The following is a 267,500-nucleotide window of genomic DNA, read 5'->3' as shown; positions in this document are numbered from 1 at the left end:
GACTCCCTGCCAATCCAATCAGTCTGGTGTTTAAATTGTCCAAACTGCAGAATGTGTCTAGCATTAGGACCTGGGCCTTCTACATATAACTAATAATGAATTATGTAAACAATAAAAAAGCTTAAATAAATAATATGCAATATTACTCTAATATTAAATACACAATACTCTTTCCTGCTTAGTTATAGACTCTGACTCAGAATAGAGGATTTCATATTCTTGTGACATAATGTCTTTCCTGATGGTGTGTGGTTGTGGGGGAAGGAATCAGTCTGCTTGGCAGGTGATTCATGGCTGTGAAACAATCTCAGATTCTGGGGCCTCCTCCATGGTGGTTGTAGGAGTTGACTCTGGGACTGCAGGAAGTGACTGCAGTTCTGAACACCTTCCTTTAACAATTGATCAATACATTTTATCCAGATTATTTCAGACACAACCTCCAACATGAAGGAGACAGGTCCACTTCTGTCATTAATCTTTCTGAGTCCCCACTTTTGATTAACTCTATAGTCCCTCACCAGGACTACTTGTCCAGGAGCAAAACATCAAAACTGGGTTTCAGGAGATTCAATTGTGAGCACAAGTCAAGAACAACATGGTTAGTTAGTTGTTGATGTGTAGATGTGCTGCATTCTGATATGCAAGAAAAAAATTAGCAAACTTCTGACTCAGTTTCAGTACAGTGCAATGGGTTCTGCTAGTATTGCTTGTAATATTAGACTCTGGATACACCTTCCACCGAACTATTTGCAGCTGGGTGGTATTGAGCAGATGTAATACATCTTGTTCCATACATTTTCAGGAATGATTGAAACTATTCCACAACAAACTGTGATCCATTGTCACTGACTGATGTAACTCTTAGGCTCACCCAGCTTGGGTTCATTTAGGGGAATCGGTTTTCTGCCCTGCCATACTGGGTAATCACATTTGTGTGGATGCTGTGTAACCCCCAGTTACAAACCCACAACACCAAATATCAGACAGTACACCATATGCAATTAAATTATTGAACTTAATGAATCTTAATCTGAATATAGGATTAATAATGAAAATAAACAAAAAAAATGAAAAAGAGCCCAAATCAAGTCATAATCACTTTGGAGCTCACCCAGTAGTCATTTTTCCACTATCAATCTTCTCTGAACATCGCTGACCTACAGACTTTCAGATCCCAGTTCACTACATCTGGTGGTCTATCAGCTCTCTCCACATGCATCTTCCTTCTTCGTCTCTTCTCAATAAAAGACCATGAAAACAACATCCCTCCAGATACATAAGACAAAACAACAATCCCCAAATGGCTAACAGTCCTGTTATCTCCAGCCATGACCCAAACATTGCTGCTACAGAGAAACCATTACCTCAGCAATGAACATTACAGAGAAGCCATTACACTAAGTGTTTTAGAACACCAGTCCTTGGGAAGATGCTTCTCAGTGTTCAAGGCTGTAGTGGGGGCTATTAATAACACTTCTGGCCACTTTGGACCCTGTTAAATTTATGACTGAGTTTTTTGACGAAGTGCTGGGGACAAATTTCTTCCCAAGGCTTCTCGTGCTTTCATGTGCTCACCAAGTCGGGCCTAAACCATCCGGCGCCCTGAAGCCAGGCAAACGAGACCAAAAATGTTCCTCGTTCTCTTTCACTTCTTTCAAGATTAGCAACGCATTATCAACAGACGGAAGCAGGAACTGTATTAAATGTGGATGTAAAAATTCCGGTTAAAGTGCTTGCGTGCCTTTTAGAACACCTCCTTCCCAAGATAATCTCAAATGATCAAACTGGTTTTATTAAAAATCGCCATTCTTTTTTTAATATCTGTTGACTGGCTGATGTCGTTTATTCACCCAGTGATTCTCCGAGTCCAGAGGTTGTTATCTCCTTGGACATTTGATAGAGTGGAGTGGGTAAACTTGTTCAGTGATTTGGAGAAATTTGAATTTGGCAGAATATCAGTAGCCTGGGTTAAGCTATTATATCACTCGCCTTTAGTGCGTATACAGACGAATTACTTTCTATTTCCCATTAACACGTGGCACTCGCCAAGGCTGCCCGTTGTCCCCTCTTCTTTTTGCAATTGCAATTAAGCCTATTGCACTGAAGTCAACTACATTGTTTCAAGGTGTTAGGAGGGGGACATGGAAAACCGTGTACCCCTATATGCTGACGACTTCTTACTTTATATTAGCGACCCTGTAGGTAGCAGTCCTGCTATTGTGTCATTATTAGGTCAATTTGGAGCTTTCTCTGACTATAAATTGAATTTACAAAAAAGCAAATGTTTTCCCATTAATAACTTGGCCCTACAGATCCAACAGGTATCTTTGCCTTTTCCTTTATCTCAAGATGGTCTTGTATACCCAGGAATACACGTTACTCACTCTTTTACATCTCTGTTTGAAGCTAACTACAAGCCTCAGGTTAGCCAAATGAAGGCTAATTTTGAGAGGTGGCTCAGTTTACCCCTTACTATATCTGGGAGAATTCAATGTGAAAATGACTAACTTCCCAGATTTTAAAGAGCAAACACGAGTACATCTGCAGATGCTTGAAATTCAAACAACACACACAAAATGCTGGAGGAACACAGCAGGCCAGACAGCAGCTATAGGAAGAAGCACTGTCGACATTTCGGGATGAGTCCCTTCGTTAGGACTAACCGAAAGGAAAGATAGTAAGATTTTTGAAAGTAGTGGGGGGAGGGGGAAATGCAAAATGATAGGAGAAGACCGGAGGGGGTGGGATGAAGCTGAGAGAATGTTGGCTAATGGAATGTTGGCCTTTATTACAAAGGGAATTGAGTACAAGAGCAAGGAAATCCTCTTCCATTTGTACAGGGCCCTGGTGAGACCTCACCTGGAGTATTGTGTACAGTTTTGGTCTCCAGGGTTAAGGAAGGACATCCTGGCTGTAGAGGAAGTGCAGCGTAGATTCACAAGGTTAATTCCTGGGATGTCTGGACTGTCTTACACAGAGAGGTTAGAGAGACTGGGCTTGTACACGCTGGAATTAAGGAGATTGAGAGGGGATCTGATTGAAACATATAAGATTATTAAGGGATTGGACAAGATAGAGGCATGAAATATGTTCCAGATGCTGTGAGAGTCGAGTACCAGAGGGCATGGTTTGAGAATAATGGGTAGGTCATTTAGGACAGAGTTAAGGAAAAACGCCTTCTCCCAGAGAGTTGTGGGGGTCTGGAATGCACTGCCTCGGAAGGCAGTGGAGGCCAATTCTCTGGATGCTTTCAAGAAGGAGCTAGATAGGTATCTTATGGATAGGGGAATCAAGGGATATGGGGACAAGGCAGGAACCAGGTATTGATAGTAGATGATCAGCCATGACCTCAGAATGGTGGTGCAGGCTCGAAGGGCCGAATGGTCTACTTCTGCACCTATTGTCTATTGTCTATTGTCTAAGAACTGAAAAGGTGATTGGCGAAAGTGATACAGAGCTGGAGAAGGGAAAGGATCATGGGACGGGAGGCCTCAGGAGAAAGAAAGCGGGGGGAACACCAGGGTGAGATGGAGAACAGGCAGAGTGATGGGCAGAGAGAGAGAAAAAAACAAACAACTAAATATGTCAGGGATAGGGTAAGAAGGGGAGGAGGGGCATTAACAGAAGTTGGAGAAGTCAATGTTCATTCCATCAGGTTGGAGGCTACCCAGCCGGTATATAAGGTGTTGTTCCTCCAACCTGAGTGTGACTTCATCTTGACAGTAGAGGAGGCCATGGATAGACATATCAGAATGGGAATGGGATGTGGAATTAAAATGTGTGGCCACTGGGAGATCCTGCTTTTTCTGGCGGACCGAGCGTAGGTGTTCAGTGAAACAGTCTCCCAGTCTGTGTCGGGTCTCATCAATATATAAAAGGCCACACCGGGAGCACCGGATGCAGTATACCACAACAGCCGACTCACAGGTGAAGTGTTGCCTCACCTGGAAGGACTGTCTGGGGCCCTGAATGGTGGTGAGGGAGGAAGTGTAAGGGCAGGTGTAGCACTTGTTCCACTAAAGATTTCCCAGATTTCTTTAATTGTTCTAGTGCTTGCCAGTTTTCTTATCTAAGTTATTTTTCAAACCAGCTACAACCGCCTTTATTTGGGAAAATAAATTCCCAAGGGTTAATAAGTGCATTCTCCAAAGAGGTTGTGACGTAGATGGAACAGGCCTTCCTAGCTTTATTCATTATTACTGGGCATCGAACATTCATAAAGGTATTATTCTGGCTTCACCGGCCAGATATAAACTAGTGCCTGCTTGAGGTATGGTCTTGCCTCTCCTCGTCTCTGCCAGCTTTAGTGTATTTTTCCTTACCATTGAAATCCTCTCAATTCACATCTAACCCGGTTCTGTTCTCCACCCTCAAGATTTTTAATCAATTTCACTGCCACTATAAGTTCACATCAGCTTCAGTTTTGGGTCCCTTTCATAGAAACCATCTATTTCTCCCCTCCACAGTCGATTCAGTTTTTAGACAATGGGGTTTGAACGGTTTTAAGCGCATTAAGGATTTGTAAACTGATGTTAGTTTTGATAACCTGTGCAGTAAATATGGCCTTCCGCATTATCATTTTTTAAAATACCTGCAGATTCGCCACTTTGTCAAGGTAAAGTTTCCCTCTTTTTCTGATCTACCACCTGCTATGTTGTGGGAAAAACTCACTCTTAGCTTTAATAATAAAGGGCTGATCTCTGTACTATACTCTTGGCTGATGTCTTTGGGAGTTCATGATTTATACAAAACTAAAACTAGGTGGGAGGATGACCTTGGTATGGATCTGGCTGAGGAATATTGGGCAAAAGCATTGAATAGGGTTAATTCCTCGTCATCGTGTGCTAGACTGGGGCTCATACAATTTAAAGTTTTACAAAGAGTACATTTAAGTAAAGCCAGGCCTGCTGACTTATATGCAGGACAGATGCTGGCTGTGACAGGTGTTCCTTCTCTCCGGCTGGTTTAGTGCATGCATTCTGGTCTTGCCCTTGACTTGATGGCTATTGGGCACTGGTTTTTAAAATTATCAGTGAGGTTTTGGGAGTGACTGAGATCTTGCCCGCTTATATCTGTATTTGGTGTGGCAGCTGATGCTTTGGGTTTAAATGCAAACCAGTCGGACATCGTTGCATTTACATCGCTTTTGGCCTGTAGGAGAATCTTGCTGGTCTGGCAATCTGCCACTCCCCCATCTGCTGCTGCTGTTTGGTTAGAATTTTCTGAAATTAGGTAAGATTTAATTCACTTGGAGGGGATCTGTGAAGAAGTTCTATTCAAAATGGGGACCTTTCTTGTCAGATTTTGGGAGTCTTAAGGATTTACCTACTAATTGAGGACATTTGAATGTTCTTGGGAATTTGCCCCCCCTTTTAACACGCATATGGTTTTCCTCACAGGGTGGCTGATGAATTGTAAAATGAGTGTATTCTGGATCATCTGACGTGTTGTAGATGTGTGTGGGCCTTCGTCTTGCAGTAGTGAGGGGGTATGGCTGTGAAATGTCCGTACTTGTATTTGTGAAGTGTAGTACTGTAAATACATTAGCTGCCGTGGTATGTTCAGGGAGGGTGGATGAGGGGAGTTTTGTTTAGGGGTAAGATATAAAAGCAAAATGGAGGAAAATATAATCCATTATGTATTCTGTATTGTGTCATTCCTTCAATAAAAATATATAAGAAAACAGAAGAAGTATGAGTTGTTTCATGATAAAAAGAGAAAATGACCTCCTTTAAGTGGTATTTTACATAAGAAATTGGGGGGTGAAGCGTGGCAATGGGGAGGGACTTGGGATGGACAGGCTGAGATCACGCTGTAAAAATGGCCTGAGAAAAGATCAGTCATAATAAATGCAAACCCTTGAACAAAGAACAAAGCTGAAGGCCAGAAGTGACAAATAGGGAATGAAACACAAGATCCTGGGAGCTTGTCTAGATTACCGACCCTGTTTGATGACGGTGATCACGATAAAGACTGACCAGTAATAAGACCTGGGGATCTGAAAATTCTCTGGGGTTCTTTAACACTGTGGGAGGAAGGGTGAAACAAAGGGGAGGGGGAGGATAGTTCCCCTCTATCTAACCATCCCGTGAGATGAAACTCAAGAACAGATAAACTCAGTCCCTGAGAAAAGTCCCCCACCACAAACTGAGACAGTTACCTACCCAAATAATGCCAAGGTGGGGGAGCAACATCAGCCGGCGGTTATCCCTGTCTATGCTCCATGGACGTCACAGGAAATGATCATGATAATGTATCAGGTCCATGACAGAAAAGAGAAACAGGTGCTCTTCACACAATCTATGCAGAGCACAGTTCAGATGTATAACACTACACCCCCCGGATCGTTTCAGACGATATTATCTATGGATGAGGGATGGAAATGGAAGGCAGAACTGGGATACCAGCCTTACCAAGGACTGGGGGGGGGGGGTGTTGTTGCCAAACGGTGAGCAGCAGACCAACCAGATGATCCAGGGCTCGGAAAAAGCACTCCAGCAGCCTATTAACCCCATTAAAGTACTAGAATGTAAACCCAAAGCCGGGGAATCAGGGTCGGATTACTGGGAGCATTCTCTATCTTGCTACGAGACTTATGCAGGAGACCAGATCTTCAATAATGGGAATACTTCCCCCCAGTTTATACGCTTCTGCTCCAATGTCCCCCTTTCAAGTTAGCCACGATGATTAAAACCAACAATATGGACTGGCCAGATAATGACCGTAATCAAATGCAATGGGCCGTAGTCTGGACCCACCTGAAAGGGGGTTGCAGTTAAGCATGAATTTGTCCAACAGGGTGAGGGACACCGACGGGGTTCAGATAATGGTCAGTATTGTAACCATATGTCTGAACTGGGAAACCGGGATTGGGATCAATTCCCTGATTGGCCTTACCCCACCTATGATGATCGATATGCCCCAGGGCCCAGCCAGGTGATGTCAATAAGGGGACGACCCCAATGACCTTATCTCCCTGAGTGAAGAAATGGGCCACCCCAGGGAGTGCCCGTGACTGGGGGAGCTCAGCCTGGACTGTGTTTTAATTGTGGCCGACCAGGGCACTGAAAGGCAAGGTGCCCTTGGGGACAGTAGAGACATCCAGTTTCAAACCGGTCACTCCATTCTCCATGAACAATCCTTTTGCTAACTGTGTTATGATATGGCAACTTAAACAATTCTTAAAGCGATAAATGTGAACACAGTTCTTAAAGCGATAAATGCGAGAGTCCAATGATTTATACAGTCAATAAGGAGAGACTTTCCTGAAGTAACAAATTCCTTGACGATGTGATGTTACTGCTGATCCCAGCCGAAATGTGTCTTGCCTTAAGGATTTATGACGAAGGAAATGAAAACGGCCAAAAGGAACTGACCTCTTGATGAACAAAGCTGCGCCCAGCTCTTTCTGCTTACACAATGCAGGAGCTATCTCAGATACAGTTACCAATTCCTTGAACAAAGATTAAATAAGGTCAACCCTGTATTACCGCTCACGTCACCAACTTTACTCAATTCTTCGGGTTTTCTGTACTTCAGTAAATTCTTCACTCTCGACTGAATTGCAAAGGTAGAAACCAAAACTGACAACATTTGGCAAGACTGTTGCAATAACCTTTTAGACTTAAGGCAGAAAGTAAAATTCCAATTTAAAACAAAACTGCGTCATGAGGTGAACATGCAGCATAATGGGGTCACTGAGGAATTAAACAACGAACTGACCTGCATCACAGCAAGGCTTTCCCCTTTTATACCTGTTGAAACAGGCCATCACATGACCTCTCACTGGCAGGAAAATTACATCATGTGACCTCACAGTGGCGGGAAATTACATCACCCCACCATAACAAGACCATTACATCATGTTCACCAGATATTCAATTATATCATGGTCATGTGACAATCATAAGATACCCAAGAGGTATGTAACACCTCCCTCCAAGAAAAAAATTTTGGTCTGTCATGAGCAAAATTTTAACAATCAACAATTTACAAAAAAATACAAATGTACAAAATTTACATATACAGTATACATAGTATTATCATACAGCACCTTACAAATTACTATAGTAGGAGTGTTACAAATGGTAAAATATCACTCCATAAAAAAATTACATTGTACATTCAACATCTAGATAGACAATTTGCAATTGCATTATCTTTGCCTTTAAAATGAGTTATCAAAATACTATACTCCTGTAACATCAAACCTTTGTTGTTAAATTGGAGCTTGATTTATTTCCTTAATTATTTTCCTTAACCAAGCCCAGACCTACAACATAACTAAGGTAAGTCACAGTGGCATGATCAAATTCACTTTTAGTTAAGTTAATAGTTAAGTTAGCTTTTGAAAGTCTTTCAAATAGTTTCTCCACTGCAGTAATATGTGCCTCCCAAGTATTATTTCCTGTAACTAAATTGTCAGTATACAAACCTTTATCTTTTAACTCCTGAATCACAGAGTTAATCGTCTTCTGGAAAGTACCTGAGGCATTCTTCATCCCAAATGGAAAAACATTGTATTCATATAGCCCAGATGGGGTTACAAATGCAGAAATCTCTCTACCTCTGTCCGTTAATGGAACACACCAATACTCTTTTAACAAATCAATCTTTGTACGAAACTTTGCTTTTCCAACTTTGTGCACACAATCATCCACTCTAGAGGTTGGACACGCATCTATTTTTGTTACAGCGTTCACCTTCCTGTAGTCCGTACAAAACCGAATACTACCATTTGAGTTAGGCACCATAACACAATATGGTTTTATCATATTTATATGGCAAAGTTATGTTTGTCTTCTACAATCTGGAATCTTTATCACATAATCCACATAATTGATTTTAGACCCAATTTCATAAGGACCATGAAATCTAGCTTGTAAAGGATATGTTTACACTGGAAAAGAACCAACACCTTATCTCCAGGCTTAAATGTCCTTATTCTAGCTTCTTTATCATATCAGGTTTTCATTTTCTCCTGAGCTGAATTTAAATGAGCTACAAGCTTTATGTAATCTGTCCTTAAAGTTTAAAACATAGTCCAGCAAATTAGTGTACCACTTTATTAATCTATTGTTCTTTTAATAAGGCCAAAGGTCCTCTAACTCTATGCCCAAATACATTCAAATGGACTAAAACCTAATGATTCCTGTACCGACTCCCTTACTGCAAATAGAAGTAAGTATATGCCCTCATCCCAATCAGTTTCATTTTCCTCACAATATGTCCTAATCATAGGCTTGAGGGTAGAATGAAACCTCTCCAAGGCTGCTTGCGATTCTGGATGGTATGCAGATGAGGTAATTTGCTTAGCTCCCAGTTTATAAACTATCTGTTGAAACAATCCAGACATACAGTTACTGCATTGATCAGAATGTATTTCCTTAGGCAACCCAAAATAAGTAAAGAATTTTATAAGAGACTTTGTTACTCTTTTAGCTGTTATATTCCTAAGTGGTATTGCCTCTGGAAACCTGGACGCAGTACACATGATGGAAGTATTGATGGCCAGTTTTTGTTTTTATAATGGGCCTACAGAATCTATAATAATTTTAGAAAATGGTTCACCGAAGTTTCTGGTGACGTCATCGTCAAGAATAGCAGCTTAAGTCACTAGTTCCTCCGGAAAAACGTGTTAACCCGACAATATAATATTTTTTGAAAAATATTTGAACTGAAAAGAGGGGCAAGAATGAGGGAAAAGAATGGAAATAACAAAAGTGGCACTCCGGAGCCTGCGTCCGAGAGGAGTGCAGCCAATGGCTCTCCTACCCAACCGAGTGTTAGCGAGGCGGACGCTGAGCCTCATTCAGGTGAGGCAGTGAATATGATCGAAATCCTGAAAGAGATAAGGGAGTTCCAGAAAGAAATGGAGCAGCAGCTCCGTGATATTAAGTCAGAGCTCGCCAACATTAATCAAAAAATAGTGTGGCAGAGACTTGAATTGAGAAGGTGGAAGATCACATTCAAAACATGGAACAGGTACTGAGTAAGACAATAAAAATATTACATCACCAAGAAGGTAAATTGCTTGACCTGGAGGGAAGATTACAGCGGAAAAATATCAGAATCTACAACGTTGCCGAAGGAGCGGAGTTTGTTGGAAAGTTACTGCGGGATGCGCTGGATCTTCCTTCGGCTATGGAGCTGGAAGTCGAAAGAGCACACTGCAGATTTGTCCCCAAACCTACCCGGGATAGAAAGCCACGCTTGATAATAATTAAATTCCTTCAGTACAGCACCAAGGTGGAGATTTACAAAGGGCCTGGGGTAAGAAGAGGGTGTTTTTAGACGATAAAGTAATAAATTTCGACCAAGATTAACCCCCGTGGTTCTGCAGAAACGTAAAGAATACTCTGAAGTAAAGTGAGTATTAATGCAAAAAAAAAGATTACATTTCAAACTCCGTACCCTGCTAAACTTCGAGTGTTTTATGACAATGGGACGCAGTTATACCGGACAATGGAAGAGGCGACTACAGACATGAAGGCCAGAGGGTTGTCTGTCAGCGTGATCAAACCGAGGGAAAGTCTGACTGAGGAATTATCCTGCTCAGCTTGGGAAATAGTGTGAGAATCGAGAAGACAGGAGATGGGAGGAGGCCGAGAGAAATATATCAGGAAGAGACTGGGAGTTTCCCAAAGACAGTCCTCACCCCTTTCAGAAGAGCTATAAGGTTTGGCTAACTTTAAAAATTTTGAGAAGCTAAACAGAAGCAAAAGTAGATGATGATATACCTATCTCGAGAAATAGCTATTACAATGTGGATTTTATATTACTTAGTTGTTATTCTTTATTCACTCACTTACTCCTTTTTCCTCAACAAAATGAGAATGTGTGTGTGTGTGTGTGTGTGTGTGTGTGTGTGTGTGTGTGTGTGTGTGTGTGTGTGTGGGTTTGTGTGTATGTATGCGTATATATTCGTTCACTGACTTTTATGAATACTGCAATGGGGGCCCTCAACTCACAAGGAGGAGGGGTTATCCCCCACAGCTAGACATTTCCTCTAGCTCAACACAGGGTCATCTACTAGAGACCTCAGCCTTGGAATCACACGTTCGTTGCCATTTTTGTTATTATTTGCCTTTCTTGGTTCTTATTTGTTCAGAGAGTAGATCGATAAAGTTTTATTCTAATTTCAATGATACAGATAAATACAGATGGCTAAGGACAAGGTAAAATTCATTTCTTTTAATGTCAATGGGCTATTAAATCCAATCAAACATAAGAGATTTTATCCTAAATGAAAAAAGAACAAGCCTATGTAGTATATTTACAGGAAACTCATTTAAGTGATAATGAGCATAAAAAACTAAAGAGAATGGGCTTCACTAATCTGTTTTTCTCCTCATATAAATCAGGACATAGAGGAGTTGCTATTCTTATCTCAAGTAAGCAAAATTTTGAAAAAGTATTCGAAATAGACAATAGATGCAGGAGTAGGCCATTTGGCCCTTCGAGCCAGCACCGCCATTCACTGTGATCATGGCTGATCATCCACAATCAGTACCCCGTTCCTGCCCTCTCCCCATATCCCTTGACCCCGCTATCTATAAGAGCTCTATCTAACTCTCTCCAGAGACTTGGCCTCCACTGCCTTCTGGGTCAGAGCATTCCACATATCCACCACTCTCTGGGTGAAAAAGTTTTTCCGCATTTCTGTTGTAAATGGCCTACCCCTGATTCTTAAACTGTGGCCTCTAGTTCTGGACTCTCACATCAGCGGGAACATGCTTCCTGCCTCCAGTGTGTCCAATCCCATAATAATCTTATATGTTTCAATCAGATCCCCTCTCATCCTTCTAAATTCCAGTGTATACAAGCCCTGTCGCTCCAATCTTTCAACATATGACAGTCCCGCCATTCCGAGAATTAACTTTGTGAACCTACGCTGCACTCCCTCAATAGCAAGAATGTCCTTCCTCAAATTTGGAGACCAAAACTGCACACAATACTCCAGGTAGGGTCTCACCAGGGCCCTGTACAGCTGCAGAAGGACCTCTTTACTCCTATACTCAATTCCTCTTGTTATAAAAGCCAGCATGCCATTAGCTTTCTTCACTGCTTGCTGTAACTGCATGCTTGCTTTCATTGACTGATGTACAAGAACACCTAGATCTCGTTGTACTTCCCCTTTTCCTAACTTGACTCCATTTAGGTAGTAATCTGCCTTCCTGTTCTTGCCACCAAAGTGGATAACCTCACATTCATCCACATTAAACTGCATCTGCCATACATTTGCCCACTCACCCAACCTGTCCAAGTCACCCTGCACTCTCATAACATCCTCCTGACATTTCACACTGCCACCCAGCTTTGTGTCATCAGCAAATTTGCTAATGTACTTTTAATCCCTTCATCTAAATCATTAATGTATATTGTAAACAGCTGCGGTCCCAGCACCGAACCTTGCAGTACCCCACTGGTCACAGCCTGCCATTCCAAAAGGGGAGATAAAGAGGGCAGATATATTCTGGTAAGGGGGAATATAGACGGCAATTCAGTTACTCTATTGAATATCTATGCACCCCTGGGAAGTGATAATTGGTTTCTTTCAGAAAATTACTGATATTATGGTAACGGAAACTGAAGGTCTCCTGATATGTGGGGAGACTGAAATTTACAATTACAACCAAACTTAGACTCTTCCAATAGAATCTTCACATAAGAAAGTTAATACATTTTTTGAGGATGTTGGTTTAATTGATATATGGAGGGACCTTTTCCTGACAGAAGGGATTACACTCATTATTCTGCTCCCCATTCTGTATATATAAGAATAGACTATTTCATAACATTTGGAAAAGACAAAGACAAAATAAACACCTGTGGAATTGGGACAATAGATGTAAGTGGCCATGCACCTATATATTTATCTGTTGATTTTGACCTACAACCAAAGAGTACTATTTGGAAACTAAATTCAAGTCTACTCAATGATCCATATTTTAAGGAACAAATTAAAAAAGAAATTGGTCTCTACTTAGAATTTAATGATAATGGAGAGGTTTCTCCTCCCATTTTATGGGATACTCTGAAGGCTGTCTTAAGAGGGAAAATTATAGGGATATCTTCATATAGGAAAAAAATGAGGAATAAAACATTAGAGGAATTACAAAATAGGTGAAGGAATTAGAGAAAAACACAAATTGACTTTGGCACAAGATACATTAGGGGAAATTAAAAGAATCAGGAATGAAATTAATAGTTTGGCTATGCAAGATATCAGGAAAAACTTAATATTTCTGAAAAAGAGACATTATGAAAGTGGATTGAAATTTATGAAAATACTGGTGTGGAAACTGATAAAAAAGATAGCAGAAATTACCATTCTTAGAATTAGGGACCTAAGAACGAAAATGATAAAAAATAAGCTAATTGAAATTCAAGAAGCTTTTGAAGTGTTTTACAAAACTCTATATTCCAAAGTTCCAAGGGGAAGCAGAACCCAAATTGACACCTTCCAGAATTCTCTAGAGTTTCCCACTTTAAGTGAAGAACAAAATAGAACGATGACTGTTGACATAACTGAAGTTGAATTAAAAGCTGCAATTAGTAGGCTTAAATTAATCAAGTCACCAGGATCAGATGGGTATATGGCAGAGTGGTACAAAGAATTTAAAAGTGAGTTAATTCCTGTTTTACTCCCCACACTGAACTGGGCTCTAAAAAAGGCACAAATGCCACCCAGTTGGAAGGAAGTGATAATCTCAGCTATACCAAAAGAAGACAAGGATAAAATGGAATGTGGGTTATTTAGACCAATATCCGTTTTTAATGTAGATTATAGATTACTTACCTCCATCATGGTCAAATGATTAGAGGAGTTTCTACCCATACTGATACGTAACAATCAGACAAGTTTTATATGACAATGCCAGACACAAGACAATATACGAAGGACACTTCACATTATGGATCATATACAAAAAAATAAAATTGAAGCAATAGTGATAAGCGTGGATACTGAAAAAGCATTTGATTTGGTTAATTGGAATTTTCTTTACAGAGTTTTACATAGATTTTGTTTCCAAGACACAATTATTAAAACTATACAGACACTATATGACAATCCTACTGCTAGGATTAAAATCAATGGATATTTATCAAATAGTCTTACCCTAGAAAGGGGCACGAGACAGGGTTGTGCATGGTCACCACTACTCTTCGCGTTATATCTGGAACCATTAGCTCAATACATCAGACAAAATGAAGATATCAGGGGAATTACTATTGAAGGGACAGAGCATAAATTGGCTTGTTATGTGGATGACATTTTGATCTATCTAGGGCAACCAACATATTCTTTACCAAAATTGATGCAATCCTTTGAACAATATGGTCAATTATCAGGATACAAGATCAACATAGATAAAACCCAATTATTTTCATATAACTATAGCCCACCAAGAGAAATTGAAAATAGATATCCCTAGGCATGGCACATTGAGTCTTTCAAATATTTGGGCATCATTATGCCAAAAGATTTGGCAAAATTATCAGAATGTAATTATCAGCCTTTATATAAAAAAGTTAAGGAAGATGTGGCAAGATGGAACCTGATTCCTTTTTTCAGTCTCAATTCAAGGATTGAGTCTATTAAAATAAATATACTGCCCAAAATATTATGTGTCTTTCAGACCTACCAATAGAGATGAATCAAAATCAATTCAATAATGGAACAAGACGCTATCAAGGAATATTTGGCAGGATAAAAGGCTTAGAGTTCATCTCAAAACTTTGCAATTAGCAAAGGAAAAGGGGGGATGGGGCCTACCTTCTCTTAGAGATTATTATTTTGCAGCACAGTTGAGAGCTGTGATATGTTGGTGCAACCCATCATATGACGCTCAATGGAAAAACATTGAGGAGCGGGTACTTCCCATCCCCATACAAGCAGTTCTAGCTGATAAAAACCTGCAAAGGTACATAAATACTATTGATAACCCATGGGTGAAGTTGACTCTTAAAATATTGAAAACTACTAAAAAAAGAATATAATCTAGAGGGAAATATTGCAATTCTTTAATGGTGTGCATATGACTCAGATTTTACACCAAATAAATTGGATGCTAGATTTAAGGACTGGACAGGTAAAGGAATTACAGTTCTTTGCAACATAATGAAAGAAGGAAGACTGTTCAGTTTTGAAATGCTTAAAGAGAATACGCTTAAAAATGTAACCACGGCAAGTACATGCTTGATAGAGCTCTTTAGAAAAGCATATAATTCAGATAATGGTAGTAGAATCATTTCAAGCATGTATAAGGGGTTGTCAAATCTTAAAACACATCTGACTTCATACATTAAAACAAAATGGGAGAAGGAAGGAGGGATAATTATATCTGAGGAAGAATGGACAATAATATGGAGGTATCAATGGAAGTGTACCAGTTCACAGAAATGGAGGGAGTTTGGATGGAAAAATTTGATAAGATATTTTATTACACCCTCTCAGAAATCCCATTATGATAGTAAACTCCCTGTTTGTTGGATAAATTGTGGAAATCAAAATGCAAATCATTATCATATTTTTTGGGACTGCCCTGTTATAAAAAACTTTTGGAGGGGGATACACAATGCCCTACAAGACATCTTCAAATGTGAAATATCATTAGAGAGTAAGACCATATATTTTGGATATATACCTCAAGAATGGCTGAAAAGAAATAAAAAATTAATGAATGTTGGTGGCTGGTAAAAAGACTCTTACTAGGAAATGGTTATCACAGGAGAGCCCAACTTTAAATACATGGATGGAAATTACAATGGACATTTACAAAATGGAGAAGATAACAGTATCTGTTAATCATAAGCTGGAACAATTTGATTCATACTGGGAAAAATGGTTTAACTGCATAATGCCTCATAGGCCTGACTTAATTCTCACAAATTAATGAATCTGTTGTAAAAAAAAAATCACTCCCTGCTTGTACATAGTTCTTTCCTTTTGCTTGTTTTTCCTTTCCACTCTTTTCTATAAGTGTATACCTCAGATAAATACTTCGTGGAGATTTGTGATATATATGATTATATGATATATATGTACAATGTCTGAAATACATCTTATGGAAATGTTTGTTTGATGATGAACTTCAATAAACAAAATAAATTTCAAAACAAAAGAAAACGGTTCACCAAATGTGGAGATAAGTTGTATTGTGGACACTGGAGTGACTTGATTAGGTCTACCCACAATTTGCCAAGTATGATGCATTCTGCAAAATCTTTTCTCAAACCAGGCCAGTAAAAATGTTTAAAAACCTTGTCCGCAGTTTTCTTCATCCCTTGATGTCTACCCAAGGGTACATTATAGGCTAAAGTTAAAATCTCATTCCGATAAACTTTAGTAACTACTATCTGGTGAACAGCCTTCCATTCATCACTTGCAGGAATTGTAGGTGATCTCCACTTCCTCATCAACACTCCTTTCTCAAAATAATATCCTACTGGCACCTTATCAATTTCACTATCCTGAAGAGCTTGTTCCTTTAATTCGATAATCTCAGGGTCTCTACTCTGCTCTGCTATCATCTCCTTTCTAGACAGAGACAAATCTTCATGGTCAGACTTACTCCAAGAATCTTGTTCAAGCAATGAAGGTATGAAAGTTTCTGACACATCCTCAGAATTCGAATCCTGAGTTGAACAGTCACGGGTAACAACCTCATTCTGCGCATCACACTTTTTAGCCATAGCTTGAGTTACAACACAGGAGGAATCTGTGTTAGAATTCATTTCTGGTTCCTCTGACTTTATTGTCAAATGCACCAGGAAAAAATTGTCCATTTGCCAAGTCATTACTTAACAATAAATAAATGTTATTCATGGGTAAGCTAGATTGTAGTCCTACTTTAACCCTGACCTTAAATTTACTCTCTGCAAATGTACAGACATAAGAGAACTCCCAACACCACGTATGTAGTTTACCTCACCAGTGTCAGACTCATCATTAAACTTTAACACACTGTCTAGCATCAGTGATTGAGAAGCTCTGGTATTTCTAAGGATTTTTATTGGCACCGGAGTGGATTCCTCTTTCAAGGATACAAATCCTTCCATTATAAAATTATCATATCCTCTCTTAACTTGGTCAGACTCTAACAAAGCTTCATTTGCGTCCATCGAACCCTGTGAATTTACAGGTGTTTCAGTATGTTAGACACAAGCATCTGGGACAGCTTCCTTCTCCTTTTTCAATCAGAAACACCTATTATGTGACCAGATTTCTTACAATAATCACAAATGGAACCAAATTGTCTTTCCTTTACAGGTTTTCCTTCATCCTCACCTTTCTCACTAACTTCTGATTTAATTTCTGGTTTACCTTGACTCTCTGTGTTATTTTTCCTTTTAGAAGTTCTACCCTGAGGAAACTTATTCTTATGGATTCACATCAGATAATTTAGCAGACTTCACAATATAACATTGTCCCTCTCATTTAAGTATGTCCTTACTTCAACAGGGATGCTTCTTTTAAAGTCCTCCATTAAAATCAATTTATTATAGTCCCCATTTACATTTTTTTAGAGGAAACCCATCTCTCAAAACACACAGCTTTATCGTAGGCAAATTCCACATAAGTTTTTTCCACGGATTTCTTCAGATTTCTGAATCATTCTCTTTAAGCTTCTGGAACCAGTTCATACACTTTTAATATATGCTGCTTCACAATGTCATAATCAAGTGCTTGCTCAGCAGTTAAAGCTTTATAAACTTATTGTGCTTTCCCTTCTTTCAGCCACACTGAAATCAGAGCACTAGTTTCAAAATGTTGAAAATATTTCTCTACTTCTGCTTCACTAAATGGCGGAACCAATTTTATTTCCTGATTAATAACAAACGTTTTTCTAGAATCAGAGGACTGAAAACGGGACCTTAATTCTGCCATCACAAGTTCAAATGCTCTCTGTTTGGTTTCAGCTTCTAACTGACATAGTTCCAAGTCCGCTTTACTTTGTTCTAACTTTATTTGTTCAATTTGTAACTGCATCTCTAGAGTACTTATTGGAAACATATCTAAACTGCTTCATCATGTTATGAATGTACCACAGCTCTGAGGGGTCGAAGGGCGGGAGCAGCCCCCTCCTTCCGGAGAATCGCAAGAGCACTATTAATTGGGGTCTCGGACCCAGGCAAATGAGAGTCAATGTAATGGTTTTGGCCATTGCTCTTAGAGACACCTGTGCTGAGGGCATGACCCTGCTACGTGACAGCTACCACGGATATGGGACACCCTCGGGCAATGTGGGGGTGGGGATTGCATCACCCTACTTTGATGGACATCTACAACTCTGCAAGTCAAGATAAAAGGGGACTGCAGAAGACGGTACCCCAGCGACGCACCAGAAGGACTCGATTGCTCAACGCTCCCGTGATAGCTGGAAGCCAGTCAAAAGCCACGTGCGCTCCATAACTCCTTTGCCTGGGGAGCGGGTGGCTGATGATACCGAGAAGGACTTTGAACTAATAACAGGAAAACAACGTTCCCCTGATTCAACGGAGTTGCTTCGTCAAAGACCCAGGCAAGTTTTCCGTTTCTCCTCACTCTCTCTGAAACACGTAAAACCCAGCGATTCCCCAAAAAGACTGAAGCCTGTAGACTTCTGAGTGACTTTTATATTTCCAACGGACAATATATTATCCCCTAGACAACAGTCGAGATTATTTCTTAATGATGATTATTGGTATACCCGCGCTTTAGATTGAGTTTTGCCGATGTATATGTTCTGATTGTTTGTATTAACCTTACTTTTATGCCCCCCCCCCTTTATGAATAAAAACATTCGAAAATAGTGCCATCAGACTCCAATGGACCTCTCTATCTTTGCTGGTGAGTTATCCAGTTATGGGAAACGTAACAGCTTGGGGGCTCGTCCGGGATTTGAAACCAAATTGGGAGGCCAGTGAATCGGGCTTGTAGTCAAAAACTTGAATCTGGTTAAGCGGGTAGCCAGACGGGAAACCAGCAAAGATGGACGTGGGTGAATTTATGAAAAACCCGACTGTGAAGCGGCCACCAAATCAGACTTGTTAAATTTGGCGAAGGGGTTGAACCTCGCAGAAGTGAGGTCATCCATGAAAAACCGGGAGGTGCGAAGGGCCATAACCCAGTATTACATTGGGAAGAAGGTGTTTGAAGCTGAGGTATTGGGAGATATCCCTGAAAAGGTACCATCGAGTGGGACGGTTCAGTTAGAGGTGGAGAAATTAAGGCTGGAACATGAAATTAAGTTAAAAGAGCTAGAGGAGGCACGGGACCAAGCTGAGAGGCAAAGACAGCATGAAATTCACCTAAAGGAGCTAGAAGCAGTCGAGAAAGAGAAACGGAGGCAACATGACCGGGAAATTGAGAAGATGAGAAACGAGCGAAGAGTTCAAGGGTTAGACCAAGCGGAGTGGTTTAATGTTAGTAGGGAGTTGAGATTGGTGCCCCCGTTCGAGGAAACAGATGTCGATAGTTATTTCTTGCTTTTTGAAAAGGTGGCAGTAAATCAGAAGTGGCCAAAAGAGCAGTGGGTGGCGTTGTTACAAAGTGTGTTAAAGGGGAAGGCCCAACGAGCATATGCGGCGTTGTCCCTGGAGGAGGGACTAGCGGAGAATCATGATGAGGTAAAAAAGGTAATTCTCCGGACTTACGAATTGGTACCTGAGGCCTATAGACAAAGGTTTAGAAATTTAAGGAAAGGGTGGAATCAAACGTATACCGAGCTAGCCCATGAGAAGGGGGTGCTCTTGGACCGTTGGTGCACCGCAGAAAGGGTGGACGAGGATTATGGGCGTCTCAGGGAGTTACTTTTGATTGAGGAATTTAAAAGTTGTGTTCCGGAGGAGATCCGGATGTATTTGAACGAGAGGCCGACTAGGTCCGTCACAGAATTTGCTAGGTTTGCAGATGAATATGTCCTAACTCACAAGACAAAGTTTTCCTGGACAAAAAGTTACCTGAGAGACCGTGGGAACAGTAGGGAAAGCCCGCCGGCTAAGGTAGAAACTCAGCCGGGAGCTAGCCGGAAAAGTGAGGATACCAGGCCAGAAACCTAGAGATTTCCTGGTTTGACCTGTTTTAATTGTGGAAAGGTGGGACATATTGCATCTAAGTGCCCCGCTCCGAGGAAGGAGCCAGAAAAAAGGGAAAGCAGCTATCCCTATAGGATGTATCGCGTCGATCGGAAAATCGGCGAGAGGGCCCCCTGTAGATGGAGTACAGGAGGGGTGTGAGACTTTTAGTTCCATAGGAACCGTGTCCCTGGAGGAAGGAGGCCCACAAATTCCAGTACGGATCTGGAGAGACCGTGGAGCTGAGCTATCATTGATTAGCCGTAAAGTGCTAGAGTTCGGACCTCCGACGGGAGAGGTAGCCCTGAGAGGCATTGGAAAATGGACCGAAGTGGTACCCTTGCATAGGATCCTTCTAGATTGTGAATTGGTGTCGGGACCAGTGGAGCTGGGGGTCCTGCCGGAGTTGCCGGGGGAAGGCGTGGATGTCCTTCTGGGGAATGACCTAGCCGGAGGGAAAATGGGAGCAGCCGTGAAGCTGACAATCCAGCCTGTGAGGATTGAGGCCCCTCCCTCAGATCTGAAGATATACCCCACCTGTGCGGTCACTCGCAGCATGTCAGTCTAAATCTGGCCGGTTTTGATTTGGCCGACACGTTTTTACCGACTCTGTACCAGCAAGGGTTCAAGGAAGGTAAACCGGAGAGTAAGGAGGGGGGAGAGAGTAAACAGGGGGAGGTAGACCTGCCCTTAGCCAGACGAGAGATTGTACAGGAACAGGAAAGGGACGAGGAGCTGATAGCCTTGAGAGAGTTGGTTCTTTCGGAGACCAAGGTTGAAACCGAGCCCGAAGGTTACTACCTGAAGGAGGGTGTGTTGATGAGGAAGTGGAGGCCCCCCAAGGTGTCGGTCGAAGAGGACTGGGCGGTGGTACATCAGATAGTAGTCCCGAAAGCGTATCGGGACGAAATTCTGAACTTAGCTCATAAGGGACTGTTAGGTGGGCATCAGAGAATAACAAAGACAGTGGATCGGGTTCAAAGAGCATTCTATTGGCCAAACCTGAGAAAAGAGATTACTGAATATTGTAAAAGGTATCATACCTGCCAAATGGTGGGTAAGCTGAACCAAGTTATCCCTAAGGTACCCCTCCGACCCATCCCCGCGTGCGAGGAGCCTTTCTCCCGAATCATTGTGGATTTTGTGGGACCCCTACCTAAAACTGCGAGGGGGCGGCAGTATATCATGACCATGATGTGTGCCGCTACACGACTTCCAGAGGCTGTGCCTCTGGGTAATATTAGCACCGCTGTGGTGGTGAGGGCCCTCATCAAATTCTTTACCACAGTGGGCTGCCTAAGGAGATACAATCGGATCAGGGGAGTACCTTCACACCTAACGCATTTCGGCAGATGATGACCCAGCTAGGGGTCAAACAAATTCTAGCCTCCGCGTACCACCCGGAATCCCAAGGGACGTTGGAAAGGTTCCACGCTACACTAAAGACCATGCTTAAAACTTATTGTCAGGAGAACGTTCGAGACTGGGATGAGGCTTTACCCCTTCTGTTATTTGCCGTCAGGGATACAGTCCAGTGCTCACTGGGGTTCAGTCCGTTTGTGCTCATTTTCGGTCACAGGCCCAGGGGCCCTCTAACCCTCCTGAGAGAAAAGTGGTCTAGCCCGACCGTTCAAGTCAGTGTGATCGACTATGTTCTGAAATTCCGGGAGAGGCTGCATAAAGTACACGCCTTGGCAAAGGAAAACCTTAAAGACTCCCAGGAAAAAATGAGCCAGTGGTATAACCCAAGAGCGAGAGAACGAGAGTTTTACGTAGGCGACAAGGTTTTTGTCCTATTTCCGGTAGTTACCCATCCCCTTCAGGCGAGGTTTCAAGGACCATATACAGTGCGTAAGAAAATAGACTCGCTGAATTACGTGATTGAAACCCCCGATCGGCGAAAGCCGACCCAGTTAGTTCACGTGAACATGGTAAAAAGGTACCATGACACTACCCCTGCGGTGGTCGGTGCGGCCATTAAAACCGATGAGGTGGGGGGGATGGTCAGGAGGGACCAGGGCGGTTTGAAAAGATAGGTATAGTCCCCACCAGATTGGAGAACTCTATGGTATTGGCAAGCCTTGCGGATAAAGTTAGACACTTAAAGCCTGAACAGCAGGAGCAGGTAATACAGCTCATTAACCGGCATGCAGACTTATGCCCAGATGTTCCCCGAAGGTGTAGTGGGACGCAACATGATGTGATAGTTACCTCAACCCAGCCCATAAAACAGGCACATTATCGTATGAATTCCGAAAAGAGCCAGCTAGTAGGAAAGGAGATTGAACATATGCTAGCTGCTGGGATAATCCGCGAATCCTCTTCCGCGTGGGCTTCTCCTTGCGTGGTTGTCCCAAAACCGGACGGTACCGTAAGATTCTGTACCGATTACCGGAAGGTCAACACAGTCACCCAGACAGATGCTTACCCTATTCCCCGGGTGGATAATTGCATTGACCAAGTGGGGAAGGCGAGGTACATCTCAAAAGTTGACTTGTTAAAGGGATACTGGTACGTTCCTTTAACGGACAGGGCTCGAGAGATTTCCACCTTTGTCACCCCATCCGGGTTGTACGAGTAAAGCGTTATGCCATTTGGGATGAAAAATGCACCAGGGACATTCCAGCGGATGATAGACGCTGTGATAAAAGAGTTAACCCACACTAAGGCTTATCTTGAAGACGTGATAGTTTGGAGTGACACCTGGAGGGAGCACCTGGAGGCTGTGGAAAGTCTGTTTACCCGAATGTCGGCAGCTCACCTTACAGTAAACCTTGCCAAGAGTGAATTTGGTCATGCCACTATCACCTATTTGGGGTATGTGGTGGGAGAGGGACTGTTGGCTCCTGTGCAGGCGAAGGTACAGGCTATTTCTGAGGTTCCTGTACCCTACAATAAAAGGGCCCTGAGGAGGTTTTTGGGCATGGTGGGATACTATCGGAAATTCTGTAAAAATTTCGTGGACATTGCACTCCCCCTTACAAAACTCCTACGGAAGGAGGAAAAATTTGAGTGGGGTCCCTCTTGTCAGAATGCTTTTGTAAAGTTAAAAGCCGTATTGTGCCATCACCAGGTGTTAAAAGCACCCAATTTGTTAGCACCCTTCTCCTTGGCAACGGACGCCAGTGATGAGGCTGCAGGAGCGGTCCTCTTACAGCAAGCAGGGGATGGAGTGGAGCACCCGGTAGCATATTTCTCTCGGAAGTTCAATGTACACCAGAGGAAAGGAAAGGAAAAGGAATTGTTGGCACTTGTGTTGGCGATACAACATTTCGAAGTATACATTTGTCCCGCGCAAAAACCCCTAGTGGTCTATACCGATCACAACCCGTTGGTATTCCTGGCCAATATGGAAAATAAAAACCGGAGGTTATTGAGCTGGAGTCTGATGCTGCAGGAATTCGATATTAAGATACAGCACATTAAGGGGAGTGATAATGTGCTAGCGGATTGTTTATCTCGATGCTGAACTAAGTGTATAACTGTATGGCTCTGTAATTAAAAGAAAAAGCTTGGGTATTGTGTTAGATTAAAAATCCTGTAAGACTCTGTACAACTCGTTTTTAACCGCTGGTAAAAAACGTTTTTTTTAGAGGGGAGGTGTTATGAATGTACCACAGATCTGAGGGGCCGAAGGGGCGGGAGCAGCCCCCTCCTTCCGGAGAATCGCAAGAGCACTATTAATTGGGGTCTCGGACCCAGGCAAATGACAGACAATGTTACGGTTTTGGCCATTGCTCTTAGAGACACCTGTGCTGAGGGCATGTCCCTGCTACGTGACAGCTACCACGGATATGGGACACCCTCGGGCAATGTGGGGGTGGGGATTGCATCACCCTACTTTGATGGACATCTACAACTCTGCAAGTCAAGATAAAAGGGGACTGCAGAAGACGGTACCCCAGCGACTCAGAAGGACTCGATCGCTCAACGCTCCCGTGATAGCTGGAAGCCATTCAAAAGCCACGTGCGCTCCGTAACTCCTTTGCCTGGGGAGCGGGTGGCTGATGATATCGAGAAGGACTTCGAACTAATAACAGGGAAACAATGCTCCCCTGATTCAACGGAGTTGCTTCATCAAAGACCCAGGCAAGTTTTTCCGTTTCTCCTCACTCTCTCTGAAACACGTGAAACCCAGCGATTCCCCAAAAAGACTGAAGCCTGTAGACTTCTGAGTGACTTTTATATTTCCAACGGACAATATATTATCCCCTAGACAACAGTCGAGATTATTTCTTAATGATGATTATTGCTATACCCGCGCTTTAGATTGAGTTTTGAGGATGTATATGTTCTGATTGTTTGTATTAAGCTTACTTTTGTGCCCCCCTTTATGAATAAAACCATTCGAAAATAGTGCCATCAGACTCCAACGGACCTCTCTGCTGGTAAGATATCCATTTACGGGATATGTAACAATCAAAATCACCCAAATCTATATAGTGTCCTGTGTTTTTTCTCTGAATTACAGGCTTTGTTGCAACCTTCAAAATACCTTTAAGTTCCAACCTGCTAGCAATCTCAGATACATCACTCTTTTTTGCCTTTGCTAACCATGGATCTGGCAATGCCAGTAAGTTGTCAATATTCATTGTTGCTGAATACCACCCACAAGCCAATCAAACAAAAGAATCAGGTAATCCCTTTTTTAAAACAGACTGATAATTAACCAAGCATTGAAGCACAAAAATGGATTCAGATCCCACGAGCCCCCAGTTGTTATGATACAGCAACAATGAATATAGATTTGAGACAGGTTTTTTATAAACAAATAAAACATTTATTTAAACTCAGCTCAACAACACATGAAAAGTAAACAAATGACTAACTGAAATGGAATTTAACTGCTTTATGGCAACTTGAACAATTCTTAAACCAATAAATGCGAACACAGTTCTTAAAGCAATGAATGTGAGTCCAATGATTTATACAGTCAATAAGGAGAGACTTCCCTGAAGTAACGAATTTTGCAGCAACATGATGTTACTGCTGATCTCAGCCAAAATATGTCTTGCCGGAAGGATTTATGACAAAGGAAATGAAAATGGCCAAAAGGAACTGACCTTGTCTTGATGATTAAAGCTGCACCCAGCTCTTTCTGCTTTCACAATGCTCGGATGCAGGTTACCAATTCCTTGAACAAAGATTAAATAAAGTCAACCCTGTATTACCACTGACGACACCAACTTTACTCAATTCTTCGGGTTTTCTGTACTTCAGTAAATTCTTCACTGTCAACTGAATTGCAAAGGTAGAAACCAAAACTGACAACATTTGGCGAGACTGCTGCAATAAACTTTTAGACTTAAGGCAGAAAGTAAAATTCCACTTTAAAACAAAACTGCGTCATGAGGTGAACATGCAGCATAACAGAATCACTGAGAAATTAAACAACGAACTGACCTGCATCACAGCAAGGCTTTCCCCTTTTATACCTGTTGAAACAGGCCATCACATGACCTCTCACTGGCAGGAAAATTGCATCATGTGGCCTCACCATGGCAGGAAATTACATCACCCCACCATCACAAGACCATTACATCATGTTCACCAGATATTCAATTATATCATGGTCATGTGACAGTCACAAGATACCCATGGGGTACGTAATACCTCACTCTTGAAAATGTTGCCCGTTGTAAGTAGCGATCCGAAAGAGGAATCCAGCAAAATCCACCGTTAACTTCTCGGGGTTCGAACGAACATACCAACAGACACGGTTCCTATGGGTGGAGCTTCAGGGAAGGCTGTATATCTCCTGGTAGCTGTGGCTTCTTATATTACCCTACATCAGCCTGTAAATGTGCTCTCTTCCCACTCGGTGGTAGAGTTTTTGACCTCTGGACAGACACAGCACCTCTCTCAGGCACGACAAAATCACTATGAGACACCCTTATTGAGAAACCTGCTCCTGACATTTTGTCATGACTTCACTTTAAACTCATCCACTTTCCTAATGTCACCATCCCAGGTTACAGTCAATTCTAAACACGATTATGTACTGTGAAATCAATTCCTCACTACAGCCCACAAGGACCTCACGGACAAACCCCTACAGGACCCTGACATAACCTTGTATGTCGATGGTAGTTCTTTCAGAGGCAGAAACGGGGAATCACAGAATCAGAGAGGTTCTGGATGATTACCTTCCCATCTGATGGCATGGCCAGGCATAAACTCCTGAGAAATCATTAAGTTGTCAGCTGCCCTGGAGGAATTGGCAAATGAAACTGCTAGTACTCTGTTAGGCACCCAGACTCAGGTGGCTGAGGTGATCACGGAAATGTCAGCTGTCCGACAAACAGGCCTACAGATTTGTATGGCTTTAGATTTTATCCTAGCTGAGCAAAGGGAACCTGTGCTATTAGTGACACAGAATGCTGCACCTATATCCCTGATGAGTCTACTAACATCACATCCTGCTCTGAGCACATTGCCAAGTAGATCAACAACATTAAGAAAGTAGGGCAGGATTTACACAGGTTCACTGAGGGGTCTAAATGGTGGTCATTTGAAGGCTTGTTTGGTAACATGCGGAGCATGATATTGCATTATGGCCTAATAGTTGTCGTTATCATTGTTATAATTACTGTTGTACGCTGTTTTTACCCACTGATAATGCTGTACTTGGTTGCTTTCTCTGTAAAAATTATTGCTATGTTGATCATATAATGATCAAAAGGAGGGAATGATAAAGTATGTAAAGGGTAACACAGTCAGCTAAACATAGCAGCCTGTTTTTCTGCAAGAAACCACTGATGATCAACAGATGTGCTAATCTTGCTTTTCAATGCTGAGCAATATTTCTTTTTGCAGTTAAATAGTTTGTGCTTCAAGGTCCTTGTTTCTTTGTGCTGTCGTGGACTTGGATAAGACCAGCTCCACCTTGTTCTGTTTGGGTGTATGCAAGCAACTATATCTATTCTGTAAGAGGAACAGTTGGTGGACCGAGCAGTAACAGTCAAGATTATTCCTGTTTGTGTGACTGACCAAGGTGTCCCAGTGGCTTTGAATAAAGACTTTGTACTTACACAGTCTTTGAGTGAATTTTTCCAGATTTGATTTCCACAAACTGATAGTCAGCATGGATATGTTGGGATGAGAAATCTCTCTTGTATGAATCTATTTAAACGGGCAGTGCAAATAAAACTTAGATGTTCTCCAAATGAAAATAATCTCCCAAAACCCCGTACTTCTTGCGGACAAATGTGAATGGTTACTTTGGACTTTCTTTAATACAATGCATGAGTCCTGATATCCATAAGACAAAAGGATTATGCTCCACCATTACAGTCAGCACATCATCCAAAGACCACAGGAAAGTCCAACAGATACTCGATTACATTGCCTACAACCTCATGTCATAGGGTGTTGCATCATTGACCAACAATATGGGCAATGACTAGTTGAAATGAATGTTGCTTCAGACCTTTTCAAAAGCCTCTTAACAGCAATCAGTCCACTGTCTGTGTATTAATTTATTTAAAAACTCATGAAGTGGTTTCAGCATGCTAACTAGGTTAGAGACAAACTTAATACACTATGTTAGTGATGCTAAGGAAAATCTTGAGATATTCTATGCTGACAGTCTTCTATGATTGCCTTCAGTCTTTGTACCTTGTGAAGCCCTGTTATTAATCTCATGGCTGAAATGTTCAATCAAAATTCAGAAGAACTTATATTTGTTATTCTGAACCCTTAGTCCACTTTACTTGAGAATTTGTAGTGCAGCATTCAAGTATTGTAGGTACTAATAAATATAATTCTATAGATCTACAATGAATATAGGCAGCATGGAGTAAATGAGGTGCTCGTGGAATATAAAGAATGTAGAAAGGAAGTAGAAAAGCTAAAAGCAGATACAAGGTTGCTTTAGCAAATAAGGTGAAAATAAATCTAAAGGATTTCTACAGTTATATTAATAGCTAAAGGATAGTAAGGGATAAAATTGGTCCCTTAGAGAATCAGAGTGGACAGCTATGTGTGGAGCCAAAAGAAATGGGGGAGATTTTGTACAATTTCTTTTCTTCAGTATTCACTAAGGAGAAGGATATTGAATTGTGTAAGGTAAGGGAAACAAATAGGGAAGTTATGGAAACTATGATGATTAAAGAGGAGGAAGTACTGGCGCTTTTAAGGAATATAAAAGTGGATAAACTTCTGGATCCTGGCAGGATATTCCCTAGAACCTTGAGGGAAATTGGTGTAGAAATAGCAGGGGCTCTGACAGAAATATTTCAACTGTCATTAAAAATGGGGATTGTGCCGGAGGATTGGAGTCTTGCTCATGTTGTTCCATTGTTTAAAAAAGGTTCTAAGAGTAAACCTAGCAATTATAAGCCTGTAAGTTTGACGTCAGTGGTGGGTAAATTATTGGAAAGTATTCTTAGAGATGGTATATATAATTACCTGGATAGACAGGGTCTGATTAGGAACAGTTAGCATGGATTTGTGCGTGGAAAGTCATGTTTGTCAAATATTATTAAATGTTTTGAAGAGGTTATGAGGAAAGTTGATGAGGGTAAAGCAGTGGATGTTGTCTATATGGACTTCAGTAAGGCCTTTGACAAGGTTCCACACGGAAGGTTAGTTAGGAAAGTTCAATTGTTAGGTATTAATATGGAAGTAGTAAAATGGATTCAACAGTGGCTGGATGGGAGATGCCAGAGAGTAGTGGTGGATAACTGTTTGTCAGGTTGGAGACCGGTGACAAGTGGTGTGCCTCAGGGATCTGTACTGGGTCCGAAGTTGTTTGTCATATACATTAATGATCTGGATGATGGGGTGGTAAATTGGATTAATAAGTATTCAGATGATACTAAGGTAGGTGGCATTGTGGATAATGAAGTAGGTTTTCAAAGCTTGCAGAGAGATTTAGGCCAGTTAGAAGAGTGGGCTGAAAGATGGCAGATGGAGTTTAATGCTGATAAGTGTGAGGTGCTACATTTTGGTAGGAATAATCCAAATAGGACATACATGGTAAATGGTTGGGCATTGAAGAATGCAGAAGAACAGAGTGATCTAGGAATAATGGTGCATAGTTCCCTGAAGGTGGAATCTCATGTGGATAGGGTGGTGAAGAAAGCTTTTGGTATGCTGGCCTTTATAAATCAGAGCATTGAGTATAGTTGGGATGTAATGTTAAAATTGTACAAGGCATTGGTAAGGCCAAATTTGGAGTATTGTGTACAGTTCTGGTCACCGAATTTTAGGAAAACTGTCAGTAAAATAGAGAGAATACAGAGAAGATTTACTAGAATGTTACCTGGGTTTCAGCACCTAAGTTACAGGGAAAGATCAAACAAGTTAGGTCTTTATTCTTTGGAGTGTAGAAGGTTGAGGGGGGACTTGATAGAGGTATTTAAAATTATGAGGGGGATAGATAGAGTTGACATGGATAGGCTTTTTCCATTGAGAGTAGGGGAGATTCAAACAAGAGGACATGAGTTGAGTTGGGGGCAAAAGTTTAAGGGTAACATGAGGGGGAATTTCTTTACTCAGAGAGTGGTAGCTGGGTGGAATGATCTTCCAGTAGAAGTGGTAGAGGCAGGTTTGGTATTGTCATTTAAAGTAAAATTGGATAGGTATATGGTCAGGACAGGAATGGAGGGTTATGGGCTGAGTGCGGGTCAGTGGGACTAGGTGAGAGTGAGCGTTCAGCACAGACTAGAAGGGCTGTAATGACCTGTCTCCATGTTGTAATTATTATATGTTTATAATACTTATTATCCCCAGTAATCTGTAATTCATCATTAAGGAGTGGAGGATGTTGTTCAACCAGTAAAAAAAAACTGAATCAGTGGATACCTTGAAGCCTCTACAAAGCATTAAAGATGCAGTCAGTTTTAGGCAAGATTCATGGGAGTTGTCCATTTACTTGCTCTCACACTAGTTCTAACAATTTACTCTGGATCAAATTTTCCAATTAAGCCTTTATCTTTTGTTTGAAGGCATATGGAATGGTCTTGCCTTCAGGGATTAAAAGCGGTTCCATTTATATTGCCCAGCTTTGCATTGAATATACCTGCATATACCTGGGTGTTTCTGTAATACCTCTTGTAGACCAGTGCACTGCAAATCAAAAGGCACTTTGTCAATTGAGTTTGTGCTGCTCCAACCTTAAGCAGCCAAGAAGGCCTAGATAACTATCTTCAGCAATACATTTTGGAAGTTTCTTTCTCTGTTTGTTAATCTCCACTGTAAAGTGTACTACTCCTTTCAATGAAACATTCTCACCAGTTAAAGTTTTCAAAACCAACCTTGCTCCTTCTAAGGTAAGATTCTCAATTCTCCTAGTAAACTGTTTTACACCAGTGACACTTCAACACCTGTGTCTACACCTTCACTGTGCCCCTATCCAAATGCAGAGTCACCAATAGATGTCTTGTGCCTATTAATAGATGTCTTATCCATATTTACTTTGAAACTAATAACATTGTGGTCACTGGATGCAAAGTGTTCCCCAATACAAACTTGTGTCACCTGCCCTGTCTCTTTCCCTAACAGCAGATCCAGTATTATATGCTCTTTCATTGGGACTCCTACATACTGATTAAGGAAACTTTCCTGAACTCATTTGGCAAACTCTACCCCATGAAGTGCTTTTACAGTATGGGAGTCCCAGTCAATATGTGGAAAGTTAGAATCACCTACTATTATAACCTGATGTTTCTTTTAACCATCCATAATCTCTCTGCAATGGTCTGTAATGTAGCCCCATTAACATGGTCATAACATGCATATTTCTCAGTTCCATCCATAATGCTTCACTAGACAAGTTCTACAGCCTATCCTGACATTTTCCCTGACGAGTAACACACCCCTCTTCCTTTAATCCCTCCCACTCTGTCACATCTGAAACAATGGAACCCCTGAATATTGAGCTAGTTCTAATACTATGCACAGTTCAGGACATTAGTTGCACAATGCTCAATCTTTTGATTCCTGACTTTGCCAGTCTATCAACATCTGTCTCCACGAAGTGTTCTGGCCCTCTGGTTTCCACCTTACACAACTCTAGTTTAAAAACCTCCTCCCTGCCCCAATGTAGAACTAGCAAATCTTGCCACTATAATATTAGTCCCCTTCCAGTTCAGGTGCAAATCATCTCTTCTATACAGGTCCAACTTCCGCTTGAATAGAGCCCCATGAGCAAAAATCTGAAGTTCCCTCTTACACTAGCTTCTTAGCCATGTGTTAAACTATGTTCTTCCTGTATCTGGCCTCACTAGTATATGGTAACAATCCTGAGCTCACAGCCCTGAAGGTCCTGCTCTTTAACATAGCTCCCAACTCCCTGAACATATTACAAAAGGACTGATCCTCAGGTAAAACCCAGTCATCATGATTTTACAAACAGACAGTGCAACAGTCCTGATATCCATAAGACATAGGAACAGAATTAGGCCATTCAGCCCATTGAGTATGCTCCACCATTAGAGTCATCACATCATCCAAAGACCACAGGAAAGTCCAACAGATTCTGCATGATACCGCCTACAGCAGATTGGTACAGGATAACCTCTACTATACTGAAGAAATATGGACTGCCAGCAGACATTACAGCCACAGGCACTGGTACCTCTAAGACTTTATGGGGTCCCTAAGATACCCTTGAGGCCTATCGTAAGTGCAAAATAGATTCTCTGACTTACTACCTCACTAAGCATTTAATGACCATACTGTCTCCCTTTGTTGGGGACTGTGAGCATAATATTGTGAATTTGACCAAATTCATTAAAATGATAACCAACATCCAACTGACCCTGGAGGCAAAAATAGTTCTGACATAGTGTCCCTGTTCATGAGAGTTTCCATTAAGGACAACCTGGTCTCCTATGGTCAAGGTTTGATAAAGGTACCATTGACCTTTTTGAACACACCCTTACATCAACATACTCCTCTGTAAGGGGAGCTACTATGAATAAACCGACTGGGTGGTCATGGGATCACCACTGTCCCCAGCTATTGCTAATTCTGCATGGAGGGCTTTGACGAGAGAGCTCTGAGTTCATCAACCTTATGAAAAGGGGGGTTTCTTCTTCTTTTTCTTTGTTACTGTGTATGTAATCAAAAGCGCTTCTTTGTTTTGTTAAAAGCAGGAATGTTTCTTTGTTGCGAGAGAGTGCTGGGAGAATTGTATTCCTTTGTAAACCAAATGGGGGTTAATGTTCTTTCTTCTGAGTCTGTAAGCTTTTGTTGACGGGCTTTTGGGGAGATCGGCGCAAGGGGGTCGAGAGAGAGGACGCAATGCTGTAAGCGGGATGAGGATCGGACCCAGGGGTCCGAGGCTGGGAGGTACTCCAAGGAGGGGGGATGAAGCTAGATGTGCTTGGTTGACCACTCGGAGGGTCCTGAGCTGCGAGTCGAGGAGTTCGGAGGGGATCGAATGGTGGCCAGAAGACTTCAGAAATTGAGCTCCAACGGTTGTGCATGAAGTGGTTTGGACTTTGATAAGTTTGGCGCGTTTTCTTTATTTTTTTCTCTTCATATATACTGTATCGTTATTAATCACTTAGTTATAGTAACCTTTATAAATCGTACTCATTTAATCACATGGTGTACTGTCTGTTTTTGGGTGAGGCGGGGACATCACACAGCATCCACACCAGCTGATTACTCAGTCTGGCGGGGCCGAAGGCTGCTCCCCCTAGACGAAACGAGCTGAGTGAGCCTGAGGTGACCCAGGGGGTTACATTTATTCTAAATGCTTCTTCAGGTAGGTTGATGGCACCTTCGTCATGTGGCCCTATGGACTCCAGACACTCCAACAATTCCATGTCTATCAGAACGGTATACATCCAAACATTCAATTTATGTTGAAGATGGAGAAGAATGGTCATCTCCCATTCCTCGACATTCTAATATGATGGAAACTGGACTGTAGCAATGGACATGGCATTTATCTGAAGCCCTCCATCACATTCCCAATGCAGAACATTTTTTCTTCTCATTTGATTAAGATTTCAAAAAATATTTTAGACCCGGAGAATCCCCCTGAAGAAATAAGATGATTATGTACAACGTTCCTACAGAATGGCTTGCAAAGTAAAAGGGATGACAGAAAAACCAAGAAACCTAACAAAGAGGTGGAACACCTCACTACTGCCTGTCTTTGCCATATTTCTATGGTGTCTGCATGTATTATCAGGCTATTGAATAAATACCAGATTAATACCATTCATAAACCTGTAAGGAAGCTCAAGCATAGGTTATGTGGTTCAAAGATAACCTACAATTTAGGCTGGCTTGATTTCACAGGATTGTTTGTCAACATGCACCAGAGCATTTGCAGTGGTAGCAAATCATTGCATTTGCAAAGCCTATAGGATTGATTTTTGTTGTGTATATGCCTGGTTACACAACAATACTATTCATAAAATTGTTGGAGACAGAAGCTAAGTTTTATGGTTCTTTACTAGCAGAATCTGAACTCTGAACACACACGTATAGATTAATACTCACCTAATAGCACATGCTCAATATCCGCCTAATAGCAAATTCAACAACATGTTAATAAAACAAAATGTAGTCCATTATTATACTGTAGGCTATACAGTACACTCCTTTTTATTTTAATAGTGTATCAACTGTGTTTTTTTACTGGAGCACTATGCTAAATAAAAATGTTTACCCTTAACATACAGATGTCTACCATTTGTTTACTTAGTAACTTAATAATATCAGTTTATAATAAAGTAACAAAATAATATCAAATTATAACAAGCCTTTTTTTTACTTTTGTTCTAAGACCCATTATAGCTCAAGTTAAAAATCTGGGCGCCTCCAACTTACTAAGAGTTCTAGGCAGCAGATCACCTCCTCTGTGCAGCTGTCCTAGATACATACACATCTTTGTGCTATCACTTGTCTTCCTTACTCATATCTCATTTGTTCCAACTGAGCTAATTACACAGCAAATCATATTTTCCTTAAATTCCAAATAGACAGCCTTCCCTTTGTATCATCTTTTATCATTATATAACTTTCCATCTATTCATGCTTCATATCTTTGTGCTGGTGATAAAGCAAGAAGATGCTCAGGAGAAGACAGAAGTACTGGTCTTCTGTAATTAGAACAGGGTCATTAGGTCTCCTCCTTAGTTTCCTAGTTGTTTTTGGCTTTACCTCCATAGAATCTCCTGTGAGTTTTACTGTTAGCCTCTCATCCCGAATCATCTTTTTCTTCTCTTCTAACTCAATCTTTTTATCTTCAAGTTCCTTCACTGCTGCTTTCTTCTCTTTAATATAATTCCTTTCCACTGATTCTGTCACCAGTCATTTTGAATTCTGTCCTTGTATTGTTGATCTAGTTTCTTCATCCTTTTCTGATACTCCTGCAAGGAGCCTTCCTATAACTGCTGTCACTGTCTTTTGAGAGATGTCAATTTCTCCTGGTACATCTGCTCTTTTACTTCCAGGTAGTCTTCATCATCCTGCTCACTGGCAATATCTGTTTCCCTTGCATCCTTTGTATCTTCATCCAAGTCGCGGCCACAGATACTGCGTTCGTCCTCATTGTTGACACTGTCTAGCTCCTCCTCATTGTTGTTATAGTCGACAATGGTTGAGAGGAGAGCTGAGGACATCATCCCCGCCGAGCTGCCCTCCTTTGTTGACACATCAAGTGCCTTGCTGGTGTGCCAGTCCAACTGGATTTTCCTCAGCCAGCAATGGTGGTCCTCCATTTTTCAGTACATAGAGGTTCAGCTGCTGTGTTTTGTCTCCGTGGGTCACTGTCACTTTAATTTTACCTTTCGGATGCACTTTCTATCCTGTGTAAGTCTTTAGCAGTAGTTTAGTTCGTTTCAGAGGTATGTGAGAAAACAGTCATTTGTAATCCTGTACAGAGATCATTGTTAGAGCTGAGCCAGTGTCCAACTCCATTTTCAGTCTCACGCTGGCCAATTGTGGAATGATCCATATTACTCTTCGATCATCTGTCTCCTTCACGCTGTGAAGTTGCAGACAAGACAATTCACTGAGACCGAGTCGTTTTCATCAGAACTGCCTTCTTTCATTTTGTGTATATTGTCGTGTTTTCCTTTCTGGGGTTTCTTGTTTCTCTGTATTTTGTCCTTTTTCTGTTGTTCACTAGCTTTGCATGCTCTGCCAGTGTGGCCCTGTTTGCCACACTGCATTCCTCCATTCCTTGTCTTAAACCATGTCACATGTTCCCACAACGGTAACATTTCTTTCCTTCCTTTCTGCTCAGTGACATTTTATTCTTAGCATATTCCAGAGATTTTGGTTGTTATCTCTGAAGCACCTTGTGCGGGTGTTTCTAATGATATTGAGATGTCTGGTGTCTTTTTAATGTGAGGTCTGTTTCACACAGGAGCTTCTTCTGTGTGGTTTCACAGTGCATACCACACACTAACCTGTCTTTCAATGCGTCCAATATATCTGCTCCAAATTGACAATGTTCTGATCATTTGTGCAATTTAGCACAATATTCAGAAATGCTTTCATTTTTGCTTCAATTCCATCTGTGAAATTTAAATCTTTCAGCAATGACCAGTGGTTTGGGGTTTAAATGCTATTGGAGAGGTCTCTAGGTGGCGACTGATGGAGTGAGCTGAGTTGAAACTTGCTCCTAAACTTTTCAGTCTTTTACCACTCTTTTATTACTTACTTATACTAAAGCATATAACATTTTTATTTGCTTAAAATCTGATCCTTATTTAGAGAAAATGAGTATCGGAGGACAAAAGAAACTAGTTGAAAGCTGTGGAGAGGGTGAGCTTACCCTGGATGCAATATCAAAATTAAAAAATCAACCAAAAGAATCTGAAACTGGAAACAAAAATTTTGAAATTATTGAACGAGAAAATCGAGCAGATTTTTGAAATTGGAAGAAAAAATCGACGCCGTGTATGATTAATAATCCAATGGAAACACTTAAACGGGAGACCAAGGAGTTACAGGAATGTACCTCTGAACTTGAGGAAGCAGACAAGAAGATGGAATCCAGAGTCGAGACGCTGGAAAGGAAACTGTATTCGGCTATTCAAACATTGGAGCAACAGAAAATTAAGATGATTGATCTGGAAGGTTGAAGTCGCAGACAAAATAATAGAATAATTGGCCTGCCTGAAGATATTGTAAAACCCCACTGAATTTTTCTCTCAATTTTTAAGGAAGGTGTTTGGCTCAGAAACGTTCTCAAAGTTACCGATTATAGATTGCACGCATAGGATCCTGAGAATGAAATGGGCATCGGATTCCAAACTGAAGCATATCATTTTATGATTTCATTACGTTCATATTAAGGAACAGATAATTTGACTTGCCTGTCAGGAAAGAATTATGGTATATGGAAATCACAGATTTCGATTGGTAGAAGATTATAGTCCAAAGGTAATGCGTCAGAGACTGGCATTTAATTCAGTGATGAGTGATTTGTATCATGCTAAATTCAGACCTGAGTTATTATTTCCTGGTCGTCTCAGAATAATCTTATCTGGTGGATCCCTCAAATGGTTCACTTCAGTCGAAAAAAGCTTTTTGATGATCTAAATGCAAGTTCGATAGTTTCAATATAGTCTAACAGTTATGTGCATTAAAAATTGCCCTCGATAGAAAATGACAGTTTTCCATAGCTTAATGATAGATTTTATTTGCCTAGTGAATAAAGTCAATAGTATATTACAGTCTAATGGTTTCAATGATTAAAAACTGCCTTCGACAGTTTAAACTTAAATGGTAATTTGCTACAGTCTACAGTTTAATGGTAGATCTTACATGTTTTTTTTACTTAAGTTCTGGTAAAATGTGGTTTCTGTTTAAAATTTTAAGTATCTGCCATATTTTTAAGATAATTATTTCTCTGTCTTTGAAAATGGCTTTCTGAAATAATTTTAAAAAAGCTTAAAATGGCTGATCGTCTGTTGCACTCTTAGTTTTTATTTTGTTTAGTCTACTTGAAAGAATTCTTTCTATTTGAGACTGGTGTAAATCTAAAACATGACAGCTCTACAGATTAAACATTAACTTTGTTTATTATTATGTTTTAACATAGACAGTATAAGTCTAAAAAAATTATAAATCTGGACTTTCACCATTTGATTTTTTTTTCTCTTAGCTTTAGTAAAAGGTAACTCAGTTTTGAATTATGAGTATCTGTTACATCTTTATGAGAAAGCTGCACTTTATTGATTTTCTCCCCCTTGTGACTATTTAAAATAACTATGTTTGTTTTGAGTTCTAATGGACTGATTGTCCCTTTTTGGATTTGTGAAACATAAATACTGTTATCTCAAATGATCAAACTGGATTTATTAAAAATAATAGGTACTCACATTTTAATATTTGAAGACTGTTAAATATCATTTATTCCCCTTCAGTTAAAGAATCTGAATGTATTGTATCTCTGATGCAGAGAAAGCCTTTGATAGGGTGGAATGGCCTTATTCGTTTCAGGTTTTGAAGAGGTTTAATTTTGGTCCAGAATTTATTTCCTGGATCAAACTGATTAATCAAGCACTGGTAGCTGCGGTTATAACTAATAATCAAAAGTCTCCTTATTTTAGATTATATAGAGTTACCCGTCAGGGTTGTCCCCTCAGTCCTTTATTATTTAATTTGGTTTTAGAACCACTTGCTATTGCTCTTAGGGATTCTAATTCTGTGCAGGATATTAAGAGAGGGGATACATTACATGTTTTGTTATATGTGGATAAGTTATTAGTTTACATTTCAGATGCTAGGAAATCTATTCCCTTTATGTTATCTATGTTTACTGAATTTAGTATTTTCTCTGGATTTAAACTAAACACATAAAAGTGAATTATTTCTTATTAATAATTACTTTGATTAAAATGATCAAATGCCTTTTAACATTGCTAGTTTTTCCCCTCTAATTGAATATACAAGTGCTTTCTAAATGGTCACCTATGTTGATGTCATTAATTGGTCGAATAAATGGTATAAAAATCGTTATTTTACTGATATTTTTATATACATTTCAAGCGGTTCCATTCTTTGTTCCAAAAATGTTCTTTGATAGAATAGATTCCATGATTGTCATACATTTGGAATAATAAAAGCTCCAGAGTGAATAAATTTTTATTGCAAAAATCAAAAAAAGATGGAGGACTGGTGTTACCAAACTTTAGATTTTATTATTGGGCAATTAATATTGGTTATATTACTTATTTGATTCATGGTATAGATAACCAGGACTGCCCTTCATGGTTACATTTGGAGGTGAATTTGGTAAGAAGATTTTTTCATACCTTCTCACAATTTTTAGGGTCCAATTTGACCCTAATCCCCTTACTGCCTTGTTTGGTATTATTGCAAATGAAGATATAACTTTAAATACTCCTAACCTACAGGTTTTAGTTTTTACCTCTCTTTTAGCAAGAAGAGCAATCGTGCTTAAATGGAAGGAGTCTACCCCTCCTACACGTCTTCAACGGCTACGTGATATTATGTCGTATTTAAATTCAGAAAAGATCTGCTGCTCACTCTTTAATTCGAAACAATCTTTTTATGATATCTGGGGACCTTTCCTAAATTACTTCTCCAATTTATGAAGTTTAACAGTCCACAGACTTTTATGTATATTGTTATCTTCTCTTCTTAAGCAAATATGTTTTTTTCTAATTATCCATTGTCATCCATCAGATTTTTTCTTTGGTAGTTGGTAGGGGGTTGACTTTTTTATATAAAAAATTTATTTTATGACATATGTCCTATCTTTAAATTTTTGATTACAGAGTGGTATTCCTTAATGTGTTATGCTATAACATTTTGATTGATTTTATTACAATATATGAATGTACACAATTTAAATTGAGATGTATCTAGGTGTTGCATTCTGTAAATCTTGTTTTTTTCTAAATAAAAATATTGTAAAAAGAAAGAAAGGAGGTTTTCTTTGGCTTCTTTATTGGGAGCTCCTCTTCCTTTTTTGTTCTCCAGGACAAGTAGACAAGGTCATAGTCCTATTGTTAAATATACTTTAAAAATTTGGTTTCAGTTTCACAGATTTTTGAATTAAATAACTTTGTACACTCTAATAATATCCATTTTAACTTTTTCTTTAAACCATCAACTCTGGATAAGGATTTTTCGGCATAAACCACTTCAAAAATTATTGATAGCCATGATATATAAACAGTTGAAGAATGCACGTATGATGCCTAATGATAAGGTTAAACGTGCTTGGGAAATGGAACTTCAGGATTCACTTTGAAATGATCAATGGAGTAAAATTTATTATCTAGTTAATAATTCATCTATCTTCACCTGTCACTCCTCGATTCAATTGAAGGTAGTGCACAGGGCGCATAGGTTAAAAGATAAACTAGCGCATATTCTTTCCAATATAAACCCGACTTGTGACAGATGCAATGCTGAGGTGGCTACTCTAACTCATATGTTTTGGTCCTGTGCAAAGTTAAATAATTTTTGGAGGGATGTTTTTAGACTGTTATCAAAAGTCATAGATGTGGATTTACAACCTAATTCACTGATGGCAATCTTTAGGATTATTCCAAAAGAAGCAGTAAGTGTTCCTGCTTCCGCTCAACATGTGAGCCTTTTCAACTTTACTGGCTAGGAGAGCTATTTTGTTACACTGGAAAGATTCTAATCCACCTACTTTTTTTTTAGGCTCTCCTCCATTATGTCATGTTTAAGCCTGAAGAAAATTAGGAGTCAAATGTTTGCTATGTCTTTTAAATTTGAGCAAACCTGGTGACCATTTATTCACTATTGTCATATGATTTAATTTTTTTCTCTTTTTTATTTAGATAATTGTTTTTTCTTTTTTTGTTCCTTTTTATCCATAAAGGTTCAAAACTGACCAGAAGAATGTTTTCTTTTTTAATTTTATCCTCAAATGGACTGCCCAGTTTCTTTTCTCTTTTTGTTTTAGGTTAGTTTAGTGGATTTTTTTATAATAAAAATTTCCAGTGTTTTTTTATGATTTGCCGAGATGAGTTGTGGTTTCTTGTTTATATACAACAACTTAATATTATATGATTTTGAGAGTACATATCCCTTTTGTTGTTTGTACATTTTATACATTATGTGTTTGCTATAAATTCTCCTCTGATTTGTATCTATTTTTTGGTTTAAAAATCAATATAAAAGATTGAAAATGAAAAGATGAAACATAAATAATCTATTAACATTTTTTCCTTCCTTTCTTTGAAACTGGCTTTTCATGATTTTTAAAAAACTACCTAGTAAAATGGTGGATGCTCAAAATGCGAGTGGTATGAATCCCTTTTTTTAAATTTTGGAATTTCATCACTAGAGAGATGTTGGTAGAATTGGGGATAGTTTGCTTACTAATCTACCTTTGGTTAGTTTCAGGATTCTGTGGGGTGGGGGATAGATGTTTTACTTTCTCTTTCTGTTATTTCTGGGCTGACCTGAAACTACAAATATGTCTGACTGTCATGACTTCCAGTTCCTCTCTTGACTTGTTTTCCTTTTTTTGTGAACATGACTTCCCTACAGTAGGATTAACTCTTTATAATTTACCGATTGAAAATGGATAAGAATATTAATTTTGTTTCATAGAATATTAATGGTTTGAACCATCTGATTAAACAGAAAAAAATTAAATATTTAATAGACTGAAAGCTCAAATTATTTTTGCACAGGAGACTCATGTGAGGAAGGAAGACAATCAACATTTTTTTAGATTTTGGAGAGGCAATCAGTTTCATTCTAACTCATCCGCAAAGGTGAAAGATGTTTCTACATTTATTGACTCTTTGATTCCATTCATTCATTATGAGACATTTTCAGACCCAACTGGTAGATTTTCATTGGTCACCGGTTTACTTTGTAATCAGAAATTTGTTATGGTTAATATTTATGCTCCAAATATCAATTATCCTGAATCTTTAAAAGAAATTATTTGCATTACTCCCTAATTTAAAAGAATATAAGTTGATAATGAGACTTAAATTGTTATTTGAATCCTTTGATGGATAAGTCTTCAGTTAAACAAATCCTACCAAATAAATCTGCATTCTTTATTAATTCTTTACAGTGGACTCTGGAATATCAGGCAAAGTGGACAAGTTATTTCATACTCGGCTGGATTAAAGAAGTGAACTAATAATCAAATGTAACATGAGTGAATCTGCAGATGCTGGAATAAATAAAAATACAAAATGCTGGCAGAACTCAGCAGGCCAGACAACATCTATGGGAGGAGGTAGTGATGAAGTTTCACTCCTGATGAAGGGTTTCGGCCCGAAACACCGTCACTACCTCCTCCCATAGATGTTGTCTGGCCTGCTGAGTTCTGCCAGCATTTTGTGTTTTTAATAATCAGATGTCTATATTGGTTGATAAGATTAAAGAAATTGATAAAGAATATTCAGTTACTCCTAATTCAAAGCTTTATAACAAGAGAGTTGAACTTCAGATGCAACATAGTTTGTTCTTAACATCTCCCACTGAAAACCAGTGACTGAAAATTAAATCTCAATTTTATATATGTGGTGATAAATCAGGGAAATTACTGGCCAACCAATTGTAAACTGTTTCAGTTAAATGCCAGATTATTAAAGGTTGTAAACAGGTTGGCAATTTTACAGTTGACCATGATGAGATTAATAAATCCTTTCAAGAATTCTATACCTCTTTATATCGATCAGAATTCCCTGATGATATTACTACAATGCAGGAATTCTTAGGGAAATTGAATATCCCCAAACTATCATTTGATGAATGTTTACTATTAGATACACCAATTACGGAGGAAGAAATACAGAAAGTAATTTCTTTAATGAACTCTGGTAAAGCCCCAGGTACGGATGGATTTACAGTAGAATTTTTTAATGTTTTTCTGATTTACTCTCTCCTTGGTTAGGTAAAACTTTTAAAGATGCCTTATTGATAGGTAAACTATCCTTTTATGAAGCAACAATTTCCTTAATTCTTAAAAAAGATAAAGGCCCTACTACATGTGATTCATACAGACCATTATCTTTGTTGAACGTAGATGTTAAAATTCTCTCTAAAATAATGGCAATTAGATTGAAAAATGTGTTGCCCAAAATTGTTTCAGAAGATCAGACAGGATTTATAAAAAAATCATTACTCATACTTTAATGTTAGGAGATTATTGAATATTATATATACTTCCTCACCTACAATTCCATAATGTATTATTTCATTGGATGCTGAGAAGACATTTGACAGAATTGAATGGAAATATTTGTTTAATACATGAGAAACTTAATTTTAGTCCAAAGTTTGTATCCTGGATTAAGTTGATATATCATACTCCTTTGTAGTTACAAACAATCAAAGATCTCCCTTTTTTAGGCTTTTTCGTGGTACTAGGCAGGGCTGCCCTTTAAGTCCTTTACTATTTAAGATTGCTTTAGAACCCCTGGCAGTTGCTTTTTGAGACTCACCAAATATATCTGGCATTATGCAGGGCAATGAAACAAATAAGGTATCATTATATGCACATAACTTATTATATTTCTAATCTAGAGAAAGCCCTTCCTTCAGCAGTATCATTACTAGCTCAATTTAGTAGCTTTCCTGATTATAAATTAAATTTTGGTAAGAATGAGTTATTCCCATTAAATGTGTAAACTTTAATTTACAGAAGTTTTCCATTTAGATTGGCTACAGATGAATTTACGTATTTTGGGGTTAAGGTTACTAAGAAACATCAGGACCTAATTAAGACTTTTTTTAACCTTTAATTGATCATATTAAACAATTATTAACTAAATGGGCCCTAATGTCCTTATAATTAGTTGGCTGAATCAATGCTATTAAGATGATAGTTTTACCTAAATTTCTTTATTTCAGGTAGTACCAATTTTCGTTCCCAATTTTTTTTTGGTATTATTGATTCTAAAATTGCTTCATATATATGGCAGGGTAAAAATCCAAGGTTGAGCAAAAAATATTTACAGAAATCCAAAAAGGATGGTGGTTTGGTGATGCCATACTTTAGATTTTATTATTAGCAATTTTGAACATGCTTTTGCAAGAGGGTCTGCTTCTGCTGACAAACTAGTATTATTCAGATGGATATTTTTAAAATATTATTATTTCCCAATATGTTTTGGCAAAAACCATTTAGGATAAATTTTGCCTTTGTCCTGTGAAACAGAAGTTGAAATGTTTTATGTTGCACTTCTGTTTGTCTTGTTCTATATGATTATCAGTGTATGGACAGTATCACATATTGTAGAAGAATATAATTAAAACCTTTCTGTGTTTGTCTTTCAATATATTGCCTACTAATAAATATGTTGCCAACTAATAACAATGTAAATTTTCTGAGTAAACTGCATATTATAACAATGTTAACTAATCCATGATTAATTAAGCCAAATGTTCTACAAGCAACTTCCTCTAAAAGACAGCTGTTTCTGCAAGAGGTGCATCAGGCTGCAGCTTCTTACAGACTGAGTCAGGAAATTGGGTGATGTTGCTTTATATACTCCAGATCATTCTGATGGATAGGATGATAGCTAACTGAAAAACAGAGAGAGGATTACACCTAAGGTGCAGGACATAAATTTCAATCAGGTAACCATCAGGAGAGGAAAGATGATATTCGGTGTGCAGAGGCATACCCTTCAGTTACAAATATATTATTTTGAATATTGTGGAAAGGGAATTACCTAGAAGAGCAAAGCCATATCAGGCAGGTTTCTGACTGAGTCTGGCTCTCAGGCTCTGAAGGGAAATGGGGAGAAGGGACAAGCAATATTGATTGGTTAGGGAAATGAACAAGGTTGTGTGGACGAGAATGAGATTCCTGGATGCCATGTTTTCTCCTATGTGCCAGAGGCAGAAACATCTCAGAACAAGGGCATAGCATTCTGAAAAGGTAGTGTGAGTACCCCGAGTTTGTGGTCTTTGTTTCTACCATGACATAGGTGGGAAAGCTAATGAAGTCCAGCAAAACAAGTATAGTGAGTGGGGTGGGGGGGGGGAAGGGATGTGTTAAACTAGAGAGATAGGAGGATGAAAACCTGAGTGCCCAGGCACGTGTGGGGTGATTGAGGGGAAAAATTGTTAAACCCACATACTAAGACAGAAATCAAAAAGTTAACCATGGTGAGAATAATTTTCTGAGTTGCATCTATTTCAGTGGAAGAACTGTAGTAAGAAGGGTGGAGATCTTAGGGCATTAATCAGAACATGGAATTAAGGGGGTGAAGTGACAGCAGCAGTCATGAACAAAATCATTACAGTAGTCAGAGGACTTCACAAATTCTCAAGCATTTATGAAGTTTGTATCCATAGGAACTTCCCATTATATTTTACAGGCCTGCTTGTAATCTCAGCAGATGAATGTTAAGTGCCTCATGTCTATGGGTTTTATGTGCAATTCACAATGCCATATTTATTCATTATTGGACATAATCAAGGATAGGCATTAGAACTCATAACAAGCGAAAAATAGCTTCTTGAATGAATTACAGCTGGCACATTAAGTGACATTATAGCAAGTCTTCAACTCCTTCAGTGAGATGACATTGTAACATTTCAGAAATCACTCAATGTTTGATGTAACTAGAGAAAATAAAATTTATCATGTATTATTAGACCATTCAGCCCATGTTTTTAACTTTTTTTATCTCCTACAACTGTAAGGCTTTGTATACAATGTGCTACATTTGTGAACGTAGTCTTGTTAAGTCTACTATGAAAGGAAAAATGATGCTGGAGAGGACAGGTAGGGTGTAGGTAAAAGAGGTGGGGGCTTGGCATTGTTGATCAGAGAAAGTGTCACAGCTGCAGAAAAGGTGGACACCATGGAGGGATTGTCTACGGAGTCTCTGTGGGTGGAGGTTACGAACAGGAAATGGTCAGTGACTCTACTGGGTGTTTTTTATAGTCCACCCAATAGTAACAGGGACATCGAGGAGCAGATAGGGAGACAGATTCTGGAAAGATGCAATAATAATAGGGTTGTTGTGGAGGGAGATATTAATTTCCCGAATATTGGTTGGCATCGCCCTAGAGAGAGGGGTTTAGATGTGATGGAGTTTGTCAGGTGTGTTCAGGAAGGTTTCCTGACACAAAATGTAGATAAGCCTACAAGAGGAGAGGCTGCACTTGATCTGGTATTGGGAAATGAACCTGGTGAAGTGTCAGGTCTCTTTGTGGGAGAGTATTTTGTAAATAGTGATCACAATTATATCTCCTTTACCATAGCATTGGAGAGGGATAGGGACAGACAAGTTAGGAAAGTGTTTAATTGTAGTAAGGAGGTATATGAGGCTATCAGGCTGGAACTTTAAGCATTAATTAGGAGCAAATGTTTTCAGGGAAATGTACAGCAGAAATGTGGCAAATGTTCAGGTGATATTTGCATGGAGTTCTGTGTAGATACGCTCCAATGAGGCAGGGAAACAATGGTAAGGTACATGAACCATGGTGTAAAAAGGCTGTTGTAAATCTATTCGAGAAGAAGAGCTTATGAAAGGTTCAAAAAACTAGGTAATAATAGAGATCTAGAAAGCTGGAAGGCTAGCAGAAAAGAGCTTAAGAATGAAATTTGGAGACCCAGAAGGGACCATCGGAAGGCCTTGGCGAATAGGATTAAGGAAAATCACAAGGCATTCTACAAATATATGAAGAGCAAGAGGATAAGACATACATGAATAGGACCTATCAAGTGTGACAGTAGAAAAGTGTCTTTGAAATGGCAGAGGTAGCAGAGGTACTTAATGAATACTTTGCTTCAGTATTCATTATGGAGAAGGACCTTGACAATAGTAGGGATGACTTACAGGGGACCGAAAAGCCCAAGCACGCAGATATTAAGGAAGAGGTTGTTTTGGAGTTTTTGGAAACATCATGATAGATGTCACCAGGACCAGACAAGATGTATCCCAGGCTACTATGAGAGGCAAGGGAGGAGATTGCTGAGCCCTGTCAATGATCTTCGCATCATTGATGAGGACAGGAGAAGTTCTGAAAGGTTGGAGGGTTGCAGATATTGTTCCCATATTCAAGAAAGGGAGTAGAGATAGCCCAGGAAATTATAGACCAGTGAGTCTTACTGTAGTGGTTGGTAAGTAGATGGAGAAGATCCTGAGAGGCAGGATTTATGAACATTTGGAGAGGTATAATATGATGAAGGTAGAGTAGTACATGTACTGCATGTGGATTTCAGCAAGGCATTTGATAAGGTAACCCAAGTAAGGAGGCATGGGATCTAAGTGACATTGCTCTGTGGATCCAGAACTGGCTTGCCCACAGAAGGCAAAGAGTAGTTATTGACAGGTCATGTTCTGCATGGAGGTTGGTAACCAGTGGAGTGCCTCAGGGATCTGTTCTCGGACAGCTATTCTTCATGATTTTTATAAATGACCTGGATGAGGAAATGGAGGGATGGGTAAGTAAATTTGCTGAAGACAGAAAGGTTGGGTGTGTTCTGGATAGTGTGGAAGGTTGTCAGCCATTACAGCAGGACATTGATAAAACTGGGCTGAGAAGTGTAGATGTTCAACCCAGATAAGTGTGAGTTGGTGCATTTTTGTAGGTCAAATATGATGGCAGAAAATAACATTAATGGTAAGACTCTTGGCAGTGTGGAGAATCAGAGGGATCTTGGGGTCTGTGTCCATAGATCACTCAAAGCTGCGGTACTGTTTGACTCTGTTTAAGAAGGCATACGGTGTATTGGCCTTCATCAATCATGGAATTGAATTTAGGAGTTAAGAGGTAATGTTGCAGCTATACAGGACCCTGGTCAGACCCCACTTGGAGTACTGTGCTCAGTTCTGGTCGCCTCACTACAGGAAGGTTGTGGAAACTATAGAAAGGGTGCAGAGGAGATTTACAAGGATGTTGCCTGGATTGGGGAGCATGCGTTATGAGAATAAGTTAAGAGAACTTGGCCTTTTCTCCTTGGAGCAATGGAGGATGAGAGGTGACCTAATAGAAGAGTATAAGATGATGAGAGGCAATGGTCATGTGGATAGTCAGAGGCTTTTTCCCGGGGCTGAAATGGCTGACACAAGAGGGCAGTTTTAAGGTGCTTGGAAGTAAGTACAGAGGAGATGTCAGGGATAAGTTTTTTACTCAGAGAGTGGTGAATGTTTAGAATGGGCTGCCGGCAATGGTGGTGGAGGAGGATACGACAGGGTATTTTAAGAGACTTTTAGATAGGTACATGGAGCTTAGAAAAACAGAGGGCTATAGGTAACCCTAGGTAATTTCTGAAATAAGGACATGTTCAGCACAGCTTTGTGGGCCAAATGGCCTGTATTGTGCTGTAGGTTTTCTATGTTTCTAGATTCTCAATCAGTCAGGCCATAAGGGTTATGGGGAGAAGGCAGGAGATGGGGGCTGATTGGGAAATGGATCAGCCATGGTTAAATGCCAGAACAGATTCAATGGGCTTAATTCTGTTCCAATATCTTATGTTCTTAAACATTTATGAAATTTGTTTAGTTGCTACACTTATCTTAATATGAAATATTTATACTATGAATTTAGGCATTTAAAAACAAAATCTTAATAAAAATACATTCCTTTTTTTTTGCTCCTCTCTCACCATCATTGATCCACCAGGAATGAAAAGGTTACTGTATGAGGAACGTATGGCAGCTCTTGGTCTGTATTCCCTGGAGCTCAGGAGAACGAGGGGGGGTCTCATAGAAACATTCCAAATGTTAAAAGGCCTGAACAGATTAGATATGGCAAAGTTATTTCTCATGGTAGGTGAGTCTAGGACAAGAGGACAGACCAGGTTTGAAGTTCGTCCATTTGGAACAGAGATCTGAAGAAATGACTTTAGTTAGGGGGTGGTATATCTGTGGAATTTGTTGCCACAAATGGTTGTGGAGGCCACATCATTGGGTGTATTTTTACAGCTGGTCTATCCCATCAGCGAGTTGCTCATAGGAGAAGAGCTGGATTTGGTGCAGATCATGTTACTGGCCACTATAAAAAGGAATTCATGTGACGTGTGGCCAAATGGTTAAGGAATTGGACTAGTGATCTGAAGGTGGTGAGTTTGAGCCCTAGCTGAGGCCGCGTGTTGTGTCCTTGAGCAAGGCACTTAACCACACACTGCTCCAGTCCACCCAGCTGAAAATGGGTACCGGCAAAATGCTGGGGGTTTACTTTGTGACAGACTGGTACTCTCAGTCACTTCATGCCATGGGAACCGACATAAGCACTGACGTGATGAGCCTATAAGGCTTGGGACAGACTTTAACCTTAACTTATAAAAAGGAACTGGAATTGGTTTGTGAATGTAGTGTACAGCATGACATAGAATACTCCAAGTCCAGTTCACTGGTTTATTGGCTGACAGCAGGGGAGCTGTGTGGCCTTGGTTGTAGTGTTGTTTTAGCTTCATGCCTGAGTGCTACTTGTTGCAGCCACCTGGAGGGAAGAAGTTGCAGGTAGTGTAGTGCGACATCACGCTGGATTGTGTGTAGGCATTCATCTGCAGCTGCTGATGACCTGCTCTTGCCAACAACATTCATGCTCCATCTTTGGGACATGTTAATTAGGGACGGGCTACATTATAAATTTTGTGTGACTACAGTTACTAGCTTCTTATATGTGTCTTTCATTATGTATGAGTGTTGGCAGTTTGGTCCCAGAGCGATGTTCTTTCATTTTATTTTCATGGATGCTCATGTATAATTGAATTTAAGTTGTTACATACTCAGTTTGACATGGGACAGTGGGATGATGTAACGGTCTTGTGTGTGGGATAATGTAATTGTCTCATGACCGTGGGGTGATATTACATCACGTGATGGCATGTTCCAAACGGTATTTAAACCAAGCCAGTGGTCTGTGACGCAGTTCTCGTTTTTATTTTTGTGCAACGTTGCTGTTGCCGGTCAGAGATGTGGAGGCTCCACCAGTTTAGTTTGTTGCACGTTTATTTTTCCCTTACAGTTCAGTATCGGAGAGTGAAGGCATTACCAGTCATCCAAGTTCAAAAACGATTGGATAAAGTTAACGTTGTTCAGCATCTTGGGGAATAATAGACCTTTGTGACTTCGCTCAGGAATCATAGCATGCACATTTGAGTCAAATCCCTGCAAAGGTCAGGAAGGCTTGTGCAGTGACCACCCTCCAGTCAAAAGGTCAGTTCCTTTATTTCCTCGTGATTTCTTCGAACAAGGCATCTCCCGGCTGTGGGATCGGCAGATTTGTCATTACTTCAAAAGAATCATTGCTTCAGGGCAGTCTCTCCTTAATGACTGTATAAATTACATGGACTTTTGAATTTATCACTTTAAGTCTGCCACCTAACTGATAACTTCCGGTTAAGTTAGTCGTTTGTTTACTTTTTAAAGTTTTGAGCAGAGGTTAATAAATCTCGGGATTTGTTTATAAACCCCGTCTCAGTTTCATATCGATTGCTGCTGCATTCATAGCAAAGTTAACTTCAATTTAATTCTCACCAAAGAAACCATCTCCACAACACTAAGCATCTGCTGATACAACATCACTGCAGATGTGCTAAGATCCACTGGATTATTAACGTTTATAGAATACTCCAAGTCTGGTTCACCAGATTATTGGCTGATGGCAGGGGAGCTGTGTGGCCTTGGTTGTAGTGTGGTCTTGGCCTCATGCCATACTGAAATTGCAATGCAATACTGAGAAAATTTACAAGGATGTTGCAGACCTGTGTTATAAAGACTGAATAGGTTAAGACTTTATTCTAAGGGTGGTGAGAGTGTGGAACAAGCTGCCAGTGTAAGTGGTGGATGTGAGCACTGTTTTAATATTTTAAGTTCAGACAGGTACATGGATAGTAGGGTATGGTTCAATAGGAATGGAAGGCTTAAATGTTTTCGGCATGGAATAAGATGAGCCAAAGGGCCTACTTCAGTACTGTCCTCTCTCTCTAAAAGGGTGCCCCCCTATTCTTGAGTTGTTGCCTCTGGTCTTAGACACCCCTGCCTTAGAAAATATCCTCTCCACATCCACTCTAGTAAGGCCATTTGATAGGCCGAAAGTCACTTTTCGGTGCTGTATTTTCTAGAGATTCATGAGGATGGTTCTGGGAATGAAGGGGTTAAGATATAAGTAGCATATGAGGATGTGGAAAGCATGCTTCCTATGGTGAAGGCATTCAGAATTAGAAGGGATAGCCTCAAAATTCAGGAGCAACCTTTTGGAACAGAGGTAAGGTGGAATTATTTCAACTAGGAAGTATTAAATCTGTGGAATGCTCTGTCACAGACTGTGGTGGAGGCCAAGTCAGTGGGTATATTTCAGGTGGAAGTTGATAAGTTTCCTGACTGGTCGGGGCATCAAAGGATATGGTGAGAAGGCAGGGGTATGGGGTTGAGTTGGATCCAGGATCATTCACAATGGAATGGCGTTGAAGACACAATGGATTGATTGGCCTAGTTCTGCTCCTATGTTTTATGGTCTCATACTGCAATTAACTTTGTACTCACTGAAACCATGAAACTGTCTTGAGAAATCTTGTCAGAAGGGGTTTTCATAGAAATGCTGAATGCTCAAGGCTGAAGAAATGCAACAAGTGTTCTTGAGTGACAAATAAAAATTCTAGCTCAAGCAGGAAGCAGTTTGTCCATAGAAGACATGAAAAGAGCTACATGGATAAATGTGTGTCTGCCACCAAGTTAGGTACAGCAGAGATTCCCTGCAGGTTTGGGGCTGCATTTCTGGAAACAAAATTGGTTATCTGGACAGAATTAATGCAATCCTCAATGCTAAGAAGTACAAGCAAATTCTCATCTATTATGCAATACAATCAGGGAGACATTTGATCAGGCAAAATTTCATTCAGCAACAGGACAATGAGCCCAAGCACACAGTGAAGGTCATAAAGAGTTATCTTCAGTGAAAAGAAGAACAAAGAGTTCTGCAACAAATGGTATACTCTCCACAATCTCAATATCATCGAGGCTGTCTGGGATTACCTGGAAAGGTAGAAGCAAGCGAGATAGCAAAAGTCTGCAGATGATCTGTGAGCACGTTCTCCATGAAGCTTGGAACAACCTACCAGCCAATTTTCTTAAAAATTACACAACAGTGAACCTAAGAGAATTGTAACTTCTCATCCTTTTTCCCCAATTCTGATGAAAAGTCCCAGCTCGAAATGTTGACTGTATACTCTTTTCCACAGATGCTACCTGGCCTGCTGAGTTCCTCCAGCATGTGCGTGTTGCTTTGGATTTCCAGCATCAACAGATTTTCTCTTGATTGTGTATCTAAGAAAATAGATGTAGTTTTAAAGGCAAATGGTGATCACACTAAACATTGATTTCATTAAGTTTTTTAAATGCTTAGTGCTCTTTTTTGTAAATTTTTCAATACTTAGAAACTTTTCATTTCATTACTTCCACTTAACAGAATTTTTTACAGATGACTAAGACCTTTTCATAGTACTATACAATTCCTCACATACAAAAATGCTGGATGAACTCAGCAGGTCGGGCAGCATCCATTGAAATGAACAGTCACTGTTTTGGGCCAAGACCCTTCATCAGGACTAAAGAAGGAGGGGGCAGGGGCCCATAAAGAAGGTGGGGAGAGGGTGGGATGTGCAGGTGGAAAACCAATCAGAGGAAAGATCAAGGGGTGGGGGAGGGGTTAGGCGGGAGAGGTGAAGAGGGAATGTAAGGGGAAAGCACTATGGGTAGTAGAAGAAGGCAGAGTCTTGAGAGGTGATAGGCAGCTGGAAGAGGAGACGGAGTGAAGGTGGGATGGGGGAAGGGAGAGGGAGGGAATTACCGGAAGTTGGAGAATTCGATGTTCATACCAAGGGGCTAGAGACTACCCAGACGGTATATGAGATGTTGTTTCTCCAACCTGAGTTTGGCCTCATCATGGCAGTAGAGGAGGCCATGTTTGGACATATCCGAATGGGAATATGAAGCAGAGTTGAAGTGAGTGGCAACCGGGAGATCCTGTCTGTTGTGGCGGATGGAGTGTAATCCCCCAATCTGCGTCTGGTCTCGCCGATGTGGACGAGGCCGCACCGGGAGCACCGGATGCAATAGACGACTCCAACAGACTCACAAGTGAAGTGTTGCCTCACCTGGAAGGACTGTTTGGGACCCTGAATGGTGGTAAGAGATGAGGTGTAGGGACAGGTGTAGCACTTACGCTTCCAGGGATAAGTACCAGGTGGGAGATCTGTGGGAAGGGACGTGTGGACCAGGCAGTCGCGGAGGGAACGATCCCTGCGGAAAGCGGAGAGGGGTAGAGAGGGAAAGATGTCCTTAGTGGTGGGGTCCTGTTGAAGGTGACGGAAATTACGGAGGATAATATACTGGATCCGGAGACTGGTGGGGTGGTAGGTGAGGACAAGGGGAACTCCATCCCTGTTGTGGTGACAGGAGGATGGGGTGAGGGCTGAAGTGCTGGAAATGGAGGAGATGCAGGTGAGGGCATCATTGATGACGGCAGAAGGGAAACCACGATTCTTAAAGAAAGAGGACATTTGAGATGTCCTGGAATGGAAAGCCTCATCCTGGGAGCAGGTGTGGCAGGGACAGAGGAACTAGGAACAGGGAATAGAATTTTTACATTTGGCAGGGTGGAAAGAGGTACAGTCGAGGTAGTTATGGCAGTCAGTGGGTTTATAGAAGATGTCAGTGGACAGTCTGTCTCCAGTGATGGAGACCGAGAGATCGAGAAAGGGGAGAGAAGTGTCCGAGATGGACCAAGTGAATTTGAGGGCTGGGTGAAAGTTAGAGGCAAAGTCAATGAAATTGACGAGCCCAGCATGGGTACAGGAAGCAGCACCAATGTATCGAAGGAAAAGTTGGGGAGCAGTACCAGTATAGATTTGGAGCATAGACTGTTCCACATAACCCACGAAGAGGCAGGAATAGCTGGGGCCCATACGAGTGCCCATAGCTACACCCGTGATCTGAGGAAAGTGGGAAGAGCCGGAAGAGATTAAGTGTGAGTACCAGTTCCATCAACCGGAGGAGTGTGATGGTGTTGGGGGAACTGGTGAGGTCTATTGTCCAGAAAGTAGCGGAGGGCTTTGAGGCCTTCTTGATGGGGAATTGAAGTGTATAAGGATTGGACATCCATTGTGAAAATGAAGCGGTCTCCAGCTTGTTTGTACGTGTTGATTTGACTACAGCATCTGCAGTGTACTTTGTGTTTACTATACAATTCCTTCCTTATACACCAAGTTGTATTACTACAAATTTTACCAAAAAAGCAGTTAATGATTTCAAGCATTTTAAAATAAAATTCTCTTGAGGTTAACCTAAATCTATAATGAAAAAGGTACCATAAATCTAAATTGTTTCCTGGAATTGTACTCCATAAGTAATCTCCACATAATCCTTTACTGATTGAATTCACTGAAAAGCTCTGTGGCAGTGAAGTTTGTTTGCTTGCCATACACTTTCTCAAAGCATTAGTTTAAAGGATTAAAACAACGCACACAAAATGCTGGTAGAACACAGCAGGCCAGGCAGCATCTATAGGGAGAAGCACTGTCGACGTTTCGGGCCCAGCTGACGAAGGTGAGCTTGAATCTCCTCGAAGAATTCCAACTGGCTCATCAGGCAAACCATGCTGACTTTGTCCTATCTTGTCCTGTGTCTCCAAGTACTCCATAACCTTATCCTTAACAACTGAATCCAATACTTACTTTATATTGTCACCAAACAATTGATACCAGAGCATACAATCATTACAGCGATATTTGATTTTGTGGTTCGCACTCCCTGAAGTACAAATTGAAGTAAATATAATAAAAATTTAAATTATAAATCATAATTAGAAAATAGAAAAGGGAAAGTAAGGTAGTGCAAGTCAGGTCCGGATGTTTGGAAGGTACGGCCCAGATCCGGGTCAGGATCCATTCAGCAGTCTTATCACAGTTGGAAAGAAGCTGTTCCCAAATCTGGCCATATGAATCTTCAAGCTCTTGAACCTTTTCCCGGAGGGAAGAGGGACAAAAAGTGTGTTGGCTGGGTGGGTCGTGTCCTTGATTATCCTGGCAGCACTGCTCCGACAGCGTGCGGTGTAAAGTGAGTCCAAGGATGGAAGATTGGTTTGTGTGATGTGCTGGGCAATGTTCACGATCTTCTGCAGCCTCTTCCGGTCTTGGACAGGACAACTTCCATTCCAGGTTGTGATGCACCCTCGAGGAATGCTTTCTACAGTGCATCTATAAAAATTAGTGAGGGTTTTAGGGGACAGGCCAAATTTCTTCAGCTTTCTCAGGGAGTAAAGGCGCTGGTGGGCCTTCTTGGCAATGGACTCTGCTTGGTTAGACCAAGTCAGGTCATTTGTGATATTCACCTCAAGGAACTTAAAGCTTTTGACCTGTTCCACCTGCACACCACCGATGTAGATGGGGTCGTGCGGTCTGCTACTCTTTCTGAAGTCAACAACCAATTCCTTCGTCTTGCTGACATTGAGGGATAGGTTATTGTCTTCGCACCATGCCATCACGTTCTTAATTTCCTCTCTGTACTCAGACTCATCATTACCCGAGATACGACCTACAATTGTGGTGTCATCAGCAAACTTATATATTGAGTTTGATGGAAACTTGGCTACACAATCATGGGTGTACAGTGCGTACAGCAGGGGGCTGAGTACACAGCCTTTTGGGGCATCAGTGCTCAGAGTGATTGTAGAGGAGAGCTTGTCCCCTATTTTTACAGCCTGGGTCTTGTCTGTGAGGAAGTTGAAGATCCAGCTGCAGATCTGAGTGCTAAGACCCAGGTTCTGGAGCTTAGGAATCAGTTTATTTGGAATGATGGTATTAAAGGCAGAGCTGTAGTCAATGAAAGGAGCCTTACAGATGCGTCTTTATTCTCCAGGTGTTCTAAGGAGGAACGTAGCAGCAAAGAGATGGCATCTGCCGTTGATCTGTTGCTCCAGTAGGCGAATTGCAAAGTGTCGAGGTTGACTGGTAGGTTATGATATCATCTTATCTTATATCATCTTATGATATCAATATCATCACCCACTGAGATAAGGCTAACTGGCCTTGTAATTTTCTTCCTTTTGCAAATTTCCAGTCCTCTCGCACCATACTAATGTGTAACGATTTTTGAAAGATTATTACTAATGCCTCCAGAATCTCTAACATTACTTCCCTCAGAACCTGTGGCTGCAGTTGTAGGGTGCAGAACGAGTTTGCATAATTTCACTCTTCAATCCTGAACTGATTTTATAACCTATGAACTCTACAACTCGTGTTTTCAGTATTATGTATTCATTTATTTGTTTATTTACTTCTACTTAACAGTTTGTCTTCTTTTTGTACACTTCATTTATCAGTCTTTATGTGTAATTCTTCAATGTTTCTATTGTACTTCTCTGTTCTACTGTGAATGCATGGAAGAAAATTAATTTCAAAGATGTTTAAAGTGATATATACATTGATAATAAATTTACTTTGAATTTTGAACTTTATTAGGTCTATAATACAAAGAAGTGTTAGAAAAGGAAAAATGTTTGTAGAATGTTAACTGCAAGTGCTCAGTGTTCTGACAAAATTTTACAGGTAAAAAATTTCAAAGATATTTACTAACAGAACGCTCATTAGCAAACATTAGATGCAGCATCTACCGTTTTGCCTATCATATGAGTGTTTTCATGCAATACAAGACAGTGCAGTGCCATGATTACTGCTCTTGCACTAGTGATAAAACAGTTTGTGAATTAATACCTAATTTATCCATCCTTCCTCTTTAAGCACTTGTAAAAGTATTGTTAAAGTACTGTTGACAATTTGGCCAAACAAGGAAGCTAAATGTAAAGCAGGATAATTTCTGCTCTTAATTTATGGTTTCAAAAATAATTTGTGAATGTATGTTTTAAAATACACCTTTAACTGTAAGCATTATTTATACAGCAAACTTAAATATATTTATTTCTATAATCTGATAAAAGCAAACCCAAAATTTTTAAGCAATGGAAAGTAATTAAGTTTTAAAGCTAAAGTACTCAAAACATAAATTCCTTTGTGAAAAAGGCCTTACAGGACACTTTGACATTTGCTAAGTAAACAAAATTAGTTGTAGATATTCAAGTTGAGCATTAACCATTTGTATAAATATATGAATGTAAGTTGTTTGTTTCTTTATTCTTTTTATATAAAAACAATGATTACAGCTTAAAAGCAATACAAATTATACAGATGATCAAAATTCCTATCAGTGGCAAGTAGTTAGGCTCTCAGCCATCCTCCTGTCTGCTCCTGATAAACCTCAACCACATCTTCATCCTCCATACCAAGCTATGAAAACAAAAACAGAAATAATTACTTTGCATATATTGAAACAGATTATTTTTCTTCAAGATACCTACATATATTTTCAGTGATCATTTGTTCAAAATTTTCAAAAACTTGCTTGAAATAGTAAAAATATATAATTATGTTAAGCATCTAATTTTCCAGAATTCTATCATATTTTTCCAGTTATCTTCTTTTAATTTCTATAAGGACATGTTAGGTAACAGTCCAGTCTCCATGGACTGTTAGGTAGTAGAGAATAACCATGAGGCTAACCCCCTCAACAATTACTCCATTTAGAGTTCTGCTGTGGGGAATGACCTACTGGCACTGTGTCAGGCCCTGTGCTCAGAAGGTTAGAGAACTAAAGAAGATAGCAGTATTAATAGGAGACTCTACAATCAGGGAGACAGATAGGTGAAAGGAAACAAGTGCCAGGGCCCACAATGTTTCTTATCATGTCCACAATATCCTGAAAAGGGAGGTGAGTAACCAGAAGTCATGGTACATAATGGTACCGATAACATAGGTAGAGAAAGGGAGGAGGTCCTGAAAAAATACAGAAACGGAATTGCAGGACCTCAAGGCTAGTAATCTCAGGATTACTGCCTGTGTCATATGACAGTGAGGATAGGAATACAATGAGGTGGCAGGTAAGTGTGTGGCTGAAGAATTGGAGCAGGGGGAAGGGATTTAGATTTCTCAAACATTGGTGCCTAAACAGAAAAGATGGATTGCACTGAACCCTAGGGGGACCAATATTCCTGTGGGCAGATTTACTAGAGCTGTTGGGAGTGGTTTAAACTAACATGGCAGGGGAATGGGAACCAGTCTGATAGAGCTGAGGAAGACCCAGCAAGTTTACATGAATGTAAGGAAGAACAAACCAATGACTGGGTGCAAATACAGACAGAGCAAAGAGTTAAGTTGTATCACAGACACAAATTTAAAAGGGGTTAAGAATGCAGGACTGAAGATCCTGTATTGAAATGCATGTAGAATTTGGAATAAGGTGGACAAATTTGTGGCGCAATTAGAGATTGTTCAGTATGAAATTGTGGGCATCACTGAGTCATGACTGAAAGGCGGCCACAGTTGAGAGCCTAACATCAAAGGGTATACTTAGAATTGAAAGACAGGCAGGAAGGTGTAGCTGATGGTGTGGCTCTGTTGGTAAGAGATGCAATTACATCTTTAGAAAGAGGTGACATAGGGTCAGAGAATGCTGAATCTTTGTGCATTCAGAAATTGTGAGTTAAAGAACATTATAAGAATATACAGGCCTCCAAATAGTAGCCAAAACATGGGGCTGAGATTGCAAAGAAAGCTGGAAAAGGCATGCAATAAGGATAATGTCACAATCATATTGGGGGACTTCAATATGCATGGGGATCGGGAAAATTAGGATCCCAAGAGCCGGAATTTGTTGAATGCCTTTGAAGTGGCTTTTTAGAGCAGCTTGTGCTTGAGCCTACGTGGGAAAAGCCTATCTAAGAATGAGTGTTGTGTAATCAAGATCTTATTAGGAAGTAACCCAGATCTTATTAGGAGCTTAACATAAAGGTACCCTTGGGAGGCAGTGATTGAATTCATACTGAAATTTGAGAGGGAGAAGCGTAACTCACACATATCAGTATCGCAATGGAATAAAGGGAATTCCAGAGGCAAGAGAGAGGAGCTAGCCCAGATGGATTGGAGGAGGATACTGGTGGGGATGATGGCTGAGGTTTCTGGGAATAGTTCACCAGGATAGATATATCCCACAGAAGAAGTTGTTCTCAAATGGCAGGGATCGAAAAAGAAGGGAAGTTAAAAACTGTATAAAAACTAAGGAAAGGACACATAAAGTAGCAAAGTGAGTGGGAGGTTGGATGATTGGCAAGCTTCTAAAACCCAACAAAAAGCAATAAAAGAAAAAAGATAAAATATGGGGGCAGACTAGCCAGTAATTTAAAGCAAAATACCAAAAGATTTTTTTTCAATTATACAAAGAGTAAACAGGAGATGAGAATTGATATTGGGTCACTGGAAAATGATAATGGTGAGGTAGTAATGGTGGGGGGACGACGACAAGGAAATGGCAGATGAACTTAATAGGTATTTTGCATGTGCTTTCTCTGTGGAAGACATCAACAGTGTGCCAGAGGCCCTTGGGTTTCAGAGAGCAGGAGTGAGTGCCTTTGCTAGTATAAAGGGAAAAGTGCTAGGCAAACTCAGAGGTCTTAAGGTGGATAAGTCATCTGGACCAGAGTCCTGGGAGAGGTTGCTGAAAACATAATGGATGCATTGGTCATAATCTTTCAAGTATCACAATTTGGCATGGTCCCATAAGACTAGAAGATTGCAAATGTTACTCCACTCTTTAAGGAGGGAGGAAGGCAAAAGGAATGAAATTATAGAGTAGTTAGCATAACCTCAGTGGCTGGGGAAGTGTTAAGAGTCTATTATTACCAATGAGGTGTCAGGTGATATGATGATAGGTGGAGGGGCAGATAGTGCTGAGGAAGCAGAGGGGCTGTAGCAGGACTTAGACAAATTGGAAGAATGGGCAAAAAAATTGGCAGACAGAGAATACAGTGTTGTGAAATGTATGATAATGCATTTTGGTAAAAGGAATAATATTGTGACCTCTTATCTAAAATGAGAGAAAGTTCAAATATCAGAGGTGTAGAGGGTCTTGGGAGTCCTCGTGCAAGACTCCCAGAAGGTTAGTTTATACATTGAGACTGTGGAAAAGAAGGCAAATGCAATGTTACCATTATTTCAATGGGAGTAGGATATAAAAGCAAAGGGATAATGCTGAGCCTTTATAAGATACTAATCAGACCCTACTTGCAGTATTGTCAATTGCTTTGGGCTCCATAACTCAGAAAGGATGTGTTGTTATTGGAGAGAAGATTCACAAGGATGATTCTAGGGATGAAGGGGTTAACATATGAGGAGCATTTCACAGCTTTGGACCTATACTCACTGAAATTTAGAAGAATATGAGAGAGGGGGAAATTTTATTGAAACCTACCGAACGTTGAAAGGACTAGAGAGGATGGATATGGAGAGGGTATTTTCTATGTTGGGGGTATCTGAAACCAGAGAGCACAGCCTCAGAATTGTCGGGTAACCCTTTAGAACAGATGTAAGGAGGATTTTGTTCTAGCCAGAGTAGTTAATCTGTGGAATGCTCTGTTACAGACTGTGGAGAATGCCGAGTCTATGGTTATATTTAAGGCAGAAGTTGATCATTTCCTGATTGGTCAGGGCATCAAAGAATATGGTGAGAATGCAGGTGTATAGAGTTGAGTCTGATCCAGGATCAGCCATGATCGAATGACAGAGCAGACCTGATGGGCTGAATGGCCTAATTCTGCTCATATGTCTTTTGGACAAACTCCATTTAAGAATATAGTTGCTAATCAAAGTTTTAGCTGTATGTGTGAGATAATGCTTTCCTTTGGGGAATATATTCCACTCATCTTGAAAACATCAGTACATCTAACTATTCTTAACCCTTTGGTAAACAAAGGTAGTCCACTTAAAAGTATTAACATATACAGGTGGACAGGAGCATTTAATCGTGGTAATTTTTCCTCTGTTCCAAAATTTGTTTTTTGTCACGTGAATTTGTGCACAGAACTTTATTCTTTTTAACCAGCAATGGGAAAACCTGTCAGTCATCTTTTGCATGCCACTGTATCTCAGATGCGTCAGATAAACTTATACGTTCATTACTGATACAGAGTCAACTTTTGTTTCCATAATCCTAGTTGCCGGGTCCACTACACATGTCCTTGGGCTCTGCACCAGTCCATTAGCCACTGCACCTCCTCTCTGTAAGCTGACTCGTCGTTCTTGCTGATGAGACCCACCATGGCCGTGTCATCGGCGAACTTGATGATATGGTTCGAGCTGTGTGTTGCAGCACAGTCGTGGGTCAGCAGAGTGAATAGCAGTGGACTGAGCACACAGCCCTGGGGAGCCCCCGTGCTCAGTGTGATGGTGTTGGAGATGCTGCTCCCGATCCAGACTGACTGAGGTCTCCCAGTCAGGAAGTCTAGGATCCAGTTGCAGAGGGAGGTGTTCAGGCCCAATAGGCTCAGCTTTCCAGTCAGTTTCTGAGGGATGATTGTGTTGAATGCTGAACTGAAGTCTATGAACAGCATCCGAACGTATGTGTCTTTTTTGTCCAGGTGGGTTAGGGCCAGGTGGAGGGTGATGGTCATCTGTTGAGCGGTTGGGACGGTACGCAAACTGCAGGGGGTCCAGTGAGGGGGCAGCAGGGTCTTGATATGCCTCGTGACGAGCCTCTCGAAACACTTCATGATATTGAATGTGAGTGCAACGGGACAGTAGTCATTTAGGCAGGACACTGAAGACTTCTTCGGCACAGGGACGATTGTGGCGGCCTTGAAGCACGTTGGAACGGTGGCGCTGCTCAGGGAGATGTTGAAGATGTCAGTGAGAACATCTGCTAGCTGGTCTGCACATCCTCTGAGCACTCTACCAGGGATGTTGTCTGGTCCAGCAGCCTTCCATGGGTTGACCCTGCACAGGGTTCTTCTCATGTCGGCCATGGAGAGACACAGCACCTGGTCATTTGTAGGAGGGGTGGACTTCCTCACCCCACGTCATTTTCTGCCTCAAACCAGGTGTAGACGTTATTCAGAGCATCTGGGAGGGAGACATCACCCGCAGAGTCAGGTGATGTTGTCCTGCAATTGGTGATGTCCTGGATGCCCTTCCACATGCGCCACATGTCGCCGCTGTCCTGGAAGTGGCTGTGGATTCACTGGGCGTGTGCACGCTTTGCTCCTCTGATGGCTCGTGACAGTGTGGCCCTTGCTGTTGTTAGGGCTGACTTGTTGTCTGCTCTGAAGGCAGAGTCGCGGGACCTCAGCAGCACACGCACCTCCGTGGTCATCCATGGCTCCTGGTTGGCACTTATAGTGATGGTCTTGGACACAGTAACATCATCAATGCACTTGCTGATGTAGCTGGTCACTGATGCTGTGTACTCCTCTAAGTTGGTGGAGTCACCATCGGTTGCAGCCTCCCTGAACATGTGCCAGTCAGTGAGCTCAAAGCAGTCTTGAAGAGCAGAGATGGCTCCTGCTGGCCAGGTTTTCACCTGCTTCTGAACTGGTCTGGAGCGCCTGACGAGCGGTCTGTATGCTGGGATTAGCATAACAGAGATGTGGTCTGAGGCTCTGCCCGGTACATGTCGGGAATGTTTGTGTAAACCAGGTACAATGCGTTCTCCCCCATTGTTGCAAAGTCCACATAATGATGGACTTCGGGAGCACTGACTTAAGGTTCGTGTGGTTAAAATCACCGGCGACAATAAACAAACCATCAGGGTGTGCGTTCTGCAGTTCACTAATAGCCCCGTACAGTTCACAGAGCGCCTCCTTAGTATTAGCGCTGGGGGGAATGTACACACCGAATATAAGGACAGAGGTGAATTCCCGTGGCAAATAAAATGGTCTGCATCGAACTGCCACAAACTCCACTAGCGATGAGCAGTGTCTGGAAACCAGCACAGAGTTCTTACACCATTCCGTGTTGATGTAAACACAGACACCGCCACCACGAGCCTTACCGGAGAGAGCTGCATCTCTGTCCGAGCGAAACAAAGTTAGCTCGTCTAGCTGGATGGCAGAGTCCGAAATCCCATCAGTGAGCCATGTCTCTGTGAAGACGTATGTGGAGCAAACTCTGTACTCCTGCCGAGTATTACGTTGGAGTCGGATGGAGTCCATTTTATTGTCCAGGGAGCGGACATTGGAGAGCAGAATGGACGGGAGAGCTGGCCGGCTAGGATTTGCTTTGAGCCTGGCACGGACCCCTACCCGCTTGCCTCGCTTCTGCTTCCTCGCACATCGCTTTTGACGTCTCCATCTCCGGCTCCCAACATCGGGCAAGTCCGAGGATTGTAGGCCCATTCCCCTCAGCAAGCCGACGTCGCGTAATTCAGCCAGCAGATCTTTGTGAAGGTTTGTTTTTGGACGCTCTCTGTATTGTAGTAGTGTCTGGCGATGGTAGATAGTCGCTCTGTTATCCATGTGCCCCAATCGAAAATTGTGTATCAAATTAAATTAGAAAATTAAAGTAACACCAGGTCTGAAAGGCCGCTTCTGCTGTGCCGCACCACCTCAAATCATGGGTACTATCCTCCATAGTATCCAGGACATCTTCAAAGAGTGATACCTCAAAAAGGTGACATCCATCATTAAAGAGCCCCATCACTTAGGACATGCCTTCGACAATCCTCTACACTATCTACACCATCACCAACCTTTGTGTCGCCTGCAAACTTGCCAACCCACCCTTCTACCCCCTCATCCAGGTCGTTAATAAAGATCTCAAAAAGTAAAGGTCTCAGAACAGATCCTTGTGGGACACCACTGGTCACAACTCTCCAATCTGAATGTACTCCCTCCATCACAACACTCTGCCTTCTGCAGGCAAGCCAATTCTGAATCCACCTGGCCAAACTTCCCTGGATCCCATGCCTTCTGACTTTCTGAATAAGCCTACTGTGTGGAACCTTGTCAAATGCCTTACTAAAATCCATGTAGGTCACATCCACTGCACTACCCTCATCTATATGCCTGTTCACCTCCTCAAAGAACTCTTTCAGGCTTGTTAGACACGATCTGCCCTTCACAAAGCCATGCTGACTGTCCCTGATCAGACCATGATTCTCTAAATGCCCATAGATCCTATCTCTAAGAATCTTTCCAACAACTTTCCCACCATAAATGTAAGACTCATTGGTCTGTAGTTACCCAGACTATCCCTACTACCTTTTTTGAACAAGAGAACAATATTCGCCTCCCTCCAACCCTCCAGTACCATTCCCATGGACAACGAGGACATAAAGATCCTAGCCAGAGGTTCAGCAATGTCTTCCCTCACCTTGTGGAGCAGCCTGGGGAATATTTCGTCAGGGCCCGGGGACTTATCCATCCTAATGTATTTTAACAACTCCAACACCTCTTTTAATACCAACATGCTCCAGAACATCAACCTCACTCATATTGTCCTCACCATCACCAAGTTCCTGTTCATTAGTGAATACCGAAGAGAAGTATTCATTGAGGACCCAGCTCACTTCTACAGCCTCCACATCTTATCTCTAATAAGTCCTACCTACACCCCTGTCACCCTTTTGTACTTCAATAATTGAAGAATGCCTTGGGGTTTTCCTTTACCCTACCCGCCAAGGCCTTCTCATGCCCCCTTCTTGCTCTCCTCAGCCCCTTCTTAAGCTCCTTTCTTGCTACTCTATATTCCTCAATAGACCCATCTGATCCTTGCTTCCTAAACCTCATGCATGCTGCCTTCTTCCACCTGACCAGATTTTCCACTTCACTTGTCACCCATGTTTCCTTCACCCTACCATTCTTTATCTTCCTCACCAGGACAAATTTATCCCTAACATCCTGCAAGAGATCCCTAAACATCGACCACATGTCCATAGTACATTTCCCTTGAAAAACATCATCCCAATTCACACCCGCAAGCCTTATAGCCTCATAATTTGCCCTTTCTCAATTAAAAATTTTCCTGTCCTGATTCTATCCTTTTCCATGATAATGTTAAAGGCCAGGGACTGGTGATCACTGTCCCCCAGATGTTCACCCACTGAGAGATCTGTGACCTGACCCGGTTCGTTACCTAATACTAGATCTAGTATGGGATTCCCCCAGTCGGCCTGTCAACATACTGTGACAGGAATCCGTCCTGGACACACTTGACAAACTCTGCCCCATCTAAACCCTTGGAACTAATCAAGTGCCAATCAATATTAGGGAAGTTAAAGTCACCCATGATAACAACCCTGTTATTTTTGGACCTTTCCAAAATCTGCCTCCCAATCTGCTCCTCGGTATCTCAGCTGCTACCCGGGGCCTATAGAATACTCCCAGTAGAGTAACTGCTCCCTTCTTGTTCCTGACTTCTACCCATACTGACTCAAAAGAGGATCCCACTACATTACCCACTCTTTCTGCAGCTGAAATAGTATCCCTGACCAGTAATGCCATCCCTCCAACCCTTTCCCCCCTCTCTATCCCTTTTAAAAAACTGAAATCCAGGATTATTGAGAATCCATTCCTGCCCTGGTACAAGAGAATGGGCTAAGTTTACCTTCTTCTCCCTCGGTTACTTCCTAACCGGAAGACCACAATCTGTGAGGATTGGTGATAACATCTCCTCCTCACTGATGATCAATACTGGTGCACCTCAGGGGTTGTGTGTTTACCCCACTGCTCTACTTTCTGTGTGCACACAATTGTGTGGCTACACGTAGATCAAATACCATCTATAAATTTGCTGATGATACAACCATTGTTGGTAGAATCTCAGGTGATGATGAGGAGGCATACAGGAATGAGATAGGCCAACTAGTTCAGTGGTGCCACAGCAACAACCTGGCACTCAACATCAGTAAGACGAAAGAGCTGATTGTGGACTTCAGAAGGGTAAGATGAAGGAACACACACCAATCCTCATAGAGGGATCAGAAGTGGAGAGAGTGAGCAGCTTCAAGTTTCTGGTTGTCAAGATCTCCGAGGATCTAACCTGATCCCAACATATCAATGCAGTTATAAAGAAAGCAAGACAGCGGCTATACTTTATATTAGAGTTTGAAGAGATTTGGCATGTCAACAAATGCACTGAAAAACTTCTATAATTGTACTGTTGAGAGCATTCTGACACTCTGCATCACTCTCTGGTATGGAGGGGCTATTGCACAGGACTGAAAGAAGCTCCAGAGGGTTGTCCTGACGAAGGGTCTCGGCCCGAAACGTCGACAGTGCTTCTCCCTATAGATGTTGCCTGGCCTGCTGTGTTCCACCAGCATTTTGTGTGTGTTATTGTTTGTAGTCGGCTCAATCTTGGGTACTAGCCTACAAAGTACCCAGGGCATCTTTAGGGAGCATTGTCTGAGAAAGGTAGGGTCCATTGTTAAAGCCGTCCAGCACCCAGGGCATTCACACACTCTGCGATTCAAAAACAGCTTCTACCCCTCTGCCATCTGAGTCCTCAATGGACATTGAAACCATAAACACTACCTCACCCTTTTAAAACTTTTTTATATCATAAAAAAATCTATACCCCCTACCAAGACAAAGCTGGTTGGAGAAAGAAAAACAAGAGAAAAAGAAAAGAGTACTCGACCATATAGTACTTTATAATAATAGCCCAGATCTATATTATAATAACAATTCAAAGATTTTTAAAATAGTTCAGAAAAGGTCCCCATAACATTTGAAAATCTTGGTTAGAATCAGAAATTGAACAATGAATCCTCTCTGGATTTAAACATGACATAATATCACATAACCACTGACATTTGTGTGGGGGAGGGGAATCACCCTCCTAGCTATAAGAGAAATAAAAGCCAATACCCATGATTGAGAAGGCTCCAAAATTATAGCTCTTTCCTCAACAATACCAAATAAGGCAGTCAAAGTATTGGGCTTAAAATTAACTTTAAAAAGTACAGAAAAAGTTTGGAGTACATCTTTCCAATATTTTTCAAGACTTGAACATGACCAAAACATATGTATTAATGAAGCCTCTCCATTATTGCATCTGTTACAGTAAGGAGATATATCTGCAATATAGTGAGACAGCTTATCTTTAAACGTATGAGCCCTATGTACTACTTTAAATTGTAGGAGGGAATGACGAGCACATAATGATGAAGAATTAACCATTTAGAAAACAACCCTTCAGGTCTCATCAGACAATGAAGTCTGTATGTCCTTTTCCCAATCTTTTTAAAATTTTATCTAAAGGAGACGTTCTTAATCCCAATAACAGACCATAAATATAAGAAATAGAGTCAGTTTCAAAAGGTTTCAAATTTAAAATATAAATCTATTATGTTCTTATCCGGGCTAGTAGGAAATACATGTAATTTACATCTTAAAAAATCTCTAATCTGTAGATATCAAGAAAATTGAGTACTAGATAGGTTATATTTCACTGAAAGCTGCTCAAAAGAAGAGAGATTCCCTCCAACAAACAGATCCTGAGATTGTTCAATGCCTAATCCATCTCATTCTCTAAAACATAGATGGGTTAAAAAAATTTAGAAAAAATAGGACTGGAAAGAGAGAATCTCAATAAACTAAAATGTTTTCTAAACTGCAGCCAGATCCTCAAAGTGTGTTTAACCACCAAACTGTCAGTGAATTAATTTATTTACAAATAAAGGAAGAGAGGATCCAAAAAGAGAAATAATAGAAAATTTCTTAACAGAATTGGCCTCCAAAAGACCGATATTGGACAATCCTCACAATTAATATAACCAGAAAGTAAGATTTTGTATATTAATTGCCTAATAATATAATCTAAAGTTGGGTAAAGCAGAACTACCATTCTTTTAGCTTTATTGAAGGTGGGTTTATTTAATTCTTCCATATGTAGAAAAAAAGAATCAAATCTAGAGAATCAAAAAAAGACAGGAATAGAAACAGGTACAGATTGAAAGAGGTATATAAATTTAGGTAAAATATTCATTTTAATAGAATTATTGGATCAATCAATGATAGAGATTGAGGCGACCGATTAGAAAGTGTCTTTTTCACATAATTCATTAAGATAAAAAAAATTTTCTTTGAATAAATCTTGTAATACTTAGTGATTGTTACACTGAAATATGTAAATTGTTTTATAAAATGAAGGTTAATATCAGTTGGTATCAAATTATTTAAAAGAAATAATTCACTCATATATAAATTCAATTTATGTCCTGAAAACTGACTAAAATTAGTTGGTAAATGAAACATAGAGGGTAAAGAAGTTGTAACAGTAGATATAAAAAGCAACAGGCCATCAGCATAAAGCAAGACTTTATGAATAGTACCTTTCCTTAAGATACTGGTAATATCTTTAAACTCTCGAAAGGCAATTGCTAAAGGTTCTAGCACCAAACCAAAAAGCAAAGGACTCAACAGACATTCTTGTCTGGTTCCACGTTGGAGTTTAATTGGATTAGAAATCTGAAAATAAGTAAGGGAGATAAATAATTTAATCGAATAAATAAAATTGGGCCCAAAACTAAATTTTTCTAAGGATTTAAATAGGTAATACCATTTGATTCAATCAAAAGCCTTCTCTACATCTAAAGTAGTCACATATTCTGTGAATGCATAACATTTAACAGTCATCGTATATTAAAATGGGAATGCCGACTTTTAATAAATCCTGTCTGATCATCAGGTATTATAGAAGGTATAATATTTTCGAGTCTATGGGCCAGAACTTTAGATAGAATCTTAGTATCAACATTGAGTAAAGATGGTCAATGAGCATTCATTGGGATTTTTATTTTTTTTTAAGAGTAAGTGAAATGGGAGCTTCATAAAAAGACTGTGGCAACCTACCGACCTTGACTCAGTGAGGGTAGAACATAAATAAGGTATAAGCAATGACCAGAAGGCCTTACAAAATTCTCAAAAGAAACTGAAAGTCCTGGAAATTTCCCAGGATACAATGAACATATGGCCTCAGTGATTTCCTCCTGGGAAACAGGTTGATCCAATTGCTTTTGATTATCAACTGCAAGTCCCAGAATATTTATATGATCTAAAAAGTTGTTTGTTGTTGTATTATCTTTAATAAAATCAGAACTAAACAATTTAATATAAAATTCACTAAAAGAATCACTTATTTCAAAATGGCCAGTTGTCATGTTGTCATTGGCTTTGCAAATTTCTTTAACTTGCCCGTTAGCTATAGAAGTCTTCAACTGATTGGCCAGTAGTTTACTGTTTTTTTTCTCCACGTATATAAAATTGGCTTCTATCTTTCAAAAGTTGACTTTCAATTGAGTATGTTAAAAGAAGATCATGTTTATGTTTAATTTCAATACATTTTGTATAGTTCAGGGTCTGGTACCAAATCATTTCTGGTCTAATTGTTTAATTGATTAACTAAATCAGTTCTCTCTTTATTAGCTTTTTTCTTAATATATGCAGCATAAGAAATAACTTGTCCTCTGCATTCCAAATGATAAGACTGGAGATCTCTTCCCATGCATTTTCTTAAAAAAAAGAGTAATTTGATTCTTCAGAAATTTTAGATAGTCTTTGTCAGATAATAAAGTTGAATTAAAATGCCATGATCTGTTCATATGAGTGAAACCAGGAATATTTAAAGATAAAAATACAGGAGAGTAGTCCGATATAGCTGTTTCTTTATATTCAATGGATCGAACTAATGGAATCAATTGACTTTCAATTAAAAAAAATCAATCCTTCTTCAGGAATGATGGGACATGGGAAAAGAATGAATACTCCCTTTCTGAAAAAAACGCCAGATATCAACAATATTGCATTTCATTAGAAGGGATTGTATAAATAAAGCTGGTTTATTAGGTGTGGCTAATTTAAGAGAAGAATGATCTAATCAACTAAAATCTCCTCTCACCACTAAAGAGTAAGAGCTCAAATTTGGCAGGGATGAAAAGAAACACTCAAAAAATCCTGGGTCATCCACATTGGGAGTGAACACATTGACAAATACAATTAATTTTTTAACTAGTTTCCCTGACACTATGACAAATCGCCCACTAAGGTCAGGGACAACTTTATGTCGAACAAAAGAAATAGTATTATCTATAAACATCAAGACCCCACAAGATTTTGCTCTGAATGAAGAATGAAATTGTAAACCCTTCCACTGATTAAAAAGGCATGCATTATCACAACTACATACATGTGTTTCTTGTAGAAAAATAATGGGGGCCATTTCTAATATACGCAAAGTTCTTATTCCTTTTCACAGGATGATTTAACCCTTTCACATTCAAGGTGAGTAAATTAATATTTTGCTCCATTTTAGACTGAAATTAACAGAAGAGGTAAAAGATCTGAGCATAACTTATTAGATCCAAAAGACAATGAAAGAAGATATTCAAGCAGAAAATATGGATGTTAGCCCAACCCAGCTTCCAGTAAAATAAGCCCCTCCCCCCCAGCCAGAAAAGCTGGCTAGAGGTCAACCAGCAAGCTAACCCTACAGATAACCCTTCCCAAGGAATCCTGCTGGCAAAACTCCAAAACTTTGAAAGTTGTTTTGTCCCTATCCAGACAAAACAACGAAAAAACTTTGATCAAAAATCCAAAACATAAGAGGATTTGTTTTAACAATTTCAAAAGAAATACATATACGAAAATCTCACAGGCAAGTATAAAATAGTAAAAATTATCAAAGAAACAAGATATATAAATGGTCAAAACATAAGTCTAATAAATCCTTATACTGTCCGACATTTAAAAGATAATTGCTCTTGTAAAAGATATCAAGAAATTAATCTTCTGCTTCTGGAAACTTCTGAGCGTGTTCGACTGATCCTAGCCATTACCGCTTGCCATTTTTCAAAACGATTCTGAGACATGCAAAGAAATAAACAGAGGGCTTAAACCCTTTCTTATAAAGCAAGGATATGACCTCTTTGTACTTAGCACATTCAGCCATAACCTTTGGTGCACAATCTTCCACGAATCTAATTTTCTTCCAGTTGAATTGTTCTGACTTAACCAATATGTATGCTGGATTAAAAGCTCCTTTGTATGAAGTTCATGAAAACATGAAATGACTGACCTGGGACGCTCTCCTACCTTTGGTTTAGGGAGCAGTGATCGATGGACGCAATCCAACTTAGGCATAGAAGGCAATAACTCCGGGAACAGCTGCCTCAAAAAGCTTGCAAAGAACTCCGTCACCTTCAATTGATTTTTCAAGACACAGAATATGTAAATTGTTCCTTCTGCTTCTGTTTTCCAGGTTGATAATCTTCTTTGTTAATTTTTTATTAGATTATGATAATTTTTTTCAAATCTTACTCATATCTTCTAAGTCCGCTTCCAGTATCAACAAAATTTCTTTTATTCTCTTTAATTTGCTTTTCATGTTCGTTTTAAGTTTGTTGAATAGTGTTCAACTTGACATTAAGATGTAGAAATTCCTCACACAGTTCTGTTCTATGCGCTTTAAGGAATTCTTCAATTAATTCTGTGACATGGTCCTGAACTGATCCTATGAACTGTGCTCTTAAAAAGAGTGAGGGAGGTGTCCAACACAGAGACCTTGTTGTTATGAGAGAGGCGAAGAATGCTTGGAAGGTGATGTTATGGTTTCTCAGCAGCATGTTTACATTTCCCCAAGGACACTGCCTGTTTGTAAGATCTTACAGAGAGAGAAGGGCAGAGCAGTTTGATGGACAGCTCGTGTTTAGCATGCTGAGATAAATGCCAGGTCAGCTGCTGGACACAGGAACACATGGTTCTGGACACTGGATGAGCTTTATTGTGCCCACAGGAAGGTGTGTTCGTGGAAGATCGATTTGGGGAAATCAATTAGTGGCTCTCGCAGTGCAAAAAGATTCGACCAGTGAGAAGTTATTTGTGTGTCCAACCCTTGCCTGGGTTAATAATTCCACCACAGAAGAACAGTTGCCTTTGTTTTGGTCACAGTCGGTGACTTTAAAAGGATTTTGGAGGACAACGGGAAGATCAATGACACAAGCTACACACCTCTCTCTCTCCAACTCTACTCAACTAAGTACCACCAACTGAACTGAACTTTCTTCATCATCTTAAGTCTATATCCATTCACCCCTAGGTTTGAAAAAGTCTAATTTTGTTCCTATTTCTAACAGTGTAATAAACACTATTAATTTATAGCAATACCAGACTCCAGAGTGTTTTCCATTTCTGCTGGTACTTTAACCCGTCACGGGGTAGGTGACAATTCCAAAGTAGTTGTAGAGTCTTCTTTTTCTTTTGCAGCAGCTTTCGTCTTTCTCAGAGACATATTAGAGCAATATTAAGATTTATAATAAGGTTTCAAAAGACTGGTAGGAAATAAAGAGATAAGTAAGGTAAGAGCTATTTTAAAAAGATGTTACCCCATCGACTGCCAGCAGGGTTCTCTCACCTTTTTAAAATATATAGTATTCCAGTTTTTTTGCACAATTTTTAATCTGTTCAATGTACATATACTGTGATTGATCTTTTTGTTTATTTATTATTATTTTTATTTTTTTTTCTCTTCTAGATTATGTATTCCATTGAACAGCTGCTGGTAAGTTAACATTCTGAGCGACAACCAGCAGATATGACTAAGAATATTATCATTATATAGGATATTTGTAAGCAAATTAAAAGAGCTCTCCTTGAGAGGCTGACTTCCCATAATAAAAATAAGGGTGTGGTCCAACCAGGAAATGGCAGATCAAGTACACTAGACCTTTCCCACAACAATACTTATACATTATGGTAGATACCTATTCAGGTCTTTTATTGGCAACTTCTTGTACAAGAGATGACAAGATTTATACACTGAAGCGATTGTAGAACTACCTGGTGTGGCTCCCCTAAGAAATTCAGTCATATAATGCATCTCATTAATCAAAACAAGCTATGCAAGACTGGACTGCCACAAAGTGAGTACCTCCACCCCAAGCATTAAAGCTGATCGAAAGGATAATCAGACCAATGAAGCAACAGATTTGTTTATTGTCACCAACTGATACTTTACAAAGGTGGCCTACTATACTACCCAAAAGCCTTGTAAAATCTGAACAAAAGAAAATAATGCAAAGCAGGGGTGTCAAACTTATTTTAGGTCACGGGCCGGATTGGGCAAAATGCAGCTTCATACGAGCCGGATCAGTCCGGCGCGTGCGAACGCAGCTTTCATTGCCTCTGTTTTTTCAGCCTGTTCTCATGTGTCTCAGTCTCTGCTATAACTACAAAGTGTTTCACTTCACAAATTCCGTTTCTTATGAAGAAGACTGCTGAGCAAGCATTATTTTTATGATTGGTATTAACTTACAATCATAGGCTTCATATCGCCGGGCCATTAATAATTAATAATTAAAATAATAGAGAAAAAAATGATCTTGCGGGCCGGATATGGCCCACGGGCCTTGAGTTTGACATCTATGATGTAAAGCATCACTAATGACTAGGATATTCAAGTGTACCCTAGGACTTGAAGGAGGGAACAGTTTCTGAAGAGCTCCTACAATGCGAGGGAAAGTATGGGCACAAATCCAGTTCCCTGTTTTGCAAGACAAATATTGTAGCAAAGACAGCTAATAGTCTTTAGTAGGAACAAACAAGAGAAAATCTACAGATGCTGAAAATTCAAACAACACACGTAAAATGTTGGAGGAACTCAGCAGGTCAGGCAGCATCTATAGGGATGGTTAATTACAAAGCAGCTTGTATCATCTGAAGTAGAATCATAGAAACACAGAAAACCTACAGTACAATTCAGGCCCTTCAGCCTACAAAGCTATGCTGAACATGTCCTTAACTTAGAACTACCTAGGTTTACCCGTAGCCCTCTATTTTTCTAAGCTCCATGTACCTATCTAAAAGCCTCTTAAAAGACCCTATTGTATCCGCCTCCATCACCGTCACCGGCAGTCCATTCCACACACTCACCACTCTTTGAGTAAAAAGCTTACCCCTGACACCTCCTCTGTACCTACTCCCCAACATCTTAAAACTGTGCCCTCTTGTGTTGGGTGTTTCAGCCCTAAGGAAAAGCCTCTGGCTATCCACATAATCAATGCCTCTCATCATCTTGTACACCTCTATCAGGTCACCTCTCATCCTCCATCACTCCAAGGAGAAAAGGCCAAGTTCACTCAACCTGTTCTCATAAGGCATGCTCCCCAATCCAGGCAACATCCTTGTAAATCTCCTCTGCACCCTTTCTATGGTTTCCACATCCTTCCTGTAGTGAGGTGACCAGAACTGAGCACAGTACTCCAAGTGGGGTCTGACCAGGGTCCTATATCGCTGCAACATTATCTCTCTGATCCTAAACTCAATCCCATGATTGATGAAGGTCAATGTACCATATGCTTTCTTAACAACAGAGTCAACCTGCACTGCAGCTTTGAGCGTCCTATGGACTTGGACCCCAAGGTAACAGTATAGGAGTAAGGAATAAATAGTGGACATGAATTAATTATAACAGTAGTTGTGCTTTTGTTTTAGTTTATTGTGTCTATGGAATTAGTAGATAATCCTACTGTTTAACTGTAACATAATAATAGTTGTGTTTAATTGTAATTTTTGTATAATGTGTGAATGAGAAATCAAGGTAAAAGTGTAAGGAAAGAGTTAATTGTGATTATTTCTGAGTGCATACTAAAATGAAATGTAAGGTTGAGACTCAAAATGCTGTCAGTTTGCAAAGTGATGATAGTCTGGAGATGTATGTGAATGCATGTCCTTGAGATTCAATAATGGTGAAGAATGCCGTCCTCTTTTCTGATGTTTTCTTTCTTTTCCCAAACTGTGTGTCTGAGCTGAAGCTTGTAAGAGCTAAGAGGGTACTATTAAGGGTTTGTACAAATACTGAGGTATGAATTATGTTATATAGTTTTGAAGGAATCCTGGAAGGTATAAAATTGGCACTTCCTTTGTGCACGTAAGTTTTCATTAATGCTATGTCACAAACAGTGCTAGAATTAGGAGTTGAAGATGAAGATAAGTATCTCAACAAGGTTAGAGTATAAAGGGGGTTGTGAGAGAGAATATTGCATGAAAGGATGGCAGTTCAATGGTTTCCTTCAACGTTGCAAAGATCAGCTTATTAAGTGAATAATAATAGTTTTTTTGTTATTTTCTGCACTACTTTATTAATCATTTGTTTTCCTTTCTGTGTTACATTTTTTATAATTCTAATGGCCTATCTTAATGGCCTTCAACATCGCTTCCCCTTTGTTTGCAAATATATATGCAAACACAGAACTAATTCAAAATAGAACAAAGATCAATTTTTAAAGCAATTCTCATTACACATTGCTGAAATATATTAAGTGAAGTGGATTTTCATACTTTGAAAGCCTATAATGTTTACAGTAGCAAAAAAATAGCCTTGCAAATTAAAATCAATTAAAAATAAATTGAATTTTTAGACTGGAAATTACTGCACGATGAAATTAATGGGATTAAAAATCTTATTCTAATTTATGTGTCTGTCTGAACCGAGAATAATTTCATGTAGCTTCCTCTCAGTTTCACAAGTCATTGTACAAAGATAGGTAAACCCTGCACCATGCAGAAAGTAACTTGGAGAAACTAGAAAAAACCTATTGGACTGAAAAAAACATTTTTATATTAATTTTGTGTAAAAGATATTACCTATATTTGGAGTAAGTACGTAGAATACTAGATACTGCTACCCTGAAATTTAAATAAATCTACAGTGATTCTAACTCTGAAGCAACAGCTCCTCAAGGTAACACATCTTAGAATTAGAAATCTATTGCTCCCATACCTCTTTAGGTGTTTGCAGATCAGTAATCCGCTGACCTTCAAACAAAAATCGAAGAGAATTTGGGGGAACACCCTGTATAAAAAGCAAACAAACAAAGTACATAATTAAGAAATAATACTTGAATAAAATGGAAGTATGCCATGATTCATCCAAAGCCAAGTATTTTGTCAGCAGGAAAGTTTAAAATCAGATGATCAGACATACTATACTTTCTCATAAATGGACATCTCCAAAGTTGCACTGTCAGGAGATACATTCACTAAGTTGGGGGAATGTAAAAAAAAATCATTGCCCAGTAATTCTTCACAATTCACTGCTTTATCACAAGAAAACAAACAATATTGAACTGACCACTGTTTAGCACTGGAGTATCAATTATGATTTAATTTAAAGTGCACACATGATTCTGATTATCCATCATTGATGCATCCTCAAGAACTCTACCGAATTTCAAACTCACAAAATTACAAATAAAAATAAGAAAAGAAGAAATTTAAATAGAACAGAGCTGTCTAAGTTTTGTTGCTGCATTACTTTGGCCAATGTAATGACTGGGCTGAGAATTGGCAGATGGTGTTCAACCCAGCTAAGTGTGAAGTGATTCATTTCAGTAGGTCAAATATGATGGCAGAATATAGTATTAATGGTAAGACTCGGCAGTGTGGAGGATCAGAGGGATCTTGGGGTCTGAGTCCATAGGACACTCAAAGCATCTGCGTAGGTTGACTCTGTGGTTAAGAAGGCGTACGGTGCATTGGCCTTCATCAATCATGGAATTGAATTTAGGTGCCGAGAGGTAATGTTGCAGCTATACAGGACCCTGGTCAGACCCCACTTGGAGTACTGTGCTTAGTTCTGGTCGCCTCACTACAGGAAGGATGTGTAAACCTAGAAAGGGTGCAGAGGAGATTTACAAGGATGTTGCCTGGATTGGGGAGCATGCGTTATGAGAATAGGTTGAGTGAACTGGGCCTTTTCTCCTCGGAGCGATGGAGGATGAGAGGTGACCTGGTAGAGATGTATAAGATGATGAGAGGCAGTGATCGTGTGGATAGTCAGAGGCTTTTTCCCAGGGCTGGAATGGCTAACACAAGAGGACACAGTTTTTAAGGTGCTGGGGTGCAGGTACAGAGGAGATGTCAGGGGTTAGTTTTTTACCCAGAGAGTGGTGAGTGTGCGGAATGGGCTGCTGGTGACGGTGGTGGAGGCAGATACGATAGGGTCTTTTAAGAGACTCCTGGACAGGTACACAGAGCATTGAAAAATAGAGGGCTATGGGTAACCCTGGGTAATTTCTCAGGTAGGACATGTTTGGCTCAACTTTGGGGTTTTCTATGTTTCTATGTACCGAAAGTGGCACAAAATTTGCACAACTCTGATTTAGTACACAAAATGCTGAAGGGACTCAGAGGGCTGGGAGGCATCTATGGAAAAGAGTAGAACAGTCAATGGTTTGGTTTGGCTAACGACTAGAAAGAAAAAAAGAGGTCAGAGGAAGAAAAGGAGGGGGACTCCATGGAAGAAAGGTAACAGAGAGGAGTACCAAAGGTAGGTATGAGCAGTTAAGGAGATAAAGTGAGTGAGGGAATCAGGAATAGAGAATGGTGAAGGCATAGGGGGAGGGTGGGGAATAACTAGCATAAGTTTGAAAATCATTGTTGAATCCTTCAGGCTGAAGGGTGCCCAGACAGAATATAAGGTTTTGCTCCTTCAATCTGAGTGTGGCCTCATCACAGTAGTAGAGAAGGCCATGGACAGACATGTTGGAATGGGAATGGGAAGTATAATTTAAATGGGTAACTATCTTCTTTTCCTTGTTAACTGGTCAATACTTAATCAGGACTATATTTTGGACTAGATTATTCTCTGGGGGAATTTTGCTGCATTGCAAGTATTTGAAACAGTTCTCTGTGATATATTCAAATACTCACCACTTAAAAGTGTTGCATCCAGATCAAATAAGATGAAATGAATTAAGTTCTCCAAATTCATACTTAGAATCACAAATAACACAGGGAAGCTTAAAATATACACTCAGCTGAACAATTTTAAAAAGGTTGGAGTACCTATGTCAAAGGAGATTCTCTACATCTGGATCTTTACATCAATGTTACATTGAAGTAAGAGAGCACTTGTAAAATGATTTATCAATTAGAATTCACCATTAAATGTCTGGAAAAACTCAAGTTTTGTACCCTCATAAATACTAAGAAATTTAAAGGGTTAACTGTTGGCAACAGTCCCTCTGAGCCAAGGAAAGGAAACAGTGGTGCCAGGCCTCTGCTTCAATGTCCAAAAAAAAGAAAAGAGCTGACTGTAGATCACAGGATGTATGGAGACTAGCAGTTGAGAGGGTGAGTAGTTTCAAGTTCCTCAGTATACACATCACTGAAGATTTCACCTGGACTGTACCCAACAACTTTGTAGCAAAAGAAAGCACATCATTATCTCTTCCACAGTCAACTGGAAAAGTTCCGCATGGGCCCCCAGATCCTCATGCTCTTCTGCAGAGAGCACATAGAATGGCTATATCATCAGCTGGTACAGGAACTGCACCAACCTTGATCACTCGGCACTACAGAGAGTGGCATGGACAGCCCAACAATATTTGGATGTGAACTTCCCTCCATTGAGAACATTTACAGTTGTCTAAAGAAGGACTGAAAAATATTTGAAAGTACTAGTTACTCCAACCATAAACTCTTTCAGTAATTCCATCTGGCAAACACTACAACAGTATTAAAGCCAGGACCAACAGGTGAAGGGACAGCTTTTTTATACAAGCTATTAGGCTTATAAATTCACATGTCTGTACTTTGCGAAGGAGTCATAACACAAAGATAGTTATTCCCTCACATTGTGGGATGGATATAAGATTTAAATAACTTCTAAACATGGAATCCACCCAGGGTTCTTAACCTGAAAACTATAATGTATTCCATCTTCCAACATATAATTCTCAGTAACCTCCGCCACCTCCAACGGGATCCCACTACCAAACACATTTCCCCCCCCCCCCACTGGTTTTTGCAACTCCCTTGTCCACTTGTCCGCCCCATCCCTTCCCACCGATCTCCCTCCTGGCACTTATCCTTGTAAATGGAACAAGTGCTACACCTGCCCTTACACATCCTCCCTCACCACCATTCAGGGCCCCAGACAGTCCTTCCAGGTGAGGCGACACTTCACCTGTGAGTCAGCTGGTGTGGTATACTGTGTCTGGTGCTCCCGGTGTGGCCTTTTATATATTGGTGAGACCCGACGCAGACTGGGAGACTGTTTCACTGAACACCTACGCTCGGTCCGCCAGAGAAAGTAGGATCTCCCAGTGGCCATGCATTTTAATTCCATGTCCCATTTCCATTCTGATATGTCTATCCATGGCCTCCTCTACTGTCAAAATGAATCCAAATTCAGGTTGGAGGATCAACACCTTATATACTGGCTGGGTAGCCTCCAACCTGATGGCATGAACATTGACTTCTCTAACTTCCGTTAATGCCCCTCCTCCCCTTCTTACCCCATCCCTGACATATTTAGTTGTTTGCCTGTTCTCCATCTCCCTCTGGTGCTCCCCTCCTTCCTTTCTTTCTCCCGAGGCCTCCCATCCCATGATCCTTTCCCTTCTCCAGCTCTGTATCACTTTCGCCAATCACCTTTCCAGCTCTTAGCTTCATCCCACCCCCTCCGGTCTTCTCCTATCATTTCACATTTCCCCTCCCCCCGCAGCAAAGTATAATGAAGACATGGGAAATTTCTCTGCCACGACTACTTCAACTGCAATAAACAGCCAGAAATACTGTTATAGATGCCTTTCTTCAAAATAAAAATAAGCTTTCAGGAAACACTTTGAGTCAAATAATTCTAAGGTACAGTGTGGTATTTAAATATTTGTCATTTTGGTAACATTAACTGCAATTTGATGTATTAAAAAGAATCACATCAAGAATATTATCATGGTAAAGTATGTATTAGTTCAAAAATGGTTTCCCTGTTTTGTCACTGAACAAAAATACAAACTTTTTACTTGAAACAACTTTTCCCTTGCAAGAATGAATAGGACTTGACTATATTCTCACCTGCCGCTGACAGTAGCACTCCTTCAACTTCCTTAACTGTGTGGTCATTTTCACTTTGAAATGGATTTCACTGTGGTCCTAACAAAAAAAAAGTAAATTTTATGCTTTTATCTAAAATAAATTCATTTAAATTAAAACTGAATAAGATAACAATATTAAGGCATGACACTTACTTGACCTATAACTTTTAATTTAATGTATTCTCCATCCTTCTTCTCTCCTGAGTGGCTGGAAGGCTTTGCCTCCTACTTACAATGTAAAAGGAAATGTTTATGAAGTTTTTTTAAACAAACATAACACAATTGCTCAAGTGGATACAATATGCAGTTGTGATATTGTACTTTGAAATGAGTCACATTTCATTCAAGGATCTTTGCTTGAATGGAGCATTATCAATATTTACATTCATTGATTATGATGTAAGGGGACATATCAGAAAATTATTTCACACATTGTTTTATAGCCAATGATGTTGCGAAATAGATAAGACATATAATTCTACAATGCTGCTTAGTTTCAGTAACATAACCACACATATCCCCGAAGCGAAATGTAATAATGATCATTTCCTGGAGTCTATAACCCTTTCAATCCTAAGCAGTTTCCATCTGAGCAAAATTAATTGCCTATTTTCTTACACCTTTCCCTAAAATCTTCTCTAAAAATCTTCATAATTCAAATGGCCTCCCCAAACTTGCAATTCATTCACCCAAATCTTTGAATACCTTTCTCCTGCAGTAATTTAGTCCCTTCCATCTGTACTAAAAAGACATGTCCATCCCTACTGAATCACTTCTCTTTTCAACCTTACTCTCTTCAAACACACAAATATCCCAATTCTTGCTTGATTTCCTGCACCCAGAAACATTTCCTGAATGTTCCTCACATCACATAACAAAGATCAGCCCCTAATCCCGACTGCATCCAGATGCTTAATTCTAACAACTGACCTTCCAAAGTTGGCCTTGACAAAGTAGGGCTAGTTTTCAACTGAAAATATGTAAGGCCTGATAGTATTTCATGAGTTTGCATCATAAGTGCACCATTTCTGATCTTGCATATTCCGATATATCAAAATGTTATAGTATAGAAAAGATGCAACCAATTATTTAAAAAACTCAAACAGAACTTGCTGTGGCTTTGTTTGTGCAAAATGCTGTTTGTGAACTGTGAATTAATGTTAGGCACACATATCAGAAATCTGATACGCTGCAACCTAACAGTATATACAAAATAAGCATACTTTTACTCTGAATGCTATCATGAAGCAGCTTACTAGTTGTTCCAGAAGATCATATCATGCTTTAATTCAAGCTGATTTTGTTCCTTCACAACTAGAACAATCTGGCTTATAATCTACAGTCTGTAAAATATAACTGATCCAATAAAAGTGGTGGAAGGAGGACCACCACTCAATATTCCAAAGGAGAGAGCTCCTTCTCTTTGAAAAGGAAGGAATGTTTATTTGATCTGAGGTAGGATAAGTTGAAATCCAGTGCTGGATCATATACGTTCAATGTGATCATAGCTAAATTTATTTATCTATGTCATTCAGTTTATCTTTAAAACAAATTCTAATCATAATGAATTAATATTAAACTGCAAGCAAAATTAACTTTTTCTTGATAATGTTTCTGGGAAAGGTTTCACTGCTAACATCATGGTCTTTCTGTAGAAGCAGTGTTTGGGTTATAGCTAAAGATAACAGGTGCTTTGGAACATGAGCAGTCCGATGTCTTGTGTGTTTTGTGCTGTGTGTCTGACACCAGGGTGATCTGGGTCTTTTGTTTGGAAGGAGATGGAAAGAGAAGACATCAGAGAAAAGTTGTAGGTGTGGGGCTGGGAGATGATGAAACCCAGGGAAATCAATGGAGGATCAGTGAAGGGGAAACATTAGACTGTTCCATTAAAATGGGCCCTTTTCTTTTTTTGCTTCTTCTTTATTAATCCTTTAGTTAAATTAAGAATTATAAAGCTAAATTGTTTAACTGGATGCGGTATACTGTTATTTTGTGGTACTGATTGTAAAGGGGTAACAAATCACTCAGCATCCACACCAACAGGGGATTTTGTGGTGGGCTTATACCTCAATCTCACAAGTTTGGTGGGGCCTGAGACTGTCTTCCCCTAACGCAGCCAATAGAACCTGAGAATTACAATTGTGGGGGTATCATCCAGGATTGATTTCATTGGATGCTGTGTGATTGCCCTGAGTGTTTAAGTCTGTGTTAAACTAATGTCCGGTAAATTCAATAACCGTAATCACACCGTCTCCCCTAACTGAGAGCAGAGTCTTCAATCACAGAGTTCTGCCATTTCTGAGGAGGGGAAGGAGTGGTGGTATATGGAATGTCTAATTAATCCACGTCCCCCAGTGAAGAGTGAGAATTCTGAGTTGGTATTCCCCCTTATTTCACTGGCAAGTGAATGAAAAAATGCCCATGTCCAAAGTCCCAGCTATGGTAGGCTCTGATAATTCTCTGGAATAACGCCCACCGTGGTGGGGAAAGAGGAGTACGAGAATTGGGCGGAGCGCAACTCTTAGTTGTTAGATGAGTGACAGTGCTGTGGTGGCATAAAGTGACAGTGATTGGTTGAAAGTCTGAGTGTGTCGGCTGCTGACATAGTGAGATCCATAAAGACACAGAACCCCTTTGCAACCTCTGCAGCCTACATGCAAGCACTAGAAAAGGTGTTCGGTGCGACGGAAAACCCATTGCAGTTTATGACAGGGTTTCAGAACATTTCAGGAGAAAGGGGAGAAGCTTTCTGCCCACATCTTTTGGCCAGCGAAGCAGCTAAATTGCTTGCGGCACAGGGTGGTTGTTCAGACAGCTGAGGTGGAACAGTTAAGAGTGGACCAAATAGCAAAAATCCTAGTCCCAGGATCTGATCACTTGGGGTCCCTGTTTCATATGATGCACCCCCCCCACACATCATTTGTTGAGCTGATCAGTGAGGTACGGTTAAAGGAGAACATGGCGGAGGCGTGGGAGGCCTCCATCAGCAGGTTACAGTCCTCGATAGTGGTCCCCTGTGGTGAAGTGACCACAGACAGTCTACCCCAGGAAATGGAAAGGGGGATTGTGGCAAGGTTGAGAGCAGAAATGTCCCATTTGTTACCAGTGGGTGTGGCCCCCCCCCCCCCCATATATTGGAACTGATAGGGAGGCATACCCCCTAAGAGGTCGGGCTATGCAGAGGGCTGCTAGTGCCCAGGGCCCCACAAGAAGAAGAGTGACTGGGTATATTAGAAGAGGGACACTTCAGGCAGAAATGTGAGTAGCAGGAAGCCCTTTGGACAATAAGCCCTCAGGTGCCTAAGCAGAGAGAGACATTGGGAAACTTAGAAGAGACCTAGTGAAAGAATAGTCTGGCATCACGGGAAAGGTGGGGGGGGGGGGGGGGAAGGAACACGTTCCCAGCAACATATCAAGAAACACTCAAAGCAAAAAACCTTATTCCTGAAAGCTCAGTGGGACCAAGCTCCAGCGTATCATTATTGAGTAAGGGTTTTTATACTAGAGCCATATTTGACACAGGGTCACAGGTCATTCTGCTATACCATTCATTTTACAACCAGTATCTGACGCCACTCAATGCAGTAGCGACCTGAGGTCATATTGCGGGTGTCTATCCATATGATTGTTATTTGTCAGTGAAACTGGAGTTCTCAGAGGCCAATGTGGGAGTGTCTGAGATCCTTCATACATTGGTGCTGGTTTGTCCGGACCCTGTTGAGACAGGTAGCGTTTCAGTTCTGGTGGGGACCAACACCCCTCTTGTGAGGAGGGTCTTGGGGGCCTGAAGGAGACAGTGCGTGAGAGCTTTCTGGGGACATTGTTGATAGAGAAGATGTTGAAGCTGGAAGGTGTCTTTTCCACTAACAAGTTTGAAGTGGGTTGTTCCAAGAGCACTCATTGCACTCTCTGGGTAACCAAGGATATCCCGTTCAGAGAAAGGTCGCAGCAGAGGTAGAAGATGTTCGACAACACTTGTGCAAGTTGAAGGAAGCTGGGATCATCACAGAGTCCTGAAGCCCCTATTTGTCCCCAGTAGTAGTGGCCCAGAAGAAGAATGGGAAGGTATGGATGCGTGTGGACTATAGGAGTCTGAACAGGCACACTGTCCCTGACCAGTATACAGTCCTGAGGATTGAAGACACACTGGCCTGTCTGAGTGGGGTGAAGTGGTTCAGTGTGCTGGACCTAAGGAGTGGATATTACCAGGTCCCCATGAGGGAGGCCAACAAAGAGAACACATATGCCCTCTGGGATTCTTCCGGTTTGAAAGGATGCCCCAAGGCATATCGGGAGCCCCTGCAACCTTCCAGCGGGTCATGGAGAAGATGGTGGGGGACATGAACTTGCTGGAGGTGTTGGTGTATTTGGATGACTTCACAGTATTTGGATCCATCTTGCAAGATTATGAAGCAAGGCTGCTGAAGGTGCTGGGCTGCCTGAAAGCTGAATGGTTAACACTTTCCTTGGACAAGTGCCAGTTCTGCCAAACATCTGTTAGCTATGTTGGGCACTTAGTCTCATGGATAGAGTTGCTACAGATCCAGCTAAGATAGGGGCGGTTACCACTTGGCCAAGACCCCAGACTGGGAGCACTCTGAACTCACTCCTTGGGCTTTGTGGTTGCTATCAGAGGTTTGTGAATGGCTACACAAAAGTGAGTCACCCATTGGATCATCTTCTGTGTGGTTACCCATCCTTGGGGAAGAAAGGGAGGGAGAAAGAAGAGGTGGGATGCAAAATGTGAGAAGGCCTTTCAGTAGCTGCCAGGCAGACCGAAGGAGAGGTAGGATCGAACAGTAGATCAATCGGGAACTTCTGAATGAAGTCAGAGTTTGAAGAATACTGCAAGTCGTGCATTCGCTGCATATGGCGGAAGACATTGCCTACACGGGCAACTCTCCTGTTTCACTTGCAGAGTGTGAGGCCTTTGGACCTGCTGCGTATGAATTCCCTGTCCATAGAACCTGATGTCAGCAACACGAAGAATGTCTTAGTCATCACGGACCACTACACCAGATATGCTCTGGCTGTTCCTACCAAGCACCAGAGGGCGACTACAGTGGCAAAAATGTTATGGGAGAATTGTTTAGTTCATTATGGTCTTGCCTCTCAGCCCTTCTTCCACTGAGTCAGGTGGTAGGTTTGGCATCTGACTGTCCACCCTGTAGGATGCCTAGCAGTCAGCCAACTTGTGCTTTCCAGGTATCCCCAAATTCCTTATTTGTTGTTCTGCTTCACCCTAACCTTTTACTTCCAAAATTCCCGCATTTCCAAAGGAGCTTCACATAAATGACAACCAAGCACAATACAGATTTCTAAAGACAACGAAGAATAAATCCATTTTAGAGAATAATTTTGTTATTGCCACTTAAGATCTCATTTTGTAACATAAATATTGTACTGTTGCTCTTTTATATCCTACAATTTCATACCTCTTGCGCCTCCTTCATTTTATCAAACACAATCCTTTGTTCTCACACTCTCTTCTTCACATTTTAGAAATTCTTTAACTTTTCCACAATTTTAAATGAAGTCATTAACAAGACATTAACTCTATTCTAGCTAGACCTATCGATACATAGTAAATACTTCCCCTTCTCCAGCCCTGAATCTCTTTCATTAATCAACTTCCGAGCTGTTTATTTCACCCTTCCACCTCCGGATTTCACCTGTTACCATGTTTCGTCCTCCCCTCCCCCCCCCCCACCTTCTAACTCTGTTTCCTCATCGTTTTGCTCTAGTCCTGCTTAGCCCTAATCATTGACTGTACTTTTTTCCATAGATGCTGCCTGGCCTGATGAGTTCCTCCAACATTTTGTCTCTGTTGCTTGGATTTCCAGCATCTGCAGGTTTTCCCTTGCTTGTGAACAAGTTCAAACTTTATTTTAGTTTTTGCATATTTATTTTTATGACAATCATATCTAGTGTTTGATCTATTTAGGATCAAGTAATTTAGCCAGACATTAGCTAAACTGTGTATTACAACAATCTAAATACCACTGGTGACAAAGCCAGTATTGTTGACAAGTAAGCTACAGACAATGCGCATTTTACCTTTAGAGTTAATAAAAATGGCAGAATATAATAGAGGCATTAAAAATAAAATTATATTCTTGACATAATGCAACTACATACACAATCTTCTAAACACTGGAATCAATTATTTATAATAATTCCTAAAACATATTCAAACTTCCAATATAATTTTGATAACCTTCAAAACTGAGTTGCTAATCTCACTTTGATAAACATGATATGGAAATAACAGAGCTTTTATTAAAAATTAGAACATAAAACATAGAACACAGAAATGTACAGGACATTACAAGCCCTTTGGCACACAAAGTTGTGCTGGCCGTGTAACCTACTCTAGGAACTGCCTAGAATTTTCCTAGAGCTTTACCCACAATTTTTCCTTGTACCTACCCTAACCCTAAACCTTAACCCTTAAGTTAACAAGAAACTTAACCCTAACCCTTAAGTTCCTTGTACCTATCTAAGAGGCTCTTAAAAGACCTGTATTCGCTTCCACCACTGTTGCTGGCAATGTATTCCAATGTGTGAAAAACTTACTCCTGACATCTCGTCTGTACCTATTTCCAAGCAACTTAATACTATGCCCCCTCGTGTTAGCCATTTCAGCCCTGGTAAAAATCATCTATCCACATGATCAATGCCTCTCATCATCTTATACACCTCTGTCAGGTCATCTCTCAAAGGGAGGCATTGAGTGTCAGTTCCAAGAAAGATCTAATATAAAACTACTTCTGAAATAACCAGAAAAAGTCTTATAGGCAAGCAATTGCTGGAACATAGAAGATCCACTGAAATTACAGGTTAAAGCCATCAAGTTCATCTTTGCATTTTGTGGGACAAAAGAGAAAGAAATAATAAGACCATAAGAATCAGGAGCAGAGGTAGGTCATTTGGCCCATTGAGTCTGCTCTGCATTTGATCATGGACTGATCCAATTCTTCCAGTCATCCCCACTCCCCTGCCTTCTCCCCATACCCTTTGATGCCCTGGCTAATAAAGAACCTATCTACCTCTGCTTTAAATACACCCAATGACTTGGCCTCCATGGCTGCTCAGTGCAACAAATTCCAGATTCACCACCCTCTGACTGAAATAATTTCTCCTCACCTCTGTTCTAAATGGATGTTATTCAAACCTGAAGTCATGCCCTCCTATCCTAGACTCCCCTACCATGGGAAATAACTTCGCCAGGCCTTTTAACATTCTGAATGTTTCTATGAGATTCCTCCTCATTCTCCTGAAATCCAGGGAATACAGCCCAACAGCAAACCTTTCATTCCTGGAATCATACTTGTGATTCTTTTCTGAACTCTCTCCAATGTCAGTATATCCTTTCTAAAATAAGGAGTCCAAAACTGCACAGAAAACTCCAAATGTGGTCACACAAATGCTATATAATGTCTCAACATCATATTTCTGCTCTTATATTCTATACCTCCAGAAATGAATACCAGCATGGCATTCACCTTCTCCACCACCGACTCAACCTGGAGGTTAACCTTTAGGGTATCCTGCACAAGGACTTCCAAGTCCCTTTGCATCTCTGCATTTTGAATTCTCTCCCCATCTAAATAATAGTCTGCTTGTTTATTTCTTCCATGACCATACACTTTCCAACATTGTATTTCATTTGCCATTTCTTTGCACATTCCCCCAATCTATCCAAGTCTCTCTGCAGGCTCTCTGTTTCCTCAACACCACCCGCTGCTTCACCTATCTTTGTAACATTGTAAAATTTAGCCACATATCCATTAATATTGGTTTTTCAAAGAAACACTAAAAAAAGGAACAAATTAAGGATCAGCATTATTAAAAACGTGAATAACAAGGAGCAAATACAATGCAAAATTCAAGTTTGTATTGTTTATTTGTATCTAAGAATTTTATACGGATATACTTGATTACGCCCAATATATTGTTTGAGCAATTCATGAATATAGTATTTTGAATTTTGTGTCCGAAAATTCCAAGATTCAAAACCAACATTCTTGTATGGCAAACAGTACTGAGCAGAATGGAGTTGCAATTCGGCTCCGGCTCCTATTAGTACTTAATCTTTATACCATTAAGAAATCTTTTAAAAGTATAATAACATATTACATTGTGGCTAACGCTACAAGGCGCTTTCCCGATCTACTAGATACTTGCTGAAGCCCTCACTCGACTTCCTTCCTTTCCGCCTCCATTTGAACCCTGCGTTTGTTTGCACGCTGGCCCTAGTTTTACAATCAGCGTCGAAACGCAACTAATGAATCCAACTTTTGTTTAAAAATATGGTAAACTCCCACCTGACTGGACATCTCAAAGCTGAGTCGATTTACTTAAACAGGAATCCGATCACCAGTAAATATCAACACTCTCATCAGCCACTCTCACCCACCTACCAAAATGAACACAGCAAAATGTTTCCTGTACGTCATGCCGTAAATCAGACACTATTGCGTGACGGAATTACGAGCTCTCTATACGATTTTTAATAGCTTCCATTCACTGACGGTGTTTAACACAGTATTATCTGGTGTTACGTGGGTCACTGGCTCCGGGCGCATTCTTATGCCCCGCAATTACCAGATGCAATAAAATGGAAACTACGCGTCGCAGAAGGAATTGTAGAAACCGCATTTATTGAAAGCTGATTGAGAAGTACTGACTTGTTCCTATTTAATCAGTGGCCTCTCCCTTAATTAAAAACAAATTGCTCAGACAATCTGCGTAGTCAGAAATATTGCAGATGTGGAATGGTGTCTGATCTGCTGAATATTTCCAACATTTTCTGTTTTTATGTGTTGACAACGTCTAAAGTATCTCGCTTTTATACATTTCATTAATTCAGTATCATTTGTTGTGTGATCTTTTTTTCATTTTTGATATGAAGGAAAGCATATTCTATTCTATAGTTTGGCTATTTAAATATCTATCTTGCCAAAAGACATTTACAGTGGGAAAAGGAAATTCAATCAAAATATGTGTGGTATATATTGGGGATCAGGTAGTTTAAAATCAAATAAAAGTCTGGGAAGTAAATAAGAAATTAAACAGATTATAAAGACAAAATGATGACAGTTAATTTTAAACAAAGTCTTATTTCATATCATTCAAAATCCCGATTTTCAGAGAATCTACAATTCAAGGCATAGTTTTCAGAGTTCCTGTTCATTATCATCCATGAGTCCTAAGGTCAACACTAAAGATCAAAGCACAAATGTGACTGGCATTCTGAAACTGAGATGCAATGATTGAAGCCCTAAGTCCACTGCAAATCCACCAGGGAAGTCAAAGCCCAGTGTCTGAGAAGCAGGACCACAAAGGTAGTTATCTCGGGATCACTGTCTGTGCCATGCCATAGTAAGTACAGGATTGGAGCAGGGGTCAGGGATTCAGATATCTGCATCATTGGGACCCCTTTTGGGGGCAGGTGTGACCTGTACAAAAAGGATGGATTACCCTTATAGCCTAGGAGGACCAATATCCTGGCGGGGAGGTTTGCTAAGGCTACTGGGGAGAGTTTAAACTAGAATTGTTGGGGGTGCGAATCAAACTGGGGAAGGGGAGGTTGGCTCACAAATAGAGAAAGCTTGTAGACAGTGTGAGAGGATAGGAAAGATAGAGAAGGGATGTGTTCAGACTGATGGTTTGATGTGTGTCTATTTTAATGCCAGAAGCATTATGAACAAAGCAGATGAGCTTACAGCAAGGATCAGTACTTGAATCTATGATATTATGGCCATTACAGTCAGTGGTGTATCTAAGGTATGGCAGGTATGGCACGTGCCCTGGGCGCCACTGAGCAGTTTCTATTAGTCAGACAAGCCATCCTTGGATAGTGAAAAAAGAATTTTCTTCAGATGTATGATCTGTCTTTGATTATCATGGGTGAGAAGCACTAGGATGGCCTTATTTCAGAGCATTGTGTAAGAAGACCATGAAATGTTTCTTCACGATGAAGAAGGAAAGTGGAGCTGAAGGACGGAAGAGATGAAAGTTGGAGATAGAGGAAGCCAAGAAGTCAAGCAAGTTCTTCATGCCCTTCTTTGAAAAGCCCAGAACAAGTAGTTAGACACGTTCCATGGAGTCGCCTGCACCTGCTACAAGTTTGTTAGAATCCAAAGGTTCAAGTACAAATGCATCACAAACTGAGGAGGAAGTCAAGTCAGATAAATCTGAGTATGATGAGATTAAGAGTGAGGCTGCCACAGAGAACGTGGACATGACAGGAGGGGAAGACGATGGTGGTGGTGGTGGTCATGGTGATGTTGAGTTTATTGACCTGACGAGATTGAACCTGACAACACTGAACCTAGTGAACTGGGTGGTGTCAAAGAGCCTCAAACTGTCATACCAGAAGTGATTGAACAGCATGACATTGGACTTTTGAAGTTCAACAAGAATACTGGAAAAGCAATTCTGCCTGACGTGTTGAGAACAGAAATAATAAAACTGGGTTCTAAGTATTTCCAGAACAGTGAGGGGCCTTTCCTACTAACAAATAACCGTTCAATGAACAAAACTTGGTTCAAGTGGAAATTGGGAAATGGTTGTGGTGAGGAACCACAACCACTCATGGCTGGTTTACTCTCCTTCTAAAAAGTCTGCATCTTGTATCTGTTGTCTTCTCTAATCCCGGTCAGAACATCAATCCTCATTGGAGCAGGAAAGTGAATTCAACCAGTGGAAAGCACCTGAAAGGATTAGTGTTCATGAAAATACCAAGAATCATTGAGAATGCTTCACACAGTAGAAAGAAATTTAGCTGGAAACAGAGGAGTTATTGATGTGGTATTTCAGTCACAGATTGAGGAGGAAAATCTTGACGAGAATCCTTCACTACATAAAATTCCTTGCGACTCAGAACCTGGCTTTGCGAGGACACAGGGAGTCACTTCAGAGAGACGACGACTCCAATGTGTGGAATTTCCTTGGCTTACTGAAACTACTAGCCATCTTTGTCCCTGTCATAAAAGACACCTCACTTGTTTGGAAAGTAATCCTGGATCCATCTCTTATCTTTCACTGGGTATCCAGAATGAATTCATCCACATGATGGCATCCACTGTTCACCAGAGTTTACTGGGAAGCATTTGTAAAGCCAAGTACTATGGTCTCATGTTCGACTCGACTCCTGATCAGGCACACTGTGAGCAGATGTCAGAAGTAGTGAGGTATATGGAAGTTGATTTTGAGAGGAAAACAGTCCGTGTTAGAGAGTCCTTCCTTGGTTTTATCCAGATAAGCCAGAAGGATGCTGAGAGCTTGGTTGAAGACATCTTGAAACAGCTAGAGAAGGAGGAAATGGAGCTACAAGATTGTCAGTCACAGTGCTATGACAACACTGCTGTGATGGCTGGACACAGAAGTGGTGTTCATCAAAGAATAAGTGAGAAAAACAACCTGGCAGTGTTTGTGAATTGCGACAATCACTCACTCAACTTGGTGGGTGTACATGCAGCCAAGCAGGATACAATGATGGCCACGTTTTTTGGAAACTTCAAAGCTCTCTATGTGTTTTTCTCTCGATCAACACGGCGCTGGGAAAAACTCAAAAACACCATGCCTGTGGTTGTTAAGTTGGAGTTCAAAACCAGGTGGAGTGCAAAGACAGAAGCAGTGAAGCCCGTCAACAAGTACCTTGAGGAGATACTTCAAGTTCTCCAGGATGTGACAGACAATGAAAACGAGACCAGTGAAACAAGAAGTGACACAAGGCAGCTGTACAACCGCATGTTGAGTTACGATTTTCTGATTTTACTAGGATTTTGGAACAAAATACTCATTCACATTGACTATATTCAAAAGAGGCTGCAGGATCCTAGCATGAACTTCCATGATGCTGCCCTGAATTTGAAAGTCCTCCGAGATCATTTTTATGATGAAAGAGAAGTGTTGGTCAGTGAGTCACTCAAAGAAGGAGTTGGTCTCTGTCAAGAATGGAATATTTGAAGTTGAAAGACTTCAGAGATGAAAGAAACAAATGGCTGATGAGAACTTGAGAGAGGCTGGGTTAACAGCCAAGGAGGAAATGGAAAGAGTCATGAAGAGAACACTCGACCGCCTTCACAGAGAAATGGACGAAAGTTTCGCTCGTTTGCACGCCACTGATGCCAAGTTTGGGTTCCTTCTCGATGTCCAGGGACTGTGTTACGGCGCCGACAGTAACAACCTAAAGAAGAAGTGTGAAAATTTGGGTGAATTGTACAGCTCTGATGTTGATGGACAGCAGCTATATGAAGAAATTTTTGATTGCAGAATGTTGCTATCAAGGCGGGTCAACATGAAAATATCAAGACCTGAAGAGCTTCTTGAATTTATTGTTCAGTATGGAGATGGCAGCGTCTTCCCCAATCTTTACATTGCTATTCAGATAATGCAGTTTCCATCGCCAGCTGTGAGAGATCATTCAGCAAGTTAAAACTAATACTTTTGTATTTGAGAGCCTCCATGAGTCAAGGCAGACTCTGATCTTGCTCTGCTGTGTGTAGAAAGAGAAGAAACTGAAAAAACTGACTTTGATCACATCATAGACCAATTTGCATCAGTAAAAGCAAGGAAGGTGCAGTTATAATTTTCATGTCGTGCTATAATTGTTAACTAAAAGATGAACAGGACTCTCTAGGTGGCGACCGATGGAGTGAGCTGAATTGAAACTTGCTCCTAAACTTTTCAGTCTTTTACCACTCTTTTATTACTTACTTATACTAAAGCATATAACATTTTTATTTGCTTGAAATTTGATCCTTATTTAGAGAAAATGAGTATCGGAGGACAAAAGAAACTAGTTGGAGAAGGGGGAGCTTACCTTGGATGTAATATTGAAAATACTGGATGAAAAAATCGACTTAAAAAATTTGAAACTGGAAACAACAATTTTGAAATTATTGAACGAGAAAATCGAAAAGAGAGTTTGAAATTGGAAGAAAAAATCGACGCCGTGTATGATTAATAATCCAATGGAAACACTTAAACGGGAGACCAAGGAGTTACAGGAATGTACCTCTGAACTTGAGGAAGCAGACAAGAAGATGGAATCCAGAGTCGAGACGCTGGAAAGGAAACTGTATTCGGCTATTCAAACATTGGAGCAACAGAAAATTAAGATGATTGATCTGGAAGGTTGAAGTCGCAGACAAAATAATAGAATAATTGGTCTACCTGAAGATATTGTAAAACCCCACTGAATTTTTCTCTCAATTTTTAAGGAAGGTGTTTGGCTCAGAAATGTTCTCAAAGTTACCGATTATAGATTGCACGCATAGGATCCTGAGAATGAAATGGGCATCGGATTCCAAACTGAAGCATATCATTTTATGATTTCATTATGTTCATATTAAGGAACAGATAATTTGACTTGCCTGTCAGGAAAGAATTATGGTATATGGAAATCACAGATTTCGATTGGTAGAAGATTATAGTCTCGAAGTAATGCGTCAGAGATTGGCGTTTAATTCAGTGATGAGTGATTTGTATCATGCTAAATTCAGACCTGAGTTATTATTTCCTGGTCGTCTCAGAATAATCTTATCTGGTGGATCCCTCAAATGGTTCCCTTCAGTCGAAAAGACTCAAAAGCTTTTCAAGGACCTAAATGCAAGTTCGATAGTTTCAATATAGTCTAACAGTTATGTGGATTAAAAATTGTCTTCGACATATAATGACAGTCTTCCATTGTTTAATGATAGATTTTATTTTCCTAGTGAATAAAGTCAACAGTTTGTTACAGTCTAACCATTTCGATGATTAAAAACTACCTTCGGTTGTTTAAAATAATGGTAATTTGCTACAGTCTACAGTTTAATGGTAGATCTTACATGTTTTTTTTACTTATGTAAAATGTGCATCCTGTTTCAAATTATAAGTATTTGCCATATTTTTAAGATAATTATTTCTTGTCTTTTAAAATGCCTTTCTGAAATATTTTTTAATAAGTTTAAAATGGCTAATTGCCTGTTTTATTGAGACTTGTGCCTTGGGTAGCTGGGGGCAGCCGAGGTCGAGGGCCAAGGTGTATCCATGGTCGTTGGAACCCGCGTTGATGGTGCTGGAGTCCGGGTTTTCAATATGCCCTGGGTTGTTGGGGCAGCCAAGATTGACTACCAGAGCCGGGGACGCGATACGAAGACCATGCTCTGGGGTCTGCAGATGGAAGATCTTGCCATCCTTGCAGGACGTGATAAAGTCAAAGAAACAGCGATTGCACACATGGATCTGACGGAGGATGAAATAACGGACAGGTCCATTGCAAATGGAGAAGAAGGTGTCCCGGAGGTGTGGAAGGGATTGTGACAGGGACGCCAGGTACCTTCTCATGGCGGAGAGTGTCGCCCTCAGAGCTCGACGGGAGAAACAACGAGAGACAGAGTCATTTAAATGTGAGTACCTGAGATCCTCAGAAGGTCCAAATTGAGAACTCGAAAATGGATCCTGAAGCCAATTGGAGTCAGTTGGTGGCGGAGACACGTTCCAAGTAAGGATATATGGCTATAATAGCGGGTCTGGGTCAAAATATGATCGAAAAGTTGAAGGGCTGAAGGAATTATAGATGGGGAGCAGCGAGGGAGGGTTTCACTGAACTCCTGTCGAAGAGAAGATTTAAACTTCTTCAGTGTAGGCATCTCTGACACAGGCTTCGCAGTAGTGAATTTAAAGAACAAACACGAGGAAATCTGCAGATGCTGGAAATTCAAGCAACACACACAAAATGCTGGTAGAACACAGCAGGCCAGGCAGAATCTATAAGGAGAAGCACTGTTGACGTTTCTGGCTGAGACCCTTTGTCAGGACTAACTGAAAGAAAAGATAGTAAGAGATTTGAAAGTAGTGGGGGAAGGGGGCAATGCGTAATGATAGGAGAAGACCGGAGGGGGTGGGATGAAGCTAAGAGCTGGAAAGGTGATTGGCGAAAGGGATACAGAGCTGGAGAAGGGAAAGGATCATGGGATGGCTAAAGGATGGCTAAAATCAACGTAGGTCCCTCGGAAGACGAGAAGGGGAAATTGATATTGGGTGATAAGGAAATGGCTGAGGCATTGAATGACTATTTTGTGTCAGTCTTCACGGTAGATGCTTTGGTAATCATTTACCAATATTCCAGACTGGAATACAGCAAATGTCACACCACTTTTTTTTAAAAGGATGTAGGCAAAAGACGGGCAACTACAGGCCAGTTAGCTTAACGTTTGTAGTCGGGAAAATGCCTGAAGCTGTCATTAAGGAAGAAATAGGGAAACATTTAGAAAGGAGTGGTTCCATTAGACAGACACAGCATGGATTCAGAAAGGGCAGGTCCTGTTTGACAAACGTACTGGAGTTCTTTGAGGACATAATGAGTGCAGTGGATAGAGGGGAACAGGTGGATGTCGTCTACTTGGATTTCCAGAAGGTGTTCGATAAGGTGCCACACGAGACTTATAAATAAGATACCGACGCAAGGAGTTGGAGGAGGTGTATTGGCATGGATAGTGGATTGGTTAACCAACAGAAGGCAGGCAGTTGGTATAAATGGGTGTTTCTCCAGTTGGCAGTCAGTGGTGAGTGGGGTGCTGCAGGGGTCGGTGCTGGGCCTGCGGCTGTTTACCATTTACATTGATAATTTGGAAGAGGGGACTGAGTGTAGCACAGCAAAATTTGCTGATGACACTAGACTGAATGGAAAAGCAAATTGTACAGAGGATGTGGAGAGTCTGCAGAGGGATATAAATAGAGTAAGTGAGTGGGCTAAGGTCTGGCAGATGGAATACAACACTGGTAAATGTGGGATCATCCACTTTATTATCATCCACATAATAGAAGAGCAGATTACTATTTAAATGGTGAAAGATTGCAGCATGCTGGGAGTGCTTGTTCATGAATCACAAAAAGCTGGCTTGCAAGTACAATAGGTTATTAAGAAGGCAAACTGAATGTTGGCCTTCATTGCTAGAGAGAATGAACTCAAGAACAGAGAGGTCATGCTGCTACTATACAGGGTACTGGTGAGGCCGCACCTGGAGTACTGTGTGCAGTTCTGATCTCCTTACTTGAGGAAGGATAGACTGGCTTTGGAGGCAGTGCAGAGGAGGTTCACCAGGTTGATTCCTGGGATGAAGGGGTTAACCTATGAGGAGCGATTGAGTCACCTGGACTATACTCTCTGGAATTCAGAAGAATGAGAGGGGATCTTATAGAAACATACAAAATTTTGAAAGGGATAGATAAGACAGAAGTAGGAAAGTTGTTTCCACTGGCAGGTGAGACTAGAACGAGGGGACATTGCCTCAAGATTCAGGGGAGTAGATTTAGGATGGATATGAGGAGAAACTGTTTTTCCCAGAGAGTGGTGAATCAGGGAAGCAGTTGAGGCTTCTTCACTAAATATATTTAAGATACAGTAATATAGGTTTTTACACAGTAGGGATATTAAGGGTTATGGGGACAAGGCAGGTAGATGGAGCTGAGTTTACAGACAGATCAGCCATGTTCTCATTGAATGGCGGAGCAGGCTCGATGGGACAGATGGTCTACTCCTGCTCCTATTTCTTTGTAATTTTTTTTAAAATTGAAATTCATCATCAAACAAACATTTCCATAAGATGTATTTCAGACATTGTACATATATATCATATAATCATATATATCACAAATCTGCACAAAGTATTTATCTGAGGTATACACTTATAGAAAAGAGTGGAAGGAAAAACAAGCAAAAGGAAAGAACTATGTACAAGTAGGGAGTGATCTTATTTTTACAACAGATTCATTGATTTATGAAAATAAAATCAGGCCTATGAGGCATTATGTAGTTAAATCATTTTTCCCAGTATGAATCAAATTGTTCCAGCTTATGATTAACAGATGTTGTTATCTTCTCCATTTTGTAAATGTTCATTGTAATTTCCATCCATGTATTTAAAGTTGGGCTCTCCTGTGATAACCATTTCCTAGTAAGAGTCTTTTTACCAGCTACCAACAGTATATTCATTAAATATTTATCTCTTTTCAACCATTCTTGAGGTATATATCCAAAATATATGATCTTACTCTCCAAGGGTATTTCACATTTATAGATGTCTTGTAGGGCATTGTGTATCCCCCTCCAATAGTTTTTGATAACAGGGCAGTCCCAAAAAGTATGATAATGATTTGCATTTTGACTTCCACAATTTCTCCAGCAAACAGGGAGGTTACTATCATAATGGGATTTCGGAGAGGGTGTAATAAAATATCTTATCAAGTTTTTCCATCCAAACTCCCTCCATTTCTGTGAACTGGTACACTTCCATTGATACCTCCATATTGTTGTCCATTCTTCCTCAGATATAATTATCCCTCCTTCCTTCTCCCATTTTGTTTTAATGTATGAAGTCCAATGTGTTTTAAGATTTGACAACCCCTATACATGCTTGAAATTATTCTACTACCATTATCTGAATTATATGCTTTTCTAAAGAACTCTATCAAGCATGTACTTGCCCTGGTTACATTTTTAAATGCCTTATTAACATATTGTCGCATCTGTAAATACCGATAAAAGTCTTGCTTTTCTAATAAGTGTCTCTCTTTAAGCATTTCAAAACTGAACAGTGTTCTTTCTTTCAAGATGTTGCAAAGAACTGTTATTCCTTTAGCTGTCCAGTCCTTAAATCTAGCATCCAATTTATACACACCATTTAAGAAATGCAATATCTCCCTTTAGATTATAATTTTTTATTGTAGTTTTCCATATTTTAAGAGTCAATTTCACCCATGGGTTATCAATAGTATTTTTGTACCTTTACAGGTTGTTATCAGCTAAAATTGCTTGTATGGGGATGGGAATTACCTGCTCCTCAATGTTTTTCCACTGAGCGTCAATGATAGGTTGCACCAACATATCACAGCTCTCAACTGTGCTGCAAAATAATAATCTGTAAGAGAAGGTAGGCCCCATCCCCCCTTTTCCTTTGCTAATTGCAAAGTTTTGAGACAAACTCTAGGCCTTTTACTCTGCCAACTATACCTTGATAACATCTTGTTCCATTCATTGAATTGATTTTGATTAATCTCTATCGGTAGGGTCTGAAAGAGATATAACAGTTTGGAAAGTATATTAATCTTAATAGACTCAATCCTTGAACTGAGACTGAAAAAAAGAATCAGGTTCCATCTTGCCATTTTTCCTTAAATTTTTATATAAAGGCGGATAATTACAATCTGATAATTTTGCCAATCTTTTGGCATAATGATGCTCACATATTTGAAAGACTCTGTGTGCCATGCCCAGGGACATCTACTTTCAATTTCTCTTGGTGGGCTACAGTTATATAGTTATCTATGTTGATCTTGTATCCTGATAATTGACCATATTGTTCAAAGGATTGCATCAATTTAGGTAAAGAGTATGTTGGTTGCCCTAGATAGATCAAAATGTCATCCACATAACAAGCCAATTTATGCTCTGTCCCTTTACTAGTAATTCCCCTGATATCTTCATTTTGTCTGATGTATTGAGCTAATGGTTCCAGATGTAATGTGAAGAGTAGTGGTGACCATACACAACCCTGTCTCGTGCACCTTTCTAGGGTAAGACTATTTGATAAATATCCATTGATTTCAATCCTAACAGTAGGATTGTCATATAGTGTCTGTATAGTTTTAATAATTGTGTCTTGGAAATCAAATCTATGTAAAACTCTGTAAAGAAAATTCCAATTAACTGAATCAAATGCTTTTTCAGTATCCACGCTTATCACTATTGCTTCAATTTTATTTCTTTGTATATGATCCATAATGTGAAGTGTCCTTCATATATTGTCTTGTGTCTGCCGTTGTCGTATAAAACCTGTCTGATAGTTACGTATCAGTATGGGTAGAAACTCCTCTAGTTGTTTGGCCACGATGGAGGTAAATAACCTATAATCTACATTAAGGACGGATATTGGTCTAAATGACCCACATTCCATTTTATCCTTGCTTTCTTTCGGTATAGCTGATATTATCGCTTCCTTCCAACTGGGTGGCACTTGTGCCTTTTTTAGAGCCCAGTTCAGTGTGGGGAGTAAATTAGGAATCAACTCATTTTAAAATTCTTTGTACCACTCTGCCGTATACCCATCTGATCCTGGTGACTTGCTTAATTTAAGCCTACTAATTGCAGCTTTTAATTCAACTTCAGCTATGTCAGCAGTCATCGTTCATTTTGTTCTTCGCTTAAAGTAGGTAACGCTAGAGAATTTAAGACGATGTCAATTTGGGTTATGCTTCCCCCTGGAACTTTGGAATATAGAGTTTTGTAAAACACTTCAAAATCTTCAAAAAGCTTTCACTTAGCTTATTTTTTATCATTATTGTTCTTGGGTCCCTAACTCTATGAATTGTACTTTCAGCTATCTTTTTTTTCAGCTTCCACACCTGTATTTTCATAGATTTCGATCCACTTTCATAATGTCTCTGTTTTAGAAACATTAAGTTTTTCCTGATTTCTTGCATAACCAAATTATTTATTTCATTCCTAATTCCTTTAATTTCCCCAATGAATCCTGTGCCAAATTCAATTTGTGTTTTTTCTCTAGTTCCTTCAGTCTATTTTGTAATTCCTCTAATGTTTTATTCCTCATTTTTCTTATATGAAGATATCGCTATAATTTTCCCTCTTAAGGCTGCCTTCAGAGTATCCCATAAAATGGGAGGAGAAACCACTCTATTATCATTAAATTCTAAGTAGAGACCAATTTCTTTTTAAATTTGTTCCTTAAAGTATGGATCATTGAGTAGACTTGAATTTAGTTTCCAAATAGTACTCTTTGGTTGTAGGTCAAAATCAATAGATAAATATGTAGGTACATGGTCACTTACATCCATTGTCCCAGTTCCACAGGTGTTTATTTTGTCTTTGTCTTTTCCAAATGTTATGAAATAGTCTATTCTTGTATATACAGAATGGGGAGCAGAATAATGAGTGTAATCCCTTCTGTCAGGGAAAAGGTCCCTCCATATATCAATTAAACCAACATCCTCAAAAAGTGTATTAACTTTCTTATGTAAGGATTTTGTTTTATAGGTTTTTCTATTGGAAGAGTCTAACTTTGGTTGTAATTGTAAATTTAATTCTCCCCACATATCAGGAGACCTTCTGATTCTGTTACCATAATATCAGTAATTTTCTGAAAGAAACCAATATCACTTCCCAGGGATGCGTATATATTCAAGAGTAACTGAATTTCCGTCTATATTCCCCCTTACCAGAATATATCTGCCCTCTTTATCTCCAATTTTGAATACTTTTTCAAAATTTAGCTTAACTGAGATAAGAATAGCAACTTCTCTCCTATGTCCTGATTTACATGAGGAGAAAAACAGATTAGTGAAGCCCATTCTCTTTAGTTTTTTATGCTCATTATCACTTAAATGAGTTTCCTGTAAATATACTACATGGGCTTGTTCTTTTTTCATTTTGGATAAAATTCTCTTACGTTTGATTGGATTTAATAGCCCATTTACATTAAAAGAAATGAATTTTACCTTGTCCTTAGCCATCTGTATTTATCTGTCAATGTATCATTGAAATTAGAATAAAACTTAATCGATCTACTCCCTGAACAATTAAGAACCAAGAAACGCAAATAATAACAAAAATGGCAATGAACGTGTGATTCCAAGGCTGAGGTCTCTAGTAGATGACCCTGTGTTGAGCTAGAGGAAATGTCTAGCTGTGGGGGATAACCCCTCCTACTTGTGAGTTGAGGGCCCCCATTGCAGTATTCATAAAAGTCAGTGTACAAGTCCATTACAAGGGAAAAAGGAGTAAGTGAGCGAATAAAGAATAACAACTAAGTAATATAAAATCCACATTATAATAAGTACTTCTCGAGATACGTATATCACCATCTACTTTTGCTTCCCTTTAGCTTCTCAACATTTTTAAAGTTAGCCAAACCTTATGGCTCTTCTGAAGGGGGTGAAGACTGTCTTTGGGAAACTCCCAGTCTCTTCCTGATATATTTCTCTCTGCCTCCTCCCTTCTCGATTCTTGCAGGACAATTCCTCAGCCAGGCTTTCCCTTGCTTTGGTCACGTTGATGGGCAACCCTCTGGCCTTCATGTCTGTAGTCGCCTCTTCCACCATCTGGTACAACCGTGTCCCATTTCATAAAACACTCAAAGTTTAGCAGGGTACAGCGTTTGAAATCTAATTGTATTTTGCTTTAGTACTCGCTTTACCTCAGAGTATTCTTTGTGTTTCTACAGGACCGCGGGGGGGGGGGGTAATCTTGGTCAAAATATATAAATTTATCGTCAAAAAACACTCTCTTGTTACCTCAGGCCCTTCGTAGAATCTCCGCCTTGGTGCTGTCCCGAAGGAATTTAATTATTATTGACCGTGGCTTTCTATCCTGAGTGGGTTTCGGGACTAACGCACTGTGGGCTCTCCCGACTTTCAGCTTCATAGCCGAGGGAAGATCCAGTGCGTCCCACAATAACTTTCTGACAAACTCCGTCATGGACGAGCCCTCCGCTCCTTCGGGAACGTTGTAGATTCTGATATTTTTCCGCCGTGATCTTCCCTCCAGGTCAAGCAGTTTACCTTCTTGGTGATGTAATATTTTTATTGTCTTATTCAGTATCCGTTCCATGTTTTGAATGTGATCTTCCACCTTCTCAATGTGAGTCTCTGCCACCGCTATTTTTTGATTAACGCTGGCGAGCTCTGCCATAATATCATGGAGCTGCTGTTTTATATCTTTCCGGAACTCCCTTATCTCTTTCAGGATTTCGATCATATTCACCTGAACGAGGCCCAGCAGCTGCCTCGGTAGCACGCGGTCGGGTCGGAGAGCCATTGGCTGCACTCCTCTTGGCCACATGCTCTGCATTGTCGCTTTTTTTTATTTCCATTTCTTCTCCCCATTCTTGCCCCTCTTTTCAGTTCAAATATTTTTCGAAAAGTACTATATTTGATGGGTTAACGGGGCTTAATACGCATTTTTCCGGAGGAGTTAGTGACTTAAGCTGCCATTCTCGATGATGCCGTAACTGGAAACCACCTGCTCTTTTTTCTTATGTTCTTATCTTTGTCCTCCTGTGGCTTTGATGTTAGTGGGAAGTATCCTACTGCAGTCCTACTCCTTATGTGTTACGCTGTTTGCATAAGAATAGGTTTCAACCACACAGCATAAACCAAACTCTAGACTGCTTGTCGTCGTTCTTCAATCCACGAGTATAAAGGAGAATGTAAAGATTGCTTTCCTGGATCAAAATCACTGGTATGTGACGTGAAATTTACTAACCTAGCAGCAGCTGTCCGTTGCGATACCTAATATTGAAGGGAAAAAAAGTAAAAGTAATGAATGAATCAATGAATTATAATATATATATAATGAATAGATTAAAAATGTGCAAAAAATACTGTATATTTAAAAAAGTGAATTAGTGTCCAAGGGTTCAATGTCCATTTAGGAATCGGATGACAGAGGGGAAGAAGCAGTTCCTGAATCGCTGAGTGTGTGCCTTCAGGCTTCTGTATCTCCTCCCTGATGGTAACAGTGAGAAAAGGGCATGCCCTCGGTGCCGGAGGTCCTTAATAATAGACGCTGCCTTTCTGAGACACCACTCCCTGAAGATGTCCTGGGTACTTTGTAGGCTAGTGCCCAAGGTGGAGCCAACTAGATCAGTGGTCCTCAACCACTGGGCTGCGGACCGGTACCAGGCCACAAAACATGTGTTACCAGGTCACAAGGAAACAATATGATTTGGCGATATGAAACGAATGAGTCAGCTGCACCTTTCCTCACTGTTGAACTTGAATACGCATGAATTCATCAGTTGCCTAAATGCAGTGATATCCTCTCCCTAGGGATCACTGGTGGCCTCAGGTAACTGGCTGCTTCATGCGGTCAGCAGGAAGTGCCGTTGCTACTGGCCTGGAGTGCGGACAGACGGGTGCCACCTCTAAACCTGAATGTTCGTGGGGAACCTGGTGCTAAAATATTTGCCGACAACCTAATTCGGGCTCAGGGTCTCATAAGTAGCAGAACAGCTACCTCGTTGCGATCTACTGAAAGTCATCCCTCGAGACAAACTTTTGTCGGCTGATAGATCCTACCAAATCTACGGGGGGGCGTGCCCTGTCGCAGTCGTCCTCACTCGGGTCGGTTGCTCTCTCCGGACTGCTACCGCCGTGGCCCCGGCTCTGGGACCTCCAGCCCTAACCTTGTCCTCTCTCCCCATCCATGACCAGCCACACCTGTGTTGTCCAAGTGGTCTAAAGCCATGTGGAGAGCCATTGAGATTGTGGCAATAGGCAAATTGCAATGGGTCCAGGTCCTTGCTGAGGCAAAAGTTCAGTCTAGTCATGACCAATCTCTCAAAGTATTTCATCACTGTCTACTGGGCTACTGGGCGATAGTCAGCAAGGCAGCTCACATTATTCTTCTTAGGCACTGGTATAATTGTTGCCTTTTTGAAGCAAGTGGGAACTTCTGCCCGTAGTAGTGAGAGGTTGAAAATGTCCTTGAAAACTCCCGCTAGTTAGTTGGCACAGATTTTCAGAGCCTTATGTTACTTTTTGGGACCTTCCGCCTTGAAAAGGTTTATGGAAGTTGAATCCAGATAAAGTCACTCGGAGACCGTAAAAGTACAAACTCCTTATTCAAAGCTCCTGGGGCTTACTCAGTTAAGCTGCTATGTTTAATGACCATGTTAAACTTTTACATACTTTATCAGTTCCACTCTCTTTAAAGAGCCTAACATTGGCCTCAAAGAATCAGAGATCACCAGTACATCAGGTGCAGCAGGGATCTTCTCTGCTTTTTAAAGCGAGCATTGAAGATGTTGAGTTCATCTGGTAGTGAAACTCACTGCCATTCGTACTATTAATTGAGTTTCACATTGTAGGAAATAATGTCTAGCAAACCCTGCCAGAGTTGCAGTGTATCCAATGTCACCTCCAACCTCATTTGTTTTTTAAATTAATAATTCTAGCATGGACGTTGAGTAGCCTCTTTCCTGATGGGAGTGGACGCAGTTCATAACAGGATAGGTAGATCCTTATTTGCTGGCCTTTTCCCAGCATCTATCTGTATACATGTCCTTCATGATGAATAGGCTGTTGCCATTTGTGTTTGCCAGTTTTTTTTACTATTTCTGTACTATGTCATGATACAGATACAGCATGTTAGAATGCCCTCCACTGCCCACCTGTATACCGAAGGAGTATTAGTGAATATAGAAGAGCACTCTTCTACCTTCAAAGAATTGGTGAGCTTTCTTGATTGTGTAGAATATATTCTTGGACCATTTGCAGTTATTTGAGATGTGCACTCAGAGTAGTTTAAAATCGTTCTGTTGACATTAAGGAAACGGTTATTTGTTTTGGCACTAAGCTGCCACACTTACACTTCCTCTGTAAATGGTTACTCACAGTTAATAATGAGCCCCACTAAGGTCGTGACTTCTGCGAACGAAGTGATTCCTCTGGTGTTTAATTGTGTAATCTGTATAGGCAGACAGAACACACAGGGCTCACAGTCCTAGGGAGCATCCATGTGGAGGATGATGGGAGGGATGACTGATTGTGATCCTGACTATCTGAAGTTTGTTGATTAGTAAATCGAACAACCCTCTGCACAGTGCTGCATTTAGATTGTATTGTATGTTGTGGAAATTTGACCTAGTCAGGTAAAAAGAATACTTAACTCCTGCGTCTTGTTTCAGGACCTTTATTTTACTTGGTAGTAAGGAAAGAGAGAGCTGGTCTCCATCAGCACCAGGCTCTGCTCTACTGCTACAATATCATCCTTTTATAGAGTTCAGCATACTAACAGCAGACATTATAATATATCCAATCATTGTATAGAAATATTACATTAACAATATCCTACTGTTCACTGAAAAAAATAGGAGTGAGAGGAGCAGTTACATATTAAACTATCTTGCAGAGCACAGCACATTAGTTTCTGTTTCTGTGGTTGCAATGGATTAGACATACATTATCTCACAAGAGTAAGCACTTTGTATTCTCTGTTTGCACACAAGAGTCTTTGCTTGGCACTCTCTAATGTCCCTAGTTGCATAGCTTAATAATCCTTTTCCTCCATAGAATACAAATTTGTTCACCACAGTTTGTAGAATGACAGAGTTGGATGCTGAAATAAAACACAGGGACAGCATTCTGTCTTTGTTTTCAAGGTGTGTCAGGGCCAGGTGCATAATAGGCAGTAAGGCATATGTCATAGAGCATAGAGCAATCTTTTGCTAAGTGTATTGGTGGATGTCCAACGTGACAGGAATACAGTTTTGATGCACATCGTTACCAGCCGTTCAAAGCACTGTATTAGACACATGCGGCAGAAACATCTACTGTGTTAAGCAAAGTGTTATTATTTATTCACTGATACACTTCCATAACTATATCCTCAGTCACTGTGCTACACTGTATGGATAAATTTAAATCACCTTTTGTAATATTTTTACATTGTAAATACATGGCAGGTGTTTATGTATTTAAGCAGATTTTATTCCATATCCATGCTTTAACTAAATTTATTTTTTTCAGACTGGCTTGGATAAAATCTCCCAAAACGATGGTGAAGGCGTTAAGGTGTGCTGTTTTGTGCATGTCCATCCCATTGATCAGATCTAAAGTCTGATTGACATTGGCCCGAGGTGGAATGTAAACTGCTACCAAAATGACCCCAGAGAACTCCCGTGGTAGGTAAAAAGACGGTACCTAATTGCGAGATTCCTGGTCTGGTGAGAAAAATGCAGCCTGACAATCTTGCATTCCGAGGTGGCATGAGCAATATTGAAGGAGAAAGAATGTAAACGAACATATTAACATGTTAATATTCCAGCGCCATGTAAGCCTATCAACCATTGGCGGACAGCTTTGCGGAATAGTTGGTAACGTACTTCCGCTTCCAGTTTACAGAGCATGCGGCCTGGTTAAGGGTGGCTCGGGTAGTCGGGTAACGGGCGTTAGTGACAGGGAACAACTGACATCGTTACATCTTCATTCCGCACCTGACCCTCTGCAAGGAATGACAGCCCTGGTTTAAAAGTACGATTGCGCAGATCGGAAGTGAACGGGCGAGAAGGAGCGAGATGCAGAAGGGCCGTGGGATCGGGGGTTCTAGAGGAAATGGACCGTGGAAGCAGAGTTGATTAATTGGTCTGGAAGCAGTGGTGCTATTGTGGCATCTGCAGGTACAGCCCGAAGAAGAGTCTCGCAAGGAGAAGGTGGGGTAGAGTTGATGGCGGTTTGGTTATTGAGTCATCTTTGTTACCTGAAGAGCAGAATATTAAAGGAGGAGAGAGAAAACTGAAGAATAAAATCTGAGACGGGGGGGGGGGGGGGGTGGGGGACATAAGTTGAGGGAGAACTTGTAAGGTACGTTTAAGCTCTGGGGATGGATGTTCAAAGCAGCTGAAGAATGGAGCCTGCATATTCCTATCTTACAAAGAAGAGGGACAGATCTTTAATCTGTAGCTGCAGAAATAAAATGAAAGAATGCAGTATAACCCAAATCTAGGTTGATGGAATGTGATTTGAGGAAGGGTGAGAGTGTGAATGGAAGAACCTTGCAGATAGGTTTAAAAGTCAACCTGAGATAGAAATTTCCAGATGCTTGCAAAGAGTGAATTTAGGTCCAAAGAATAGAGGACTTTATCTCCTCAAGACATAACACTCCTGGTTCCAAACACAGTTGTGACACACCAGATCTTTTTAGAAGGAATATTTGTGAATGAGACAATATGGGTGGCAAAGAGACAAAAGCTCTTTATACGTATTTAAAATATCGTCTGAAATGGTGTGCAAGTAACCATATAACAATTACAGCACAGAAACAGACCATCTTGGCCCTTCTAGTCCATGCTGAACGCTTACTCTCACCTAGTCAAGTACTAGAATTATGCTACATAGAATTTTAATTGGCCTTGATGATAATATTTCACTTGATTACCATTTTTGGAGTACTACAGACATAACTGCATTTGTCTGTTCACAGGTTTTTTGGCATCCAATTTGCTTTAGTGACCCTCAGATTTGTTTTAATTGTTTTCTCCCATTTCTAGATCCAATGGGATCTAATGGTTAATTGACTTGAAGAATCTCTGTATTCAGAGTTGGTTCTAATCCTACAACACCCAGTAGAACATGTTGGCAACAGAGCCTTGTCAAGATTATTCTCAAAGTAAGATGAGAAAGCTAGTTATAATACTTAGTGTGCAATTTTGATGTGTAGTGTTTTGTGGGTAATAGAAGTTAGAATACTGGACAACAGATTTTTTCAGAAGTGTTTCTTCCTCAGAACTTCTTTTTGTTTATGATAGACTGCTTGAAAATGGACACAAGTATAATTACAGACTACTTGTATCACGTATGAATTTGGAGAAACAACAAATTAACTATTGAATATAATGTGTTTAATTGCATAATGGTGCTGATGCTTTGCATTAGTTCAACTAAGTTAAAAATACTTTGTTAATGATTTTCATTTGTAATCAGTGTCTGAGGCTTCTCACTTATGTGTCCAACAATAATTCGCCAGCATTGATGGATTCCAGTTGCCCTGATACTGCTTTTCTATGGTCACAATGTCTTGGTGAAACCTTTCACATGTTTGTCGCTGACTGCACCAAGATCAGCAGGGAAGAAGTCCAAGTGTGAATGTAGAAAGTGAATGTTGCACTTCATGGTTTTGTAGCTTTAAGTAGACAGACAGACAAATTTTATTGATCCTGAGGGAAATTGGGTTCCGCACCAACCAAGAACAGTGTAGAAATATAGCAATATAAAACCATAAATAATTAAATAATAATAAGTTAATCATGCCCAGTGGAAATAAGTCCAGGACCAGCCTATTGGCTCAGGGTGTCTGACATTCCGAGGGAGGAGTTGTAAAGTTTGATGGCCACAGGCAGGAATGACTTCCTATGACGCTCAGTGTTGCATCTCGGTGGAATGAGTCTCTGGCTGAATGTACTCCTGTGCCTAACCAGTACATTATGGAGTACATTGTCTGAGATGGCATGCAACTTGGACAGCATCCTCTTTTCAGACACCACCGTCAGAGAGTCCAGTTCCACCCCCACAACATCACTGGCCTTACGAATGAGTTTGTTGTTTCTGTTGGTGTCTGCTACCCTCAGCCTGCTGCCCCAGCACACAACAGCAAACATGATAGCACTGGCCACCACAGACTCGTAGAACATCCTCAGTATCGTCCGGCAGATGTTAAAGGACCTCAGTCTCCTCAGGAAGTAGAGACGGCTCTGACCCTTCTTGTAGACAGCCTCAGTGTTCTTTGACCAGTCCAGTTTATTGTCCATTCATAACCCCAGGTATTTGTAATCCTCCACCATGTCCACATTGATCCTTTGGATAGAAACAGGGGTCACCGGTGCCTTAGCCCTCCTCAGGTCCACCACCAGCTCCTTAGTCTTTTTCACTTTAAACTGCAGATGATTCTGCTCACACCATGTGACAAAGTTGTTGTCAACCAAAGCATGTTGTCATGCAGCTCAATGTAGTTTGGTATCTGGTGACAGCAAACCCTCCTTGCAATCTGCTTTAGCTTTTGACAAATCTAAGACCCTGACCAGGTCATTTAATTCTGGCTGCGTTATCAGATGGGGATAACCAGACATAAAGGGTTCAACATCTGGATCAGTGTCATTTTCCACATCTGGTTCATGCCACAGATGTAATAGCGCAGTGTATTGCAGCTGTTGCGACATTGTTGAGACTTTTCTGCTGTATTAACTCTTCCTGAAGACAATAAATCCTATTGTTCAGTATACTCACTATGCTATTGCCTGAAGAACATGGCATCAGCATGCGTCCAAACAGAATCTGTAAATGTGAGCAGCCTCTATAGCCTGGCTGCCAGTATCTAACATGACAAAGTGTGCCAGGCATGCCTAAGATAACATTTTCATAGCACCTACACTGAGTGCATGTCCAGGCGTGCTTGGACTGACCAAAAGAGCTTGCTTTGTGGGTAATATACTAGTAAACTTAAAATATGATGGGAATTCATAAAAATAGATTATATCTACAAAACGGTATGTGATATGAAAATTTTTAATCTGATTTTTGTGACCAGCAGCTCAAAATCCATAAAATACACCCAAAAGTGTTCAGGAAGCAAAATCTTCATTGTTCAGTTGCAGGATCAGGTGATGTGTTGTTGGTTGTGTGGTGAATGGTGGACCCCAATGTGGTTCTCCCTCAATTTTTAACACCACATCTTCAGCAAATGTTGGCAACTCGAAGAATTCAGGCTCAAAGCTGATGAATCTGAGCTTCAAACACTGTGATGGGTCACGGAATGGGAGAGTTACCTGGAATCTGTGTTTCAGGAGGTAGAGACATCCTTTGATTTACTACTTTAGATTTAATCAATGGCCAGTGACTAAATGGTGATGGTGAGTGAGGCAAGTAATGGGGTCAAAGAGGTATTGCAGGAAGAACCTCAGCCCTGAGTTTACTTAACTGATCGCAAATTTTTGCTTCCTGTGAGGATGACAGTTGGGGTGTCACCATGATACAGAGATTCATTCAAGAGGGATGAGTGAAGAGAAATGCATTTTTAATTAGGGATAATATATTCAGGTGAATAGACACAATTGTCTTTTGCAAGAACTGAGACTGCTGAAGGCTATGTCATCTGCTTGGGTTAGGGACACTTGATCTGATCCGCAGAAGAATTTGAAATGGGAGGGGAAAGATCGAGTTATGATAATTAGTACCAAGTAAGAGGTTTTTCTGAAGAAGTTGTGCAGTTAGGTACTAATTTGATATACAGAACCAAAAAAGTAATAATTTTGGGATCACTACAGGAGTCATGTGCACACTGGCACAGTATTAATAAGATTAGAGAAGAAAATGCATGGCTTAAAGGTTGGAAGTGTAAGATGTGTTTGATTTTATGAGATATTGACACCAGTATTCGAAAATTGCAAACCATTAAAATGGGACAGGCTCCATGTGAACCATGCTGGGACTAGGGTCCTGGTGAATTGCATAACTGGAGCTATGGATAGGAATTTAAACAGAATAATAGGGGTGTGGTTTAACAGATGGGAAAAAATAGGTAGATAATCTTGTAACACAGTAAGAAATTGGCAGGGATGATGTTGTGGACATCACTGAGCTATGGTTGATTGAAAATCAAAGTTGAGAGTTTAACCAAGGGGTCAGTAGTGCAACAGTATTACAGTTCCAGGCATCGGTTCAAAGTTCCGTTCTGGTGCATGTGTTTCCTCTCAGAATTCAAAAACGTAGGTTTACTGTTCATTGTAAATTATCCTGTGATTAGTCTAGGCTTAAAAATAGATTGGTTGCTGTGTGTGGTATGGCTCACTGGTGTGAATAAATTAACATCCAGGGATACACATTGTATTCAAAGGACAGACAGTTTACAGAAGGGATAAGGTGGCTGTGTTGGTAAAATTGAAAGAAATCTTTAGGAGCAGGTGACATAATATCAGAAGATGTAGAATCCTTGTGAGCAGAGTTAAGAAATTGCAGCAGTAAAAAGAAACTGTTAGGAGTTATATACAGGCCTCTGAACAGTAGCCAGAATGTAGGATGCAAATTACAAAAGAGCAATGCTGCAATTGTTATGAGAGATTTCAGTATACAGATTGATTGGGGAAATCAGGTAGGTGCTGGAAACCAAGGGAGAAATATATAGAATGCCTACTAGATGACTTTTTAAAGCAACTTTTGGTTGAGCCAAATAGCAGAAAGGCAATTCTGGATAGGGTGTTTTGGAATGAATCAGATTTGATTAGAGAGCTTGGACTAAAGGGTGGCTATGACCATAATATAATCAAATCAATCCTGTAGTTTGAGTAGAAACTACTATTAGCTGTATCAGTATTACAATGGAGTAAAGGAATTTATAAAGATCTGAGAGAGGACTAGATTGGAAGGACTCATTAGCATTTAACTGATTTAATCGCTGGGCCTGATTGGGAAGGTCAGATACAGTGCATTGATGTAGCGGGGCCTGGGCCTGACAGCTTATCAAAGTAGTGGTGCCTGGATCCAAGAACAATTGCTCAGGCAATGTTTTCCCTTAAGGAAACCATACTGACTTTTGACTATTGTATTAAGTGTTTCCATGCACCCCAAGAGCTCGTCCTTAATGATAGACTTTAACATATGATCAACCACTGAGATCAGGCTAATAATGCAGGATGTTTTCTATGATGGGAGATTCTTAATACAGGAGGACGCAACCTCAGTATAGAGGGACATCCTTGTAGAATAAGATAAAGGGGAATTTCCTTAGATAGAGAGTGGTAAATCTGTGGAATTCATTGCCACAAGCAGGAGGCCAGGTCCTTATGTATATTTAAAGCAGAGGTTGATAGATTCTTGATTGGTCAGGGCATAAAGCAATAAGGGCAGAAAAGGGGCTGAGAGGAAAATTCATCAGCCATGATGAAGTGATAGAGCAGACTTGATAGGCCAAATAGCTTAATTTTGCTTCTGTATCTTAAGCTCTTAAACATTGACTTGTTCCTCAGTCTCTTGCTCTATTACTTCAACCATGCCTCGCCTTGGTTCTGCCACTTTGTCTGCTCTAAGTCCACTCCAGCAATGTCCGAACACTCATTTCTTGCTTTTGGGCTGGGCCACACTGCCTGGATTTGGCTTGTACACACTAGGGCGCAACTGAACTGCACCTTCAAGGTTTCAGTTCATTACGCAAAAATGCCAGGTTGTACAGGCAGTTGGAAAGCTCAACTTTGAAAGAGAAGTTACAGGGTATTGATTGCAGTCAAACATAGAAATCCTACAGCACAATATATACACGCCCTTCGGCCCACAATGCTGTGCCAATCTTGTATCTATTTTAGAAGTTACCTGGGGTTACCCATAGCCCTCTATTTTTCTAAGCTCCATGTACATATCCAGGACTCTCTTAAAAGACCCTATTATATCACCTTCCACCACAGTCAGCAACAGCACAGTCTGTGTGTAAAAAATTCTTTAGAGGTTGGGGGTGTTTTGGATAGTGTGGAGGGCTGTCGGAAATTTACAGTGGGACATCAATAGGATACAAAACTGGGCTGAAAAGTGGCAGATGGAGTTCAGCCCAGTTAAGTGTGAGGTGGTTCATTTTGGTAGGTCAAATATGATGGCAGAATATAGTATTAACGGTAAGACTCTTGAAAGTGTGGAGGATCAGAGGGATCTTGGGGTCTGAGTCCATAGGACGCTCAAAGCTGCTACACAGGTTGACTCTGATTAAGAAGGCATACGGTGTATTGGCCTTCATCAATCGTGGGATTGAGTTTAGGAGCCGAGAGGTAATGTTACAGCTATATAGGACCCTGGTCAGACCCCACTTGGAGTACTGTGCTCAGTTCCTGTCGCCTCACTACAGGAAGGATGTGGAAACCATAGAAAGGGTGCAGAGGAGATTTACAAGGATTTTGCCTGGATTGGGGAGCATGCCTTATGAGAATAGGTTGAGTGAACTCAGCCTTTTCTCCTTGGAGCAATGGAGGATGAGAGGTGACGTGATAGAGGTATATAAGATGATTAGAGGCATTGATGATGTGGATAGTCAAGAGGCTTTTTCCCGCATTTGAAGTGGCTAGCATGAGAGGGCACAGTTTTAAGGTGCTTGGAAGTAGGACAGAGGAGATTTCAGGTAAGTTTTTTACTCAGATAATGGTGAGTATGTGGAATAGGCTGCCAGCAACTGGTGGAGGTAGATATATTAGGATTTCTTAAGAGACTCCTAAATAGGTACTCAAAGCTTAAAAAATAGAGGGGTATGGGTAACACTGGTAATTTTTAAAGTAAGTACATGTTCGGCATGTATTTACTAAGGAAACTGGAATGCAGTCTATGGAAACAAGGCAAACAAGTAGGGAGGTCATAGAACTTATACAGATTAAAGAGGAGGTGGTGCTTGCTGTCTTGAGGCAAATCAGAGTAGATAAATCCCCAGGACTTGACAGGGTATTCCCTCGGACCTTAAAGGAGACTAGTGTTGAAATTTCTGGGGCCCTGGTAGAAATATTTAAAATGTCAATATCCATGGGTCAGGTGCCGGAGGATTGGAGGATAGCTCATGTAGTTCCGTTGTTTAAAAAAGGCTCAAAAAGTAAGCTGGGAAATTATAGGCTGGTAAGTTTGACATCGGTAGTAGATAAATTATCGGAAGGAATACTAAGAGATAGGATCTACAAGTATTCGGATAGACAGGGATTTATTAGAAACAGTCAGCATGGCTTTGTGCGAGGTAGGTCATGTTTAACCAATCTATTAGAGTTTTTCGAGGAAGTTACCAGGAAAGTGGATGAAGGGAAGGCAGTGGATGTTGTATACGTGGACTTCAGTAAGGCCTTTGACAAGGTCCTGCATGGGAGGTTAGTTAGGAAGATTCAGTCACTAGGTATTCATGGAGAGGTAGTAAATTGGATTAGACATTGGCTCAATGGAAGAAGCCAGAGAGTGGTAGTGGAGGATCGCTACTCTGTGTGGAGGCCTGTGACTAGTGGTGTGCCACAGGGATCAGTGCTGTGTCCATTGTTATTAGTCATCAATATCAATGATCTGGATGATAATGGCAAATTGGATCAGCAAATTTGCTGATGATGCAAAGATTGGAGGTGTAGTGGACAGTGAGGAAGGTTTTCAAAGCTTGCAGAGGGATTTGGATCAGCTGGAAGAATGGGCTGAAAATGGCAGATGGAGTTTAATGTGGACAAGTGTGAGGTATTGCACTTCGGAAGGTCAAACCAAGGTAGAACACACAAGGTAAATGGTAGGACACTGAGGAGTGCAGTAGGACAGAGGGATCTGGGAGTACAGATACATAATTCCCTAAAAGTGGCATCACAGATAGATAAAGAGAGCTTTTGGTCCATTGGCCTTTATAAATCAAAGTATTGAGTATAAGAGTTGGAATGTAATGGTGAGGTTGTATAAGACATTGGTGTGACCGAATTTGGAGTATTGTGTGCAGTTTCGGTCACCTAATTATAGGAAGGATATTAATAAGGTTGAAAGAGTGCAGAGAAGGTTTACAAGGATGTTGCTGGGACTTGAGAAACTGAGTTACAGAGAAAGTTTGAACAGGTTAGGACTTCATTCCTGGAGCGTAGGAGAATGAGGGGAGATTTGATAGAGGTGTATAAAATTATGATGGGTATAGATAGAGTGAATGCAAGCAGGCTTTTTCCACTGAGGCTAGGGGAGAAAAAAAACAGGTCATAGGTTAAGAGTGAAGGGGGAAAGTTTAAAGGTAACATTGGGGGGGGGCTTCTTCACACAGAGAGTGGTGGGAGTGTGGAATGAGCTGCCAGATGAAGTGGTAAATGCGGGCTCACTTATAACATTTAAGAAAAACTTGGACAGGTATATGGATGAGAGGTGTATGAAGGGATATGGCCCAGGTGCAGGTCAATAGGACTAGGCAGAAAAATGGTTCGGCACAGTCAAAAAGGACCAAAAGGCCTGTTTCTGTGCTGTAATGTTCTATGGTTCTATGGCACAGTTTTGTGGGCCAAAGGGCCTGTATTGTGCTTTAGGTTTATTATGTTTCTGTATGCAGAAGATAGGCTAACTGGCAGGAGGTAAATAGTAGGATTAAAAGTGGCATTTCTGGTTGGCTGCTAGTGATTAGCGGAGTTCTGCAGGGTCAGTTGTGGATCTCCACTTTGTTTCACAGTAGACATCAATGATCTGGACCAACTTCATGGGCATTACAAAGAAAGCTAGAGGAGCAGGCAGTGTTGAGGAAGCAAGGGGTCTGCAGAAGGACTTGGATAGATTAGGAAAATGGGCAAGGAAATAGCAAATGAAATATAGTGTAGGAAGTGAGTGATCTTGGACTGAAGAAGGAATAAAGGATTAGTTTCTGAGCAAAGGGACTTGAATTCATAACACAGGATTTCCTAAAGCTAACTGGCAGGTTAAGTGGTAGTAAGGAAAGTAAAAGCCATTCACTACAAGCAAGGATGAGGCTTTATAAGGCATTGGTCAGACTGCATTTGGCATTTTGAATAGTTTTGAGCCCCTTATCTAAGAAAGGATTTGTTGGCGTTGGAGAGAGCCCAGTAAAGGTTTATGAAAATTACACTGTGAATGAAAGGTTTAACGTATGAGGAGCATTTGATGGCTCTGGGCCTGTACTCACTGGAGTTTAGAAGAATGAGTAGGGGGGTGTTCTCCAGCATTTTGCATTACTTGGATTACTCTGCAGGTTTCTCATTTGCAGTAAACTCCAGTTTTACTCTTAGTATTCATTAATGTTAATTCTACCAGCTAACTTTATGCTCAAGGGTGATAAAGGGCTGGAGAAGGGAGAATCTGAGAGGAGAGGACAGAGGACATGGAAGAAAGGGAAGGGGGAGCAGTACCAGAGGGAGATGATGGGCAGGCAAGGAGATAAGGTGTGAGAGAGAGAGAGGGAGAGGGAGGGAGGGAGAGGGAGAGGGAAGGGAGAGAGAGAGAGAGAGAGAGGTGGGGGGAAATGGTGTAGATGGGAGGGGATTGTCAGAAGTCTGAGAAATCCATGATCATTCTATCAGGTTGGAGTATTTAACTTGATTCTCCACCAATCACAATTCCAATTGCAGTCAGTTTAACCTGAAACCCCTGCTTAATTATAGGTTTCAATTTCATGTGCTCTTTTTAGACCAACTGTTTACTTTCTCTCCATTTTCTTGGTGACCACCTCTTTACAATGTAGAAGGAAAGTAGCACACTGTTCTGATTCTTAATGAAAATGGAAGAAGTGTCATTACCTGGCCTGGAGAACAGCAAATCTGAGGTAAAGAGACTTGGGAATTTCTCCTGTTTTATTAAAAGATGTGTTGATTCTTTGTCTACGTTGTTTTAGTTGTTCATGGATGCATTAATGAATAAGTTCTTTATGCAATTTGATAGTTGTGTTTCTGTTGTGTTTTTTTTGGGAAGGCATGCATAAGTGACTGTTGAGAGTATAATTATGTGCATGTTCTCAATTTACAAATAACTATTTCAAGAATATTAAATAGGTAAATACTAAATACTCAACATTTTTGATATTTTTGTTTGTTTAAAATTATGAACTGATCCACAAGTTTCTTTCCTTCTATCCCTTCCCTTGCTCAGTGTCAGTCTGTCTGTTACTCTTTGAGTTTACAACTGACCACGTTTCTCATTGCACGTCATGAACTCAAGAATGAAATTCCGTTGTCTGGTTTTTCCTAAGGATTTGAATAAGACTGATTTCATATCTGACACAGTAAGGGGAGTTGGATAGAGAAATGTGGCTGAACCTATGGGGAACTGATTCTCATCAGTGTCACTTTTACAGGATCCAAAGGCAACTATAAGTATGGTATTAATGGTGTTTGTTATTTTAAACACTGAACTAACCAACTACAACATTAATTTTGATCTTTGAATGACATTGGATATTTTTACGCTAATCTTATTGTTTATTTCCTATTCCTTCTTTATGTGGGAGTCCTTATATTTGGCAGAGTCTTTACATGTTACATTTCACCTCTGGCAAGTGTTAACAAATAAAGGCTTGGAGTGATCTTAAAAGACACCAATGAAATGGAATGGAATTCGCTGTTGTTACTTCTAAGTTTGATATTCTGAGAAGTGGTCAGTAATGGTTGTTTGGATCTTTTACTCAACATATAATGAGCCCTGATACGAAATAGGCATCTAAACTTTTAAACATAGCATGAAGTCTCAAAAGGATCTTCAAGTTACTGCAAGAAATTTGGATTGTGTTGATTCCATTTTCTGAAATTAATAGACACTAAACTCTGACCTGGTGAAACATCTTTGTTTAGTATCAGACATCTGATGATCTGCTGTAATATTCTCCTGTAGAGGTCTGTAGCTCTGTTATGATGGAATGTACAGATTCTTAATCTCCATGATCTAAATATTAATCTTCAGTGATGAATACATTCAAAGTGAACTTGCCAATCTGACAATTGCTTCACATACTGTCAATGGGACAGAAATTTCAGTTTATGTTTTAGAGCTTTCTGTGATAAGAGGAAAGAAATTTCTAAAAAATCTTGAAAATTTGCTTTGGACAAGTGAAGATGCTCATCTAGAATACGTCAGATCTGGAAAATGAAAGATATGGTCTGGAATAAGTGTTGAGTACACTGATGAGTCCATCCTTTTAGTCAGTGTATCTATATTGTGAGTCAAGCAATGAGTGTATAGCAGTCTCTGGGAATGTAATCCGCCTTGCTGTGATTAAACTTAAGAATAATTTTGCTCAGATGATGATCTAGACTTGTCTAAATTTCTGTGCTTTTGATAGAACAGATGAAGGTCAAAGTTGTTTCAAAAGTAAACTGTTTAATGTGAACTCTACAGCCATGCCCAAACTGAAATGAGTTTCTTTGGAGAAGAGCCAGAAATACTGGAAGCAACTGAAATATGAATGTGACCAGCAGCAGAACAAAGGGCACAGTGACCAGGCCATGGAGTTTGATGCTGTTCTTGAAACATTTGCAGAACAGAGCAGTACCCCCTCCCCAGATCCCTCTTGTGAGTCCCAATGTTGAATGCTATGGTTGTAATTCACACATTTCTTTATGTTGAAGCTGCACTTATAGTTCACTGAACAAATAAAGGTTATGCCTTTAATGCTGATTACAGTGTATTTCTTTGCTTCATTTTTTGCAATTTTGTTTTTGAAGCAGTAATTCTTGCAAAATTATATATGGCTTTTCATTGAGCCACTGCCAAAAGAGTAAGCTTCTTAATGAGCTGTAGCCTTCATTGTGACTGAACTTCATAGTTTTAAGAATGAGAAATGAGTGTTTAGATAGAAAGATAGATACTTCATCAATCACAAAGGAAATTACAGTGTCTCGGTAGCATTATAAATGCACAGATACACAAATACTAGAAGAGAAGTAAAGTAAGAAAATATAAGTTACTGCAAACAATCTAATGGGGGGGGGTGGGTGTCATCACTTCCCTGGCTATAGATTGACCATATATTATTATTATTATTATGATATATTATTATTGACCATATTATAGGACCTAATGACAGAAGGTAGGAATGACCTCATATAGCGCTCTTTGGAGCAGTGCAGTTGTCTTAGACAGACAGACATACTTCATTGATCCCGAGGGAAATTGGGTTTCGTTACTGTTGCACCAACCAAGAATAGTGTAGAAATATAGCAATATAAAACCATAAATAATTAAATAATAATAAATAGATTATGCCAAGTGGAAATAAGTCCAAGACCAACCTATTGGCTCAGGGTGTCTGACACTCCGAGGGAGGAGTTGTAAAATTTGACGGCCACAGGCAGGAATGACTTCCTATGACGCTCAGTGTTACATCTCGGTGGAATGGGTCTCTGGCTGAATGTACTCCTGTGCCTAACCAGTACATTATGGAGTGGATGGGAGACATTGTCCAAGATGGCATGCAACTTGGACAGCATCCTCTTTTCAGACATCACCATCAGAGAGTTCAGTTCCACCCCCACAACATCACTGGCCTTACGAATGAGTTTGTTGATTCTATTGGTGTCTGCTACATGCAACAGCTGAGAAACTGCATTTTCCATGCACAGGGTTGTGAATCATATTTGTCTAAACAGGAACTGGTGGATGATCAGCCAGTAAGTATAGCTAAGACTGTGATCTTTGAACAATAAATATGCGTTTAGGTAAGGAATGTTTGGATATTATAGTATTTCAGTCTATGGTGGAACCAGATTAAGGAGGCTTCTGACTTTCACCAATTCCTGTTTTATATATTTTAATCGTCATTTTTAATTATGGGTACCAACTGCAAGAAGCATGAGGCTCCTAAGTACATGTACAGACATTACATGTCTTTTTTGTGCATTGTTTCTGTATATTGAATTCCATGGACATCACAAGACTGTGCTTACAGGTAAAGAGAAACAAACTACAGCTAATTCCATAGTGTTAATTCTGTTACTTGTGTTAACAATGTGCTTGGGTAACTAACTGAGAAAGGAGTGGGTGATGGCCGACGGGGATTAGAGGTAAATCATAGTGTTGTGCAAGCTTTCAATGAGCAGGATCAAAAATCATGATCCATCAGAAATAGAATGGTTGCTGGCAACATGTTTTCAGTGTTTTAGATTTGCAAATGGCTTGAATGCCATCCATATTTATCTTGGTGCTGGGTCCAATAAATGTTGAGGGCAACCCATGGATCCATTTAATGTGGATGAAGAGTTCACTTCAAAGCCGCTTAAGTGGATTCTGGTGTGTAATGTAATGGCAGAAAACTAGCATTCCTCTGCTCCATATTAAGACTGTTTAGTATGGAGGAAAAATTTTTAAAATCCTAATTTTAAGTTTTAATGAAATATGCTAATCATTTTGTGGCCCCTTTTGATTACTTCTAAAACTCTATTCCTTAGTAAGAAAACATAGCTGAAGTGAGATTGTTTTATCTGAGAACAAATCAGTTAACCTGATTAATTTTTATTGCGGATCTCTTACTGCTTACCTTTGAACTTTGTATTTCAGGCCACAGTTCATGAGATCTATTCCGATCTCATAGATGATGCTTGTCTGGGATTCTGTTTTGAAGTACATCGAGCTGTGAAGTGTGGTTATTTCTTTTTGGATGAGACAGATCCAGATAGTATGAAGGATTTTGGTAAGAGTGTTTGATATGACTGAATAGATGCTTAATTGTGGATGTATTTAATGATGTGTCACCCAGTTCCTTGGGTAGCTGATTAGGAGCACAGGTTGGTTTAGTAACTAAAGTTGTTTCAAATGTGGAACTGAACCTTGCAAACCAGGCAAACACAAGGAAATCTGCAGATGCTGGAAATTCAAACAACACACACAAAATGCTGGTGGAACCAGCAGACCAGGCAGCATCTATAGGGAGAAGTGCTGTCGATGTTTAAGGCCGAGACCCTTCATCAGGGCTAACTGAAAGGAAAGAAAGAAAACCAGTGAGGTCCCAGGCTTAGACATTATTATTGCTGAGATTTTTTGATCACAGTGTGGCTGGAAGGCAGTGTGATTAGTCATAGTGCCTCTTCAGCAAAGAGCAGAATAATTAAACAAAGATTGTGTTAGGGAAATGAATGGATACAGGTATTAAATTCAACTGAAATGTCCCCAAGTAAAATTTGCCATTCATTATTGAAGATGATTCATGTGAAGATCTGCTGTTTGTATGACAGCAGCTATAAACCATAGACCCCACGTAAGGAAGAGCATTTTAGAAATTTATTAGTATTGATTTATTGAACTATTATTGCTTTGATGAGACATTGACAGGTGGAAGAGACTCAGAGATTGGTATGTCTACATTGGCTATTTTAAGTGAACAAGTACTGATGGTTTTGGATGATAAATCTATAAGAAGTTAGATAATGGATACGTGTTTTGGCTTTCTTAATGATCTTGTAATCTCAGGAGAAGATAACTTCACAATCTTCAATTAGCAATCCTACATTTGACAATCATAAGATTTTCCTTAAAAAATTATTTTAAAAAACTGTTGCTTTAGAAGTTTTGATAAATGTAATTCTTAAACAGGAAATTCCAACTTCCTGTGGTTTCATTTCTTCAAACCTTTAGGCTAATTTGGGTCTTTACCATTAACCAAAACTGCCCACAGAGTTTTCTTTCAAGTTTTTTTTTGTACAAATATGGAGAAAGCTAGAGTGGTAATTTTGACTAGATCAGGTGAAATGTCTACAATATTTCTAAGATGCAGCCTTTGATTTGTGTGCCACCGAAAACTCCCTTTGAGGAAATTGAGGTTTGATAATAGGTTATAGTAAGGAATCTAAAAATGACTAGAAGTCCTGGAAAATAATAGTTTGCAAAAAGAATGGAGACTAGCTTTAGATACATGGTCAGTACAACATTGTGGGCTTAAGGGCTGCTGTGGATTTTCTATGTTTGAATAAATGTGCCAATCAAACATTGAGTAGGGATTATAGTAAGATGAATTTAACTGAGTTGGTTATCTGAATAAATTCCTGCCTTTATTAATGAGCCCAAATGAGTCACAAAATAAAACTACAATCAGCAGAATCTATGGTTAAAGTGTTGTTTTGACATTTTGGCAGGACTGCAAGATAACTGGAAGGATGACCAATATACAGAAATTAATGAGCTTGTCAGGAAACATTAGCATACCCTATCCACTTGCAACGTTTATCACCAGCACATTAGCTTCTCGATTCGCCACCAATATTTCTGCTCAGTAGCCCATACTTGCTCTAGTCTACTCCCTGGAACACGTGTTCCCCTTCTCGGCATTGACTGGTCCCCATACCATCACACCACTCCATAGCCCATACTTGCTCTAGTCTACTCCCTGGAACACGTGTTCCCCTTCTAGGCCATGACTGGTCCCCATACCATCACACCACTCCATAGCCCATACTTGCTCTAGTCTACTCCCTGGAACACGTGTTCCCCTTCTCGGCATTGACTGGTCCCCATACCATCACACCACTCCATAGCCCATACTTGCTCTATTCTTCTCCCTGGAACACGTGTTCCCCTTCTCGGCATTGACTGGTCCCCATACCATCACACCACTCCGTAGCCCATACTTGCTCTAGTCTTCTCCCTGGAACACGTGTTCCCCTTCCCGGCCATGACTGGTTCCCATACCATCACACCACTCCGTAGCCCATACTTGCTCTAGTCTTCTCCCTGGAACACGTGTTCCCCTTCCCGGCCATGACTGGTTCCCATACCATCACACCACTCCATAGCCCATACTTGCTCTAGTCTACTCCCTGGAACATGTGTTCCCCTTCTCAGCCATGACTGGTCCCCATACCATCACACCATTCCATAGCCCATACTTGCTCTAGTCTACTCCCTGGAACACCCGTGTTCCCCTTCTCGGCCATGACTGGTCCCCATATCATCACACCACTCCATAGCCCATACTTGCTCTAGTCTACTCCCTGGAACATGTGTTCCCCTTCTCGGCCATGACTGGTCCTCATACCATCACACCACTCCATAGCCTATACTTGCTCTAGTCTACTCCCTGGAACACCCGTGTTCCCCTTCTTGGCCATGACTGCTCCCCATACCATCACACCACTCCATAGCCCATACTTGCGCTACTCTACTCCCTGGAACACGTGTTCCCCTTCTCGGCCTTGACTGGTCCCCATACCATCACACCACTCCGTAGCCCATCCTTGCACTAGTCTACTCCCTGGAACACGTGTTCCCCTTCTCAGCCATGACTGGTCCCCATACCATCACACCACTCCATGATCCATCCCGTCTACCACCGTTATCTCTACATGCTTACTTTTACTGTTAGGTACATTCTCAAGGCACTGATGTGTTCAATAGCACAGAGACAATACAGGGATTTCATTCTGGATAATAATTTGGATACATAGCAAATAGCAAACACAAGGGTGGCCACATAGTTCTGGCCACACAGCAAACGATGCAACTTTATTCTCCAGTAGAACCAGATGTATGGTGTAGAGGTGGGAGTGATAGGCTGGTGTCAGGAGGGATAAAGAGAGAAAGAACAAGGAAGGAATACTGAAGGTGGTAGGGGAACATGAGGGAAGTGTGGCTTCTTGAACAGGAGTGAAATTGGAGTTGCTCTTGTCAACCACTGGTTTCAGTGATTAAGTGATAAGTGAGGACAGAAAGATTGGTATGGGAATGGGAGTGTAAATGACATATAGCTGGAAGGTGAAATAGCCATTATGGACAGATGGCAGATGCACTTCAAAACAGCTTCCTAGATCACATTGGTTCTTGCCAAGGTAGAGATGATGGAAGAGGAAGTGAAATCTTGCATCTTCTGTGGTTTCTGGAGAAATTTGTCAGGAGATGGGGAGAAAAGGAAGGAAAGAGTGGAGCAGGGAATCAGGGAGAGTGGTACTTGCAGAAAGCAGGGAAGATATTGGAAAAGCACTGATAGTAGTTGGATACAGTGGCTAGTTGGTGAAAGGTGAAAACAATGAAAATTCTATCTCCATTCCATCTGGGTTAAGGGAGAGTGGTGGGTATAAGAGCTGGAATGCTGGAAAAGTTAGCTACAGATAGCTCAACTCCCATCCCATCTTATATATGGTTGTGATTTATTTCTCTCAATTATTTCTTCATCTCTGCGTTCACATCTTTTCTTTCCAGTCAGAGATAGTTCTTTTGATGCTTGGCTTTCACCCCACTACCTTTTACATCCTGTACTTATCCTTTACCATTCCCATCGCTGTTAATGGGATTCTACTAGCACCATTCACAATTCTCCTTCCCCCTTCTCTGCTTTGCACAAAGACCATAGTCTCTCTAATTTCCTTATCTTGTCATCCCTTCCCACTCACCCCTCCCATCCCTTGGCACTTGCCCTGCAACACTTGTTCATATATCTGCTTTGTCACTGTCATTTAAAGCTTTAACTGACCCTCCATGTGAAGCAAAGAAACAAATGCACCTCCTCAAACCTGTGCATTCAGTGCTGCTGATGTTACATCTTCTACACTGACAAGGTGAAGGCTAGGCTACTGTTTTGCAGAGTATCAGCATTTTGAGCTTTCTGCTCATATAATGTCATTCCTACTCCCGTTCCCACATTGACCTGTCTTCCCTAGCTTTCTTCACTGCCATAGTGTGGTCAGTGACAAATTAGGAAAAAATATTACACATCGGGTAAGACTACAGGTCAGTAGTATGAGCATTGATGTTTTTCAGTTTCAAATAATCTATGATCCATATGTTTCATTCTCACTCCCACCAATCCTCTCATTCTCTCTCCCTAAGTTCACTTTTTCCATCTCAACACCCTCATCTCCCCATACTCATAGTTCCATCTGACTATCATTCCACTCTCTCCAACTTCACATGGTTCTGTCTGTTACCTATTAGGCTTTCCCCACCCATTAACTTCTATAAAGGGGCCATTTTTTTTCTCCTCCACCCTTTCCCAGTCTTAAAGCAGGATCTTGTCTCCATAAATCTCAGGGCTTTGGTAATTTATTTTTGGCTCCAGTTTTCAACATATGCAGAACCTGCTTTCTCTGATTTCCCGGCTAGGTGTAAGGACCATTTATAGTTTGTAACTGTGTGGAAGTTATAGTTTTGGTTTAAAGGAGGAATGTATTATTTTCAAGATGATGCCATGTGGTGATCTCCATTAAGATCATGGCTCAGACTTAGTTTTTTTTTAAGTTCTTAGGGACGGTTTCAGAGCCAGAACTATCCCTGAGAATTGGTCTTACTTTAAGTCTTATTATACTCATTCCCTGAATCTTTTGGCTTACCTGAACAAAATGACCAAACATAAATAATTATCCATCACTCAATCAATTTTCCACTTAATCCTTGAATAAAACTAGGCCTATGTTAATAAATAGCATTTTCCTGTTGTCAGGGGATACATGGTCGGCATAAAATTTAGAACATATTTAAAACGATAATATTTTCGATATTGTTATACTAGATGATTTTTTTTGTGCTAAAATCTATCAAGCATGCTATATCTTTTGAAAACACTGAATTTATCATTCTGGAACCAATAAAACAACCTTTGTTTATGGAAGAAAACTGGTGGACAGAACTTGTCACATTCAGAACCAACACTTGGTATCATTGTGGTGAAACTCCTGGCAAATTCTGGACATAATAATACATAGATCTGCCAGCGTTAGTCCTAAAAAAATTAAGCACACTTCTTTTTAAACCCAAGATTAATACTGCATAGTATGAGCAATCTTCCCAATAAGCTTGGACCATTCCAAGATTCATTTCTAATTTCTATCAGTTGTGTTCTTTCACAGTTTCTTTGAGAATGCAGATTTTATTGTGTAGGTATAGTTCACTCGTACAGATAAGAATCAAATCATATAATATTTAAAGAAACATAGGGAAATAGTGGATGGTCTGCCAATCAATAAATTTTGATTGTGTGTTTAAGAAATTGTGGACCAGCCAGGTTTGGACGTCTTTGGCCAAGTCTATAACCAGTGGAAGAATAAAGAATGTGAATGCCCAAACTGCAGTCGTAGTATCGCTGCCTCCCGTTTTGCTCCTCATCTGGAAAAGTGTTTGGGAATGGGTCGCAACAGCAGCCGGATTGCAAACAGAAGGTCAGCTTTCTCTTGATTTTGGGTGATGTTTCAGAAAGGAAATTATACTCTGAAATGTAAACCTGCCCATGTTTTAGTTTACTTATTCTTGGTTAATTTTACTGACTACAAGTATTATACTAGTTTCCAGAACTCCAAAGCATTGTAATCGGGAAAATTTATATGATATAACTAATGTTTACTTTAGCTTCTTCTATAAATTGTAATTGAACTACAGACAGTCCCCAGGTTATGTACAAGTTCCGTTCCTGAGTCCATCTTTAAGTCAGATTTGTATGTAAGTCAGAACAAGTATGTCCGGTATTATTTAGCATCAATTAGTCAAATATTTTTCGTAGTATACAGTATATATTTTACCTTTCTCTGCATATAAAACACTTAAGAAATGTATATATTTCAATAATTAAGCCACTCTGCATTGCTTAGTAATAATTGTAGCTTTCATCGGGGCAGGGCCTTTCACATGCTCCATTATTCTCACTTTATCCTTTATCTTTAAAATTGTTCTGATTGTTGACCAACTGTAGCATAACACTTTTCCAGTGACTGATGGCGTTTCACCTCTTTTCAAATGCTTTATTAGTTCCACTTTTTTTTCAATTGCAATCGCTTCCCATCAATGGAACAGAAACGCTGTGAGTGACCTCCGCCGGCTCCCGAAGTCCGCTGTGTCCTAAGGACCACCGCATTGAATTCCCTGGGTGCTAAAGTCCAGTGCACCTAGAAAGGTTAAATGGGACAAGTGGGGGCTGTGCTGGGTTTGGGTATTTGAACCTCACAATATTTTGCAAGGGAATTTAAACTGGAGGCAGCAGTGTTTTTTTTACGGGGTTGAGTTGCGCACTCGACATCAACCCGGCACAGATGGTACGGGAGTCACTGGATCAACATCAACCCGGCACGGGAGTGGTCCCAGTGCTGATCTCACTGCGCCACCAGCCGACCAGAACGGGGAGGGGTGCGGGGTCAGGGTGAATCTTACTAAGAAAATTTTAAGCCAACTACAAAGTTAAACACTCAACACAGCGTTAACAGCAATGACTTAAAATGGTGGATGGCATCGTAATCCAACTTAAGATGGCAGACCCCGTTCTCCTTCCTCGGTTTGTAAGTACGAGTTATCTGTTAAGTCAGATGTTTGTAACTCAGGGACTACCTGTATGTAATCGGGAAAATTTATATGATATAACTAATGTTTACTTCAGCTTCTTCTATAAATTATAATTGAACTACAGACAGTCCCCAGGTTACATGCGAGTTCTGTTCCTGAGTCTGTCTTTTAAGGCAGATTTGTACAAGAATAGTCTACTCATGTATAGTCAATATGGCTTTGTGAAGGGAAGATCGAGCCTGATTAAGTTTTTTGAAGAGGTAACAAAAAAAATTGATGAGGGTAGGGCAGTGGATTTGGTCTACATGGACTTTAGCAAAGCATTTGACAAGGTCCCTCATGAGAGACTCATCCAGAAAGTCTTGAGGCATGGGATAAGTGGAACCTTGGCTGTTTGGATAGAAAATTGGATTAAGGGAAGAAAGCAGAGGGTAGTTGTGGAAGGAAAGTATTCTGCCTAGAGGTTGGTGACTAATGGAGTGCCGCAGGGATCTGTCCTGGGACCCCTGCTATTTGTGATTTTTATAAATGACCTGGATGTAGAAGTGGAAGGATGGGTGAGTAAGTTTGCGGATGACAAGTAGATTGGAGGAGTTGTAGATGGAGCTGTATGAGGTCGAAGGTTACAAGAGGATATAGACAGGCTGTAGAGTTGGGCAGAAAAATGGCAGATGGAGTTCAATCTGGACAAGTGTGAGGTGATGCATTTTTGAAGGACAAACCAGAAGACTGAGTACAGGATTAATGGTCAGTTACTTCAGTCAAGTCAAGTCAACTTTTATTGTCATTTCGACTATAACTGCTGGTACAGTGCATAGTAAAAATGAGACAACGTTTTTCAGGACCATGGTTTACATGACACGGTCCAAAAACTAGACTGAACTGTATAACAAAAAAAAACAGAGAAAGCTTTACTAGACTACAGACCTACACAGGACTGCATAAAGTGCACTAAAACAGTACCGGCATTACAATAAATAATAAACAGGACAATAGGGCAAGGTGTCAGTCCTGGCTTTGGGTATTGAGGAGTCTGATAGCTTGGGGGAAGAAACTGTTACATAGTCTGGTCGTGAGAGCCCGAATGCTTCGGAGCCTTTTCCCAGCCGGCAGGAGGGAGAAGAGTTTGTATGAGGGGTGTGTGGGGTCCTTCATAATTCTGTTTCCTTTGTGGATGCAGTGTGTAGTGTAAATGTCCGTGATGGTGGGAAGAGAGACCCCGATGATCTTCTCAGCTAACCTCACTATCCTCTGCCAGGGTCTTGCGATCCGAGACGGTGCAATTTCTGAACCAGGCAGCGATGCAGCTGCTCAGGATGCTCTCAATACAACCCCTGTAGAATGTGATGAGGATGAGGGGTGGGAGATGGACTTTTCTCAGCCTTCGCAAAAAGTAGAGATGCTGCTGGGCTTTCTTTGCTATGGTGCTGGTGTTGAGGGACCAGGTGAGATTCTCCGCCAGGCGAACACCAAGAAATCTGGTGCTCTTTACGATCTCTACCGAGGAGCCGTCGATGTTCAGCAGGGAGTGGTCGCTCTGTGCCCTCCCGAGATCAACAACCATCTCTTTTGTTCACATTCAGAGACAGATTGTTGGCTCTGCACCAGTCCGTTAGCCACTCTACCTCCTCTCTGTAAGCTGACTCGACGTTCTTGCTGAAGAGACCCACCCTGTCGTGTCATCGGCGAACTTGATGGTGTGGTTCGAGCTGTGTGTTGCAGCACAGTCATGGGTCAGCAGAGTGAACAGCAGTGGACTGAGCACACAGCCCTGGGGAGCCCCCGTGCTCAGTGTGATGGTGTTGGAGATGCTGCTCCCGATCCAGACTGACTGAGGTCTCCCAGTCAGGAAGTCTAGGATCCAGTTGCAGAGGGAGGTGTTCAGGCCCAATAGGCTCAGCTTTCCAGTCAGTTTCTGAGGGATGATTGTGTTGAATGCTGAACTGAAGTCTATGAACAGCATCCGAACGTATGTGTCTTTTTTGTCCAGGTGGGTTAGGGCCAGGTGGAGGGTGATGGTCATCTGTTGAGCGGTTGGGACGGTACGCAAACTGCAGGGGATCCAGTGAGGGGGCAGCAGGGTCTTGATATGCCTCGTGACGAGCCTCTCGAAACACTTCATGATATTGAATGTGAGTGCAACGGGACAGTAGTCATTTAGGCAGGACACTGAAGACTTCTTCGGCACAGGGACGATTGTGGCGGCCTTGAAGCACGTTGGAACGGTGGCGCTGCTCAGGGAGATGTTGAAGATGTCAGTGAGAACATCTGCTAGCTGGTCTGCACACCCTCTGAGCACTCTACCAGGGATGTTGTCTGGTCTAGCAGCCTTCCGTAGGTTGACCCTGCACAGGGTTCTTCTCATGTCGGCCATGGAGAGACACAGCACCTGGTCATTTGTAGGAGGGGTAGACTTCCTCACCCCACGTCATTTTCCTCCTCAAACCGGGCGTAGAAGTTATTCAGAGCATCTGGGATGGAGGCATCACCTGCACAGTCAGGTGATGTTGTCCTGTAATTGGTGATGTCCTGGATGCCCTTCCACATGCGCCACATGTCGCCGCTGTCCTGGAAGTGGCTGTGGATTCACTGGGCATGTGCATGCTTTGCTCCTCTGATGGCTCGTGACAGTTTGCCCCTTGCTGTTGTTAGGGCTGACTTGTTGTCTGCTCTGAAGGCGGAGTCGCGGGACCTCAGCAGCACACGCACCTCCGTGGTCATCCATGGCTCCTGGTTGGCACGTATAGTGATGGTCTTGGACAGAGTAACATCATCAATGCACTTGCTGATGTAGCTGGTCACTGATGCTGTGTACTCCTCTAAGTTGGTAGAATCGCCATCGGTTGCAGCCTCCCTGAACATGTGCCAGTCAGTGAGCTCAAAGCAGTCTTGAAGAGCAGAGATGGCTCCTGCTGGCCAGGTTTTCACCTGCTTCTGAACTGGTCTGGAGTGCCTGGCGAGCGGTCTGTATGCTGGGATTAGCATAACAGAGATGTGGTCTGAGGCTCTGCCCGGTACATGTCGGGAATGTTTGTGTAAACCAGGTCCAACACGTTCTCCCCCCTCGTTGCAAAGTCCACATACTGATGGAATTTGGAGAGCACTGACTTAAGGTTCGTGTGGTTAAAATCACCGGTGACAATAAACAGACCATCAGGGTGTGCGTTCTGCAGTTCGCTAATGGCCCCGTACAGTTCACAGAGTGCCTCCTTAGTATTAGCGCTGGGGGGAATGTACACACCGAATATAAGGACAAAGGTGAATTCCCGTGGCAAATAAAATGGACTGCATCGAACTGCCACAAACTCCACTAGCGATGAGCAGTGTCTGAAAACCAGCACAGAGTTCCTACACCATTCCGTGTTGATGTAAACACAGACACCGCACCGTGGACCTTACCGGAGAGAGCTGCATCTCTGTCCGAGCGAAACAAAGTTAGCTCGTCTAGCTGGATGGCAGAGTCCGAAATCCCATCAGTGAGCCATGTCTCTGTGAAGACATATGTGGAGCAAACTCTGTACTCCTGCCGAGTATTACGTTGGAGTCGGATGGAGTCCATTTTATTGTCCAGGGAGCGGACATTGGAGAGCAGAATGGACGGGAGAGCTGGCCGGCTAGGGTTTGCTTTGAGCCTGGCACGGACCCCTACCCGCTTGCCTCGCTTCTGCTTCCTCGCACATCGCTTTTGACGTCTCCATCTCCGGCTCCCAACATCGGGCAAGTCCGAGGAATGTAAGCCCGTTCCCCTCAGCAAGCCGACGTCGCGTAATTCAGCCAGCAGATCTTTGTGAAGGTTTGTTTTTGGACGCTCTCTGTATTGTAGTAGTGTCTGGCGATGGTAGATAGTCGCTCTGTTATCCATGTGCCCCAATCGAAAATTGTGTATCAAATTAGATTAGAAAATTAAAGTAACACCAGGTCTGAAAGGCCGCTTCTGCTGTGTGGAATGACAAAGGGCCCTTGGAGTGCAAATCCATACATGCCTCAAGGTCGCTGCGCAGATTGATAGGGTAGTTAAGAAGGCCTATGGTTTGCTAGGCTTCATTAACAGGGGGATTGAGTTCAAGAGTAGAGAGGTCATGTTGCAAATCTACAAATCTCTGGTGAGACCGCACTTAGAGTATTGTGTTCAATTCTGGTCACCTCATTATAGGAAGGATGTGGAAGCTATGGAGAGGGTGCAGAGGAGATTTACCAGGATTTTGCCTAGATTGGAGAACAAGTCATATGAAGCAAGGTTAGCAGAGCTGGGACTTTTCTCTTTGGAGCGTAGAAGAATGAGAGAGGACTTGGTTGAGGTCTACAAGATTATGAGCGGCATAGATAGGGTGAATAGTCAGTGCCTGTTTCCCAGGGCACCAAAAGCAAACACCAGAGGGCACATGTACAAAATTAAGGGAGGGAAGTTTAGGGGAGACATCAGGGGTAAGTTTTTTTACACAGAGGGTTGTGAGTGCCTGGAATGACTTGCCAGGGATGATGGTGGGGGCTAAAACATTAGGGGTATTTAAGAGTCTCTTGGATAGGCACATGGATGAAAGAAAAATGGAGGGTTATGGGGTAGTTTGGGTTTAGTACTTTTTTTAAGGATTATATGGGTTAGCACAACATGGAGGACTGAAGGGCCTCTACCATGCTGTAGTGTTCTATGGTTCTATGGATAATCACTGTTCTCTGTGTGGTGAAATTTAGGATTCTACACCTGCTTTAGTTCAAATATCAATACAAAACCTTTGAGTATTTGTATAGGTTAATTGTCCCAAGCTTTTTTCATTGTCATTTTGACAAACTCTATTTTATGCTATTTCAAATGATTGATTGATCAAAATATATGAATAATTTTGTCAGGGATAAAAATACTTTTCTGTATTTGCCCCTTGTCCCTTTATTGTTATTTTTACTAGAAAATATTCATTAAGTAAATAATTTAGACTTAAAATAGAACAAAAAATAAAGAGGGTTCCAGATAAAATTAGGTCCAATTAAAGTTATTATTCTGCAGAAAGCTTTAGGTGGTCATGTAAATTGGAAAGAAAATAGCAAATGGATTGCAGTCCAATAAAGGATTTGGGGAAATTCAAGAAGGCATGGGATTGTCAATTAAGTTGCAGATTATTTAACACCAAATATAAAAACAGCGAGGTACTTAATACAACACATTAATAACTTGAGTAATGCATTTAGGTCTGTTAACCATATTATATAATCAATACAGTGGAGAGAAGACTTACGAGGAATTTGCCAGGATTGATAAATTGTAGATTTGAGGTTGTGCTAGAATTGTTTCCTTTGTTACAGATGAGACTGAAGGACAATTTAATTGATGTTAGGCCCAGAGAGAACAAATAATTTCAAGATTAAGTTTGTTGGGACGTAGGATCGAGACGTGAAAATCCAACTCTCCCGTAAAAAACAATAAAACAAAGTTTAAGTGAAGAAGAGTTAATAAATACCTTCTAGAAACTACTTATAAGCAATTCAGGACTATCTTTAGATATGCCTCCTAAACAGAAACAGAAGAGAATTACTACTTTGAAGACAGCGCGAGTCGGCGGGGAAGAAGGCCCAGCCGTTTTGCCGGAGCCTGGTACTCAAGTTGGATCTCTTCCCGGCGAAGTACATGTTGCCTCCGATGGTGCAGGGGAGGAGGCTATGGCAATATCAATGCTCTCTAAGAAGAAACAGCGGGAACTGCGCATGCGTGAAGAAACGAGTAAGCACAAACAGGTGCAAACAAAACTACAAGTTCCAACTGTGACTGGAAGTGAAAATGAAAGTGAGTCAGAAGTAGAATCAGGCTCTCTGGAAAACACAGATGAAGAAATAAGATGAAGAACAAGAAAAACAGGAAAAAATTACAGGTGGAAAACTTTCTGGAGTCATAAGAAAAGTCCTGATACAAATAATGCTTGAATTAAAAGTAATAAAAACAGATATTAGAAATAACTGAGAATGAAGATTATTGATAAGGTGGTGGAAAAACAAAAGAAGATGAACAAGAAAGTTAAAAAGTTAGAAGAAAAAATGGGAGACAACACTGAAAGAATGAACAAGATGGAAGATAATATCCTTGCCTTGACATCAGAAAGAAAACGATTGTTGGAAAAAGTAGATGTGCTCGAAAATTTCAGCAGACGAAACAATATTAAGATTGTTGGTCTTAAAAAAGGTATAGAGGGAGAAGATTCAATAAAATTCTTTGAAAAATGGATCCCGGAAATCTTGGAAATGGAAGAGGGAAGTCGGTTAATTGAAATTGAAAGGGCTCATAAGCTTGAAGACCAAAGCTCCAGCAAGATCAAAATCCATGATCAATCTTGATAAAATGTTTAAGATATTAAGATAAAGAAAAGATCTTGAAGGCAGCTGCTCAAGGTGCCAGAAAGAGAAAGGGCCATTGATGATAGAAGGGAAAAGAGTTCTTTTTTATCCTGATATAAGTTACGACCTTTTGAAGAGGCAGAAAGAATTTAATTCAGTGAAAAAAATCTTCTGGGAAAAGGGTTATAAATTTATATTGAGCTACCCAGCAACACTGATAATCTTTTTGGATGACGAAGGAAGGAGATTTTTTACTGATCATCAGTATTACGAACCCCGTAACTGGGTCACTTACCAGCAAAGATAGAGAGGTCCGTTGAAGTCTGATGGTACTATCTTTAACAGTATTTATTAGTAAAGATACACAAAAATAATATCAATGCAAATATACAGATAATATACGTCATCAATACTAAATCTAAAAGTGCGGGTATAATAATAATCAATAAGAAATAAGCTCTATCGTTGTCTAGGGGATAATGTATTGTCCGATGGAAATATAAAAGTCACTCAGTTCATTCGGGCTGCATCCTTCGGTTGGAGTCAAGAGAGAGATTTTAGAAACTTGCCAGCTTTTCCTTTTTATGATGTTGATCCTTTGAAATTTCGTTGGTGTGGCCTCTTCTTTAGCTAAGCCGTTCTTCCGTGGTGAGGCCGCCAATTCCTAGGCAAAGGAAAAGGACGCACATGAGCCCCACTGGCTGTCGCTATAAAACGCTGTCACGGGATTTCTAACATTTCTCCTGGTGTGTCTGAAGGGGTTGTTCCCCCAGACCCTCTTTTATCCTCACTCACGGGGTCTCAGATATCTCAGACCACTCTGGTTGTCCCCTGAGGGGTTTCAATGAATAGAACAGTACTCAATACATAATTCCGTCTCCAAGAGACAATGGCCGTTATCCATGGCTTTGTCTTGCTGAGGCCAGGACACATTCCAAACCTTGAGGATTCTCTCTCATTTCCTGGGTCCCAGACCTGAATTAATAGCGATCTTGCGAATCTCAAAAAGGAGGGGGCGGGGACTTCCGGTAAGATGGCGATTGCTTAGCTGCTCCAAACTTTTGTTCCGTTACTGTCGCTATCTTTGCACTAAATGTCTCCATTTTTTAAACCTTAGTCGGGAACTTTTTCGGTACCTCTTACTTGCCTGTGAACACATCTAACTTACAATGTCTAGCAAGAGCTCTAAATCCGGGAGAAAGGAAGTTCCGGCTGTCTCAGACGAGACCCTGGCTGCGCTCGGTCAGCTCCGAGACGAAATTTTAAAGGAATTCAAAACCGCTTTCAAACAGTTGGAGGTCAAGATTGATCAAATCAACAACAAGGTGGGCAAACATGCCCAACACTTATCTCGCATCGATTCGACTTCTGAAGATTTAGAAAGTCGTGTTCGATACTTGGAGACTCTCTGTTCCAGCTTGGAGGAAAAGTGTAACAAACTCCTTTTCAAAACGGTGGATCTCAAAAATCACAGCAGACGCTGCAATCTTAGAATTCTTGGATTGCCAGAGGCCACCAAACAGAGATCAACAGTGAAGTTTTTTGCCGAGTTTCTCTGTGAGATATTCGGGAAAGATTTGCTCCCGAACCCGCCTGAGCTCGAATGGGCACACTGGGTCCATGTTCCCGCTGGAATTCTGGGCAACCGCCCGCGACCAGTAATCTTGTGCTTCCATCAATACCAGGTAAAACACCGTCTGATCGTAGAGGCACGTCGCAGAGGTTCTTTTATTTTCCAGGATACAACCATTCGCTTTGTGGAAGATTTTGCACCCCAGACCTTAAAGATGTGCGGAGTTTAAAGGCGCAATGAAAGTGCCTTTTGATCGTGGTTTTAAACCTTCGCTTCGTTCCCCTGCTGATCTACGAATCAAACTTAACACTGGGAAATACAAATGGTTTAAGTCAGCCAAGGAAGCTGAAGCATTTGTGGCAAGTCTTCCGGCTATCCAGCCGTCTTCGGAACCCAATCAGACCTCCTAAAAGGGTGGATAAGTACTTCTTGTAGTAAAATTACTTTTTCTGGACTCAGACTTTACTTGAATCATTCAGACATTATTCATCGAAACTCTAAGGGCTGTTGACAATTTCTCCCTGAATTTGGTGTGTGTGTAATCTATCTTTTATTGTTGTACAACTTTATCTACAGAGTTCTACAACTGACTTTAACTTGTTTTGGAGGATTGAAGTCTTCAGTGAAGGCCGTCCTGTTTGTTGGTTCACAGTTTAATTGCCGATCTATTTTTCCTTTTTATATTTATTTATTTTATTATACTTTTTTTCTTTTCTTCACCCCCTTTTTTCTAATTTCTGATTTTTTTTTCTCTCTTCTCCGTAAATGGTTGATAAATACGTCTTGAATTTATAATTTTCCCCTTCCTCTCCTTTTTTTTAATCCTTTTTTTTCCTTTCTCTTACTTTATTCTTCTATAATTTTTTCGCTGGCAGGTTAGTTTTGGTCCTCTTCCGATTTTCTCTGTATTAAGTTTTATATTCCTGCAGAAGGTGTTCTAATCTGTAGTTATGTTTTTTAGTGCATAAACTAGTTACTATTTGTTATAGTATTTACATGGAACTGCTGTTAATGACACAGTTGTATTTGGGTTAATTTTTTTGGTAGAGCTAGCTACTTGTTTTGGTAGCCGTCTAGTTTTGGGTTGTGTGGGTGGGGTAGGTTTTCTAGTTCCAGCATCACTCACTGTATATATTATATCTCTTTATTGCTCAGGACATGTATATGTGTTGATTTTACGAATCTATGTTTACATTTCTGCTCCCAGACTGCTATTGTACTGCTTGACTTTTTACATGCCTTCTGCCTTTTATGCATTAGTAATCGATAATGGCTAGTGCACTTAAATTTGTGAGCTGGAATGTAAAGGGATTGAATCACCCTGTTAAATGGAGGAAGGTATTCTCACATATCCAACAACTCAAAGCTGACATTGCTTTCCTTCAAGAAACTCATATTCGTTGTTCTGATATCTCCCGGCTTTTGTCAAAGTGGGCGGGTCAGCATTTTCATTCATCCTTTACCGCTAAAGCTAGGGGAGTCTCCATTCTTATTAACTCAAATATTCCTTTTGAACTCCATAATAAAATATCTGATATAAATGGCTGTTTTATTATCGTTTCTGGTAAACTACATAACACTGAAGTTGCACTAGCAAACCTGTATGCCCCCAACTTTGATGATGTTAATTTTTTTGAACGTTTTTTTTCCTCACTTCCAGACTTATACTCTCTTATACTGGGCGGTGACTTTAATTGTTGGTTAGATCCTAATTTGGATCGATCGTCCTCTGTTACTAGACTACCTACTAAATCTGCCTTAGTTATCCAATCGTTTCTCTCTAATTATGGTATCTCCGATATATGGCGTTTCCTCCATCCTACGGAGAGAGATTATTCTTTTTTCTCACATGTTCACCATACCTTCACTAGAATTGATTATTTCTTACTCGATTTCATTTGCCCACTCTTGTGACTATCACAGTATACTGATCTCTGACCATGCCCCAATTACTCTGTCTCTGAATTTGCCTGGTCTCCCTCAGAGGAATAAACACTGGCGGTTTGATTCAATTTTACTATTGGATGATGATTTTTTTAAAATTTATTAAGGATCAGATAACCTTTTATTTTAACACTAATACATCTCCTGAAGTGCCATCCCAGATTGTCTGGGATGCCATGAAAGCATATCTGAGGGGGCAAATAATCTCTTACACAGCAAATCTCAACAGAAGATCCCGTGCAGATCGATTAGACCTCATTAACCAGATTAAAGAATTGGATCAAATATATGCCCAAACTAAGTTCCCTGAATTATACAAGAAGCATGTTGAACTCCACACTAAATTTAACCTTCTGTCCACTCAACCTGTTGAACGCCAACTTCTCGAAAGCAAGAGTCGCTTTTACATTCATGGGGATAAGTCTGGTAAATTTCTAGCCAATCAGCTGAGGCGTTCCAAAGCCAAACAACATATTACAAAGATCCGGAAGGAGAACGGAGACTTTACATCGGATCATTTAGAAATTAATGACGCATTTAAAAAATTTTATTCTCGGCTTTATTCCTCTGAATCTCTGAATGACAATATCTCTGTTGATCAATTTTTACAGAATCTGAATATCCCCTCACTTTCATCTGATTTCAAACCCAAACTCAATGCGCCTATGTCATTAGAAGAAATATCTACTGCAATTTCTGCACTGTCCTCAGGGAAATCTCCTGGACCTGATGGGTTCCCTGTAGAATTTTATAAATCATTCTCTTCTCTTCTTTCACCTCAGTTACTTTCAGTATTATCTGACTCATTTAATTATGGCAAATTGCCACCCTCTTTCAGTGAGGCATCTATTATTCTTCTTTTAAAAAAGGGCAAAGACCCAACAGAGTGTTCCTCGTATAGGCCGATCTCTGTGCTCAATGTTGATGTAAAGACCTTAGCTAAAGTTTTGGCTTGTAGATTAGAAACTGTCATTTCCTCCATTATCTCTGATGACCAAACAGGCTTTATTAAAAACCGTCTCCCTTTTTTTAACATTCGGCGTTTATTTAATATCTTATACTCACCTCCAACTGGGATTCCTGAATGTGTTATTTCCCTCGATGCGGAGAAAGCATTTGATCGAATAGAGTGGAACTACCTTTTTGCAGTTTTAGAAAAATTTGACCTTGGCCAAAGTTTCATCTCTTGGATTCAATTGCTGTACCTGTGTCCTACTGCCTCTGTTTTAACCAATTTTCAGAAATCCCAAGTATTTAGTCTCAAACGTGGCACCCGCCAGGGATGCCCCTTAAGTCCCTTTCTCTTTGATTTGGCTATGGAACCTCTGGTGATAGCATTTCAAAACTGCCCTGAATTGACTGGGATTTGGAGAGGGGGTGTTGAACATAAATTTTCTCTCTATGCTGATAACTTATTACTCTTTCTCTCAAGTCCGTCTACATCCTTACCTCTAATGTTTTCACTTCTTGACCAGTTTAGCCAGATCTCTGGCTATAAACTTAATTTACATAAGAGTGAACTTCTCCCAATTAATAAAGAAGCACAAGAACTAACATTTCGTGATCTCCCTTTTAAAGTAGTCCATAATCAATCTACTTATCTTGGAATTACAGTCACAAGGAAGTTTAAAGATCTCTTTCGTGAAAACTTTGCCAATCTTTCATATGCTATAAAACAGAGTCTGGTACAATGGTCACCTCTATCTATGTCTTTGGTAGGTCGTATTAATGTTGTTAAAATGTATGTCCTCCCCAAATTTTTATACCTATTTCAATCTATCCCAATTTTTATTCCTAAATATTTTTTTGATTCCTTAGACTCTATTATTTTGTCATATCTGTGGCAGAATAAGCGCTCTAGAATTAATAAAATCCATCTCCAAAAATCTAAAAAAGAGGGTGGCATGGCTTTACCTAACTTTCGTTTATATTATTGGGCAGCTAATATATGTTGTGCTACCTTTTGGTCTTTCTTCCATGGCCAACCCGAGTGCCCTAACTTGGCGGCGACGGAGCTGAGCTCCACTAAAGAATTATCTATCTCTGCACTTCTTGGCTCTGCACTCCCTAGTAGTCTGTCCAGATTAATAACTAATCCTCTTATTAGACACACTTTGCGTAAATGGGCTCAGATCAGGAAATGCTATGGTTTCCAGGGGTTTTCCGTTTCCAGCCCTGTTGCTCATAATCACCTTTTTTTACCTACTACATACGATTCAGCATTCCAGGTTTGGTATAGGAAGGGCATTAGACATTTTGAAGATGTTTTCATTGATAATCGCTTCGCTTCTTTTCAGCAGCTCTCTATTAAGTTTAATCTGCCCAATGCTCATTTTTTCAGATATCTCCAAATCCGCCACTTTATTGCTCCTTTAATTCCTAACTTTCCTGAAATGCCTGCGAAAAATGCTATGGACCTATTTCTTTCCATGAATCTACTAGGTAAAGGCTTAATATCAATCATCCAAGATAAACTAGCAGCCTTACGACGGGCCCCCATGGATAAAATCAAAATGGCCTGGAAGCAGGATTTAAATATCTCCTTATCTGAGGAGAGCTGGGATTCAGTTCTCAAATCGGTTAACTCAACCTCTCTTTGTGCTCGCCACTGCCTTTTACAGTTAAGATTGTTCATAGAGCCCATATGTCTAAATCTAAACTATCTCGATTCTACCCTAGCGTCAGTCTGCTCTGTGATAAATGCAAGAGGGACATGGCCTCTCTCATCCATATGTACCGGTTCTGTCCTAGCTTGGAGAAATTCTGGAAAGATGTCTTCACTACGTTATAGTGTATTCTGAATCAGCACCTAGAACCAAACCCCTTAATTGCTCTGTTTGGTTTTTGGGGCGAGACAGATTTATGTCTGGGTCCGACCAAATGCCGAATATTATCCTTTGCCTCTCTCCTGGCTTGACGCTTGATCCTCCTCAGATGGAGAGATGTTGCCCCGCCCACTCATGCTCAATGGCTTAACGACATCATGGCCTGTCTGGACCTCAAAAAAATTCATTATTTAGTTCTCAATTCAGATCTAAAGTTCCATAAGGTCTGGGGACCTTTTATCGAGTACTTTCATAACCTTCCTCTTGACTAGGGTTTTTTTTTCTTTTCAGTCCCTTGCTTTCAGCTCCTTTTTTTTTTCTGGTAGAAGGCATTATTATCCTCTGTTGCTGAGTGTATTCATAGTCTGGGAGTTTGGCTGTCCTGACTTATACTCTCTATATTGTGTTGTGGTTGGTCTGGAGTTGCTGTTGTTTTTTCTTGTGTTGTGGGGCTTGGGGAGGACACTAAGCTTACTTGTCTTTAATTCAGGTGCTTTTTTTTTGTTAAATTCTCTTCCTTTGTAGCATATTGTTATTGTATGCTTAATTTTGCACTGTTTTAATGTTCCTCATTGGGATTTGGGGTTTTTAATTTGTAAAATGTTTTGAAAAACTAATAAAAAAATTTTAAAAAAAGGATTTGTGGCACATTCGTAACATCAGAAAGCGGAGGAGTTTGTACAAGAACTTCCTAATGTTCGTGAGATGCGGTAAAGAATTATGGAAACAAAATGGATTAAAGATGAAGATTGAGATAGGGATCAGATTTGATGGACATTTAAGAGTAGAAGAATATACAAATATACTTTAAGTATATGATAGAAGGGGAGCAAGATTAAAAAAAAATTGAAAATTGGGAGTAGAGTCCCAGTTCTAGATAGGTCAACTAAGGCTGTTACAAAATCAAAAGTAATAAAGCTAACTTTATCATTGATGACTAAAACTTGATTGATCTATGGAGAAGAATTAATCCAAGAGAAAGAGATTATTCATTTTATTCAAATAGACATAAAACTTATTCAAGTATTGATGTTTTCCTATTATCAATGAATATTCAGGATGGAGTGAAAAGTGTGGAATATATAGCCAGAATACTGTCAGATCATTCCTCTTGATAATGACAATGATAATGATGGATAAGGAGGAATCGATTTACAGATGGAGATTTAATTCAATTTTATTAAGATGTCAAGATTTTCGTGATTTTATGAAAATGATCCAATTTTTTTGGATACAAACTCATATTCAGTTGATGATAAATTTATATTATGGGAAGCGAAGAAAGCATATATGAGGGGTCAGATAATAAGTTATACTTCTAAAATTAAGAAGGAATATTTGGTAGAAATAGATCAATTAGAAAAAGAGATTACAAAATTAGAAAAAGAATCCCAAAGATATATGACAGAAGAAAAACAAAGACAACTTGTTAATAAGAAGCTACAATATAATACACTTCAGACATACCAAACAGAAAAAGTAATTATGAGAACCAAACAGAGATATTACGAATTAGGTGAAAGATCACACAAGATTCTTGCTTGGCAGTTAAAAACAGACCAGACTTCGAAAACAATGAATGCAATTAGAACAAGTGCAAATAAAATTACTTATACACCTTTAGAAATTAATGAAATTTTATAAAATTTTACTCTTTATTATATCAGTCAGAATCACAAAATGAGGTTGCTGAGATAGAATTTTTTTTATCACGAATAACTCTTCCAAAATTGAATTTGGAAGAACAGAAAGGATTAGATATGCCCTTTACATTAAAAGAGGTTGAAGAAGCTCTAGGATCACTTCAGAGTAATAAATCTCCAGGAGAAGATGGTTTTCCACCTGAATTTTATAAAAAATTTAAAGATTTATTAATCCATCCCTTTATGGAGTTAATATATCAAGCGGAAAGAACACTTTAACTTCCACAATCTTTTTCGACAGCAATCCTAATAGTATTGCCAAAAAAAGATAGAGATCCTTTAAAACCAACATCTTATAGGCCTATTTCTTTGTTGAATACGGATTATAAAATAATAACAAAAATTTTATCCAATAGATTATCTAAACATTTACCAAAATTAATACATATGGATCAAACAGGCTTTATTAAAAATATACAATCGGCGGGTAATGTAACTCGGTTACTTAGCATAATTCATTTGGCATAAAAGGAAGAGGAAATGAGTGTGGCAGTTGCTTTGGATGCAGAAAAAGCACTTGATAGATTGGAATGGGATTTTTTATTTAAGGTATTGGAAAAATATGGGTTAGGAAAATCTTTTATAAAATGGATTAAAACCTTAAATACTAGTCCCAAAGTTAAAGTAGTGACAAATGGTCAAATTTCAACATCATTCCAGTTAACAAGGTCAACTAGACAAGGCTGTCCATTATCACCTGCCCTATTTGTATTGGCGATAGAACCATTAGCTGAATTAATTAGAATGGATCCAGATATTGTGGGCTTCAGAGTTAACCAGGAGGAATATAAGATTAATTTATTTGCTGATGATGTTCTGATTTATTTAACAAATCCATTGCATTCGTTGCTTAGATTATCTTTTAGATTGGAAGAATATGGGAAAATATCAGGCTATAAAGTAAACTGGGATAAAACTGAAATTTTACCCCTCACTAAAGGAGGTTATAGTCAATGTCGATTAGTAACTCAATTTAGATGGCCAATAAATGGTATAAAATATTTAGGTATAAGAGTTGATAATGATATAAAGAATTTATATAAATTAAATTATTTGCCATTATTGAAAAAATACAAGAGAATCTTGATAAATAGATGATGTTACCAATAACATTAGTAAGAAGAGTTAATGCTCTAAAAATGAATATATTTCCTAGATTACAGTATTTATTCCAAACATTACCAATACAACTGCCCCAGAAGTTTTTTCAAGAGTTGAATAAATGTGTGAGGATGTTTCTTTGGAGAGGTAAGATGCCAAGAATATTGTTGGAAAAATTAACATGTAAATTTGACCTAGGAAGGTTACAACTCCCCAATTTTAATAATCATTATAAAGCAAATCAACTTAGATTTATTGCATCTTTTTTTGATGATGAATTTGATTGATTTATGGAATAAGGTCAATGTGGATGATGATCTCTTCAGGAAAGAGATCTCTATTAGCAAAGAGAACCCTAATTCAAAATAGACTTATTAATTTTACAATGGATAATCAACTTTTTTATAACTGGTTTCAAAAAGGGATCAGATATATAGGTATAACACACACAAAATGCTGGTGGAACACAGCAGGCCAGGCAGCATCTATAGGGAGAAGTGCTGTCGACGTTTCGGGTTGAGTCCCTTTGTCAGATGTATAGGTGACTGTTTTGAAGGATATTGATGTCTTTTGATTAATTAAAGAATAAATGTAAAATATCAAATAACATTCTTTTCTGTTATTTGCAATTAAAGGCCTATTTAAGAGATAGACAATGTTAATGCCAAAACCAATGAAATAAAAACTTTAATTCAAAAAGGAAAAATTAAAAAAAATTACGTCTTGTATCTATAATTTGATTCAAAAACAGACAATTAAACCAGGAATTCATAAGTCAAGACAAAAATGGGAAACTGATTTGAATATTTTGGAATGTTTTGGATACTGTTGGTGGGGACGACCTACCAGGGACAAGTCTCTGGTACCTGAAGGGAAGGAGGGAAAAGAGGAGAACAGTAGTGATAGGGGATTCGATAGTTAGGGGGACAGATAGGAGGATCTGTGAAAGAGATCAAGAATTCTGGATGGTCTATTGCCTCTTTGTTGCCAGGGTTCGCGATATCTCGGATCGAGTTCTCAGTATTCTCAAGAGGGAGGGTGAGCAGCCGGATGTCGTGGTCCATGCAGGTACCAATGACGTGGGTAGGAAGAGTGAGGAGGTCCTGAAAGGTGAGTTTAGGGAGCCAAGTTAAAGGACAGGACCTCCAGAATAGCAATCTCAGGATTGCTACCAGTGCCACGTGCGGGTGGGTTTAGAAATAGTAAGATAGTGCAGATCAACAAGTGGCTGAAGACATGGTGCAGGAGGGAGGGCTTCAGATTTATAGATAATTGGGCAGATTGCCAAGGAAGGTGGGACCTGTTCCGGCGGGATGGTTTACATCTGAACTGGAGGGGGAGAAATATTCTTCCAGGTAGATTTGCTAGAGAGGCTGCAGTGGATTTAAACAAGATACGAGGGGGAAGGGGAACCAGAGTGTAGGAACAGATGTATGGGAGAAGGAAGAAAAAGTAGATAGTAAAGTTGTTTGTACTGTTAGAAGTAAATAGAGAGGAAGAGGTGGAGAATTTCTTAAATGCATCTATTTTAATGCTAGGAGCATTGTAAGAAAGGTGGATGAGCTTAGAGCATGGATTGATACCTGGATGATGCATGGATGATGTTGTAGCTATTAGTGAAATATGGTTGCAGGAGGGGTATGATTGGCAACTAAATATTCCTGGATTTCATTGCTTCAGATGTGATAGAATTGGAGAGACAAGAGGGGGAGGTGTTGCGTTGTTAGAGAAAATATTACAGTGGTGCTCTGGCAGGATAGATTAGAGGGCTCATCTAGGGAGACTATTTGGGTGGAATTGAGGAATGGGAAAGGTGTAGTAATACTTATAGGGGTATATTATAGACCACCTAATGGGGAATGAGAATTAGAGGAGCAAATTTGTAAGGAGATAGCAGATATTTGTAGTAAGCACGGGGTTGTGATTGTGGGAGATTTTAATTTTCCACACTTAGACTGGGAAGCCCATACTGTAAAAGGGCTGGATGATTTGGAGTTTGTAAAATGTGTGCAGGGTAGTTTTTTGCAGTAATACATAGTGGTACCAACTAGAAAAGGGGCAGTGTTGGATCTTCTGTTAGGGAATGAGATAGGTCAGGTGATGGAGGTATGTGTTGGGGAACACTTCGGGTCCAGAGATCACAATGCCATTAGTTTCAATGTAATTATGGAGCAGGATAGGACTGGACCCAGGATAGAGATTTTTGATTGGAGAAAATAACTTTGAGGAGATGCGAAAGGATTTAGGAGGAGTGGATTGGGACAATTTGTTTTATGGTAAGGATGTAATAGAGAAATGGAGGTCATTTAAAGGTGAAATTTTGATGATACAGAATTTTATGTTCCTGTTAGGTTGAAAGGAAAGGTTAAAAGTTTGAGAGAGCCATGGTTTTCAAGGGATATTGAAAACTTGGTTAGGAAAAAGAGAGAGATCTACAATAAATATAGGCAGCATGGAGTAAATGAGGTGCTCGAGGAATATAAAGAAAGTAAAAAGAATCTTAAATTAGAAAAGCTAAAAGAAGATATGAAGTTGCTTTGGCAAGTAAGCTGAAAATACATCCAAAGTGTTTCTACAGTTATATTAATAGCAAAAGGATAGTGAGGGATAAAAGGATAGTGGACAGCTTATTCTTTAAACAACAACACACACGAAATGCTGGTGGAACACAGCAGGCCAGGCAGCATCTATAGGGAGAAGCGCTGTCGATGTTTGAGACCCTTCGTCAGGACTAACTAAAAAGATAGTAAGAGATTTGAAAGTAGTGGGGGGAGGGGGAAATGTGAAATGATAGAAGAAGACTGGAGGGGGTGGGATGAAGCTAAGAGCTGGAAAGGTGATTGGCAAAAGTGATACAGAGCCGGAGAAGGAAAAGGATCATGGGATGGGAGACCTCAGGAGAAAGAAAGGAGGGAGGGGAGCACCAGAGGGAGATGGAGAACAGGCAAACAACTAAATATGTCAGGGATGGGGTAAGAAGGGGAGGAGGGGCATTAATGGACGTTAGAGAAGTCAGTGTTCATGCCATCAGGTTGGAGGCTACCCAGCTGGTATATAAGGTGTTGTTCCTCCAACCTGAGTGTGGCTTCATCTCGACAGTAGAGGAGGCCATGGACAGACATATCAGAATGGGAATGGGACGTGGAATTAAAATGTGTAGCCACTGGGAGAACCTGCTTTTTCTGGTGTACCAAGCATAGGTGTTCAGTGAAACGGTCTCCCAGTCTGCGTCGGGTCTCACCAATATATAAAAGGCCACACCGGGAGCACCGGATGCAGTATACCACACCAGCGGACTCACAAGTGAAGTGTCGCCTCACCTGGAAGGACTGTCTGGGGCCCTGAATGGTGGAGGGGGAGGAAGTGAGAGGGCAGGTGTAGCACTTGTTCTGTTTACAAGGATAAGTGCCAGGAGGGAGATCGGTGGGAAGGGATGGGGGGGGGGGGACGAGTGGACAAGGGAGCCGCGTAGGGAGTGATCCCTGCGAAAAGCAGAAAGGGGGGAGAGGGAAAAATGTGTTTGGTAGTGGGATCCCTTTGGAGGTGGCGGACGTTACGGACAATTATATGTAATTCTGGAGGTTGGTGGGGTGGTAGGTAAGGACAAGGGGAACCCTATCCCGAGTGGGGTGGCAGGTGGATGGGGTGAGGGCAGATGTGCAGGAAATGGGAAATGGGAGAGATGCATTTGAGAGCAGAGTTGATGGTGGAGGAAGGGAAGCCCCTTTGTTTAAAAAAGGAAGAAGTCTAGTTTGTCCTGGAATGAAAAGCCTCATCTTGAGAGCAGATGCGGTGGAGACAGAGGAATTGTGAAAAGGGGATAGCATTTTTGCAAGAGACAGCTTATTCTTTATTGTTACCAAACAATTGATACTAGAGTGTACAATCATCACAGTGATATTTGATTCTGCATTTTATGCTCCCTGAAGGAGAATCAAAGTAAATATAATAAAAATTTAAATTATAAATCATAATTAGAAAATAGAAAAGGGAAAGTAAGGTAGTGCAAGTCAGGTCCGGATATTTGGAAGGTACGGCCCAGATCCGGGTCAGGATCTGTTCAGCAGTCTTGTCACAGTTGGAAAGAAGCTGTTCCCAAATCTGGCCATATGAATCTTCAAGCTCCTGAACCTTCTCCCAGAGGGAAGAGGGACAAAAAGTGTGTTGGCTGGGTGGGTCGTGTCCTTGATTATCCTGGCAGCACTGCTCCGACAGCGTGTGGTGTAAAGTGAGTCCAAGGATGGAAGATTGGTTTGTGTGATGTGCTGGGCTGTGTTCACGATCTTCTGCAGCTTCTTCCAGTCTTGGACAGGACAACTTCCATTCCAGGTTGTGATGCACCCTCGAGGAATGCTTTCTACGGTGCATCTATAAAAATTAGTGAGGGTTTTAGGGGACAGGCCAAATTTCTTCAACTTTCTCAGGGAGTAAAGGCGCTGGTGGGCCTTCTTGGCAGTGGACTCTGCTTGGTTAGACCAAGTCAGGTCATTTGTGATATTCACCCTGAAGAACTTAAAGCTTTTGACCTGTTCCACCTGCACACCACCGATGTAGATGGGGTCATGCGGTCCTCTACTCTTTCTGAAGTCAACAACCAATTCCTTCGTCTTGGCTGACATTGAGGGATAGGTTATTGTCTTCGCACCATGCCACCACGTTCTTAATTTCCTCTCTGTACTCAGACTCATCATTACCCGAGATACAGCCTACAATTGTGGTGTCATCAGCAAACTTATATATTGAGTTCGATGGAAACTTGGCTACACAATCATGGGTGTACAGTGAGTACAGCAGGGGGCTGAGTACACAGCCTTTTGGGGCACCAGTGCTCAGAGTGATAGTAGAGGAGAGCTTGTCCCCTATTTTTACAGCCTGGGTCCTGTCTGTGAGGAAGTTGAAGATCCAGCTGCAGATCTGAGTGCTAAGACCCAGGTTCCGGAGCTTAGGAATCAGTTTATTTGGAATGATGGTAATAAAGGCAGAGCTGTAATCAATGAAAAGGAGCCTTTCATATGCATATTTATTCTCCAGGTGTTCTAAGGAGGAATGTAATGCCAGAGAGATGGCTTCTGCTGTTGACCTGTTGCTCCAGTAGGCGAATTGCAAAGCGTCGAGGTTGACTGGTAGGTTATGGTTGATGTGTGCCATAACCAATCGCTCGAAGCACTTCATTGCAATTGGTGTCAGAGCCACAGGTCGATAGTCATTCAGGCATGCCACCTTACTCTCCTTCGGCACCGGGATTATCGTTGCCTTCTTAAAACACGAGGAGATCTTAGACTGAAGCAGGGAGCAGTTGTCAGCAAACACACCAGCTAGCTCGCCTATACAGGCCTGGAGAACCCGTCCTGGGACGCCATCTGGGCCCGTCGCCTTCCTTGGATTTATCTTCAGGAAGGCTCTTCTAACGTCTTCCTTGGTGACAATGAATCTCGATTCCACCAGGTCCAGTTCATCCAGAGAGGGCGGGACGCTCCTCTTCTGTTCGAATCTTGCATAGAATACGTTAAGTTCATCAGGAAGAGAAGCGCTACAGTTATTGATATTCCCAGCCTTTTCTTTGCACCCTGTAATCTCATTTAGACCCTGCCATAGTCTACTGGCATCCCTCTGGTTAGCCTGGGCTTCCAACTTGGCTCGATATTGCTTCTTGGCGCCCTTAATGGCTTTCTGGAGTTCACGCCTGGATTCCATGTAGCGACTGGTATCCCCGGACCTAAAAGCCACAGCTCTAGCCTTCAAAAGGGACTGGACCTCATAATTCATCCAAGGCTCCCGGTTAGGGAATACCCGGATCGTCTTGCGAGACACACAGTCCTCTGTGCATTTCCAGATAAAGTCCATGACAGCTGAGGCATACTCATCGAGGTTAGCTGCCGGGTCCTTGAGTACTAACCAGTCCACCGATTCAAAGCAGTCACGGAGGACCTCATCCGTTTCCTCTGTCCAACGTGACACCACTTTTGACACCATGACCTCCCACTTCAGTTTCTGTTTGTAAGCCGGGAGGAGGAGTACCACCGCCTGATTGTCCAATTTTACGAAGTGAGGTCGTGGGACGGAACGGTAGGGATCCTTGACTGCTGTGTAGCAGTGGTCAAGTATATTCGGGCCTCTAGTGGAGCAAGAGACATGTTGGTATAACTTTGGCAGGGCTTTTCTGAGGTTGGCCTGGTTAAATTCCCCAGCTGTAATGAGCAAAGCCTCCGGATTCCTGGTCTCAAGTTCACTGATGTTGGCATACAGTGTATTCACAGCACACTCCACGTCCGCCTGGGGGGAATGTAGACCACTGTCAGTATGACCGAGGTGAATTCCTGTGGCAGATAATAGGCACGACACTTCACTGACAGATGTTCCAGGTCCGGACTGCAGGAGCTTCTCGGTGTTACTGTGTCCAAGCACCATGCAGTGTTGATCAGTAGGCAGACTCCACGTCCCTTCATCTTGCCCGAAGATGCCATGCGGTCCATCTGATGGATCGAAAATCCCTCTGGTCGGATGGCACAGGGGAGAGCCAGGTCTCTGTGAAACAGAACACACAGCGGTTCTGCATCTCCTTGCAGTATGTGAGTCTCCCTTTAAGATTATCCACTTTGTTCTCTATGGCTTGCACATTAGCTAGTAGGATGATGGGCAGAGGGATCCTAAAGCCCCTCCACTTCAATCTGACCAGCAGCCCAGCTCTTTCCCCACGCTTCCTCGGTAATTTGTCATCTTTCCAGATTTCCATCGATGCAGTGTGTTGTTGGCAGCTCTTTGAGGTTGCTGGACGCGTCCCACGGGGATCAATCGGCGGGTCGTGTTGTCGGGAGCTCAAGGTTGGTCCGGGTGACGGGGGAGGTGTCACTGTCACTTCCAACTGCCGGGGGCCAAAAGAGTTGCAACCCGAAGCCGACACTTAATCCCGGAGGGCCTGGCTGCTGACTATGTGTGGATCCAAAAGAGATGTGAGAGATTTTGAACAATTTCTTTTCTTCGGTATTCACTAAGGAGAAGGATATTGAATTGTGTAAGGTAAGGGAAACAAGTAGGGAAGTTATGGAAACTATGACAATTGAAGAGGAGGAAGTACTGGCGCTTTTAAGGAATATGAAAGAGGATAAATCTCCGGGTCTTGACAGGATATTCCCTAGGAGCTTGAGGGAAGTTAATGTAGGGGCTCTGACAGAAATATTTCAAATGTCATTAGAAACGGGGATGGTGCCGGAGGTTTGGCATATTGCTCATGTGGTTCCATTGTTTAAAAAGGGTTCTAAGAGTAAACCTAGCAATTACAGGCCTGTCAGTTTGACGTCAGTGGTGGATAAATTAATGGAAAGTAATAGAGATGGTATATATAATTATCTGGAGAAATGGGGTCTGATTAGGAGAAGTCAACATGGATTTGTGCATGGAAGGTCATGTTTGATAAATCTTAGTGAATTTTTTGAAGAGGTTACGAGGAACGTTGACGAGGGTAAATCAGTGGATGTTGTCTATATGGACTTCAGTAAGGCCTTTGACCAAGTTCCACATGGAAGGTTAGTTAGGAAGGTTCAATCGTTAGGTATTAATATTGAAGTAGTAAAATGGATTCAACAGTGGCTGGATGGGAAATGCCGGAGAGTAGTGGTGGATAACTGTTTGTCAGGTTGGAGGCTGGTGACTAGTGGTGTGCCTCAGGGATCTGTACTGGGTCTGACGTTGTTTGTCATATACATTATGGGGTAATGGGGTGGTAAATTGGATTAGTGAGTATGCAGATGATACTAAGGTAGGTGGCGTTGTGGATAATGAAGTAGGTTTTCAAAGCTTGCAGAGAGATTTATGGCAGTTAGAAGAGTGGGCTGAAAGATGGCAGATGGAGTTTAATGCTGATAAGTGTGAGGTGCCACATTTTAGTAGGAATAATCAATGGTAGGGCATTGAAGAATGCAGTAGAACAGAGAGTTCTAGGAATAATGGTGCATAGTTCCCTGAAGGTGGAATCTCATGTGGATAGGGTGGTGAAGAAAGCTTTTGGTATAATGTCCTTTATAAATCAGAGCATTGAGTATAGGAGTTGGGATGTAATGTTAAAATTGTACAAGGCATTGGTAAGGCCAAATTTGGAGTATTGTGTACAGGTCTGGTCACCGAATTACAGGAAAGATGTCAACAAAAGAGATAGAGTACAGAGGAGATTTACTAGAATGTTACCTGGGTTTCAGCACCTAAGTAACAGAAAGATTGAACAAGTTAGGTCTTTATTCTTTGGAGTGTAGAAGGTTGAGGGGGGACTTGATAGAGGTATTTAAAATTATGAGCGGGATCGATAGCGTTGACGTGAATAGGGTTTTTCCATTGAGAGTAGGGGAGAGTCAAACAAGAGGACATGAGTTGAGAGTTAGGGGGCAAAAGTTCAAGGGTAACACGAGGGGGAATATCTTTACTCAGAATGGTAGCTGTGTGGAATGAGCTTCCAGTAGAAGTGGTAGAGGCAGGTTTGGTATTGTCATTTAAAGTAAAATTGGATAGGTATATGTTCAGGACAGGAATGGAGGGTTATGGGCTGAGTGTGGGTCAGTGAGACTAGGTGAGAATAAGTGTTCAGCATGGACTAGAAGTGCCAAGATGGCCTGTTTCCATGCTGTAATTGCTATATGGTTATATGGTTAAATGAATATTGGACCCAGTAGCTCTGCAACAACAGGGCAAGATATGATGGATAGATGGAGTGCTCTTTCCTTCATTTATGCTGGTTTTCTTTGTGTTCACAACAGAAGAGCTATAGTTCCGCAATCCCATCCTAAAGCTGCCTCTCCGTTTTGAACAGTTATGCAATGGGGTTGGTTTGGATGATGCAGTCTTTTATTAACATTCCAAATAGTTTTCCCTTTATATTTGGCAATATTCCTTTACTGTGACATAAATTGGAAAGGATTGTTTGTTTTAGAAGTCCGACACAGGGCACGTAAATGGTGACGTCCTAAAACTGTTAAGAAGACAAATATTATGTCATCATAGTTAAAGTAAAATCAATGAATTAATGTAAAAGATGGATGTAAAAGAAAATAATGTATTCGCTATATGGCAAGGTGGCTTCTAATTAACCAAAGTTGGGAAATGAAGGCCATAAGCTCTTAAGACATAGGAGCAGAATTAAGCCATCCGTCCCATCAAGTCTACTTCCCATTCTTTCATGAGAGATTTATTATCCCTCTTTAATTCATTCTCCTGCCTTTTCCCTGTAGCTTTAGGTGCCTTTGTAATGGTGATCAACTCAATGTAATGAAATGAGTACCAAAGTTGATTCTTTTCCACCTTTATCAGCAGCAAACTACGGGAGAGAATCTACCTTCTGCACTCTCACAGAGAATCAGATATGGAAGTCTGTCTGTCAAAGTGCAGAGCTACAAAGATTTTTATATTATTTTTAGCTACGTCCACACTAGACTGGATAATTTTGAAAAAGCCGGTTTCACATAATAACGATAGGCATCCACACTATGCGTTTTTAAAAATATCTCTGTCCACATTGAAATGGATATTTTGGCAAATCTCCTCCTCCTGTGCATGCACAGGACAAATCTACCGAAAACAGTTTGGTGTCGAATCTCGCCGTAAAGGAGTTGGTACATGTTTGTCAGTTACAGACAAGAAAAACGCAGGAGGTCTTAAACCTAAAAAAAACAAATACTGAAGCGTATGGAGGCAACCGACAGGGAGTTCACGGACAGTATGACCCGGCTGACGATGAACATTGAAAAACTGACTAACTCTGTTGCATTAATAAAGCAGCTTGTTAAATGTATAAAACATGTCTGCATCAGTGTTATCTTGTATTTCTATACAGTGTTACATTAGGCTGTTACACATCTATTGTCAGAGAAGTACTTACATAAATAGGTAAACCACCTTCATATTGAGTGAGGACAGAAAACAGGGCAAAGTGAGTATACTTGTTTATTCAGAATGTTATGGGTCAAAGTATTTGGTGAGTACATTTCTAACTCTTCTGGCTTCGGTCTCATTGCTGTCTGTTCTGAAATTGTTAGGCTGCGTTCAAGAAAACAATGAAGTGGCGAGCTGCCGTCACCATCTGTTCCGGCACGACATGACAGTGTTTTTAGATTTCTCCGGTTACCGTGTCCACACTGCTCTGCCCAAATGGTGTTTTCAAATTTACACACTCCAAAGGGCATTTCAGAAAATATCAATTTTTGGGGGAGGAAAACGCCGTTTTAGTGTGGACAGAGGGTCAAAACGAAGAGAAAAAGCCTGGTGTATCTGGTGTAGTGTGGACGTTACCTTTGTCACAAAAGCTTGGCAACAGTCCCAAGAAAATAGAGGTAAAGTACTTGACAAAGAGTATTTAACACATCAGGCTAAGGTAAACAGAGAACAGAGTATAATTAATTCTTACATCCTGCATGTTCTTGTCTAGACACTCAGGCTACATCCACACTACACCTGATAAATCCGTAACCGAAGCTTCTTCTCAGGGTAACCGAAGAAATCTGAGAATGCTATCAGACCACAGCGCACTATTTTATTGTTTTCTTGAACGCAACCTAACAATTTCAGAACAGACGACAACAAGACTGAAGCCAGAAGAGTTAGAAATGTACTCACCAAATACTTTGACCCATAACTTACTGAATAAATAAGTATACTGTACTCACTTTGCCATTTACTGTCCTTGCTCGTATGAAGGTGGTTTACCTATTTAGTCAAGTTCTTCTCTGATAATAGATGTGTAACAGCCTAATGTAACATTGTATAGAAATACAAGATAACACTGATGTAGACATGTTTTACACATTTAGCAAAGTGCTTTATTAATGCAACAGAGTTAGTCAGTTTTTCAATGTTCGTCATCAGCTGGATCATACAGTCTGTGAACTCCCTGTCGGTTGCCTCCATACACTCCAGTATTACTTTTAAGTCCTCCTGTGCGAGAGCTAACAGCTGCTTGTTGTTTAAGTTTTCCTAGTCTGTAACTGAACAAATGCACAGCAAGTCCTTCACAGCGAGATTTGACACCTAATGTGTCACTTATTTTTGGCAGATGTGTCCTGCGCATGTGCAGTAGGAGGAGATTCACCGAAATATCCATTTCAATGTGGACAGAGGCATTTTTAAAAATGCCTAGTGTGGATGTACCCTTAGTCATTATTCAAAAGAAGCAGCTGCTCAGACCAGAATACACAGGCACAGTTGGTATTCAATCTTAACCGATTATTTACAGGAATCTGCGAATCCCCCAATTCCGTTAAAACTTTATCACCTTTACTAATCAAGAACATGTCAACCTCTACCTTAACGTGAGGAAATCTGCAGATGCTGGAAATTCATACAACGCACACAAAATGCTGGCAGAACACAACAGGCCAGGCAGCATCTATAGGGAGAAGCGCTGTCTACGATTTGGGCCGAGACTCTTCGTACCAAGTGACTCAGCTTCCACAGCTGTCTGTTGCAATGAGTTCCACAGATTGACCACTTCGCCAATCCTTGTTCTAAATGGACATCCTTGTATTCTGAGGTTTACTCATTGGTCCTAGGCTGAACTACTATTGAAAGTATCAAATGGTGCAAAAAGCAAGGATATACATTCTTGGACCACTGGGGTATGTTTTGGGGTGGGGATGAATTGTACAAAAGGGACAGGTTGCATCTTAATAGGCAGGGGACCAGCATTCTGGCAGACAGGTTTGCCACTGCAACACGGATGTGTTTAAACTAAGTAGTGGGGGGGAGGGGAAGAACTGGAAATGTAAGGATGGAGTTAAAGGGAAAGTGAAAATAAGAAAAGTTAAAAAGGACAACAGAATCAATGGAGTAGAAAACTCAAGAGATCATACAGTATGGCAAAGTGAAATAGGAATTGATGTGAAAGATGAGGGGAGTAATGAATTAAAAGTATTATATATGAATGAACGAAGTATAAGGAATAAAGTAGATGAGCTTGAGGCTCAGTTGGAAATTGGCAGGTACGATGTGGGAATAAATGAGACATGGCTTCAAGCAGACAGGGCCTGGGAAATGAATATTCAAGGATATACATCTTATCGAAAAGACAGACTGACAGGCAGAGGGTGGCTCTGTTGGTGAGGAATGATATTCAGTCCCTTGCGAGGGGGGACATAGAATCTGGGGATGTAGAGTCAGTATGGATAGAACTGAGAAATTCAAAGGGTAGAAAGACCCCAATGGGAGTTATCTACAGGCCCCCAAACAGCAGTTTGGATGTAGGGTGTAAGTTGAATGAAGAGTTAAAATTGGCATGTCGCAAAGGTAATGCTATGGTTGTAATGGGGGATTTCAACATGCAGGAAGACTGGGAAAATCAGGTTGGTACTGGAGCCCAAGAAAGGGAGTTTGTGGAGTGTCTCCGAGATGGATTCTTCGAACAGCTGGTACTGGAGCCTACCAGGGAGAAGGCAATTCTGGATCTAGTGTTGTGCAATGAACCGGATTTGATCAGGTAAAGAAGGTAAAGAAACCATTAGGAGGTAGTGACCATAATATGATGTTTTAATCTACAATTTGAGAAGGAGAAGGGAAAATCGGATGTGTCAGTATTACAGTTGAACAAAGGGAACTATGGAGCTATGAGGGAGGAGCTGGCCAAAGTTCAATGGAACAATACGCTAGCAGGGAAGACAGTGGAACAAAAATGGCAGGTATTTCTGGGAATAATGCCTTCTGCATTATTCCTGCAAATAATCCCTCACAGTGCAGGATCAGTTCAAAGAGGAAGAAAGATCTTAAGGGGAGTAAGGGGCGGCCGTGGCTGACGAGGGATGTAAAGGACAGTATAAAAGTAACAGCGAAGAAGTATAACATAGCAAAGATGAGCGGAAAACCAGAGGATTGGGAAACTTTTAAAGAGCAACAGAAGATAACTAAAAAGGCAATACGGGGAGAAAATATGAGGTACGAAGGTAAACTAGCCAAGGGTATAAAGGAGGATAGTAAAAGCTTCTTTAGGTATGTGAATAGCAAAGAAATAGTTAAGACAAAAATTGGGCCATTGAAGACAGGAACAGGTGAATTTATTTTAGGGAACAAGGAAATGGCAGATGAGTTGAACAGGTACTTTGGATCTGTCTTCACTAGGGAAGACACAAACAATCTCCCAGATGTAATAGTGGCCAAAGGAGCCAGGGTAATGGATGAACTGAAGGAAATTTATATTAGGCAAGAAACAGTGTTGGATAGATTGTTGAGTCTGAAGGCTGATAAGTCCCCGGGACTTGATGGTCTACATCCCAGGGTACTTAAAGAGGTGGCTCTAGAAATCGTGGACGCATTGGTAATCATTTTCCAATGTTCTATAGATTCAGGAACAGTTCCTGCTGATTGGAGGGTAGCTAATGTTGTCCCACTTTTCAAGAAAGGAGGGAGAGAGAAATCAGAGAATTATAGACCGGTTAGCTTGATGTCAAGGGTGGGAAAGATGCTGGAGTCAATTATTAAAGAGGAAATTAGATACATTTGGATAGCAGTAGAAGGATCAGTCCGAGTCAGTATGGATTTACGAAGGTAAAATCATGCTTGACTAATCTTCTGGAGTTTTTTGAGGATGTAACTATGAAAATGGACAAGGGAGAGCCAGTGGATGTAGTGTACCTGGACTTTCAGAAAGCCTTTAATAAAGTCCCACATTGGAGATCAGTGGGAAAAATTAGGGCACATGGTATTGGGGGCAGAGTACTGACATGGATTGAAAATTGACTGGTTCACAGAAAACAAAGAGTAGTGATTAACGGGACCCTTTCGGTATTGCAGGCTGTGACCAGTGGGGTACCGCAAGGTTCGGTGCTGGGACCACAGCTGTTTACAATATACATTAATGATTTAGATGAAGGGATTAAAAGTAACATTAGCAAATTTGCCAATGACACAAAGCTGGGGTGGCAGTGTGAAATGTCAGGAAGATGTTATGAGAATGCAGGGTGACTTGGACAGGTTGGGTGAGTGGGCAAATGTATGGCAGATGCGGTTTAATGTGGATAAATGTGAGATTATCCACTTTGGTGGCAAGAACAGGAAGGCAGATTACTACCTAAATGGAGTCAAGTTAGGAAAAGGGGAAGTACAACGAGATCTAGGTGTTCTTGTACATCAGTCAATGAAAGCAAGCATGCAGGTACAGCAGGCAGTGAAGAAAGCTAATGGCATGCTGGCCTTTATAACAAGAGAAATTGAGTATAGGAGTAAAGAGGTCCTTCTGCAGCTGTACAGGGCCCTGGTGAGACCCCACCTGGAGTATTGTGTGCAGTTTTGGTCTCTAAATTTGAGGAAGGACATTCTTGCTATTGAGGGAATGCAGCGTAGGTTCACAAGGTTAATTCCTGGAATGGCGGGACTGTCATATGTTGAACGATTGGAGTGACTGGACTTGTATACACTGGAATTTAGAAGGATGAGAGGGGATCTGATTGAAACATATAAGATTATTAAGGGATTGGACACGCTGGAGGCAGGAAGCATTTTCCCGCTGATGTGTGAGTCCAGAACTAGAGGCCACAGTTTAAGAATAAGGGGTAGGCCATTTAGAACAGAGATGTGGAAAAACTTTTTCACCCAGAGAGTGGTGGATATGTGGAATGCTCTGCCCCAGAGGGCAGTGGAGGCCAAGTCTCTGGATGCATTCAAGAGAGAGTTAGATAGAGCTCTTATAGATAGCGGGGTCAAGGGATATGGGGAGAGGGCAGGAACTGGGTACTGATTGTGTATGATCAGCCATAATCACAGTGAATGGCGGTGCTGGCTTGAAGGGCCGAATGGCCTACTCCTGCATCTATTGTCTATTGTTAAATCAATCTAACACATTCAATGAGCTTTAATTAAATCTCCCTCATTCTGCTAAACTCCAGGAGTACAGATCCAGATGTGGGACCTATAGTAAGGTGGAGCATATTAATGGACATTGGATACCCCCCTAATTTTCTTATATGATGGTTATATTATTTTTATTGCTTTGAGTTGTTATTTTGTGTAATACAGTTTAATTTACATTCAGTTGCACTAGCAACGGTAATATTTTAGTAGGTTAATTGACGGTCACGAGCAGCAAAGCTTATACAGGTATTTGGGGGCAGCTGTGGGGTCCTGGGGGATGGTGTTTGCATGTGATAGAGTATTCGAAAACGACCCTGCAGCATGTTTGGTAAGCTGATGCGCTTGTGTTCCAGTATTTCCAGAAAGGTAAATCAAGACATTATTTTAAACTTCTGCACGCCTGGAAGTCTTTCTTGTGTCCAACTGTGCAACAAATATTCGAGGCACCGTTGGGATTATTAATGTAGCCCTCAGTGTGGCAACAATGAGGACAGGAATCGCTGTTGATTGATAGCAGAAGCATGCAGCTTCAGGGTGCGGCTATACCACACATAATGGATTTGGAGGAGTTGGCAGAGGCCTTGTCTCAGAGACAATGGCTTTTGCAACTGGATCAGCTCAAAGAGGTGTGTGTGGAAGCTACGATCCCATGTGAAAATGTTACCACAAGACCAACATTAATTAGTCTAATTACTGAATCTATGGACAATGTAATTAATGATGAAGGGGAGGAGGTTGTGAAGTACCATCTAAGGACAATGTTGGAATCAATTGAGCAAATGAGAGGAAATACCGGAAACACTGGTAATGGAAAAAAGCAGACAACACAGCACAAACCAGCCAGAGAACAGCTGAAGAAATGAGCTTGGCAGAAAAGTACTTACAGCTCCAGCTAAACAGTCAAGCTCTGCAGGATAAGGTTAGGAGTCTGAATGAAAGAGTGAACAGTGCATGTGTTGCCTACAGCTGCAAACCGGCTCCTGGAAGTGACAATAAGGAGGGTATTCAAGATCTGGGGTCAGATCGGGGAAAAGGGACAGAAGGACAAACTCTGATACACAAACCTAATACATCAGATTGACAGAGGCCTGAGTAGGGGACACAGTGAGGCGGAGGTCATGGAAGCGGTGATCAAGTTAATCAGTCCAGGCTTGAGTATTCGTGATATGCTCAAGATAAAAAGTGACCTGGCCCTTCCTCGACTGAAGACAATATTAAAGGGACATTTCAACAAGGACAGCTCTATAGATTTATATCACAGACTGTTAAACATAACACAAGACAGTCGTGAGTCTCCCCAAAATTTCCTCTTTAGAGCAATTGAGTTAAAAGAGAGGCTGTTACTTGCTTCAAAAGAAGTAGGATCAGACGAGCAGTACAGTCCCGAGCTCATTCAGTAGAGAATCTTGAGGTCAGTTAGTACTGGGCTGTCAAGTGACCATATCAAGTTTCAGCTTAAGCCTTATCTCGACGATCAGAGAGTGACAAATGAAATACTCATGGACAGGATGAATGAAGCAGCCGGTGTTGAATCAGAAAGACAGTCCAAGCAAAGAAAGAACACAAGCAGCAGAGTCCCAAAAGTAAATGAATTACAGACAGAAATGCAGAGCAGTCAGCAGAGTCAGGGTGCAGCCGAAGCCAGAGTGGAGGTTCTAGAGCAGTCAGCAGAGTCAGGGTGCAGCCGAAGCCAGAGTGGAGGTTCTAGAGCAGTCAGCAGAGTCAGGGTGCAGCCGAAGCCAGAGTGGAGGTTCTAGAGCAGTCAGCAGAGTCAGGGTGCAACCGAAGCCAGAGTGGGGGTTCTAGAGCAGTCAGATGAAGTTGTGAAGCCTAAGAGCCGTAAAGCACCTGTTGTAACTAGTTCAAGAGACACAGAGCTTAATGAAACAGTCAGGCTGCTGAGAGAAGAAATGGCTGAAATAAGGAGAAGTATAGCTAACTCTCAAGGACCCACCGGCCAAGTAAGAATGTGTGTTAGGAGAGGATGTAAAGCATGTCAGGAGCAGGGAACAGGTGACCAGTGTGAACACTGCTTCAGGTGCAGGCAGACAGGGCACCTCTCAAGAGGTTGTAGAGGACAAAGAAGGCTGGCAGGGAAATCTGATGGCAATGTGACAATTCGGCCTGTCACAATCCCAGAATCATCAGCTCCAAGCTCAGCTGGACCAGATGACAAGGTGCATGAGCTTCTTTGCAAGAGAATCGGGCAGCTGGAGGTGGAGTTAGAGAAAATTGGGAAGGCTGAACAACAGATGGTGGATGCTACTTACGCCAGTCATCTTTCTTTATGTCACCAAGCCAAGCTGACAGCTCTCATTGGGAAGAAGTGCATGGTGGATTGTTTCTTTGAGGGAGTAGCAACACAAGCAGTATGGGATACCGGCTCACAGGTCACTATTATTAATGAAAAGTGAACAGAGTCCTGTTTTCCACACATCGGGGTACGGAACACAGATGAGCTCCTGTGTGAGAATGAGAAACTTGTGGGCAAAGCAGCAAACCAGACACCCTTTGCAGGATGGGTTGAGCTGAAGCTCAAGTTGGGATCAAATAGGGGCCCCCCACCAGAGCTGCTTGTGCCAGTGCTTGTCTCTAATGAGCCAGGAGTAGCAGAGCCACTGATCATCGACTACAATGTAATTGAGCGGCTGGTGATGAATGGAATGGAGCAACATCCAGAAGTTACACCTGCTGCGGTAAGAGACGCTTTTTCCATTGACTGCAAAAAAGCAAATGAGTTGATCCACATTGTGCAGAGCGGTGGCCATCTCCGGCTGGCAGTAGGCCGTTACCTGAGTTTGAAGATGTTGGGAAATTCCAGCAAACGTGAGTCATCCTGTGGTTGGATTGTAGTGGTGTGCTACACACAGCGCTGAAATAACAACACGGAGTCGATGAACTGCAGTTACAAAAAGATTTTATTGGAACTTCGCGGCCTCGTTTTAAAGCCTTCCTGATTCCGCCCTCCCCGGGCGTGGATGCTGTAGGGGGCACGTATTCACAGTCCTGTCCCGCGCGCGGGCTTTTTCCCTTGCTGGTGAAGCAGACTTGGCACCCTTTTGGGGTTGGATTTTGTGCCGGCGCGCTGGCTATTTGTGAGCTGGTTCGAGTGCGCTAGGAAGTGGGTCGCCACATAACCCCCCTCCCCCCCGAACCGGCGTTACACCCCCCAATGTCCACAGCCCAGGCCGGACCCTGTTTGGGAGGTCGGCCTCTGCGCCGCGGTGCCAGAAACTGGACCGGTTGCACCAGGTCCACATGGGCCGGTTTGAGTCGGTCCACCATGAAAACCTCCTGTCTCCCCCCAATGTCCAGCACGAACGTGGACCCGTTGTTCCGGAGCACCGTAAACGGCCCCTCGTAGGGCCGTTGCAGCGGTGGCCGATGCCCGCCCCTTCATACAAACACAAACTTACAGTTCTGCAGGTCTTTGGGTATACAGGTCGGGTTCTGCCCGTGCTGTGAAGTGGGTATGGGGGCCAAGTTACCGAGCCTCTCGCGTAGTCTGCCCAGGACTGCTGCGGGTTCTTCCTCTTGCCCCCTTGGGGCTGGTATGAACTCTCCTGGGACGACCAGGGGTGAGCCATACACCAACTCGGCCGACGAGGTGTGCAGATCCTCTTTGGGCGCCATGCAGATTCCGAGCAGGACCCAGGGAAGCTCGTCTGCCCAGTTGGCTTCTCGCAGGCGGGCCATGAGAGCCGACTTCAGGTGACGGTGGAAACGCTCCACTAATCCATTCGACTGTGGGTGGTAGGCAGTTGTGTGGTGTAGCTGCGTTCCCAACAGGCTGGCCATAGCTGACCACAGGCTGGAGGTGAACTGGGTGCCTCTGTCGGAGGTAATGTGGGCCGGTACACCAAAGCGGGACACCCAGGTGGTGATCAGTGCCCGGGCGCAAGATTCGGAGGTGGTGTCGGTGAGCGGGATCACCTCTGGCCACCTTGTGAACCGGTCCACGATAGTGAGGAGGTGCCACGCTCTGCGCGACACTGGCAGGGGGCCCATGATAACCACATGAATGTGGTCGAAATGCCAGCGGGCGGGGTGGAACTGCTGCAGCAGGGCTTTGGTGTGCCGCTGCACCTTGGCCGTCTGGCAGTGCATGCACGTTTTGGCCCATTCACTGACCTGTTTGCGGAGTCCGTGCCAAACAAACTTGCTGGAGACCAGCTGGACGGTTGTCCTGATAGATGGGTGCACCAAACTGTGTATGGAGTCAAAAACTCGCCGCCTCCAGGCTGCCAGGACGATGGGGCGAGGTTGGCTGGTAGCCACGTCGCACAGGAGGCTCCTCTCACCTGGGCCTACGAGAAAGTCCTGCAGCTGCAAACCCGAGACTGTGATCCTGTAACTGGGCATCTCGTCATCTGCTTGCTGTGCCTCTGCCAGTGCTGCATAGTCCACCCCCAGGGACAGGGCCTGGACAGCTGGTCTTGAGAGTGCGTCTGCTACGACGTTGTCCTTCCCCGAGACATGCTGGATGTCCGTCGTGTACTCGGAGATGTAGGACAGATGTCCCTGCTGGCAAGCTGACCAGGGATCGGACACCTTCGTGAACGCGAAGGTCAACGGTTTGTGGTCCGTGAACGCGGTGAATGGCCTGCCTTCTAAGAAGTACCTGAAATGCCGGATTGCCAGATACAGTGCCAACAGCTCCCGGTTGAAAGCACTGTACTTGAGTTCGGGTGGTCATAGGTGCTTGCTGAAGAACGCCAGGGGTTGCCAGCGCCCCTCGATGAGCTGCTCCAGCACCCCACTGACTGCTGTGTCGGATGCGTCCACCATGAGGGTGGTCGGAATGTCCGTTCTGGGGTGCACCAGCATCGCGGCATCTGCCAAGGCTTCCTTGGCTTTAATGAAAGCGGCCGCGGCCTCCTCGTCCCAAGTAATGTCCTTGCCTTTACCCGACATCAGGGTGTACAAAGGGCGCATGATACGGGCTGCTGAGGGGAGGAAATGGTGGTAGGAGTTCACCATACCAACGAATTCCTGTAGGCCTTTGACCGTGTTGGGCCGGGCAAAGTGGCAGATCACGACTACCTTGGTGGGCAGAGGTGTTGCCCCGTCTTTGGAGACCGAACTGGCATTTGGCCGGATTGATCGTCAGGCTGAAATCACTCAGGCAGGAGTAGAAATGGTGGAGGTGGGACAGTTGCTCCTGATGACAACTGCTGGCTATAAGGATGTTGTCCAAATAGATGAATGCGAAGTCCAGGTTGCGTCCCACCGCATCGATAGCCACTGGAACGTCTGTGCGGCATTCTTCAGGCCGAATGGCATTCAGAGGAACTGGAACAGGCTAAACGGGGTGATGAGTGCTGTTTTGGGGATGTCTTCAGGGTGTACCGGGATTTGATGGTGTACGAACGGCGTAACTGAGTGACTTACCAGCAAAGATAGAGACGTCCGTTGAAGTCTGATGATACTATTTTTAACAGTATTTATTAGAAAAAATACACATTAATAGTATCAATGCAAATATACAAATATACGTCGTCAATACTAAATCTGAAAGTGCGGGTATAATAATAATAAGAAATAAACTCTATCGTTGTCTAGGGGATAATGTATTGTCTGATGGAAATATATAGTTCGTTCAGTTCATACAGGCTGCAGCAGTTGGGGACTGCTGTGTTGCAATTGGAGAGAGAGAGAGATTTGGAGAAAAATTTGCCGGCTTTCCTTTATGATTCTGATCCGTCAGGTGTCTTGTCGTGGCCGTTCAATTGTGACCTCTCCTTTAGCTAAACCGTTCTTCCGTGATGAGCCCGCCACCTAGGCAAGGGAGGACGCATACAAGCCCCCACGGCTTTTGCTATAAAACGTTGTCACTGGATTTTTAGTGTTTCTCCTGGTGCATCTAAAGGGGTTGTTCCCCAGACCCTCTTTTATCCTCACTCACGGGGTCTCAGATGTCAGTCAGGTTGGGATAGACAATAGACAATAGGTGCAGAAGTAGACCATTCGGCCCCTCGAGTCTGTACCGCTGATATAGTTTTCAATGCCCTCATCTAAATCATTGACATAAATCGTAAGGAGCTGTGGTCCCAATACAGAGCCCTGTGTACCCCACTAGTCACCTCCAGCCAGTCTGAGAAACACCCATTCACTGCTACCCTTTGCTTTCTATCTGCCAACCAGTTTTCTATCCATGTTGAAACCCTGCCCCCAATGCCATGAGTTCTGATTTTACTCACCAATCTCCTATGTGGCACCTTATCGAATGCCTTCTGAAAATCTAGGTACACAACATCTACTGGCTTACCCTCGTCTAACATCCTTGTTACACCCTCAAAAAACTCCAACAGATTAGTCAAGCATGATTTGCCCTTGGTAAATCCATGCTGGCTCGGCCTAATCCTATTTCTGCCATCTAGATGTGCCACTATTTCATCCTTAATAATGGACTCAAGCATCTTCCCCACGACTGACGTTAGGCTAACAGGGCGATAGTTCTCTGTTTTCTCCTTCCCTCCCTTCTTGAAAAGTGGGACAACATTAGCCACTCTCCAATCTTCAGGAACTGATCCTGAATCTAAAGAACATTGGAAAATGATTACCAATGCAATCGCAATTTCCTGAGCCACCTCTTTTAGAACCCTCGGATGCAGACCATCTGGACCCGGGGATTTATTAGCCTTCAGTCCTACCAGTCTACTCATCACAGTTTCTTTCCTAATGTCAATCTGTCTCAATTCCTCTGATATCTTATGACCCTGGCCCATCCATACGTCTGGGAGATTGCTTGTGTCCTCCCTGGTGAAGACAGATCTAAAGTATGCATTAAATTCTGTTGCCATTTCCCTGTTTCCCATAACAATTTCTCCCAATTCATTCTTCAAGGGGCCAACATTGTTCTTAACTATCTTCTTTCTCTTCACATAGCTAAAAAAGCTTTTGCTATCCCCTTTTATATTCCTGGCTAGACTGAGCTCATACCTGATTTTTTCTCTCCGTATTGCTTTTTTAGTTAAGATCTGCTGTTCCTTAAAACTTTCCCAATCATCTGTATTCCCACTCATAGCCCTGTCATACTTCTTTTTCTTTAATGCTATACGATCTCTGACTTCCTTTGTCAACCACTGTGGCCCCTTCCCCCTCTTTGAATCCTTCCTTCTCATTGGAATGAACTGCATTTGCATCTTTTGTATTATGCCCAAGAATATCTGCCACTGCTGATCCACTGTCTTTCCTGCCAGGGCATCCGCCCATTTAACTTTGGCCAGCTCTTCCCTCATGGCTCCGTAGTCTCCTTTATTTAATTGCAACACTGACACCTCTGATCTGCCCCTATCCCTCTCAAATTGTAGATAAAAACTTATCATGTTATGATCACTACTTCCTAATGGCTCCTTTACTTCAAGATCACTTATCAATTCCTGTTCATTACACATCACCAAGTCCAAAATAGCCTCGTTCCTGGTTGGCTCAAGCACAAGCTGTTCCAAAAATACATCCCTTAGACACTCCACAAACTCTCTATCCTGGGGTCCAGCACCTAACTGATTCTCCCAGTCCACCTGCATGTTGAAATCTCCCATAACGACTGCATTACCTTTAGCACATGCCAGTGTTAACTCCCTAATCAATGTACCCAATATCCACGCTACTGTTTGGGGGCCTGTACCCAACACCCATTAGGGTCTTTTTACCCTTACTGTTCCTCAGCTCAATCCACACAGACTCTACTTCCCATGTTCCCAAGGGGAACTTCCCCTGTTCCCTCAGGGATAATGCAATCCCTCAACCAGACCACTCTGGGGTTTCAATGAATAGTACAGTACTCAATACACAATTCTGTCTCCAAGAGACAATGGTCGTTAGCAGTGGATCTGTTTTCACTGAGGCCAGGACACATTGCAAACCTTGTGTATTCTGCGTGTCTCCCTCTCATTTCCTGGATCCCAGACCCGAAATAATAGCGATCTTGCAATTCTCAAAAAGGAGGGGGCAACTTTGTACCTTTCGGCCCCTCAGAGTTGCAGCACCTTCGTAACACCCACTTCCTTCTAGGATTTTTGCCACAGGTAAAAATTAATTAATACAGAGTCTTACAGGATTTCAGAATCTAACACAATACAAAAGAGTTTTTTTTCACTACAGAGTAATACAGTTAAACATTCAATCCAGCATCTAAACAGTTAGCGATTATATTGTCACTTCCTTTAATATCTTAATATCTTGTACCTTAATAAATTCTTGTAGCATTAGACTCCAATTTAATAACCACCTATTTTTATTCCTTTTCTTCAGCAAAACAAAACTAAAGAGTTGTGATCTTAGCTTACGTGTATATTACAAAAGTTCATGCAAATACTAATCTTTTTTTTACTTTCAAACTTAACAGTCAATCTTCCATGGGGTTGTCTTTATTATTTACATGCTTTGTCGAAATCCCTTAAAACCGGATCCTGTTATTTAAAGTGGCATCCCGTCAACCCGTACCCCTTTTCTAGTTAACTCCCATGTGGTTAGCTTGTATACCAGGTTTTTGCATGCTCCTTTCATAGGAGTTATTTTATCAACAATGTTTTCCAAACTTAGCCCATTTTCCGAATTCCCACACAATTCTTTATTTTTAAGCAAGTTGTTAGTTTTATCTTCAGGACCCTTCATTCTATTGGTTTTCAGTTTAATATCTGTAAGCGACCCCTCTTTGTCCAAACAGCATTTCAAATTCTGCCTCTTCACAGCACTCTCTTGAATAACAACAGCATGTGAGGCACCTTTACATTCCAAATCAACCTGTAATTGATTCACAGGTACCGTGTTAACAAGCCATTGTCCCTTCAGCCTGGTTACAGCTTCTGACACCAATCCTGACCTTAAATTTTCTTCATTCAATTTAGGAACTACATTTTTCCCTTTCCCTTCAATAATAATACCCACATCACCACCTTTTATCTCCTCACTAACTTCTAACACACCTTCGAACACAAACAACTGGGAATTCTCACTTCCTACTAGTACCAAGGTTAACCCTTTCTTCACTGAACCAAGTCCATCTGACCCGAAAGGACTGTGTTCCTTTTCAACTAAATCAGATACCTCAGTTTCCTGAGTTTCATTACTAGGTTCAGTACCACGTGCATCCACATCTTGAACACCCTCAAAAGGGACATCTGCCTCTTCCAGGCTTTCAATACCCATCCCCTTTTCAAATTCTAAGTTCCCCTGATCCTCCCAGTTACTCTCTGGGCAACTCCCTTCCGGAGTAAACTCAACCCTGCGGGCTGAAACAACCTCATCTGCCACCCCAGCAAATTTCTTCAACGTAACGGCATCCTTTTCATTGAGGACTGCCCTCATTTCATTATCGGGAACACCTTTAAAATTTTCAACTTCTTCAAACAGTTCTGTCAAGCCCGACAGATCATCCATGTCCAACCCTGGACTTTCTAACAGCCTTATCTGTTTCTCATTTTTACTCTGTGCCTCTACAAATTTCTCCTGGCTAAGGGTAGGTCTACCTCCTCTCCTTTACTCTCTTTAACCTCCCTATTCTCTGTTTTACCACCCTCTAACCCCTCTTGGTACAGGGTCGGTAAAAGCGTCTCAGTCAAATCAACACTGGACTGATTTAAACTGGTCTCGTTCTCAGCTGCCTTTCTCGACATGCAGCGAGTGGTCGCGCATGTGGGATAGATCTTGGAATCTAGGGCCCTCAACACTTACAGGCTGGCTCGTCAGCTCCATGGCCAACCAAACTTCACCACCAGCTAAATTGTTACCCAGAAGGATGTCTACGTCAGTTCTCGGAAATTCTGATCGTACCCCTATTTCAACTGGTCCAGATACCAGCTCACAATTTATAATGATCCTATGCAAAGGCACAGCTTCTGTCCCTTTTCCTATGCCTCTCAAAGCTACCTCTCCAGTCTCGGGACCAAAATCTAGTACCGTACTGAGAATCAATGACAGCTCAGCTCCAGAGTCTCTCCAGATCCGCACTGGTACTGGTGTTTCTCCCTCTTTCACAGACATGGTCCCTTCTGAAATAAATTTCTCAGCCCCTCTCGTATTCTATCTACCTGGGGCTTTCTCATCGATTTACTGATCACACAATACATGCTGTAGGGACTGCTGCTTTCCCTTTTCCTGTCTCCTTCCTCGGAGCAAAGCACTTAGATGCAATATGACCCACCTTTCATCAATTAAAACAGGTCAAGCCAGGACCTCTCCTGCTGTCTTGCCTTTCCTCCTCCTCAATCTTACCACTAGCTCCCGTCTGAATTTCTACCTCAGCCAACGGGCTTTCTCTACCGTTCCAACGGTCTTTCTGATAACTTTAATTTGAGGAAAACTTTGTCTTGTGGGTTAGGGCATATTCATCTGCGAACCTGGCAAATTCGGAGGTGGACTTATTCGGGTTCTCATTCAAATACATCCGGATATCATCTGAAACACAACCTTTAAATTTTTCAATCAGAATTAACTCCCTTAAATGCTGAAAATCTTCCACCATTTCTGCTGCACACCAACGATTCAAGAGCACATCCTTCTCATAGGCAAACTCTGCATACGTCTGATTCCACCCTTCCTTTAAATTTCTGAACTTTTGTCTTTTGGCTTCAGGTACCAATTCATAGGTCTGAAGAATGGCCTATTTTACTTCGTAATTCCCAGACTCCTCCTCCTCCATGGACAACGCCGCATATGCCTGTTGTGCCTTCCCTTTTAACACACTTTGTAACAACGCCACCCACTGATCTCTTGGCCACTTCTGACTCACTGCCACCTTTTCAAAATGCAAGAAATAACTATCAACATCCGTCTCCTCGAATGGAGGTACTAACCTAAACTCCCTACTAACATTAAATCTCTCCTCTCGGTCTGGCCCTTGAGCTCTTTGCTCTTGCCTGAACGTCTCCATGTCCGGCTCATGTTTCCTCTGTTTCTCCTTCTCCTCATACTCCCTCTCCTTTTCAGCTATTTCCTTCTCCCTTTTCAGCTGCTTCCAGCTGTTTTAACCTAATTTCATGCTCCCTCTTCACCTCTAACTCCTTTAGCTGGAGCTCATACTCCCTTTTCCTCTGTTCCGCGTCCAGCCTCAATTTCTCCAACTCTAACTGAGCCGTCCCACTAGCTGGTACCTTTTCAGGGATATTTTCCAATACCTCAGCAGAAAACACATTCTTCACAATATAATACTGAGTTATGGCCCTCCTCACTTTTCGCTTTTTCATTGACGACCTCACCTCTGTGAGCTTTAGTCCTTTCGCTATATTTACCAAGTCTGACTTTGTGGCCGCCTCTAGCGCCTCCGGTGTCAGGTGCTTTATAAATTCATCTATGTCCATCTTTGCTGGTTTCCCGTCTGGATATCCGTGCAACCAGATCCAAGTTTGGACTTAAAAGCCCGATTTACTGGCCCTCCAATTTGGTACAAATCTCGAGACGAGGCCCCAAGTTGTTACGAACCCCGTAACTGGGTATCTTACCAGCAAAGATAGAGACGTCCATTGAAGTCTGATGGTACTATTTTTAACAGTATTAATAAAAATACACAAAAATAATATCAATACAAATATACAGATAATATACTTCGTCAATACTAAACCTAAAAGTGAGGGTTTAATAATCAATAAGAAATAAGCTCTATCGTTGTCTAGGGGATAATGAATTGTCCAATGGAAATATAAAGTTCGCTTCAGTTCACACAGGCTGCCGTCGTTTGTTTGTCGCTGTGTTGCAATTGTTGGAGAGAGAGAGAGAGAGAGAGAGAGAGAGATAGAAGAATAGGAACAGTTACTGCTAAGTGTTTTGCCAACCTTTCTTTATGATTTCGATCCGTCGGTGTCTAGTTGTTTTGGCCGTTCAAGTATGACCTCTCCTTTAGCTAAACCGTTCTTCCCTGATGAGCCCGCCACCCAGGCAAGGGAGGACGCACACGAGCTCTCACCAGCTTTGCTATAAAACACTGTCACTGGTTTTCTAGCATTTCTCCTGGTGTATCTGAGGGTTGTTCCCCAGACCCTCTTTTATCCTCATTCATGGGGTCTCAGATGTCAGTCAGGTTGGGATGATGCAATCCCTCAACCAGACCACTCTGGTTGTCCCCTGAGGGGTTTCAATGAATAGAACAGTACTCAATACACAATTCCTTCTCCAAGAGACAAAAGCAGTAATCAGTGGTTCCATTCCGCATTTGTAAGGAGACATTCCCCTACCTTGTGTGTTCTGCGTTGTCTATAACAACTGCCTTTGCTGTGATCCTGCGTCTCGCTCTCTCATTATTGACGTGTATCTCTCTCATTTCCTGGGTCCCAGACCCGAATTAATAGCGATCTTGCGATTCTCAAAAAGGAGGGGACGACTTTGCACCCTTTGGCCCCTCAGAGTTGCTCCACATTTGTAACAGTATGGTGAACTTCTACCACCGTTTCCTTCCCTCAGCAGCCCGTACCATGTGTAGTATCATGCCCACCCACCGGAGGTTCGACCACATTCATGTGGATATCGTGGGCCCCCTACCAGTGTCCTGAGGAGCGCGGTACCTCCTAACTATGGTAGACCGGTTCACGAGGTGGCCAGAGGCAGTTCGGCTCACCGACACATCTGCCGATTCCTGCGCCCGAGCACTGATCACAACCTGGGTAGCACGCTTTGGGTTACAGCCCACATTACCTCCAAAAGAGGCACCCAGTTCACCTCCAGCCTGTGGTCAGCTGTGGCCAGCCTGTTGGGAACTCAGCTGCACCACACAACTGCCTACCACCCACAGTCGAATGGATTAGTGGAACGCTTCCACTGTCACTTGAAGTTGGCTCCCATGGCCTGCCTGAGAAGACCTAACTGGGTGGACGAGCTTCCCTGGGTCCTGCTTGGAATTTGCACGGCGCCCAAAGAGGATCTGCATGCCTCGACAGCCGAGTTGGTATACGACGCATCCCTGGCAGTCCCAGGAGAGTTCATACCAGCCCCAAGGGGGCACGAGGAAGAACCTGCAGCAGTCCTGGACAGACTACGCGAGAGGCTCTGTGACCTGGCCCCCGGACCGACTTCACAGCACGGACTGACCCCAACCCATGTACTCAAAGACCTACAGAACTGTAAGTTTGTGTTTGTATGAAGGGGCGGACACCGGGCACCGTTACAGCAGCCGTACAAGGGGCCAATCAAGGTGATCAACAACAACGGGTCCACGTACGTTCTGCACATTGAGGGGAAAAAGGAGGTTTTCAAGGTGGGCCGACTCAAACCAGCCCATGTGGACTTGGCGCAGCTGGTCGAGGTTCAGGCACTGCGGCGCAGAGGCAGACCTCCCAAACAGAGGCTGATCCAGACTGAGGACATTGGGGGGTATATCGCCGGTTCTTGTGTGTGGGGTTTATGTGGCGACCCACTTTCTGCGCAGGCAAACCAGCTCACAAATAGCCAGCGCGTGGGAGGAGGCTTTGGTAATGTACCTCTGATGTAATTTCCGCCCGGAGAGTGCGGGCGCTAGGGATTAAATGCCAGCGCCGCGAAGTCTGAATAAACTAGTCTCGATACGACTTACCGACTACGTGTCATTATTTCAGCGTTGTGTGTAGCACATCGCTACACTATAATGAATAATGAAACTTAAATGTAAATATAAAGAGGATATCCCTATTCAGGTTAATGAGGCTACTGCAGAGCTGGAACCTGATCTTCTTAAAGCTTATCTATTTGGAATTTCCAGCTAAAGTAGTACATTTCAGCTTGTCATTCCAACTCTGCAAGTTCAATCTTCCTCCAGTGCTTCAAGATATTATTCCTGAGGTCCAAAATTATCTCTAGCAGCTATTGCAGTGTAAAGCATCTGGAAGTATGCTGACATAATTGGCAAGAATTGAAAGACTCGAGCTGGCTACAGAAAGCATTTACAAGCTGTGATACTTGCCAAGCCGGTGTTACTAAGTACTGACCATGCAAGGTGCCCAAACTTTTGCTTTGGGCCCTTTTCCATTTTTGTTATTTTGAAACTGTAAAAGATGGAAATAAAAAAGTAATCTTGCTTAAAATATTAAAGAAATGTATCATCTTTACCTTTATGCCTTTTGGAAGTCAGGTAATCTTTTACTTGTTTAGCCATACACAGTAACAGAAACTTTGACCAGGAGTGCCCAAACTTTTGCATGCCACTGTATATCTCTCTAACAACAATAGAGCATATAATAGTCAACAAAATGGCCCATAGAACATAAGGTGAACAAAATGGTTCTGCATTTTGTGGGCAGGAAATGAAAGCCATCCAAAACAACAAAAGAGATATTTTTCTGGGAATAAATTTGCCCTTTTCCATGTCAGTGTAAGTACTCATCTGATTAATAAACATCCATAGCACCCAACAACTACTGTGCCACCAGAAAGATATGTGCTTCAGTATTCTGAAGATGTATCAGCAAATCAGAAAACTAAAGCTGTTCATAGTTCACAAATACAGCATACAAATTCAACATTCATATTAGATTATGGTAAAAACTAAAATATAATCGTCTAAAAATAAATAAACTTCGAAATATTCATAAGGAAATTTAAAACATTCAAAATTAATTTTAATTCAAAGTAATGAAGATTGATAATAGACCATTATGGCTTGGTATTTCATTTAACCTGTTCACCAAAGTAATGTATTAATAGAATTACAAAAGAACTTTTGAAATTTACTGAACTTTATTGTTGTAAAATAGTTGGTTGTGGAGGCTCAAAATTTACTGGCAGCAAATTTATTATTTTGGGTTTAAATCACCTACCTGCAGAAATCCTAGAGTTGTTAGAGATTTTTAATAGTTTAATGATAGTTAATGCTTTCATTAATATTACAACAGAAAATATATTTCAAATTTATGTTCTATGCCAAGGAGTTTAATATAATAGAGGTTAGGTTAATGTGTCTTTTGATTTATATTGTAGAATAGCCAGCAGTAACAATCTTGGTAAATCTGAAAGTGATCAGGAAGACAATGATGACATCAATGATAATGACTGGTCATATCGATCCGAGAAAAAAGGTAATCTTCAACAATACCAATTATACCTCAATCATAGAGTAACACATACTTGGTAATGCATGCATGGTATGATTTTTTTTTATAGTCTCATCACTCTCTAGTTAATTCTAGCTAATGTGGATTCTCAATTAATGAAATATGCTTTGTTTTAGAAATACCTTTTGCTGCATCAGCTAAGATTTTCTTTCTTTCTCTCTGTTTCATCCAGCAAAGAAGAGAAAATCTGACAAGGTATGTCTAACATAAGTTGTACTTAAAAGTGTGAGAAGGCGCCTGTTAATTGTCCTGATAGCATAAGACATATTTGCTGTATCTGCTTTAAAGAGCTGCTTCTGTCTTTCAGAATCCTAATTCGCCACGGAGATCCAAATCTCTAAAACATAAAAATGGTAAGCTTGTTTATTTTAAGGAATATTTGTAATGTTCAGGGTTGCTAATACAATGTATTTTCCTCTTAGAATTACATCTTTTATGGTAGCCTCTATATTTCACATCTTCACAGAGGAATTTTACAATTATATGCACCAAAAACAATGGACAGGACAGCAAACTTTTTCATATGTGCTGCTTCCTCAGAAATAGTTTGTGGTTGTGATAAACTCCTTAAAGCTGAATACTAATATAATTTCAATCTACTTGTGTCATGGAGGGATTTGGAGAAACAAGAAATTAACTTCTATTGAATATAATTTTATTTCATAGCAATATTGATGCTTTGTAGTATTTCAAAATTGTTTTGTTGATTATTGTTCGTACTCAGTGTCCAAGAATTCTCGCTAATGTGTCTAACAGTAATCATTAGGCATTGATGGATTCCAGATTTCATTTCTCCATCACTGGAGTGTTGGGAAACCTTGCACCGTGCTTGTCACTTACAGCACTAGCATTTGCAGGGAAGGAGTTTAATGGGAATTCAGAAAATAAATCTTTAGTGATATGTTGTACTTAATGGTTTTGTATGTTTGAAGAAGCATGTTGTGAATCAGCTGTCATTTAGTGCTCTGTAGTTCCAAGAACATTTTCAACAACATCCTTGAATGCATTCCATGCGATTTTCTCCAGTCTCACTAGAAGTTCTTTGAATTGCCTGTCATTAATTCCCTATTTCATTTGAAGACCAACAAAAATGGTTTCCTTAATCTTCGCATCAGTATTTCTGGGAAGCACCTGTCTTATATCAACATCCCTTACCTTGTTCATAGCTATCACAAAATCTTTTATAAGCCCCAGTTTTATATGAAGAGGAGGTAAAAACATTTTTGTTGGGTCTACAGGTACATTTTACTGCCCTGGAACTAACTGCTCATGAAGTGGCCAATCCTTCACAATGTAGTGAGATTCATTAGCACAGTTGTCCCATTCACAAATGAAACAACAATACTTGGTGTATCTGAGCAGTTTTCCGAGTAGCAGCACTACTACTTTTAGATCACCACAAATGTTCAGTTGTAGTTACTGTACAGTATGTGTTTCAACAAGACTTCTGAACTTAGATAGTTTTCTTTCATATGTACTGCATAGCTAATTGATATCGAAGGGTGAGCATTGTTGTTGTGTTTTCAGAAAACTGTTTTCAGGCATAACAAGAGGCAATTGTTATGGGTCATACTGGCATCCCAACGCATTTCCAGGCATGTCTGGACATGATAGAAAACTTCTCAGCTTATATTGTGGCCAACATTTTAGATGACTTTAATGTTGAAGTGAAATAACAAACATAGGTGATTCCAAAAAATGTGCGATGTAGAGAAATTTCATGGTGATTTTAATCATTAGCAGCCCAAAATCCATAAACTCACAGAAGTATTCAGTAAACAAAATCTTAATGTCCAATGAAGTGGCCAGTTGAGAACATCCCTGTTTGCACTTAATCACTAAAATGTATTGAAGGTAAGTGACGATTGTGCATTATGAAAATCAGTATTAGCACAAATCAACTCACACTAAGTTTATAATCTACTTTCGTCATTTAAGTTATGACAAAAGAAGACTAAAGCACGCATTGTCTACATTAGGAATTTAATTGCTGCAGTCAAAGTTTCAGAAAGTTTAAAATTAAACAGAGATTTAGGTTTCAGCATTAGCAGATAAAAAGAGCGATAAGACCATAAGACATAGGAGCAGAATTAGGCCATTTGGCCCATCAAGTCTGTTCTGCCATTCAATCATGATTAATACTTTTTCTCCTTCTCAGCCCCACTGCCTTCTTTCTGTAAATATACCCAATGATCTGTCCTCCACAACTGCCTGTGGTTACAAATTCCACAGATTCACTAACTTCTGGTTGAAGAAATTTCTCAACATCTTTGTTTTAAGTGGACACCAACCCCCATCCTGAGACTGAGCCCTCTTTTCAAAGACTCCCCCAGCATGTAAAACATCTTTTCCACTTTTACTCTGTCGTCATTTGAAAGGTTTAAACGAGATTCTCCTATCATCCTTCTGAGTTCTAGTGAGTACAGACCCAGAACCGTCAAACGTTCATTGTATGGTAACACTTTCATTCCCAGAATCATCCTGTGATCCTCCTCTGAACCCTCTCCAATGCCAGCACCTTGCCTTAAATGAGGAAGCTAAACCTGTTCACAGTACTCAAGGTGAGGCTCACCAGAGCCTAATAAAACCTCAGTATTACAACCCTGTTCTAGACTTGTTGAAATGAATGCAAATGTTACTTCTGCCTTCCTCACCACCAACTCTACCTGCAAGTTAACCTTTAGGGTGTTCTGCCAAGGACTCTCAAGTCCCTTTGCATCTGATTTTTGGACTTCTCCGCATTTAGAAAATAGTCTGCACATTTATTTCTACTACTTAAGTGCATGACCATGTATTTTCCAACACTTTATTTCATTTGCCACTTTCTTGCCCATTCTCCTAATTTGTCTAAGTCCTTATGCAGCCTATCTGTTTCCTCAACCAATCCTAATCATCTGCAAGCCTGGCAACAAAGACATCTATTCCATCATCTAAATCATTGAAATCCAGCATAAAAAGAAGTGGTCCCAACACCAACTTCTCCGGAACACCACTGGCAGCCAACCACTTGCTTCCTCCTACCACTCAGCCAATGCGCTAACCATGTTAGTAACTTTTCTGTAGTACTATGGGCTCTCAACTTGGTAGGCAGCCTCATGTGTGGCACCTCGTCAAAAACCTTCTGAAAGTGTCCCAAGTTATTGTTTGATTCCTTTTGATTTATACAATGAATACCCATTTGCAGGTGAGCAGCCAGAAACAATAAAGAGATAAGATTAACAGGTGGTACTTACAAATGTAATGATGTTTATTGATTAGAGAGAACCTTGGTTTAAATACATTCAAATAACTAATACCAATTTTTATCAATTTTCAATATTATCTATTGACATAATGAACCAACTCCCAGATTTACAACACTTATCAACAAATGCTTTAATTTTCAAAGCAGATGTTTGCCAATACCATGCACTGAATTTAGTCAGAGTGACTTGGCATGGTGAAATAGAAAGTTCTGGAAATACCTGTCAGAATTGGCAGCAGCTGTGGTAAAAGAAGGGGAGTTAATGTTTCAGATCACTGATCCTTCATCAGACAGTGGGATAGTGCTGATTGGTGGTAAGGATTTCTGAACCAAGAGGTCAATGCATAAAATGCTAATGGAATGATAGAATTGCTAAGGTAAGACTGAACACCATTTAGCCTATTGTGTTTTTATCACAGCTTTCATTAAAATCGCTAAATTAATACATGAATAAGGTAACCTTGGATCACTGGGACAATATTAGTACCTGTGCCAGCCTGTTGGTTATTGATTACTGTTCACTATTTCCCACTATTATACCCTCAGTATTAAACAACCTAACCTCCTGGGCCTCTGTACCTCCTTTTGTAACTGGATTCTTGATATCCTCACTAGTATCTCAGATGGTGATAGCAATATGATACAATAGTACCATTGCAGCAATGCAGCATGTACCTTGATAACTTATTAGGTAAATTAATTGGAATGTGGTACTGTTATTCATATTCATGAGAAGTTACCATTTTCACAAATTTTAAAAAATCATTCAAGTAGTTTTTATCCACGACAGTTTATGCCCTGTAGTTTGATCTCAGTAAAGTGGCAGGAATGTTGAATCATTAGCTTGATGGAAAAATAGGACTTTCTTTCCCACCTGTGTTTCCTGGTTCTATTTTTTGTATGTGCCTGTGCATGTAATAGCGAGATCCTGTTCTGCCACCGTGTGTAAGCTTATAACATTCACTCTGTAGTCTACATATTTGGCATCATGGAAATATACTGAATGATTGCTGATACTACTGGAAATCAAGGAGAAGATAAAAAGATGAGAAGCATTTTTATTTCAAAATACTTCATGAATATTTTCTGAACAGTATTAAACGTTCCTTGGCCATCACAATAAAATCTTGAAATGCATTAACCAATTTGATTCCATTAGCTTTGTTGTCTTTTTGCAGGAGAGTTCAGTGGAAACTGTGATCCAATTAAGGTAAAAACCATGCTTCAGATTTTCTTGCAAAATATAAATATTTGATTTAAATATGTAGGAGAAATACTCTTATGACTTGCATGTCAATATAAAATTCTGCCAATGTTCTGTTTTCATGCATTAATATTTCAATCAGTATTCAATCATAATGTTACTAAAATAGCTACCCAATAAGTGTTTAGAACTGCTTATGGAGGACAAGGCTGCATATTTTGATGTTTAATGTTGCTTTAAGACCGTCTGCTTGCCGGATGTTGGCATGAGTTATTGAGGTGTTTTGATTATATTCATTATAGCTGCAGTGAACTGGGTATACTAGTCCTCATATGGACCTTCTATACCTCTAAAACCTCATCCCTCATTCTGCCATTTTGATATCTGTAGTAAAATGAAGTACAGAACTAAATAATCCGGTAACTAATTGAATTGATTGAAGCTCTGTGTTCCTGTCATTCTGTCCGAATAGTGATGAGCAATTCCTTAGATAACAAGCATTAAGGTCATCGGCTGGACCTACCACAAGAATGCCAGAGTTGAAGCTGGGTCATTTGGACCATGTTATGCAATCAATGGTAGAACTATTCTCTCTTTCTACCCATGGTTAATGTCAGTATAAAATAATCTTCAGCCAATTCAGCCGGTTGTTGATATCATTGGCTAACACAATTGGTTACACAGTGGTTATGAGACCAGGCAACTTCTCAGTGTCAGACTGAAGACGAGTTTCTTTGGAGCTGTCAGAGGTCAAAGATTCCAAAGTAACAGTAAGCAAGATTTCAAGGATGCTTTGAAATATATTTATTTATTCATTAGATGCTTCATGGGATGCGTCCTTCAGACCCCTTTGAACCGTGCCACCCAGCAACCCCCAATTTAACCTAGCCTAATCACGGGACAATTTACAATGACCAATTAACCTACTACCTTAAGTCATTTCCCTAATTCACTAGTAATCTCCTACTCTGACAGGTTTTGGAAAAGAGTTTCTTATTTGGGAGTATATAGGATATACAAGGAATGTGAACTGCTGATTGATCAGATACAATTATATAGAAATCTGGCATTATGGATCATGGTAAAAATGGTTAATGGGTACCCAGAAGAAAACTCCTCAGCTAAGGTCATATTTAACACAAGAAGTGGAATCTGGAGAGAGAGAACAAACACTGAAGGAGCTCTATAGATCAGAGGGTTCATGGAGGGAAATTGGATGGGTTACATTTTGGCTTTGGTGACTTTTTATTTGAATTTGACTGTTGGAATCAATTTACAGCCCCCATGATATCACTTCAGCAGTTGATTTCGGCCTACCATATGCATAGAGCAATAAGGTCTTGAAATAGACCCTTTGATCCAACTCATTTATACTAACCAAAATCCCCATTTAACCTAGTCCCACTTACACACTTCTGTCCTGAAATCCTTGAACCCTTTTCTGGACTGTGTGCATTAGAGCCATAGAGCATTATAACAGAGAAATAAGCTCTTTGACCCATTTAGTCTATTCCAAACTGTTATTCTAGAACATCTTTGTAAATTTTCTCTGTACTCTTCTAATCTTTTCAATGTTTTTCTTGTTGGTAGGTGACCTTGAGATGACAGACCCACCATGACTTGGATCAGAATCAATGTAGTCACAAAGCATTCACATACCTTGTCTGCACTGACCACTAAACAGCCATTTACATTAGTCCTGGTTTACTATACCCATGATTCCATCAGATTTATCCAGAATCTATCAGTCACCCAATCAGTAGAGAAATTTGTAGTGACCAATTAACATCAACCAGATCTTTGGGATATGGGAAGAAACTAGAGAATGAACCTTTATTGGGCCCAATATGATTGTCTTTTTAATATATCGATTACTATTTTTAAAAACTCTTCTTCATAATAATCCAATTAAGTAACTCAAAACATTCTTAAGAGGAGGTTGACGGAGCCGGTGTTTTGTGCTCAGTGTCAGATGTGGAATGTCGGGGAGACTCCCAGCCTCCTGGATGGCCACATCAGCACCAGGTGTGTTGAGCTGCTGCTCCTGAGGGACCGTGTTAGGGAACTGGAGGTGCAGCTCGATGACCTTCGTCTGGTCAGGGAAAATGAGGAGGGGATAGAGAGGAGCTGTAGGCAGGTAGTCACACCGGGGCCTTGGGAGACAGATGTGTGGGTAACAGTCAGGAGAGGGAAGGATAGGAATCAGAGGTTAGAGAGCTATACACCCGTGGCTGTACCCCTTCACGGTAAGTACTCCTGTTGGGAGCAACAGCCTACCTAGAGGAAGCAACAGTGGCTGCGATCCTCTGAGATAGAGTTTAGCCCTGTGGCTCACAAGATCACAAGACAAAGGAGCAGAAGTAGGCCATTGGCCCATCAAGTCTGCTCTGCCACTCCACCATGAGCTAAACTATTCTCCCATCTAGTTCCAATTTTTGGCTTTTTCCATTTTTCGCTTGATACCCTGACTTATTAAATACGTATCAATCTCCTCCTTAAACACCCTCAACAATCGGGCCTCCACAGCTGTATGTGGCAAAGACTTCCATAAATCCACAACCGTCTGGCTAAAAAGATTTCTCCTCCTCTCTGTTTTAAATTGGTACCTTCTATTTCTAAGTCTGTGGCTTCTTATCCTGGACTCACCCACTAAGGGAAACAGCCTTTCCACATCTACTCTGTCCAACTTACTTTTTTGTTTGTAATTTATTTTTTTATTGACGTTCATCATCATACATATATATATCACAAATCTCCACAAATTATTTATCTGAGGTTTACGCTTATAGAAAAGAGTGGAAAGAAAAAACAAGCAAAAGGGAAGAACTATGTACAAGTAGGGAGTGATCTTTTTTTTACAACAGGTTCATTTGTGAGAATAATATCAGGCCTATGAGGCATTATGTAGTTAAAACCATTTTTCCCAGAATGAATCAAATTGTTCCAGCTTATGAATAACAGATGATTATCTTCTCCATTTTGTAAATGTCCATTGTAATTTCCATCCATGTATTTAAAGTTGGGCTCCCCTGTGATAACCATTTCCTAGTAAAAGTCTTTTTACCAACCACCAACAGTATATTCATTAAATATTTATCTCTTTTCAACCATTCTTGAGGTATATATCCAAAATATATGGTCTTACTCTCCAAGGGGATTTCACATTTATCCCCCTCCAATAGTTTTTGATAACAAGGCAGTCCCAAAAATATGATAATGATTTGCATTTTGATTTCCACAATTTCTCCAGCAAACAGGGAGATTACTATCATAATGGGATTTCTGAGAGGGTGTAATAAAATATCAAGTTTTTCCATCCAAACTCCCTCCATTTCTGTGAATTGGTACACTTCCATTGATACCTCCATATTGTTGTCTTTTCTTCCTCAGATATAATTATCCCTCCTTCCTTCTCCCATTTTGTTTTAATGTATGAAGTCAAATGTGTTTTAAGATTTGACAACCCCTTATAAATGCTTGAAATGATTCTTCTACCATTATCTGAATTATATGCTTTTCTAAAGAGCTCCATCAAGCATGTACTTGCCTTGGTTACATTGTTAAGCATCTTATTAACATATTGTCGTATCTGTAAATACTGATAAAAACCTTGTTTTCTAATAAGTGTTTCTCTTTAAGAATTTCAAAACTGAACAGTGTTCCTTCTTTCATTATGTTGCATAGAATTGTTATTCCTTTAGCTGTCTAGTCATTAAATCTAGCATCCAATTTATTTGGTGTAAAATCCGAGTCATATACACACCATTTAAGAATTGCAATATCTCCCTCTATATTCTTTTATAGTAGTTTTCCTTATTTTAAGAGTCAGTTTCACCCATGGGTTATGAATAGTATTTATGTACCTTTACAGGTTGTTATCAGCCAAAATTGCTTGTATGGGGATGGGAAGTACCCGCTCCTCAATGTTTTTCCATTGAGTATCATATGATGGGTTGCACCAACATATCACAGCTCTCAACTGTGTTGCAAAATAATAATCTGTAAGAGAAGGTAGGCCCCATCCCCCCTTTTCCTTTGCTAATTGCAAAGTTTTGAGATGAACTCTAGGCCTTTTACCCTGTCAAATATACCTTGATAGCATCTTGTTCCATTCACTGAATTGATTTTGGTTAATCTGTGTTGGTAGGGACTGAAAGACATATAACAGTCTGGGCAGTATATTCATTTTAATAGACTCAATCCTTGAACGGAGACTGAAAAAAGGAATCAGGTTCCATCTTGCTACATCTTGTTTAATTTTTTTTAATAAAGGCTGATAATTACATTCTGATATTTTTGCCAAATCTTTTGGCATAATGATGCCCAAATATTTGACAGACTCTGTGTGCCATGCCCAGGGGTATCTACTTTCAATTTCTCTTGGTGGGCTATAGTAATATGAAAGCAATTGGATTTTATCTATGTTGATCTTGTATCCTCATAATTGACCATATTGTTCAAAGGATTGCATCAATTTAGGTAACGAGTATGTTGGTTGCCCTAGATAGATCAAAATGTTATCCGCATAACAAGCCAATTTATGCTCTGTTCCTTTAATAGTAATTCCCCTGATATCTTCATTTTGTCTGATGTATTGAGCTAGTGGTTCCAGATATAACGCGGAGTAGTGGTGACCATGCACAACCCTGTCTCCTGCACCTTTCTAGGGTAAAACTATTTGATAAATATCCATTGATTTTAATCCTAGCAGTAGGATTGTCATATAGTGTCTGTATAGTTTTAATAATTGTGTCTTGGAAATCAAATCTACGTAAAACTCTGTAAAGAAAATTCCAGTTAACCAAATCAAATGCTTTTTCAGCATCCATGCTTATCACTATTGCTTTGATTTTATTTTTTTGTATATGATCCATAATGTGAAGTGTCCTTCATATATTGTCTTGTGTCTGGCATTGTCGTATAAAACCTGTCTGATCGTTACGTATCAGTATGGGTAGAAACTCCTCTAATCGTTTGGCCATGATGGAGGTAAATAATCTATAATCTACATTAAGAACAGATATTGGTCTAAATGACCCGCATTCCATTTTATTCTTGCCTTCTTTCGGTATAGCTGAGATTATCACTTCCTTCCAACTGGGTGGCACTTGTGCCTTTTTTAGAGCCCAGTTCAGTGTGGGGAGTAAAACAGGAATTAACTCATTTTTAAATTCTTTGTACCACTCTGCCGTATACCCATCTGATCCTGGTGACTTGCTTAATTTAAGTCTACTAATTGCAGCTTTTAATTCAACTTCCGTTATGTCAGCAGTCATCCTTCTATTTTGTTCTTCGCTTAAAGAGGGAAACTCTAGAGAATTCAAGAAGGTGTCAGTTTGGGTTATGCTCCCCCCTGGAACTTTGGAATGTAGAGTTTTGTAAAACACTTCAAAAGTTTTCACTTAGCTTATTTTTTTTATCATTTTTGTTCTTGGGTCCCTAATTCTATGAATTGTATTTTCTGCTATCTTCTTTTTTCAGTTTCCACACCAGTATTTTCATAGATTTTGATCCACTTTCATAATGTCTGTGTTTCAGAAACACTAAGCTTTTCCTGATTTCTCACGTAGCCAAACTGTTAAATTCATTCCTAATTCTTTTGATTTCCCTAATGTATTGTTACATACCCCATAACTGGGTATCTTACCAGCAAATACAGAAGTATCTGTTGGAGTCTGGTACTATTTCCAAACAGTGTTTATTAGTAAAATATACAAATCAGTATCAACAATGCAAATATACAGATAATACACTTTAGCAATACTAAACCTAAAAGTGTGGGTATAATAATAATCAACAATAAACAAGCTCTATCGTTGTCTAGGGGATAATGAATTATCATGGGAAAGTATAAAGTTCAGTTCAGTTCATGTAGGCTGAGGTAGTTGTTGGTTCTTTTGTTGTAACCGTTAGAGAGAGAGAGAGAGAGAGAGGGGGCGAGCAAACAGTGACAGCTAAGGTCAGTCAAACCTTCCATTACGATCTTGATCCGTCAACATGTTGTTGTGGCCATTCAGGTATGACCCCTCGGTCCTTTAGCTAGACCGTTCTTCTATGGTGGACTCGTCACCCAAGCAGGGGTGGACACACACACAAGCCCCCACCGGTCTCGCTATAAACACTGTGAGTTAAAATTTACCGATCCTTCGTTTGGTCTCCGATGCCCCACACTTTCTCGTGGGTGTCTGATGCTCACTAGTGTGTCTCCTGGTGTGTCTGAGGGGTGTCTCCCCAGACCTCACTTTTATCCCCACTCACGGGGTCTCAAGTGTCAATCAATTTTGAATGTCTTAGCTCATCAAACCAGCCCACTCCAAAAGACATAACAGTAAATCAATGGCTCCTCTCCTCTCTCTTATCAGCAGCAGATGTTCCAACTTGTTTTCCTCTTATCTATGTCTCTCTCTCTTTCTCTCTCATGAGCAGCATGGTAACAGTAACAGTTTGTGATTCCCCCGGGGAGGGGGACATGGGCAACTCTGTACCCTTCTGCCCGTCAGTTGTTCATCCTTCGTAACAGTACCCTGTGATAAATTCAATTTGTGTGTTTTTTCTAGTTCCTTCAGCCTGTTTTGTAATTCCTGTAATGTTTTATTCCTTATTTTCTTCTTATTTGAAGATATCACTATAATTTTCACTTTTGAAACAGCTTTCAGAATATCCCATAGAATGGGAGGTGAAACCTCTCCATTATCATTAAATTCTAGGTAAAGACCAATTTCTTTTTTAATTTCCTTAAAGTACGGATCATTAGTTTAGTTTCCAAATAGTATTCTTTGGTTGTAGGTCAAAATCAACAGATAAATATATAGGTGCATGGTCACTTATATCTATTGTCCCAATTCCACAGGTGTTTATTTTGTCTTTGTCCTTTCCAAATGTTATGAAATAGTCTATTCTTGTATATACATAAAGGGGAGCAGAATTATGAGTGTAATCCTGTCGGGGAAAACGTCCCTCCATATATCAATTAAACCAACATCCTCAAAAAGTGTATTAACTTCCTTATGTAAGGATTTTGTTTCGTAGGTTTTTCTATTGGAAGAGTCTAAATTTGGTTTGTAATTGTAATTTTAAGTCTCCCCCACATACCAGGAGACCCTCTGTTTCTGTTACTATAATATCAGTAATTTTCTGAAAGAAACTAATATCACTTCCCGGGGGGGGGGAGGGGGGTGCATATATATTCAATAGAGTAACTGAATTTCTTTCTATATTCCCCCTTACCAGAATTTATCTGCCTTCTTTATCTCCCATTTCAAATTCTTTTTCAGAATTTAGCTAGCTTGAGATAAGAATAGCAACTCCTGTCCTGTGTCCTGATTTTTATGAGGAGAAAAACAAATTAGTGACACCCATTCTCTTGAGTTCTTATGCTCATTATCACATAAATGAGTTTCCTGTAAATATACTACATGGGCTTGTTCTTTTTTCATTTTGGATAAAATTCTATTACTTTTGATTGGATTTAATAGCCCATTGGCATAAAAAGAAATGAATTTCCCCTTGTCTTTATCCATCTGTATTTTTCTGTCAATATATCATTATTAGAATAAAACTTAATCAATCTACTCCCTGAACAATTAAGAACCAAGAAACGCAAATAATAACAAAAATGGCAACGAATGTGTGATTCCAAGGCTGAGGTCTCTAGTGGATGACCCTGTATTGAGCTAGAGGAAATGTCTAGCTGTGGGGGATAACCCCTCCTACTTGTGAGTTGAGGGCCTCCATTGCAGTGTTCATAAAAGTCAGTGAACAAATCCATTGCACAGAAACGATTTCTCTGTGTACTCCTCCTATATATGTACACACCCACACACACACACATATACATATACATATGTATTACATACATACACATATATGCACACATATATATATTCTCATTTTGGTGGGGAAAAAGGAGTAAGTGAGCAAATAAAGAATAATTACTAAGTAATATAAAATCCACATTATAATAAGTATTTCTCGAGATAGGTATATTACTGTCTACTTTTGCTTCTGTTTAGCTTCTCAACACTTTTAAAGTTAGCCAAACTTTATGGCTCTTTTGAAGGGGGTGAGGACTGTCTTTGGGAAACTCCCGGTCTTTTCCTGATATATTTCTCTCGGCCTCCTCCCGTCTCCTGCCTTATCAATTCTCGCACTGTTTCCCAGGCGAGAGTGGGATAATTCCTCTGCCAGACTTCTGTTTGGACGGGCTGATGGGAACCCTCTGGCCTTCATGTCTGTAGTCGCCTTTTCCACTGTCTGGTACAACCGTGTCCCGTTGTCATAAAACACTCGAAGTTTAGTAGGGTACGGAGTTTATAATCTAATCTTTTTTTTTGCTTTAGTACTCGCTTTACTTCAGAGTATTCTTTGCGTTTCTGAAGGACCATGGGGGGGTGGGTAATCTTGGTCGAAATATATTAATTTATCGTCTAAAAACACTCTCCTCTTACCCCAGGCCCTTCAGAGAATCTCCACCTTGGTGCTGTGCGGAAGGAATTTAATTATTATTGAGCGTGGTTTATCTCGGGTAGACTTCGGGACTAACGCACAATGCGTTCTCTCGATTTCCAGCTCCATAGTTGAGGGAAGCTCCGGCGAATCCCGCAGCAACTTTCCAACAAACTCCATCATAGACGAGCCCTCCGCTCCTTCGGGAACGTTGTATATTCTGATATTTTTCCGCCGTGATCTTCCCTCTGGGTCAAGCAGTTTACCTTCTTAGTGATTTAATAGTTTTATCGTCTTTCTCAGTATTCGTTCAATGTTTTGAACGCAATCTTCCACCTTTTTAATTCGAGTCTCTGCCTCTGCTACTTTTTGATTGACGTTGGCGAGCTCTGACTTAATATCATGTAGCTGCTGCTTTATTTCTTTCTGGAACTCCCTTATCTCTTTCAGAACTTCAATCATATTCGCCACCTTGCCTGAACAAGGCCCAGCATCCGCCTCACTAGCACACGGTCAGGTAGGAGAGCTGCTCACTGCATTCCACTCGGCTGCAGGCTCCACAGTGTTACTTTTTTTATTTCCATTCCTTTCCCCCATTCTTGCCCCTCTTTTAAGTTCAAATATCTTTTGAAAAATACTATATTTGATGGGTTAACGGGGTTTAATACGTGTTTTTCCGGAGGAACTAGTGACTTAAGCTGCCAATCTTGATAATGACGTCACCGGACAGTCTTGTCCAACCTTTTCAACATTCGAAATGTTTCAATGAGATCGCCTTTCATCTTTCTGTACTCTAATGAATACAATCCAAGAGCTGACAAACACTTCTCATATGTTAGCCCTGCATTCCAGGAATCATCCTCATAAATCCTCTCTGAACTCTCTCCAACATCAGTGCATTTCCTATAAGATAGGGGGCCCAAGACTGCACACAGTATTCCAAATGGGGTCTCACCAGTGCCCCATGGAGCCTCATCAACACCTCCTTACTCTTATACACTATTCCTCTTGAAATGAATGCCAACATAGCATTCGCTTTCCTTACGGTCGATCCAACCTGGTGGTTAACCTTTAGGGTATCCTGCACGAGGACCCCCAAGTCCCTTTGCACTTACAATTTTTGAATTTTCTCCCCATCTAAATAATAATCTACCCGATTATTTCTTATTCATCTGCCATTTCTTTGCCCACTCTCCTAAACTGACCAAGTCTCTGTGCAACCTTTCCGTTTCTTCAACACTTCCTCCTCCTCCACCTATCTTGGTGTCATCCACAAACTTAGCCACAGAACCATTTAATCCAAAATCTAAATCATCGATATACAGTGTAAAAAGAGGCGCCCCCCAACACCGACCCCTGCGGAACACCACTAGTGACTGGCAACCAACCAGAATAGGATCCCTTTATTCCCACCCTTTGCTTTCTGCCTATCAGCCAATGCTCCACCCATTCCAATATCCTTCCTGTAATTCCATGGGCTCTCATCTTATTAAGCAGCCTCTTATATGGCACCTTATCAAAGGCCTTTCGAAAATCCAAATACACAATGTCCGCAGCCTCTCCCTTGTCAATCTTATTTGGGATTACCTCAAAATATTCCAATAGGTTGGTGAGGCAGGATCTTCCCTTCATGAAACCATGCTGGCTTGGTCCTATCTTGTCATGCACCTCGAGGTATTTCATAACCTCGTCCTTGAGGATCAACTCCAATAACATTCCAACTACCGATGTCAGGCTAATAGGCCTGTAATTTTCTTTTTGCTGCCTCCCCCCTTCCTTAAACAGCGGAACTACATTTGCGACCCTTCCAGTCCTCCTGAACCATGCCAGAGACTATTGATTCCTGGAAGATCATTTCCAATGCCTCCACAATCTCCAAAGCCACCTCCTTCAGAACCCATGGGTGCACCTCATCTGGTCTGGGAGACTTATCTATCCTTAGTCCATTTAGCTTCCTAAGCACTTTCTCTCTGGTAATCTTGACTGTAACTAACTCTATTCCCTGAGACCTCTGGCTATCAGGTATGTTGCTAATGTCTTCTACTGTGAAGACTGATGCAAAAAACTCATTTTGTTCCTCTGCTGTCTCTTTGTTACCCATTATAATTTCTCCAGCATCATTTTAATCAGTCCTGTATCTACCCATGCCACTGTTTTACTCTTCATATATTTTAAAAAACTGTTAGTGTCCTTTTTATGTTAATTCCCAAGTTCTTTTCATAATTCATCTTTTCTTTCCTAAATACTTTCTTAGTATCCTTCTGTAAGGTTTTAAAAGTCATCCAGTCCTCAGTTTTCCCACTAATTTTTGCTTCTCTGTACACCATCTCTTTTGCTTTCATTTTAGCCTTTACCTCTCTCGTTAGCCACATTTGTGTCATTTTCCCATTCATGATTTTCTTTTTTCTTGGAATATATTTTTCTGCACTTCCCTTACTTCTTGTAGGAATTTCATCCAATTCTGCTCTATTGTCCCTCCATCTATAACCATTTAACAATTACAGCACGGAAACAGGCCATCTCGGCCCTTCTAGTCCATGCCGAACACTTGTCCCACCAACCGGCCCATAACCCTCCATTCCTTTCCTGTCCATATACCTGTCCAATTTTACTTTAAATGACAATACCGAACCTGCCTCTACCACTTCTACTGGAAGCCCGTTCCACACAGCCACCACTCTCTGAGTAAAGAAATGCCCCCTCGTGTTACCCTTAAACTTTTGCTCCCTAAATCTCACCTCATGTCCTCTTGTTTGAATCTCCCCTACTCTCAATAGAAAAAGCCTATCCACATTAACTCTATCTATCCCCCTCATAATTTTAAATACCTCTATCAAGTTCCCCCTCAACCTTCTATGCTCCAAAGAATAAAGACCTAACTTGTTCAACCTTTCTCTGTAACTTAGTTGCTGAAACCCAGGTAACATTCTAGTAAATCTTCTCTGTACTCTCTCTATTTTGTTGATATCTTTCCTATAATTCGGTGACCAGAACTGTACACAATACTCCAAATTCGGCCTCACCAATGCCTTGTACAATTTTAACATTACATCCCAACTCCTATACTCAATGCTCTGATTTATAAAGGCCAGCATACCAAAAGCTTTCTTCACCACCCTATCCACATGAGATTCCACCTTGAGGGAACTATGCACCATTATTCCTAGATCACTCTGTTCTACTGCATTCCTCAATGCCCTACCATTTACCATGTATGTCCTATTTGGATTATTCCTACCAAAATGTAGCACCTCACACTTATCAGCATTAAACTCCATCTGCCATCTTTCAGCCCACTCTTCTAACTGGCCTAAATCTCTCTGCAAGCGTTGAAAACCTACTTTATTATCCACAACTCCACCTACCTTAGTATCATCTGCATACTTACTAATCCAATTTACCACCCCATCATCCAAATCATTAATGTAGATGACAAACAACATTGGACCCAGTACAGATCCCTGAGGCACACCACTAGTCAGCGGCCTCCAACCTGACAAACAGTTATCCACCACTACTCTCTGGCATCTCCCATCCAGCCGCTGTTGAATCCATTTTACTACTTCAATATTAATACCTAATGATTGAATTGTCAAAGGCCTTACTGAAGTCCATATAGACAACACCCACTGCTTAACCCTCGTTAACGTTCCTAGTGATTGCTTCAAAAAATTGAATAAGATTTGTCAAAGATGACCTTCCATTCACAAATCCATGTTGACTGTTCCTAATCAGACCTTGTCTACCCAGATAATTATATATACCATCTCTAAGAATACATTCCATTAATTTACCCACCACTGACATCAAACTGACAGGCCTATAATAGTTAGGTTTACTCTTATAAATTTGCCAATCCTCTAGCACCATCCCTGTTTCTAATGATATTTGAAATATTTCTGTCAGAGCCCCTGCTAACTTTCCTGAAGCTCCTAGGGAATATCTCGTCAGGACCTGGAGATTTATCCACTTTTATATTCCTTAAAAGTGCCAGTGATTCCTCCTCTTTAATCTAGCTTATTTTTCCAATCAACTTAGGCCAGTTCCTCTCTCATACCACTGTAATTTCCTTTGTTCCACTGAAATATCGATACACCTGATACCAGCTTCTCCTTTTCAAATTTGAAACTGAATATCATATTATGATCACTGCTTCCAAGGGGTTCCATTACCTCTAGCTCCCTAATCGCCTCAGGCTCATTACACAGCACCCAATCCATAACAGCTGATTCCCTGGTGGGCTTATGGACAAGCTGCTCCAAACAGCCATCCGGTAGGCATTCTACAAACTCCCCCTCCTGAGATCCAGTACCTTCCTGACTTTCCCAATCCACTTCCATATTAAAATCCCCCATAATTATCTTGACATTTCCCTTCTGACAGACTGTTTCTATTTTCAGCTGTAACTTGTAGTCCACATCCCAGCTGCTGTTTGGAGGCCTGTATATGACTGCTATTAGTGTCTTTTTACCCTTGCCATTTCTTAACTCGACCCATAAGGATTCTGCCTCTTCTGATCCTATGTCCCTTCTTTCTAGTGATTTGATATCGTTGTTTACCATCAGGGCCCCGCCACCCCCTTTACCTACCTTCCTATCTTTCCTATACACGGTATATCCTTGAACATTCAGCTCCCAATCACATCCATCATTTAGCCATGACTCAGTGATGGCCACAATATCATATCTTTTAATCTGTAGCTGTACATCAAGGTCATCCACTTTATTTTTAATCCTGCGTGCATTTAAGTATAGAACATTTAGATCAGTATCTGTTACCAATTTTGCTATATTTCTATCACACAGCAGATTATCCTGTCTGTTCACCTGCCTGTCCTTCTTGCCATCTTTGCTGCACAGTATCTTTGACTTATTTCTATTTTCCTCTTTCTCGACTCTAACACCCTGGTTTCCTTCCCCTTGCCAACTTAGTTTAAACCCTCCCTAACTGTCAAAGTCAAACTTGAGTTTCTGGAAAGTATGGGGACCTAGAGGCAAAAGGAAATAAAATTTAAAAGAAAGAACAAGAATTCACTGGTAGTCTGGACGGAACCTACTGCCTAAGGGCTGCTTCTGCCTGGAACATTGGGGGGACCCCACAGCATCTTGGAGGCAGTCTGGGAGCAGCGTTGAAACTAACAGAACTATCAAATTGCTGCCCTTGTGAAAAATAAAAGGAAAAGTTGTTTGGTCATTGAGTGGAATCCAGTTAAAAATCCTTTGGGTAGGCATATTCGATCCCTTTCAAGTGGGGAAGCTGCACACATTCAAAAAAGAGCAAGAGCTCGGACTTGACAGTAACAGCTATATTTAACAATCCTGCCAGGATATTAGTACCCTTTGAGTTCAGGTGTAACCCATCATTTTTGTATAAGTCATACTTCCCCCAAAATAAATCCCAGTGATCTAAGAATTTGAAGCCCTGCCCACTGTACCAGTTACTTAGCCACACTCATCTGCTTAATTCTGCTATTCTTACCTTCATTAGCACGTGGCTCAGGCAGTAATCCTGAGATTATTACTCTGGAGGTCCGGCTTTTCAATTTTCTTCCTAGCTCCCAGTAATCTTCCTTCAGGACCTCCTCTCTTTTTCTGTCTATGTCATTGGTACCAACATGTACCAAGACTTCTGGCTGCTCACCCTCTCTTCTCAGAATACTCTGAACCCAATCCGAGATATCCTGCACCCTGGCACAGGGAGTCAACACATCATCCGGGTATCCTTGTCCGGCTCGCAGAATCTCTTGTCTGTTCCCTTCACGATGGAATCCCCTATAACGACTGCATTTCTCCTTGCTCTCTTGATCACGGCACTGGGCAGAGTGCAAGGGTCCTGTTCGCTGTGGTCTTCCTCTGTCAGGTCAACCTCTCCAACAATATCAAAAACTATATATCGATTCCTGATGGGGACTGTCACAGAGATGCTGTCCACTATCTCTCTATAGCGGAGGTGTCAAACTCATTTTAGGTCCCGGGCCGGATTGGGCAAAATGCAGCTTCATGCGGGCCAGATCAGTCGGGCGCGTGCGAACGCAGCTTTCATTGCCTCTGTTTTTTCAGCCTGTTCTCATGTGTCTCAGTCTCTGCTATAACTTCACTTCACAAATTCCATTTCTTATGAAGAAGACTGCTGAGCAAGCATGATTAACTTAGAATCATAGGCTTCATATCGCCGGGCCATTAATAATTAAAATAATAGATCTATCTAAAATGATCTCGCGGGCCGGATATGGCCCGCGGGCCTTGAGTTTGACACCTATGCTCTATAGGTACTATCGATCACCTCCTCACTTTCCCTAATTAGCTGAAGGTCATCAAGTTGCAGCTCCAGATTCCGAACATGGTCCATTAGGTGCATCATCTCAATTCACCTGGTGCAGATGTAATCCTCACAGGGTCCCCACATCTAGCACTCCAAGCACAACACTAATCCTAGATGCATACCTCTGAGGCTACTGTTATTACTGAATAACTAAACCTGTAACTTACCCCTTTACTATAAGACTCAAAGGTCGCAGGAAGCTTCTTCCCATTTTCACCTAAACCCGTTGAGCCAAAGCCCTATCACTCTGCACCCTCTCACTCCACTGCCCGCTGGATATGGTGGTGTTCTTTTTAAGCCTTCCGCGCACTGAAGTCACGCGCCTCTTTTGTCCTAAGTAGTTAATAAAAATCTATCTGAATTTTCTCCTGAAAAACAGCGACTTAGTCTGCTGCCTGCTTGCTGTGAATCAAGACAAAAAGAAGAGTAGGGGAAAGAAGAAGATGGCAGCAGTAATAGGGGACTCTATAGTTAGGGGGTCAGACAGGCGATTCTGTGGATGCAGGAAGGAAGCATGGAAGGTTCCCAGGTGCCAGGGATGTTTCTGATTGCGTCCACGATATCCCGAAGTGGGAAGGAAAACAGCCAGAGGTCGTGGTACATACAGGTATCAATGACATAGGCAGGAAAAGGGAGGAGGTCCTGAAAGCAGAGTATAGGGAATTAGGAAGGAAGTTGAGAAGCAGGACCACAAAGGTAGTAATCTCGGGATTATTGGCTGTGCCACATGACATTGAGAATAGGAATGGAATGAGGTGGAGGATAAATGCATGGCTGAGGGATTGGAGCAGGAGGCAGGGATTCAGATTTCTGCATCATTGGGACCTCTTTTGGTGCAGGAGTGACCCATACAAAAAGGATGGGTTGCAATTGACCAAGGTTCTAGTAGGGAGGTTTGCAAAGGCTACTAGGGAGAGTTTAAACTAGGATTGCTTGGGGTGTGGGGGGGGGGGGTGTGGAATGGGAACCAAACTAAAGAAGTGGAGAAAGAGGCAGTTGGCTCACAAATAGAAAATTCTTATGACAGTGCGAGGAGGATAGGCAGGTGATAGAGAAGGGATACGCTCAGACCGATGGTTTGAGATGTGTCTATTTTAATGAAAGGAGTGTTGTGAACAAAGCGGATGAGCTTAGAGTGTGGATCAGTACTTGGAGCTATGATGTTGTGGCCATTACAGAGACTTGAATGGCTCAGGGACAGGAATGGTTACTTCGAATGCCAGGCTTTAGATGTTTCAGAAAGGACAGGGAGGGAGGCAAAGGAGGTGGGGACATGGCACTGTTGATCACAGATAGTGTCAGGCTGCAGAAAAGGAGGAAGACAGGGAGGAAGTCTACAGAATCTCTCTGGGTGGAGGTTAGAAACAGGAAATCCTCAGTAGCTATACTGGGTGATTTTTATAGACCACCAGGATATCGAGGAGTAGATAGGGAAACGGATTCTGGAAAGATGTAATAATAATGGTTCCATTGTGGGAAATTTTAATTTCCCAAATATCGCTTGGTACATCCCTAGATCGAGGAGTTTAGGTGGGTGGAGTTTGTTAAGTGTCTTCAAGAAGTTTTCTTGACCCAGTATGTAGATAAGAGGAGAGGCTGTACTTGATTTGGTATTGGGAAATGAACCTGATCAGGTGTCAGATCTCTCAATGGGAGAACATTTTGGAGATAGTGATCATAATTCTATTTCCTTTACCGTAGCATTGGAGAGGGATAGGAAGAGACAAGTTAGGAAAGCATTTAATTGGAGTAAAGGGAAGGCATATTTGGAAGAATATATTGGGAACAAATGTTCTCACGGAAATATACAGAAGAAATGTGGCAAATGTTCAGGGGATATTTGTGTGGAGTTCTATATAGGTATGTTCCAATGAGACAGGGAAAGGATGATGGGGTACAGGAACTGTGATGTACAAAGGCTGTTGTAAATCTAGTCAAGAAGAAAAGAAAAGCTTACAAAAGGTTAAAAAAAACTAGGTGATGATCTAGAAGATTATAAAGCTAGCAGGAAGGAGTTTAAAAAAGAGATTAGGAGACTCAGAAACGGCCAAGAAAAGGCCTTGGTGGATAGGATTAATGAAAACCCCAAGGCATTCTACAAGTATGTGAAGAACAAGAGCATAAGATGTGAGAAAAAAGGGACTAATCAAGTTTGACAGTGTAAAGTGTATTGAATCAGAGGAGATAACAGATGTACTTAATGAGTACTTTGCTTCAGTATTCACTACAGAAAAGGATCTTGGTGATTTTAGTGATGATTGCAGCGGACTGAAGCTTATAGATATTAAGAAAGAGGATGTGCTAGAGCTTTTGAGAAGCATCAAGTTGAATAAGTCACCGGGACTGGATGAGATGTACACCAGACTACTGTGGGAGGTGAGAGAGGAGATTGCTGAACCTCTGGCAATGGTCTTTGTATCAGCAGTGGGATCAGGAGAGGTTCTAGAGGAGGGCTGCAGAAGTTGTTCCCTTATTCAAGAAAGGGAGTAGAGATAGCCCAGGAAATTATAGACCAGTGAGTCTTACCTCAGTGGTTAGTAAGTTGATGGAGAAGATCCTGAGAGGAAGGATTTTTGAACATTTGGAGAGGTACAATATGATTAGGAGTAGTCAGCATGGCTTTGTCAAGGGCTGGTCATTACAAGCCTGATTGAATTTTTTGAGGATGTGACTTTGATGAAGATAGAGCAGTAGATGTAATGTATAGGGATTTCAGCAAGGTATTTGATAAGGCACCCCATGCAAGGCTTTTTGAGAAAGTAAGGAGACATGGGATCCAAGGGGACCTTTCTTTGTGGATCCAGAACTGTCTTGCCCACAGAAGGCAAAAAGTGGTTGTAGACGGGTCATATTCTGCATGGAGATCGGTCACCAGTGTTCCTCAGGGATCTGTTCAGGGACCCCTACTCTTCGTGATTTTTATATATGACCTGGATGAGGAAGTGGAGGGATGGGTTAGTAAATTTGCTGATGACACAAAGGTTGGGGGTGTTGTGGATAGTGTGGAGGACTGTCAGAGGTTACAGCGGGACATTGATAGGATGTAAAACTGGGCTGAGAAGTGGCAGATGGAGTTCAACCCAGATAAGTGTGAGGTGGTTCATTTTGGTAGGTCAAATATGATGCAGAATATAGTATTAATGGTAAGACTCTTGGCAATGTGGAGGATCAGAGGGATCTCAGGGTCCGAATCCTCAAAGCAGCTGTGCAGGTTCACTCTGGTCTAGAAAGCATACAGTGCATTGGCCTTCATCAATTGTGGGATTGAGTTTAGGTAAGAGGTAATTGTAGCTATACAGGACCCTGGTCAGACCCCACTTGGAGTACTGTGCTCAGTTCTGGTTGCCTCACTGCAGGAAGGATGTGGAAGCCATAGAAAGGGTGCAGAGGAGATTTACAAGGATGTTGCCTGGATTGGGGAGCGTGCCTTATGAGAATAGGTAGCTTGAACTTGGCCTTTTCTTCTTGGAGCAGCGGAGGATGAGAGATGACCTGATGGAGGTGTATAAGATGATGAGAGGCATTGATAGTGTGGCTAGTCAGAGGCTTTTTCCCAGAGCTGAAATGGTTGCCACAAGAGGACACAGGTTTAAGGTGCTGGGGAGTAGGTACAGAGGAGATGTCAGGGGTAAGTTTTTTACTCAGTGGTGAGTGTGTGGAATGGGCTACTGGTGACAGTGGTGATGGGCACAGCTTTGTGGGCTGAAGGGACTGTATTGTGCTGAAGGTGTTCTAACTTTCTAAGAAGTAGTGCAACAAGAGTTTACTTCATGCAAGCAATTTTGTGGCTACGTGTACAATATATGCAGCCAATCTCAATAATCTCTGATTATGTTCTCTTCTTAGTTAAGTATCCTATACTTAAGCTGACCAATCACAATTTATTTACTTGTTACTGATAGGTAGAAAGGAGATAAAGGTAAATGTTATTTAGCACACTGTGAAGTGAAAGCTGAAAGATGCATGCATTAGGGTTCATAGAGTCATAGAAAGTTACAAAGCAGAAACAGGCCATCCAGCCCATCTAGGTCATACCAAGCTATTAATCTGTATAGTCCATTGACCTGCTGCTGGATCACTGTACTCCATAATGTATCCAAATTACTCTTAAATGTTGAAATCAACCTCACTTCCATTGGCAGCACATTCCACACTCTCTCCACCGACTATGTGTTTTCCCTTATGTTCCCCTTAAGCTTTTCACCTTTTGACCTTAACCCATGACCTAATTTCCTTACTATTTACCCTATTTATACCCCTCATAATTTTATACACTTCTATCAAATCTCCCTTCATTACCTATGCTCTAGGGAATAAGGCCCTAATCTATTTAATCTTTCACTATAACTCAGGTTCTCAAGTCCCTGCGATATCCTTGTAAATTTTCTCTTTACTCTTTATGTCTTTTTGATAGCTTTCCTGTGGACACAGTTCTCCAAATCAGACCTCACAAACGGGATATACAATTTTAATACAACCTCCCTGTTTGTATATTAGTACTTCAGTTTATGAAAGTTAATTTTTCAAAACCTCTGACCTTATCTATTGTGGTGCTGTTCACTATGTAAGTCTTACCCTGGTTTATCCTCCCACATTGCAACACAATATTTGTCTACATTAAATTCCATCTGCCATTTCTCCAGCTGTTCCAGATCCTGTTGCAAGGAATGATGATCATTCAGACTACACCACCAATCTTGGTGTCAACATGAATTTCCTGATCTAGATCATTGATGTAGGTAATATACAATATACCCAGCAGTCCCTGCTGCACACCACCAGTCACAGGTCTCTAGTCAGGGAGGTAACCATCAATTACCACTCTCCAGTTCATTCTGCTACCAACCTCATCCTGAATGCCAAGTGACTGAACCTCCTTGACCAACCACCGATGCAGGACTTTGTCAGAGGCATAGCTAAAGTCCATGTAAACAATATACATTATCTTTTTTTCATCTACTTTCCAGTTAACCATCTCAAAAAAATTCTTTAAGATCCCTATAAAATAAGCTATAAAATAAGATCCATATATATCCTATGTTGACTGTCCCTAAATAGGTTCTGTCTATACAAATAGATTACTTCTATTAAATTAAACAGTACCTCCTATTGAGTTGTCCACTAATGACATCAAATTCACCATCCAATAATTTCCCAGATTACTGTTAGAGCTTCTTAAACAGCTAAACAACATTAGCAATTCTCCAGTCTTCCAGCAACTGACATGGGGATTTTAAAAAAAATACCTTTGCTAGGTCTCCTGCAATTTCTACACTAATCTACAAGGTCAGAGGTCAAAATATTAGACCTGGGTGTTTATCTATCTTATATTTTCTCAAGGGAGCAAGCAACTCCTCTGCAATCCTTAAGTCACAAATCTTGACCCTTCTACAACCAAATCTCACTAATGTCTACAATGTCATAATTATTTTTGATGATCCATGTTCTAAACTCATCCCACTTATATACCATTATACTTACATTGATAAAGACACAACTCAACATTATTCACATCATGTGCAACCTTTCAATTCCTGACCCCTGCAAGTCTAGTTTAAATCCCCAGAGCAGTAGTAGTAAACCCACCTGCAAGGATATTCAGGTACAACCTATTTCATCTGTATAGATGTCACCTTCCCTGGAACTGAGTTCAAAATTCAAACATCTGAAGTCCCCCTTCTGCTTTATCTCTTTGGCTATATGTTAGGTTGGGTTGGACTACAACTAGAGGTCATGTGTTAAGGGTGAAAGGTGAAAAGTTTAAGGGGAGCATGAGAGGAAACTTCTAAACACAGGATTGTAAGAGTGTGGATTGAGGTGCCAACACAAATAGTGCATGCAGGCTCATTTTCAACATTTGATAGGCACATGGATAGTAGGGATATGGAGAGCTATGATCCAGGTGGAAGAAGGAGTATAAGTGGTTTCACCATGGAGAATATGGGCCAAAAGGCCTTCTATGCTGTACTCTATGACTATAAAAATCATGAGATCATAACCTTGGAAATTCTGTCTTTTAACTTAGCACCTACCTCACTGAACACACTTTGTGGGACCTCATCACCCTCCAACTTGAGAATGCTATGGACTCTATCTGTGATGTTCCTTACCCTGCTGGCACCTGGGAGGTAGCATTTCATTTAGGACTGTTATTTTGGTCCACAAAATCCCCTGTATATTCCTCTAGCTAATAAATCCCCTATGGGAGCCACACAGTGCCAGACTCTTGTGATTTTCTTTTGCAAGATTATTCATTCCAAAGCAATGTACTGGTTAATTTGTCAAGGGTTAAAAAGCATATCCCATTTCCCCTCCTATTGATCACTTAGTTAATTATGTCCTGAACTTTAGGATGACAATAACCTCCTTCCTCCAGCACTTGTTAATCAAACCCTCAGTGTCCCAAATGATCTGGAGTCTGAGAACTCAGAGCTGGAGTGCATTGCTTTCAGGTGCCGTCATCAGAGAAAAAAAATGAAAGAAAGCTGGGAGGAAGCAGGATGGAGGGATAGGAGGGACAGATCTGCTTAGACTCTGCCTCCTGTTGCTGAAGCCTCTACAGCCAAAGACTCAAACTCTCAACTATAACACTGATCATTTCACGCATAGCCTCTCCCATAAAGAATACTTTGCATCTACATAACTTATTATAACCCTTGACAAATGTGCATCTACCCATTTCATGATTCCTGGTTCACAGAATAACACAACTCATCCTGCTTGTTTTTACAAATCTCACTCTGATTATACACAACAGTTCCTCACAACCTCAGGCAATGAAATAATCCCAACTGGTCCCATTCACTGTACACCTTGTCTATGCCCTTCAAAATTGATATACCTTCGTAAGGTCATCCTATGTCTGTTGTTCTAAGGAATAAAGTTTGCCTAATCTCTTACTATAACTTCAGAACTTGAGTCTTCATAATACTCATAAAAATGTTTTTCACTTTCTTTCCAGCTTAATGATAGTTTTCTTACTGAAGACTAATCAAAACCTAATACAATACTATGGATATAACATCACCAGCATCCTATGCAGTTTTAGCATTTAATCCTAACTCCTTTTCACATTGACCTGATTGCTTCACCTAGTTAATAACTGACATTTTTATTTATTATTATATTCTTGTTGAAGGTGTTATAGAGGTTTATTTTTCTTTGCCTCATGCTGTTCTGGTTCCATTTGTAGTTTAAGGAGAGATAAATGAGTGCTGAAATATGAAGCACTACAAAAGGCACTAAAGGAACTCATGGGTCTTGATCTAAAACATTAATTCTCCATATCCCTTCCATAAATGTTGTCTCTGCTCTTGAGTTCTTCCAGTACCTTTTGTGTAGTTCCAATTACCTATGTATTTCTTAGGAGGAGATTTGAAACTCAGTAATCTGTCTATAATTCCTTAGATGCTTATTTCAAAGCAGGAAGTTTCCAATTCAGAAATAATTCATCTAATGGAATCAGTAAGCACCTAGCAGAGGATCCTTTACCCTCTGTAGGAAGACCTTCAGAAATTACGTTATCAGTTTTGAAAGAGCAGCAGTATTATTGTCAGAAATGTGGTTCTGGTCAAGAATAGCTGAGCTGGGATTTTGTATAGCTTAACAAAGCTTTTGTGTGCTAAGAAATGTTAATAATGTTATCATTCCTCAGTAACATGGTATGAAAAGAGATGCAGAATCCACAGCATGAAATCTGAGACTTAAATAACATGAAACAATCTATTTGCTTTGGAACCTAAAGCATTACCTGGTGCTCCATCTCTCCAGCTTTAACCTATCCTAGTTTCTAGAGACCTATTTGAAGCAGTATGGAGAGACTGCTACTGAGGAGAGGCCTATGCAATATCTTATTGTAGGGAATGAGGACAGATGAAACTGAAGAGCCTGTGAGTAAGCACTAGGAACAGATATCATAACTTGGTAGCTTCAAGGTTCATTGTTAATATTGTTCCCTTCTCCTAATAGAATAGTGTGGAAAACTTGAGAACTACCAGCCTTACATCAGTGGTAGGGAAGCTTATACAGATATAGAGAAACATAGAAACAGGCCACCCACTCAATGTCAAACTTACTTTGTCGAGACCCATTGACTCACATCTGGGCTACAGCCCTCCATCCCCCTCTCATCAGTGTACATCCAATTGATCCAGTATCTATCTCCACAGACAGCTTGTTCCACACCCTTAACCCTGTGAAGAAATTCCCCTCGGGTTGCTTTCAATATTTCATCTTTCATCTTAATAAATGACTTCCAGTTCAGTCTTTACCCAACCTCAGTGGAAAAATCCTGCTTGCATTACCCTGTCTGTACTATTCTTAATTTTGTATACCTCTATCAAACCCCTTCATTCGCCTATACTCTAGGGAATAAAGCCCTAACCTATTCAACCTATTACTATAACTCAGCTCCTCCAGTCCTGCAACATCCTTGTAAATTTTTAGATACTCTTAATCTCATTGCCTTGTTGATTGGTGACCAGAACCTTAACTAAATACTTCAAATTAAGCGTCACCAACGTCTTATACAAATTTAACATAACATTCCAACTGCTGTACTCAATATTTTGATTTATGAAAGCCAATGTGCCAAGTTCTTTCTTTACAACCCTATTTACCCTTAACCCCACCTTCAAGGAATTATAGAGCTACATTCCCAGAAATCTCTGTCCTCTGTGCCCCACCCTCACCATGTAAGTCCTAACTTGGTTTGTCCACCCAGAGTACAACACCTCATACTTGTCTGCATTAAAGTTCATCTACCATATTTCGGTCAAGTTTTCAGCTAACAGATCTTGCAGTGTTTTGATGGTCCACTAATTCTCCAGTCTTGGTGACATCCACAAATTTGCTGATCCAATCCAGTTTACTACATTGTCATCCAGATTGTTGACATGAAACAGCACCAGCCCTAGTCCTAACCACAGGACTCCAGTCAAAGAAACAACCACTCTCACCTTTCCCACAATGCCAATGTTGAAGCCAATATACTACCTCATTCTAAATGACAGATGACTAAACAGTAACTTAATGTATTAGGAAAATATTTAATAGTCTTCTGATAGTGGGATAGAAGCTGTTGATGACCCTTGTGGTATGTGTTTTCAGACTTTTATCTGTAAGAGAAGAGAGAATGTCCAGGATGGTGGGCGTCGTTTATGTTGTTTGCTTACAGAGACAGCGAAGACTTTAGTCAGATCCATGAATGAACGGCTGGTTTCCATAATGTGCTGAAATGTGTCCATAATATACTTCAAATTTTTTCAGTCATATGCAGAGCAGTTGCCATATCAAACCATTAAGTGTCTAAACAAAAATGCTTTCAATGGTAAACTGATAAAAATCAGTATAAGTTGAATGTGACATGAAGAAGCAGAGACATAGATGAGCTTTCTTTGCCATCACATCTTTGTGAGTGGACTAGAATAGCTGTTTGTGATGTTCACTCACTTTCAACCTCAGCACCATTGATGAAGAGCATATTTTTACTATCAAAGTCGAAGACTAGCTCTTTTGTTTTGCTGACGTTTAATGTGAATATTATTACTACATTTACTATCTTCTAATCATGTTACTAAGCTCTCTTAGTGAAAAATATGGCACGCAGAAGACTCAACTATTACAGAATTTTGGATTAGCAGAGTTTGAGCACATTAAACATTTGCTCTCCTTGCCTGGCCTGGAGAATACTAGGCCTTCTGAGGTAATGGAACACACGTTGTTTCTCTTGGGAAATCACCATACTTGTTTTATTTTTAAAGAACTCTTCATGCAGCAAATGCCTGATCCAGTTCGCATAGCCTTCGCTAATGCACCGATGAAGAACAACAGGGAACATAAAGAAATCTGCAGATGCTGGAAATCCAAGCAACATACACAAAATGTTGGTTGAATGCTGCATGCCAGGCAGCATCTATAGGGAGAAACATTGTCAACGTTTCGGTCTGAGACCCTTCGTCGACTAACTGAAAGGAAAGATAGTAAGAGACTTGAAAATAGCGGCCTAAACCATCAACAGTGCTTCTTCCTATAGGTGCTGCCTGGCCTGCTGTGTTCCAAGAACAATAGGGAGCTTGCTAAAATGGCTGATAGGCGGTGGTCAGCTAGGCAGAGATTCATAATTCATAAATCCTTCTCCTTTCCTTACCTCAATAAGCCTAGTCAGCAAGACCCCCAAGCAAGGAAACAAATGATGGTGGGCCAGTGCTTTTACTATGCTTGTTTTGTATGCCAGTACTGCCTTGCAGCTTTGACAGTGCCTGTGTTTCGGGACATCAGAGGTCTGTCAACATTCCAGCTGCCAGGGTTATCTACTGTTTATTAGAGACAGTCTGTCATGGCAATGCTTCCTGTGCATATAGACTAGATCCAGAAAGCTGGCAACAGTGGAGGCAAAGTTTGCATTATCCCCCTTAGCCTGATTACAATGGCCTGTTCTATGTTTTGCAATGGAGAGAAATACAATCAGGTTTACTCCTATATAAGATAAACATCTTTTCTCTCCAGCCTTGAGTTGCTACAGTTTCCCTTCAATTTAAAATTCCCCTTCCGTTTTATTTACAAAAACCTACATGATCATACTTTAATACTCACACTACAGCAATTATTTGGTAGCAATAAAGTGTGTGCAGAATGTTTTCACTAGGTTTTGTTTGGGATAGAGGGCCATGGTTATAAAAAGAGATTGGACAGAATGAGTATATTCTTACTGGGATACAGGACACTGAGCAGGGCTTTTTGGATGTTAATAAGTGTCTTGTTAGAATTATTATTCCAGGGCAGATTACCACACGTAGGATTAACCTGGGAGTGAAGAAATTTAAAGAAGATCCAAGATATAACTTTTTCCACAGAAGAGTTACCAGCACCACTGCCAGAGAAGTGTTTGAGGCAGATACAGTTAGAAAGCACTTAAAAATTAGCTTTATTTGTCAGATATAAGGGTTTTCACCGCTATTTGAAGGTAGAGTATTCCTATTTTGTAAGGTTTGTAAGTCGGAATGTCATAAAGAAGCAATTACTGGCAAGTACATGCTTGACAGAGCTATTTAGGAAAGCATATAATTCAGATAATGGTAGTAGAATCATTTCAAGCATGTATAATGGGTTGTCAAGTCTTAAAACACATTTGACTTCATACATTAAAACAAAATGGGAGAAGGAGGGAGGGATAATTATATCTGAGGAAGAATGGAGATATCAATGGAAGTGTACCAGTTCACAGAAATGGAGGGAGTTTGGACGGAAAAACTTAATAAGATATTTTATTACACCCTCTCAGAAACCCCATTATGATAGTAACCTCCCTGTTTGCTAGAGAAATAGTGGAAATCAAAATGCAAATCATTATTATAATTTTTGGAACTGCCCTGTTATCAAAAACTATTGGAGGGGGATACACAATGCCCTACAAGACAGCTTTAAATGTGAAATACCCTTGGAGAGTAAGACTGTATATTTTGGATATATATCTCAAGAATGGTTGGAAAGAGATAAATATTTAATGAATATACTCTTGGTAGCTGGTAAAAAGACTCAAAGGCTGGAAATGGTTATCACAGGAGAGCCCAACTTTAAATACATGGATGGAAATTACAATGGACATTTACAAAATGGAGAAGATAACAGCATCTGTTAATCCTAAGCTGGAACAATTTGATTCATACTGGGAAAAATGGTTTAACTACATGATGCCTCATAGGCCTGATTTTATTCTCACAAATCAATGAATCTGTTGCAAAAAAAGATCACTCCCTACTTGTACATAGTTCTTTCCTTTTGCTTGTTTTTTCTTTGCACTCTTTTCTATAAGTGTATACCTCAGATAAATACTTTGTGGAGATTTGTGATATATATGATAATATGATAAATATGTACAATGTCTGAAATACATCTTATGGAAATGTTAGTTTGATGATGAATTTCAATAAAAAAATAAATTACAAAAAAAGCAATTACCATTTATTTATATGGGAAAAACGTGAGCGTTTGCAGACCCAAATTATGCCAAACAACACATAAAACCTAAAATAACAGTAACATATATTAAAAGCAGGAATGATCTGATAATACACAGCCTGTATAAAGTGGAAATACTTTTCTGCAATGATTGCAGCACTGTCCACCGTAAAGAAAACACTTGACACAGTGCTCTCGGCAGCACTCGCGGCAAAAACACTCGGTGCAAGCACCCTCGGCAGAAGCACTCTTTTCAGTAACCTTCAAGATATGAAGCTGACAAATCATACCAAATAACACATAAAAATAACAGCCTATATAAAGTAGAAATAATGTAGGTACAGTGTAGTTTCACTAATCGGAATTGGGAAGACAGTGAGCACACTGATGATGGTGTGTTAGGCTAAGTCGTCAGAGTTTGGGGTGGTGGGAGGTAGAGGAGTCTGGGGTGTCATCTCATCGTCTGTTTCCATCAGGGTAGACAGGTCATCTTCTATGTCTATATAGAAGATCGAGTTTCCTTGTCTGCTGTGGATGATGTGGAAGACTTGAAAAACGACAGTATCCTTGACTGCTTAGCCTCGTGCATTTTTCTATCATACAGTTCTTTGTAAGTACCCAAACCATACTGCAAATATGCCCTAAACATAAGTACCCTTTCAAAATTAAAGTCATCAATCGCAACGCAAATCTCATGCAATTGCTTCGTGTTCAGTTCCTGGATGATTTCACTTTTGGGCCGTTTGCTACTGCATTCAGCTTCAATTGTTACCCTTTCCTCTTCACCAGCCTTTCATCTGTTAGTTATTGGTCATGGGATGTAAAACTAAGCATGATGAAGTGTTTTGATCATGGTGAAGGACATAGAGAGTTTGGCTAAGGAGGCTGAACCTGGTACTAACTCTAGGAGAGCACTTTATGGTCTATAATCTAAACTGAGTGAGTCTAAGTAATATTTTTGATTAATAATGAGAAGTTAACATGAAGGACTGATAGTCTAGGGCATGCAGTAGCTGTTAAAAGCTAAATTTAGTCCCACAATGTGTAATAATGTGTCTGTTTTTCTCTGGGATAGTACAACAGTTCTGGCATCAACTATGAAAACCTGGGTCCCGAAGAATTGCACTCACTGCTGACAACGGTTAGTGTTAACCAACTATGAGGTGTGAAAGATTGAGGAAAACTTGAATATTCATGAAGTACGGTGAAGATTATTTTCAGTATTGCACCTCTTATTTATTTGTTTGTAACAATTCCTTGTAAGTGGATTTTATTCATACTACAATCTGCATATTGCTTGATTTTAAATTGATAATTCTGTTTTTGCTTAGATTCCCTGGGTCTTTCTTAGTAAATCTGCCTCTTCTTTTTCAGCAATGTGGTGCCATCTCAGAGCACACCAAAAAAATGTGTACAAGGTAAGAAACCTGAAAAATAACTTGATGCGAAAAACAATGCCATTTAGTTTTAAATTCTTTTTAGTGCTGGGTAACTCTGATGTTAAGCCCCAACAGAGAACTTGCTTATAGCAGATGAAGATTGATACATAATTTTCCTGGAAGATACTCAGGGTTTGCAGTATTAAAGAAACAGTAGTTGAGTCAGTATCCTTTTGAAGGAGGAAGTGTTACACAATACAATATACAAAATGAGAAATAATGGTAACCAAGAACTAAGTTTGTAGGCATTGCAGAAAGATGTAAAAATAATTGATAATTGGTTCAGAACATATACTTTATACCAGTGCAGATTACATTATTGAGGTTACAATGAAGTAAGGGAAGAATACTAACTATGTTTGTGAAATCTTTCATGATCACTCTATTTCCAAACAGTAGGATGGAAGAATTGTTGGAAGTGAACTTGTTTTTAAAGGGAAAGCGTTTGCAGCACAGTCATCATAATATCAGATTTATATTTATTTTGAAAAAGGAGGAGAAAGTGTCAAGCGAATAATATCAAAATAAAGGATATGAAAGAGATCTAATTAGGATCAAAACCAAAAATTGATTAGTTAAAAAGTAATTGAAAAATGGGTTTCTGAAAATAGGACATGATTTGGGAATACATTATTGCCCAAGCTTTACAATTGTGGTAATGGCCAGAAGCCAATTTGATTCATTACATGCTTTGACAAAAATATGTGACAGCACTTATGTCTTAAAGGCTTTTGAAACAAATAACAACCTTGGTTTAGGATTGAATAGTTACACTCCAACAGCATTATGCCTCTATGTATTATATACAGCGTTAGCACTAGCGATTACCCAACAAAATAGATGCTTAAGTTTGTCATGATTGCACAAAAAACAGGACAATATACTTAGGCTAATTGCCTTAACCTGTATTGTTAAAATGTCTAACAAGTGACAATAATATACACCCATACCAGTTTGACTTTTGCCTTGACTTCAGCCCTCCCATAATGATCAATGGAATTAAGGTATTGGTGGTTATAGGTATATTTTAGAAAAAGGAAGGTGAAAGCAAAGTTGTTTCAGAAGAGTTAAAGGCTGAACTACCACCTCATACCCACTTCCTTCCACCATATAGAAGACAGGATCAGAAATATAATGAAACAGTGTGCACATTGTTGGAAGTTACAGTTCTGACAACACTGAAGAAGCACACCACCATTCAAGACTTGCTTATTTGAATCCGCTGACCTAAATATTCATTTCAACCATCATTATTATGAAATGGCTGTAGAGTGTTATCCATTTATAAAATGAATCCTGGTTTCTCTCAAACAATTGCAACAGTACCTTCCAATTTCTCAGTTCTGTCACCAAGAATATAAAGGCAGGCAAGAGCTGGAGAACTTCAACACTTGTATGGAAATTTATCACTGTTTCTTCATTGTTGCTGAGTCTAAATCCTGGAACAACACTGCTGGATTTATGTTTATCAGAACAATTAAAGTTTTTCGAGAAGGTTGAGTCTTTCTCACTTGACTTTTGCCTTTGACTTTCTCACTTGACAGATTGACATTAGGAAGGAAACGGTGATGAGTAGACTGATGGGACTGAAGGCTGACAAATCCCCAGGTCCAGGTGGTCTGCATCCTAGGGTACTAAAGGAAGTGGCCCTGGAAATTGCAGATGCATTGGTAATCATTTTCCAATGTTCCTTAGATTCAGGATCAGTTCCTGAGGATTGGAGAATGGCTAATGTTATCCCACTTTTTAAGAAAGGAGGGAGGGAGAAAACAGAGAACTATCGTCCTGTTAGCCTAACATCAGTAGTGGGGAAGATGCTAGAGTCCATTATTAAAAATGAAATAGTGCCATATCTAGATAGCAGTGATAGGATTGGGCTGAGCCAGCACGGATTTACCAAGGGCAAATCATGCTTGACTAATCTATTGGAGTTTTTCGAGGATGTAACCAGGAAGTTAGACAAGGGAGAGCCAGTGGATGTAGTGTACCTCGATTTTCAGAAGGCATTTGATAAGGTCCCACATAGGAGATTGGTGGGTAAAATCAGAGCTCATGGCATTGGGGGGAAGATATTGACATGGATAGAAAACTGGTTGGCAGATAGAAAGCAAAGGTGAATGGGTGTTTCTCGGAATGGCAGGTGGTGACTAGTGGGGTGCCACAGGGCTCAGTATTGGGACCACAGCTGTTTACGATTTACATCAATGATTTAGATGAAGGCATTGAGAATAACATCAGCAAGTTTGCTGATGATACTAAGCTGGATGGCAGTGTGACATGTGATGAGGATGTTAGGAGAATTCAGGGTGACTTGGATAGGCTGGGTGAGTGGGCAGATACTTGGTAGATGACGTTTAATGTGAATAAGTGTGAGGTTATCCACTTTGGGAGTAAGAACAGGAAGGCAGATTATTATCTGAACGGTGTCGAGTTAGGTAAGGGAGAAATACAAAGAGATCTAGGAATCCTTGTTCATCAGTCACTGAAGGTGAATGAGCAAGTGCAGCAGGCAGTGAAGAAGGCTAATGGAATGTTGGCCTTTATTACAAAGGGAATTGAGTACAAGAGCAAGGAAATCCTCTTTCATTTGGACAGGGCCCTGGTGAGACCACACCTGGAGTATTGTGTACAGTTTTGGTCTCCAGGGTTAAGGAAGGACATCCTGGCTGTAGAGGAAGTGCAGCGTAGATTCACGAGGTTAATTCCAGGGATGTCGGGACTGTCTTACACAGAGAGGTTAGAGAGACTGGGCTTGTACACGCTGGAATTAAGGAGATTGAGAGGGGATCTGATTGCAACACATAAGATTATTAAGGGATTGGACAAGATAGAGGCAGGAAATATGTTCTAGATGCTGGGAGAGTCCAGTACCAGAGGGCATGGTTTGAGAATAAGGGGTAGATCATTTAGGACAGAGTTAAGGAAAAACTTCTTCTCCCAGAGAGTTATGGGGGTCTGGAATGCACTGCCTCAGAAGGCAGTGGAGGCCAATTCTCTGGATGCTTTCAAGAAGGAGCTAGATAGGTATCTTACGGATATGGGAATCAAGGGATATGGGGACAAGGCAGGAACCAGGTATTGATAGTAGATGATCAGCCATGATCTCAAAATGGCGGTGCAGGCTCGAAGGGCCGAATGGTCTACTTCTGCACCTATTGTCTATTGTGCCAGTGACATACAAGTATGGGCAACAAATGCTTTGCCTTGTCAGTAGTAAATGAAGACTCTGGATTTAAATATAGTTTGATACTTTATTGATCCCAAAGGAAATTGCAGTGTCACAGTAGCATTACAAGTGCACTGATATAAAAATATTAGAAGAGAAGTAAGAAAGAATAAAAAATAAATTACCACAATCTAAGAGGAAGGGGTCATCACTTCCCCGGCTATAAGTTGACTCATTATAGTGCGTAATGGCCAAGGGTAAGAATGACCTCATACAGTGCTCTTTGGGGCATTGTAGTTGTCTCAGTCCATTACTAAAGGTGCTCCTCTAGGTGCTTCTCTAGCCAAGGTGGCGGTGAGAAACATTGTCCAGAATTACCAGGATTTTCCGTAGGGTCTTTTGTTGTATCACACCTTCCAGTGTGTCCAGTTTGCCTCCTATAACAGAGTTGGACTTTCTAATCAGTTTATTGAGTCTGTTGGCATCACCTATGTTGATGCCATTGCCCAGGCACACCACAACATAGAAGATTGTATTGGCGACAATAGTCTAGTTGAGTGTGTGAAGGAGAGGTCTGCGTACTCCAAAGGACCTCAGTCTCCTCAGGAAGTGGAGGTGATTCTGACCCTTCTACACAGTCTCTGTGTTGGTGCTCCACTTGTCTGTCATCCAGGTGCACCCCTAGGTACTTGTAGGTCCTTATCACATCACCACTCTCAGTAATAATGGGGAGCAATGCAGGCTTAGTCTTCCTAAAGTCCTTTACCTTTTCCTTTGACTTACCTATGTTCAGCTGCAGATGATTCAGCTTGCACCATTTGATGAAGTCCTCCACCGGGGTCCTGCATTCATCCTCTCTTTACACACCAAACTATTGCTGTGTCATTAGAGAATTTAAAACAGAAATTGCTGGAAAAACTCAGCAAGTGAAGCACTGAATGTGATAAGAGAAATAGTTAACATTTCAATTTGAGGACTTCAGAGCAGAGAAAGAAAAACAGTTGGTGTATGTAGCAGAGAAGTGCAATTGTTCAAACAAGTGAAATTCTGTGATGTTGAAATTATGTAGACAAGAATGGTGCTTTATGCCCTTTGTGTATATTTCCCATTGTTGGCCCAGCAGGCCAAAGTATATAAATGAAACAAATGGAGGAATCTCAGTGAAAATAGTCCTGAAACAAACAGAAAGAAAGATCAAGTTATCTAGACTTGTAGAATTCAGGCCACAATATGCCTAGATGAAAGATGAGACATAATTGGTCCACTTTACATTGTGCATGAGGCACATTACCTGAGCTTAATAACATCAGCAATACATTACATAAAGGAGTTTAACTGCCAATTTAGTGGCTACATTATTTAACACTATTGCAAAAGATCCCAATTCCATTCATTGCTATTCAACTTCTCTGCAATGCAGACCAATCTTTACTTTCTTTCTCAATACTGATAGTCTTTAACTTAAAACATTAACAGTTTATCTTTTCACAGATGCTGAGATTTTTCTGAATTTTATATTTTTATTTCAGCTTTCCATTCTCTAGTTTTGTTTGATCTTCAGCCATTTCTGGAGTACAGGCACAGATAAATATAGACATTTAGAGGTTGTTCTTAACCGATTCCCTATTCCTTCTCCATATGCATCCTATAGTGTAACACAAGAAAATCAAGGAATACATTATGTTTCTGAAGTGTTCTCTGTTAAATGTTATTTTGATCCATGTAGTCTAGATAACATTTTAATGTTGTGTAAAGCTTTCATTACTGCTTAGCAACATCACCTGTCTCTAAAAAATAATCTCTTACTACTCTTCAATTTTTTTTAGCATGTATTTCATTTTGGGACATTGAACTTCACGCACAAGTGCAAGGTCTTTGGGTCCACGATGTTTGTGCCAACCACAATGCCAAATTAAATAACCCATCTGTCTATACATGATTTGTATCTGCAGTTGCCTGCATATTAATGTGCCTGCTAAAGTTCACTGGCACATGCTTCAACTACCACAACTGGCAGAGGGTTGCAGACATCTACAACTTTATTTAAATAAGGCACTTATCACTAGCATCTCCTTTAAACATTCAGTTTAAAGCTATGTCTTATCGTATTTGGCACTTCTATTCCTGGACTTGGTCTATTCTCTCTAGACCTCTCATAATTTTATAACGTGCAAGGACTACAATGAAAAATTTAATGGAAAATAATCCAAGTTTGTTCGATTTCTCTTTATAGCTAATATTCTTTAATACAGATAGTGTGCTGGTGAAATTCCTCTGCAACCTATCTGGAACTTACACATTCTTTCTGTAATGGGAAATCAGAACTACACAGTACTCAAAATGTAACATAACCGAAGTTTTGTACAGCTACATCACAACTTCCTGATTCTCTTTTCAAGGCCTTTATCAATGAAAACAGGAATGCCATACGTATTCTTTGTCACACTACCCACTTGTGTCACCACTTTTAGGGAGCAAAGGACATGAAGTCCAAAATTCTTCTGTACGTTAATGTTTTAAGAGATCATAACAACTGTTAAACATTATCCCTCTATATTTGTCCTCCCAAAGTGCAATATGTTGTACTTAATTTTAAATTAATAAAATGAGATTTATTAAAGTATTTGTTATTGCCATCTGCCGGTCACCAATGTCAGAAAAGGGACATCAAGCTACCAACTCTAAATGTAATATGATTTTTTGAAGTAATTACAAAACACTAGAGAAACTCAATAGGGTAAACAGTATCTGTGGATTTTGAGGTCGGTAATGAATACTGTTTGCACTGGTGATAGTCATGAGGAGGGACAAAGTATATGTTGAATAAATGTTAGAAGTAAAGCTCACAAAATAAGATTTAAAAAAAATTATACTAACTTTCTAAGGAAAAGCATGGTACAGAAACAAGGAAGTGATTGCAAATGCAAATTCAATCTACAGATTGTTGTTTGTATTCTTCCAGTAGTTTGCTTTTTCTTTGATCCAGATTACTGCAGTCAACAGAACTGGATAGATCTCAGGGAGGATATTATTCTCTTGCACCACATTTTAGGGAGAATGACAGCACTGTGGAAACAAAGATTTACTGAACAGTAGTAGGGATTGAGGTTCTTTTGAGTACTGGAGGAGCTGTGGTTGTTCTAGCAGAGATGGGCAAAAAGATTTAATAAATGTATTCAAATTAAAGACCTCTTTAATATAAATAAGGAGAACATGCAGATTGAAGAACAGGAAATAGAAAAAGGAATAAAATTACAAATTGTTTTAAATGTATATTTTACAAGGTCGAAGGTGCTGATTCAATTCAAAGGAAAATGCGTGAAGAGAAAATACCATAGTGGACTAAATAAGGGAATAGAACAATGTCAAACTGTACATTATCAAATTATTTTCTCTGTACTGTATCATTTCATGGACAGAACTATTAAGATAAGGTTTCATTAATAAAATAATAATATATTAAAAACATGTCACTTTTTAATATGCTCAGTCTAGGAATTCTTAATTCATATTTTAATGAGCAGCTAGCAACTTGTGATAATACATCAATAGAATAAGCCATTATTAATCATATTAAAAATTCTGTAACTTTAATATTAAGTATATACAACTACAAGAAGTGCTGCAGATGCTGGAAAACTTGGGCAACATACATTATGTATGGAGAATTCCAGAGTACCCAATTTTTGTAGTTCTAGATTGTTAATACTATTAGGATCACATCGGATGGAGTTGCCCATGTTTCTGTATGATGAGATGGGCTGTCTGATACTTGGTGTGTGGTTAGAAATGCACAGCAGACTTCACAGCAGACAGATGTATGTGTATAGTACTTGGTATGTTCTTGCTTAATTACTTGTTGACTGTTATTGTAGATCACTGCGATGCCCTCAGCACACAGATGAGCAGCGACGAGCTGTGCGGGTCTACCTCCTGGGATCTTCAGTGTAAGTTCTATTGTATGAGGAAGTGTATATAATCAGGCAGTTTCTTTGAGGATATCTTAACTCCCATTTAAAACAAGTGGCTCAAATATGACACTGCCTTTGCAGGAGTGTAGTAGATGGGTTCCTTTCCTACTGGAGGCCTGTGACTAGTGGTGTGCCACAAAGATCAGAGCTCAAACTTACTGTTTGTCATCTATACCAATAATCTGGTTGATCACCAGATATGTGGATGACACCAAGACTCCATTTGTAGAAAAGAACTATCAAAGCTTGCTGTGGGATGTAGACCAGATGGAATTTAATGCAGACAAGTATAAGATATTATACTTTGGGAGGACAAGGGTAGAACATACAATGAATGGTAGGGCACTGAGGAACGCAGTTGAACATAGATCTGGGAATGCCTTGAAAGTGATGTCACAAGTAGATAGGGTCGTAATGAGAGCTTTTGGCACAGTGGCCATCATAAATCAATATCAAAACTGGACTAGAGATGTTATCTGATGTCATACAAGACTGGTGAGACTAGACTAGATGTCATGGGTTAAGGTCAAAAAGTGAAAAGCTTAAGGGGAACATAAGGGAAAACACATAGTCGGTGGAGAGAGTGTGGAATGTGCTGCCAATGGAAGTGAGTTTGATTTCAACATTTAAGAGTAATTTGGATACATTATGGAGTACAGTGATCCAGGAGCAGGTCAATGGGACTATACAGATTAATAGCTTAGTATGACTTAGTTGGGCTGGATGGCCTGTTCCTGCTTTGTAACTTTCTATGACTCTATGAACCCTAATGCATGCATCTTTCAGCTTTCACTTCACAGTGTGCTAAATAACATTTACCTTTATCTCCTTTCTACATATCAGTAACATGTTAATAAATTGTGATTGGTCAGCTTAAGTACTTAACTAACAAGAAAGCATGATGTGGGATATTTGTAAGTTGAGATGGGCTGCATATATTGTACAGATAGCCACCGATGCTTTGTGAAAATTGCTTGCATTAAGTAAACTCTTAAAAACAGAAAACCTACAGCACAATACAGGCCCTTTGGCCACAAAGTTGTGCCAAACATGTCCTTACCTTAAAAATTACCAGGTTTACCCATAGCCCTCTATTTTACTGAGCTCCATGTATCCATCCAGGAGTCTCTTAAAAGACCTTATCGTATCCGCCTCCACCACCGTTGCCAGAAGCCCATTCCATGCACTCTCTGAGCACTATCTGAGTAAAAAACTTACTCCTCTTTACCTACTCCCCAGCATCTCAAACCTGTGCCCTCTTGTAGCAACCATTTCAACCCTGGGAAAAAGCCTCTGACTATCCACATGATCAATGTCCCTCATCAACTTATACACCTCTATCAGGTCATCTCTCATCCTCCGTCGCTCCAAGGAGAAAAGGCCAAGTTCACTCAACCTATTCTCATAAGGCGCAACCCAGGCAACATCCTTGTAAATCTCCTTTGCACCCTTTCTATGGCTTCCACATCCTTCCTGTAGTGAGGCGACCAGAACTGAACACAGTACTCCAAGTGGGGTCTGACTAGGGTCCTATATAGCTGCAACATTACCTCTCGGCTCCAAAATTAAATTCCACAATTGATGAAGGTCAACACACCTTACGCTTTCTTAACCACAGAGTCAACCTGCACAGCTGCTTTGAGCGTCCTATGGACTCGGACCCCAAGATCCCTCTGATCCTCCACACTGCCAAGAGTCTTACCATTAATACTATATTCTTCCTCATATTTGACCTATCAAAATGAACCAACTCACACTTATCTGAGTTGAACTCCCATCTGCTACTTCTCAGCCCAGTTTTTCATCCTATCAATATCCCACTGTAATCTCTGACAGCCCTTCCTCATCTGGGTCATTTATAAAAATCACGAAGAGTAAGGGTCCGAGAACAGATCCCTGAGGCACCCCACTGGTCACTGACCTCCATGCAGAAAATGACCCGTCTACAATCACTCTTTGCCTTATGTGGGCAAGCCAGTTCTGGATCCACAAAGCAATGTCCCCTTGGATCCCATGTTCCTTACTTTCTCAATAAGCCTTGCCTAGGGTACCTTATCAAATGCCTTGTTGAAATCCATAGACACTACATCTACTGCTCTTCCTTCATTAATGTGTTTAGTCACATCCTCAAAAAATTCAATCAGGCTGGTAAGGTATGACCTGCCCTTTACAAAGCCATGCTGACTATTTCTATTCATATTATACCTCTCCAAATGTTCATAAATCCTGACTCTCAGGATCTTCTCCATCAACTTACCAACCACTGAGGTAAGACTCACTGTTATATAATTTTCTGGGCTATCTCTTTTCTTTCTTTTTTTTTAGCTCCCTTTCTTGAATAAAGGAACAACATTCACAACCCTCCAAACCTCCAGAACCTCTCCCATCCCCACTGATGCAAAGATCATCTCCAGAGGCTCAGCAATCTCCTTCCACGCCTCCCACAGTAGCCTGGGGTACATCTTGTCTGATCCTGGCGACTTGATGCTTTCCAAAAGTTCCAGCACATCCTCTTTCTTAATATTTACATGCTCAAGCTTTTCAGTCCGCTGCAAATCATCACTACAATCACTTAATCCTTTTCCAAGGTGAATACTGAAGTAAAGTATTCATTAGTATTTCCTCTGGTTCCAAACACATTCTATCTCGTCTCATCTTCTTGCTCTTCACATACTTGTAGAATGCTTTGGGGTTTTCCTTAATTTTGCCTGCTAAGGTATTCTCATGGCCCCTTCTGACTCTCCTAACTTCCTTCTTAAGCTCCTTCCTGTTAGCCTTATAATCTTCTAGATCTCTAACATTACCTAGCTTTCTGAACCTCTTGTAAGCTTTTCTTCTTGACTAAATTTAATACAGCCTTTGAACACCACATTTCCTGTACCCTACCATAACTTCCCTGTCTCATTGGAACATACCTATACAGAGCTCTACACTAATATCCTCTGAACATTTGCCACATTTCTTCCGTAATTTTCCCTGAGAACATCTGTTTCCAATTTCCTGCCTGATAGCCACAGAATTCCCTTTACTACAATTAAACACTTTTCTAACTTGTCTGTTCCTATCCCTCTCCAATGCAATTGAAAAGGAGATAGAATTATGATCAGTATCTCCAAAATGTTCTCCCACTGAGAGATCTGACACCTGACCAGGTTCATTTCTCAATACCAAATCAAGTACAGCCTCTCCTCTTGTAGGCTTATCTACATATTGTGTCAAGAAACCTCCCTGAACACACCTAACAAACTCCACCCATCTAAACCCCTTGCTGTAGGGAGGTGCCAATCAGTATTTGGGAAATATCACAACAACTTATTATTACACCTTTCCAGGATCTGTTTCTCTATCTGCTCCTCGATTTCCTGATACTATTAGGCGACCTATAAAAATCAGCCAGTAATGTTTTTATAACCCCTTCCTGTTTCTGACCTTCACCCATGGAGACTCCATAGACAATCCCTCCATGGTGTCCACCTTTTCTGCAGCTGTGACACTTTCTCTGATCAACAATGCCACACCCCCACCTCTTTTGCCTCCCTCCCTGTCCTTTCTGAAACATCTAAAACCCAGCACTTGAAGTAACCATTCCTGTCCCTGAGCCATCCAAGTCTCTGTAATGGCCACCACATCATATATCCAAGTATTGATCCACGCTCTAAGCTCATCTGCTTTGTTCACAACATTCCTTGCATTAAAACAGACGCATCTCAAACCTTCAGTCCTTTCTCTATCACCTGCCTATCCTCCCTCTCGCACTGTCTACAAGCTTTCTCTGTTTGTGAACCAACTTCCTCTTCCCCAGTCTCTTCAATTCATTTCCCACCCCTCAACAATTCTAGTTTAAGCTCTCCCCAGTAGCCTTAGCAAACCTCCCTACCAGGACATTGGTCCCTCTGGGATTCAAATGTAACCCATCCTTTTTGTACAGGTCACACCTGCCTCAAAAGAGGTCCCAGTGATCCAGAAATCTGAATCCCTGCCCCCTGCTCCAATCCCTCAGCCACGCATTTATCCTCCATCTCATCCTATTCCTATCCTCACTGTCCTGTGGCACAGGTGGTAATCCCGAGATTACTACATTTGTGGTCCTGTTTCTCAACTTCCTTCCTAACTCCCTGTTGTATTTTTTCAGGACGTCTTCCCTTTTCATACCAATGTCATTGGTACCAATATGTACCACGTCCTCCGGGTGTTCTCCCTCCCACCACAGGATATCGTGGATGTGATCAGAAACATCCCGGACCCTGGCACCTGGGAGGCAAACTACCATCTGAATTTCTTTTCTGTGTCCACAGAATCGCCTGTCTGTCTCCCTACCTATAGAGTTCCCTATCACTGCTGCCATCCTCTTCCTTTCCCTACCCTCCTGAGCCACAGGGCCAGACTCTGTGTTAGAGGCATGGCCACCATTGCTTCCCCTAGGAAGGCTGTCCTCCAACAGTACTCAAACAGGAGTACTTATTGTCAAGGGGTACAGCCACAGGGGTACTCTCTAGTACCTGACTCTTCCCCTTCCCTCTCCTGACTGTGACCCACTTGTCTGTCTCCCATGGCCCCGGTGTGACCACCTGCCTATAACTCCTCTCTATCACCTCCTCACTCTCCGACCAGACGAAGGTCATCGATCTGCATCTCCGGTTCCCTAACTCGGTCCCTCAGGAGCTGCAGCTCGACACACCTGATGCAGATGTGGTCATCCGGGAAACTGGGAGACTCCAGGACCCCCACATCTGACACCGAGCACAGAAAACTGGCCTCACACACACTTCCTCCTTTCCTCATCCCGTTACCACCTAAGCCCATTGAGCCAAAGCCCTATCACTGCTGCCTCTCACTCCTCTGCCGCTGGATATGGCTGCCTTTTTAAACTTCTGTGCTCTACTGGCTGACATCACGCGCCTGCTCAGTCTTACTTCTCTTTAACCTGAGTAGTTAAAAAAAAACCCTTTCGCTTCGAAAAATCATCAGTTCACTCATAGCCTTCTTGCTCTTGTTACATTACTTCTTCATCAACCTCCTCTTGAGAATGTTCTGATTTACTTAATTGGATTAATGTGAAGAAGGGTTTTTAAAAATAGTAATGGATGTATTAAAATGCCAGTCTTATTGACCCAATAAGACATAGGAGCAGAATTAGGCCATTCAGCCTATCGACTCTGCTCCACCAGTACATCATGGCTGATTCCGAATCCCACTCAACCCCATACATCTGCCTTCTCATTATATCTTTTGAAGCCCTGATCAACCAGGAAACTACTTTTCCTTTAAATATACCCACCATCTTGGCCTCCATAGCTGTCTGTGGCAGAACATTCTACAGATTCACTCCTGACGAAGGGTCTTGGCCCGAAACGTTGACAGTGCTTCTCCTATAGATGCTGCCTGGCCTGCTGTGTTCCACCAGCATTTTGTGTGTGTTTTTGTCTACAGATTCTCTACTCTGTGGCTAAAAATTCCTTCTTCCCTCTCATTTATCAGGCTGTGCCCTTTAGTTCTGGATACCCCACCATAGGAGACATTATCTGAACATCCATCCTATATAGTCCTTTCAACATTTGATAGGTTTCAATGAGGTCACCACAACCCCTCCCCTACCCACATTCTAGATTCCAGTGAATATTGGCCCAAAGCTGCCAAATAATCATATGGTCATTTCTAAATCATTATCAGGAAACTCCTCTGAACTCTCTCTAATGTTAACACATCCTTTCTGAGATACGGGGCCCAAAATTGTTGACAATCCTCCATGTGCAGACTGACCATTTTCCTATAAAACCTCAGCATTATCTCATAGAATAGTACAGCACAGTACAGGCCCTTCATCCCACAATGTTGTGCTGACCCTTAAACCCTGCTTCCCATATAACCCCCAACCTCGAATTCATCCATGTACATGTCTCTTAAATTTCACTAGTGTATCTGCCTCCACCACTGACTCAGGCAGTGCATTCCACACACCAACCACTCTCTGAGTGAAAAACCTTCCTGTAATATCTCCCTTGAACTTCCCTCCCCTTACCTTAAAGCCATGTCCTCTTGTACTGAGCAGTGGTGCCCTGGGGAAGAGGCACTGGCTATCCATTCTGTCTGTTCCTCTTAATATCTTATACACCTCTATCATGTCTCCTTTCATTCTCCTTCTCTCCAGAGAGTAAAGCCCTAGCTCCCGAAATCTCCGATCATAATCCATACTCTCTAAACCAGGCAGCATCCTGGTAAATCTCCTCTGTACACTTCCCAATGCTTCCACATCCTTCCTATAGTGAGGTAACCAGAACAGGACACAGTACTACAAGTGTGGCCTAACCAGAGTTTTATAGAGCTGCATCATTACCTCGTAACTCTTAAACTCTGTTCCTCGACTTATGAAAGCTAACATCCCATAAGCTTTCTTAACTACCCTATCTACTGTGAGGCAGCTTTCAGGGATCTGTGGACACATACCCCTAGATCCCTCTGCTCCTCCACACTACCAAGTATCCTCCCATTTACTTTGTACTCTGCCTTGGAGTTTGTCCTTCCAAAGTGTACCACCTCACACTTCTCCAGGTTGAACTCCATCTGCCACTTCTCAGCCCACTTCTGCATCCTATCAATGTCTCTCTGCATTCTTCAACAATCCTCTACACTATCCACAACACCACCAACCTTTGTCTCGCCTGCAAACTTGCCAACCCACCTTATACCCCCTCATCCAGGTCGTTAATAAAAATCACAAAAAGTAGAGGTCCCAGAACAGATCCTTGTGGGACACACTAGTCACAACCCTCCAATCTGAATGTACTCCCTCCACCAAGACCCTCTGCCTTCTGCTGGCAAGCCAATTCTGAATCCACCTGGCCAAACTTCCCTGGATCCCATGCCTTCTGACTTTCTGAATCACCTATATGCCCAGTCACCTCCACAAAGAACTCTATCAGGCTTGTTAGACATGATCTGCCCTTCACAAAACCATGCTGACTGTCTCTGATCAGACCATTATTCTCTAAATGCCCATAGATCCTATCTCTAAGAATCTTTTCCAACAACTTTCCCACCACAGACATAGGCTCACTGGTCTATAATTACCCGGACTATCCCTACTACCTTTTTGAACAAGGGGACAACATTCGCCTCCCTCCAATCCTCCGGTACCATTCCCATGGACAACGACATAAAGATCCTAGCCAGAGGTTCAGCAATGTCTTCCCTCACCTTGTGGAGCAGCCTGGGGAATATTCCGTCAGGCCCCGGGGACTTATCCATCCTAATGTATTTTAACAACTCCAACACCTTTTTTAATACCAACATGCTCCAGAAGATCAACCTCACTCATATTGTCCTCACTGTCATCAAGTTCCTGTTCATTAGTGAATACCAAAGAGAAGTATTCATTGAGGACCTCGCTCACTTCTACAGCCTCCACATCTTCCTACCTTTATCTCTAATAGGTCCTACCTACACTCCTGTCATCCTTTTGTTCTTCATGTAACTGAAGAATGCCTTGGGGTTTTCCTTTACCCTACTCGCCAAGGCCTTCTCATGTCCCCTTCTTTCTCTTCTCAGCCCCTTCTTAAGCTCTTTTCTTGCTACCCTATATTCCTCAATAGACCCATCTGATCCTTGCTTCCTAAACCTCACGTATGCTGCCTTCTTCCACCTGACTAGATTTTCCACTTCACTTGTCACCCATGGTTCCTTCACCCTACCTTTCTTTATCTTCCTCACCAGGACAAATTTATCCCTAACATCCTGCAAGAGATCCCTAAACATCGACCACATGTCCATAGTACATTTCCCTGCAAAAACATCATACCAATTCACACCCGCAAGTTCTAGCCTTATAACGTCATAATTTGCCTTTCTCCAATTAAAAACTTCCCTATCCTCTCTGATTCAGTCCTTTTCCATGATAATGCTAAAGGCGAGGAAGTGGTGATCACTGTCCCCCAGATGCTCCCCCACTGACAGATCTGTGACCTGACCCGGTTCGTTACCTAATACTAGATCTAGTATGGCATTCCCCCTAGTCGGCCTGTCAACATACTGTGACAGGAATCCATCCTGGACAGACTTAACAAACTCTGCCCCATATAAACCCTTGGAACTAATCAAGTGCCAATCAATATTAGGGAAGTTAAAGTCACCCATGATAACAACCCTGTTAGTTTTGCATCTTTCCAAAATCTGCCTCCCAATCTGCTCCTCGGTATCTCTTCTGCTACAAGGGGGCCTATAGAATACCCCCAGTAGAGTAACTGCTCCCTTCCTTTTCCTGACTTCCACCCATACTGACTCAAAAGAGGATCCTGCTACGTTACCCACCCTTTCTGTAGCTGTAATAGTATCCCTAACCAGTAATGCAACCCCTCCTCCCCTTTTTCCCCCCTCTCTATCCCTCTTAAAGCACTGAAATCCAGGAATATTGAGAATCCATTCCTGCCCTGGTGCCAGCCAAGTCTCCGTAATGGCCACTACATCATAATTCCATGTATGTATCCAAGCTCTCAGTTCATCACCTTTGTTCCTGATGCTTCTTGCATTGAAGTACACACACTTTAGCCCTTCTACCTTATTACCTTTACTCGAAGCCTCTTTATATGTTAGATCTGGCTTTACCCCATGCACTATTCTTACAGTTCTTGCATGACCTTTAGCCTCCTTCATCTCACTATCTGCTCTAACACTCTGGTTCCCCTCCCCCTGCAAATATAATTTAAATCCCCCCCACAGCAGCACTAGCAAACCTTCCTGCAAGGATGTTAGTCCTCCTCCAGTTCAGGTGTAACCCATCCCGTCGGAACAGGCCCCACCAAATTTCTTGGTGTCACCTGACGGAGTATCTCACCTGGTCCCTCAACACCAGCTCCATAGCAAAGAAAGCCCAGCAGCGTCTCTACTTTTTGCGAAGGCTGAGGAAAGTCCATCTCCCATCCCCCATCCTCATCACATTCTACAGGGGTTGTATTGAGAGCATCCTGAGCAGCTGCATCACTGCCTGGTTCAGAAATTGCACCATCTCGGATCGCAAGACCCTGCAGCGGATAGTGAGGTCAGCTAAGAAGATCATCGGGGTCTCTCTTCCTGCCATCACGGACATTTACACTACACGCTGCATCCGCAAAGGAAACAGCATTATGAAGGACCCCATGAACCCCTCAAACAATCTCTTCTCCCTCCTGCCATCTGGGAAAAGGCTCCGAAGCATTCGGGCTCTCACGACCAGACTATGTAACAGTTTCTTCCCCCAAGCTGTCAGACTCCTCAATACCCGAAGCCTGGACTGACACCTTGCCCTATTGTCCTGTTTATTATTTATTGTGATGCCTGCACTGTTTTTGTGCACTTTATGTAGTCCTGTATAGGTCTGTAGTCTAGTGTAGCTTTCTCTGTTTTTATTTACATAGTTCAGTCTAGTTTTTCCTACTGTGTCATGTAAACCATGGTCCTGAAAAACGTCATCTCATTTTTACTATGCACTTTACGAGCAGTTATGGTCAAAATGACAATAAAAGTGACTTGACTTGACTTGGAACAAGGCCCAATTGTCCAGAAACATGAAGCCCTCCCTCCTGCACCCTTAGCCATGTATTTAGCTGCATTATCTTCCTGTTTCTACCCTCACTAGCAAATGGCACAGGTAGCGATCCTGAGATTGCAACCCTGGAGGTCCTGTCTTTCAACTTTGCACCTAACTCCCTGAATTCTCTTTGCAGGATCTCCTCTCTCTTCCTACCAACGTTATTGGTCCCTACATGGACCACGACATCTGGCTGCTCACTCTCCCTCTTGAGAATACTGAGAACTCAATCCGAGATATTGCGGACCTTGGCACCAGGGAGGCAACAGACCATCTGGGATTCTTGATCTCTTCCACAGAACCTCATCTGCCCCCCAACTATGGAATCTCCTATCACTACCGCTCTCCTCTTTTCCCTCCTTCCCTTCTGAGCTGAGGGTCCAGTCTCGGTGCCAGAGATGCAACCACTGCAACTTGTCCCTGGTAGGTCGTCCCCACCAACAGTATCCAAAACGGTATACTTATTGTTGGTGGGAACAGCCACAGGGGTGCTCTGCTCATTCTGTCTATTCCCCTTCCCTCTCCCAACGGTCACCCACCTACCTGTCTCCTGACTCCGGGTGACTATCTCCCTGAAACTCCTGTTTATTTCCGCCTCTGCCTCCCGAATGATCGGAAGTTCATCCAGCTCCAACTCCAGTTCCCTAACACGGTTTGTCAGGAGCTGCAGCTGGATGTACCTTTTGCAGGTGTAGTCATCAGGGACAACAGTGCTTGCCCTGACTTCCCACATACAGAGCACTCAACTGCTCTAACTGCTGCCTCCATTACCTACTTCTAAGGTATAATTAAATTAATTAAAGGAGCTTACCCAGCTTTACCTCACTTGGAGTGAAGCTCGTCTTCAGCCTCTGCTTGCCGAAGCCTCGTGAGCCAAAGCCTACCTACTCTGTCTCCCTCTACTCCGTCGCCTGCCCCTACGATGCCAGTTCCGTTAATCTGTTCACTTTTTAAACTCTGCCACTATTCTCACAGGCCGACCTTCACGCGCTTACACAATTGTGCTCCATGCAAATTGCTGAAGAAATGACCTTGTTTGCATTTTTTATTTCCTTTGAAGTGAATGCCAACGTTGCATTTGCCATTCCTTTCCACAGACTTAATTTGTAAATTTAACTTTCTGGGTTAATTTACATGAGAACTCCTAACTCCCTTTGCACCCTCTGATGTTTGAATTTCCTCCCCATTTAGACAATGGTCACCAACCAGTCGATCTTTGAGACTCTCCCAGTAAATCCAGAAAAAAAAATGAGAAGTAAATACACAAATACATTATGCCTGATAAACCTTTTGATGTAGTAACTTCTACTTTGTAAAAGGACCACTCGACAACTTCATGCCCAAAATGAACAACTTTATCTAGGACGGTTAAACGATATTTACATACAGAGGTTTTCACTAATGCACACCGGACAGAAAAAATCGGAAGGAAAACCCCGCAACCTGGAAACAATCTCTCTTTACAAACAGCTTTCCATAGCGGGAGTATTGCTATATTACCATGATCCTAATTGGTATTAATTTATATTCATAACACTCACATTACAACATTTCTCCCCCTTTAAATTCCAACATTCCCCAAATGTACAAGAAAAGGGAATCAAAAACAATGGTGTCATTAGCTGAATACCACTGAAATTTACCCTAGTGTCTCAGTAACTGTTCCCCAATACCAGGAAAGTTGAGGATCTGAAATCGGTGTTGAACGCCAAGCAAACATGCTGCTCAGAGGACGTGGATCGACAAGTGTTAAAGGACGTCACTCTGTGAATATTTTTAACTACAGTTTGATGAATCCCTGGATGTAATGCAAACAGCTGAGCTTGTTGTACTTGTCAGAATGGCTTTCCAGGATTTTACATCAGAGGAGGACTTCCTCACTCTTTCGCACTTAAAGGAGAGAGCGAGAGGTGAGGATATTTATGAGTTAAAAAAAGTCAGTGAAAATGCCAAACCCATTCATAAACTGGTTGCAATTACTACTGATGGGGCCCCAGCAATGCAAGGTGTGCACGTTAATTTTTATAGCACTGTGCCATAATGATCCTGATTTCCTGGATTATCACTGTGTGATTCATCAGCAGGTCTTGTCTGGGAAGATCGTGGACTTTTCTCAGGTAATGACTGGTGGTCAAACTGATAAACTTGATTCGAGCAAAAGCGCTTCAGCACCGCTTATTCAAGGAGTTATTGGATAAGCTCAATGCTGCTATGGCCTGTTTGATATTCTAGTTAAAGTGTTTTCTTGGTTGAATTAATTTGAAAGTTTGACAAAAGCATTTTATGTAATTAAAATACAACTATCCCAAATAAAGGGCTTCAAGTTGGAAGTACAATCTGTGCTGTTTTTTCGCTAAACAATTTAGTAGGTCGATCTTGCCTTTCAGTAAGGCCGACGTAGGGGATCTTGCATTTAAAAAGGTTGGTGACCACTAGTCTACACTTTTATTCATATTATGAAAATGCATTATACACTTCCCGACTGTATTCCATCTGATACTCTTTTGTCCATTTTTCTAATTAGTTTAAATCCTTCTGCAATCCATCTTTGTATTTTCAAAACTTTGCCACAAAGCCAGAAATTACATGATTTAAATTATTAACAAACAATGTGAAAAGAAATACCAACCCCTGAGGAACATCTCTAGTCAATGGCAGCTAACCAGAAGCAGCCCCCCTTTATTTCCACTCGCTCCCTGCTGCCTGACAGCCATTTGTCTGTCCATGGGATTTTATCTTGTTAAGCAGCCTCGTGTTTGGCACCTTATCAACTGCTTCTGAAAATCCAAGTAAATGACATTTGTTACGAACCCCGTAACTGGGTGTCTGACCAGCAAAGCTAGAAGAATCTGTTGGAGTCTGGTGGTACTATATTTGAACAGTGTTTATTAGTAAAATACACAAATAAATATCAATAATGCAAATTTATAGATAATACATGTTAGTAATAATAAACCTAAAAGTGTGGGTATAATAATAAGCAATAATAAACAAGCTCTATCGATGTCTAGGGGATAATGAATTGTCATATGTGAATATAGAGTTCAGTTCAGTTCATACGTGCTGAGGTAGATGTTGGTCGCTGTGTTGTAATTGTTGGAGAGAGAGAAAGAGAGAGAGAGAGAGCGAGCGAGCAGTAACAGCTGCAGGCAGGCTCTATCTATAAACAAGCTCTATCGATGTCTAGGGGATAATGAATTGTCATAGAAAAGTATAAAGTTCAATTCAGTTCATACATGCTGAGGTAGATATTGGTTGTTGTGTTGTAATCGTCGGAGAGAGAGAGAGAGAGAGAGAGAGCGATCGAGCAGTAACAGCTGCAGGCAGGCAAACCTTCCTTTACGTTCTTGATCTGTCGATGTGTTGTGGCCATTCAGGTATGACCCCTCTGTCCTTCAGCTGGACTGTTCTTCCGTGGTGGACTCATCACCCAGGCAAGGGTGGACACACACACAAGTCCCCACCGGCCCTGCTATAACACTGTGAGTTTAACTGACCGATCTCTTTATTCGGTCTCCAATGCCCCACACCTTCCCATGGGTTCCAACACTCAATCAGTGCTCAATAGTGTGTCTCCTGGTGTGTCTGAGGGGTGTCTCCCCAGACCTCACTTTTATCCCTACTCACGGGGTCTCAGATATCAATTTTGAATGGCTTAGCCCATCAAACCAGCCCACTCCGGCTATCCACTGAGGAATTTTAATGAACGGAATGGTTTAAGATAAATAACCCTCTCAGAAGCCATAAATCTTTCAGAAGTCATAATATGGTGAATCAACAGGTCTCTCTCCCCTGCTTTATCTCTCTCTTATCTGTAGCAGATGTTCCAGTTCCAGCATGTTTTTCCCTTACATCTCTCTCTCTCTCATTAGCAGCATAGCAACAGTAACGGTTTGTGATTCACTCGGCGGGGGGGGGGGGGTGGACATGGGCAACTCTGCACCCTTCTGCCCGTCAGAGTTGTTCATCCTTCGTAACACATACAGTACTTCTTCTTTGTCTACCCTGTTTGTTACTTCCTTTGGGCAAGATATACCTTTACAGAAAACATACTGACTTTGATTTATTTTATCATTAGTCTCCATCATTAAGGATGAAACTTCATCCTTTCTGTGAAGGATGAAACATCATCCTTAATAATGGACTCCAACACTTGTCCAAACACTGAGGTTAGGTTAACTGGCCTTCCTCCCTTCTTAAAGAGTGGAGTGACATTTGCAGTTTTCCAGTCCTCTGCACCATGCCAGAATAAAGTGATTTGTGAAAGTTCATAACAAATGCATCTGCTTTCCCTTCAGCAACTTCTCTCAGTACACTAGCATGTAGTCCATCTGGTCCAAGTAACTTACCCACCTTAAGATCTTTCAGTGTGGCTAGCACTTATTCCTTTGTAATAGTAATGGCATTCAGTTCCTGCTCCCTGATGCCTACTCTGGCACACTGTCAGCATCTTCCACAGTGAAGAAGATGCAAAATACCCATTATATTCATCTGCCATTTTTTGTCACCCATTACTACCTCACCTGCACCATTTTCGGGTAGTCCAATTTCAACTCTCACCTCCCTTTTACTCTTTAAATAACTTAAAACACTTCTTGTATCCTGCTTTGTATTATTGGCAAGTTTGACCTCATAGTTATTTTATCCCTTCTTATGGCTTTCTTCAGTTGCTTTTTGTTGGATTTTAAAAAACTTCCCAATTATCTGACTTCCCAGTTTCTTTTGCTACATTGTATGTCCTTTCCTTGGCTTTTATATAGTCCTTAACTTCCTTTGTCAGCCACGGTTGCCAACTTTGAGAACAACTTCTGAGGGATATATCTATCCTGCACCTTATGAACAGTTCCCAGAAACTTTAGCCATCTCTGCTCTACCATTATCACCACCAGTATCCCACTCCAGTCCACCTGGGCAAGGTCCTCTCTCGTGCCTCTGTAATTATTTTAGTCCACTACAATATTGAACATATGTTTCTCCCTCTCAAATTGCAGTATGGATTCAATCATTTTTTCATCACTACCCCCTAATGGTTCCTTTACATTAATGTTTGGTTATTACACAACACCCAATTTAAGACAACCTTTCTCCAAGTAAGCTCAAGCACAAGCTGCTCTAAAAAGCTATCTTTTTAGGGGTTCAAAAAATTTCCTTGTGACCTGACACCAACCTGAATTTCCAATCCCCTTGCATTTCCCTATTACAATTTTCACCCTTGCAGTTTCTTAACTTCACCCACAAAAATTCAACGTTCCCTGACCCTATGTCATTTCTTTCTAAAGATATAAAACCCTTTTCTTGACAATAGAGCCCACGCCGCTGCCTATGCCTTCCTACCTGTCCTTTCAATGCAAGGTATATTTTTTGATGTTAGACACCCAACTATGGCATTCTTTCAGAGATGCCCTCAACGTCATATTGACCAATCTCTAACTGCACCACAAATTCATCCACGTTATTCCGAATTTAAATACAGCACCCTCAGTACTGCATTCTTCGGCCTTTTGAATTATGCCTGTGGTAAAACTCTTAGCTCTGTCTGCATTTGTACCTAATCACTGGCTTGTCCTTGCTTATGTTCGTGTTAACACCCATCATCTACTAGTAAACCAGTTGACTGATCTTCAGCTCGGTGAATCCACAGCCACTTCCAGGACAGCGGTGACACGCGGCGCATGTGGAAGAGCATCCAGGACATCACCAATTACAGGACAACATCACCTGACTCTGCAGGTGATGCCTCCATCCCAGATGCTCTGAATAACTTCTACGCTTGTTTTGAGGCGGAAAATGACGTGGCAGTGAGGAAGTCCACCCCTCCTACAAATGACCAGGTGCTGTGTCTCACCTTGGCCGACATGAGAAGAACCCTGTGCAGGGTCAACCCATGGAAGGCTGCTGGACCAGACAACATCCCTGTTAGAGTGCTCAGAGGATGTGCAGACCAGCTAGCTGATGTTCTCACTGACATCTTCAACATCTCCCTGAGCAGCACCACCATTCCAACGTTCTTCAAGGCCGCCACCATCGTCCCCGTGCCGAAGAAGTCTACAGTGTCCTGCCTCAGTGAGTACCATCCCATTGCACTCACATCCATCATCATGAAGTGTTTCGAGAGGCTCATCATGAGACATATCAAGACCCTCACTGGACCCCCTGCAGTTTGCGTACTGTCCCAACCGCTCAACAGATGACGCCATTGCCATCACCCTCCACCTGGACAAAAAAGACACATACGTTGGAATACTGTTCATAAACTTAAGCATTCAACAGAATCATCCCTCAGAAACTGACTGGGAGATCTCTGTCAGTCCAGATCGGGAGCAGCATCTCCAACACCATCACACTGACCGGGGGGGCCCCCAGGGCTGTGTGCTCAGTCCACTGCTGTTCACTCTGTTGACCCACAACTGTGCTGCAACACACAGTTCGAACCACATCATCAAGTTCGCCAATGACACGACCATGGTGGGTCTCATCAGCAAGAACAACGAGTCAGCTTACAGAGAGGAGTGCAGCGGCTAATGGACTGGTGCAGAGCCAACTACCTGTCTCTTAATGTGAACAAAAGAGATGGTTGTTAACTTCAGGAGGGCACAGAGTGACCATTCTCCACTGAACATTGATGGCTCCTCCGTTGAGATCGTTAAAAATACCAAATTTCTTAGTGTTCACCTGGCAGAATCTCACCTGGTACCTCAACACCAGCTCCATAGCAAAGAAAGCCCAGCAGAGTCCCTACTTTCTGCGAAGGTTGAGGAAAGTCCATCCCCCCCCCCCCCCCCATCCTCATCACATTCTACAGGGGTTGTATTGAGAGCATCCTGAGCAGCTGCATCATTGCCTAGTTCAGAAATTGCACCATCTTGGATCGCAGGACCCTGCAACAGATAGTGAGGTCAGTTGAGAAGATCTTCAGGGTCTCTCTTCTCGCCATCACGGACATTTACAGTACATGCTAAATCCGCAAAGGAAACAGCATTATGAAGGACCCCACACACCCCTCAGACAAACTCTTCTCCCTCCTGCCATCTGGGAAAAGGCGCTGAAGCATTCGGGCTCTCACGACCAGACTGTGCAACAGTTTCTTCCCCCAAGCTATCAGACTCCTCAATACCCAGAGTCTTGACTGACATCTACGTCATTTATTATTATATTGTAATTTGTCCTCTACTGTGCCTATTGTCTTGTATATTAATTATTGTAGTGTCCTGCACTGTTTTGTGCACTTCATGTAGTCCTGTGCAGGTCTGTAGTCTAGTGCAGTTTTTATGTTGTTTTACGTAGGCTAGTGTAGCCTTGTGCTGTCTCATATAGTCTAGAGTTGTTTTTTGTTGTTTCATGTAGCACCAGGGTCCTGGAGGAACGTTGTTTCATTTTTACTGTGTACTGTACCAACAGTTTATGGTTGAAATGACAATAAACTTGACCTGACTTGATCATGCTGGTTCACATCACCCTGTCATACTAATTTAAACCACTCCCAACAGCTTTAGCAAACCTGTTTCCTCCCATATCCCAAAGATCTGGTTGATAAGTTAATTGGTCACTATAAATTTCTCTATGATTGGGTGATAGATTCTGGATAAATCTGATGGAATGGTAGGTACAGTAAACCAGGACTAATGTAAATGGCTGTTTAGTGGTCAGTGCAGACAAGGTATGTGAATGGGCATGTTTTAGTGCTTTATGACTACGTTGATTCTGATTCTTTTTCTTATTCTTAAGTAGATTTGTTCAAGTGATGTAGCTCCAAGCCTAGTTGGGTCTGTTATTTGATAGTGCTTGGTTCCCACTGCAGCAGCACAAACTGTTATAAAGGAGGAAACAAAGTTTCTCCTGTAATGCATGTGTTTTTCAAATAGTGGATAAATTTTTGTATATGCTTCATTGTTCTAAGTCTAAACTCAAGTGGTATAGTTATCAATACAACACAGTGCTAATGCACAGACCATCTTTATTCTCATTTCAGATCCCTTCCAGAATCTGAAATAACTGTCGAAAATGAGAATCATGATGCCTCAGAGATCCAGAGCTTTCTGAGCCGAATGCAGTGGGATGTAACATCAGATAATTCACCTTCTGATTCAGCATCTTCCAAAACAGGTGAGTGTTCTGTATGCTTCTGATGATTGATGGTACCAGACTAATGCTCGCAGACCAGAATAGTTTCTATCCCTCAACCATTAGATTCTTGAACAAGATGGGATAGCAGCTCTCAACTTCACTTACCCCTTCATTAATATGTTTCCATAACCTATGAACTCACTTTAAAAGACTCTTCATCTCATGCTTTTGTTATTTTTTCCTGCATTTGCATTTGCAATTGTACAAGTTAGTTGTCTTCTGCATTCTGGTTGATCTTTCATTGATCCTGTTGTAGTTAGTATATTCTATAGATGAGTATGCCTGCAAGAAAATGAATCTCAGGGTTGAATAGATATGTACTTCAATAATAAAATATATTTGAACTTTGAACCAGAAACAACATTCACTTGTCACTACTCTTCATGAGTTAACCACAGTTAACCACAACATGTTCCCATTATTGTTTCCACACTATTACATTCTCACAGTGTATTTCCAAAATAGTAATCAAAACTCCTGCTGCCAGTTCATGTGTACTCAGGTAGTGATGGTGGTGAATCATTCGACAAGCAGAAATATTAAACCTTTACAGTATATATTACTGCACCTTCTGAACTCTGGTCACAAAGATTCTACTTCTTCTGATCCTATGTCACTTTTTTCTCATTCTCATTGTCTTTTTACCAAAAGGGTCCCACTGTATCTGCCTACATGCCTGTCCTTTTGATACAATTTGCGTCCTTGGATGTTAACCTATTAACTATGATCTGCTGCCAGCTATATATCAGTGATGCCCACAATGTCCTACCTGCCAATTCCTAACTGCGCTATAAAATCAAATAGGTTATCTTATATACTGCATGCATTCAAATATAATATCTTCAGTTCTGTAGTTCTCACCCTTTTTGATTTTGCCCCCGTTACACTTCAACTCATCCCACTGATGGCAGTTTTGCCCCATCATCTTCCTCATAGTCCTTCTTCACAGTTTCACTACACACTGCATCTATTAGTATACCAATTGCCCCTTTACTCAGTTCCCCCTGAAATTGCAGAGTGTATTTTATCAAATTATGATCATTTTACCTTAAGCTCTCCAATCATTTCTGGTTCATCGCACAAAATCCAAACCAGAATAGCTGATCCCGTAGTGCAGGGGTCACCAAACTTTATTGCACCGCAGACCAGTTTAATATTGACAATATTCTTGCGGACCAGCTGATAGGTGGAGGGGTGTTAATATCAACCGGAATGTAGGTGATAAGTCAATTATAAGTCACTTATAAGTGGCTAATACACTCAATTTCAATTTTAAAAGGGTAAATACTTATCTAACAAATTTAAGATTAAAAACATAGAGCGCATATTTTCCATGCATGAATATAGTGATAGGTCAACTATAAGTCACTTTTAAGTCAATAGCATCATAACATTTTAAGTAACGTTTGGATATTAAACACAGAGCGTATTTTCCTCGTATGAATATGTAACATCATTGCAACACACTGATATCGGTGAATCAGTGGGAGCCCTGGGCTTGTTTCCCTGCAACAATATGGTCCCATTGAGGGGTGATGAGAGACAGGGATACTCGAAAGGGGTTCCTTATGTCCAGTCTATTCCGCAATTTAGTTTTCATTGCATTCATTGCAGAAAACCCTGCTTCACAGATCTGTGATGTTGGAAATGGAAGCAATGGATAGCTTTCATGGCTATCTCAGGGTATTCAGCCTTGACGTTGATCCAGAATGTCAGCAGAGATGTTATGTCAAACATACTTATCAGCCCACCATTATTTTCAAGCTTAAGGAGTTGATCTTCTTCCCGCGCTGTCATGAAAGATTCACCGGGGACATTCAGAATGGGTCACAGACCCATTCCTTTGCACGTATTGGGTCATTTTGGTTATATGGTTTATTTATGGTTGGGAAGTAACGCTCGAATTCTGTTGACAGAGAAGATAAGTGATCGCACCTACAACAATGCCAAACAAGGCAGGCAGAGGGTTGGGTTTAAAGTTTAAAGTTCCAAGAAAGTTTGAAATACTTCTTTCTAAAATTTATCAAGCTGTGGGCAGACCAAGACTTATGAATTAGAGAGGCCTCTTCAACATTACAACTGTTACAGTATGGAGAAAAATCTGAGTAAAAATGAGAGAGCTTATCTTTAGTCATATGCTCTATGAACCATTTTAAATTGTAAAAGAGAGTGACATGCACATAACGAAGAGGTGTGAACAAGTTTAAAAATAGCAATATCCTCATCAATTGAAATCTGTAGGTCATGTTCCCAGAGGTTTTTAATTTTATCTAACGGAATGTTTCTCATTGCCAACAACATACTATAAATATTAGAAATAGATGTATTATAAAAAGGTTTCAGAGTAAAAATTGTATCAATTAGATTCTTATCTGGACATATATCAAGTTGAGAATGCAAAAAATCTCTGATTTGTAAATATCTTAAAAAGTGAGCTTTACGCAGATCATGTTTAATAGGTAGTTGATCAAATGAGGAAAGACTATCTCCAACAAACGGATCCTAAAAACATTTAATACCTAGTCTATTCCACTCTTTAAAAATTACATCAGTCAAAGAAGGTTTAAAAAATTAAAATTAAAAAATTATGATAAAAAGGGACTGCAGAGTGGAAAACCAAATATCCCAAAGAATTTTCTAAATTGTAAACAAATCCTCAAAGAATGTTTAACTTCATAATTACTAGTTAAATTACTTAAGGATAAAGGAATTGAAGAATGAAGAGAAATAATAGAAAATTTTTAACAGAATTAACTTATGAGGAAACCCAGACCGAACAGTCTTCACGATTAATATAATATAACCAAAACTAAAAATAGCATATATTGACTGCCCAGTAGTAAAACCTAAAATTGGGTAGGGCTAATCCCCCATTTTTTTTAGTTTTCTGTAGATGAACTTTCTTTAATCGGGGGTGGGGTTTATTCTTCCATAAATTAGAAGATGTAATCGAATCTAAAGAGTCAACACAAGATTTAAGAATAAAACAAGTAAGGCTTGAAATAGAAGTAGAAGTGGTAGAGGCAGGTTTGGTATTGTCATTTAAAGTAAAATTGGATAGGTATATGGATGGGAAAGGAATGGAGGGTTATGGGCTGAGTGCAGGTCGGTGGGACTAGGTGAGAGTAAGTGTTCAGCACGGACTAGAAGGGCCAAGATGGCCTGTTTCCGTGCTGTAATTGTTATATGATTATATTTAGGCAAAATATTCATTTTAATAGAATTAATACGTCCAATCAGCGATAAAGAAAGTGGATACCAGTTTGATAGTACCTTTTTAACATACTCCAAAAGAGTGATAAAGTTTTCTTTAAAAAGAGATATATAATTCTTAGTGATTGTTCTACCCAAATAAGTAAATTGATTTCTTACAATTTTAAAAGGAAGGTCAGAGTTGAGTGATACCAAATTATTCAAGGGAGAAAGTTCATTCTTATGAAGATTAAATTTATATCCTGAGAACTGACTAAATTCCAAAAGTGAAGGAAGTACTGAGAAAGGACTCCACATTAGAGATGTAGAGCAAAAGGTCATCAGCATAAAGCAACAACTTATGAGCGATACCCCTCCTTAAAGTACCCGAGTTGCCAACGGATTCACGAAACATGATGGCTAAAGGCTCTAAAGACAATTCAAAAAGCAAAGGACTCAAAGGTCATCCTTGTCTGGTTCCACATTGGAGATTAAATGATTTAGAGCTCTGAGACTTAGTAAGAACCTGTGCAGTGGAAGATAAAGTAATTTAATCCATTGAATAAAATTAGACCAAAGTTATATTTTCCTAATATTTTAAATAAATAATTCCATTCAACCCAGTCAAAAGCTTTTTCAACATCTAAAGAAATCATGCACGAACCCAAGAAACCCACCCTTCGCTACCTGGGACCATTTGAGATTGAGAGTGTCATCAACCCCTCGGTGGTCAGACTCAAACTGCCCGGATCCACACTTATTAACCCTTGAGACCTTATTTTCCCACATAAAGGAGGTCATAGCTTGGTCAACTGATTTGAAAAATAACTTAGATAAGAAAACTGGCAAGCACTAGAACAAATAAAGAAATATAGTCATTTTCACATTGAATTCTCCCAGATATAGTAAGGGGTAAACTGAGCCACCTCTCAAAATCAGCCTTCATTTGGCTAACCTGAGGCTTGTAGTTAGCTTCAAACAGAGATGTAAAAGAGTGAGTAACGTGTATTCCTGGGTATACAAAATCATCTTGAGATAAAGGAAAAGGCAAAGATTCCTGTTGGATCTGTAGGGCCAAGTTATTAATGGGAAAGCATTTGCTTTTTTGAAGGTTCAGTTTATAGCCAGAGAAAGCTCCAAATTGACCTAATAATGACACAATAGCAGGACTGCTACCTACAGGGTCGCTAACATAAAGTAAGAAGTCGTCAGCATATAGGGATACACGGTGTTCCATGTCCCCCTCCTAACACCTTGAAACAATGTAGTTGACTTCAGTGCAATAGGCTTAATTGCAATTGCAAAAAGAAGAGGGGACAACGGGCAGCCTTGGCGAGTGCCACGTGTTAATGGGAAATAGAAAGTAATTCGACTGTATACACGCTAAAGGCGAATGATATACTAGCTTAACCCAGGCTACAGATATTCTGCCAAATCCAAATTTCTCCAAAACACTAAACAAGTATACCCACTCCACTCTATCAAATGTCCAAGGAGATAACAACCTCTGGACTCGGAGAATCACTGGATGAATAAACCACATCAGCCAGTCTATGGATAATAAAAAAAGTGACGATTTCACATTCAAAAGTGAGATGGGGCGATATGATCCACATTGAGTTGGGTCCTTGTCCTTTTTAAGAAGTAGTGAAATAGATGTCTGTGAAAGAGTAGGAGGTAAGGAATAGTTCTCCAAAGATTCCTGAAACACTTCTAGAAGAACCGGTATGAGCTTATCCTTAAATTCCTTATAAAATTTTATCAGATAACCATCAGGACCTGGGGACTTGCCACTCTGCATAGCCATAATGGCATTATTAATCTCTTCCTGCCCAAGGGTCCAATCTAAATTCTCCACCTCCTCTAGTTCAAGAGTTGGTATTTCCAAATTATCTAAAAAAACGTTCCATATTTGTTATATCTGAGGGAAACTAAGGTATACAGAGAGGAATAAAAAGTTGCAAAGATGTTATTAATCTCTTTTGGATTGCTTGTCAAGTTTTGGTGCGCGACTCTTATCCGGGGACTAAGTCGTGATGCAGCTTGATGCTTCAACTGATGAGCCATAAGCCGGCTCGCCTTGTCACCATATTCATAATAGAGGCCATGTGTCTTAAGAATTAGTTGTTCTGGGAGGTTTGTAGACAGAAGATTTGTTTGCAGATCAGCCCAGCTTTTATATAATTCGCAGTGGATGCTTCAGAATATTGCCTATCCAGGTCCAAAATAGATTGCATTCCCTTCCTATGCTCTTTATTGGCATGTGAAGTGTATTATTTGACCCCTCAAGTAAGCTTTTAAAGTTTCCCAATGTAAAGAGTACAATACCGACTCAGTTTTGTTAGTCTCAAAGAATGTGTCAATGTTAGCCGATAAGGGGTTAAGTCTCCACAAAGGCTGTTCTCCAATGTTTAAAGGAAAACATAGGTCTAGTTTCATGGGCGAGGGATCAGATATAACTATAGCAGTGTACTCAATTTGTCTAATCATTGGTATCAAGGATCTATCTATGAAGAAGTTGTCTAGCCTGGAATAGGAGTGGTAAACATGAGAAAAGAAAGAGAATTGCCTAACTGATGGATTCAATGGATCTATATAACCATTTTGTTGCATCGAGAAGGCCTTTGCCATACCAGAAGATGTTCCCTTAAGCTAGACCAATCAAGCAGTGGGTCAATAGCATAGTTCAGATGTCCTGAAAAGATTAGCTGGTGTGTATTCAGGTTAGGTATCAATAACAAAACCTTATTTGCAAAGTGGATGTCATCCCAATTAGGGGCATAAACAGTTACCAAAATGACAGATATCTGAAAGAGAGATCCAGAGACTATAATAAAGTGACCATTAGGGTCACTGATTACATCAGATGGTGTAAACTGCATTCTTTTGGTGATTAATATTACCCCCCCCCCCCCCCCCCCAGGACCTGCTATTAAACTTGGAGTGAAAAACCCGACTAATCCACGCTTTACAGAGTCTATTAAGGTCTTCCACTCTTAAATGTGTCTCTTGTAGAAATAATTATTTTAATTGTTTCAGAAGAGAGAAAACTTTAGCTCTTTTAACAGGACCATTGAGCCCCTTTACATTCCAAGAAATAAACCTCACAGGATGGCCTCCGTCAGCAGCACTCATGTTAACCGTATCAAAAGTCACACAGGGCCCACAATCCAAAACAGTGCGAGGGCACAAGCTGCACACAATAACGCACAATGAAAAGAAATTCTGGCCAATCCGTAACACACTAAAGAATGGTAATTCCCCCAAAACTCTCCCTCCACCCCTTTACACAAACAAATAAACCCAATTAACCCCCTAAACCTAGATCTTCCTCCCAACTGAGGATGATCGCAGGCTCTACCAAACAAAAAACTTACAAAGCATTCCCCATACAGCCCAAACTTTCAATCTAATCTAATATGGCTTCTCTCCTTAAAATTTGTACCAACACATATTCTACCTTTAATAAAGGCCAAAATTAACACAGGTCAAGCAAAGCATTAACAACAAAAAAAAAACTAGAAAACTAAAGGCCCTAGAGAGATAAATCCCAAATATTTGCATTTTGCTGGTTGAAAGTTTTTGTTAATCAGATAGAAGCATAGTTTTGATCTATATGTTTCCGCTGATTTGCTAAATCAGTTCTCTCCTTTTTTCTTAATACTTGCTGTATAGGAAATAATTTGGCATCTAATATAAACCTTGAAAGCATCCTGAATATTAAGGCTAGAAGTGCCAAATAGCGTACCCTCTTCAAAGAAAAAGGTATTTTGACTCTCTAAAAATATTTTAAAAACCTTATCCGATAGTAAAATTGGATTAAAATGCCAAAATCTGTTTGATCAAGAAACATCCAGAAGATTTAAAGATAAAAAGAGGACAGCATGATCTGAAACAGCAATTTCTTTATATTCACAGGATCGAACATATGGTATCAAATGAGTACCCACAAAAAAATCAATCCTGAAATAGATATGATGAACATGAGAAGAAAAGAAATATTCTCTACTTGCTTGGTGTAAAAAAGTCAAACATCGATAATGTCACATTTCATTAGAAAAGATTGGATATAGGAGGCAGATCTGCTAATATTTAATCGTTTTGAAGATGACTGGTTCTAAAACAGGGTCAAGACAGCAGTTAAAATCACCTCCCAAGATTGAGTACAAATTTAAGTTTAATAAAAAGGAAAAAAGAAGTTAAAAAAAAAACAGGATCATCTATATTCAGAGCATGTAGACATTAGCAAAAACCATTAGTTTGTTATCTAATTTCCCTGAGAATATAACGAACCACCCATTGGGGTCAGACATTACATCATGTTGAACAAAGACAACTGAATTGTCAATCAAAATGGAAGTACCTCTGGCCTTGGCTTGAAAGGAAGAATGAAAAGCTAGACCATTCCAATGCTTGAACAAATGCCCACTGTCAGATCTGTGAACATGTGATTCTTGTAAAAAAAATAATGGAGGCATTCAATTTCTTAATATAGGTGAAAATCTTATTGCGTTTCCCAGGGTGGTTTAAACTAAGTAAACTAATATTGTGTATGTTTAAATATGTTTAAAACAGAGGTTAAAGATATAAGCCACTGGAATATACAAAAAATCCAAACCTTAAAATTCAAAATACTTAACCAAGCAATAGATAAGGCAAGGATAACCAAACAGCTGATAAGAAGGAAAAAGAAATAAAACTGCCCACTCCCGCCCTCCCCCACAAAGAAAAAAAATCACCTAAGAGAGGTTGAAGGCTAATCTACTAATGAATTCCACCCACTAGGAATAATCCTGAGGCGAGCGGAGTAAGTTAATAAAGGTTTATAGTCTTTATTATGTAATTATGCCATAACCTTTTTATACTTAAAACATTCATTTAATACCTCCAGGGAATAATCTTTGACCAACCTTATCTTATAATCTTCAAAGTTAATCATACCTAACCGACAAGATTGGCGAATTATAGTAACCTTTGTTTGGAAGTCATGAAACACAGTTATCACAGGTCGAAGTTTTTGTTGAGAACAGGATCTAAAAACTGGAACTCGGTGAGCTCTATCTATTCTAGGTGGGGTATCCAAAACACCAGGAAACAAACAGGTGAACAGCTTTGCAAAGAATGCAGAAGGTTGACTGCCTTTGACCAACTCAGGAAGACCCAAAATTCATATATTGTTCCTTCTTGATCTTCTCTCCAAACTGACAATCTTTTGTCTTGAAGATTCAACAATTTTCGATTGTTTATCTCTGAACTTTTCCAACTCATCCATCTTACTATTGCGTCTCATTAAAGCATCTTCACGTTGTTGAATCTGAGTAGTATGTTCCTGTAAAGTCTTTTGAATAGTCTGCAGCAGAATCACCATTCATTTAAGTTCTGTGGTAACTTTTAAACACAAATCTGAAAGTTGTTCAGACGTTTCACTCTGAGCTTACTGAATTAGCTCCACAATAGCCTCCATAGTCACAGAAGGATCCCTTTCTGTTTTAGAAGTTTTAGCATTAGACATCATGTTAGACATTAGACATCATAAGCTTTCAAAGAAGTTTGGATTCAGTAATTTAAAAAGAACAGAGCAGTTCAAGCAACATGTCTGCTCCATGCAGTGGTCCCCAACCACCGGGCCACAAAGTATATGCTACTGAGCCGCGAGGAAACAATATGATATGGCGATATGTAACGCTAGGAGGCTGTGCCATCTTGTTAGTTTTTCCCAACAGTTCATGGCACAAGTCCATGGCAGCACACAGAATCAATTCTTCACACAGTGAAAGGTTTTTTAGCCTTAGCAATATGGCTAGCCACTAAATACGATGCTCTCAGAGCAGCAGCATGTGTGGAGGTGGTGGCTCTCAGCACTTGCTTCTGCCATGCTTGCTCACGTTTTTTCCACTCAGAAAACTTAACGGGTTTGTCTTTAAGTGCAGGGTGCTTGGACTCGGTGCCAAAGCAGTTTTGGGGGCTTCATTGTCTCATTGGACAGCTTGTCTCCACATATCTCACACAGGGAGCTTGGAGCGTGCAAGTCATCAGTCACTTTAAAGCCATATTTTATGTATGACGTCGTATTTTCTGTTGAAAGGAGCTTTTTTTTTTGCAGTCATGGCCTCAGCTGTCTCTGCATTATCATCATCTTTAGGCCTTTTATGTCCCTACCACCTCTTCCAAAGAAACTCTCAAGCAACATTTGTTTTTTACTCATCGAGTTGTTGTAGGTTAATGACTGACTGATGACCTCGCATATGTTCAAGTTCAACACTGGGTGTGACAGGGAATGAGGAAAGGTGCAGCTGATTCAAATCATTTCATATAACCAAATCATGTCATTTCCTTGCTGCGCAGTAGAACATACTTTGTGGCCTGGTGGTTGAGGACCAATGCCCTAGTGGGCTCAACCAGTCTGCTTGAAAAAAACACAGTTCAATTGCATATTGAAATCCCCCATAACATATCATAAGATTGCCCTTTTCACTTGCATTTTCTATCTCTCATTGTAATTTGTAGCCCACAGCTTTATTACTTTTCAAGGCAAACTTCCATCAGTGTCCTTTTATCCTTGCAGTTTCTTATTCTATCCACAAAGATTCTGCATCTTCCAAAATGACACCTCTTTCTAAGGATTTGATTTCATTTATTTACCAACAGAGCCTCTCCACCTTCTCTGCCTTCTTGCCTGTCCTTTTGCTACAATATGTACCCTTGGACATTAAGCTCCCAGCTATAATCTTCTTTCAGCCATGACTCTAGTGATATCCCTATGTTACGTATTCAGGCAACAATAAATATATGAGTTCGGCAAGGGTTTCTTATAACAAACAACACGTTTATTAAACACAGAAAACAAACTCCCCAAAAGTAAACAATCACTAACGTAACCGGAAACAGCTGCTGAGCGGCTGTTCAAACAGTTCTTAAAGTGATATTGCAAAAACAGTTCTTTAAAGTGGTATTGCCAAAAGTTTGATAGGCTGACAGTCCATTTAAAAGGAGAGACTTTATAAGACGATTTAAATTCTCTTTCACGTCGCTTTGCTTTGATCCCCGACATCGAACTTCCCACGAAGAATTTACGAAACAAAACGGCTTAAAGGCACTGACCTTTCCTTCCTCACTATCCTCAATCCTTTCTGGTAAACCCAGGGATTAACACGAAGATAGTCAACGAAATCCTTCCAAATAAGGATCAAACAAAGGTCAAAACCCATTTCACCGTAAAAAGCGATTCTCCTCGATCTTTAACTCCTGATCTTCACTCTCCACAAATTTCTCGAACTAGCAGAATCGTAAAGAACCTGCTGGCAATGACCTCTTAAACTTTAGGCATTAAATAAAACTTCATCTTTCAACTAAACTGCGTAATCACTTTAAATCACGCAGTGGCATGAAGTCAACCTGGCAAATCCAGCCACGAACTGCCCCTCCTCACAGGGTGGGGTCTTCCTTTTATAACCTGTAAAAAAAAACCCGTCACATGATCTCTACTGGCGGGAAAATGACGTCATTCCACCATCACAAGACCATCACCTCAAGTCCAGTATAGCTTCAACCCCAGTCACGTGACAAGGGCACCACTGTCATGAGTCACGAGTACGTAACACATAACACCACACCTGCCAATCTCTAGCTGTGTTACAAGATTAACTTCCTTATGGCTGAAGAGCCTGTATTGTTCTGTATGTTTTCTTTGTCCTATACTATGCTTATTCACATATAATATCTTCAGCAACATGAGCAAAGTGCTGGAAGAACTCAGCAGGCCAGGCAGCATCTATGGAAAAAGGTACAGTGGATGTTTTGGGCCAAAACCTTTCAACAAAATATTATCTTCAGTCTTACTTTCATCATTCTTTTCATTTTTTTCTCTATATTGTTCAACATTGTATTCTTATCTCTTCCTAAACTCTTTGTCTTACTCTTAATTCAGAGGATTTACCTAATCTCACCTGTATTCTTCTTCTTCTGTATCCATATTTTTGATGCTGTTGAACCCCCACACCCAACTATTTAGTTTAAAGCCCTAACTACGGCCTTAGGTGTGAGATTTGATTAGCAGGTATGATGAAAAGTCCTGGTATCAGTTTGATTTGGGTGGAGTCCATCCCATTGGAACACCTCCTTCTTTCCCCATACTGCTGCCAATGTCTCATAATCTTTGAGCCACACATTTAGCTCTCTGATCTTATTAATCGTAGGTTGATTTATATGTACCTTAAGTAACAAATCGAGCATTGTGGCAACCCACTTTCTGCACAGGGGAACCGACTCACAAATTGCCAGCGCTCGGGGAGAGACTTTGGTAATGCACCTCTGACGTCATTTCCGCCCGAAGAGGCGGGCGCTAGGGATTAAATGCCAGCGCCGCGAAGTTTGAATAAATTAGTCTCGAAGCGACTTACCAACTGCGTGTTGTTATTTCAGCGCTGTGTGTAGCACATCACTACATTGGTGACCCCAACGGTCCAAACGGGATTTGGACCAAAGATGACCGACTCTTCATCTGTTCACACAGTTACGCTCAAACTGCTGACTTTCTGGATGCTGCGACCACGCGTGTGGTTTAGCCAAGCAGAAGCCCAGTTCCAGATTCGGCAGATATCCTCTGATTCCACGCGTTACTACCACGTGGTGAGCGCCCTTGACCAGGAGACGGCCGCCCAGGTTGCGGATTTCGTACAGTCGCCCCCGGAAGAAGGCAAATATGAAGCATTCAAGGCACTGCTCATTGAGACCTTGGGCCTCTCACGGTTTGGGAGACAGACTGCCGTCAGCATTGATGAACGAGATGTTCGCCCTGGCTGACGGACACAAGTCTTGCCTCATGTTTGAGTAAGCGTTCCTGGAGCATCTGCCCGAGGACATACATCTGCTGATGGCTGACACAGAGTTCAGCAACCCCCAGAAGGTGGCGGGGGTTGGCAGACGTGGCAGATGTGCTGTGGAAAGCCAAGAGGGAGAGTGTGGCGTCAGTCGGTCAGATTACCAGGTCACGTGCCCAACAGCAGACCAGACCAGGCCATGCCTCCACGCCCACGCACGAAGGCTCCCCCTGGAAAAGCTCCGCCTGGCAAAGGAGGAGTTCAAGAAGATGGAGGAATTGGGGATTGTATGGAGGTCTGACAGCCCATGGGCCTCTCCCCTGCACAAGGTGCCCAAAGCAGCCGGGGGTTGGAGAACATGCGGCGACTACCGCAGACTGAATGAGGCTACAACTCCAGACCGCTACCCCGTGCCGCACATACAGGACTTTGCAGCAAACCTGCACAGGGCAAGAATCTTTTCCAAAGTAGACCTTGGCCAGGGTACCATCAAATCCCGGTGCACCCTGAAGACATCTCCAAAACAGCACTTATCACCCCGTTCGGCCTGTTCGAGTTCCTCTGAATGCCGTTCGGCCTGAAGAATGCCGCACAGACGTTCCAGAGACTAATGGACGTGGTGGGACGGGACCTGGACTTTGTGTTCATCTACTTGGACGACATCCTTATAGCCAGCAGTAGTCGTCAGGAGAATCTGTCCCACCTCCGCCAGCTCTACTCCCGCCTGAGTGATTGCGGCCTTATGATCAACCCGGCCAAATGTCAGTTCAGTGTCGATACCATCGACTTCCTGGGCCACAGGATTACCAAAGATGGGCCAACACCTCTGCCTGCCAAGGTAGACACAAGATCTGCCAATTTGCCCAGCCCAACACGGTCAAAGGCCTGCAGGAGTTTGTTGGTATGGTGAACTTCTACCACCGTTTCCTCCCCTCAGCAGCCCGTATCATGCGTCCTTTGTACACCCTGATGTCGGGTAAAAGCAAGGACATTACTTGGGACGAGGAGGCCGCGGCCGCTTTCATTAAAGCCAAGGAAGCCTTGGCAGATGCCGCAATGCTGGTGCACCCCAAAACGGACGTTCTGACCGCCCTCACGGTGGATGCATCAGACACAGCAATCGGTGGGGTGCTGGAGCAGCTCATCCAGGGGCACTGGCAACCCCTGGCGTTCTTCAGCAAGCACATACGACCACCCGAACTCAAGTACAGTGGTTTCGACCAGGAGCTGTTGGCACTGTGTCTGGCAATCCGGCATTTCAGGTACTTCTTAGAAGGCAGGCCATTCACCGCGTTCACGGACCACAAACCGTTGACCTTCGCATTCACGAAGGTGTCCGGTCCCTGGTCGGCTCACCAGCAGCAACATCTGTCCTACATCTCCGAGTACACGACGGACATCCAGCATGTCTCGGGGAAGGACAACGTCGTGGCGGATGCACTCTCAAGACCAGCTGTCCAGGCCCTGTCCCTGGGGGTAGACTATGCAGCACTGGCAGAGGCACAGCAGGCAGACGACGAGATGGTAAACTGCCTTCGGGTAATCCTCTGCTTTTCTGATGCATCACAGTGTTTAAAACTCAGATTCCAGGTCATCGGCGTTGAGCATGTGTACCTGAGCAGCTAACAGTTGCTGCAGATGTGATCATTAGGAAATGCAATGTGCCTCACTAGCTTTTTGTATCTGGTGCTACTCTCCACAAGAACTGGCCTCATAATCTCAAACTGAGCATGAAATCCCAAATGGTTTTGCTTGCTTATTAAATCTGGTATTATTCACCAGAAGTAATGGTTGTTTTTGCCTTAACATTCTTTACAACTTAGTTTCATTACAGTAGTGATGTTAAAACACCAAGACACATTATTGTTTTAAAAAACAGCATCAAGTATCTGTTACATTGGTAGAAGTTAGCTACCTCTGACAACTCCCAACCTAACAGAATCTGTTACTACTTTTTCTCATATTTACATAGAGGAATACTGAGGCTTATTCAAGAGAGTAATAACACCACAATAAAAACTGATTCTTGTGTTAATATAATCCTTTATCGCATTTGAATCCTAACTGACTGAACCCTAAAGTTTGCAGGTTTGATGTGTGGAAATGTAATATTGCTAAATGTATGATGAAACATATTGCTAACATGTTTTTATTGCTTCATGTGAAGGTACCAACAATTCTGATTCCAAGAAGAACAAAAAAAAGAAGCCTCACCTTGGACTTCCTAGTGCTCCTGGCATGAGTTCCAGTAAGAAGAAGAAACTCAAAGCATCAACTCCTCCAAATTCTAATGTATATGATGAAATCAACTGAATGAAATTTAGCTACTTTCTTCTCTTCTATCTCACTGAATTTCACATTTGTGGTTATGATGAGACAACCATTGAGCCACCCACTACTGTACAAGAAGAGTAGACTGTCTTCAAGAATGTATATGACCCTTTAATGCTTGTGGTCCTGTAAACTGAAGGTTTCCTTCCAAGATGCTTGACATTGTTGTTTCTTTTTTATTATCCAAGCAATGAGGAAATTTGCAAGTGTACAAAGCCAATGAAATGTTGCTGTTTGATTGCATTAATTGTATACTTGTCTCAATGATGGCAACTTATGCCTGAAGCTGCCACTCATTTCTGACTTACCTCAGAGAGCTGCTCATAGCATTTGTAAGGGCAAGGTTTAGTCACTATCGAACTCTATAGAATTCTTATAAAGATTAGAACTTATGATTACAATGTTCTTCATGAAAGTTGTGTAGTGTGACACACACTAGGGTAAGTGCAACAAATGGTCTGCAAACACGGTCAAACTGTAATTTAGAAATGTTTCTCTTTTTCTAACACACCTTTCAAGGCTTCACTGTTTTTTTTAGTTAATTGAAACATCAATTTAAATACTGCTAGATATTTGTTACATACTGCTAACTTATAATAATATCTAAGTGTCCACTATCTGCGGTTTGTAAGGGGAAGTCTGCACTAAAATATGGCCCAGCCAGTGACTGATTTTTAATGAAGATCTAGAAAGTGAGTGTGCCATTTTTAACTCCTCATGAACCTGAAATGCATTCTGGCTGAATTAGTAATTAAGCCACAAGGCTTAATTTCAGTCAGTGAAAGCAGCCCAGCAAATGGACAGTAGAAAACCTTTAGGTCCCATGTTTATCACCAGATACTTAGAAATTACAGCAACTCATTCTACCTCTTTGTCATAACAACATAGTCAGATATCTAAATACTAGTTATTCCAGTCTCTGTAATGTGACATTGATTAACTGAAATTGAGTATCCAAGTTAAGTGGTTGTTGCAAAAGGAATAATTATTGTCATTATTTCCCATTAGACCAAATTGGACATTTGCTTTCATTTACATCTGAGAAGCTGAAAGTTCTGCTTTTTGCCCCGAAGTATATATACTAGTAAATATAAGATGGGTGGGTCTCAGTTGCTACTTAACATTGTAGTGGTTGGGAGATCTGTGTGTTATTGCTATAATAAAATAAACATTGCACTTTACATTTGTTTGTGTATATGCTAAATTCAAGGTTCTTCTTAATGTGTTATGGTCTTTAATCAGGACCCTTAAAAATAATCAAACAATTAGAGAAATATTTGCAGATGAAATTGAATGATATGATGCAGATTTCAAAATAAGGAAAAGTAAGAAAAAATCTTGAATGAATTTGGCTGAATGCTCTGTGTTTGTATTTTATGTTGTTGACATCTGACCTGTGTAACATTTTGCATTCTATTCATCTTATAGATCATAAGACCATAAGAGAAACATGAAAAACCTATAGCACAATACAGGCATGTTAGCCCACAATGTTGTGCTGGACACGTACTTACCTAGAGTTAATCATAGTCCTTTATTTTTCTAACTGTGCAAGAGTCTCTTAAAAGACCCTATCGTATTCATCCCCACCACTGTTCCCGGCAGCCTGTTTCACGCACTCACCACTCTCTGAGAAAAAACTTACCCCTGGCATCTCCTCTGTACCTGCTTTCAAGCACCTTAAAACTGTCCCCTCTCGTGCTAGCCATTTCTGCCCTGGGGAAAAAGCCTCGGACTATCCACACAACCAATGCCTCTCATCATCTTATACACCTCTATCAGGTCACCTCTCATCCTCCGTCGCTCCGAGGAGAAAAGGCCAAGTTCACTCAACCTATTCTCATAAGGCATGCTCCCCAATCCAGGCAACATCCTTGTAAATCTCCTCCGTACCCTTTCTATAGTTTCTACATCCTTCCTGTAGTGAGGTGCCCTGAACTGAGCACAGTACTCCAAGTGGGGTCTGACCAGGGTCCTATATCGCTGCAACATTACCTCTCGGCTCCTAAATTCAATCCTGCAATTGATGAAGGCCAATGCACTATATGCCTTTTTAATCATAGCTTTAAGTATCCTATGGACTCAGATCCCAAGATCCCTCTGATCCTCCACACTGCCAAGACTCTTACCATTAATACAATGCATTCAAATTTGACCTACCAAAATGAACCACCTCACACTTAACTGGGTTGAACTCCATTTGCCACTTCTCAGCTCAGTTTTACATCCTACCAATGTCCTACTGTAACCTCTGACAGCCCTCCAAACTATCCACAACACCCCCAACCTTTGTGTCATCAGCAAATTTACAAACCCATTCCTCCACCTCCTCAGCTAGGTCATTTATAAAACTCTAAAAGAGAAGGGGTCCCAGAACAGATCCCTGAGGCACACCACTAGTCATCGACCTCCATGTAAAAATGACCCGTCTACAACCACTCTTTACTTTCTGTGGGCAAGCCTATTCTGGATCCACAAAACAATGTCCCCTTGGATGCCTCCTTACTTTCTCAATAAGCCTTGCATGGGGTACCTTATCAAATGTCTTGCTGAAATCCATATACTGCTCTTCATCAATGTATTTAGCAAATCCTCAAAAAATTCAATCACGTTCATAAGGCATGAGCTGCCTTTGACAAAGCCATGCTGACTATTCCTAATCATATTATGCCTCTCCAAATGTCCATCAATTCTGTCTCTCAGGATCTTCTCCATCAATTTACCAACCACTGAGGTAAGACTCACTAGACTATAATTTCCTGGACTATCTCTACTCCCTTTCTTGAATAAGGGAACAGCATCTGCAACCCTCCAATCCCCCAAAATCTCTCCCGTTGATGATGCAAAGATCATTGCCAGAGGCTCAGTAATCCTCCCCCTCACCTATCACAGTAGCTTGGGGTACATCTCATCCAGTCTCAGAGACTTAGCCAACTTGATGCTTTCCAAAACTCCAGCACATCTTCATTCTTAATATCTACATGCTCGAGCTTTTCAATTCACAGTAAGTCATCCTTTTCAGTAGTGAATACTGAAGCAAAGTATTCATTAAGTATCTCTCTTATCTCCTCCGCTTCCATACACACTTTTCTACTGTCACACGTGATTGGTCCTATTCTCTCATATCATATCCTCTTGCTCTTCACATACTTCTAGAATGCCTTGGTGTTTTTCCTTAATCCTGTCCGCCAGGACCACTTTATGGCCTCCTGAGTCTTCTAATTTCCTTCTTAAACTCCTTCCTGCTAGCCTTATAATCTTATGGATCTCTATCATTATTTAGTCTTTTGAAACTTTCATAAGCTCTTTTTCTTGACTAGATTTACAACAGCCTTTGTACACCACAGTACCTGTATCCTACCATCCTTTCCCTCTCTCATTGAAACATACCTAGGCAGAATGCCACACATACCCCTGAAAATCTGCCACATTTCTACCATACATTTCCCTGAGACCATCTAGTCCCAATTTATGTTTCCATGTTCCTGCCTGATAGCTTCATATTACCCCTTACTCCAATTAAACACTTTACCAATGTGTCTGTTCCTACCCCCTCCAATGCTGTGGTAAAAAATAGAATTGATTGAGATGATTGTGATCACTACTCCAAAATGCTCTCCCACTGACAGATTTGACACTTGACCAGGTTCATTTCCAATATCAAATCAAGTACAGCCTCTCCTCTAGTAGACTTATCTACATATTGTGTCAGCAAACCTTCCTGAACACACCTAACAAACTCCACCCCATCTAAACCCCTTGCTCTAGGGAAATGCCAATATTTGGGAAATTAAAATCTCTTACCACAACAACCCTGTTGTTATTACACCGTTCCAGAATCTGTATTCCTATTTGCTTCTCGATGTCTCTGTTACTATTGGGTTTCCTGTTCCTAACTTCCACCCACGGAGACTCAGTAGACAATCCCTCCATGACTTCCTCCTTTTCTGCAGCCATAATATTATATTTGATCAGCAGTGCCATGCCCCCACCTCTCTTGCTTCCCTCCCTGTCCTTTCTGAAACATCTAAAGCCTGGCTCTTGAAGTAATCATTCCTGTTCCTGAGCCTTCCAAGTCTCTGTAATGGCCACAACATCATAGCTCCAAGTACTGATCCACGCTCTAAGCTCAGCTGCTTTGTTCTTGATGCTTGCATTAAAATAGACACATCTCAAACCATCTGTATGTGCACATCCCTTCCCTATCACCTGCCTATCCTCCCTCTTGCATTATCTCCAACTTCCTCTATTTGTGAGCTAACTATCCCTTCCTCCATCTCTTCAGTTCGGATTCTACCCCCCAGCAATTCTAGTTTAAACTTTCCCCAGTAGCATTAGCAAACCTCCCTGCCAGAATACCGGTCCCCTTGGGATTCAAGTGCAACCCGTCCTTTTTGCACAGGTCACACCTGCCCCAAAAGAGGTCCCAATGATCCAGAAATTTTAATTCCTGCCCCCGCTCCAATCCCTCAGCCACGCATTTATCCTCCACCTCATTCTATTCCTACTGTCACTGTCGCATGGCACAGGTGGTAATCCTGAGATTACTACCTTTGTGGTCCTGTTTCTCAACTTCCTTCCTAACTCCCTATAGTCTTTTTTCAGGACCTCCTCCCTTTTCCTGCCTATGTCATTGGTACCAATATGTACCACAACCTCTGGCTGTTCTTCTTCCCACTTCAGGATATTGTGGACACGATTGGAAACATACCAAACCCTGGCACCTGGGAGGCAAACTACCATCCGAGTCTCTTTCCTGTGTCCGCAGAATCGCCTGTCTGACCCCCTGACTATAGAGTCTCCTATCCTTCCTTCTTCCTTTCCCTACCCTTCTGAGCCACAGGACCAGAATCTGTGCCAGAGGGTGGCCATTGTTGCTTCCCCCAGGTAGGTTCCCCCCACCCCCAACAGTAGTCAAACTGAAGTACTTATTGTCAAGGGGTACAGCCACAGGGGTATTCTCTAGTATCTGACTCTTGCCCCCACCCACTCCTATTACTCACTTATCTGTCTCCTGCAGCCTGGTTGTGACTACTTGCCTATAGTTCCTTCTCTATCACTTCTTATCTTTCCCTAAGCAGATGAAGTTTTTCATCATAAATTAAGTTTCCAGCATTTTTCTCTATGTATATTATAAATGTAGAAAACCACAACACAAAAGGAAAGACTGAGAACATGAGTGGGCTTTGAATGCAAGATTCCTCAGCACCTTCCACTTAGTGATGTGAGGCAAGTGACTCATCTTTCTGGAAAGATGGACCAGTCCCAAATTTAGAAATCATCACAATTAACAAGCCAGAAAAACTGCATATGATCTCAAACCCTAATATCAAAAACTGCTCTATATTTGTTGGGTATTTCTTTAATATTCAGCTCAGCAATGGTTAAGAAAATAGATCTATGGAGCTGACTATGGAAAACAAGATTCTTAGATGGTCAGTGCTGTCATAGCCAAGGTCATGATTTTAAAATATTCCAAACAAATGTGGATCTCAATTATACGCAAGCAAGAAATTACCTCTTTTGTGTACACAATCCTATGAGCATTTGGGCATAGTTTTAGAGTGACCTCCTCACTCTCCCTGACCTGATGAAGCTTATCAACCTGCATCCCGGATATGGAAGCAGAATTAGGCAATTTGGCCCATGAAATCTGCTCTGCCATTTTGTCATGGTTAATCCAATTTTCCTCTCAGCTCAATCTCCCATCTTCTCCCCTTATCCCTTCATGCTTGATCAATCAAGAATCTATTGTCAATTAGTCTCTCTACCAGAGGGTTTTAGGTTCAGACCAAGGAAATAATTGTCAAACTCAGTTTATTTAAAAGTACATACTGTTTATTAGTAAGTTTGCATGCTCAGTTGAACCACAGAACTTGGGAAAGTCTGCAAGTCAAGTGAATACTGTGAAGTCAAGAATACTGTGTGGAGTTGCTGTTACACAATTTGTTATCACATACATACTCTGATAAGGGCAGACAGACAGGTATATAATTCCTCATTCCCTCCTTTTGCCATTCAGTGACAACTAGGATTATCAATGTTGAGGTTGTTGTACATCTTAATTTTCATAATCATGTTGGGTGGATAGTAACCCTTGGGATAGGCCAAAGGACTTTCTGCATCATCGTAGTCTCCATCCTCATCATTTGCACCTCAATCTGTCTGAGGTCCCCTTCTTTCTAGGGGGATTCTTTGTTGGCAAAAGCACAAGAGGCCATAAACACTGAAAAAGTGCAGTAGGTATGACTAATCCTGAAATGATAGCATAATGTAGCAATGTACAGCTCCATCCTGTGAAGATGTCACTGCAGGGCCACAATACTTCTTTCGAGCTAAACCATGTAGGTTGGCCCTGATTTTCCAGATTGTATTTACCTACTTTTGAATGTTAACAGAGAGAGAGGTAATGTTCTCAGATTCATCTGGGATGTAGGTGCAACACTCTTGTCCTATAACAGCACATTCACCTCCTTTTTCAGCCAGAACAAAATTGAGGGCCATTCAGTTCCGTATAACAGCCTGTCGTAGTGCCACCATTTCAGCAATAATGGCCCTCACCTGATCCTGGATGTCATCCGTGGCCTTAGCGGTACTATTGGCCATGTCCTTCGAAACTAATGCCTGATTGATGATTTCCCTTGAATTGCGGGCAGCCCCGTAGAGGGGAAAGCTATCATCCAGAAGCACTCCTGTTGTGAGATTCCTCGCTTTTGCCTTACGAAGGAAGGGTACTGGTCCAGGGTTTTCAGCATTCATATGTTGGGTACAAGGTAAGCCAGGAAACGGTATCCCATTCAAATTCTGCTTTCTTATTGAGTGTCCCATCAGCTAGTTGTCTCACCCTGGGAGCCACAAGCAGGCCCTATTCCTGCAAACCCTTTGAGTGTCATTCAAAGAGTGTAGTGGTTTAGCCCTTGTATAAGTGGTACAAGTGCTATTGCCCAGAAAGTAAGTCCTCTTACCTTTGAAATTACAGTAGCAGATAGTATTTTCAGGTTGGTCAGATCTGACAATGGCAGGAGGCTATGATGTCTGACCTCCCTATCAGATGGCTTTTTCCAGGGGTGGGGGGGAGAAATGTACCAACCATCAAACCAATGATACCCACAGTCTCCAATAACATCACTGGCACAATTTTGGGCCTCATTAGTCTAGGTATCATTAGAAAAGGCCCAGACTGACCACTGTTCATTGCTGTTCAGCGCAATGGCTAATGTGCCACTGCCCTGTATTGAATAGTATGAATAGCCACTTAAACTGAAGAAGGTATCACTCCAATAATTGACTCATTATTGCAGCAAGGGATGCTGGTGAAGACACAAAGCCCATGTACTACCCTTTGGCTGATTTTACTACTCGGGTAAAATAGAAGCAAGACTGTAGGTGCAGTCAGCCAGTAGAGCATGAAAGGTTTAAAAAGAAAGCAGAGTGATACAGCTTTGGCTCAATGGGTTTAGGCAGTAACAGGACAAGGTGAGGTAGATTTACTGGTGTTATTTGCGGAAAGGAGGAAGTATGTGTGCTCGGTGTCAGATTGGGGAGGTCCTGGAGTCCCCGAGTTTCCCAGATGACCATATCTGCACCAGGTGTGTTGAGCTGCAGCTCCTGAGGGACCAAGTTAGGAAACTGGAGCTGCAGCTCAATGACCTTCACCTAGTCAGGGAGAGTGAGGAGGTGATGGAGAGGAGTTACAGGCAGGTGGTCACACCGGGGCCATGGGAGGCAGACAAGTGGGTCACAGTCAGAAGGCAGAAGGGGAAGAGTCAGGTACTAGAGAGTATCCTTGTGTCTGTACCCCTTGAAATAAGTACTCCTATTTGAATACCATTGGGGGGTGGGGGAAGCAACAGTGGATGTCCCTCTGGCACAGATTCTGTGGATGCAGGAAAGAAACTTAGATGGTAGTTTGCCTCCCTGGTGCCAGGGTCCGGGATGTTTCAGACTGTGTCAAAGATATCCTGCATTTGGAGGGAGAACAGCCAGAGGTCGTGGTATGTATTGCTACCAATGACATAGGTAAGAAAAGGGAAGAGGTCCTGAAAAAAGAGTACAGGGTGTTAGGAAGGAAGTTGAGAAGCAGGACTGCAGAAGTAGTAATTTTTGGGTTACTGCCTATGCCACACAACAGTGAGTATAGGCATAGAATGAGGTGAATGATTAATGCATGACTAAGGGATTGGAGCAAGGGGCAGGTGTTACGAATGAGGAGCAACTCTGTTGGGCAGAAGGGTGCAAAGTCGCACCCCCCCCCCTTTTTGAGAATTGCAAAATCGCTATTATTTCAGGTCTGATACCAAGGAATGAGAGAGATACACAGCATGTCAGGAAATGAGAGAGAGACAACACAGGGATACACACAGGTTGGAATGTCTCCTATTGACAAAGAGAGAGATTACTGCTATTGTCTCTTGGAGAAGGAATTGTGTATTGAGTACTGTACTATTCATTGAAACCCCTCAGGGGGCAGCCAAAGAGGGCTGGTGGATGTGTTGCATCATCCCAACCTGATTGATACCTGAGACCCCATGAGTGGGGATAAAAGTAGGGTCTGGGGAAATACCCCTCTGACGCACCAGGAGAGACATTACGAGACCGGTGTGTGTGTCCACCCTTGTCTGGGTGATGAGTCCTCCATGGAACGGTCTAGCTCAAGGACAGAGGGGTCATATGTGAATGGCCACAACAACGACACATCGACGGATCGAAATCATAAAGGAAGGTTGGCAAAGGCAATAGCCGTTACTGCACACAATTTTCTCTCTCTCTCTCTCTCTCTCTCCCTCCCCAACAATTGCAACACAGTGATCAACAACTATGGCAGCCTGCATGAACTGAACTGAACTTTATATTTCCATCTGACAATTCATTATCCCCTAGACAACGATAGAGCTTATTTCTTATTGATTATTATTATACCCGTATTAGTATTGACGAAGTATATTATTTGTATATTTGTAATGATATTATTTTTGTGTATTTTTACTAATAAATACTGTTAAAAATAGTACCATCAGACTTCAATGGATACTCCTATCTTTACTGGTAAGATACCCAGTTACGGGGTTCGTAACAACTTGGGGCCTCGTCTCAAGATTTGATACCAAATTGGAGGGCCAGTAAATCGGGCTTTTAAGTCCAAACTTGGATCTGGTTGTGCGGGTAGCCAGACGGGAAACCAGCAAAGATGGACGTAGATCAATTTACACAAAACCCGACTTTGAAAGAGCTAGAGGCTGCCACAAAGATGGGCTTGGTAAATATTGCGAAAGAACTAAATCTCGCAGAGGTGAGGTCGCCAATGAAAAAGCGGGAGATGTGGAGGGCCATAACTCAGTATTATATTGAGAAGAATGTGTTTTCGGCTGAGGTATTGGAAAATATCCCTGAAAAGGTACCAGCTATTAGACGGCTCAGTTAGAGTTGGAAAAATTAAGGTTGGACGCGGATCAGAGGAAAAAGGAGTATGAGCTCCAGCTAAAGGAGTTAGAGCTGAAAAGGGAGAAGGAAAGAGCTGAAAAGGAGAGGGAGTATGAGGAGAAGGAGAAACAGAGGCAGCATGAGCTGGAAATGGAGAAGTTAAAGCAAGAGATAAGAGTCCCGGGGCGGACCGAGAGGAGAGGTTTAATATTAGTAGGGAGTTTAAGTTAGTACCTCCGTTCGAGGAGACGGATGTTGATAGTTATTTCTTGCATTTTGAAAAGGTGGCAGTGAATCAGTGGGTGGTGTTGTTACAAAGTGTGTTAAAAGGGAAGGCACAACGGGCATATGCGACGTTGTCCATGGAGGAGGAGGAGTCTGAGAATTATGAGAAAGTAAATGAGGCCATTCTTCAGACCTACGAATTGCTACCTGAGGCCTATAGACAAAAGTTCAGAAATTTACAGAAAGTGTGGAATCAGACATATACTGAGTTTGCCTATGAGAAGGGTGTGCCCTTGGATCATTGGTGTGCAGCAGAAATGGTGGAAGAAGATTTTCGGCATCTCAGGGAGTTAATTCTGATTGAGGAATTTAAAGGTTGTGTTTCGGATGATATCCAGATGTATTTGAACGAGAAGCTGAATAAGTCCATATCAGAATTTGCCAGGTTCGCTAATGAATATGCCCTAACCCACAAAACAAAGTTTTCCTCAAATTAAAGTTACCAGAAAGACCGTGGGAATGGTAGAGAAAGCCCGCCGGCTGAGGCAGAGATCCCGCCGGGAGCTAGTGGTGAAAATAAGGAGGGGGAAAGGCAAGATGGCAGGAGGGGTCCTGGCTTGACCTGTTTTAATTGTGGAAAAGTGGGTCATATCGCATCTAAGTGCTTTGCTCCGAGGAAGGAGACAGGAAAAGGGAAAGCAGCAGTCCCTACAGGATGTGTTGTGTGATCAGTAAATCGTTGAGAAAGCCTCAGGTAGACAGAATACGAGAGGGGCGTGAGAAATTTATTTCCGAAGGGACCATGTCTGTGAAAGAGGGAGACACACCAGTACCAGTGCGGATCTGGAGAGACACGGGAGCTGAGCTGTCATTGATTCTCAGTAAGGTACTAGATTTTGGTCCTGAGACGGGAGAGGTAGCTTTGAGAGGCATAGGAAAAGGGACAGAAGCTGTGCCTTTGCATAGGATCATTATAAGTTGTGATCTGGTATCTGGACCAGTTGAAATAGGGGTCCGATCAGAATTCCCGAGAGAAGGCGTGGACGTCCTTCTTGGTAATGATTTAGCCAGTGGTGAGGTTTGGTCGGCCATGGAGCTGTCGAGCCAGCCTGTAAGTGTTGAGGACCCGCCCCTAGATTCCAAGATCTATCCCGCATGCACGATCACTCGCAGCATGTCGAGAAAGGAAGCTGAGAAAGAGACCAGTTTAATTCAGTCCAGTATCGATTTGGCTGAGACGTTTTTACCCACCCTGTACCAAGAGGGGTTAGAGGGTGGTAAAACGGAGAGTAGGGAGGTGAAGGAGAGTAAAGGAGAGGAGGTAGACCTACCCTTAGCCAAGAGGGAATTTGTAGAGGCACGGAGTAAAAATGAGAAACGGATAAGGCAGTTAGAAGGTCCAGGATTGGACATGGATGATCTGTCTGGCTTAACAGAACTGTTTGAAGAAGTTGAAAATTTTAAATGTGTTCCCGATAATGAAATGAGGGCAGTCCTAGAGGAAAAGGATGCCGTTACCTTGAAGGAATCTGCTGGGTTAGCAGATGAAATTGTTTTAACCCATAGGGTTGAGTTTACTCTGGAAGGGTAAACTGAGAGAGTAACTGGGAGGATCAGGGGAACTTAGAATTTGAAAAGGGGACGGGTATTGAAAGCCTGGAAGAGGCAGATGTCCCGTCTGAATGTGTCCAAGATTTGGATGCACGTGGTACTGAACCTAGTAATGGAACTCAAGAAAAGTCTGAGGTATTTGATTCAGTTAAAAAGGAATGCAGTCCTTGTGGGTCAGATGGACTTGGTTCAGTGAAGAAAGGGTTAACCTTGGTACTAGTGGGAAGTGAGAATTCCCAGTTGTTTGTGTTCGAAGGTGTGTTCAAAGTTAGTGAGGAGATAAAAGGTGGTGATGTGGATATTATTATTGAAGGAAAAGGGAAAAGTGTAGTTCCTAAATTGACTGAAGAAAATTTAAAGTCTGGATTGGTGTCAGAAGCAGTAACCAGGCTAAAGGGACAATGGCTTGTTAACACGGTGCCTGCGAATCAATTACAGTTTGATTTGGAATGTAAAGGTGCCCCACTCGCTAATGTTATTCAAGGGTGTGGTGTGAAGAGGCAGAATTTGAAATGTTGTTTGGACAAAGAGGGATCACTTGCAGATGTTAACCTGAAAACCAATAGAATGAAGGGTCCTGAAGATAAAACTAACAACTTGCTTAAAAATAAAGAATTGTGTGGAAATTCAGAAAATGGGCTAAGTTTGGAAAACATTGTTGATAAAATAACTCCTGTGAAAGGAGTATGCGAAAGTCTATTCCACACTGGTGAGCAAACTAACCATGTGAGGGTTAAATGGAAAAGGGGCGAGGGTTGAAAAATGCCAATTTAAAAAACAGGATCTGGTTTTGAGGGATTTCGACAAAGCATGTAAATAATAAAGACAACACCATGGAAGATTGACTGTTAAGTTTAAAAGTAAAATGATTAGTAGTTGCATAAACTTTTGTAATGTACTTCAGAATAATCACACGTGTATTGGTTCACATTTTGTATTATATACAAGATCACAACTCTTTAGTTGTGTTTTGCTGAAGAAAAGGAATAAAAATAGGTGGTTATTAAATCAGAGTCTGATGCTACAGGAATTTATTAAGGTACAAGATATTAAGATATTAAAGGAAGTGACAATGTAATTGCTAAATGCATAGATGATAAGTTGAATGTATAACTGTATTACTCTGTAGTTAAAAAAATCTCTTTTGTATTGTGTTAGATTCTGAAATTGTAAGACTCTGTATTAGTTCATTCTTCCCTGGTAAAAAATTCTTAGAAGGATGGGGGTGTTACGATTGAGGAGCAACTCTGATGGGCAGAAGGGTGCAAACCCCCCCCCCCTCACCTTTTTGAGAATTGCAAAATCACTATTATTTCGGGTCTGAGACCCAGAAAATGAGAGAGATACACAGCATGTCAGAAATGACAGAGAGACAACGCAGGGATACACACAGGTTGGAATGTCTCCTTTTGACAAAGAGAGAGATTACTGCTATTGTCTCTTGGAGAAGGAATTGTGTATTGAGTACTGTACCCCTTGAAACCCCTCAGGGGGCAACCAGAGTGGTCTGGTTGATGTGTTGCATCATCCCAACCTGATTGACATCTGAGACCCCGAGAGTGAGGATAAAAGTAGGGTCTGGGGAAACACCCCTCAGATGCACCAAGAGAGACATTACGAGACTGGTGTGTGTGTCCACACTTGCCTGGGTGATGAGTCCTCCATGGAACGGTCTAGCTAAAGGATGGAGGGGTCATACGTGAATGGCTACAACAACGACACATCGACGGATCGAAATCATAAACGAAGGTTGGCAAAGGCAATAGCCGTTACTGCACACAATTTTCTCTCTCTCTCTCTCTCTCTCCCCAACAATTGCAACACAGTGATCAACAACTACGGCAGCCTGCATGAACTGAATTGAACTTTATATTTCCATCTGACAATTCATTATCCCCTAGACAACGATAGAGCTTATTTCTTATTGATTATTATTATACCTGCACTTATAGGTTTGGTAATGATTATGTATATTATCTGTATATTTGCATTGCTATTATTTTTGTGTATTTTTACTAATAAATACTGTTGAAATAGTATCATCAGACTTCAACGGATACTCCTATCTTTGCTGGTAAGATACCCAGTTATGGGGTTCATAACACAGGGATTCAGAATTCTGGATCATTTGGACCTCTTTTGGGGCGGGTGTGACCCGTACAAAAAGGATGGGTTACATTTGAATCCCAGAGGGACCAATGTCCTGGTAGGGTGGTTTGCTAAGGCTACTGGGGAGAGTTTAAACTAGAATTGTTGAGGGGTGGGAAATGAATTGAAGAGACTGGGGAAGAGGAGGTTGGTTGACAAACAGAGAAAGCTTGTAGACAGTGCGAGAGGGAGGATAGGCAGGTGATAGAGAAGGGACGCACTCGGACTGAAGGTTTGAGATGAGTCTGTTTTAACACAAGGAATGTTGGGAACAAAGAGGATGAGTTTAGAGGGTGGATCAATACTTAGAGATATGATGTTGTGGCCATTATAGAGACTTGAATGGCTCAGGGACAGGAATGGTTACTTCAAGTGCTGGGTTTTAAATGTTTCAGAAAAGACAGGGAGGGAGGCAAAAGAGGTGGGGGCATGGCACTGTTGATCAAAGATAGTGTCATGGCTGCAGAAAAGGGGGAAGACATGGAGGGATTGTCTACAGATTCTTTGGGTGGAGGTTAGGAACAGGAACAGGAACAGGAAGGAGTCAGCAACATTACTGGGTGTTTCTTATAGACCCCCTTACAGTAGCAGGGATATCGTGGTATAGATGGGGAAACAGATCCTGGAAAGGTGTAATAATAACAGAGTTGTTGTGATGGGAGATCTTAATTTCCCAAATATCAATTGGCATCTCCCTACAGCAAGGGGGTTTAGATGGGTGGAGTTTGTTAGGTGTGTTCAGGGAGGTTTCTTGACACAATATGTGATAAGCCTACAAGAGGAGAGACTGTACTTGATCTGGTATTGGGAAATGAACCTGGTCAGGTGTCACATCTCTCAGTGGGAGAACATTTTGGAGATAGTGATCATAATTCTATCTCCTTTACAATTGCATTGGAGAGAGATAGGAACAGACAAGTTAGGAAAGTGTTTAATTGTAGTAAAGGGAATTCTGCAGCTATCAGGCAGGAAATTGGAAACAGATGTTCTCAGGGAAAAGTACGGAAGAAATATGGCAAATGTTCAGAGGATATTAGTGTAGAGCTCTGTATAGGTATGTTCCAATGAGACAGGGAAGTTATGGTAGGGTACAGGAAATGTGGTGTTCAAAGGCTGTAATAAATCTAGTCAAGAAGAAAAGCTACAAAAGGTTCAGAGAGGTAGGTAATGTTAGAGATCTAGAAAATTATAAGGCTAACAGGAAGGAGCTTAAGAATGAAATTAGGAGAACCAGAAGGGGCCATGAGAATGCCTTGGTGGGTAGGATTAAGGAAAACCCCAAGGCATTCTACAAGTATGTGAAGAGCAAGAGGATAAGACGTGAGAGAATAGGACCTATCAAGTGTGACAGTGGGAAAGTGTATGGAACCGTAGGAAATAGCAGAGGTACTTTATGAATACCTTACTTCAGTATTCACTATGGAAAAGGATCTTTGTGATTGTAGTGCCGACTTGAAGCAGACTGAAAAGCTTGAACATGTAGATATTAAGGAAGAGGATGTGCTGGAGCTTTTGGAAAGCATCAAGTTGGATAAGTTGCCGGGACTAGATGTACATCAGGCTACTGTGGGAGGTGAGGGGGGAGATTGCTGAGCTTCTGGAGATGATCTTTGCATCATTAATGGAAATGGGAGAGGTTCTGGAGGATTGGAGGGTTGCAGATGTTTTCCTTTTATTCAAGAAAGGGAGAAGAGATAGTCCAGGGAATTGTAGACCAGTGAGTCTTACTTCAGTGGTTAGTAAGTTGATGGAGAAGATCCTGAGAGACAGGATTTATGAACATTTGGAGAGGTATAATATGATTAGGATTAGTCAGCATGGCTTTGTCAAGGGCAGGTTGTGCCTTACGAGACTGACTGAATTTTTTGAGGATGTGACTAAACACATTGATGAAGGAAGAGCAGTAGATGTAGTGTATATGGATTTCAGCAAGGTATTTGGTAAGAAATCCCATGCAAGGCTTATTGAGAAAGTAAAGAGGCATGGGATCCAAGGGGACCATGCTCTGAGGATCCAGAACTGGCTTGCCCACAGAAGGCAAAGAGTGGTTGTAGACGGGTCATATTCTTCATGGAGGTCGGTCTCCAGTGGTGTGCTCAGGGATCTGTTCTGGGACCCTTACTCTTCGTGATTTTTATAAATGACCTGGATGAGGAAGTGGAGGGATGGGTTAGTAAGTTTGCTGATGACACAAAGTTTGGGGGTGTTGTGGATAGTGTGGAGGGCTGTCAGAGGTTACAGCAGGACTGTTTTACATCTATCATAGTAAGTCATCTTTAACAAATCTATTAGAGTTTTTCTAGGAGGTTACAAGGAAAGTGGATGAAGGGAAGGCAGTGGATGTTGTCTACATGGACTTCAGTAAGGCCTTTGACAAGGTCCTGCATGGGAGGTTAGTTAGGAAGATTCAGTCACTAGGTATTCATGGAGAGGTAGTAAATTGGATTAGACATTGGCTCAATGGAAGAAGCCAGAGAGCGGTAGTGAAGGATTACTTCTCTGAATGGAGGCCTGTGACTAGTGGTGTGCCACAGGGATCAGTGCTGGGTCCATTGTTACTTGTCATCTGTATCAATGATTTGGATGATGATGTGGCAAATTGGATCAGCAAATTTGCTGATGATACAAAGATTGGAGGTGGAGTGGACAGTGTACACAAAGTACACTGCAGATGCTGTGGTCAAATCAACACGTACAAACAAGCTGGAGGAACTCAGTAGGTCGGGCAGCATCTGTTGAAACAATCAGTCAACGTTTCGGGCCGAGACCCTTGGTCAGGACTGAAGGAGGGGGTAGGGGCCCTATAAAGAAGGTGGGGGGAGGGGGGAAGATGGCAGGTGAAAAACCAATCAGAGGAAAGATCAAGGGGTGGGGGAGGGGAAGCAGGGAGGGGATAGGCAGGAAAGGTGAAGAAGGAATGTAAGGGGAAAGCACTATGGGTAGTAGAAGAAGGCAGAGTCATGAGAGAGGTGATAGGCAGCTGGAGGAGGAGACAGAGAAACTGGGATGGGGGAAGGGAGACGGAGGGAATTACTGGAAGTTGGAGAATTTGATGTTCACACCAAGGGGCTGGAGATTACCCAGACTGTATATGAGGTGTTGTTCCTCCAACCTGAGTTTGGCCTCATCATGGCAGTAGAGGAGGCCATGTATGGACATATCTGATTGGGAATGTGAAGAAGAGTTGAAGTGGTTGTCAACTGGGTGATCCTGTCTGTTGTGGCAAATGGAGCTAGAAAGGTTTTAAAAGCTTGCAGAGGGATCTGGACCAACTGGAAAAATGTCAGATGGAGTTTAATGCAGACAAGTGTGAGGTATTGCACTTTGGAAGGACAAACCAAGGTAGAACATACAAGGTAAATGGTGGGACACTGAGGAGTGCAGTAGAACAGAGGGATCTGGGAGTACAGATACATAATTCCCTAAAGTAGCGTCACAAGTAGATAGGGTCGTAAAGAGAGCTTTTGGTACATCGGCCTTTATAAATCAAAGTATTGAGTGTAACAGTTGGAATGTTATGGTGAGGTTGTATAAGACATTGGTGAGGCTGAATTTGGAGTATTGTGTGCAGTTTTGGTCACCGAATTATAGGAAGGATATTAATAAGGTTGAAAGAGTGCAGAGAAGGTTTACAAGGATATTACCGGGACTTGAGAAACTGAGTTACAGAGAAAGGTTGAATAGGTTAGGACTTTATTCCCTGGAGCGTAGAAGAATGAAGGGAGATTTGATAGAGGTATATAAAATTATGATGGGTATAGATAGAGTGAATTCAAGTAGGCTTTTTCCACTGAGGCTAGGGGAGAAAAAAACCAGAGGTCATGGATTAAGGGTGAAGGAGGAAAAGTTTAAAGAGAACATGGGGGGAGGAGCTTCTTCACACAGAGAGTGGTGGGAGTGTGGAATGAGCTGCCGGATGAAGTGGTGAATGCGGGCTCACTTTTGACATTTAAGAAAAACTTGGACAGGTACATGGATGAGAGGTGTATGGAGGGATATGGTCCAGGTGCAGGTCAGTGGCACTAAGCAGAAAAATGGTTCGGCACAACCAAGAAGGGCCAAAAGGCCTGTTTCTGTGCTGTAATATTCTATGGTTCTATATAGGCCCCTGGTCAGACCCCACTTGGAGTACTGTGCTCAGTTCTGATCACCTCACTACAGGAAGGATGTGGAAACCATAGGAAGGGTGCAGAGGAGATTTACAAGGATGTTGCCTGGATTGGGGAGCATTCCTTATGAGAATAGATTGAGGGAACTCAGCCTTTTCTCCTTGGAGCAATGGAGGATGAGAGGTGACCTGGTGGAGATGTGTAAGATGATGAGAGGCACTGATCGTGTGGATAGTCAGAGGCTTTTTCCCAGGGCTGAAATGGTTGCCACAAGAGGACACAGGTTCAAGGTGCTGGAGAGTAGGTACAGAGGAGATGTCAGGGGTAAGTTTTTTACTCAGAGAGTGGTGAGTGTGTGGAATGGGCTGCTGGCAACGGTGGTGGAGGCAGATACGATAGGGCCTTTTAAGCAGCTTTTGCATAGATACATGGAACTTAGTAAAATAGGGGGCTATGGGTAACCCTAGTAATTTCTAGGGTAGAAACATGTTTGGCACAACTTTGTGGGCCGAAGGGCCTGTATTGTGTTGTAGGTTTTCTATGTTTCTATTCCAAAAGTGGGCCAAAGAATTGAGTGGCATTTTGTGCAGTTCCTAAGAGCAATTATTAAGATAGCCATCCTTATTGCTCCGCTGATGCCGGACTCCAACATTATATCTGCAGAAGCTAGTACCTTTACTGTAATCAATCTGTGCTCAGCATTTTTCTCCATACCTTTGCACAAGGAGACACAGTATTTATTTGTCTTTACTTATAAGATTGAGCAGTATACATGGACATGTCTGCCCCAGGGATATACTGGAAGCCCCATAGTTTAAGCTGCAGCAGTTAAAAATAACTTGGCTGAATACCTGCTGTCGGAATATTCCACACTGATTCAGTATTCAGACAACATCCTGATAGCTTCTGCTACAGGACCACAATGTCTGACCCATTCTTGAACACGAACTTTTGGCGAGAAGAGGGCATAGGGTGCCTGTGGAGAAAATGCAGTTTTGCCAAGAGACTGTCCAGTACCTTGGTTTCCAGCTCAGTAAAGGTTGACAAAGTTTGGGAAGGGATCGAATAAATGCAATAAAGTGGGTCTCAGTCCCAAAACCAAAAATATGACATTCTTTCCTGGGCATGGTAAGGCACTGCCAACAGTTGGCTCCTGAATACCAGCAGAGAGATGCGGAGTCCCTCATCGTGGAATAGACACCCGAAAGGGGGAAAGCCTACCATAACCTGAATGAAATGGTAGAAAAACCTATTCCTATTGTATTGGATCATTGGTGTACTGTGATAGTACCCTATGCCAAAATGCTACTGTTGAATTCAGCTGCTACTCAGCAAGGAAAAGCCTCCAGTGTTTATACCAACTCACATTATGCGTTTGGGATAGCACATGACTTTGGGCAATTGTGGAAAAATAGAGGATTTATCACCTCCTCAGGGAAAGCGATTGAAAACGCCTCCTTCGCATTGAACCTTTTAGAAGCTATGCAATTGCCACAGACTTTAGTAATAATTAAGTGCGAGGCACACACCTCAGCTGAAAATGAGGTCTCCAAGGGGAATCGGTTTGCAGACATGATAGTAAACAGGTGGCCGTCAGTGACAACCTGTGCTACAGACCTCTCGGGTTGAATCGGGAGAGAAGGTGCTCCCTCTGTGTATTGATGTTCAGCAGTTGCAGGAAACCCAAAATCTTGCCTCACAGCAAGAGAAATGTGCTTGGAGCCAATCTGCATGTCAGCACGCGGCTATGAAGTCACCCAGATAGCCGAGTAGTGTGCTGCATAGTTCATTCTGGTCATGTTGTAAGCTTTATACATACCGGAAAGATATCTTTCACTGTTTCTCTGAGGGTTATGGGAACCATACCCACTCATTGCCATCCTTGGAGCAACAAGCTCCCTATCTTCAGCCAATAAGTATGAAAAGTGGGTGTTTTGTTTGGAATGGTGATTGCTAAGAAATTAATCCTGCAAATGTGGAAAATGGACTCTGTGCCTACGTACGATCTGTGGCTGAGAGAACTGGCAAACACTTTACATTTGGAGAGACTGAGACTCTGTAATGAGGACAGAGGGGACATCTTTGAAAGGATATGGGGCCCTGTTTTGGACTTTCTTACGGGGTGAGGACTGAGGGTTTTGGTGCGGTGCACCTGGGCTGTATACATTTATATTCTCCCTTTTGCTGCTCAATATTTAATTTGATTTTCTTAAGGTCATGGTTTTTGTGGGTGTGCTGTTTCTAATGTGTATTAAATATTGAGCAGCAAAAGGGAGAATATAAAGGCAAAAGTCAACATCCACGAACTCCCTGAAACTGACCACAGCTGCTGCCAGTCGCAAGTCCGCGCAGTGTTACTTTTGCGGACTCGAAAAGCAACCCCGAAAACACTGCCTGGCCAGAGAAGCTACTTGCTCCAGCTGCAGAAAGAAGGGCCACTTTGCCAAGGTTTGTAACTCTAAACCATGAGTGGGGTCGAGCAGTGCCATGTGCGAGACATGGGGGCGGCCATCTTGCCTGCCCAGATGGGGGCGGCCATCTTTGTCGGCGCCAACATGCCCTGCCCCCGAACCACCGGTGCTTACCAGGCACCAAGACGGCGATTCAACTCTGGCCTCCATAACCCTCAACCAAAGCACCCCACACCAGCTTGCAAGGTCAATGATGGACATCCTGGTGGAGGGGCACAGGACTAGCTGCCTATTTGACACGGGCAGCACTGAGAGTTTTATTCACCCGGACACGGTGCAATGCTGCGGACTCGTGACACGGCCGGTAAGCCAGAGGGTCACCATGGCTTCTGGGTCGCATACAACAGACATCCGGGGGGTTGTGTAGCGACGTTGGTGGTGCAGGGCACAGAATATCAGGACTTTGCACTACTGGTCATGCCTAAGCTGTGTGCGCCTGTGCTATTGGGGCTGGACTTCCAGAGCCACCTCAAAAGTGTGACTATGGCATATGACGGGCCCCTCCCACCACTCACTGTCAGGAATCCTCAGTTTTGTGGGACTTCATCATATACCCCGATACTGACCACACACACACACCCACCCACACGTCCCACCCAGCACCATGCCGACAGCTGCGCTATTGACACCACTTGCAGCCTCTCCACCCTCAAGATCCCTCCCCACCGCTGTTCGCCAACCTGACCCCCGACTGTAAACCTGTGGCAACTAAAAGCAGGAGGACAGGGCCTTCATTCTGTCGGAGGTGTAGCGGCTGCCCAGGGAGGGGATCATTGAGCCAAGCACAAGTCCTTGGAGGGCCCAGGTGGTTGTTGTTCAGACTGGGCAGAAAAATAGGATGGTCGTGGACTATAGCCAGACTGTCAATAAGTTCACGCAGCTTGACGCGTACTCCCTACCCCGCATCATGGATATGGTCAACCAGATAGCTCAGTACAAGGTGTACTTGACCATAGATCTGAAATCCACTTATCACCAGCTCCCCATCCGCCCAGAGGACCACCCCTACACCCCACCCCACCTCTTCAAGGCGGGCGGCAGGCTCTATCACTTCCTGCGCGTCCCCTTCGGTGTCACGAATGGTGTCTCTGTCTTCCAGAGGGAAATGGACCGGATGGTGGACCAGTACCAACTGAAGGCCACATTTCCCTATCTGGATAACATCACCATCTGTGGTTATGACTGGCCGGATCACAACACCAACCTCCAACGATTTTTCCAAGTGGCCAAAGCTCTTAACTTTACCGATAAGAGGGACAAGTGTGTGTTCGGAACCACTTGGGCGGAGTTTCAAGATGGTGACGTAGACATCTGCCTTTTAGGCGCTCTTCATTTTTTAAACTATAATCACCCTTTAATCAAATCTTTTCGTACTTAATTACATGGGTTGATACTTACGACTTACTTCTTTTCTAAAATAATACTTGATTTAATCTTTTCAAACTTAAAATGTCTGTATCTAAGAAATAGTCTAAAGACCCTCCATCTCTTGAGGCAATTTCTAATCTTCTGGATACTAAACTTGCAAGTTTGGAAAATAAGCTTACTGCGAAAATGTCTCAACTTGAAGGAGTTGTTAGATCGCTTGATACCAAGCTTCAATCGCAGGCATCGGATATTGAACGGCATGAAGAAAAGTTCGCGGCTCTTGAAAAGTTAATTTGTGAAAAAATACGTACAATTGAAACGTTGGAGAAGAAGGTACTGTCAACTGCTAAAACAGTAGAGCATTATAAGTTTAAAATCACCGATCTTGAAAACCGATCTCGCAGACAGAATTTGCGAATCATCGGGCTTCCTGAAAAAGTTGAGTCTGGTGACTTAACTGAATTTCTCTCTAACTTATTATGGGAAGTTTTTGGCGCTGAAGCTTTGCGGGCTAAACCTACTATTGATCGTGCCCACAGAGTTGCGAGATTTTCGATCTCGGGTGACAAGCCACGAGCTGTGATTGTCCGTCTCCATTATCCTCGGGAGAAAGAGCTTTTAATCCGATTAGCTCGTCAGAAAGGTATGATTTCTCACAGAAGCAACAAGTTTCGTATTGTTGAGGATTATTCATTCGAGGTGATGAGGGCGAGAATTGCTTTTATACTGGTGATGGCAGAGATTCATTCGATTGGATTTAAACAAGCTTTAAGATACCTAGCGAATCTCAAAATTACGTTGAGTGACGACAGTCAGCGCTTCTTTAATACTCCGGAAGACGCGAAGAAATTCGTCGAAGAATATCGATCTTCTAGTATAAGCTGAACTATGTGTTATGTTGAAGAATTTTTGGAGAGAAGATGCCATTTCGTTTTGGGCTTTAACTCATGAAGCTGCGTTGTAGCTTTTTACTTTGGTCTGTAGACCCGGTTTTTTTTATTACCATGGTTTATAGATGCTCTTTTAATTTTACTATAATGTCTTTTTTCTTAATTTTTTCTCTGAATTGGATATACATGTTTATATTTTGTAATAATGATTTATTTTTTAAGATGTCATTTCTTCTTCCCATAAGACTTTGCTTTCCGTAAGCATTTATTTGTTTGCTTGTACTTGAAAATGGGATGAATGTTTTGGATTTTTGGACCTTTTTTTATATTGTAGTGATTATTGAATCCTTTTTTAATTCTAATTTGATGACCTTTTTTAAATTTTTTTTAATAGATTGGTGAATTTACATTTATATTTTGTAATATGGTTTTCTCAAACTGTCGTTTCTTCTTCCCATAAGTCTTTGCTTTTGAAACGTCATTTTTTTTGTATTTGAATATGGAATCTTTTTTTTAAAGGTATATTACACTGTTTCAAACTTTAACGTTTATCCTTTTTTATTAATGATCTTTTGCTTTATTATATTACTTTTTTTCATTTTGATTGATATATATTCTTTCTTTTTACAACCCTGTATTTATATCTGGGTGTTATATAGTTTCTCTTTTCTTTCTTTTCATGAAGTCGCCATCTTGAAAATGGGGTTAATATTAGTATTAGTTTATGCACCTGCCGCTTGGCTTTTTTTCGAGGGGTTGGGGGAGGGGGTAAGGATCTTTTTTCACACTTTTGCTTTTTATTTTTTTGCTTTTAGTTTATGGGCCGACTTTAAATTATTAATATTGTTGAGGTGTCATGTTCTCCGGTTGCTCCTGAATCATTTTTCCTTCTTCCTGAATTATGGGTTATGTGTCTTTTTAATCTTTTATGATATACACAACTAATATTGGCATGATGGATAAGTCTATTAACTTTATCTCTTGGAATACTAATGGTTTAAATCATCCAATTAAACGTAAAAAAATATTTAAAGTATTCCATAGACTAAATGCTAATATTATCTTTGCACAGGAGACCCATATCAGGAGGGAGGATAATCAACGTTTTTTTAGGTTCTGGCAGGGTCAACAATTTCACTCGAATTGTACCGCCAAAATTAGGGGTGTGTCTATTTTTATAGACCCCTCAATTTCGTTTACACATCATGAAATTATTTCTGACCAACAGGGCAGATTTTTGTTGATTACTGGTTCACTTTTTAATCGAAAAGTGGCTCTAGTTAATATTTATGCTCCAAACTTTGACTGCCCTGAATTTTTTAAATGTTTATTTACTTCCCTTCCTAATCTAAATGAATATATGTTGATAATGGGTGGAGATTTCAATTGTTGTTTGAATCCTTTGATGGATAGATCTAAACCTATTCAAATTCTTCTGAATAGATCAGCCTTAATTTCTTTATGGTTGATTCGGGAATTACTGAAATATGGGGGTTTTTGAACCCTAAAGATAAAGAATTTTCATTTTTTTCACATGTATATCATAGTTATTCTAGAATTGATTATTTCCATATTGTTCATCGTTTATTAACAGATGTTACTGATTGTAAATACGATTCTATTGCCATTTCGGATCATGCACCTTTGAAGTTATCTATCAAGATTTCGGACTCTTCCATTAATACTAGATCTTGGAGACTCAACGCTACTTTGCTTCAAGATCCAGAATTTATCACCTTCATAAAACAGCAAATTGACTTGTTTTTTTCAACAAACTATACCGAAGAGATTGACAGAGGAATACTTTGGGACTCTTTTAAGGCTTTTATCCGTGGACAAATTATCTCATACTCTGTCGGTAAAAGAAAACAAAGATATTTAGATATTGCTTTATTAGTGGATAAAATTAAAGAAATTGATAAGATTTATTCCGTGACTCCTACCAAAGAACTCTATAAGAAGAGAGTTGAGCTTCAAATTGAACATAGTTTACTATTATCTTCTTCAATTGAGAATCAATTAATTAAGACCAGGGCTCAATTTTATATTCATAGTGACCGAACTGGTAAATTGTTAGCTAACCAATTAAAAGCTATTTCGACTAAGTGACAAATTATTAAAATTCATAAACAAGACGGTAATCTGACTACTGATCATAAAGAAATTAATAATACTTTCCAAGATTTTTATAAATCTTTATATCAATCAGAATTTGATGGTGATCTGTCCATGATGGATAATTTTTTTAACAATTTGAATATTCCCAAACTGACAGATGAAGATTGGAGCTTGTTCGATGCTCCTATTTCTATGGCTGAAATAGGAGAGGCTATTTCATCAATGAATTCAGGGAAAGCTCCTGGTCCTGATGGTTATATTATAGAATTTTAAAAAACTTTTTCTTCTTTGCTTTCCCCTTGGTTATGTGAAATCTTTAATGATGCATTGTTTAGAAGAGACTACCCCAGTCTTTTTATGAAGCTACTATCTCTCTAATTCTTAAAAAAGATACGGATCCTACTCTTTGTGCATCTTATCGCCCTATATCGCTATTAAATGTAGACTCTAAGATTCTTACAAAAATTTTAGCTATTAGGTTAGAAAAGATACTATCAAAGATTATTTCAGAAGATCAAACTGGTTTTATTAGGAACCGGTATTCCTTTTTTAATGTTAGAAAATTGATTAATATAATTTATACTTCATCACCCACAACCTCAGAATGCGTTATTTCATTAGATGCTGAAAAAGCTTTTGATAGAGTTGAATGGACATACTTATTTAATGCCTTGAAAAATATTAATTTTGGTTCTTAATTTTATATAATGGATTAAATTAATATATTATAAACCTGTTGCTTCTGTTCTTACAAATAATTATAGATCCTCTTTTTATCAATTATCTTGTGGTATGAGACAAGGTTGTCCCTTAAGTCCTTTAAAATTTAATATTGCATTAGAACCTCTATCCATTGCTATTCGTGAATCTCGTAATATTTTTGGTATTACCCTTAAAGAGAGAGTTATACAAGTTATCACTTTATGCTGATGACTTGTTGTTATATAATTTCTGATCCCGATAGGTCTATTCCCCGCTATTCTATCCTTGTTGGTTCAATTTGGTAGTTTTTCTGGGTATAAACTAAACTTGGATAAGAGTGAATTATTCCCTTTAAATGCGCAAACTTTATTGAATGACAGGACACCATTTAAAGTTGTTACTGATAACTTTATTTATCTAGGTATAAAAATTACCAAGAAATATGAAGATTTATTCAGATTGAATTTTTTACCTATGCATCCATCAA

General features: G+C 41.1%; 2 protein-coding genes across 12 annotated transcripts; one reads left to right on the top strand and one right to left on the bottom strand.

Annotated features, from left to right (window-relative positions):
* Positions 1-55,302: 55,302 nt before the first annotated feature.
* Positions 55,303-87,148, bottom strand: LOC132386009 (small ubiquitin-related modifier 1-like). Of its 2 annotated transcripts, XM_059958258.1 has the most exons (5): positions 87,098-87,148; positions 78,828-78,899; positions 78,655-78,732; positions 74,576-74,647; positions 55,303-56,260 (listed from the first exon to the last, which is right to left on the bottom strand). In XM_059958258.1, the coding sequence occupies exons 1-5, from the start codon at positions 87,131-87,133 to the stop codon at positions 56,192-56,194; spliced, it is 327 nt and encodes a 108-aa protein (XP_059814241.1). In that variant the 5' UTR covers positions 87,134-87,148; the 3' UTR covers positions 55,303-56,191. The 2 variants fall into 2 exon arrangements, with proteins under 2 accessions (XP_059814241.1, XP_059814242.1); XM_059958259.1 differs by lacking the exon at positions 74,576-74,647.
* A 17,415-nt stretch (positions 87,149-104,563) lies between these two features.
* Positions 104,564-243,132, top strand: LOC132386011 (ataxin-7-like protein 3). 10 transcript variants are annotated; one of them, XM_059958266.1, is made up of 15 exons: positions 104,566-104,863; positions 114,385-114,465; positions 116,031-116,204; positions 118,188-118,320; positions 123,598-123,769; positions 170,045-170,142; positions 170,351-170,373; positions 170,486-170,531; positions 174,601-174,632; positions 202,426-202,491; positions 202,725-202,768; positions 209,831-209,902; positions 221,570-221,602; positions 227,455-227,588; positions 241,788-243,132. In XM_059958266.1, exons 3-15 carry the CDS (start codon positions 116,094-116,096, stop codon positions 241,931-241,933), a joined length of 1,110 nt encoding a protein of 369 aa, XP_059814249.1. In that variant the 5' UTR covers positions 104,566-104,863; positions 114,385-114,465; positions 116,031-116,093; the 3' UTR covers positions 241,934-243,132. The 10 variants fall into 10 exon arrangements, 9 of the variants coding, with proteins under 9 accessions (XP_059814249.1, XP_059814255.1, XP_059814250.1 ...); XM_059958269.1 differs by having other exon boundaries at positions 104,699-104,717; XR_009509393.1 differs by lacking the exons at positions 221,570-221,602; positions 241,788-243,132 and adding an exon at positions 219,622-221,395 and having other exon boundaries at positions 104,564-104,863; positions 114,889-116,204; positions 227,455-227,591.
* Positions 243,133-267,500: the final 24,368 nt, after the last annotated feature.

Source organism: Hypanus sabinus (genome assembly GCF_030144855.1).
Source record: "Hypanus sabinus isolate sHypSab1 chromosome Y unlocalized genomic scaffold, sHypSab1.hap1 SUPER_Y_unloc_11, whole genome shotgun sequence".
Taxonomy (NCBI): domain Eukaryota; kingdom Metazoa; phylum Chordata; class Chondrichthyes; order Myliobatiformes; family Dasyatidae; genus Hypanus; species Hypanus sabinus.
This window is presented reverse-complemented; position numbering and strand designations above follow the sequence as displayed.

What these genes read in the sequence shown, in the direction of transcription:
- LOC132386009 (XM_059958258.1), bottom strand. Translation starts at nt 87,133, where the DNA reads ATGACGTACAGGAAACATTTTGCTGTGTTCATTTTG. An exon ending in ATTTTGCTGTGTTCATTTTG is followed by an intron (nt 78,900 to 87,097) that starts GTAGGTGGGTGA and finishes CATTGTAAGTAG; the next exon opens with GAGGCAAAGCCTTCCAGCCA. An exon ending in AATTAAAAGTTATAGGTCAA is followed by an intron (nt 78,733 to 78,827) that starts GTAAGTGTCATG and finishes TTTTTTTGTTAG; the next exon opens with GACCACAGTGAAATCCATTT.
- LOC132386011 (XM_059958267.1), top strand. Translation starts at nt 116,094, where the DNA reads ATGAATGTGACCAGCAGCAGAACAAAGGGCACAGTGACCAGGCCATGG. An exon ending in TGCACTCACTGCTGACAACG is followed by an intron (nt 202,492 to 202,724) that starts GTTAGTGTTAAC and finishes CTTCTTTTTCAG; the next exon opens with CAATGTGGTGCCATCTCAGA. An exon ending in ACCAAAAAAATGTGTACAAG is followed by an intron (nt 202,769 to 209,830) that starts GTAAGAAACCTG and finishes CTGTTATTGTAG; the next exon opens with ATCACTGCGATGCCCTCAGC.